Source organism: Vidua macroura, chromosome 2 (genome assembly GCF_024509145.1).
Source record: "Vidua macroura isolate BioBank_ID:100142 chromosome 2, ASM2450914v1, whole genome shotgun sequence".
NCBI lineage: Eukaryota > Metazoa > Chordata > Aves > Passeriformes > Viduidae > Vidua > Vidua macroura.
This window is the reverse complement of record NC_071572.1, coordinates 2,674,083-2,962,440: the sequence shown is the minus strand read 5'-3', so window position 1 is coordinate 2,962,440 and position 288,358 is coordinate 2,674,083. Positions and strand designations below refer to the sequence as shown.

General features: G+C 46.2%; 1 protein-coding gene across 3 annotated transcripts; it reads left to right on the top strand.

Moving 5' to 3' along the window:
• Positions 1 to 123,147: 123,147 nt before the first annotated feature.
• KCNJ6 (potassium inwardly rectifying channel subfamily J member 6) lies at positions 123,148 to 286,733 on the top strand. Of its 3 annotated transcripts, XM_053970597.1 has the most exons (4): positions 123,148 to 123,411; positions 174,738 to 174,786; positions 246,944 to 247,864; positions 283,621 to 286,733. In XM_053970597.1, the coding sequence occupies exons 2-4, from the start codon at positions 174,762 to 174,764 to the stop codon at positions 283,944 to 283,946; spliced, it is 1,272 nt and encodes a 423-aa protein (XP_053826572.1). In that variant the 5' UTR covers positions 123,148 to 123,411; positions 174,738 to 174,761; the 3' UTR covers positions 283,947 to 286,733. The 3 variants fall into 3 exon arrangements, 2 of the variants coding, with proteins under 2 accessions (XP_053826572.1, XP_053826573.1); XM_053970598.1 differs by lacking the exons at positions 123,148 to 123,411; positions 174,738 to 174,786 and adding an exon at positions 177,620 to 177,634; XR_008435751.1 differs by lacking the exons at positions 174,738 to 174,786; positions 246,944 to 247,864; positions 283,621 to 286,733 and adding an exon at positions 133,582 to 134,147.
• Positions 286,734 to 288,358: the final 1,625 nt, after the last annotated feature.

The following is a 288,358-nucleotide window of genomic DNA, read 5'->3' as shown; positions in this document are numbered from 1 at the left end:
AGCCATCCCCAGCGCCGGAGACTGATAGCTGGGCGACCACTCCCAGGAGAGACTTTCTGAATTTGTCATCTCTTCAGAACGGTGAAAGGGTTTTGGCATCTGGTGTTGGTTTTTTTTTTACTGGGGAGTGTTTTTGCTTGTTAAATAAACAGGATTTTTTCCATTTCTCTCTGAGGAAATCCTTCCCGAACCAGGTAGGGGAGGGGCCGTGGGGGGTTTGCTTTCTGGGGGCTCCTTCCAGAGGACTTCTCCCAAACTTTGCCCTAAACTAGGACAGGGGCCCCCACTATCAAAACCCAGGCCCTGCAAAACCAAAACAGTCTCCAAGGCCAGGCCTGCTCCGGCCTGTTCCCAGCTCCTCGTGCTGGTGTTGGGCTGCCAGGGTGGGCCTTGGTGACACGGGCACTCTGTGTCAGGGCCCTTCCTGACATGGTGGTGGCCAGAGACCCTTGTGACATCAGAGAGTTCCATCCAGGCCGACGGTTTGTAGGGGCAACGCAGGTTCCGGGGTGCTCAGATCCAGGAGAGCCACTCTGGAAAGATCCAGAAGCAACTCCCGGGATCCGTCTGCGCCACAGGCCCAGAGTGACAGAGGAGGACAAAGCCCCAAAGCCATCCCCGAGTCCCGGTGGCCCGGCCCCGTGCCCAGCTGCCTGCAGGCCCTCAGCGGGCAGTGGCGGGAGCAGGGTCAGGTCAGGCCTGCCGCTGTCACACACTGAGGAGGACAAAGGGATCCTTGGTGACATGGCCCACAAGCATTCCCAGTGGGAAGCTGTGATGGAGCAGGAGATGTCCCAGGAGGAAGAAGCTGTGGGAGGGCAGCAGGAGTGTGGATGGGATGAAGATGAGAGATCCCAGGAGCCGTCCATCGCGAGTGTTCCTGAAGATTCCCAGGGGGAAGATGTCCCAGAGCAGTCCCAGGGGGAAGCTGAGAGGCACCAGGAGCTCTCCCCACGGGAAGATGATTTGCACTCCTACATCTCCCCGTGGGAACACCAGAGACAGCTGGAATTGTCCCCAGCGAGGGACAGCAGCGACGAGGAGCTGTCCGGAGGGGCAGAAGCCGGGGCCCAAGAGCCGTCCCAGCGGGAGGAGGATGTCGCCTCCAGCACCTCCGGAGAGGCAGAAGCCGGGGCCCAAGAGCCGTCCCAGCGGGAGGAGGACGTCGCCTCCAGCACCGGGGACAAAGCCTTGAGGTCAGTGAGTGAGGAGGAGCCCCAGCCTGGTTCCCCGCAGGGACCCGGCTCCCCCAGCCCCGTGGGCACGGCGCTGGCAGCAGAGGCAGCTCCGGCCCTGCCCAGCGCCTCTCCTGCCCCTGGCAGTCCCCCGGGGGCCGAGCCGGCAGCTGCTGCCCCGGCCGGAGATGCTGGGCGGGAGGAGCTCCCCGAGCCCGTCGCTGCCGGGGAGGAGGAAAAGGCGGTGGAGGCTTCTGTGCCCAGCCAGGAGCTGCCATCAGCAGGGACACAGAGGCCGGTCCCCGCCCCACAGAGCCCCCAGGGCTGCAGCCCGGCTCTGCTGGACTTAGCCTGGCACATCAGCAGTGAGATCGTGTGCCGGGCCCTGCTGGAAATCCAGGGATCCGGGCAGCAGCCGCAGGGACCGCCGGTGGAAAAGGCAGCGGAGTCTCCTGTCCCCAGCGAGGAGCTGCCGTCCCTGGGGACACAAAGCCCACTCAGTGTCCCCTACAACATCCAGGACAGCAGCCCTGCCCTGCTCTGCAGGGAGCAGAGCAGCTCTGGGCAGCTTCTGAGCCAGGCCCAGCTGCAGCAGCTGCAGGAACAGGATGCTCAGGAGGAGGCTGCAGGAGCAGCTCCATCCCAAAGGCAGCATAGCCCCCTGCCCGGCAAATCCCACATGGAGGAAGAGCTTTCCCAGCAGGAAGGTGCGCAGGAGGCAGAGCAGTCCCTGGGAGAAAGGAGCAACTCCCAAGGAGGGTCCCAGGGGGAAGATCGTGCAGATCAGGAGTTGCCCCAGGAAGTGCCAGACTGGAAAAAGCCCACGGAGGAAGAGATGTCCCATGGAGAGCTCAACAACTCCCAGGAAGACTCAGACTAGGAGGAATACCTGGACAAAGAGCTGCTCCAGGAAATCTTGGACTGGGAGGAAAACATGGAGCAGGAGCTGTCCCAGAGAGACATCAACAGCCGGGAAGAAGTTTCCAACCGGGAAGAACACAATGGCCAAGGCTTTTCCCAAGAGGAATTGTCCCTTGGTCAAGATGTGTCCCGAGGGAACAACCATGGATACTCCGTATACTCCAGCTGGGAGGACGACAGCGACCCAGAGCTGGCGCAGGACCTCTGGCAAGTCGGGTCCAACTCCGGCATCTGGATGAAGCCCTTGGCCGTGGAGGATGACGAGTGGGACGAGGTGAGCATCCTGGAGCTGCCCCCAGAAGAAGACAAGGAGCAGAAACAGAGAGCTTTTGTGGCAGATGAGCTCCCGCTGCCTGTCCCTTGTGAGGCCTGGGTTGAGGAGCAGAAACCAGAGCTGCGCAGCCCAGGGCTGCTCTGTGCCTCGCTTGCCCCCCTGAAAGGCCAAGCCCCTGTGAGATACACAGCTTCTCCCTCCCAGGCCCTGCACGGGCAGCCGCGTGCCCCCAGGAAACTTCTCTCCCACTTCAGGTGGGCGCTGCGGAGGCTGTTCTGCTGTTCCTGCCTGGCGGCACCGCCCGAGGAGTAGCACGGACACAGCACCGACAGCAGCCACTGCTCCAGAGCCGCCCTCCCTGCGGGCTGTGGCACCCACGGGACTCTGAACCAGGGCATCGGGGAACCAACAGGAACGGGATCAGGAGCGTGGAGAGGACAGAGATGGCACAGAGATGATGAAGGCCACAATGATGACAAAGATGAACATGAAGATGCCAAAGCAATGACAAAGATGAAAACAACAAAGACAAAGCAGAAGACAGAGATGAAGAAGGTGAACACCATGGCAAAGACAACGAAGACAAGAGGAATAAGAATAATTTAAAGATAGACAGAATAAGATTAGTGATAGGAATAAGAATTTAGGAATACATAGGAGAAGAAGAGGAATAGGAATAAGAATTATAAAATCCATAGAAGAAGAGGAATAAGAATTTAAAAAGCTATAGAAGAAGAATAGTAATAAGAATAACAATAAGAATTTTAGAGTCCATAGAGGAAGAGGAATGAGAATAAGAATTTTAAAATGTATAGGAGAAGAGCAATAATATTGAGTAGGATGTAAAATATGTAGAAGAAAAGAAGCAGAATAGTGAGAATAAGAAGAATTATTTAGAAATCTATAAATGAAGAAAAAATTTAGTAAATAAGAAAAATTAGCAAATAATTTATATTTTCCAATGAAATTTGTTATGCACAAGAGCAGAGTCTCCAGATTTCCTTTCTTGTCCCTCTGAGCCATTGATGGGTTTTCCACTTCTGTCCCAGGGAGTGCCCTGGGAGCAGCAACTGCTCAGCCCCAGCGCCCATGGATCCCGATGGGTTGTGGGTGGATCTCTGCATCCCCCGTGGATCCCCAACGGCTGTGGTTGGATCTTTGCATCCCCTGTGGATCTCCACGGGCTATGGGTGGATCTCTGCATCCCCAGTTGATCCCCAAGGGTTGTGGGTGGATCTCTGCATCCCCCGTGGATCCCCAGGGGCTGTGGGGGCTAAGCTGTTTCACCGTGGTGATCACCCCAGCCTGTAGAGGAATCTCAGCTCCAGCACCTGGAGCACCTCCTGCCCCTCCTTCTCCACTGACCCTCATGTCTCCACGTTCTTTCCCTCACATGTTCTCACCTCCTCCTCTTCTCTGGCCAGGAAAAAACTGTGCATGCCCCACTTTGTTTTGATTTTCTTCTTCAATACCTTATAACAGAGGAGTTCCCCACCACTCCCAATGGCCCAGCCTTGGCCAGCACCTTGTCCATCTTCAGAGCCACCAGGGATTGGCTCTGCTGGCCGTGGTAGAAGCTTCCAGCAGCTTCTCACAGCAGCCTCCTCTGTGGGGCTGTCCTAGGGTGAGGGAATGGTGTTTGTATCCCAAATTGTGTGTTCTGTTTATGCCTGATATTATGTTCTGTGCCTTCAGCACTGACTCTGAAAGTGAAGGATTGTTTTGTCTTGTTATCAGCCGGCTCACCTCCCCCCATGCTCTGTGTCTAGGAGAGGCTTGGCTGGCCGCGCTTTGCTTGCTTGCTGGCTTGCTTGCTTTTGCTTTTGCTTTTGCTTATTAGTTAGTTTAGCTAGGCAGCCCAATTTTTATCCTGGACTGTTTCTTTTTCCCTTCCCTTTCCCTTTCCTGAATATCATCTGAACCTGCTCTGGACCTGGACCTGGGAAACATCAAGAAACACCGAGAGTCTGCATTTTGTGAAGTGCAGCAGCCATCCCCAGTGCCGGAGACTGATAGCTGGGCGACCACTCCCAGGAGAGACTTTCTGAATTTGTCATCTCTTCAGAACGGTGAAAGGGTTTTGGCATCTGGTGTTGGTTTTTTTTTACTGGGGAGTGTTTTTGCTTGTTAAATAAACAGGATTTTTTCCATTTCTCTCTGAGGAAATCCTTCCCGAACCAGGTAGGGGAGGGGCCGTGGGGGGTTTGCTTTCTGGGGGCTCCTTCCAGAGGACTTCTCCCAAACTTTGCCCTAAACTAGGACAGGGGCCCCCACTATCAAAACCCAGGCCCTGCAAAACCAAAACAGTCTCCAAGGCCAGGCCTGCTCCGGCCTGTTCCCAGCTCCTCGTGCTGGTGTTGGGCTGCCAGGGTGGGCCTTGGTGACACGGGCACTCTGTGTCAGGGCCCTTCCTGACATGGTGGTGGCCAGAGACCCTTGTGACATCAGAGAGTTCCATCCAGGCCGACGGTTTGTAGGGGCAACGCAGGTTCCGGGGTGCTCAGATCCAGGAGAGCCGCTCTGGAAGGATCCAGAAGCGACTCCCGGGATCCGTCTGTGCCACAGGCCCAGAGTGACAGAGGAGGACAAAGCCCCAAAGCCATCCCCGAGTCCTGGTGGCCCGGCCCCGTGCCCAGCTGGCTGCAGGCCCTCAGCGGGCAGTGGCGGGAGCAGGGTCAGGTCAGGCCTGCCGCTGTCACACACCGAGGAGGACAAAGGGATCCTTGGTGACATGGCCCACGAGCATTGCCAGTGGGAAGCTGTGATGGAGCAGGAGATGTCCCAGGAGGAAGAAGCTGTGGGAGGGCAGCAGGAGTGTGGATGGGATGAAGATCAGAGATCCCAGGAGCTGTCCATCGCGAGTGTTCCTGAAGATTCCCAGGGGGAAGATGTCCCAGAGCAGTCCCAGGGGGAAGCTGAGAGGCACCAGGAGCTCTCCCCACGGGAAGATGATTTGCACTCCTACATCTCCCCGTGGGAACACCAGAGAGAGCCGGAATTATCCCCAGCGAGGGACAGCAGCGACGAGGAGCTGTCCGGAGGGGCAGAAGCCGGGGCCCAAGAGCTGTCCCAGCGGGAGGAGGATGTCGCCTCCAGCACCTCCGGAGAGGCAGAAGCCGGGGCCCAAGAGCCGTCCCAGCGGGAGGAGGACGTCGCCTCCAGCACCGGGGACAAAGCCTTGAGGTCAGTGAGTGAGGAGGAGCCCCAGCCTGGTTCCCCGCAGGGACCCGGCTCCCCCAGCCCCGTGGGCACGGCGCTGGCAGCAGAGGCAGCTCCGGCCCTGCCCAGCGCCTCTCCTGCCCCTGGCAGTCCCCCGGGGGCCGAGCCGGCAGCTGCTGCCCCGGCCGGAGATGCTGGGCGGGAGGAGCTCCCCGAGCCCGTCGCTGCCGGGGAGGAGGAAAAGGCGGTGGAGGCTTCTGTGCCCAGCCAGGAGCTGCCATCAGCAGGGACACAGAGCCCGGACCCCGCCCCACAGAGCCCCCAGGGCTGCAGCCCGGCTCTGCTGGACTTAGCCTGGCACATCAGCAGTGAGATCGTGTGCCGGGCCCTGCTGGAAATCCAGGGATCCGGGCAGCAGCCGCAGGGACCGCCGGTGGAAAAGGCAGCGGAGTCTCCTGTCCCCAGCGAGGAGCTGCCGTCCCTGGGGACACAAAGCCCACTCAGTGTCCCCTACAACATCCAGGACAGCAGCTCTGCCCTGCTCTGCAGGGGGCAGAGCAGCTCTGGGCAGCTTCTGAGCCAGGCCCAGCTGCAGCAGCTGCAGGAACAGGATGCTCAGGAGGAGGCTGCAGGAGCAGCTCCATCCCAAAGGCAGCATAGCCCCCTGCCCGGCAAATCCCACATGGAGGAAGAGCTTTCCCAGCAGGAAGGTGCGCAGGAGGCAGAGCTGTCCCTGGGCAGCAGGAGCAACTCCCAAGGAGGGTCCCAGGGGGAAGATCGTGCAGATCAGGAGCTGCCCCAGCAAGTGTCAGACTGGAAAGAGCCCACGGAGGAAGAAATGTCCCAGGGAGAACTCAACAACTCCCAGGAAGACTCAGACTGGGAGGAATACCTGGACAAAGAGCTGCTCCAGGAAATCTTGGACTGGGAGGAAAACATGGAGCAGGAGCTGTCCCAGAGAGACATCAGCAGCCGGGAAGAAGTTTCCAACCGGGAAGAACACAATGGCCAAGGCTTTTCCCAAGAGGAATTGTCCCTTGGTCAAGATGTGTCCCGAGGGAGCAACCATGGACACTCCGTACACTCCAGCTGGGAGGACGACAGCGACCCAGAGCTGGCGCAGGACCTCTGGCAAGTCGGGTCCAACTCCGGCATCTGGATGAAGCCCTTGGCCCTGGAGGATGACGAGTGGGACGAGGTGAGCATCCTGGAGCTGCCCCCAGAAGAAGACAAGGAGCAGAAACGGAGAGCTTTTGTGGCAGATGAGCTCCCGCTGCCTGTCCCTTGTGAGGCCTGGGTTGAGGAGCAGAAACCAGAGCTGCGCAGCCCAGGGCTGCTCTGTGCCTCGCTTGCCCCCCTGGAAGGCCAAGCCCCTGGGAGATACACAGCTTCTCCCTCCCAGGCCCTCCACGGGCAGCCGCGTGCCCCCAGGAAACTTCTCTCCCACTTCAGGTGGGCGCTGCGGAGGCTGTTCTGCTGTTCCTGCCTGGCGGCACCGCCCGAGGAGTAGCACGGACACGGCACCGACAGCAGCCACTGCTCCAGAGCCGCCCTCCCTGCGGGCTGTGGCACCCACGGGACTCTGAACCAGGGCATCGGGGAACCAACAGGAACGGGATCAGGAGCGTGGAGAAGACAGAGATGGCTCAGAGATGATGAAGGCCACAATGATGACAAAGACGAACATGAAGAGGACAAAGCAATGACAAAGATGAAGACAACAAAGACAAAGCAGAAGACAGAGATGAAGAAGGTGAAGACGATGGCAAAGACAACGAAGACAAGAGGAATAAGAATAATTTAAAGATAGACAGAATAAGATTAGTGATAGGAATAAGAATTTAGGAATACATAGGAGAAGAAGAGGAATAGGAATAAGAATTATAAAATCCATATAAGAAGAGGAATAAGAATTTTAAAAGTTTTAGAAGAAGTATAGTAATAAGAATAAGAATAAGAATTTTAGAGTCCATAGAGGAAGAGGATTGAGAATAAGAATTTTAAAATGTAGAGGAGAAGAGCAATAATATTAAGTAGGATGTAAAATATGTAGAAGAAGAAAAGAAGCAGAATACTGAGAATAAGAAGAATTATTTAGAATTCTAGAAATGAAGATAAAATCTAGTAAATAAGAAAAATTAGCAAATAATTTATATTTTCCAATGAAATTTGTTCTGCACAAGAGCAGAGTCTCCAGATTTCCTTTCTTGTCCCTCTGAGCCATTGATGGGTTTTCCACTTCTGTCCCAGGGAGTGCCCTGGGAGCAGCAACTGCTCAGCCCCAGCGCCCGTGGATCCCCATGGGCTGTGGGTGGATCTCTGCATCCCCCGTGGATCCCCAGCGGCTGTGGGTGGATCTCTGCATCCCCTGTGGATCCCCATGGGTTGTGGGTGGATCTCTGCAACCCCAGTTGATCCCCATGGGTTGTGGGTGGATCTCTGCATCCCCATTGATCCCCATGGGCTGTTGGTGGATCTCTGCATCCCCCGTGGATCCCCATGGGCTATGGGTGGATCTCTGCATCCCCAGTTGATCTCCATGGGTTGTGGGTGGATCTCTGCATCCCCCGTAGGTCCCCAGGGGCTGTGGGGGCTCAGCTGCTTCACCGTGGTGATCACCCCAGCCTGTAGAGGAATCTCAGCTCCAGCACCTGGAGCACCTCCTGCCCCTCCTTCTCCACTGACCCTGGTGTCTCTATGTTGTTTCCCTCACATGTTCTCACCTCCTCCTCTTCTCTGGCCAGGAAAAAACTGTGCATGCCCCACTTTGTTTTGATTTTCTTCTTCAATACCTTATAACAGAGGAGTTCCCCACCACTCCCAATGGCCCAGCCTTGGCCAGCACCTTGTCCATCTTCAGAGCCACCAGGGATTGGCTCTGCTGGCCATGGTAGAAGCTTCCAGCAGCTTCTCACAGCAGCCTCCTCTGTGGGGCTGTCCTAGGGTGAGGGAATGGTGTTTGTATCCCAAATCGTGTGTTCTCTTTATGCCTGATATTATGTTCTGTGCCTTCAGCACTGACTCTGAAAGTGAAGGATTGTTTTGTCTTGTTATCAGCCGGCTCACCTCCCCCCATGCTCTGTGTCTAGGAGAGGCTTGGCTGGCCGCGCTTTGCTTGCTTGCTGGCTTGCTTGCTTTTGCTTTTGCTTTTGCTTATTAGTTAGTTTAGCTAGGCAGCCCAATTTTTATCCTGGACTGTTTCTTTTTCCCTTCCCTTTCCCTTTCCTGAATATCATCTGGACCTGGACCTGGGAAACATCAAGAAACACCGAGAGTCTGCATTCTGTGACCTGCAGCAGCCATCCCCAGCGCCGGAGACTGAGAGCTGGGCAACCACTCCCAGGAGAGACTTTCTGAATTTGTCATCTCTTCAGAACAGTGAAAGGGTTTTGTTATCTGGTGGGTTTTTTTGTATTGGGGAGTGTTTTTGCTTGTTAAATAAACAGTTTTTTTTCCATTTCTCTCTGAGGAAATCCTTCCTGAACCAGGTGGGGGAGGAGCCGTGGGGGGTTTGCTTTCTGGGAGCTCCTTCCAGAGGACTTCTCCCAAACTTTGCCCTAAACTAGGACAGGGGCCCCCACTATCAAAAACCAGGCCCTGCAAAACCAAAACAGTCTCCAAGGCCAGGCCTGCTCCGGCCTGTTCCCAGCTCCTCGTGCTGGTGTTGGGCTGCCAGGGTGGGTCTTGGTGACACGGGCACTCTGTGTCAGGGCCCTTCCTGACATGGTGGTGGCCAGAGACCCCTGTGACATCAGAGAGTTCCATCCAGGCCGACGGTTTGTAGGGGCAACGCAGGTTCCGGGGTGCTCAGATCCAGGAGAGCCACTCTGGAAGGATCCAGAAGCAACTCCCGGGATCCGTCTGCGCCACAGGCCCAGAGTGACAGAGGAGGACAAAGCCCCAAAGCCATCCCCGAGTCCCGGTGGCCCGGCCCCGTGCCCAGCTGCCTGCAGGCCCTCAGCGGGCAGTGGCGGGAGCAGGGTCAGGTCAGGCCTGCCGCTGTCACACACCGAGGAGGACAAAGGGATCCTTGGTGACATGGCCCACGAGCATTCCCAGTGGGAAGCTGTGATGGAGCAGGAGATGTCCCAGGAGGAAGAAGCTGTGGGAGGGCAGCAGGAGTGTGGATGGGATGAAGATCAGAGATCCCAGGAGCCGTCCATCACGAGCGCTCCTGAAGATTCCCAGGGGGAAGATGTCCCAGAGCAGTCCCAGGGGGAAGCTGAGAGGCACCAGGAGCTCTCACCACGGGAAGATGATTTGCACTCCTACATCTCCCCGTGGGAACACCAGAGAGAGCCGGAATTGTCCCCAGCGAGGGACAGCAGCGACGAGGAGCTGTCCGGAGGGGCAGAAGCCGGGGCCCAAGAGCTGTCCCAGCGGGAGGAGGATGTCGCCTCCAGCACCTCTGGAGAGGCAGAAGCCGGGGCCCAAGAGCTGTCCCAGCGGGAGGAGGACGTCGCCTCCAGCACCGGGGACAAAGCCTTGAGGTCAGTGAGTGAGGAGGAGCCCCAGCCTGGTTCCCCGCAGGGACCCGGCTCCCCCAGCCCCGTGGGCACGGCGCTGGCAGCAGAGGCAGCTCCGGCCCTGCCCAGCGCCTCTCCTGCCCCTGGCAGTCCCCCGGGGGCCGAGCCGGCAGCTGCTGCCCCGGCCGGAGATGCTGGGCGGGAGGAGCTCCCCGAGCCCGTCGCTGCCGGGGAGGAGGAAAAGGCGGTGGAGGCTTCTGTGCCCAGCCAGGAGCTGCCATCAGCAGGGACACAGAGCCCGGTCCCCGCCCCACAGAGCCCCCAGGGCTGCAGCCCGGCTCTGCTGGACTTAGCCTGGCACATCAGCAGTGAGATCGTGTGCCGGGCCCTGCTGGAAATCCAGGGATCAGGGCAGCAGCCGCAGGGACCGCCGGTGGAAAAGGCAGCGGAGTCTCCTGTCCCCAGCGAGGAGCTGCCGTCCCTGGGGACACAAAGCCCACTCAGTGTCCCCTACAACATCCAGGACAGCAGCCCTGCCCTGCTCTGCAGGGAGCAGAGCAGCTCTGGGCAGCTTCTGAGCCAGGCCCAGCTGCAGCAGCTGCAGGAACAGGATGCTCAGGAGGAGGCTGCAGGAGCAGCTCCATCCCAAAGGCAGCATAGCCCCCTGCCCGGCAAATCCCACATGGAGGAAGAGCTTTCCCAGCAGGAAGGTGCGCAGGAGGCAGAGCAGTCCCTGGGCAGCAGGAGCAACTCCCAAGGAGGGTCCCAGGGGGAAGATCGTGCAGATCAGGAGCTGCCCCAGCAAGTGTCAGACTGGAAAGAGCCCACGGAGGAAGAGATGTCCCAGGGAGAACTCAACAACTCCCAGGAAGACTCAGACTGGGAGGAATACCTGGACAAAGAGCTGCTCCAGGAAATCTTGGACTGGGAGGAAAACATGGAGCAGGAGCTGTCCCAGAGAGACATCAACAGCCGGGAAGAAGTTTCCAACTGTGAAGAACACAATGGCCAAGGCTTTTCCCGAGAGGAATTGTCCCTTGGTCAAGATGTGTCCCGAGGGAACAACCATGGACACTCCGTACACTCCAGCTGGGAGGACGACAGCGACCCAGAGCTGGCGCAGGACCTCTGGCAAGTCGGGTCCAACTCCGGCATCTGGATGAAGCCCTTGGCCCTGGAGGATGACGAGTGGGACGAGGTGAGCATCCTGGAGCTGCCCCCAGAAGAAGACAAGGAGCAGAAACAGAGAGCTTTTGTGGCAGATGAGCTCCCGCTGCCTGTCCCTTGTGAGGCCTGGGTTGAGGAGCAGAAACCAGAGCTGCGCAGCCCAGGGCTGCTCTGTGCCTCGCTTGCCCCCCTGGAAGGCCAAGCCCCTGGGAGATACACAGCTTCTCCCTCCCAGGCCCTCCACGGGCAGCCGCGTGCCCCCAGGAAACTTCTCTCCCACTTCAGGTGGGCGCTGCGGAGGCTGTTCTGCTGTTCCTGCCTGGCGGCACCGCCCGAGGAGTAGCACGGACACGGCACCGACAGCAGCCACTGCTCCAGAGCCGCCCTCCCTGCGGGCTGTGGCACCCACGGGACTCTGAACCAGGCATCGGGGAAACAACAGGAACGGGATCAGGAGCGTGGAGAAGACAGAGATGGCTCAGAGATGATGAAGGCCACAATGATGACAAAGACGAACATGAAGAGGACAAAGCAATGACAAAGATGAAGACAACAAAGACAAAGCAGAAGACAGAGATGAAGAAGGTGAAGACGATGGCAAAGACAACGAAGACAAGAGGAATAAGAATAATTTAAAGATAGACAGAATAAGATTAGTGATAGGAATAAGAATTTAGGAATACATAGGAGAAGAAGAGGAATAGGAATAAGAATTATAAAATCCATATAAGAAGAGGAATAAGAATTTTAAAAGTTTTAGAAGAAGTATAGTAATAAGAATAAGAATAAGAATTTTAGAGTCCATAGAGGAAGAGGATTGAGAATAAGAATTTTAAAATGTAGAGGAGAAGAGCAATAATATTAAGTAGGATGTAAAATATGTAGAAGAAGAAAAGAAGCAGAATACTGAGAATAAGAAGAATTATTTAGAATTCTAGAAATGAAGATAAAATCTAGTAAATAAGAAAAATTAGCAAATAATTTATATTTTCCAATGAAATTTGTTCTGCACAAGAGCAGAGTCTCCAGATTTCCTTTCTTGTCCCTCTGAGCCATTGATGGGTTTTCCACTTCTGTCCCAGGGAGTGCCCTGGGAGCAGCAACTGCTCAGCCCCAGCGCCCGTGGATCCCCATGGGCTGTGGGTGGATCTTTGCATCCCCCGTGGATCCCCAGCGGCTGTGGGTGGATCTCTGCATCCCCTGTGGATCCCCATGGGTTGTGGGTGGATCTCTGCAACCCCAGTTGATCCCCATGGGTTGTGGGTGGATCTCTGCATCCCCATTGATCCCCATGGGCTGTTGGTGGATCTCTGCATCCCCCGTGGATCCCCATGGGCTATGGGTGGATCTCTGCATCCCCAGTTGATCTCCATGGGTTGTGGGTGGATCTCTGCATCCCCCGTAGGTCCCCAGGGACTGTGGGGGCTCAGCTGCTTCACCGTGGTGATCACCCCAGCCTGTAGAGGAATCTCAGCTCCAGCACCTGGAGCACCTCCTGCCCCTCCTTCTCCACTGACCCTGGTGTCTCTATGTTGTTTCCCTCACATGTTCTCACCTCCTCCTCTTCTCTGGCCAGGAAAAAACTGTGCATGCCCCACTTTGTTTTGATTTTCTTCTTCAATACCTTATAACAGAGGAGTTCCCCACCACTCCCAATGGCCCAGCCTTGGCCAGCACCTTGTCCATCTTCAGAGCCACCAGGGATTGGCTCTGCTGGCCATGGTAGAAGCTTCCAGCAGCTTCTCACAGCAGCCTCCTCTGTGGGGCTGTCCTAGGGTGAGGGAATGGTGTTTGTATCCCAAATCGTGTGTTCTCTTTATGCCTGATATTATGTTCTGTGCCTTCAGCACTGACTCTGAAAGTGAAGGATTGTTTTGTCTTGTTATCAGCCGGCTCACCTCCCCCCATGCTCTGTGTCTAGGAGAGGCTTGGCTGGCCGCGCTTTGCTTGCTTGCTGGCTTGCTTGCTTTTGCTTTTGCTTTTGCTTATTAGTTAGTTTAGCTAGGCAGCCCAATTTTTATCCTGGACTGTTTCTTTTTCCCTTCCCTTTCCCTTTCCTGAATATCATCTGAACCTGCTCTGGACCTGGACCTGGGAAACATCAAGAAACACCGAGAGTCTGCATTTTGTGAAGTGCAGCAGCCATCCCCAGTGCCGGAGACTGATAGCTGGGCGACCACTCCCAGGAGAGACTTTCTGAATTTGTCATCTCTTCAGAACGGTGAAAGGGTTTTGGCATCTGGTGTTGGTTTTTTTTTACTGGGGAGTGTTTTTGCTTGTTAAATAAACAGGATTTTTTCCATTTCTCTCTGAGGAAATCCTTCCCGAACCAGGTAGGGGAGGGGCCGTGGGGGGTTTGCTTTCTGGGGGCTCCTTCCAGAGGACTTCTCCCAAACTTTGCCCTAAACTAGGACAGGGGCCCCCACTATCAAAACCCAGGCCCTGCAAAACCAAAACAGTCTCCAAGGCCAGGCCTGCTCCGGCCTGTTCCCAGCTCCTCGTGCTGGTGTTGGGCTGCCAGGGTGGGCCTTGGTGACACGGGCACTCTGTGTCAGGGCCCTTCCTGACATGGTGGTGGCCAGAGACCCTTGTGACATCAGAGAGTTCCATCCAGGCCGACGGTTTGTAGGGGCAACGCAGGTTCCGGGGTGCTCAGATCCAGGAGAGCCACTCTGGAAGGATCCAGAAGCGACTCCCGGGATCCGTCTGTGCCACAGGCCCAGAGTGACAGAGGAGGACAAAGCCCCAAAGCCATCCCCGAGTCCTGGTGGCCCGGCCCCGTGCCCAGCTGGCTGCAGGCCCTCAGCGGGCAGTGGCGGGAGCAGGGTCAGGTCAGGCCTGCCGCTGTCACACACCGAGGAGGACAAAGGGATCCTTGGTGACATGGCCCACGAGCATTGCCAGTGGGAAGCTGTGATGGAGCAGGAGATGTCCCAGGAGGAAGAAGCTGTGGGAGGGCAGCAGGAGTGTGGATGGGATGAAGATCAGAGATCCCAGGAGCTGTCCATCGCGAGTGTTCCTGAAGATTCCCAGGGGGAAGATGTCCCAGAGCAGTCCCAGGGGGAAGCTGAGAGGCACCAGGAGCTCTCCCCACGGGAAGATGATTTGCACTCCTACATCTCCCCGTGGGAACACCAGAGAGAGCCGGAATTATCCCCAGCGAGGGACAGCAGCGACGAGGAGCTGTCCGGAGGGGCAGAAGCCGGGGCCCAAGAGCTGTCCCAGCGGGAGGAGGATGTCGCCTCCAGCACCTCCGGAGAGGCAGAAGCCGGGGCCCAAGAGCCGTCCCAGCGGGAGGAGGACGTCGCCTCCAGCACCGGGGACAAAGCCTTGAGGTCAGTGAGTGAGGAGGAGCCCCAGCCTGGTTCCCCGCAGGGACCCGGCTCCCCCAGCCCCGTGGGCACGGCGCTGGCAGCAGAGGCAGCTCCGGCCCTGCCCAGCGCCTCTCCTGCCCCTGGCAGTCCCCCGGGGGCCGAGCCGGCAGCTGCTGCCCCGGCCGGAGATGCTGGGCGGGAGGAGCTCCCCGAGCCCGTCGCTGCCGGGGAGGAGGAAAAGGCGGTGGAGGCTTCTGTGCCCAGCCAGGAGCTGCCATCAGCAGGGACACAGAGCCCGGACCCCGCCCCACAGAGCCCCCAGGGCTGCAGCCCGGCTCTGCTGGACTTAGCCTGGCACATCAGCAGTGAGATCGTGTGCCGGGCCCTGCTGGAAATCCAGGGATCCGGGCAGCAGCCGCAGGGACCGCCGGTGGAAAAGGCAGCGGAGTCTCCTGTCCCCAGCGAGGAGCTGCCGTCCCTGGGGACACAAAGCCCACTCAGTGTCCCCTACAACATCCAGGACAGCAGCTCTGCCCTGCTCTGCAGGGGGCAGAGCAGCTCTGGGCAGCTTCTGAGCCAGGCCCAGCTGCAGCAGCTGCAGGAACAGGATGCTCAGGAGGAGGCTGCAGGAGCAGCTCCATCCCAAAGGCAGCATAGCCCCCTGCCCGGCAAATCCCACATGGAGGAAGAGCTTTCCCAGCAGGAAGGTGCGCAGGAGGCAGAGCTGTCCCTGGGCAGCAGGAGCAACTCCCAAGGAGGGTCCCAGGGGGAAGATCGTGCAGATCAGGAGCTGCCCCAGCAAGTGTCAGACTGGAAAGAGCCCACGGAGGAAGAAATGTCCCAGGGAGAACTCAACAACTCCCAGGAAGACTCAGACTGGGAGGAATACCTGGACAAAGAGCTGCTCCAGGAAATCTTGGACTGGGAGGAAAACATGGAGCAGGAGCTGTCCCAGAGAGACATCAGCAGCCGGGAAGAAGTTTCCAACCGGGAAGAACACAATGGCCAAGGCTTTTCCCAAGAGGAATTGTCCCTTGGTCAAGATGTGTCCCGAGGGAGCAACCATGGACACTCCGTACACTCCAGCTGGGAGGACGACAGCGACCCAGAGCTGGCGCAGGACCTCTGGCAAGTCGGGTCCAACTCCGGCATCTGGATGAAGCCCTTGGCCCTGGAGGATGACGAGTGGGACGAGGTGAGCATCCTGGAGCTGCCCCCAGAAGAAGACAAGGAGCAGAAACGGAGAGCTTTTGTGGCAGATGAGCTCCCGCTGTCTGTCCCTTGTGAGGCCTGGGTTGAGGAGCAGAAACCAGAGCTGCGCAGCCCAGGGCTGCTCTGTGCCTCGCTTGCCCCCCTGGAAGGCCAAGCCCCTGGGAGATACACAGCTTCTCCCTCCCAGGCCCTCCACGGGCAGCCGCGTGCCCCCAGGAAACTTCTCTCCCACTTCAGGTGGGCGCTGCGGAGGCTGTTCTGCTGTTCCTGCCTGGCGGCACCGCCCGAGGAGTAGCACGGACACGGCACCGACAGCAGCCACTGCTCCAGAGCCGCCCTCCCTGCGGGCTGTGGCACCCACGGGACTCTGAACCAGGGCATCGGGGAACCAACAGGAACGGGATCAGGAGCGTGGAGAAGACAGAGATGGCTCAGAGATGATGAAGGCCACAATGATGACAAAGACGAACATGAAGAGGACAAAGCAATGACAAAGATGAAGACAACAAAGACAAAGCAGAAGACAGAGATGAAGAAGGTGAAGACGATGGCAAAGACAACGAAGACAAGAGGAATAAGAATAATTTAAAGATAGACAGAATAAGATTAGTGATAGGAATAAGAATTTAGGAATACATAGGAGAAGAAGAGGAATAGGAATAAGAATTATAAAATCCATATAAGAAGAGGAATAAGAATTTTAAAAGTTTTAGAAGAAGTATAGTAATAAGAATAAGAATAAGAATTTTAGAGTCCATAGAGGAAGAGGATTGAGAATAAGAATTTTAAAATGTAGAGGAGAAGAGCAATAATATTAAGTAGGATGTAAAATATGTAGAAGAAGAAAAGAAGCAGAATACTGAGAATAAGAAGAATTATTTAGAATTCTAGAAATGAAGATAAAATCTAGTAAATAAGAAAAATTAGCAAATAATTTATATTTTCCAATGAAATTTGTTCTGCACAAGAGCAGAGTCTCCAGATTTCCTTTCTTGTCCCTCTGAGCCATTGATGGGTTTTCCACTTCTGTCCCAGGGAGTGCCCTGGGAGCAGCAACTGCTCAGCCCCAGCGCCCGTGGATCCCCATGGGCTGTGGGTGGATCTCTGCATCCCCCGTGGATCCCCAGCGGCTGTGGGTGGATCTCTGCATCCCCTGTGGATCCCCATGGGTTGTGGGTGGATCTCTGCAACCCCAGTTGATCCCCATGGGTTGTGGGTGGATCTCTGCATCCCCATTGATCCCCATGGGCTGTTGGTGGATCTCTGCATCCCCCGTGGATCCCCATGGGCTATGGGTGGATCTCTGCATCCCCAGTTGATCTCCATGGGTTGTGGGTGGATCTCTGCATCCCCCGTAGGTCCCCAGGGGCTGTGGGGGCTCAGCTGCTTCACCGTGGTGATCACCCCAGCCTGTAGAGGAATCTCAGCTCCAGCACCTGGAGCACCTCCTGCCCCTCCTTCTCCACTGACCCTGGTGTCTCTATGTTGTTTCCCTCACATGTTCTCACCTCCTCCTCTTCTCTGGCCAGGAAAAAACTGTGCATGCCCCACTTTGTTTTGATTTTCTTCTTCAATACCTTATAACAGAGGAGTTCCCCACCACTCCCAATGGCCCAGCCTTGGCCAGCACCTTGTCCATCTTCAGAGCCACCAGGGATTGGCTCTGCTGGCCATGGTAGAAGCTTCCAGCAGCTTCTCACAGCAGCCTCCTCTGTGGGGCTGTCCTAGGGTGAGGGAATGGTGTTTGTATCCCAAATCGTGTGTTCTCTTTATGCCTGATATTATGTTCTGTGCCTTCAGCACTGACTCTGAAAGTGAAGGATTGTTTTGTCTTGTTATCAGCCGGCTCACCTCCCCCCATGCTCTGTGTCTAGGAGAGGCTTGGCTGGCCGCGCTTTGCTTGCTTGCTGGCTTGCTTGCTTTCGCTTTTGCTTTTGCTTATTAGTTAGTTTAGCTAGGCAGCCCAATTTTTATCCTGGACTGTTTCTTTTTCCCTTCCCTTTCCCTTTCCTGAATATCATCTGGACCTGGACCTGGGAAACATCAAGAAACACCGAGAGTCTGCATTCTGTGACCTGCAGCAGCCATCCCCAGCGCCGGAGACTGATAGCTGGGCAACCACTCCCAGGAGAGACTTTCTGAATTTGTCATCTCTTCAGAACAGTGAAAGGGTTTTGTTATCTGGTGGGTTTTTTTGTATTGGGGAGTGTTTTTGCTTGTTAAATAAACAGTTTTTTTTCCATTTCTCTCTGAGGAAATCCTTCCTGAACCAGGTGGGGGAGGAGCCGTGGGGGGTTTGCTTTCTGGGAGCTCCTTCCAGAGGACTTCTCCCAAACTTTGCCCTAAACTAGGACAGGGGCCCCCACTATCAAAAACCAGGCCCCGCAAAACCAAAACAGTCTCCAAGGCCAGGCCTGCTCCGGCCTGTTCCCAGCTCCTCGTGCTGGTGTTGGGCTGCCAGGGTGGGTCTTGGTGACACGGGCACTCTGTGTCAGGGCCCTTCCTGACATGGTGGTGGCCAGAGACCCCTGTGACATCAGAGAGTTCCATCCAGGCCGACGGTTTGTAGGGGCAACGCAGGTTCCGGGGTGCTCAGATCCAGGAGAGCCACTCTGGAAGGATCCAGAAGCAACTCCCGGGATCCGTCTGCGCCACAGGCCCAGAGTGACAGAGGAGGACAAAGCCCCAAAGCCATCCCCGAGTCCCGGTGGCCCGGCCCCGTGCCCAGCTGCCTGCAGGCCCTCAGCGGGCAGTGGCGGGAGCAGGGTCAGGTCAGGCCTGCCGCTGTCACACACCGAGGAGGACAAAGGGATCCTTGGTGACATGGCCCACGAGCATTCCCAGTGGGAAGCTGTGATGGAGCAGGAGATGTCCCAGGAGGAAGAAGCTGTGGGAGGGCAGCAGGAGTGTGGATGGGATGAAGATCAGAGATCCCAGGAGCCGTCCATCACGAGCGCTCCTGAAGATTCCCAGGGGGAAGATGTCCCAGAGCAGTCCCAGGGGGAAGCTGAGAGGCACCAGGAGCTCTCACCACGGGAAGATGATTTGCACTCCTACATCTCCCCGTGGGAACACCAGAGAGAGCCGGAATTGTCCCCAGCGAGGGACAGCAGCGACGAGGAGCTGTCCGGAGGGGCAGAAGCCGGGGCCCAAGAGCTGTCCCAGCGGGAGGAGGATGTCGCCTCCAGCACCTCTGGAGAGGCAGAAGCCGGGGCCCAAGAGCTGTCCCAGCGGGAGGAGGACGTCGCCTCCAGCACCGGGGACAAAGCCTTGAGGTCAGTGAGTGAGGAGGAGCCCCAGCCTGGTTCCCCGCAGGGACCCGGCTCCCCCAGCCCCGTGGGCACGGCGCTGGCAGCAGAGGCAGCTCCGGCCCTGCCCAGCGCCTCTCCTGCCCCTGGCAGTCCCCCGGGGGCCGAGCCGGCAGCTGCTGCCCCGGCCGGAGATGCTGGGCGGGAGGAGCTCCCCGAGCCCGTCGCTGCCGGGGAGGAGGAAAAGGCGGTGGAGGCTTCTGTGCCCAGCCAGGAGCTGCCATCAGCAGGGACACAGAGCCCGGTCCCCGCCCCACAGAGCCCCCAGGGCTGCAGCCCGGCTCTGCTGGACTTAGCCTGGCACATCAGCAGTGAGATCGTGTGCCGGGCCCTGCTGGAAATCCAGGGATCAGGGCAGCAGCCGCAGGGACCGCCGGTGGAAAAGGCAGCGGAGTCTCCTGTCCCCAGCGAGGAGCTGCCGTCCCTGGGGACACAAAGCCCACTCAGTGTCCCCTACAACATCCAGGACAGCAGCCCTGCCCTGCTCTGCAGGGAGCAGAGCAGCTCTGGGCAGCTTCTGAGCCAGGCCCAGCTGCAGCAGCTGCAGGAACAGGATGCTCAGGAGGAGGCTGCAGGAGCAGCTCCATCCCAAAGGCAGCATAGCCCCCTGCCCGGCAAATCCCACATGGAGGAAGAGCTTTCCCAGCAGGAAGGTGCGCAGGAGGCAGAGCAGTCCCTGGGCAGCAGGAGCAACTCCCAAGGAGGGTCCCAGGGGGAAGATCGTGCAGATCAGGAGCTGCCCCAGCAAGTGTCAGACTGGAAAGAGCCCACGGAGGAAGAGATGTCCCAGGGAGAACTCAACAACTCCCAGGAAGACTCAGACTGGGAGGAATACCTGGACAAAGAGCTGCTCCAGGAAATCTTGGACTGGGAGGAAAACATGGAGCAGGAGCTGTCCCAGAGAGACATCAACAGCCGGGAAGAAGTTTCCAACTGTGAAGAACACAATGGCCAAGGCTTTTCCCGAGAGGAATTGTCCCTTGGTCAAGATGTGTCCCGAGGGAACAACCATGGACACTCCGTACACTCCAGCTGGGAGGACGACAGCGACCCAGAGCTGGCGCAGGACCTCTGGCAAGTCGGGTCCAACTCCGGCATCTGGATGAAGCCCTTGGCCCTGGAGGATGACGAGTGGGACGAGGTGAGCATCCTGGAGCTGCCCCCAGAAGAAGACAAGGAGCAGAAACAGAGAGCTTTTGTGGCAGATGAGCTCCCGCTGCCTGTCCCTTGTGAGGCCTGGGTTGAGGAGCAGAAACCAGAGCTGCGCAGCCCAGGGCTGCTCTGTGCCTCGCTTGCCCCCCTGGAAGGCCAAGCCCCTGGGAGATACACAGCTTCTCCCTCCCAGGCCCTCCACGGGCAGCCGCGTGCCCCCAGGAAACTTCTCTCCCACTTCAGGTGGGCGCTGCGGAGGCTGTTCTGCTGTTCCTGCCTGGCGGCACCGCCCGAGGAGTAGCACGGACACGGCACCGACAGCAGCCACTGCTCCAGAGCCGCCCTCCCTGCGGGCTGTGGCACCCACGGGACTCTGAACCAGGCATCGGGGAAACAACAGGAACGGGATCAGGAGCGTGGAGAAGACAGAGATGGCTCAGAGATGATGAAGGCCACAATGATGACAAAGACGAACATGAAGAGGACAAAGCAATGACAAAGATGAAGACAACAAAGACAAAGCAGAAGACAGAGATGAAGAAGGTGAAGACGATGGCAAAGACAACGAAGACAAGAGGAATAAGAATAATTTAAAGATAGACAGAATAAGATTAGTGATAGGAATAAGAATTTAGGAATACATAGGAGAAGAAGAGGAATAGGAATAAGAATTATAAAATCCATATAAGAAGAGGAATAAGAATTTTAAAAGTTTTAGAAGAAGTATAGTAATAAGAATAAGAATAAGAATTTTAGAGTCCATAGAGGAAGAGGATTGAGAATAAGAATTTTAAAATGTAGAGGAGAAGAGCAATAATATTAAGTAGGATGTAAAATATGTAGAAGAAGAAAAGAAGCAGAATACTGAGAATAAGAAGAATTATTTAGAATTCTAGAAATGAAGATAAAATCTAGTAAATAAGAAAAATTAGCAAATAATTTATATTTTCCAATGAAATTTGTTCTGCACAAGAGCAGAGTCTCCAGATTTCCTTTCTTGTCCCTCTGAGCCATTGATGGGTTTTCCACTTCTGTCCCAGGGAGTGCCCTGGGAGCAGCAACTGCTCAGCCCCAGCGCCCGTGGATCCCCATGGGCTGTGGGTGGATCTTTGCATCCCCCGTGGATCCCCAGCGGCTGTGGGTGGATCTCTGCATCCCCTGTGGATCCCCATGGGTTGTGGGTGGATCTCTGCAACCCCAGTTGATCCCCATGGGTTGTGGGTGGATCTCTGCATCCCCATTGATCCCCATGGGCTGTTGGTGGATCTCTGCATCCCCCGTGGATCCCCATGGGCTATGGGTGGATCTCTGCATCCCCAGTTGATCTCCATGGGTTGTGGGTGGATCTCTGCATCCCCCGTAGGTCCCCAGGGACTGTGGGGGCTCAGCTGCTTCACCGTGGTGATCACCCCAGCCTGTAGAGGAATCTCAGCTCCAGCACCTGGAGCACCTCCTGCCCCTCCTTCTCCACTGACCCTGGTGTCTCTATGTTGTTTCCCTCACATGTTCTCACCTCCTCCTCTTCTCTGGCCAGGAAAAAACTGTGCATGCCCCACTTTGTTTTGATTTTCTTCTTCAATACCTTATAACAGAGGAGTTCCCCACCACTCCCAATGGCCCAGCCTTGGCCAGCACCTTGTCCATCTTCAGAGCCACCAGGGATTGGCTCTGCTGGCCATGGTAGAAGCTTCCAGCAGCTTCTCACAGCAGCCTCCTCTGTGGGGCTGTCCTAGGGTGAGGGAATGGTGTTTGTATCCCAAATCGTGTGTTCTCTTTATGCCTGATATTATGTTCTGTGCCTTCAGCACTGACTCTGAAAGTGAAGGATTGTTTTGTCTTGTTATCAGCCGGCTCACCTCCCCCCATGCTCTGTGTCTAGGAGAGGCTTGGCTGGCCGCGCTTTGCTTGCTTGCTGGCTTGCTTGCTTTTGCTTTTGCTTTTGCTTATTAGTTAGTTTAGCTAGGCAGCCCAATTTTTATCCTGGACTGTTTCTTTTTCCCTTCCCTTTCCCTTTCCTGAATATCATCTGAACCTGCTCTGGACCTGGACCTGGGAAACATCAAGAAACACCGAGAGTCTGCATTCTGTGACCTGCAGCAGCCATCCCCAGCGCCGGAGACTGATAGCTGGGCAACCACTCCCAGGAGAGACTTTCTGAATTTGTCATCTCTTCAGAACAGTGAAAGGGTTTTGTTATCTGGTGGGTTTTTTTGTATTGGGGAGTGTTTTTGCTTGTTAAATAAACAGTTTTTTTTCCATTTCTCTCTGAGGAAATCCTTCCTGAACCAGGTGGGGGAGGAGCCGTGGGGGGTTTGCTTTCTGGGAGCTCCTTCCAGAGGACTTCTCCCAAACTTTGCCCTAAACTAGGACAGGGGCCCCCACTATCAAAAACCAGGCCCTGCAAAACCAAAACAGTCTCCAAGGCCAGGCCTGCTCCGGCCTGTTCCCAGCTCCTCGTGCTGGTGTTGGGCTGCCAGGGTGGGCCTTGGTGACACGGGCACTCTGTGTCAGGGCCCTTCCTGACATGGTGGTGGCCAGAGACCCTTGTGACATCAGAGAGTTCCATCCTGGCCGACGGTTTGTAGGGGCAACGCAGGTTCCGGGGTGCTCAGATCCAGGAGAGCCACTCTGGAAGGATCCAGAAGCAACTCCCGGGATCCGTCTGCGCCACAGGCCCAGAGTGACAGAGGAGGACAAAGCCCCAAAGCCATCCCCGAGTCCCGGTGGCCCGGCCCCGTGCCCAGCTGCCTGCAGGCCCTCAGCGGGCAGTGGCGGGAGCAGGGTCAGGTCAGGCCTGCCGCTGTCACACACCGAGGAGGACAAAGGGATCCTTGGTGACATGGCCCACGAGCATTGCCAGTGGGAAGCTGTGATGGAGCAGGAGATGTCCCAGGAGGAAGAAGCTGTGGGAGGGCAGCAGGAGTGTGGATGGGATGAAGATGAGAGATCCCAGGAGCCGTCCATCGTGAGCATTCCTGAAGATTCCCAGGGGGAAGATGTCCCAGAGCAGTCCCAGGGGGAAGCTGAGAGGCACCCGGAGCTCCTACCACGGGAAGGTGATTTGCACTCCTACATCTCCCCGTGGGAACACCAGAGAGAGCCGGAATTGTCCCCAGCGAGGGACAGCAGCGACGAGGAGCTGTCCGGAGGGGCAGAAGCCGGGGCCCAAGAGCTGTCCCAGCGGGAGGAGGATGTCGCCTCCAGCACCTCCGGAGAGGCAGAAGCCGGGGCCCAAGAGCCGTCCCAGCGGGAGGAGGACGTCGCCTCCAGCACCGGGGACAAAGCCTTGAGGTCAGTGAGTGAGGAGGAGCCCCAGCCTGGTTCCCCGCAGGGACCCGGCTCCCCCAGCCCCGTGGGCACGGCGCTGGCAGCAGAGGCAGCTCCGGCCCTGCCCAGCGCCTCTCCTGCCCCTGGCAGTCCCCCGGGGGCCGAGCCGGCAGCTGCTGCCCCGGCCGGAGATGCTGGGCGGGAGGAGCTTCCCGAGCCCGTCGCTGCCGGGGAGGAGGAAAAGGCGGTGGAGGCTTCTGTGCCCAGCCAGGAGCTGCCATCAGCGGGGACACAGAGCCCGGACCCCGCCCCACAGAGCCCCCAGGGCTGCAGCCCGGCTCTGCTGGACTTAGCCTGGCACATCAGCAGTGAGATCGTGTGCCGGGCCCTGCTGGAAATCCAGGGATCCGGGCAGCAGCCGCAGGGACCGCCGGTGGAAAAGGCAGCGGAGTCTCCTGTCCCCAGCGAGGCGCTGCCGTCCCTGGGGACACAAAGCCCACTCAGTGTCCCCTACAACATCCAGGACAGCAGCCCTGCCCTGCTCTGCAGGGAGCAGAGCAGCTCTGGGCAGCTTCTGAGCCAGGCCCAGCTGCAGCAGCTGCAGGAACAGGATGCTCAGGAGGAGGCTGCAGGAGCAGCTCCATCCCAAAGGCAGCATAGCCCCCTGCCCGGCAAATCCCACATGGAGGAAGAGCTTTCCCAGCAGGAAGGTGCGCAGGAGGCAGAGCAGACCCTGGGGAGCAGGAGCAACTCCCACGGAGGGTCCCAGGGGGAAGATCGTGCAGATCAGGAGCTGCCCCAGGAAGTGTCAGACTGGAAAGAGCCCACGGAGGAAGAGATGTCCCAGGGAGAACTCAACAACTCCCAGGAAGACTCAGACTGGGAGGAATACCTGGACAAAGAGTTGCTCCAGGAAATCTTGGACTGGGAGGAAAGCATGGAGCAGGAGCTGTCCCAGAGAGACATCAACAGCCAGGAAGAAGTTTCCAACCGGGAAGAAAACAATTGCCAAGGCTTTTCCCAAGAGGAATTGTCCCTTGGTCAAGATGTGTCCCGAGGGAACAACCATGGACACTCCGTACACTCCAGCTGGGAGGACGACAGTGACCCAGAGCTGGCGCAGGACCTCTGGCAAGTCGGGTCCAACTCCGGCATCTGGATGAAGCCCTTGGCCCTGGAGGATGACGAGTGGGACGAGGTGAGCATCCTGGAGCTGCCCCCAGAAGAAGACAAGGAGCAGAAACGGAGAGCTTTTGTGGCAGATGAGCTCCCGCTGCCTGTCCCTTGTGAGGCCTGGGTTGAGGAGCAGAAACCAGAGCTGCGCAGCCCAGGGCTGCTCTGTGCCTCGCTTGCCCCCCTGGAAGGCCAAGTCCCTGGGAGATACACAGCTTCTCCCTCCCAGGCCCTGCACGGGCAGCCGCGTGCCCCCAGGAAACTTCTCTCCCACTTCAGGTGGGCGCTGCGGAGGCTGTTCTGCTGTTCCTGCCTGGCGGCACCGCCCGAGGAGTAGCACGGACACGGCACCGACAGCAGCCACTGCTCCAGAGCCGCCCTCCCTGCGGGCTGTGGCACCCACGGGACTCTGAACCAGGCATCGGGGAACCAACAGGAACGGGATCAGGAGCGTGGAGGAGACAGAGATGGCACAGAGATGATGAAGGCCACAATGATGACAAAGATGAACATGAAGATGCCAAAGCAATGACAAAGATGAAGACAACAAAGACAAAGGAGAAGACAGAGATGAAGAAGGTGAAGACAATGGCAAAGACAACGAAGACAAGAGGAAGAAGAATAATTTAAAGATAGACAGAATAAGATTAGTGATAGGAATAAGAATTTAGGAATACATAGGAGAAAAAGAGGAATAGGAATAAGAATTATAAAATCCATAGAAGAAGAGGAATAAGAATTTTAAAAGTTTTAGAAGAAGAATAGTAATAAGAATAAGAATAAGAATTTTAGAGTCCATATAGGAAGAGGATTGAGAATAAGAATTTTAAAATGTATAGGAGAAGAGCAATAATATTAAGTAGGATGTAAAATATGTAGAAGAAGAAAAGAAGCAGAATAGTGAGAATAAGAAGAATTATTTAGAAATCTATAAATGAAGAAAAAATTTAGTAAATAAGAAAAATTAGCAAATAATTTATATTTTCCAATGAAATTCGTTATTCATAAGAGCAGAGTCTCCAGATTTCCTTTCTTGTCCCTCTGAGCCATTGATGGGTTTTCCACTTCTGTCCCAGGGAGTGCCCTGGGAGCAGCAACTGCTCAGCCCCAGCGCCCATGGATCCCGATGGGTTGTGGGTGGATCTTTGCATCCCCCGTGGATCCCCATGGGCTATGGGTGGATCTCTGCATCCCCAGTTGATCCCCAAGGGTTGTGGGTGGATCTCTGCATCCCCCGTAGGTCCCCAGGGGCTGTGGGGGCTCAGGTGCTTCACCATGGTGATCACCCCAGCCTGTAGAGGAATCTCAGCTCCAGCACCTGGAGCACCTCCTGCCCCTCCTTCTCCACTGACCCTGGTGTCTCTATGTTGTTTCCCTCACATGTTCTCACCTCCTCCTCTTCTCTGGCCAGGAAAAAACTGTGCATGCCCCACTTTGTTTTGATTTTCTTCTTCAATACCTTATAACAGAGGAGTTCCCCACCACTCCCAATGGCCCAGCCTTGGCCAGCACCTTGTCCATCTTCAGAGCCACCAGGGATTGGCTCTGCTGGCCATGGTAGAAGCTTCCAGCAGCTTCTCACAGCAGCCTCCTCTGTGGGGCTGTCCTAGGGTGAGGGAATGGTGTTTGTATCCCAAATCGTGTGTTCTCTTTATGCCTGATATTATGTTCTGTGCCTTCAGCACTGACTCTGAAAGTGAAGGATTGTTTTGTCTTGTTATCAGCCGGCTCACCTCCCCCCATGCTCTGTGTCTAGGAGAGGCTTGGCTGGCCGCGCTTTGCTTGCTTGCTGGCTTGCTTGCTTTTGCTTTTGCTTTTGCTTATTAGTTAGTTTAGCTAGGCAGCCCAATTTTTATCCTGGACTGTTTCTTTTTCCCTTCCCTTTCCCTTTCCTGAATATCATCTGAACCTGCTCTGGACCTGGACCTGGGAAACATCAAGAAACACCGAGAGTCTGCATTCTGTGACCTGCAGCAGCCATCCCCAGCGCCGGAGACTGATAGCTGGGCAACCACTCCCAGGAGAGACTTTCTGAATTTGTCATCTCTTCAGAACAGTGAAAGGGTTTTGTTATCTGGTGGGTTTTTTTGTATTGGGGAGTGTTTTTGCTTGTTAAATAAACAGTTTTTTTTCCATTTCTCTCTGAGGAAATCCTTCCTGAACCAGGTGGGGGAGGAGCCGTGGGGGGTTTGCTTTCTGGGAGCTCCTTCCAGAGGACTTCTCCCAAACTTTGCCCTAAACTAGGACAGGGGCCCCCACTATCAAAAACCAGGCCCTGCAAAACCAAAACAGTCTCCAAGGCCAGGCCTGCTCCGGCCTGTTCCCAGCTCCTCGTGCTGGTGTTGGGCTGCCAGGGTGGGCCTTGGTGACACGGGCACTCTGTGTCAGGGCCCTTCCTGACATGGTGGTGGCCAGAGACCCTTGTGACATCAGAGAGTTCCATCCTGGCCGACGGTTTGTAGGGGCAACGCAGGTTCCGGGGTGCTCAGATCCAGGAGAGCCACTCTGGAAGGATCCAGAAGCAACTCCCGGGATCCGTCTGCGCCACAGGCCCAGAGTGACAGAGGAGGACAAAGCCCCAAAGCCATCCCCGAGTCCCGGTGGCCCGGCCCCGTGCCCAGCTGCCTGCAGGCCCTCAGCGGGCAGTGGCGGGAGCAGAGTCAGGTCAGGCCTGCCGCTGTCACACACCGAGGAGGACAAAGGGATCCTTGGTGACATGGCCCACGAGCATTCCCAGTGGGAAGCTGTGATGGAGCAGGAGATGTCCCAGGAGGAAGAAGCTGTGGGAGGGCAGCAGGAGTGTGGATGGGATGAAGATGAGAGATCCCAGGAGCCGTCCATCGTGAGCATTCCTGAAGATTCCCAGGGGGAAGATGTCCCAGAGCAGTCCCAGGGGGAAGCTGAGAGGCACCCGGAGCTCCTACCACGGGAAGGTGATTTGCACTCCTACATCTCCCCGTGGGAACACCAGAGAGAGCCGGAATTATCCCCAGCGAGGGACAGCAGCGACGAGGAGCTGTCCGGAGGGGCAGAAGCCGGGGCCCAAGAGCTGTCCCAGCGGGAGGAGGATGTCGCCTCCAGCACCTCCGGAGAGGCAGAAGCCGGGGCCCAAGAGCCGTCCCAGCGGGAGGAGGACGTCGCCTCCAGCACCGGGGACAAAGCCTTGAGGTCAGTGAGTGAGGAGGAGCCCCAGCCTGGTTCCCCGCAGGGACCCGGCTCCCCCAGCCCCGTGGGCACGGCGCTGGCAGCAGAGGCAGCTCCGGCCCTGCCCAGCGCCTCTCCTGCCCCTGGCAGTCCCCCGGGGGCCGAGCCGGCAGCTGCTGCCCCGGCCGGAGATGCTGGGCGGGAGGAGCTCCCCGAGCCCGTCGCTGCCGGGGAGGAGGAAAAGGCGGTGGAGGCTTCTGTGCCCAGCCAGGAGCTGCCATCAGCAGGGACACAGAGCCCGGTCCCCGCCCCACAGAGCCCCCAGGGCTGCAGCCCGGCTCTGCTGGACTTAGCCTGGCACATCAGCAGTGAGATCGTGTGCCGGGCCCTGCTGGAAATCCAGGGATCCGGGCAGCAGCCGCAGGGACCGCCGGTGGAAAAGGCAGCGGAGTCTCCTGTCCCCAGCGAGGAGCTGCCGTCCCTGGGGACACAAAGCCCACTCAGTGTCCCCTACAACATCCAGGACAGCAGCCCTGCCCTGCTCTGCAGGGAGCAGAGCAGCTCTGGGCAGCTTCTGAGCCAGGCCCAGCTGCAGCAGCTGCAGGAACAGGATGCTCAGGAGGAGGCTGCAGGAGCAGCTCCATCCCAAAGGCAGCATAGCCCCCTGCCCGGCAAATCCCACATGGAGGAAGAGCTTTCCCAGCAGGAAGGTGCGCAGGAGGCAGAGCAGTCCCTGGGCAGCAGGAGCAACTCCCAAGGAGGGTCCCAGGGGGAAGATCGTGCAGATCAGGAGCTGCCCCAGCAAGTGTCAGACTGGAAAGAGCCCACGGAGGAAGAGATGTCCCAGGGAGAACTCAACAACTCCCAGGAAGACTCAGACTGGGAGGAATACCTGGACAAAGAGCTGCTCCAGGAAATCTTGGACTGGGAGGAAAGCATGGAGCAGGAGCTGTCCCAGAGAGAGATAAACAGCCGGGAAGAAGTTTCCAACTGGGAAGAACACAATGGCCAAGGCTTTTCCCGAGAGGAATTGTCCCTTGGTCAAGATGTGTCCCGAGGGAGCAACCATGGACACTCCGTACACTCCAGCTGGGAGGACGACAGCGACCCAGAGCTGGCGCAGGACCTCTGGCAAGTCGGGTCCAACTCCGGCATCTGCATGAAGCCCTTGGCCCTGGAGGATGACGAGTGGGACGAGGTGAGCATCCTGGAGCTGCCCCCAGAAGAAGACAAGGAGCAGAAACAGAGAGCTTTTGTGGCAGATGAGCTCCCGCTGCCTGTCCCTTGTGAGGCCTGGGTTGAGGAGCAGAAACCAGAGCTGCGCAGCCCAGGGCTGCTCTGTGCCTCACTTGCCCCCCTGGAAGGCCAAGCCCCTGTGAGATACACAGCTTCTCCCTCCCAGGCCCTGCACGGGCAGCCGCGTGCCCCCAGGAAACTTCTCTCCCACTTCAGGTGGGCGCTGCGGAGGCTGTTCTGCTGTTCCTGCCTGGCGGCACCGCCCGAGGAGTAGCACGGACACGGCACCGACAGCAGCCACTGCTCCAGAGCCGCCCTCCCTGCGGGCTGTGGCACCCACGGGACTCTGAACCAGGCATCGGGGAACCAACAGGAAAGGGATCAGGAGCGTGGAGAGGACAGAGATGGCACAGAGATGATGAAGGCCACAGTGATGACAAAGATGAACATGAAGAGGACAAAGGCAATGACAAAGATGAAGACAACAAAGACAAAGCAGAAGACAGAGATGAAGAAGGTGAAGACGATGGCAAAGACAACGAAGACAAGAGGAATAAGAATAATTTAAAGATAGACAGAATAAGATTAGTGATAGGAATAAGAATTTAGGAATACATAGGAGAAAAAGAGGAATAGGAATAAGAATTATAAAATCCATAGAAGAAGAGGAATAAGAATTTAAAAAGGTTTAGAAGAAGTATAGTAATAAGAATAAGAATTTTAGAGTCCATAGAGGAAGAGGATTGAGAATAAGAATTTTAAAATGTATAGGAGAAGAGCAATAATATTAAGTAGGATGTAAAATATGTAGAAGAAGAAAAGAAGCAGAATAGTGAGAATAAGAAGAATTATTTAGAAATCTATAAATGAAGAAAAAATTTAGTAAATAAGAAAAATTAGCAAATAATTTATATTTTCCAATGAAATTTGTTATGCACAAGAGCAGAGTCTCCAGATTTCCTTTCTTGTCCCTCTGAGCCATTGATGGGTTTTCCACTTCTGTCCCAGGGAGTGCCCTGGGAGCAGCAACTGCTCAGCCCCAGCGCCCGTGGATCCCGATGGGTTGTGGGTGGATCTCTGCATCCCCAGTTGATCCCCAAGGGTTGTGGGTGGATCTCTGCATCCCCCGTAGGTCCCCAGGGACTGTGGGGGCTCAGCTGCTTCACCGTGGTGATCACCCCAGCCTGTAGAGGAATCTCAGCTCCAGCACCTGGAGCACCTCCTGCCCCTCCTTCTCCACTGACCCTGGTGTCTCTATGTTGTTTCCCTCACATGTTCTCACCTCCTCCTCTTCTCTGGCCAGGAAAAAACTGTGCATGCCCCACTTTGTTTTGATTTTCTTCTTCAATACCTTATAACAGAGGAGTTCCCCACCACTCCCAATGGCCCAGCCTTGGCCAGCATCTTGTCCATCTTCAGAGCCACCAGGGATTGGCTCTGCTGGCCGTGGTAGAAGCTTCCAGCAGCTTCTCACAGCAGCCTCCTCTGTGGGGCTGTCCTAGGGTGAGGGAATGGTGTTTGTATCCCAAATTGTGTGTTCTGTTTATGCCTGATATTATGTTCTGTGCCTTCAGCACTGACTCTGAAAGTGAAGGATTGTTTTGTCTTGTTATCAGCCGGCTCACCTCCCCCCATGCTCTGTGTCTAGGAGAGGCTTGGCTGGCCGCGCTTTGCTTGCTTGCTGGCTTGCTTGCTTTTGCTTTTGCTTTTGCTTATTAGTTAGTTTAGCTAGGCAGCCCAATTTTTACCCTGGACTGTTTCTTTTTCCCTTCCCTTTCCCTTTCCTGAATATCATCTGAACCTGCTCTGGACCTGGACCTGGGAAACATCAAGAAACACCGAGAGTCTGCATTCTGTGACCTGCAGCAGCCATCCCCAGCGCCGGAGACTGATAGCTGGGCGACCACTCCCAGGAGAGACTTTCTGAATTTGTCATCTCTTCAGAACGGTGAAAGGGTTTTGGCATCTGGTGTTGGTTTTTTTTTACTGGGGAGTGTTTTTGCTTGTTAAATAAACAGGATTTTTCCATTTCTCTCTGAGGAAATCCTTCCCGAACCAGGTGGGGGAGGAGCCGTGGGGGGTTTGCTTTCTGGGGGCTCCTTCCAGAGGCCTTCTCCCAAACTTTGCCCTAAACTAGGACAGGGGCCCCCACTATCAAAAACCAGGCCCTGCAAAACCAAAACAGTCTCCAAGGCCAGGCCTGCTCCGGCCTGTTCCCAGCTCCTCGTGCTGGTGTTGGGCTGCCAGGGTGGGCCTTGGTGACACGGGCACTCTGTGTCAGTGCCCTTCCTGACATGGTGGTGGCCAGAGACCCTTGTGACATCAGAGAGTTCCATCCAGGCCGACGGTTTGTAGGGGCAACGCAGGTTCCGGGGTGCTCAGATCCAGGAGAGCCACTCTGGAAGGATCCAGAAGCAACTCCCGGGATCCGTCTGTGCCACAGGCCCAGAGTGACAGAGGAGGACAAAGCCCCAAAGCCATCCCCGAGTCCTGGTGGCCCGGCCCCGTGCCCAGCTGGCTGCAGGCCCTCAGCGGGCAGTGGCGGGAGCAGGGTCAGGTCAGGCCTGCCGCTGTCACACACCGAGGAGGACAAAGGGATCCCTGGTGTCATGGCCCACGAGCATTCCCAGTGGGAAGCTGTGATGGAGCAGGAGATGTCCCAGGAGGAAGAAGCTGTGGGAGGGCAGCAGGAGTGTGGATGGCATGAAGATCAGAGATCCCAGGAGCCGTCCATCGCGAGTGTTCCTGAAGATTCCCAGGGGGAAGATGTCCCAGAGCTGTCCCAGGGGGAAGCTGAGAGGCACCAGGAGCTCTCACCACGGGAAGATGATTTGCACTCCTACATCTCCCCGTGGGAACACCAGAGAGAGCCGGAATTGTCCCCAGCGAGGGACAGCAGCGACGAGGAGCTGTCCGGAGGGGCAGAAGCCGGGGCCCAAGAGCTGTCCCAGCGGGAGGAGGATGTCGCCTCCAGCACCTCCGGAGAGGCAGAAGCCGGGGCCCAAGAGCCGTCCCAGCGGGAGGAGGACGTCGCCTCCAGCACCGGGGACAAAGCCTTGAGGTCAGTGAGTGAGGAGGAGCCCCAGCCTGGTTCCCCGCAGGGACCCGGCTCCCCCAGCCCCGTGGGCACGGCGCTGGCAGCAGAGGCAGCTCCGGCCCTGCCCAGCGCCTCTCCTGCCCCTGGCAGTCCCCCGGGGGCCGAGCCGGCAGCTGCTGCCCCGGCCGGAGATGCTGGGCGGGAGGAGCTCCCCGAGCCCGTCGCTGCCGGGGAGGAGGAAAAGGCGGTGGAGGCTTCTGTGCCCAGCCAGGAGCTGCCATCAGCAGGGACACAGAGCCCGGTCCCCGCCCCACAGAGCCCCCAGGGCTGCAGCCCGGCTCTGCTGGACTTAGCCTGGCACATCAGCAGTGAGATCGTGTGCCGGGCCCTGCTGGAAATCCAGGGATCCGGGCAGCAGCCGCAGGGACCGCCGGTGGAAAAGGCAGCGGAGTCTCCTGTCCCCAGCGAGGAGCTGCCGTCCCTGGGGACACAAAGCCCACTCAGTGTCCCCTACAACATCCAGGACAGCAGCCCTGCCCTGCTCTGCAGGGAGCAGAGCAGCTCTGGGCAGCTTCTGAGCCAGGCCCAGCTGCAGCAGCTGCAGGAACAGGATGCTCAGGAGGAGGCTGCAGGAGCAGCTCCATCCCAAAGGCAGCATAGCCCCCTGCCCGGCAAATCCCACATGGAGGAAGAGCTTTCCCAGCAGGAAGGTGCGCAGGAGGCAGAGCAGTCCCTGGGCAGCAGGAGCAACTCCCAAGGAGGGTCCCAGGGGGAAGATCGTGCAGATCAGGAGCTGCCCCAGCAAGTGTCAGACTGGAAAGAGCCCACGGAGGAAGAGATGTCCCAGGGAGAACTCAACAACTCCCAGGAAGACTCAGACTGGGAGGAATACCTGGACAAAGAGCTGCTCCAGGAAATCTTGGACTGGGAGGAAAGCATGGAGCAGGAGCTGTCCCAGAGAGAGATAAACAGCCGGGAAGAAGTTTCCAACTGGGAAGAACACAATGGCCAAGGCTTTTCCCGAGAGGAATTGTCCCTTGGTCAAGATGTGTCCCGAGGGAGCAACCATGGACACTCCGTACACTCCAGCTGGGAGGACGACAGCGACCCAGAGCTGGCGCAGGACCTCTGGCAAGTCGGGTCCAACTCCGGCATCTGCATGAAGCCCTTGGCCCTGGAGGATGACGAGTGGGACGAGGTGAGCATCCTGGAGCTGCCCCCAGAAGAAGACAAGGAGCAGAAACAGAGAGCTTTTGTGGCAGATGAGCTCCCGCTGCCTGTCCCTTGTGAGGCCTGGGTTGAGGAGCAGAAACCAGAGCTGCGCAGCCCAGGGCTGCTCTGTGCCTCACTTGCCCCCCTGAAAGGCCAAGCCCCTGGGAGATACACAGCTTCTCCCTCCCAGGCCCTGCACGGGCAGCCGCGTGCCCCCAGGAAACTTCTCTCCCACTTCAGGTGGGCGCTGCGGAGGCTGTTCTGCTGTTCCTGCCTGGCGGCACCGCCCGAGGAGTAGCACGGACACGGCACCGACAGCAGCCACTGCTCCAGAGCCGCCCTCCCTGCGGGCTGTGGCACCCACGGGACTCTGAACCAGGCATCGGGGAACCAACAGGAAAGGGATCAGGAGCGTGGAGAGGACAGAGATGGCACAGAGATGATGAAGGCCACAGTGATGACAAAGATGAACATGAAGAGGACAAAGGCAATGACAAAGATGAAGACAACAAAGACAAAGCAGAAGACAGAGATGAAGAAGGTGAAGACGATGGCAAAGACAACGAAGACAAGAGGAATAAGAATAATTTAAAGATAGACAGAATAAGATTAGTGATAGGAATAAGAATTTAGGAATACATAGGAGAAAAAGAGGAATAGGAATAAGAATTATAAAATCCATAGAAGAAGAGGAATAAGAATTTAAAAAGGTTTAGAAGAAGTATAGTAATAAGAATAAGAATTTTAGAGTCCATAGAGGAAGAGGATTGAGAATAAGAATTTTAAAATGTATAGGAGAAGAGCAATAATATTAAGTAGGATGTAAAATATGTAGAAGAAGAAAAGAAGCAGAATAGTGAGAATAAGAAGAATTATTTAGAAATCTATAAATGAAGAAAAAATTTAGTAAATAAGAAAAATTAGCAAATAATTTATATTTTCCAATGAAATTTGTTATGCACAAGAGCAGAGTCTCCAGATTTCCTTTCTTGTCCCTCTGAGCCATTGATGGGTTTTCCACTTCTGTCCCAGGGAGTGCCCTGGGAGCAGCAACTGCTCAGCCCCAGCGCCCGTGGATCCCGATGGGTTGTGGGTGGATCTCTGCATCCCCAGTTGATCCCCAAGGGTTGTGGGTGGATCTCTGCATCCCCCGTAGGTCCCCAGGGACTGTGGGGGCTCAGCTGCTTCACCGTGGTGATCACCCCAGCCTGTAGAGGAATCTCAGCTCCAGCACCTGGAGCACCTCCTGCCCCTCCTTCTCCACTGACCCTGGTGTCTCTATGTTGTTTCCCTCACATGTTCTCACCTCCTCCTCTTCTCTGGCCAGGAAAAAACTGTGCATGCCCCACTTTGTTTTGATTTTCTTCTTCAATACCTTATAACAGAGGAGTTCCCCACCACTCCCAATGGCCCAGCCTTGGCCAGCACCTTGTCCATCTTCAGAGCCACCAGGGATTGGCTCTGCTGGCCGTGGTAGAAGCTTCCAGCAGCTTCTCACAGCAGCCTCCTCTGTGGGGCTGTCCTAGGGTGAGGGAATGGTGTTTGTATCCCAAATCGTGTGTTCTCTTTATGCCTGATATTATGTTCTGTGCCTTCAGCACTGACTCTGAAAGTGAAGGATTGTTTTGTCTTGTTATCAGCCGGCTCACCTCCCCCCATGCTCTGTGTCTAGGAGAGGCTTGGCTGGCCGCGCTTTGCTTGCTTGCTGGCTTGCTTGCTTTTGCTTTTGCTTTTGCTTATTAGTTAGTTTAGCTAGGCAGCCCAACTTTTACCCTGGACTGTTTCTTTTTCCCTTCCCTTTCCCTTTCCTGAATATCATCTGAACCTGCTCTGGACCTGGACCTGGGAAACATCAAGAAATACCGAGAGTCTGCATTCTGTGACCTGCAGCAGCCATCCCCAGCGCCGGAGACTGATAGCTGGGCGACCACTCCCAGGAGAGACTTTCTGAATTTGTCATCTCTTCAGAACGGTGAAAGGGTTTTGGCATCTGGTGTTGGTTTTTTTTTACTGGGGAGTGTTTTTGCTTGTTAAATAAACAGGATTTTTCCATTTCTCTCTGAGGAAATCCTTCCCGAACCAGGTGGGGGAGGAGCCGTGGGGGGTTTGCTTTCTGGGGGCTCCTTCCAGAGGACTTCTCCCAAACTTTGCCCTAAACTAGGACAGGGGCCCCCACTATCAAAAACCAGGCCCTGCAAAACCAAAACAGTCTCCAAGGCCAGGCCTGCTCCGGCCTGTTCCCAGCTCCTCGTGCTGGTGTTGGGCTGCCAGGGTGGGCCTTGGTGACACGGGCACTCTGTGTCAGGGCCCCTCCTGACATGGTGGTGGCCAGAGACCCTTGTGACATCAGAGAGTTCCATCCTGGCCGACGGTTTGTAGGGGCAACGCAGGTTCCGGGGTGCTCAGATCCAGGAGAGCCACTCTGGAAGGATCCAGAAGCAACTCCCGGGATCCGTCTGTGCCACAGGCCCAGAGTGACAGAGGAGGACAAAGCCCCAAAGCCATCCCCGAGTCCTGGTGGCCCGGCCCCGTGCCCAGCTGCCTGCAGGCCCTCAGCGGGCAGTGGCGGGAGCAGGGTCAGGTCAGGCCTGCCGCTGTCACACACCGAGGAGGACAAAGGGATCCTTGGTGACATGGCCCACGAGCATTCCCAGTGGGAAGCTGTGATGGAGCAGGAGATGTCCCAGGAGGAAGAAGCTGTGGGAGGGCAGCAGGAGTGTGGATGGCATGAAGATCAGAGATCCCAGGAGCCGTCCATCTGGAGCGTTCCTGAAGATTCCCAGGGGGAAGATGTCCCAGAGCTGTCCCAGGGGGAAGCTGAGAGGCACCAGGAGCTCTCACCACGGGAAGATGAATTGCACTCCTACATCTCCCCGTGGGAACACCAGAGAGAGCCGGAATTGTCCCCAGCGAGGGACAGCAGCGACGAGGAGCTGTCCGGAGGGGCAGAAGCCGGGGCCCAAGAGCTGTCCCAGCGGGAGGAGGATGTCGCCTCCAGCACCTCCGGAGAGGCAGAAGCCGGGGCCCAAGAGCCGTCCCAGCGGGAGGAGGACGTCGCCTCCAGCACCGGGGACAAAGCCTTGAGGTCAGTGAGTGAGGAGGAGCCCCAGCCTGGTTCCCCGCAGGGACCCGGCTCCCCCAGCCCCGTGGGCACGGCGCTGGCAGCAGAGGCAGCTCCGGCCCTGCCCAGCGCCTCTCCTGCCCCTGGCAGTCCCCCGGGGGCCGAGCCGGCAGCTGCTGCCCCGGCCGGAGATGCTGGGCGGGAGGAGCTCCCCGAGCCCGTCGCTGCCGGGGAGGAGGAAAAGGCGGTGGAGGCTTCTGTGCCCAGCCAGGAGCTGCCATCAGCAGGGACACAGAGCCCGGTCCCCGCCCCACAGAGCCCCCAGGGCTGCAGCCCGGCTCTGCTGGACTTAGCCTGGCACATCAGCAGTGAGAGCGTGTGCCGGGCCCTGCTGGAAATCCAGGGATCCGGGCAGCAGCCGCAGGGACCGCCGGTGGAAAAGGCAGCGGAGTCTCCTGTCCCCAGCGAGGAGCTGCCGTCCCTGGGGACACAAAGCCCACTCAGTGTCCCCTACAACATCCAGGACAGCAGCCCTGCCCTGCTCTGCAGGGAGCAGAGCAGCTCTGGGCAGCTTCTGAGCCAGGCCCAGCTGCAGCAGCTGCAGGAACAGGATGCTCAGGAGGAGGCTGCAGGAGCAGCTCCATCCCAAAGGCAGCATAGCCCCCTGCCCGGCAAATCCCACATGGAGGAAGAGCTTTCCCAGCAGGAAGGTGCGCAGGAGGCAGAGCAGTCCCTGGGCAGCAGGAGCAACTCCCAAGGAGGGTCCCAGGGGGAAGATCGTGCAGATCAGGAGCTGCCCCAGCAAGTGTCAGACTGGAAAGAGCCCACGGAGGAAGAGATGTCCCAGGGAGAACTCAACAACTCCCAGGAAGACTCAGACTGGGAGGAATACCTGGACAAAGAGCTGCTCCAGGAAATCTTGGACTGGGAGGAAAGCATGGAGCAGGAGCTGTCCCAGAGAGAGATAAACAGCCGGGAAGAAGTTTCCAACTGGGAAGAACACAATGGCCAAGGCTTTTCCCGAGAGGAATTGTCCCTTGGTCAAGATGTGTCCCGAGGGAGCAACCATGGACACTCCGTACACTCCAGCTGGGAGGACGACAGCGACCCAGAGCTGGCGCAGGACCTCTGGCAAGTCGGGTCCAACTCCGGCATCTGCATGAAGCCCTTGGCCCTGGAGGATGACGAGTGGGACGAGGTGAGCATCCTGGAGCTGCCCCCAGAAGAAGACAAGGAGCAGAAACAGAGAGCTTTTGTGGCAGATGAGCTCCCGCTGCCTGTCCCTTGTGAGGCCTGGGTTGAGGAGCAGAAACCAGAGCTGCGCAGCCCAGGGCTGCTCTGTGCCTCACTTGCCCCCCTGAAAGGCCAAGCCCCTGGGAGATACACAGCTTCTCCCTCCCAGGCCCTGCACGGGCAGCCGCGTGCCCCCAGGAAACTTCTCTCCCACTTCAGGTGGGCGCTGCGGAGGCTGTTCTGCTGTTCCTGCCTGGCGGCACCGCCCGAGGAGTAGCACGGACACGGCACCGACAGCAGCCACTGCTCCAGAGCCGCCCTCCCTGCGGGCTGTGGCACCCACGGGACTCTGAACCAGGCATCGGGGAACCAACAGGAAAGGGATCAGGAGCGTGGAGAGGACAGAGATGGCACAGAGATGATGAAGGCCACAGTGATGACAAAGATGAACATGAAGAGGACAAAGGCAATGACAAAGATGAAGACAACAAAGACAAAGCAGAAGACAGAGATGAAGAAGGTGAAGACGATGGCAAAGACAACGAAGACAAGAGGAATAAGAATAATTTAAAGATAGACAGAATAAGATTAGTGATAGGAATAAGAATTTAGGAATACATAGGAGAAAAAGAGGAATAGGAATAAGAATTATAAAATCCATAGAAGAAGAGGAATAAGAATTTAAAAAGTTTTAGAAGAAGTATAGTAATAAGAATAAGAATTTTAGAGTCCATAGAGGAAGAGGATTGAGAATAAGAATTTTAAAATGTATAGGAGAAGAGCAATAATATTAAGTAGGATGTAAAATATGTAGAAGAAGAAAAGAAGCAGAATAGTGAGAATAAGAAGAATTATTTAGAAATCTATAAATGAAGAAAAAATTTAGTAAATAAGAAAAATTAGCAAATAATTTATATTTTCCAATGAAATTTGTTATGCACAAGAGCAGAGTCTCCAGATTTCCTTTCTTGTCCCTCTGAGCCATTGATGGGTTTTCCACTTCTGTCCCAGGGAGTGCCCTGGGAGCAGCAACTGCTCAGCCCCAGCGCCCGTGGATCCCGATGGGTTGTGGGTGGATCTCTGCATCCCCAGTTGATCCCCAAGGGTTGTGGGTGGATCTCTGCATCCCCCGTAGGTCCCCAGGGACTGTGGGGGCTCAGCTGCTTCACCGTGGTGATCACCCCAGCCTGTAGAGGAATCTCAGCTCCAGCACCTGGAGCACCTCCTGCCCCTCCTTCTCCACTGACCCTGGTGTCTCTATGTTGTTTCCCTCACATGTTCTCACCTCCTCCTCTTCTCTGGCCAGGAAAAAACTGTGCATGCCCCACTTTGTTTTGATTTTCTTCTTCAATACCTTATAACAGAGGAGTTCCCCACCACTCCCAATGGCCCAGCCTTGGCCAGCACCTTGTCCATCTTCAGAGCCACCAGGGATTGGCTCTGCTGGCCGTGGTAGAAGCTTCCAGCAGCTTCTCACAGCAGCCTCCTCTGTGGGGCTGTCCTAGGGTGAGGGAATGGTGTTTGTATCCCAAATCGTGTGTTCTCTTTATGCCTGATATTATGTTCTGTGCCTTCAGCACTGACTCTGAAAGTGAAGGATTGTTTTGTCTTGTTATCAGCCGGCTCACCTCCCCCCATGCTCTGTGTCTAGGAGAGGCTTGGCTGGCCGCGCTTTGCTTGCTTGCTGGCTTGCTTGCTTTTGCTTTTGCTTTTGCTTATTAGTTAGTTTAGCTAGGCAGCCCAACTTTTACCCTGGACTGTTTCTTTTTCCCTTCCCTTTCCCTTTCCTGAATATCATCTGAACCTGCTCTGGACCTGGACCTGGGAAACATCAAGAAATACCGAGAGTCTGCATTCTGTGACCTGCAGCAGCCATCCCCAGCGCCGGAGACTGATAGCTGGGCGACCACTCCCAGGAGAGACTTTCTGAATTTGTCATCTCTTCAGAACGGTGAAAGGGTTTTGGCATCTGGTGTTGGTTTTTTTTTACTGGGGAGTGTTTTTGCTTGTTAAATAAACAGGATTTTTCCATTTCTCTCTGAGGAAATCCTTCCCGAACCAGGTGGGGGAGGAGCCGTGGGGGGTTTGCTTTCTGGGGGCTCCTTCCAGAGGACTTCTCCCAAACTTTGCCCTAAACTAGGACAGGGGCCCCCACTATCAAAAACCAGGCCCTGCAAAACCAAAACAGTCTCCAAGGCCAGGCCTGCTCCGGCCTGTTCCCAGCTCCTCGTGCTGGTGTTGGGCTGCCAGGGTGGGCCTTGGTGACACGGGCACTCTGTGTCAGGGCCCTTCCTGACATGGTGGTGGCCAGAGACCCTTGTGACATCAGAGAGTTCCATCCTGGCCGACGGTTTGTAGGGGCAATGCAGGTTCCGGGGTGCTCAGATCCAGGAGAGCCACTCTGGAAGGATCCAGAAGCAACTCCCGGGATCCGTCTGTGCCACAGGCCCAGAGTGACAGAGGAGGACAAAGCCCCAAAGCCATCCCCGAGTCCCGGTGGCCCAGCCCCGTGCCCAGCTGCCTGCAGGCCCTCAGCGGGCAGTGGCGGGAGCAGGGTCAGGTCAGGCCTGCCGCTGTCACACACCGAGGAGGACAAAGGGATCCTTGGTGACATGGCCCACGAGCATTCCCAGTGGGAAGCTGTGATGGAGCAGGAGATGTCCCAGGAGGAAGAAGCTGTGGGAGGGCAGCAGGAGTGTGGATGGGATGAAGATGAGAGATCCCAGGAGCCGTCCATCGTGAGCGTTCCTGAAGATTCCCAGGGGGAAGATGTCCCAGAGCTGTTCCAGGGGGAAGCTGAGAGGCACCCGGAGCTCTCACCACGGGAAGATGCTTTGCACTCCTACATCTCCCCGTGGGAACACCAGAGAGAGTCGGAATTGTCCTCAGCGAGGGACAGCAGCGACGAGGAGCTGTCCGGAGAGGCAGAAGCCGGGGCCCAAGAGCCGTCCCAGCGGGAGGAGGATGTCGCCTCCAGCACCGGGGACAAAGCCTTGAGGTCAGTGAGTGAGGAGGAGCCCCAGCCTGGTTCCCCGCAGGGACCCGGCTCCCGCAGCCCCGTGGGCACGGCGCTGGCAGCAGAGGCAGCTCCGGCCCTGCCCAGCGCCTCTCCTGCCCCTGGCAGTCCCCCGGGGGCCGAGCCGGCAGCTGCTGCCCCGGCCGGAGATGCTGGGCGGGAGGAGCTCCCCGAGCCCGTCGCTGCCGGGGAGGAGGAAAAGGCGGTGGAGGCTTCTGTGCCCAGCCAGGAGCTGCCATCAGCAGGGACACAGAGCCCGGTCCCCGCCCCACAGAGCCCCCAGGGCTGCAGCCCGGCTCTGCTGGACTTAGCCTGGCACATCAGCAGTGAGATCGTGTGCCGGGCCCTGCTGGAAATCCAGGGATCCGGGCAGCAGCCGCAGGGACCGCCGGTGGAAAAGGCAGCGGAGTCTCCTGTCCCCAGCGAGGAGCTGCCGTCCCTGGGGACACAAAGCCCACTCAGTGTCCCCTACAACATCCAGGACAGCAGCCCTGCCCTGCTCTGCAGGGAGCAGAGCAGCTCTGGGCAGCTTCTGAGCCAGGCCCAGCTGCAGCAGCTGCAGGAACAGGATGCTCAGGAGGAGGCTGCAGGAGCAGCTCCATCCCAAAGGCAGCATAGCCCCCTGCCCGGCAAATCCCACATGGAGGAAGAGCTTTCCCAGCAGGAAGGTGCGCAGGAGGCAGAGCAGTCCCTGGGCAGCAGGAGCAACTCCCAAGGAGGGTCCCAGGGGCAAGATCGTGCAGATCAGGAGCTGCCCCAGCAAGTGTCAGACTGGAAAGAGCCCACGGAGGAAGAGATGTCCCAGGGAGAACTCAACAACTCCCAGGAAGACTCAGACTGGGAGGAATACCTGGACAAAGAGCTGCTCCAGGAAATCTTGGACTGGGAGGAAAGCATGGAGCAGGAGCTGTCCCAGAGAGACATCAACAGCTGGGAAGAAGTTTCCAACCGGGAAGAACACAATTGCCAAGGCTTTTCCCGAGAGGAATTGTCCCTTGGTCAAGATGTGTCCCGAGGTAAAAACCATGGACACTCCGTACACTCCAGCTGGGAGGACGACAGCGACCCAGAGCTGGCGCAGGACCTCTGGCAAGTCGGGTCCAACTCCGGCATCTGCATGAAGCCCTTGGCCCTGGAGGATGACGAGTGGGACGAGGTGAGCATCCTGGAGCTGCCCCCAGAAGAAGACAAGGAGCAGAAACAGAGAGCTTTTGTGGCAGATGAGCTCCCGCTGCCTGTCCCTTGTGAGGCCTGGGTTGAGGAGCAGAAACCAGAGCTGCGCAGCCCAGGGCTGCTCTGTGCCTCGCTTGCCCCCCTGAAAGGCCAAGCCCCTGTGAGATACACAGCTTCTCCCTCCCAGGCCCTGCGCGGGCAGCCGCGTGCCCCCAGGAAACTTCTCTCCCACTTCAGGTGGGCGCTTCGGAGGCTGTTCTGCTGTTCCTGCCTGGCGGCACCGCCCGAGGAGTAGCACGGACACGGCACCGACAGCAGCCACTGCTCCAGAGCCGCCCTCCCTGCGGGCTGTGGCACCCACGGGACTCTGAACCAGGGCATCGGGGAACCAACAGGAACGGGATCAGGAGCGTGGAGAGGACAGAGATGGCTCAGAGATGATGAAGGCCACAATGATGACAAAGACGAACATGAAGATGACAAAGGCAATGACAAAGATGAAAACAACAAAGACAAAGCAGAAGACAGAGATGAAGAAGGTGAAGACGATGGCAAAGACAACGAAGAGAGGAGGAAGAAGAATAATTTAAAGATAGACAGAATAAGATTAGTGATAGGAATAAGAATTTAGGAATACATAGGAGAAGAATAGGAATAGGAATAAGAATTATAAAATCCATAGAAGAAGAGGAATAAGAATTTAAAAAGCTATAGAAGCATAGTAATAAGAATAAGAATAAGAATAAGAATAAGAATAAGAATTTTAGAGTCCATAGAGGAAGAGGAATGAGAATAAGAATTTTAAAATGTTTAGGAGAAGAGCAATAATATTAAGTAGGATGTAAAATATGTAGAAGAAAAGAAGCAGAATAGTGAGAATAAGAATTATTTAGAATTCTATAAATGAAGATAAAATCTAGTAAATAAGAAAAAATTAGCAAATAATTTATATTTTCCAATGAAATTTGTTATGCATAAGAGCAGAGTCTCCAGATTTCCTTTCTTGTCCCTCTGAGCCATTGATGGGTTTTCCACTTCTGTCCCAGGGAGTGCCCTGGAGCAGCAACTGCTCAGCCCCAGTGCCCGTGGATCCCCATGGGCTGTGGGTGGATCTTTGCATCCCCCGTGGATCCCCAGGGGTTGTGGGTGGATCTCTGCATTCCCCATGTATCCCCACAAGCTGTGCATGGATCTCTGCATCCCCCATGCATCCCCAGGGGCTGTGGGGGCTCAGCTGCTTCACCATGGTGGTCACCCCAGCCTGTAGAGGAATCTCAGCTCCAGCACCTGGAGCACCTCCTGCCCCTCCTTCTCCACTGACCCTGGTGTCTCTATGTTGTTTCCCTCACATGTTCTCACCTCCTCCTCTTCTCTGGCCAGGAAAAAACTGTGCGTGCCCCACTTTGTTTTGATTTTCTTCTTCAATACCTTATAACAGAGGAGTTCCCCACCACTCCCAATGGCCCAGCCTTGGCCAGCACCTTGTCCATCTTCAGAGCCACCAGGGATTGCCTTTGCTGGCCATGGTAGAAGCTTCCAGCAGCTTCTCACAGCAGCCTCCTCTGCGGGGCCCCCACTATCAAAAAACAGGCCCTGCAAAACCAAAACAGTTCTTTAGAAGCAGGAGTACTCATTTCCTTGTTTGCTATAAATGGATAAATTTAAATGTTTTGTGGAGGCCAGACACAAACCCTGGCCAAGAATAAAGTCAGGACAGACTCATTGACACTAAATAGATGATTTTGGAGGGTTTATGCCAACAATTTTGGAGCATTTGGTAAAACCAGGACACACATCAGTGATCAGTCTGATTGTCTGTGGCAGAAAGAGCCAGAAAATTCCTTGTTCTAGCAAACTCATTCCCTCTCCCTCCCTGAGCCTCTTCAAGCCCCTGCAGCCAGCGGTGAACAGCCAGGTGAGGAGGAGGATGGGCAGCACACGTGTGCTGGCATTATCCAGAGCGGGAATGCTCTCCCTGGGGAAGCAGAGCCAGCTGAGCTCAGGTTAAAGCAATCCCCAGGCTGCTGCAACCAGACAAAAATCCTTCCTAATTGGCTTCCTGGCAACCCCAGCCCCAGCAGACCTCGGCTGCAGCAGCAACCGTGACCCCAAATGCCCTGGAATTCCCAAAGTATTTCTGCATCTGTGAAGTTTCAGGTCTGGTTTCCCATCAATAACCCTTTCTTATGGAAGGAATTTTTGCACAGACTAGAGAAATGAATTTGCTACACAAAAGCTGTGGTTTCCTTCAAATAACACTGCAAACAAAAGCTCTGGTCTGTTGTCATCAATGAAATTGTAGTCACCTGTACTGTGACAGTGTCATAGAATCATGGAATGGTTTGGTTGGAAGGAACTTTGAAGATCATCTCATTCCTACCCTGCCATGGCAGGGACACCTTCCACTGTCCCAGGCTGCTCCAAGCCCCAGTGTCCAACCTGGCCTTGGGCACTGCCAGGGATCCAGGGGCAGCCACAGCTGCTCTGGGAATTCCATCCCAGCCCCCGCCCACCCTGCCAGGGAACAATTCCCAATTCCCAATCTCCCATCCAGCCCTGCCCTCTGGCAGTGGGAGCCATTCCCTGGCTCCTGTCCCTGCATCCCCTGGAAATTGTCTCTCTCCAGCTTTCCTGGGGCTCCTCCAGGCCCTGCAAGGCCACACTGAGCTCAGCCCAAAGCTTCTCCTGTGCAGGTGAACAATGCCAGCTGTGCCAGCCTTTCCTCCCAGCAGAGCTGCTCCAGCCCTCTGCTCATCCTGGAGCCTCCTCTGGGCTCTCTGCAGCAGCTCCAGCTCCTCCCTGGGCTGGGACAGGGCTGGGGCAGCTCTGCAGGTGGGCTCTCAACTGAGAAGGGCAGAATAACCCCCCAAAAAAACCCCCAAAAACCGCACAAAATCTGAACTTGATGAAACCTGTGAACGCAACTTTGCTTGCTCGGTGTTGCAACTCCTGAGGCCAGGGCAGAGAATTGCAAGAAAGAGAGTTAAAAGAGGAAAATTAACTGGTTCCAGCCTCCAAGACAAGCATGGCTGTGCTCAGTAAACATTTCAGACAAATGAGGGAATGGAAGCAAACCAAATAGTGCAGCAACATGAGCTTTTCTTCCCTCAGTAAGTGATTCTTAGAGCTTTTCTGACAAGCCTATGGGCTCCTCAGCAACATAGTGTGGTTCTCCTTGCTCATTCATGTGGACAAGCAATGATTACCGACAATTAACATCTCTCTTGATGAAGGCAATTAAATGCTGTGAAAAACCCAAATGCCTGCTAAAAAAAAAAAAGAGAGAAGAAAGGAAGAAAAGATCACGCTGGCTAAGCTGGGATGCACATCACTGAGGCATTTTGTAATTGGAAAGCTACCTGGGTTTTGCTTTCTGACTTATTCAACAAAACCCTATTAAATGAGGCTCCAGGTGAAGTACAGCAGTGATTAATGCCACGTCCCACTGTGACAAGGCACAGTGCTGCAGGGAGGTGGGGAATTAGTAGGAAGCAGCCACATTCACAGCTCTAATATCCAGGTTCAAAGTAGGATTTCTCTGATACACAGGCACAGTGCTCCAAAGGAAATCAGCCTGCAGCCTGTACCCGGTGCTGCTTTACAGTCCTCTGGCACTCAGGGAAAACAAATTCACAAAGCAGTGTGGACTTCTGTGCTGCTCTCATCGTTATGTCTTCTGAGCAGCTCTGTAATTTCAGGGCAAATGTTAGGATGCAATGTGCATGGAGGAAGGGAGAGCAAAGGGATCCAGCTGGGCTTGAAAGAGAGGAAAAAGCAGTGGCAGCAGCCCCAGCACTCAGCTCTCCGTGCTGTGCCATGGATTGGGCTGCACTTGCAAGGTCACAGAGGCCCAAGGGTGGAGGGGACCTCAGAAGGGACAGCAGAGGGGATGCATTCACACACAGAGGAGAACGTGGCCCACCCCTGAAGCCAGGCTTCTGGTGCTTCCAAGGAGTTTTTTTTAAATGCAGGTCCTGCACAGAGGTCATGGGTTCCCCTTCTGTTGGAGGTGGTTGGCCAAGCAGGGTCCCCTCCTCAACTGGGACCTGCAAGAAGCAGCAGCCCCTCCCCTAAGAACTGGCAGCTCCACAGGATCAGAGATGGAGACTATTCCTAAAAAATCACAAATCAGCACCTGGCACTACACCCCTGGCCAAAAAGCTGTCAGATGTTATCCCTGCCCTTGATTCTGGACTCCTTTTGCTGACCATCTCCAGACCTTTGCTATTTTGTCTTATTTGCTCAGAGCTGAACACCTCAGCAGGGGAATAAGATCACGTCATCATCTTTTGGGTGAACCTCTGTCCCTCTCAATGTGCATCCTGGGCACCAGACAGAGGGACAAAAGGACAGAATGACAAAAGACATTTGGGCACTAGGGACATGAAGATCAGCTGCAGCAACAGAGAAGTGGGAGGAACAGTTCCACTTATGCAAAGTCAAGTGCACCAGAAGCTGCGGAACTACCTCCAACAGTGGTTCTTACAACCCAGGAGTGGTCACACAGCAGCTGCACCCCAACAGAAGTAATACATTAACAGATGACAGTTTCAAGTGAAGCCTGAGCTTTGCCAATTGTCTTACAGCTGCAATTTCCAGAATTGCCAGCAGAAAAGAGGGTTTGGGACAAGATTACAAATCATATACAGGTTGGTGACTAAATCTGTGCTGGAATCTTCCTTCTCCTGCAGGGAACAGCTCAGCAGCTGCAGCTGGGCAAGGGTTGGTTTGGCTGGTCCTTGGACATGTATCTTCCCCCATGGTTTGGATGTAAGAGCAGGTTAGGAGGTTTGCTGGGCTAAGGTTTGCAAGGTAGATGAAATTTTGAATTGTCAATCAAATTCTCATCAGAAACTATGGGAAGGATGCTGTGGACACAGAGGAAGTAAAGGCATGATCTTACTGAAAAGAGAGCACCAGCACTGCCTCAAAGCTCCAGTGGACACATCTGGGATGGGTTCAATTCATAAGAACATTTAACAGAAAAAATAACCTCTGTGTTCTTCAAAACAGCACAAACACTCCTGCAGATGGAAATTTGGCTGACTCTGTGTGTGCCCAGCAGTGTGAGGACACTGGGATGATATTGCTGGCAGGGAAAAGCAGTGTCCTGTACCATAAACACTGCAGAGAGCACAGCCTTCCCAGTTCCACAGAGCCACTGCTCTCTCTGCAGGCTGAACCTGCCCAGAAAACAGCTGCACCCTCTGCATGTGGTGACACAAGTATGAAATGCTGCTCTAGGGGGGTATCTTCATAAAGCAGATTTAGATACACTCAGAAAAGCATGGCCAGTGCAAGAGGAAAAGGGACAGGCAGCACTGTCCCCATGTCAGGCTACTCAGGCACCATCTTCTCTGTCAGGAACTCAGGCTCTGGGGGCTCCTGAAACACATTCACATGGAAAACAAGCTGAGAAATGAACCAGAGACTGGGCAAATGTCAGTAAAGTATCAGCCGTGGAAACACACAATCATCAGGATTGGAAGAGCCCTCCAGGATCATCCAGTGCCACCCCAGCCCCACCAGCATCACCCCAAACCCTGTCCCCAAGGGCCACATCCAGAATCCTCTGGGACAATTCCAGTGACTCCAAACCTCCCTGGGCAGCTCATCCCAAGGCCTGACCACTCTGCCAGGGAAATTTTCTTTCCCAATCTCCAGCCTGAGTCTCCCCTGGTGCAATTTGAGGCCATTTCCTCTCCTCCTTTCCCTTGGGACACGGCAGCAGAACCCAACCCCCTCACTGCCCCTCCTGTCAGGAGTTGTGCAGAGCAATGAGGTCCCCCCTGAGCCTCCTTTTCTCCAGGCTCAGCCCCTTTCCCAGCCCCCTCAGCTGCTCCTGGGGACAGGTAGATGCACTTCTATATTCCCACTTCTCCAGATGTTTCTCCAGATGTTGATATAGATTTGCAAGAGCTGAGATCACCTCCAGCTACATGATCAAGGGCACACCCCAGTACTGCTTGATTATTTGGCATGCAGTCTTTAAATTCACATCCTGGTTTGGCTTAGCTTTTTATTCAAGACCAGAAATGCAGAAAAAGGCAAAATCAGCATGAAAAGACAAAGCTGAGTCAGAAAATGGATGCCCAATTCAGTCAGGAATATCAATTACATTGTAGTGTATCGCTATATTTACTGGCAGGGTGGGCAGGCCCTGGCACAGCTGGGGCTGCCCCTGGATCCCTGGCAGTGCCCAAGGCCAGGCTGGACACCGGGGCTTGGAGCAGCCTGGGACAGTGGAAGGTGTCCCTGCTCATTGCAGGGGAATTGAAGGGCTTTAAGGTCGCTTCCAACCCAAACCATCCTGGGATTCTGTGATTCATAATCATTTTCAATTCAATTTAATAAAAAACAAACAAACAAACAAACAACAAACCCAAACCAAACAGTCCTTGCCTAGGAGATGGGGATTGACATCCAAATTTAATTCACAGATTAACCATTCCCTCCTTACCTATTTGTAACAATTGAGGAGCTGCTGCTGCCAAATTCAGAAAAAAACTGCACCTCCAGGAGTTCAGATTGGTTTGCTTGGGGGGTTCTGAGCAAAGAGGATAACTGTTTCACTAAAAGAGGTGCTAAATTCCTGACAAATGGCAGTCCTCACTAACCTCAAGTCTCATAGTTTCTGAGAAAATTAGTGCCAGTTAGGTATCCAGGCAAATTCTTTCTGAACAAAGTGCTGTTCCTTAGTTAGACTGAGCCTGTGTGGTGTTCAGCAGCAGCAGAAGCTTATATAAGTTTATATAGCTTCGATCTGGCGTGCTGGGCCATATGGTCCTATCCTTTTAGAAAGAGAGGTCTTCACTACACGAAGTTCTGTCTCAAAACTGGTGGCACTTGTTTTGCAGATTTCTCTGCTGCAGCTGATGTTGCTGGGAAGCTGAAAATGCCCGCTTTTAGTGAGCTGGGAAATAACAACAGGTGTGGTGGGGAGCGTTCATTGTGCTAATTGCAGGCACCCAGCATTGCTGCTTGGACTTCTCAGACTAACCTGGAATTCCTGGAGAAAGACAAGATTCTCTCAAGTGATCCAGAGTGATTTAAGTCAGGGTTTGACTCAGAATTGTTCCCTAAAATGATCTCTCCCACTTTACAAAAGACAACCAACTTCCAAAACTAATCCCTCTTGCTAGTCTGATTTTGTTTTCATGCTCCAGGGAAAACTGAGAGTGTAGCAATATCCTGCTACCCATAGCTGGGCATGGAAATATTTGATTTTCCTTTGAGAAATGTGGTCGTGTTCAGGTCTTACTGTGCAGCAGAATAAACCCAGGTTTCTTCAAGTATTTTGGGGAAGAAAAGAGACAGTGACTTGTGGCATGCAGAATAGCCAGAGTTCACCTTCTCCACTGTATGTGCTCTGGGGTAGATGTGAGAATTCCCTTTTTCAGGGATATTTTGGAAGGAGGAGTGCATCTTGCTGGTGGTGTCCTCCCTTTTACCTCCTTTCTATCCCCAGCTCCCTTTCCGGACCGGAGATACGTAGGCTGACGAACACGTGTGATTGCTGAAAGCACTGCATGCCTGAAAATGTCTCAGTTTTTCACACATTTGACAAAAAAAAAAAAATTTCCAAAACCTGAAATACTCCAACCTGCTCAATTCTGACATCAATATTTAAATATTCAAGACAGAATGTCCCACTTTTCAGAGGTAGAGAACAACCCAAAATTCAGGCTAAGCAAAGTACCAAATATTCTTTATTTGGGCACATCTAGAAAACTGAAGCCTGGGAGTTCACTTAATTGTCTTGAAGGGGAAAAAAAAGAATATTTGAGTGTTGTTAAAGACAAGAAATCACCAAGTGTGGCAAACTACTGTAGGGCCTAATTGCTAAATAACAAGTCTCTTAGTTTATAAAAACAGCTTTAAAAGATAAAGATTGTTTCTATTCCATTCACATTAAGATATTTTATGGTTTTACATCTCAAGACATTTAAAACAGCTTTTATTATGCCACTATAGCGTTAATGCCATTAGTTTCATCTATTTCTACTTGTTATTCAGCCCTCCCCCAGCTTAAACCCCTGAGAGTGGGAAAATGTATGAGGCATTAATATGAAATGTCTAATAAGTGTGTCTACAGAGAGAGAGACAATAAATAGCATTTTGATGGAGAGTAAAAGAATATTTTGAAGAGACAGGCTTATGAAATGAGTGGGAGTGGAGACTCACGATCATATTTGATTCTTCTGAGGTTATGACTGCATTAATTTTTTACTTTTAAAGAGGCAGGAATGGCGCTGCAGGCTGTAAGTGAATTAACCTCTGTCACCACTTCCCTAATGGAAAATGCTGAGCAAGGCTGCTGCAGTTTTGATCACTAGAATGGAACCTGTAGAAGGTGTTAACAGGTCATCTGTCTGTCATTTAAAATGAGCAGAACAATCAAAATTGATAAGGCTAAAATGAGGCCACATCATTACATTATTTTCCCACAAGGAGTAGGCAGAAGCTGTTCTGATTCATGAGTAGGAAAAGTAAAAAACATCTCCCCACCTCATATCCAATTTGTAGATTTATTGAGAAGTCAAAACTGTTCCTGGTAGCGAACTGATAAACAATAATCTTCCATGAATCCTGATTAAAAGGTGAACCAATTAGTTTTCCTTAATGGGATTTTGCTTTACAACAAAACCACAGCTGGTTTGTTTCAAAAGAAGTGAGCATGGACTGCCACACGTATTTTTAATCCCAGGTCTTCTTCAAGGAACTAGAAAAGCAAAATGTACTGATAGAAGGAAATTTAAAGTTTCTCGAATGTGATTATTTGTATCCCCAGACCTGCTGCACTCTTACAAGACAGATAATCAAGCTTCTGGGGAGCAGTTGCCCATTAAAAATATCAGTATATCAAAATATAAGTTCCAAACCATGAGGAACTGGACCTATTTTCTCACAAAAACATTGAATTTTAAAACTTTTTGTGGCCTAGGATGTGAAATTTAAAATCACACCCTGATTTTAACTTCTATGTAGCAATATTTTTTCTTGTGCTTGAATAGAATTGTGGAATCACAGAATGATTTGGGTTGGAAGGGACTTCAAAGATCATTTATTTCCAATCCCCTGGCCATGGGCAGGGACAGCCAGGTCATTCCACTGGCATTATCTGTACTATCTGATGCCACTTGGTCCCTTATCTCTTATCTAACTTGTTCCAAGGCATGCACTGCTGCACAGAGCAAACACTGGGTAACTGTAAACCCAGGTGTCTATGTGTGCTGCTTTTGATGATGAACACAATTAAACCAGAAAGTAAAATGCAAAATTATTTGCTCCTAAAGACAGGGGCATCCACTGATGGAGCACTTCTTAAACAGAAAAAAAAAAACCCAAGTGGCATGGAAAATAACATATAATTGGGGTCAACACAAATTTAAATTGCCTGGGATAAATGTCATTGTGACTTGAGTAGTGGAGTTTTCCAGTTATTGATCAGGAATGACACTGGGAGTGGAGATTGTGGATGTGGCCATGTGTTCCCTCCAAAGAGTCATGGCACATTCCTGTTTTCAGTGTGCTTTTGTTAGGACGGAGATGTTCCATCTGCAGCAGGGCCAGGGACAGTCACACACTCCAGTGATGAAGATTAATAGCTTCAGCATTTTATTCATTGCTGCAGCATGAACATTTGTTATTCTGGCTTGGAAATACCTTCAGGTCCATTTCCTTGGTCTGTAAACTGATTTTTACATAGCTCCTGTTCAGCTGGAGCTGGCTTCAGGGCCTGGAAGCAACCAGCACAGTTGGCATTTCCTTTGCTTTACAATGTGTTCCCGCAGAAGAAACATTTCCTCTGTGCCTGGAATTTTACAGAACTGCCGTGGTGAGGGTTGTAACTACTGTTTTGCTTCATCTCTGGGAGAAATACAACCTTTCTGATACGTGCTTATTAGCTTCATTACACAAATAATATTTCTTGTGTGCACAGGAGATAAAACTTTGACAGCTGAGTCACGGAGACTGAGCACGGCGCCATATTCTGCTTTTTGTGACAGGCAGCCCTGGGAGAAAACAATGCCTTTGGTGACAGGTTCTTGCTAACGTTGGGACAGAGAATTCCTAACACATGTTTTATTCAGGCAAGCCATTAAGTTTGATAGTAAATAATTGGCCATTTCTTCTCTGGTGGAGCAGCCATCAGCACACACTCATCTCAGGAGGGAAAGTGATTTACATGCTGTGAATTAGAATTTGGTGCAACACAGAGCTGTGGCAGGACTATGCAAAACAGAACTTAATTCCCCTAAAATGGACCTTCTAACACCAATGGTCACCATGACCAGGATGTCTGTCCCTTGGAGCTGCTGAAGTCACACAAAGAAGCAGAGGATGGAGTCAAGCCAAGTGATTAATCTCAGCAAATTCTTTCAGACAAATAAATTTTGGAGAATAGTGCACTCATTCCCACCTCCCAGCAAGCACTCATGAGTCATGGGTAGAAATAGAAAAACTCAAATAATCAAAATAATCAAACCTAGATCGGGAGGTCACTGGAGTAATGTCCAGCATTTATAAACTATGTAGCCATGGATTTCTGATTTTGTTCTTACCAGGTGAGGACTCAGCAAAGCACAAGATAAGAATCCTTTCCATCATGTGCACTTAAATGTTCAAAAGCACAGCTGAAGAATCTGGCTATGAGGACATGAGAAAAGTAGCCAAATTGCAAGAAGTGTTGATGTTGCTTGGCGTGGAGTTGTCGGTGCAAAAATAATCTTTAAGTTATTGACAACCCTTCACACCTCCAGGTAAAACTACACTTAAGAGATGACAAGAATCACGGGATCATGGAATCAGGAGATCACAGAGTGGTTTGGGTTGGAAGGGACCTTGAAGATCATCCCATGTCACCTCCTGCCATGGCAGGGACACCTCCCACTGCCCCAGGCTGCTCCAGCCCCAGTGTCCAACCTGGCCTTGGGCACTGCCAGGGATCCAGGGGCAGCCCCAGCTGCTCTGGGAATTCCAGCCCAGCCCCTGCCCACCCTGCCAGGGAACAATTCCCAATTCCCAATCTCCCATCCAGCCCTGCCCTCTGGCAGTGGGAGCCATTCCCTGTGTCCTGTCCCTCCATCCTTTATAAATTGTCTCTCTCCATCCTTCCTGCCAGCTCCATTTCACCCAGCTCTCTAGACATGTCACAGAACAAATATTAGCACCAAAATCACAATGTGGCTACAATTTCTTTCGCCACGTCTATTAATACACCTCCTGGAAATTAGAGTCAGTGTTTACAGCTTGGTGTTCACTGGCACTACTTTGACTTCAGTGACTGATTAACCTTTCTGAAGAAAAACAGGCCTCTTTGAAGATGTAACACTCTCCCTCTAAAGTGAGATCAAATCCGTTCCACACTCCCACTCATGCTGCTCTCAAAGAGAACCAAGGAAGAGAGGACAAAATATAATTCAGAAACATTCCCAGACGTTTCTTAAACAAGGTGAGGTGACAGAAAAAGCCAAATCTTTCAAAAATACTTTGCATATCACTTTTAATAACAGCTTTCTCCTCTGTGTGTGTTCTCCCCTCAGATCTCTTCTTTCCTGAGCAGGAGAGGAAACACTGGTCTCCTGTCTTGCTGGATGCCCACTCAGAAGTGCTAAGGTGGGTATGAGGATCCCTGTGATTAATCCCCCTAGAACAGAGGTCAGAGTAAAACAGAGAAGGAGAACTGAGGTTGAAACAGAAATCAGGTGGAGAAGGGAACTGGAGGAGTCTCACCACAGGGGAATGTCCCATCCTCCAGGAGGAGGAACTGAGGAACACTGAATTCATAACACAGAAGTTCTGCCCTGGGAGCAGTCAGGCATCACCACCCCAGTTACAGGTGCCCTGGGGGTTAAAGCCCAGTATCTCCTGTATTTCTGATGGATAACTGGGAAGCTGACTGGTTGCTGTTTCTGGGAATCTTGTTGCCCCTCAGAAATCAAAGGAATGGATGCAGTGCAATATTAACCATGATTTCTTGCTTGTGTAGGCAAATCAAAATATAAAATATTGTAAATCTGGAAGTCACAGACTGCAGAAAGTGAGCAAATTAAGTCAACAGGTCAATAACACCTGGAGTGGAACATCAGCCTTTATACAATGCATGTCTGAGAGCACAGCATCCCCATTCCCATCCACATCACTGCACCAAGCCTCATGTTTCCATCCCCACCATAAATAGCATTTCTGTTGTAAACTTTCACTTGCAGAGTCATCAAGAATCCCAGAATCATCAGGGATGGAAGAGCCCTTCAGGATCATCCAGTCCCACTGTCACTCCAGCACCACCATCGTCATCCCAAACCATGTCCCCAAGGCCACATCCAGACACATCCTGGAGATCTTCCTCCTCCTCCTCCTCTTCATGTTCCTTCCCCTCTGTTCACAACAGGCAGGACCAAAAGCCCTGATTTCCCCTCTGGCTCCCAGCAGCAGCTTTGGGATGCTGTGGTGTCTGGCTCCAGGGATGACACTCACTTTGCCCAGCTTTAAGAGTGTTTGAAAGAAATGATCTCCAGAGGAAGCCTTGCAAAAGCCTCCTTGATGTTTAAAATGAGATAGAGAGTGAAAACAGTAAATAATTCAGTTTTATATTCATATTGCTCAGAGAAGCTGTGGATTCCAATCCCTGGAAGGGTCCAAGGCCAGGTGGGACACTGGGACTTGGAGCAGCCTGGCACAGTGGGAGGTGTCCCTGACCATGGCAGGGGTGGCACTGGATGATCTTTAAGATCCCTTCCAACCCAAACCATTCCCTGGTTCCATGATTCTCTGGTATTTATCCAGTGAAGGGGAGAGAAGTGCTACAAACCCAGTCATTTTAATGTCTATTTCCAGATTTTTAGACATTTAGATTGGTGAGATATTTTAAATAACCCCTGAAAATGAACTTGAGCATCCACTCCCCAACAAAAAGAAGCAAAGGGAGAGTCAGCAGAAGCCTTTCCTCGGGCATTGTTCTGGGTGCTCTGGGTGTTCTTGGTGTTGCCCTGACAACCAACCAGCTCCTGGCTCTTGGGCAACTGCTGCCGATGCAACAACTTTTAGATTTCTCATTAAAACATTATTATTGTTATAAGACTCACAAAAAAAAAAAAAAAAAGAAAAACCAAAAAACCCAACAAAACAAAAACCAAACACAAAAACCCAAACAAACAACAAAACAAAAACAAGCAAACAAAAAAAAAAAAAAAAAAAAAAAAAGAAACCAAAAACCCATAAGCCAAAAAAACCCAAAAACTAAACCAAACCAAACCAAACCAAAACAAAAAAAGCTGAAGGAACAGCCATGTCAAATTTAGCAGAGGGGCCCAGGTAAGGAACACCCAGCAAGTCTGACTTTTAAATAGCTCCTAATGACTGGGGCACAGCCTAATTTTAGAGCACTGTCAATCAGCCAAAAAGAGCTGTAGCTACTTTGATTCCTTGGTGGTATAACTGCTTAGAGAGATGCTGGGATGTGAACTCCCTGTCTGGACTTCTGAGCCTGGGACATCTCCTTCTCCTCTGAAGCTGATCCCCTTTATTTTCTGAGGATATAGGATAATATTTCTGCTACAGATCCCAGTGGCTATATTTACTTCTTTTAAAGAGCTTTAAAAATGCATTGGGATCTAAAGTCTTGAACAAAACAATCCCACCCCAAGAATCCAGAAGGGATTTTCTAAATGACCCAAAATGCAAGCTTAGATTGTTCCAAGGTACTGAAACACTGAAATTCAGTTTTCACCCTTTCCCCACCAAAAAGCTTTGTCATTAAATTAGATCTCTGGTCATTGTCTTCTGGCCATCTAGGAAAGCACAGTTACTTTGAGGGTTTATCCCAGGTGGAAATGGTTCCAGAAAAACACATTAAAATCTAGATCCAGCCTGCAAACAGGCCAAGCAATGCTGCTTGTGCTCCTTTTGACTGTCACCCAGACCTCCCTGCTGTGTCCCCTTCCCCACCCATAAAAAAATGTGAGCCAGTAATCCAAACACCTTTGGGACATGTTATGCCCCCAATTTCTCTGGTGTAAACCTGCAGCCATTCCATTTTCCCCTCCATTTTAGAGAATTGCACATTTATACCTCTGCACCAGAGCAGATTTTGGCTTTCTGTGTGCTTCTACCCAGCTCTGTCCAGTTTTTTGTGAAGGCACAGGTCCTCCATCAGTGTAAGCCATCCCCAGATGCTGATTTACAGTGTGCAGGATGGGCTCTGGGCCAGGAGGAGCAGACAGGAATCAGCTGTGACAGGATGGCTCCTGCTCGCACCAGATCCTCCTCAGACTTTTGGCACAGCCAGCCAGTGGCTGCCCTTACATCTCTGCAAGTTTTAAACTTTAGATAACGGCATGAAAAAGGTTTCCTTTCCCTCTCAGCCTCTCCCAAGTCCCCCCATTAGCTCAGCCTGTGCTCGTTAGCATGCAGGCAGATATTGGCCTGTCATTCTTCTTGCTCCTATTTGTATTCCTCACGTCATTAACAGCTTCACTGTTTATCAAATAGAAGCTTTCATGGATCATGCAACAGAAAAGACAGATAAAATGATAATTTAATTGTAACTTAGAAGCGCGATTGTTACACACTTGATTTAGAATCTAATGGGTTTATTAATACTGCAGATAAGCAAGGCTGAGGGGGCTGGGGCTGCTCAGCCTGGAGAGGAGCCCCAGCTGAGAGGGTCCTCAGCCCTGGCTGTCCCTGTGTGTCCCTGGCTGTCCCTGTGTGTCCCTGGTTGTCCCAGTCTGTCCCTGTCTGTCTGTCCCAGTCTGTCCCAGTGTGTCCCTGTGTGTCCCTGTGTGTCCCAGTCTGTCCCAGTCTGTCCCTGTGTGCAGGAGGGCAGAGCAGCCCCAGGCTCTGCTCCAGGCCCAGCAATGGCCCCAGAGCCATGGGCAGGGGCTGAGCCCAGCAATTCCCTGCACAGGAGGCACAACTTCTGCCCTGGGCAGTGCCCAGCCCTGAGCAGAGCCCAGAGAGGCTCTGGGCTCTCCTCCCTGGGATATTCCAGAGCCATCTGGACACAGCCCTGTGCCCTGGGCTCTGGGATGGCCCTGCTGGAGCAGAGAGGTGGCACCAGTGACCCTCTGTGATCCCTTCCAGCCTGACCATCCTGTGATTCTGTGAAGACGAAAATCTCTCTTTCTTTTCAGTTTGAAGCAAACCTTACAAAACCTGTCCTTTGTGACATGTTCATCCAAACATTATCCATCAAATCACCTGGTTATTGAAAGGCTTTTGGCCAAGAAGCACAGAAATAACCTTCTTTAATAATAATCTTCACATTGCAGTGAGAGCACACTTCAGAGTTCAGCCTGCAACCTGTCCATATGAGAAGTCAATTACTTTGTAGGATCCTAGGGAGAGTTACAGGGGGAAAAAATGTCCTCAGCAGCTGTTCAGGTTCTTTTACAGCCTCTCCAGTGTCAGCACTGCACTCTGTGGAGTGACAGACTGATTGCAGCCTCTTTTCACCTTCAGTGCAAACGAGTTTTGGGGCCACAGGATCCACACACTTGTGGGTCTTAGGGAAGGTCCCCTCACTCTCTAGGGGATGAAAGCCCACCATAAAGCCAAAACCAGGCCCAAAGCAATTATTGCAAGGATCATCAGGACAGTGATAGGCTGAAGAAGAAATAATCTCTGCTCACATCTTATTGAAGTAAATACTTGGTGCAGCAAATTCTCCTACCTCATGTATGAGAATTTACACTCATACCAGTGTAAACTGGACATGATCAAGAAGGAAGGATAGATCCAAATACCCAGACAGAATTATTTCCTCACTGGCTCCTAGGCAAGCAAATCCTGAGAATGAAATAGTCACAGCCATTAAGTTATAAATATATTTTAATTAAGTGCTGCAAAAATGCTGCCCTGATTGAAAAATGAAGTGATATAATTGGTTCTGTTGGCAGCCTAATTTTGAACCGTGTACAATTCACACATTAAACTTCCTTTAGAGCTGAAGTTCCCAGTGTTTTATAAACTGATAAAAGACAGTATTGCCTCATGCTTGCGAGTTCTGTGCTACTAATGAGAGAGACTTTTCTACTCAAAAATAAAGACACTCCATTGGCTCATAGAATCCCAGAATGGTTTGGTTTGGAGGGGACCTCAAAGATCAGCCAGTTCCAATCCCCTGCCATGGACGTCTTAAATTAGAGCAGGTTGCTCAAGTTCCATGAGGAACTATTCTGTGCATCCCCAGAAAATCTTGGTCCCCTCTTCACAGGTGATCAATCACCTGCATTCAGCACCTCAAAGTCACCTTGTAACTTCAGCTTTCTGTAACAATCCTGCTCTTCCAACTCGGTGGCATTTCCTCCAGAATGGTGAAGGCACATTTCTTCCACCTTTCATTCACAATCACATGCAGACAGCAACATACACCTTCAAAATGCATTTGTTTAACAATTTATTACCAAAGTACTGCAAAACACAGTCAGAAGAAACCAAGGAAAGCATCTGAACACTGTGGCAGTGGTGGTGTAGGGACTCCAGCAGACTAGGCTGATAAAAACAGAGAGATACACTGAGGAAAAAAGAAAGGATGAAACTTCAGCTTCAAAATAGTTCAAATAAAGTTGCTTGTGAAGTGCAAACGACCAAATCTGTTGAGCACATACTTCCTTTTCAGTTTAGAACTTTAAGCGTAACCTTAAAGTTAGACACAAATTTAATTACTTTGCTCAGACAGAACCCTTGAGAGCTGTTCACCCAAATGTGAAGTGTAAAACAGAGTTTAATAGACACATTTTCAGGCTCTCCTAATTGTCACTGCCATAATTTAGTTTTCTCTTTATAACATGCAATGACATTTTCACATCAACGCTGCATCCTACAGCTTTCAAGAAAAGCAGAGACTACCAACAAAATACCTTAAAAATCACTGTCCTGCTCAAAGCAAGGTGCAGTTTGGAGAGAGAGTTATTGTCATCACCACCATTATCCTTACTGCTATTTTTATTAACTAGAGAGCAGATATAATCAGGAAAAAAAAAAACCAAACAAACCAAACCAAAGCACTTTCAGGTATAAATTCTTCTTCCCTCAAATTATTATCTCCAGTGTAAGGATAGAGAAACTGTGATTCATTACAGAAGAAGCATTGGATGGTGACAGGACCAAGGCCACCTGCAAAGACAGCATGAAATAAAGTACCAGGAGAAAGGGATTCTTCCATTTTTTTTCAGTGCAGAACTCTGTCCCTGTGTCTGGCTGCTGAAGAAGCTGCATCTTGGAGGAAGAGGATGCAAAAGCAAATTTTGTGCTTTTGAATCTTAGCCTGTCATCTTCTTCACTTTAGTCTCCAGAAATAAGAATTTGAGGAGGAATGCTAAGAATCTCTAATAGAGACAAATAATTAATGTTCCTCACACAAACAGATTCCCCTCTATGCAGTCTCCCTTGCTTCTCCTTGTGCATTTCTGTGCTAGTAATGGTTAATCCCCAGCCCAGATTTCCCTTGTGTCCTAATTCTTTTCTGTTCTTTTTCAGTTAGAGATGCCAAGGTGCATAAAATCAGATTTGTCTGCAATTAACTCCTGTTTAAGTACAAATGTCTGTGCTGCTTTGCTCTCTGCCCAGTTCTCCCCATCAAAGCAATGATCACAAAAGTAAATCCAGAGGCTGGAAATTCTGACACACGTGTGTGTAAATCTGTGCACACAGGGTGATAGGAGCTCTGCTGAGCTTGTTCTGTGGAGGGAGATGAAGGGACAAATCCAGAACTGGACCTTGATAAAGCTGTGTTCAGTGTGGGTTCCTAAAAGAGCCCCAGCTGTGTTCCCTGCCTGAGGCATCTTCCAGCTCAGCTTTAACCACTTCTCTGCTGTCCCTGCATGCAGCAGCTCCTGAAGTGCTTGGCACAACTTCTTTGGGATGGTCTCAGCCAGCCCAGCTGAGAAACAGAACCCCAGAATCCCTGAGGCTGGAAAAGCCCTCCCAGCCCATGGAGTCCCAGCTGTGCCCCATGCCCACCTTGTCCCCAGCCCAGAGCTCTGAGTGCCACCTCCAGGGGACACCTGCAGGGATGGGCACTGCAAAGCTCCCTGGGCAGCCCCTGCCAAGGCCTGAGCAGCCTTTCCATGGGGAAATTCCTGCTGCTGGCCAAGCTGAGCTTGCCCTGGCCCAGCCTGAGGCTGTTCCCTCTCCTCCTGTCCCTGTTCCTTGGGAGCAGAGCCCGACCCCCCCGGCTGTCCCCTCCTGGCAGGAGCTGTGCAGAGCCACAAGGTCCCCCCTGAGCCTCCTTTTCTCCAGGCTCAGCCCCTTCCCAGCTCCCTCAGGAATTCTCCAGCCCCTTCCCAGCTCCATTCCCTGCCCTGGACACGCTCCAGCCCCTCCAGGTCTCTCCTGCAGGACCAGAACTGGGCACAGCCCTCGAGGGGCCTCTCAGAGCCAGCCCAGAGGGACAATCCCTGCCCTGCTCCTGCTGGACACACAATTCCTCACCCAGCCCTGCTGCCAGTGGCCTCTTGCCCCCCTGGGCACCCCTGGGCTCGTGTCCAGCCCCTGGCACCAGCACCCCCAGGGCCTTTCCCAGCTTTCCAGCCCCTCTGCCCAGCCTGGAGCTCCCCGGGCTTGTTGTGACCCAAGGGCAGGACTGGCCCATCCATCCAGCCTGCCCAGATCCCTCTGCAGTGCTTTCCTACACTCCAAGGATCCTTCTTGGTCTGTTTGTGCCTGAGGTTGTTAAATACACACATGATTTCTGAGGTTTGGACAAAATCTCTCAGGGACTTTCTGGTGCTGTGTCTCACTGACATTTTGAACATTTATGGGGCCCCTTCATTCATGTGAGAATCCAAAAAAAAAAAAAAAAAAGGGGAAAAAAAAACCTCTCACACACAAAAGAATTCTAATGTCCAAGTTTAGAGGCTGTTCCCTGCTTCTTTTGGGCATACCTATGCTTTTTGGGGATAGCACATTTGTCACAACCAGCTCTAGTGTTCCCTAGGCAAGGAGAAAATAACCCACTTCTATTTCAGACTTTGCAGCTCTGTAGCTGCTTGAAGGGATAAGGACATGCACTGGGGAACTACAGTCTTTAAATATATATATATTTACATATATATATATACACACATACATACATGTCTATATATATATTAAATATACAGGGGAGTACAGTTAAACTGAATGATTAAAATGTTCTGGCAACTTCATAAAAACCAAAATCTTTCTCCAGCTCCTCTGAAGTCAAGGGAGACACCAAGTCACCAAACCTCATGGGCTCCTAGGACATATCAATTATAAATTTACAACAATTTATACAATTTATAACTTTCCCCTACTGTGCAATGACACCAAACAGCAGTTGAGGATCTCTCCTCCCACAGAACAAGATGTAAATGATTGTCATTCAAATTAAGAAGTTAGAGAGGATGTTTGGACATCAGGAAGTTCAGGTTAAGAACCTGGTTCAGGTTCAAGTTCAGGTTAAGAGTTGCATTCCTCTCCTCATATATTTTATATCCTCTCCTCATATATTTGGGGTGGAAAGACTGGCACAGTCCCTTCAGCCAAGCCTTGTGTGATCCTTTGCAGAAAAGAGATTCAAGCAAACCCCAAAGTGGCTGATTTTGCACTGCTCTTCCCAGTTGACTAGGATGAAATTTAATGTGCACTAATTAGTCTGAAATGATGGGAGCCTGAAATTATCTTCACCCTGTAATTTAAAACCTGGTAGTGATTTGTACCTTACCCACACATTAGATACTGAGACTTATATTCAGATTTCTCCTTTTAGACACCTTAAGTGTAGCAGTGCAGCATCTAAAATTTAGGCTTCTTGCCCCATGTGTGATTCAGACTATCTAAATTAGAAACTTACATGATCCTGGAAACCCAGGGAGCCAGGTGCTTCCAAAATCCTTCAGAGGGCAGTTCAGGATTGATAGTGCAGAGTCTGCACTTTCTTGTGAAGTGATTTCGTGGCCTCACAGGGGAAATCCTGCACTTCAAAAAGCCAAGTTCTCCTCGGGCCCCTTGCATGGAGGCAGCAGATGCCTTTTCTGGTTTGGTTATTGGGCAGGGTCATTTCCAGGAGAACCTTGAGTCTGCCAGCTCCCCTCAGCCTGGCTCCAGGACTCCCAGTGGCAGGAGAGTGGTTTTCCTCCAAGCAGGACAATGTCTGCCTGTCCCTCTGTTCCTGGAGTCAGGCCATCCAGTGACCATGGATCTTGGCTATATGGGATATTTGGTGACCAGGATTTTACACCTGGGAGGGGCATTTCACCTGCTTTTTTTGCACTTGCTGTTGAAGGCCAAGTCCACACTCATGAGCTGCCCTGGATTCCCTCCCTCTGACGACTGAACCCTGGTAGATCACACCATTCCTTTCTCTCTTCCATCAGTGTTTCAGTGTTCCTGTTTTTCACACCAGTTTGAAGAAAACAAAATTATTTGGCTGTTAATCTCAAAGCTTTACATTCTGAGCCAGTTTTGCTCATCACCAGACCCTGTCTGCTGTACAGAACCTTAGCTCTGGAAATGCCAGAGCCTCAGGAAGGGTATCCAACTCTTTTTAGCAAGACTCTTGCTTAGATTTTAAAAAAACCCCATCAATTCTGTCAACTCCAGTGCTTCAAGTGCTTTACTCACAGGAGTGGAGATAAACATATGCTTAAATCTTTTGCTAAACTGGTGTCCCAGAGAGAAAGAGGATTAACACTCGTGTTCATTGATTGCATTTGATTTTAAACTCTTTGTAGGTTTTCCTGGACTTTCTTATTAGGAAGCATATCAGGCCATTCCCTTTGAAGAGCATTCTTTATTATTTTATTTTATTTTATTTTATTTTATTTTATTTTATTTTATTTTATTTTATTTTATTTTATTTTATCACAATGGAGATTTGTTTTTTCAGTCAGTCCATGAAATCGAGCCTGAACCTCTACACAGACTCCACTCATATTTCTCCATCTTTGAGATCACTGGTTTTCCATTTCCTTCAGGGGTAAATCTACCACTGAAGTCCAGCCTGGGGTGAAATTTTGGAAATTAGGAACTTTTGCAGGTCCCAGCTGAGGCAGTTTGTGTTCACACTGCTCCTTGGGTGGAAAGTGGCATCCTGAGCTGTCCAAGGTATTCCAGGGCTGCAGCACTGAGGTTAATTGAGTGTAATTGCAATGATTAAAATGCCTACTTAGCCATTCCTAATTGAATATGGAAATTACCAAACCTACATTACCATCTCAGCAATGTGTGATTCTGTACCCACTAGTGTTTATTTGCAGTTTGAACAGTTTGTTTCTGAGAGAAGAAGAAGAAAAAGAAATAATCTTTCAAGCTTGTCCATTAAATTATTCTACCAGCTGTCACCTTATTAAAAAGCCTGCAGTTATTAATAAAACTACTTTAAACCACTCACCAGCAACTGCAAATTTAAGGAGAAGCTCCCTTTCCCCAAGGCTTTCTTGGAAAGGTTCTGAAATTCACTGACAACCTCAAATCCATCTCTCTGCTCCTGCCAATATTCCTGCACGCAGCACAGCAGAACCTAACAGGGATAGAAATGCAGATTTTCAGACCTGAAGGTGAGGAGGAACAGGGTGGATTTATTCTGAGGTAAAAGCTGCCAAAACTCAGTAAAAAATTCTGACAAAAGCTGAAGTTCTAAATAAACATTTGTCTTCTTGTGCATTTTTAAACAAATGGTGTAAACTAAGAGATAAACCAGAAAGAAATAGAGAACATGATTTATAGGAGATGGAGGAAATGAAAGAGATTTGCAAAGCAGAAGATGGAGCCACCTTTTGTGCACCATAGTGCAAAATATCAAGATTTATCTGAAAATGTAATTTTAGGTCAAGTGGAGTCAAGAGAGTAAAAATTTATTACCAGCCTCCATCATCAAAGATCCTGAGCCAAAGAAAAAAACCCGAACAAATATTTACAAAACCAACAAAAATGACAACAGAAATCCCCTCTCACACACACAGGCAAACAAACCCAGAAATAAGTTATGATGTTAAACTCATCAGTTCTGCGTCAGAAATAGAGAGGAATTGTGACACCAGGTTGGGAAGTTGATACAATTTAAGGTGCTGGACGGTTGTCAAAGCCCTGCAGGTGTGGATTTTGCTAACTCTGCACATGGAAGTGATTGGGTTACTGTCCAGAGCTCATCCAACTGGAATTGGCTCCGTTTCTGTCCATTTGTTCAGAGCAGGAAACAGAAATGAAACCACTGCTGGATTTGAGCCATGACTGTCTCAAGTGTGGGGCAAATGAGGTAAAAATCAAAGCGAGACCCGGAACAGAAATGCTGTGGAAAGCCTGGAAATTGGGAAAGGAGACAAATTTTCACTTTGCACCACTGCTATCAGAAAGGAGGGGGAAAGCTGCTACACTTCTCCTATTTCTGAACTGGGAAAGCAGATCCTTGTGATCACAGTCACCGTGATTCTCTCCAGTTTAAAAAAAAAAAAAAACAACCCGACAGCATTTCCTTGAAGGGAGAAAGACAGAAAGAAAGGAGAGGAAGCAGAGAGCGTTAGCACAGAAAATGTTTTTTTTGAGATGCCTCCGTGATTTTTGCCAGTGAAGAGAAAAATGTCTTTCCTCATCCCAAATGAGCAGTTCATCATGTCCATGTGGGAATAAAGGCAGTCCATCCACCAGCAGGCAGAGTGTTCATCTGTGTTTTCCACTAGACAGTGACAAATTTTTATTTGGTTTTATTTCAGCTTCCTGGTCATCCTTCACTTCTTACTAAACTCATCATGAAGTTCAAATTGCATTCAGCTGCTGCTGAAGAGGGCAAACAGCACTTCCAATCCTGTAAAAGCTGACAGTATTCTTGTTCCACCACTGCTTCCATCACTTCCCATAAAGAAAAGTGGCACCACCAGGATGGCATCAAAAAAGGATGTTCCATGTGGAAACCCAAACAGGAACAAAGGCATTCCATCCCACAGGGCATGTCTCTGGGGTTTTTTTGGAACCACCAGCAGACTTCTCCTGCATCTATTTTGGATTCCTTCTTCCAGCTTTATGTCAGATCAACTTCTTTGCTCTCTTTCCAACCAATTCCCACCAAAACTCAGTGTGGTGCTCTGTTTTGGTTTGAAAAGACAGGTGTCTGCTAAGGAAGGCAGGAGCCTCCCTTGAAATGGAAAATGTAAATCCTATCCCTCCAAATTGTTATAATTATTAAATTTAGAGGCTCTCAGGCAAACATATAGGAGTAGGAATATCAGTTCTTTATTAGGGAAAAAATAAAAATAAAAATGCAGCAATACAAAACAGCGCTGCCAGGGTCAGAGCAGCCCTGGCATCCTGTGGGTCAGGGTGGTGGCAGCAGTGCCATTCCATGGGGGCTCAGCCCTCCTGCAGTGCCAGCTGTGCTTCTGCTGGAGCAGGATCCTGGAGAAGGCTGGAGTTTTCCTCTGGAGCTCCAGGGCTGCTGGAGATGGGCCTGGGCTTCCTCTGGGAATGCAGTGGGGCAGAAAGCTGCTCCTCTGGGAATGCAGTGGGGCAGAAAGCTGCTCCTCTGGGAATGCAGTGGGGCAGAAAGCTGCTCCTCTGGGAATGCAGTGGGCAAAGGCTGCTGTGGTGTTCCCCAGGTCAGATTGTATCCAGGTAGGAATGCTTGGCTCCTCCCCTGGGCAGAGCATCACCCCATGGGATGATGGAATTTTCTCAGCCATGCAGGGACACTCACTGGCCATGAACAGAAGATAATTAATAATTAATGGCCCATGGACAGAAGAGATCTCCTGGAGGGAGGATTGGCTGTGGGAGAGATAAAGAAAAAACTGCCCAGTGAGCAGCAAAGAACTGCCCCAGCTCTGACAGATGGGAACAGAACACACACCCCCATTTCCAACCTAAGAGATGCTCTCATGCTGCTGCCCATTTTATCACAGCAATTTAATTCAGTGCTTTTAGAAACCACAAGAGTTCTGTGCTATCCTGCCTGCAAAAGTCTGAGATTCCTACTGACTGTCCCTGGACCATGAATCCACAGGAGGAATAACACTCCTTTTCCTCACATTCAGTCCTGAGTCTAATGAAAACATCTTCAAGAAATATTTAAGAGTAACCACAAGGCTGGAAACAGAATGAAAATCAAAACAAATCTGTATTTTGAGAGTAAAATTGATATTAAAAATGTCTTATTTGCAGAGCCACTGGCACCTTTAGACTCAACCAAAAAAGCCTCATTCAATATTCAGTTCAGTCCTGGGAAAACTGAAGGAAAATCATTGTTTACATCTTTGTATTTTGTAAATCCTTACCTTGATACACTGCAAATATTTGAGCTCAATTAACTCTATTTTCTTTGCATGGTAATTCCGCTTGTTTGTCTCCAACCACTTCCTCCAATTTTAAATAGATTGATAAATGAAGAGAGTGGTGTCTGACAACCATTAAGCACTAATTGCTCATTTGCAGCACGGATCAACAACATTCAAATTCAGTCAGATCAGAGGGTGAAAGAGCTGCCAGGAAAAATGCGACAAGAAAACCAAAACCAACAAAAAAATACCCCACCAAACTCCCTGGGCAGCCCCTGCCAAGGCCTGAGCAGCCTTTCCATGGGGAAATTCCTGCTGCTGGCCAAGCTGAGCCTGCCCTGGCCCAGCCTGAGGCCGTTCCCTCTCCTCCTGTCCCTGTTCCCTGGCAGCAGAGCCCGACCCCCCCGGCTGTCCCCTCCTGGCAGGAGCTGTGCAGAGCCACAAGGTCCCCCCTGAGCCTCCTTTGCTCCAGGCTCAGCCCCTTCCCAGCTCCCTCAGGAATTCTCCAGCCCCTTCCCAGCTCCCTTCCCTGCCCTGGACACGCTCCAGCCCCTCCAGGTCTCTCCTGCAGGACCAGAACTGGACACAGCCCTCGAGGGGCCTCTCAGAGCCAGCCCAGAGGGACAATCCCTGCCCTGCTCCTGCTGGACACACAATTCCTCACCCAGCCCAGGTGCAAAGAGATGGGAGAATGAAGATGGAAGTTCTTTGCTGTGCTTTGGATTTGTGCTGGAATCAGTGTTGATAATTTGGGGATGTTTTCCTGGGCAGCACTTGCACAGAGCTGAGGCTGTTTCTGCCTCTCACTCCACTCCACCTGTGAGGAGATGAGGGGTGCACTCAGGCTTGGGAGGGGACACAGCCAGGACAGCTGACCCCAAATCATCCAAGGTATGTCCCACACTATATGGGATCAGAGCCTGAAGATAGGAGAAGAAGAAGGAAGGTGGGATGTTTGGGGTGATGGTATTTGTCTGCCCAAGTCACTGTTAAATGTGATGGATCCCGGCTTTTTTGGGGATGCTTGAACACCTGCCTGTCCTGGGGAATGGATTCTGGGATTTGCTTTGCTTGTGAGTGTAGCTTTTTCTTTACCTATTAATCTGTCTTCACCTCAGCCCACAAATTCTCTCCCTTTTCCTCTCCTATTCTCTCCCCAGTCCCACTGGTGGGGACTGAGCGAGGGCTGGGTGGGGTCAGTTCCTGGCTGGAGTTCACCCCACTCAAAACAAGACCTTGCAAGGCCATGTCACAGTAATTCTGCAGGAAAAAAAACCAAAATATTACAGTTAAGACTGTTGGCTCTGTGAGAGCCAACATAGAGCTTTGCTCATGTGCTACTTTAATAGACATTAAATTTATAAAGAAATATGTGAATCAAAGTATCTATTTTCCTACTAAACCCTTTTAATGGCAGAGAATCTGTCAGTCTGCAAAACTGAAAAGATTAGGCTTTCAATAGGCTAATAGAGAGTTTTTAATACACACAGACTATCTTTTTCAAAATGGCAAATCTAAAATTAGGCTTTTAAGCTAGCTTTCAAAAATAGTGGTGTGATTTATGATTCTCGTGAGGTTCAAAATACATTCCCTAATTAAGAAGCGTAATTTGCTTCACTCTCATGACTTGCTGAAGTTATTAGAAAAGTGTTACCAGACAGATATGACATGGGAAATGTTTATCAATCGCCTTTTTTTTAAAGATTTTTGATTCTTCACTGTCTTTTCCTGGCAAACATGAAACTGAGCAGTAAAGCAATTTATAGCAAAGCTGAAATTTTATTAATTAGTACAAATTTAACAGAATAGGTACAAGAAAATATTCCAAATATGTGGTTTTAAAGTATGATTAAAAACATAGTGCTATGTATGCATATTAAAACTGATTTTTAAAAATTATGTGTACAGGCGTGGAGGTTCTGCCAAAATTCGGATCTACCAAGTCACAGAATTACAGAATGAGTGGAAGAACATTTTGTTAAAATGTTTTCCTTTGTTCCAGGTGTATTTTCTCTGGACTGAGCCAAGATTAAGTCAACAACATCTAATATTTTAATTAATTAATTAAATTAAATAATTAGCTAAATTAATCAAATAAAAAACAAACACATAAATAAATAATACTAAAATAATAAATAACAATGAAATAAATTAACAAAATAATTTAATAAAATAATTAAATTAATTTATTTCCTTAATTTAAAGAAATGAAAATTTATTTAAATAAATAAAAATAGAATAGAATAGAATAGAATAGAATAGAATGCAAAATTCTACCCATTATCAAACCAAGCTTCAACATAACACAGTTTTTTTGCTTGCAGGTTATCATAAAATCTATTTTCATATATCTTCAGAGGGTGAAATAAGTTCAGTGCTGATCACATCTCTGTTGTAGAAGTGTTTTAGAGCAGGAGTGCACTCCCTGTGATCCAGGAAATCTGGTTCTCCAGAACAGGATGCTGACCTGGCAGGTATGGAGCCCGTGTGGATCCAAGTCTCACCTGCCTCCGAGGAGCTGCGTAAATGCTCCACGCTGGGACCACCCAGCTGGGACCCAGCTCCTTCATGACACATCCAATCTGTGCTGATAAAAGAATCAGGTCTAATTTAAGACACTTACACAACCAGGGAGAACAGAAAATAGGCTGGAGAGAAGATACAGAATGTCTTTGACGGCCTCTAAGTGGGTTTTTTGTGGGTAACCTTTCCCTTGGTGGAAAGAGGAAGAAGGTTTGTGGGCTTTGCGTTTACCAAGACCTCATCTGAAAAGAAATGTTTGCATTCTGGTAGAAAACACAAACAGTGAGTGATCTGTGGGACTGGTGGGCTCAGTTCTTCCCTGTTGTCACATTGAATTAGCCTCAAAGGATCTGCCTTTAGCTTCCACACCTCAAAGGTACCCACAGGCTTCTCAGTGTATTTGCACAGGGAAAAAGACCTTTTTCCCCCTCCATATATGTCATCCTTTTTCTTTATTCTACACATCTAACATTTCCCTGCTTCCCAGTGGAATGTACTGCAGAAACTTCCTTCTAATCCCACTTTAAAAGACTGACCAGCTGGGGAAGTCCTCAAGTTTGAAAATTGCATATTAAAAGCAAAGTGTTACTACAGAACAGCTTCTCAGTAATTTATCCTTGACAGGACTTTTTTTACAGGGGAAATTCCCAAATGTTTCCGTGACAGTCTCAGGCAAGAGCTTCCTGCCTTGGTCTGTGGCTTCTCTAAAAGGGTGTTGTGTAACTCAGCTTGTCCAAAGAAAATCCAGAATTTTCTCCAAAGTCCACGGAAAACCAGGCACTACCAGAAGTCAACTCATCCTCCATGTGGATACAAGAAATTTATGTCCACTCTGCATCATTTCTGTGGGCAGAACAACCAGGACACATTCTGGTTTAAATTTAAAATATTTAAATAAAATGTTGTAATGGAATTATAGAATGGTTTGGGTTGGAAGGAACTTTAAAAATCATCTTCTTTCAACCAAGGGACACTTTCCACCATCTCAGCTTGCTCCAAGCCCCATCCAAACTGACTTTGGACATTTCCAGGCATCCAGGGGCAGCCACAGCTTCTCTGGGCGCCCTGTGCCATTACCTCAGTTACTATGGTGATGAAATCACCACTTTTGTTGTCATTCTTTATTCCCAATAATGCTTAGAAACTTCATGTCCAAGAAGTAACCTTGTCCAAGGACTTGTCAAGAAATCCTGGAGCCCCCAAATCTAAACACTGACAAAGAGAAAACAAAAGAATTGGATGCAGCCACCCATCCTCATAAGCAATGTCTTCATCATGAGTTTCACTGAGGTCACTTGGGAAGTTAGAAGGGCAGAAAATGGCAGTGACTGTGCTAAGATTTGTCCCCCATTTCCCACATTCACCATCAGAGCCCCACCTGAGAGATCCAGCAGCAGAGGGGACTCTGTTTCTGGAGCTCCCAGCCACCTCTGGGGCCACCTCCCCCTTGTACAGCCCAGGTTGAGGTCAAACCATGACAGATTGTTTAAGAAATGACTGAACAAACAACACATATCCTGAGAAATTCTTTACCCATGGCAGGATTTAATAGAGTTGACAAGATAAAATAATTGATCCTCGTTAAGAGAGGGCAATAATGTAATACAGAGATAAGCATATCTTTGACACGAGCCTTTTTATTTAGTGGCTTAATTTAATATTTTAGGAAATTAATTTAATATTCTTTGCTTCTGTTTTGTGGATCCATCATCATCATGTTTTCATCATTCTGTTTGATTTTCCATTTTCCATTCATCTCTGTCAGAGTAGCACTGCTGTACAACTTGAGTAATCTAATCTGCTTGATTTTTTTCATTGTTGATTTATAATTTCAATTTAAAATTTGTTTTGTCCTTTAATAATTTAATCTGGTAAGTGATTTACAGTATTGCAGAACGATCTCGTTCTCGTCTCTCGTAACAGGAGACCACAACCTCCCTCGCTTCTCAGAAAGCACCTTCCAACCCTCTCAAAAACATTAGGAAAATTAATAAATTGAGGTTAATTTGTTTATTCTGAAATGAGCCCTCTGAATATCCACGAATTCCTAACACACTGATTATAAGGATTATGGAAGGATTATGAAAGTGCTTCATGTGGATCTCAGAGTCACAAGTCTTCAGCATCATCCTGTAAAACCATTCCCTTACTCTGGGCTTTTCCTAATGTGATTCACTCACAAAATCATCTCTTGCAAGCATAACAGAATCCCTGTGTCAGCTGATGTCAAATAAATACAATAAAAATTAATGCACTGGGCATCTAAAAATGGAGGTTCTTTGATAAAGATGCTGTTACAAAGCAAGGAGGAAATGGAGAACAGAAAAGTTTTGATTTGCCACTAATAAAATCATCTTGGCCATTGTAAGAAAACCTAATTAACTGAGTTTGTTCATATTTACCTCCATGGGGTTCTGCAACAAGCTTTAAATTGTTGTAATGACTGAATGCATCAGTCTTGCTGAGGCTCAGGATTCTGGGAATGCAACACTTGAAGAGAGCAGGAAAAGGAGCACTTTCCACAAGAGTTTGACATGGGCAGGGAGTTAAAGCTGCAGGTCTTTACTGCAATTTTCATTTCACCCACTTGCAGACAACAGAGTGGATTTTTACTTTCAAGTCAGGGCAAAATCATTGAATTAAAACCAGTTAATCTCTTGGGAAGGTTGTGCAGGACATCTTGAGAGGTGGTGCTACAATGTCAGAAGACTAAATGACAACACAGAGGTGTCTAAAGACCAAGAAACAACAATTTCAGTGAGGTGACCTAGTAGTAGCTAAGATAATTTAGCCTGCATGAAAACTTCAGATGTCACAAAGTTCTACATCACAACAGTAACATTTGAAGTGCTTTCACTTTTTTTATGTCAAAGGAAACTCCTTGGAAAATGTCAGTATTTTTACTCTACTGCCAGAGGTTTGCATTGCAATCCCATGAGTTTTTCCATCAGGGATCCTTTGGCATCTCCCCTCACTCCCTCCTCAGAGCTGCTTCCAGTCCAAGCACAGATGTTGAGTGCTGGTACCATCCACCAGGCTCTTCATCCACTTTCAGTTCTTCCCACAGGTTTTAAATTTGATTTCATCAGTGGGCAATAGGTTCTAGGTGCTGGATTCAACTGAGGGTGTGTTCCTCCTCTCTCCAAAGGAAGACAGACAGAGTAACCCCCAGGTGCCTGAAATTCCAGTTCCAGGAAAGATCCTGCTCAGCTGGAATGTGCTCATGGATATGCAATTGCAAAAGGATTCCTCTTGCTAAAATCTGTGTTTAAGTCCCAAGCACATGGGGTGAAGATTAACTTGAATAAAAGGTTATTGGAGGTTTCACTGGAGTGAAAACCCCAAGTTTTTTCCTTGAGTCTCTTACAGAATACAAATTATTTCAGTGAAGGTCTCCTCTCTCCATCAAAAATCTCCACCTAAAGAACATGGCTTTCATGAAAAGTTTCATCCAAGTGGAATTCAAGTTCAGTACAAAGATTGAAATTAAATACAAGTTCTTATGTGGGAAGTATTAAACAACCTGAATAACAGGGAATGGTTCCTCCTCTGCTAATAACACCAATTTACTTCCTTGCACTTGCAGAAGGAACTACACTATCCCCAGCAGCTTGTCAGGAAGATTAGGCTTTTATCAACACCAAATTCCTTTTTTTTTTTTTTTTTTTTTTTAATTGAGAAACAGCTGAGAAACAATTGGGAATGTTCTGTTTGCTCATGAAAAAGAAAGCTCCATAAATCTCCTGGCTGTATTTGTGAACCAATATTGTTCTAGGTAGTTGGATCTAAAAATTAACTTTAGTGTCACATTTCCTACTGCATCTGCATAGGACAATCAAGTGTTGATTTATAATGACCTAAAAGAAGAAGTTTGGGACTTATCACTCAATGTATGTTAAAATTAATATTTTTTATTTCCTATATTCAGGCACTTTCTGTTGAAGTGTAGAAAAATTCATTTGTAGCACAAATGTTCTCAGAAGTAACAGCACCTTTTACAAACTTTGTGTTTTGCAACACAAATTAGCTAATGAAGAACTTAATTAGTAATTCTTTAAATTCAAGCACTTAATAGGTGAAAAAAGGAATAAAAATGACTGCTAGCTACACCTTCTGTGAAAAAAAAGTCAACACTGTATAAATAAATGTAAAAGAACCAATCACTGTAGAAAAGCAAGAGTTTTTATTTCTTAAAATGCAAACTGCAAATCCCCAAGTATCTGCACAGTTTAATGAAAGGTAAAAGCACCAATGCTATAAAGTGCAAGTAAAACATAATTCTGCAGAAATATGATGTTTATTCACAGCCCAAGGGATGTATTTGTACAGTTTCTTAACACTTGGCAGCCAACATGACTTCAGCTGTGACCTGTTTTTCCAAGGCATCATTAGAGACATAAATACCTTTCAATAATCCCAGTCCCTCTCTTTGGGAATGCAATTCACTAAATGAAAACCAGTGCCCAACAAGTCCTTCAATTCAGAGTTTGGAAATACCTTTGTGGACTAAAGTAAATCACTCAGCACATAAAGAAATCTATTTACATTTCAGAGAAATGAAGGGAAGTGCAAAATAAGTGTTCTGACCCTGGTCTGCACCCATGCAAACAAATGTGGTGTTTAAACAGCCTTTTGAATCTAAGGAACTATAAATGAATGTTTTTATGGTGGTTTGGCTACCATCCTTAAAGGGGAGTTCTAAACAACTTCTTCCTTTACCTCTCCACCACAACAACTCCCATTCAGCCTCTCTTGGCACCCCAAGCAGAATATAAACGATTTTGGAGACCCCATTCCTGCTCTCCCAGCAGTGAAAATCAAGGACAGGGGATATTCCCAGCCATGAGCAGTGGCCTCAGCCCACCAGCAGCTCAGTTCCTATGCCAGTCTCCATTAATGCCACTCCTCTGTTTTTACAGAATCACAGAATTGTTAAGGTTGGAAAACACCTCCAAGATCATCGAGTCCATTCTTTGACCTCCCACCAGCCTGTCAATTGAGTGCCACATCCAGTCATTCCTTGGACACCTCCAGGGACAAGGACTGCAAACCTCCCTGGGCAGCCCCTGCCAAGGTCTGACCACCCCTTCCACGAAGAAAAAGCATTTAGATGCTACAGATTCCATACAATGTCACCATTCCCACAGGCACACTTGTTCCTTCTACAGGTCTGTGAAATCCCCAGATGTGAGGGTCACTCGTGGGGCAGCAGGCTGGAGATGTCCAGTCACATAACAGGAGAGCATATCTGCTCCAAGAGCACTCAGCTGCCAGGGGGGAAAACAGGGATGTCTGGAGCAGCTGCTCCTCCTGGGAGCACCAGGCACAGTTGGGAACTGGAGGCAGAGCTGTTGGACAGGAGGGTGTGCAGGGGACACCTCAGGGAATGTGTCAGACATGGCATGGCAGTTATCCAAGGAGGAGATGGGTGTTAAAGGATCTCACCCTCACCACAGCACACTCCACCAGCCTGCTTGACATCTGCAGATGCAGAGGAATAGCAGAAGGTGCTACAAATCCATCTGGGAGCCTGAGTGCAGCGGGGAGTTTTAGGTCAGACAAGGAGTGCCACAGGAAGGTCCAGTCTGGTGATCTACAACTTGAACCACATCGACAAGACAGGAGTGGGGTGAGAGCCCTGCCTAGCTGTCTCTCCATGCACCTCCCACCTCCAGACACCTCATGCACGCATTGGCAGGTACAGAAGGCTCCTGCTACAAGGACAGGCAGCCAGTGCCACTGATTTCCAGTGTCACTGATCCCCAGTGTCACTGATCCCCAGTGCCACTGACTTTCAGTGTCATGGATCCCCAGTGTCACTGATTTCCAGGGTCACTGATCTCCAGTGTCACTGATTTCCAGGGTCACTGATCTCCAGTGTCACTGACTTCCAGGGTTACTGATGTCCAGTGCCACTGATCCCCAGTGCCACTGACTTCCAAGGTCACCGATCCCCAGTGCCACTGATGTCCAGTGCCACTGATCCCTAGTGCCACCGATCCCCAGTGCCACTGATGTCCAGTGCCACTGACTTCCAGGGTCACCGATCCCCAGTGTCACTGATCCCCAGTGCCACTGACTTCCAGTGTTCTACAGCTTCTGCACAGCCTCCACTTGGGTGAGTTGAGTAGGTAAAGAAAAATTCTGCATTCTTCTGCCTTACAGGGACCTGAAAAGGTCCTAAACATCTTCCAAAACCAATTCCCAGCTGCAGGGTGCCAGCCCAGGGAGGAGCTGGAGCTGCTGCAGAGAGCCCAGAGGAGGCTCCAGGAGGAGCAGAGGGCTGGAGCAGCTCTGCTGGGAGGAAAGGCTGGCACAGCTGGCATTGTTCACCTGCACAGGAGAAGCTTTGGGCTGAGCTCAGGGTGGCCTTGCAGGGCCTGGAGGAGCCCCAGGAAAGCTGGAGAGAGACAATTTCCAGGGGATGCAGGGACAGGAGCCAGGGAATGGCTCCCAGTGCCAGAGGGCAGGGCTGGATGGGAGATTGGGAATTGGGAATTGTTCCCTGGCAGGGTGGGCAGGGGCTGGGATGGAATTCCCGGAGCAGCTGTGGCTGCCCCTGGATCCCTGGCAGTGCCCAAGGCCAGCTTGGACACTGGGGCTGGAGCAGCCTGGCACAGTGGGAGGTGTCCCTGCCATGGCAGGGGTGGAATGAGATGAGTTTTAAGATCCCATCCAATCCAAGTAATTCTATGATTCTGTGTCTCTCTTCATCCCATGTGTCCCTTCAGAGCTTCTCCCACATCTCTGCACTTCCTGGTGCCTTTTAAGCATTGCTAATTATCTCATAAATATTTAGTACCCTCCCCCAAACTATTAGCAAGAGGTTGTGACAGATCCATGGCCGTTTGTTTTATCTTCTCATTTGACACAATCTGAAAATTATTGGATTATGGAAATAACTTCTGCCCACTATCACATACCTGGGCATGACTCAGGCCAAAATAAAATTAAGCTCCAGAGGCTCAAGCCATCACTCCCTATTAAGGGACTGGGAAAGGAAAAATATTTTTAACATATTAAGAATTCCTGAAGCTTTAATATAATTTATAGCTGTCAGAAAAAGCTAAAGTTGTAGCAGAAGAAAACATATCTTCCTAAGTGAGCATTGGTGTTGCTGTAGAAGACTCTGTTCCTTTACACTTGAGATGTTCTTGATTACAAAACTATGGAGTAGTAAGGATCAGTAAAAATCGAAAATCATTTAAAGACTCATTTACTTTCAGCTGAACACAGGGAAGAAAAAACCATTTTGGCTTGGAGGGGAAAACAAAACTTGAGGAAGGAAACAAAACTAGAAAACAGAAAAACATCATGTCACTGGAGATAAAAGTTTAGTTCCTGGCATCTCATTTATCTTCATAACTCAATAAAGGAATATAATGTATATTCATTTCTAAAATTATTTTATACATATTTGTTGATAAGGATGTGATCTTTTGACTTTTTCATAACCTACTGGAGATAAACATCCTTAAAACAGGCCCTCCAGCACTTTCAGAAGCCAGCATCCATCTATAATTAACAGCGTTTTCTTCTTCTTCTCAGAGTTTTGACCTATCTTCTACGTGGATTTCAATAATACTTTTTATTAGGCTCTTTATTATGTCTAATATGTCAGACAGTCTGTCACAAACACAGCTTAAAATGCAATAATCAGGAAAGGAAAGTCACTGGTTTTATCAAGCAGTAACTCCCCAGTCACAGCCTGATCTGTGCATACATTATTTCCTCACACAATCCAAACCAAGGAGATTGGCAAGGAGAAACAAAAACTTGCCAAATATTGCCAGAAACAGTTGAACAGAAATGATAATACAGTACATTACTTAATGTTTAAAGCTTGCCAAAAGTTTAAATGAGTGAGAACTGGCAAGGTTTCCAATTAAAGTGAAGATGGATATGAGAATTACACACCTGAATGCTACATTTTTTCCTCTGATGGAGCAAATTTACAATATTTTTATTGTTTTACTGACTTGCAGGATGATTTCCCCGACAGATTTAAAATACATGAGAAGAGAGGGTTTGACTGTTAGATGGGTCACACCAGCCTCATTTATTTTGGAAGCCAGCCTGAGAAAAATAAATGCCACTTTCTTCTGATGGAATCCGTTGCTGGGACTCTGATATTTAATTTGAATATGGGACAGAAGTTCGAGGGAAAGCGGGGGGAAGAGGGAGGATTGGTACAAATGGTTGGTGATCTTTAACACCCTGGCCCAGCAGGTGCTTTCTGCAGCTGGAAATGCTCTAAGACAGAAATTTAGGCAGGATGAGTTCAGACTGGCTCCTGAAATTTGTCCACTCAGGATTTTGTTGCACACAGGGTGTCGGGACAGGTTTATATCCCAAAGCTTTAGCAGCTGAGCTGTGGCATTCACATTGCCTGGACAGAGAGACATAATTCTGTCTCTCAGGAGAAGCACAGAGGGAAGAAGAGAAAACAATCTTTATCTCTGCTCCTTTGTTTTCCCCATGTGGAATGTGGTGTGGAGATTGTTCACCTGCAGTGATTGCTGGGTTGGATTCTGGTGAAGGTTGTTTGGGGTCAGTGACCAATGGATCCAGCTGTGGCTCGGGCTCCCAGCAGAGTCACGAGTTTGAGTTAGTTAGAGAGGTAAGTAAGAAGTAAGTGTGTAGAATAGGATAGTCTCTCTTTAAATAGTATATTAATATAATATAGTATAGTTTTAATAAAGCTGTCCTTCAGCCTTCTGATCTGGAGCCAGACATCAGCATTTCTTCCCTGGATCTGGGGTTCGCCACATTTTCACTATACTGAGCCCACAGTTGCTGGCAGATACTGCTTCCCACAAAGGGCCACCAAAACAGGATCTGGGCTTGCAGGGTCCTCGAGGTCGCAGCACGGGGACAACAGCATCGGACCCACCAGGGGAAGATTTCTGCCACCAAATCTCTGGGGAAAACTGCCAGAGAAGAGCAGCTGAAAGGGTGCAGGGCTTCAAGCAGAGGGTGGGCTGCAGGTTCATAAGTGGAAAGTCTCCAGAGCTTAACTCACCCACGGAACTCTGCAGCACATGGAGCTGTTCACATCTCACTTGCCATTTGTGGAGGTTGCTCAGAGCATTTCAGGGCATGAAAGTCAGTAAACAAACCCAAAGTCTATTATTGTGTTCTGAGGCATTGTCTGCTCCCCCGCAGCATAAATCAGTGTCAGGAACAGCGAGTGCAGAGCAGCTGCAAGGGCTGAGCACTCTGAGCTTTCTCCTTCCCTGAGCATCGATTTTAAGGGCTAATGGTGTCCTGGGGATCATTGCCAGCAGGTCAGGGGTGGCCCTGCCCCTGTGCCCAGCCCTGGAGGCACCTCTGGGTGCTGTGTCCAGCTCTGGCTCCTCAGCACAGCAGGGACAGGAGCTCCTGGAGCTGAGCAAGGGCCTGGAGCATCTCCGTGCCCAGGAAAGGCTGAGGGAGCTGGGGCTGCTCAGCCTGGAGAGGAGCCCCAGTGAGAGGGGCCTCAGCCCTGGCTGTCCCTGGCTGTCCCTGTCTGTCTGTCCCAGTCTGTCCCTGTGTGCAGGAGGGCAGAGCAGCCCCAGGCTCTGCTCCAGGCCCAGCAATGGCCCCAGAGCCACGGGCAGGGGCTGAGCCCAGCAATTCCTGCACAGGAGGCACAACTTCTGCCCTGGGCAGTGCCCAGCCCTGAGCAGAGCCCAGAGAGGCTCTGGGCTCTCCTCCCTGGGATATTCCAGAGCCATCTGGACACAGCCCTGTGCCCTGGGCTCTGGGTGACCCTGCTGGAGCAGGGAGGTGGCACCAGTGACCCTCTGTGGTCCCTTCCAGCCTGACCATTCTGTAAAACCAACTCAAACACCTTGGAGAGCACGAGTGCCCTTCAGCACTTCAGCTTTGGTCAGCTCCACGTGAAGCCTGCCGGCTTCCACCCTCTGTCAGCCCCCTCCAGTTTTAGCTGAATTTTGTGATGTGGTCACAGATTTAGGTCAGCAATCAGTGTCTGTCAGGTGGCAACAAAGCCTTTTATACACCAGCCATGAAGAAATAAATAGTGTAACTCACTAGAATTGTCACAGAACTGAGGGAAAAATTGCTGCCTTTTCTCACAGAAGAAGCATCCCACCATTTCCCTGTCCATGAAGGTGAAGGTGAGGCTGCTGAAGGCTCTCCTTGACTGGAAATGAAAAGAAATGTGATACCAGCCATGTATAGGATGGGCAGGTGCCAAAAGAGCAAGTCTGGTGTCAAAGGCCTACATATCTCACTTTCTTTCTCAGAGGTCTAGAAAAACCAGATGAGCCAAGTAAAGGAGAAAACTACTGATGTGCCTCCCTCCTAAATCCACCTGCATTTATGTCCCAGTTAGACTCATCCTTTTCACAGCCAGGTCAACAGGACACCTGCAGCACTTCATTTCTGACAAGGAAAATATTTGAAAATGTTAACAGCCTTGGATGATCACTTTCTAATGAGAGAAGACCCTTAGAAATCATAAGGGGGGTAATTTTAAACTTACAGGAGGATGCAGGCTGGGAGGATTCTCCTCTCACCCCACACTGCAATTCATGAAACCTTTAAGGATTTTTTACCCAGTCACCTGCCAAGCACAGGGATGACCAGCACTTCATCCCTCACACAGTTACTACATCCATATCCCATAACCATTTCCCATTCTGCTGCTTTATTAATCCCTAGGAGCACATCAAGAACTTGCCTTGAATCCCTTCCTGAAGGAGGATTCTGGCTGCCAAGAGGATCCCCACACATATGGGGCTGCAGGCCCCTCACACTCGTGTTCCCACATGTCCCCTGAATCCAAAAACCCAGAAAAAAGTGGGCAGATTCTGCTGAGGCTCTTCTGCTCAGCTGCATTTGTTGGGGTCAGAATTACAGATTTATTTTAAAAGCACCTACACTGGGATTTAAATTCATTTTCTTCTGGCAGCAAAGTTAATGGGGGATTTTTTTTTTCCTCACAGAGCTGTAGGCTTCTCACCCTCAACAGTCAGCAAACATGAGACAGGTTGCCAGGTAAATTGTTTTCCCACACATTCAGCTCTCCCTCTGCCTCACATTCTCACAGACTTCAGGCTTCAGGAGAGAAAAGGGTAGAATTCTTTAGCAGATTCCATTTGGGGCACTTTGACCCTCTCAAAACATTAATCCCATGTTATTGTCACCAAATCTACTGCACAAATTATATAAAAACATGATATAGATGGATATTACATAACTCCAGCCATGGGCAGTGTATTTTTTCTTACTGTGAGAAGCAAAGTGGAGATTTTCGGATCATAATTTCACATTTTAATCCAGGACTAAGATTGAACTATTCTACACTCAAAGACACACACATACAAGGCTGATAATTAATTTCATTTGCTCCTCGTCATCAAAAATTCTGAAGGGAACAACACAAGACCTGAAGAGGTTTCAGTGATTTCTTAAGGACATTTTAGTACAAAAGGTTTTCTGATGAAACTTGTCAGTTTGGGACCAGCTGAAAGTGTTTTCCTTGCATGACTAGATCTTTTGAGATTTCAAATTCCAGTCTTTCCTCTGCCAGATAGAGTGCAGCAATTTAAAAAACAACTCCAAAAATGAAAAAAAAAATGTTGACTTGACTCCCATTGTCATAATTATAAGAATTACAATTTCTCCCATAATTTCTGAATTATAAGAATACATATTTTTCTTAATGTTATTGATTTTTTTTATTTTTAGTTAGTGCTTGAAACTTTTTTAAGGGGAAAAATACAAAGTAGTCACCAAAAATGAAGTTTTATAGATCAAAATAGTAAAATACTATTTTGTATTTGCCCAGAGGGGCTGTGGGAACACCTCCATTCCTGAAAATGTTCAAGAACAGGCTGGAAGGGATTCTGAGCAACCTGGTCTTGTGGAAGGTGTCCCTGCCCATGGCAGGAGGTTGGAACTGGATCTTTAAGGTCCCTCCCAACCCAAATAATCCTGTGATTCTGTGATAAAAATTGTACTGACAATTTTGAAAACTTTTTCCAAACCATCTACAGCCAGGCTACTCATTGTCATAATTTCTACTTTCTACTGAGTTTGGAATATTTGAGGAAAAAGCCCACCAGAATTCCAAAATAAACAAAAAAATATAAAAGGAAATATGAGCTTTTCAATTAATTGCTGACAACCTCTATTTGAAATAGCCAAACCCCAACATCTGAATGTTTTCTGCATCACATCCCCTGAATATCCTGCAGCCAAACCTGCCCATTTCTACAGTGCTACAAGGAGAATATTTCCATGAGAGCAATTTGAACTATGGGTCATAGAGAAACCAGACCAAAAATACAAAAAAAAAAAAAAAAAAAAAGGATACAAACAACCAAGCTAGTAGAAGATAACTCTGAGCTGAAACTTTTTCAAAAAGGTGTCAGTAAAGTATGTTTTCCTCAGGAGTCTTTATAAATACTGGGAATAATTTTCTAGTATATAAGAATTTAACTTCTTGTATAAAAAGTATTTATCTTCTACAACTATTGGGAATAATCTAATTCCAGGTGGAGTCCAACACAAATCCATGTCCAGCACTCACTCAAAATTGAGGAAATGCACTTTGCTGCTAGCTCAGCTGAAATTGAGACTGCCCAGTTGGTGCCTTGTCCAGTGTGAAGGAGGGAATGGTTATTCCAGGCTGAGAGAGTGAAAATGTGAGGGAATTTCTCACGTTCTGTGCCTCGTTGCAGAGCAGATGATTTTAATAAAATGCACCCGAGTGCTCCAGCGCGCTGCCAAATCCCAAGCTGAATATTTGGAAGTACCTGTCTAATGACTAAAGACAGAAATGAATTCACAAGTTCTGTGCCCAGCAGTGCAACAACAACAACAACAACAACAAAAAAAAACACTTAGTGTGGACGGCTGACAAAAATATTCCCTTTTCCCCTTTGCAAAAATCGGGGAGTGAAGAATCTTCCTTCCCCTGTTCGTTCCCTGAATGTGAAATGACAATGGAGGATTTTCGCTGCCATGCTCCAGGCAGATTTCAAAGAGAAATCTGCGTGTTCCCCTTGGGAAAAAATGCACAATTTCCAGGCCAGGAGAGTCTGGGAGCGGGGCACACACGCACAAGGTTGGAAAACAAGATCCGAGTGAAATGCAAAGTGTGGAGAAGATGGAGGGGACAGTTTAAAGGAAAACCTGTGAAAATAGGGGGAATATTTTCAAAAATAAGCCTTGTTTTTTTTTTTTTTTTTTTTTTTCTTTGTGGCTGTGTGACAGCTGCTTTCCTTCCCCTTGTGACTGCAGCAGGCTGGAAGTGGTGCAGGAGGAATTCTGGACCCCAGGATCTGGCAAGAGTCCCCAGGTCTTTGCCACACAAAGGGAAAGGAGCAGGGCATTAAACATCATTCCAAATTGCCAGGAATGCAAAAGAAATTATTTTTGGTTTGTGTTTGCTGTCCTGGCAGGGGTGCAGCTCCAGAACAGAGACAGGGTACAGGAGATGAACAAAATCCTGGGACACTGGTGCCTGGTGTGAGAAAATCCATGGCACCACAACACTGGGAACAGGGAATAGAGTCAGTTTTAAATATCTCCTGCGAAATCAGGGCCACCCAAGATGCATCTTTTGGTGTATTCCATGCCTGTGGCACAGCTAAATATCATCAATTTGCAGTGACTGGACACAGTTTTGATGGGATCCTATGGATATTTTGCATGGAAAGCCACTGGGGGGAGGGGAAGGGTTTTTTTAACAATTAATGGGTTTTCCCATAGTTTCGTTAAGAAAAATGAAATTATACAACCTGTCTTCTTGTCTCATCCTTCTGCCCAATTGTTTTTGAACCTTTCACATGAGATCAGCATATTTGGAAGCACTGGGCAGGTGAAGAGGGCATCTGTGCTGGTGGGATAACCCTGTGTCCCTGCAGCAGGAGCAGGGAATTCCAGGAGCCTGTAACACAGAGAGGTTGTTTTTGTCAGGTTAGACTCCACTACCATCAAAACTCTCCTGAACACCATCACACCAAGCATGCAGAGAGTTTCCTGTCAGCTCTCCACCCACCTGTACCTGCACAGAGCTCTGCCAATGTTTTGCCAGCATAAATCCAGCATAATTCTATCATAGCATCCTACAACCAGCAGCACAGGAAAAATCCCTGACATTACTTCGGGCACTCTGAGCTAAAAAATGACAAGAAATCTGACATTTGATTCTTTGTGCTCTGTCTTTCCCATACAAGAAGGAATGTGTCAATGAATAACCACAGAGCTGCAACAATCAAATGCTGCAAATCATAATGATGTCCATAAGAGACGAGAAGGGGATTGAGAGCATTTTGGGGGTGCTCTGAAGTGACTGAGTTGCTACTGCAGAATTCCTTGCAGGCATTTTGTGCTCAGGGTTTAGCCCTGAGCTTTGCCACCCTCATGCTCTTTACAGACCACATTCACCAGCAGGACAAACCACATCAGTCAGCTTTGGCAAGAAGAGATGATCTGTGCGACACCTAAATGACATAAAGTCCCAAAATACACTATTACCCAATTTATCAGCACATAATTACCTCAGTGGCTCCTCAAAGTAACTGGTGGCCTCTTGTCTCAGTGAAATCATTATTATTTCCTATTTGCATCTCCGTAATAATTTATTGAACAAGGTTTCCAGCAGAGATGTCCTGTTGAGCAGGTGTGAGCTGAAGCTTTTGCATCCCACAGCCTGTGCCAGAGGGGAGGGGTGATGGGGTTTGACTCATTTACCCAAGGCAGGGTACAAACTTGTAGCTCCCCAGGGAATTTTTTTCCTGCCAGCCCACAATCTGTGTTAATTTCTTTAAATGTGATATTAAAAACACAGCAAATATGTAATATCTGCTGGAGCAACGGTTGGAATAAACAGGGGACCTGCTGGAATTTACAAATTGTCTGTGACAAGTGAACACAGCACCATGTTTCATGGAAACAGTGAATTGGACACTTGCCTGATTCAGCAAAGAAGCTGTCTTTATAATTTGCATTTCACTTCAATTTTATCTGTCCCCCTAGTTTTATTTCCAAGAACTTGGCTTTCATTAGACTGGAGTTTTTTTCCACCCTCTCCAAACTTCATTTCCCTTGAAATAATCTTTTAAACTAGATTTTTTTATTTACTGGTTGTCAAGCACAGAAACTAACTTGATTCATCTTCAAACATAATCATGATCCAGAACAAAGCTGAAGGATTCAATCAGTAGTGAAAGCTGACCAGCCAGTCTTCAATTCACATTAAAAAAAAACGATGAAACTTTCCAGTCTACTGAAAGTAGAGCTGGCATTTGGGCATGAAAGGCACGCAAAGAAGGGCCTATTTTTAAAAGGAATTATCATGAGTCAAAACCTTCAAAAATAAGAAATTGCTTGTGAAAGTCAAATCCACAGGGAAAAAATCCAAGCCCTCAGTGTATTCCACCTGGGAATGCTGGAAAGGAAGAGGGGGTGGTGGCAGGGGGAAATGTTTTGAGCATGATTGCATCTATTGGCCAAACTCTCTTTATATGGGTGGCCTCTGTCTCCACATTTCTCCCTGATTAGGGTCAAATGACAGTTGTGTGCAGTCACTGGGCTGCTTATTCCAGGGGTATTCATCTGAAGTGAAAGCCTGGTAAAGTTTTGCAGCTGCTTTTCAGGGCTGGAATGTTGGCAGAGCCGGTCTGGAGGACAGGGAGATGTTCTGTTTGCTCCCACATTTATCTGGCTCGTTCACTGAGCAATGCAAAGATGCAGTTTTTGTAACGCATGCACACATCTGAAACCACACAGAGCCTGGTGGGCTCTGGTTAAATGGAACAGCTAAGAGGAAGAAATCATGGAATCATGGAATGGTTTGGGTTGGAAGGGGCCTTAAACATCATCTCATCCCACCCCTGCCATGGCAGGGACACCTCCCACTGTGCCAGGCTGCTCCAAGCCCCAGTGTCCAACCTGGCCTTGGGCACTGCCAGGGATCCAGGGGCAGCCACAGCTGCTCTGGGAATTCCATCCCAGCCCCTGCCCACCCTGCCAGGGAACAATTCCCAATTCCCAATCTCCCATCCAGCCCTGCCCTCTGGCACTGGGAGCCATTCCCTGTGTCCTGTCCCTGCATCCCCTGGAAATTGTCTCTCTCCAGCTTTCCTGGGGCTCCTCCAGGCCCTGCAAGGCCACCCTGAGCTCAGCCCAAAGCTTCTCCTGTGCAGGTGAACAATGCCAGCTGTGCCAGCCTTTCCTGCCAGCAGAGCTGCTCCAGCCCTCTGCTCATCCTGGAGCCTCCTCTGGGCTCTCTGCAGCAGCTCCAGCTCCTCCCTGGGCTGGGACAGGGCTGGGGCAGCTCTGCAGGTGGGCTCTCACCTGCGGGGGCTCAGGTGCACAATCCCCCCCTCACTGTGGGGTTCTGGTCCAGCTCTCACCCCCAAATCCTTCTCCCAGGGCTGCTCCTTCTGCTCATCCCAGCCTGGGTTGACCCCAGGGGTTGCCCCAAGCCAGGGGCAGCACCAGCCCTTGGGGCTGTTAAACCTCACGAGATTCCCATGGGACACCCCTGGAGCTTGCCCAGGTCCCTCTGGACGGCCCCATGGTTCAGTTCAGACATTTCTCCTTCACCTTCCACATCTCCTGTTGGGAATGGAGCAGCTTTAGCAGGAATTGTTTGGGAGAGAACAGAACCAGCTTTGATTCCACTCCATAGTGTTTAAAAAGTGGTTGTTATAAAAATTCCAGTGCCTGCTGCAGATTCCTGACAGTCCAGCAGGGAATACAGTCCTTGGCAACAAGGATGGGAGATACATTTGGGACTGATTAGAAGTGGTTGAAAGGTTTCTTATTTGTTCCTAGAAAATAACTGTGGATTAGAGCAGCAAATGAGAAAGAAAAATTAAAAAATAAAACAACCCCCCCCCCCCCCACAAAACCAAAACCAGGCTTCAGAAAAGTCCTAAAAATGGCTGTGTTTTACATGAAGAGGGATTTTATTTAATCAAAAATGAAAACTCTTGGTGGTTTAATATCCTAAAATTAAATATTAGGCTTCATGAAATTGCAACTAAAGAAAAATGACAGCAATATTTTTACTCTAGCAAGTGGAAAAAATAGAGAGAGCTGACACTCTCAAAAAGTATTTGCATAGTGCAATTTCTTCAATTCACTGAGTCTTAAGGAGAAAATAGGAAAAAATCTAATGAAAATTAAATAATAAATCTAGGCCTAGCTGGTGGACAAGGCTATTACACCATGTCTGGATGAATCCCTGCATGAAAAATGAATCTGTGACAGATGAAGTTAAAGCTACAGGAACACTTGGGACAAATTACAACACAGAAGAATTTGGAGTAATGTGGGCCAGAATTTTAATCAAACAAATAAAGTGTGCAAATACCTTAAAATCCATTCTGCTTGAGCCTGATTTCAAACCAGTTTTGATCACGAGGAAGGTAACAGTGGATTTTGTGGCAGGGAAGAGGATACCAGGATGGGGGTTTGAAACAGTATTAATCCTAAAATTTGGGTTACATTCCCTTTTCAGATCTTTTGCTCACACAGTAACTCAGATGTGCCCTCTTCAAAATACACATTGTCATTGCTGAAATCCATTTTTCTCTTTTAGGGGAGGACACTTGTGAGCTGTGCTGGGATGTCGGCACCACAGGACAGACTCAACAAAAGACAAAACACAAATCCCTCTTTTCCACAGGCCTTTCAGAGATGTGAGAAGGTGAATTTCCAGGTTCTGTCCAAATGTAAAGTGATTATTCCATGAACACCCTGGGGATCTGAAGGGCAGGGTTCATCCCAAAGCATATTTTACAGGCTCTCATTAGATCAGAGAGCTTTGCAAATTATCATTTCCCTTTCCTGCAGCTTGCAGAAACAGTTGGTGACAAGAATTGGTAATAAACTGGGCCAACATCCATTCATTTCCTTAAAATGATATAACAGCATTTTATGCCACTTTAATAGGAAAATATTAAAGCAACAGCAAGTTTTATAGAACATTAATTTTTCTGGACTAGGAAGCAACTCTGGCTTTGTTTCATAATGCTCAAATGGGTAATGTGAGAAAAACTTCATCAGTACCAGACTAAATGGGAGAGCTGATGCTTTCCTAGTGCCTCTCATGTTTCCTAAGTTTGCTGCTCATCAGCCTTTCAGGTTGCCATATTTACCAGTAATTTTACCTCATTGTGATAGAACAATTTACTTCAGGTACTCATATCTATCTCTCAGTCACTCTTCTTTTTTCCCTCTGTGTCTTCCTCCACACTCAAAATAAGACATCAGGTTCCAACTTTGACATGGTTAAATCAGCCACAAAATCAGTTGTCACAACTCACACACTGCTGCCTGTAACCCTCAATATTTAACTCTTCCTAGACACTCAATCAGTGAAAAAATAATATATTCATATTTTGAAAGGGGGTGAGGAAAATACTGAGGCTGCAAAATTAGTCCTTATGTACAAGGAAACAACAGAGCTGCTGTTTCCTGTGTAATTCCAATTAAGCCTTTGTGTGTGCATGGGTGATGATAATTACCTGAGAGGTATTCCTTTCTTCCCCAGGGGATCCCTATTTCATTCCACGAACAAAAAGAAGGACAATGACCCAAAAGTTTGCTCTGTGATTTTTAGCTGCTGTAATTTGGTCTTTGGCCCAGCCCACCCTGGAAAATCATGGCTGAGTTGTTGCCTTTCTGATTGGTTTATGTGTGGGGCTCATGGCAGTTGTGTGGAAGTCTCTCTCCAGCAAGAAAAAACAGCCTTTGGAACACTCTGAGCATTGTCCGTGCTTTACACATGAACATCTGGGACAAATAAATGCTTGGAGGGGTTTTCCTCTCTCCTCTGCCTAAACAGGCAGCAGATATGACAAGGATAATTTTTAGTAGCCTAACATTAGGCAAGATTTATTGATCTGACCACACCATGGTGCTAATTCTGTGATGTGCACAGGGAGAAGTAACAGCTCTCCTGTGCAACCCTTTACAAAAAGAGAAAAAACTTCTCTTCAGGCTCTCCCCATTCTCATTGAATGCTCAGCTCTCAATTTTGTCTGCCAGAAGTGTCCCCTTGCAAAGATGCCCTTTACAACCCGCCCCATGCATGGTCAGGATCTGTGGTGCATCAGGAGCTGATTCTCCCTCTGTGTCTGCTCACTCTCTGCTCATCACTGCCAACCCCTCAGAACTGCAAAATTAGCCAAACATGGATTAAGATGTGAAATTCCAGGTCCCAGCTGCAGCAGCAGTAATACCTGAGGATGTCAGTCACGGGGACAGCCCTGCAGATCTGCCAAGGCATTTCCTTTCATCATGGTGCCCACTAAAGCATTTAAGCCACCTGCTTTAAATCCACTTACTTAATGTTGTACTTTAGAGGACCGTGACACTTAGCTGCTGTCACAAATACATTTCAAACTCTTGCCCTGGAATTACTGGGTGGGAAGGATTTGGAACTGCCATCAGCAAGAGCTGAGGTGGTGCTTGTGCCCCACAAAGTCAAAATACAGGAGAAGGAGAAGAGACAGCAGTTAAATGTAGGATTCTGTCTCTAAGGATGACAGACTTCTACCCTTTTCACAGAATCATTTAGGTTGGAAAAGATCTCCAAGGTCATCAAGTCCAACCTCATATCTGTGTCTACATCAAATAATAAGATCATGCCTTTTTCTCAGCATTGCAAGAGGGCAGATTCCTCCAAAACCTGTGGCAGCATTTGCAATATTGTGCAGATCAACAAGTCTGGCGTTTGAGCAGGGGGGAAAAAAAAATGACATTGTCATGAATTACTCAGGTAGGGCTTTACAGATGCTGCTTCAGTTGCTATCATTTACTTTTTGGCTGAAATCCACTGTTGTGCAACTCACTGTGAAAATCCTGTGTACTCCTGGAGCATGTAAGCCTGGAGGGTAACTGGGGAGGAGACATTGTACTTGTACTTTACACAACAGCAAATGTCATCCCATGGGCATTGGCTGCTGTGCCTTGAATGTTCAAAACAGATGGTAACAGAACCCTTTTTCTAACAGTCTTCTCTGGATTTCAGTGAAAGGGCAAAAATATGATATCCCTTTGGCTCAGAACACTACCAAACAGCAGAAACATTTCTTATAATAATTCACCACTGTCCTTGTTATCATAATCCTGATTTGAAATGAGGACTGTAGTCAGGCGACACAGACCTTTGAAATTACTCTTTACAAGGAAAAATTCACCTTTTCTTTTTTTTTCCCTGTTGCTACTCTTAAAGCGTGCATTTTCTGCAGCAGACCCACTGCAAAAGACTGGAAAACATGTAAGAATAAACCTTCATATTTGAATGAAAGTGACAGATTAATAAGTGATGGATAGCTTCTGTCTGTTTTCTATTTTAGAATCAAGTTATCTATAAGATATATAAGATATATATCTATACTATCCATGATAATATAAAAAGATAATATCAAAAAATATATCCATGATAATATAAAAAGAAATCCATGATAATATTAAAAAATATTTTCTGCAGCAGACCCACTGCAAAAGATTGGAAAACACATGAGAAGTAAACCTTCATATTTGAAAGAAAATGATAGATTAATGAGTGGTGGATAACATCTATCTGGTTTCTATTTTAGAATCAAGCTATCTATAAGATCTATAAGATATTTATCTATATATCCATACTATCCATGATAATATAAATGTGCTTTCAGAGCAGGAAAGGCCTCAGCAACAAAGGAAGCAAAATAAAACAACTCAGGCTGTAGCCAAGGCCACATTTTACAACTCACTCAACATGAGGAAAACAAGGATTTGGTTGATTTGGGAAAAGGACAGGATAGAGCACACAAAGTCCAGCACACAGCAATGAACAAAGGGCCTACATTGAGTGAAAAATGTGACAAACCTGACAAATCTGAGGAGGTTTCTCCATTGTAATGAGATGCTTGCGTGCTGGAGAGCTGGTGGATCACTGGCACTTGTAGGAGGTGCGTGACTGCAAAACCCGTGTAGCTGATCACTTAAAATACATCACTTAACAAGTCCTTGGCATTTTTCTGTGCTTGGCAGAGATACACGGATAGATACAGCAAAGCCTGGCCCAGCATCTCTGCCTTGTGGCTTTGCTCGTTTTCAGCCTGTTAAACTCAGAGTGAGAAAACAAAAATTCACTTTTGTGAAACTCTGGTTTCCCTCTCTGACCTTCATGTGCTGCACTGAGAGCATCACAGCACACTTGTCTTTAAGAATATGAGGAATCAGTTGTGTCAATTCACCTGTTCCAGTGATCTTCCCATGTTTGTACTGCACGGAGTAGTGTGAGCAGCTTCCAGTTCCAGACAAAGGGCTTGAAATTTTCTCTGTAATTTTCTCTATCTCTACCCAGAATAAAAGGAACAGAAATGCCTCTCAAGGCCTAGGATGAAAATATAAAATCTCTCCTCCTATGTTGGACCAGGACTGTATTCAAAGTGCTCTTCATACCTGATACAGTTTCACTGACAAATTTGAGATTCTCTTTCAATTAATCATAGAGGTGTTTCAGCAGCCAAATGTGAATTTATTCACATTATTTCCTTTTGACATTTAGATCCATGAGTGTTTGCTTAACAGGGATTTCTTACAAAATGGTGCAAATCTCCATGTTAAAACCATTGAGCAGAAACATTTTGGCAGGAAGAAAGTTAAATACAGAGGTGTGGCAAGGGGCAGTGCAATGGTGAGTGCTCCTGGTCAGAAAGAATCTGTGCCAGAGTTGCTGCAGGGTTTCTGTGCAATCCTCTTCTTCCCTCAGTATCTTCCCTATAAAACAAGGACAAAACCAGGCTCAAGTGGACAGAAACAAAGAAAGCAATCCGTGTTCTATAGTCCAGGAAAGAAAGGAAACACTTCACACAAATCTGTGAGAGGAGGGAAATCTGCTCCTGCTCTTTGCAGGGAAAGAGAGGAGAGCTTTTCTTTCCCTCCCACTCTCTCCTCCCCGCCCCTCTGAGGACTACAACATATTTACTCACAGGAAATGTTCTGCAAGGCTTGGGTAGTGAATATTTGCACAAAATTTGGCTCCTGGAGAGCACCATGCAGCAATTAGCATTCTGTGGCAAAGCTGACTGTAAATGTTACCCACAGCAAGTGGCACAACCCAAAAACTTCAGGATGGGATGTGACTCACATGCCTCTAATGATAGCCCTGGAAATTCTGCTGCTTTCAAACACCAGCATCAGATTCCAGATCGAGATTAATAATTGCAGCCCAGTTTTAGTGAGCACAGAAACTCAGAGTGACTCGTGTGTGCCAGTAGAGGAATCAAGCACTGCCATAGATGTCCCCAAAATAATCCCAAATCATTAAGATTTTGTGATCACTTCCCACCAAGCATAAACAATTCACAGAGTTAAAACAAATGTTATACAAACAAACAAATGTTGAGGTTTTTGGGGTTTTTTTAAGATGTAATGATGGGTTGTTCACAAACACATTCAGGCTGTGCTAGAGGATACTGGCTGAGAATATAAAATATGTTGCTTATTTATATAAAGAGACATCTTTAGCTTGAATTTTAAATCCATTCAAGTCAGTGATAGCTGCCAATTTTAGAAGGAGTCCAGTCAGGCCTTGCCAGAGAAGCAAATATTGTCCTGCCTGGGATACCAAGAAACAATAAATTTGGTCTGCATCTGCTGGTCTCCTTTTCTCTTACATGTGCATTGCAGACAGGAAAGGAAAGGTAACTTGAGTTTACTCAACCAACTTTCATCGGAAAAAAAACCATTTGCATAAATCACATCCAGTTCTGCAGGGGAAATACAGGGCAACCACAAAGCACACACGAGTTGCCATCCTGTATCAGCTGTTGTGTGAAGGGCTCTTACCCTGTGATAACCTGGTTTTCTGTGCCCTCTGTGAATAAACCACACCTGAGCTTAATGTGGTGGAAGATCTCTCACCAGCTCCTCCACCTTTGCTCAAATGCAGTTATTTAATACAAACACAAAGGGTGTTCCTATATAAAATATAAAGGTGAGTGCAAGAGAGGGTATTTCTTGTTGGGACTCAGATGTTTGTCAGTTCTTATCTCTGTCACAGTCTCACAAACCCTGAGTTCTGCAGCACTTCACTCCAACAAACTAAAAATGGAGCCCATCTCTCTCTCTACAAGGCCTTTTAAGGATAAACTGTGCAATTAAGAAATGACACCTCAATTATTTTCACTTTTAACCCAATACCCAACCACCCGTGCCCGCCATGGGGACTTTTTGATCCAATTGCACAAAACCACCCAAAGCCATGGAGAAGGAGGTGAAGAAGAAGGAGCAGCCTCCACCCTAAAACCTCCACCTTGCTTTCTATCTATTCCTGCATTCCAAACCCTTCAACTCTGAGTTTCCCACCCTGTGCTATCACACACTTCTATTCTAACTCCACACCTATCATCTCAGTTTTATTATTGAATTTTGGAAGCTTCTCCAGGGCCTCAGGTCAATGCAGTGTTCTCCTGGGGGTCAGTGCCTGGCAGCACAGAAAGTCTGGAATTCTCAGCACCCAGGGCTCCAACAGGTGAGTTTGGAGGAGCTGGGGTTGGGTCTGTGAGCAGGAATCACAGCCCAGCAGCTGTACAGTGTGTTGCAGCAGACGATTTGTATTTCACAACAATGAAAGAAAAATGATCTTTGTGGCCCTTTATGGAAATATTTCAGTGACCTCACATCTCCACCAGGAACTGAACAGTGAAAATAAGAGAAATTTGTTTATTTTGCTCACTGTCATTGTCTGCTGCTGCTTCAGAATAAATGGGAATTCAATTCCAAGGAGCCAGCTTTTCCAGCATGGAGCCATTTGAGTGACTTCTTACACTTCTCTTTCACAACACTAATATTTAATTTTTTTTTTTAGTTTGTGAGTCTGTCTTACAGCACCTACCCACTGTCTTGAAAAAATATACTACAAGAAATCTTGTTGCTGCAGTTATTCAGCTTTGGAGTGATCTAATTGTGGTTTTCCAATACCTGAAGGAGCTGAGAAGAAACTATTGAAAGAAATTATTTTCAAGGGATGGAGTGGACAAGGGGGAATGGCTTCAAACTGCCAGAGGGCAGGGGCTGGGATGGAATTCCCAGAGCAGCTGGGGCTGCCCCTGGATCCCTGGCAGTGCCCAAGGCCAGGTTGGACACTGGGGCTGGAGCAGCCTGGGACAGTGGAAGGTGTCCCTGCCATGGCAGGAGTTGGAATTGGATGAGCTTTAAATTCCCTTGCAACACAAACCATTCTGTGATTTCATGCTTCAGAGAGAAGCTCAAGACTGGAGTCTCCAAAAAGTAAATTATCTCAGTGATAATAGATGGGGCTAAGAAACAAGCATGGACTGATCATGAACGTGAGCTGAGCAGGAACAGGTGAACCAGCTGACAATATTCTAATTAAAACTTTCTGGATACAAAATTATCTGAAGAATTATCTCTGCATAGAACTGCTGAATTGCTACATTTCCCCTAGGAAAGAATGCCCCAAAATGCAGTTCTGTAGATTTTTGGGGATTCATGTCGAGTGTGCAGTGGTGAGGGTAAAGGCCACTTTGTTTGCTACTGGGTAAAAAACATCATTTGATTGGACACCCCGGTGCTGAGATAAGGCCCAGATTTAGGATTTAGCGTTTCCAAACAAACATGCAAAATAGTCCTTTTATAGCTTCATTTTGATAAGGCTTCGCTCTCCTAATCAGTCGCATTGTTGGAGTGGCACTTAAAAGGAGCTGGAGCTGGCAATCTAACAATAGCAAGACCCAGATAGGTCATTGAATCACCAACTTTCTGTGAGTCACCCTCAGAACAGCATAAATTATCCAAGGTAGCGTTTGTTAAACGATTTGTTTTTGACAGGGAGACATATGCTGCACTGCTGGTTCATTAGGAGGTGTTTTAATTGTTAGACTTTAGTCTGGTGTCTGCTCATTGCCTTTTCCAGCTCATGCTCTGTTGAATCAGCTGAACAGAGTAGCAGGACTTCCAGTGATCAGCTCTCAGCCCAGGGGCTGGTTATTTTTGAAATAAATCCTGTCTCCAGTCTTCTAATCCTATGCACAGACATAGGTCTCTTTGTTTTCCTCTCTGCTAGGGAATAAAAAATGCTATATTTAGTTTGGAGGATGGTTTTGCATAGAACCCAGACAAAAGGTGTTACAGTTTTCAAACTAATTTTTCCCTAATGGGCTGGTGGAAAATCTACATAGATTTTGAGCTGGTTTAACTGTAGACTGGTTTTTAAAGTAAAATGTTAAGGGCTGGACTCTGGAGGCACAGATGGCAGCTAAGTCCCGTGGAAAATGAGCAGGATTTGGGTGTTTCATTCCCCTACATGACATTAAACATCTCCCACTACACACCTTCCTATTAAGCACCAAAAAATCCCTTTTGTTTTCTGAACTTTATTTTCCTACCTGAGTCTTCTCTCACAAAATGAGTTGAAAACCTTGCTCCAAGTGTTGCAGATTTTTCATGGAAACTGTAAAAGGGAAAAAAAAAATCAACAAAGGCTTGATACATAGCTGGTGGCCATCAGCTTGTGATAAAACTTTTGAGGGAGGTCTAGCACCTGGATAAGAGTCATCCCTGGATTTTTTTTTTTTTTTTTTTTTGTTATTTTCCTGGTTCCCAGCTGGATAAGGGTCATCCCTGGAATTTTTTGGTTTTTTTCCTGGTTCCCAGCTGGATAAGAGTCATTCCTGGAAATTTTTTTTTGTTATTTTCCTGATTCCCAGCTGGATAAGGGTCATCCCTGGAATTTTTTTTGTTATTTTTCTGGTTCCCAGCAGGATAAGAGTCATCCCTGGAATTTTTTGGTTATTTTCCTGGTTCCCAGCCTTTCTGATTTCTCCTGGGACCTCCCTGTGAGTGGGAATTGGCTCCCTCAGGAGATCCTGAGAGTCCAAGCTCCCCTCCAAGAGCAGAGACATTCCAAGCACCTCACACTTCCCAGACTGAGCTCAGCAAATGCCAGAAAACAAACTTGAGTCTGTGTCCATCCCTACATTCCCTGCCACACCTGTATGTATCCAATTGGATTCTCATCCCAGAGCAGGACTCTTCATCCTCCTCCACATGGGACATTTATGACACCTTTGGTAACATTGCAAAGAGATTTTCTACTCAACTGGAGCAGGAATGGGAATGGTCTTCTGCTCTGCTTTGCAGGGACATTGTGTTTTCGTTCCAAATGCACTTTTTTACCCCTTAGAAATCACTCTTTTCCTCAATAAATCAGTGCAGTTCTGGCCCACTTTTTCATGGGGAGAGACAGAGGAGAGGGAAGTTGGCCACCTTGATTTAATTTCCTCTCTGAAGTGGAGCATATTTTGATTAAGGGAGCCACGAGGAGACATTCTCTATAGGGACTCAATATTTGAAATTTAATTTCCTTCTCACTGAGCTGGATGTTGTTGTTGTTGGAATCAAGAGACAGAACAGCTGACCAAGTGATGAAAGGACCTACCAGAAGGTGCTGGGAATGCAGTTTTCATTTGAAAATTCCTGCTAACGTGTCATGGCCTTTGTGCCAAAGACTTGCAGAATTTATTATGCAGTAATTTTTAATTAAAACACATGAAGTCTATTTTTAAATACCTCAGACAAGCTACCTGTGCAGAGTAAATTGTGCAGCGCTGCAGGAATGTGAAAATTCCACATCTGGGGGTTTAAATTTCATTTACTGTTACAAAGCAGACTTTTGGAGCCACAGTTGCTCCTAATTGAAAATAGGGAAGTATTTTGACCATGAAATGGACGCACACTACCCTCTTTTATTTTCATTTAGCCCACAAAGCTACATTTTCCTCCTTTCCCTCCCTCTATGGCAGCTGTTAATTAATGAAGTTAATTAGTAATTAGTGCGTTATGCTTGACAATGACATATATTGGGAGCTTTCATGTCCAGATTCTGGAAGGAATTTGCACAGTTACTGGAATAGAAGTTTGCTCTTTTAAACTTTAATCAAATAAACAATGTAAGATGTGTAAAATTTTTAATTCAATGAAATCACTTTTACACTTCAGTGTCTGGCCAGGGTGTAGTTATGAGTCTTGTTAAATTCCATTTGTCTTAATGGGATTGAAGGAAAACAAAAATACCTTTCAAAAACTTAACAGGAAGTTTGACATCAGCATTTTAATAAAATGTCCTCAATTTTGCCAAAAAATTCAAGATTTGAAAAAGCAGAGGAAGAAAGCATTACAAATTGTAAAACATGCAAGTAGAAAATGAGGTATATTGAGTCAAGAATATAAACCTTGGTTATTTAAATAACTGAATGACAGGGATTTGTGTGGATACTCATCTTTTTAACACCTAAAAAAAATCAGTTAATTAATACAAAGGAAGGCTAACACTGAGCTTTACCACATTTCCCAACAATGATTCTGTGATTTTTATGACATCTTCCCTTTGGCTGCTTTGTACATGAAGGAATTAATTGTTTTTTTCCATTTCCCCTTTCTTCTAGCAGGGAAACTAAATGTAAAGGCAATCCTTGAACAGATTTTCCCTTAAGGATCATAAAATAAAAACAATACTCAGGACAGATCTTAAAGTACATCCACAACTTCCATGCTTATGTTTTTTTTTCTGGTTATGTGCATAGTAAAGGCACATATTGGACAATTGACTGTTCAATATTCTCTTTCATATTGCAAGGAAATGCAGCAAAGAGACAAAATCCTAGCAGTAATTCACATTAATGGTTGGCAGATGAATTGTGAATTACCACGGGCTGCAAATTGATGAATAATCAAAGACGAGCAATAAGCAAGCTTAAAGCTTCTCATAATATACTTTGTTCATTATCCTGAAGATCCCTCAGTTGTGTCAATAATTCGGGGGATTTTCCTAATAAATGAAACGTAGTAAATTTGGTAGCAAATCCCACAGTCCAAATAATAAGACTTCACCACAATGTCTCACTCAGTATATTTTTCAAAACTGCCAGATTCTTGCTGTTCAAGGCAGTTTCCTCCTTTTTTTCCCTAAAAAACCTCAAAATTGCTCCAGATCATCTCCAGAATAACATTGTCCTCTCAAACCTGAATAGGTGAGCCCAGAGGGCAAACCTGGTAATTGTAAAGAAGTTTTTACAATTTAAAAAAATAAAGCTCTGCCTAAGAAGGCCAGGTCAGTCTATCATGCTACTGGCTTTTGAAAGGGTAGAATTTGGTTTTTTTTTTAATCACACACTGGAAAATCCTTGGTTTCCCTCCAAGGTTTTCACATTTCCCCACTGCACAGACATTAAAGTTCTTTCTCTTACTTTCTTAAGCATTCATTTTTTTAATTTTTCCACCTTTCACCTCAGGAGCTTCATGCTCTGCCTCTTGCTACTCTGACCTGCCTTTATTAAAACCAGATTTAAAGATTTTAAAGATTTCAACTGGCTCTTTGGAAGACACTGGGTGTGAGTGCACATTCATAAAACAGGGCTTCCACCTCTGATCACAAAGATTAATTTTTTAAAAAAAAGGGTTGTTCCAGGTTTTGAAATCTCAGTCTTAAGGCAAAAAAACTCCAATTGCATCTCAGCATTTTTCCACAGTGACCAAATATTGAATGTGCCTATGTGCCAGCATTCATTTTAAAGATTATACAATAAAAATGGAAAACTCTCTGAAGGGTCCAAGTTTTTATCTTGTTAAGCAGATATTTTATTAAGAGAGCTAAGATATTTTATTAAGAGAACACAGTTCTACAGGACCACAAATTAACCCAGCTTGTTTAGGTTATTTAATTTCCATTATTTAATTATTGGCCTCAGTGACCTTGGAGCTCTTGTTCAAAGAGCTGAATCATTCTGTGATCCCATGAAGGTGGGATTAAATAATTAAAAATTATTTACTTTTCCAATATTCAATGATTGCTGTGTTATTCCTTGTCCTTAACATCTCAAAGAGGATCGATATAAGCATGTTTTAATCTTTGTAAGGCTTGAGGTTCTGGAAGGAGCTTTTGGGATTTTATTTTGCTTTTTAAGGACTTTTAGGAAACGCAAGTTGCCTTTCTTCATTCAGAAGAATTAGCAGTGGGTGTGATATGGAAGAGTGCAGAAGTTGTGTGGTTGTGGCACTGGGGGATGTGGTTTAGGGGGAACACAATGGCCCTGGCTTAACAGGACTTGATGTCCTTAGAGGCTTTTCCCAACCTTAATAAATCCACGAGAATATAGATCATTCAGACAGGGGAGATGAAAATGTGCGACATCTGTTATCTCTGTCCTTAAAAACGAACCAAAAACAAGCTGGGCAGTGCATCCCGGGCTTCCACTTCGGGAATATCGGATCGAGAGACCCAGCAAAGCACCTGAATGTCAGACAATACTCCTTTCTGACCCAGAGATGGGGCAACTGTGTTGAGGTGGTTTTTAGAACATGAGAGGTGTTTTTAGAACTTTTATTCAATTTTCAGTCTCATGTGAAGGGTGAGACAATACAGATGTTATAATTCACGCCATCACAATCAGAAGCCAACTATTTCTTAATTACAACACACAATATGGTGTTTTAATTACGCTCTAGGTGTTTCTTGGCCTATCAGCTTTAGCCACACCATGCTGTAAATGCCTCAATGCCAATTATCTAAAATTACCCCTCCTGGGTCCCACTGCAGGGCATCTTTCATAGTTCTGTTTCTCCAAAGGATCCAGTCTTGTTTGCAAGGCCATCCTCTGAAACTTGGATTTCTCTCTCAGCAAGGTCTGTCCTATTCCATGGCATTTCTAAGTCAGCATTTCTGATCTCAAGGTTTGCACACAGGTGCACACTGTGTGAGCCTTCTGCCAGGCCCTGAGAGCTCTCTACAAACCCATTTCCCACATTTCCCCCTCTCTCTTGGATAGAAAAAAACTTCTTTGGTGTTTTTGTTTATTATTTGTTGTGTACAGTGAAGTGTACAAGGTACTATTACTAACATTGTTATGATAATAATTAATGTATTTTTACATTACAAATACAAATTTCGACACATTTCCTCTACAAATCATTTTTCTCTCTGCAAATCCATTTCCCACACCTCAACCTGCTGCATAAACTCTGGGCCACCAGTTCTGATCACCAAGCCAAGGAAACTTTGCTTTGAGTGGAAGTTCTTTGCTGGAAGAGCTCAACTCCTGCCTGCACATCTTGACTTTGCCAGTCTCTCCATGTCAGCAAAGATCCCATATAATTACGAGCTCAAGCAATTTCTTCCCTGCCTAAAAATACTCTGATATTCCTACCTTCTGGGAAAAAAATAATTCTGCTGGAAGCTTGCACTGTAAAACTGTGATTTTAATTAGCTCTCCGAAGTTTTGTACTGAATAAATTATTGTTATCCACAGGAAACATTTAACATAAATTTCTGTTTACTAGATAATGAATTTAATCCCCTTCACTCACTCTCTCCCCCTCTTTACCTTCTCCAAACTTGAAGGCTGTACAAACTGCTGTGAGAATACTTCTGCCTGAGAGAATAGCCAAGAAATTCTCCAGAACAATCCCTGTGCCTGTGACAACTCATTGAAAGCTTTCTCTAAAGCAGGAGAAATGGCAAACAACAATTTTCAATATGCATGAGGCACTAAACAGCAGGCAGTGAACGGTGTAGGTGGGTTTAGACAGGAAAGGGCTTCAGCATCACTCATCTCCTCCTCAGGTAGACATTTAAAATAGATTTAAAACAGCAGAATCCCTCCCAGGAAAGCTGCAGCTGTCTGCACTGACTCCACAGAGTCCCGGGTGAATTGTACAGCTGCTGATGTCTGCTTGGGATCTGTCTGAAGTTAAGCGAGGGAAATCCCACCCTGAGGGCTTACACGACTGTTGGATAAAATAATTGCACCAACCTCCCCCAGAAGAATTTACAAAACCAAAGAGAGGATTGTCACTCTAAGGGATGCAAGTCCTTGGAAAAGCTTCAGGATTCATCCATTTAAATTATCAGGATCCAAAGTCTGCTGTGAAATCACAGCTCCTCTCGGACCTGGTGTTAGTGGCTGGAGGTTCCCTTTTCCTTCACTGTGCCCCTTCCAAGCCCTGCCCCCATCTCTCTGCAAAAGCCATTTGTTTTCCCAATAGTTTATTCTCCTCTTCCCTTCTGACAAGGGGCTCCCTTCCTCTCCAAATGATCCATTTTTCCACTCCCCAGCCTGATGCATTGAGCTGCTGCTTACCAAGTTTTTTGTCTCTGCTGACCCTCCAGGTTTTTCTCTCATATTTCTGTAATCATTTGGAGCTACACGTTGCAAGAAAGCCTCAGAGCGCTTTGGAGCTTTCTGGATTTCAAACTTCTCTGGCACCAGACCACACCTTGCAGCTTCTGAAACTCAAACAAACCTGGTGCTGGGTCAGCTGCTCTCTGTGAGGGTCCGTGCTGAGCAACTCCTGAAAACTTCTAAAATGCCAGACTGCAACCACAGAGCTGAGAAGTCTCCTTCACAAGATACCCAACACCTTCATGGGATCACAGAATTATTTAGGCTGGAAAAGAGCTCCAAGGTCACCGAGGCCAAGCTGTGCCCCATGCCCACCTTGTCCCCAGCCCAGAGCACTGAGTGCCACCTCCAGGGGACACCTGCAGGGATGGGCACTGCAAAGCTCCCTGGGCAGCCCCTGCCAAGGCCTGAGCAGCCTTTCCATGGGGAAATTCCTGCTGCTGGCCAAGCTGAGCCTGCCCTGGCCCAGCCTGAGGCCGTTCCCTCTCCTCCTGTCCCTGTTCCCTGGCAGCAGAGCCCGACCCCCCCGGCTGTCCCCTCCTGGCAGGAGCTGTGCAGAGCCACAAGGTCCCCCCTGAGCCTCCTTTTCTCCAGGCTCAGCCCCTTCCCAGCTCCCTCAGGAATTCTCCAGCCCCTTCCCAGCTCCATTCCCTGCCCTGGACACACTCCAGCCCCTCCAGGTCTCTCCTGCAGGACCAGAACTGGACACAGCCCTCGAGGGGCCTCTCAGAGCCAGCCCAGAGGGACAATCCCTGCCCTGCTCCTGCTGGACACACAATTCCTCACCCAGCCCTGCTGCCAGTGGCCTCCTTGGCTACCTGAGCACACATTGGCTCTCCTCTTGTCAGCCCCAGTTTGAACAGGCTACCTACCTTGAAGAAAATGGCCTTGTTTTTCTCCTTTCACATTCCCTTAATGCAGTTATTTTTAACAGCTTCCCCAAGCAAATCCCAAAATATATATTTTGAAATCTCTTGATTTTTCCATAAATGACAATGCACGCTGTGATTGAATATGAAATGGGCTCCGAAACGAATGCTGTGATGAATTCTTTTTCTTGCCTCAGGCTTTGGTACCTGCATGTAGCAAACATTTAAATACCAAGCTGCTGAAATCCCTGGTTAGAGCCTTTCCGTGTCAGCTCCACTGTAAATATTAGGCTTTTGCTGATGCTAAATAGTCTAAACCCTGAGTCAGCTATCAAAACTCTGCAGCTCATAAGGGATCAGGCTGTACTTAGGATCTCAAGATTTGTATCTGAGTTGACTTCCAGCTCACATTAAGTAAATATATTCTCAGCTCGCCCATCACACTCTGTTAAGAAGCACGGAAGCAGCAATGAACCTGTGCAGTAACTTTAGCTTTGTTCATCATCTGGCTTATTTACTGTTGCTAGGTAAAGCCATTTCCTGAAAGACTGAGTGAAAAATCACCCCTCCAATTCCTGAGGAACGAATCCTGCATGCAGGGAAATGCAGAGGGACGGGATGAGTCAGGGGAGCAGTGTGAAAATCTTCTGCAGCTGTGCCAGCAATGTATGATGTTGTTCCCAGGCCAGCAGAGAATTTTTATTATGCTGTTCTCTTAAAGATTGGCAAGTTTTGGTTCACTGATCTTTAAAAAAAAAGGTGGCTGAGGGCACCCTCTGTCACAGATTAACAGCCTTAGTTAAAACTCAGGTAGTGAACAATTTATCCCTGCAAACATAAATGGTGCCTCCAAGTAAAGCTGCCAGGGAAGCACAGAAAAGATGGATTTTTGCTTTTATTTGTCCAAAATGGGTAGGGTTTATAGGTCTGATCCTCATGCACCCAAACAGGCTGTGAATTACAACATCCCCAGCTGAAGCTGAAAAATAATTTCATACCAACAAGACAAGAATTTCCATGCCAACCTTTCAACTTCTACATTTGCAAGCTTGAGGAGAAAAAAAAAAAAAAAAAAACAACCCCAAACAAGAAGAAAACCAGTCCTGTTTGTAGCCAAGTTAACGAATTCTACCATGCATCTTTCATTTGCATTTGGTGATATGAAGTTTAAAAAATACATCAACTTCAATTATCCTGCAGGCAATATGGACACATAGGAATCCTACTCCCACACAACTCATTTGGAGGCCAGCAATATTTATGACTAAAAAAACCTTAGCAGAATTTAAACAAACACAGGCTTTTCTGGGTGAAACTTCACATCTATTTTTGTTTTCTGATAAATTAACCTCAGCAGCAACAAGAGATTCAGTGAGCTGAGGGCTCAGCTGTTGGAAATGAAGCCCACGGACTAAAGCAATTTCAGTGACCTAAACTTGTGGCTCTGAGAGGTAATTCCTTCAAATCAAGAACCACTTCATATTAGATAGATACTGCCAGGTAAAATCTACCAAAATGGGACATCTGTATTTTGAAAAATCAAATTTCTTCTTACTAAAGAGAGCACTGCTCTTTTCAGGTCAGGATTTTATAGTATTTACTCGAAGCATTGTTTCTTTTGCCACCTTAGGATCTTCTGTGAGTCCATTAAAGCAGAAAAATCACCACCACTGCAGTATGAAAAAATCCTGCTCAGGCTTTCACCCTTCCTAGAGAAGAAAGAAATTGGTCATGGATCCAACACTTCCTTTATTTAGTAGAAAAATTGTATTTTTATTTCCAAGAAAGCTTCCTGTATTGTGTGGATACTATGTCACATGAAGAAAAATCACCACTATTCTTGTTTTTCTCAACATATCCACCTCTCATAAAATAATATTAAAATCAGGGACCTCCAAGTGAACTTTAATTTGATTTAAAAGGATTCATTAGTTAACAAACCACCAAAAATCCCATCCCAATGTTCTTTCTCATTATTTATCCTTTCGTTCAAAGGTTTTGCTCTCAGTAGAAGTCAGGAGCAAGGAAAACATAACAGATTTTTTATCAGAACCTCAGTCATAACCTGATACATAAAAACTTAAAGGGATGTGCACAATCCCCAAATCTGTCCTCTCACAAATGAAAACTCCAGGATGGATATTGACCATGATGCTTCCCATTAAATACCTGGAGCTGTGTTATTTATCACTGCATAAAATGCATTTAAAATCTGATTCAGAGAACATAACTTATGAGTTCTTCACATAAGCCTAATAAAATATGTGCACTTATATATATATATGTAAATATTTTATGTATTTAAATATATATAGAGAAATTAGAGGTTTGAATAAATATGGGGAGTGAATGTAAGACTTCCTTATCAGGTTCAGGTAAATATCTACAAATATTTGTGCATGCATGAAAAAAAACAATTCTATAAATATGTTGGATGTTCAGCTTCTCTCTTAATCTCATATTTTTATCTTCTTTGTCTGTTTGCCCCTTAAAAAGCTGTGCTCAAGTTAAATAAATATATGGAAATACAACTATAGAATGGTCTGGATTGAAGGGATGTTAAAGCTCATCCAGTTCAAACCAAATATTTTCCACTAGCCCAGGTGTCTCCCAGCAAGTTACAGAAAATCCTCTGGAAATACAGATTCCAGTCTGATACAATGTGGGAAAAAATCTGTTTGGAATAACAACAGAAAACTCTCAGGGCTCATTTTAAAACATAAAGAGCAAGATGAAATTGTACCCAGCATAAACTGCAGGGATATCTGGGTTCAGTAATTGTTTGATTACTGAGGGACATGAGGCAGAACATGATGCTGCAAATTCCAGCACCCAGAAAAAATCCCCGTGAAGCCCAAAATGTTTTCATCAACACCAGCTTCCACCAGCTCCTTTTCATGATGAACTTCAAGCTTTGCCACTTCTGTAGAAAATAATTCCACCTCTATTTTGATGTAGTGTCACGTGTCAGGGATGATGCCCAGCAGACAGATAATTAAAATTAATGGATTAAAATTAAAACCCACAAAGAGAGTAGGAGGAAGGTCAAGAAGCTGCATTTCAGGAGTGATGCTGAAAAGTCCCTTTTGGTCCATCTTTTATGCCTTCAATGAACACTGCCTCACATTTTAAAGAGATGCACACACTGTGAAATCTGCAGAGATATTTTTTATGGGCCTAATGAAAAGTATTATTAGTTTACAGTCTAATCTTTACTAAGTATTTTAGGAACACAATCTAATGAATAGCAGAGACGGCTGTGTTTTCACACCATAATTGCATTATGTGTAATTCAACCCTGTTGTCTCCTCACCAGATGGTGCCCTGGTAGAATTTAGTGGGTATATAAATGATGGATTTGGACTGAAATAAAATCAACCTTCGCTTGTGGAGTGCAATTTACATTCCAGCACTGATTTCAGGACAAAACCCTGGAGTGTAAAAGCTGGAAAATCAGCAGAGGGAAATAATAAAGGTGTGTTACAAATGAATCATTGCAATTCAGGCTCTTCATACAAGACACTTTTCTGCCTGCTCAGCTCTCACTGATGTGGAGATGTAAAATTACTATTTATGAAATTTGTGGAGGGCACAATGAGTGGCAAATAACGTGGAGGACTGAGCAGTTAGACAAAGCCACCTGATTTGCCTGTTGAGCTGAACATATTGAGGAATTCTGCAGGTAAAGGTGGGAAAAGCAAAGTTGTAGGAGCAAAACTCATATTATTCTGCCAGGAAAACTTAGACCTCAGGAATAGACAGTGGCAGAGCTTGTGCAACAGTCTCAAAGTCACAGGAGTCACAGAGCTCAACAAAAAAAAATATGTTAAAATTGTAATATCTTTGTGTTTCCATGGAGAGAAGCAGCAAAAAAGGTGATTTCACAGTGGCAGTAGTGATATGGGTTTGTTATGATCAGCCCCATGGTCCACATTCGAAAAGGGGAAAATGAAAAGTGAGAGAGTGCTACAGGAAAAATAAATTTACCCAATGGCTGGAAAAACAACTGCACCGTGTAAGATGTGGGTACTTGGCAGGACCATCTGTGTTTGATAAATCAAGGGACCCAGCTAATGTTTCTGAATACCCTGGGGATGAGAAAATAATTGATAATAAAGGGAACTTCAGTCTGGTGCAAATGGGTCTTATGAACGGTGTATAAATAAATTGGCAGCAGATTTAAGAGGTTTTTTTTAACAGAAGTGTGATCAGTCCCGTGTGGAAAACAACGTGATGCCTTCCATTCACAAGAAGATGAGGGGAATTATTTGGAATAGATGCTTTAATCGAAGATTCTTTTCTGAAGGATGCAATATTCGATTTTTTGGGTGACCTTTTTAAACCTTAAAATCTCAACATGGACCAAAAGTAACAGACATAATTATCTTGTAGAGATAGAAATCGTGGCAAAGATGTTGCTTTTTTTTAAGCAAATGGACTGGGCCACATTTGGATCCCTTAGATTCCCCAGAGACAGGAAATGTATGAGTTTTCCCAATTTTATGACGTTCAAACCCCATTTTTTTTCCCATAAAGGTAAATATTAGGGAGGGTTTACAACTTTTTCTCCCTTAGTTATTATTCACACAGCCACCTCCAGGGAAATCTCTGTAATTTGAACCACAAAAGGTGTTCAGCACTGAAGCTGTTAAAGGGAATTAGGATTTTTAGTAGGGTGCAGCCCCGGATTCCCCTAAACACAAGAAAGGCTGGAGCATTGGGCTGTTAATCCTGGGGAGTGACAGCCACAAAAAAAAGGCTGACTCATCTCCCCAGTCCATCCATGAAAGCCCCATCAGGCTGTTGTCCCTGGGAACACAACTGTGGGGGCTGTGCATGTGCAAATGAGCACGAAAGCACAGCTGGCATTTCTAATTCCATCCAGCCCAAGAGATACATGATCTCAGAAGGATCTGAGTTAATTACACCGACTACACCAAACCCAAATACTGAATTCTCAAGTGAAAAATAAATAAATCAATAATTCTGTACTGTGTGTCATGTAGAAGTAGTGAAACATTTACTTTCCATCTGGGTACTCTCTAATTTTTCTCATCTTATTCTCATTATGAATAATGCTCAGAACCCAACACGTGTTTACACCTCTTCACTGTTCCAAACCCTGCTGAGAGAGTACAACTTGTTTGCTCTTAACTTGTGATTTCAGAAGAAATAAACCCAATAATGATTCTGTAGCACAAAGGACATGGCCAAAATACATCTTCTGTGAGCAGAAGGAATAAAATTGCTTTTTGAATAAGTGGTTTGCCACCCAGTTTGCCACCACTGAGGAAAAACATCACTTTTCTCCCATATTGCGTGTCAAGACAAACTCCATTCAGACGGCACGGAATTGTTCTAATTCCAGCTTTAAATCCTGGCTGGAGGTGCTTTTGTTCCAGTGAATGTTACTCACAATAATTTTGAAAACAGTGACAGTGAGGAAAGCTCTTTTCTAACAATCCAGCATTTAATTGTTCCACAGTGCAGAATGCAGAGGCTTGCCAGCAGAAGAGGGACTTGGAGAGCCTCGTGTGTGTGAGAAGAGGAATTCAAGGCTGTGGAGATGGAAGGAAAGGCTAAAAAGCTGTGGCACAGTGTTTACCAATTGCATCGCTGGGATTCTGTTTATATTGCATTAAACCCTGCGAGCAATTGACTCACGAGGAGCTCTCATGTTATATGCAATAAGTAATTAACAGGAAAGAAACAGGCTGAACATAAATTCCTCCAGAATTCAAGTTGTGGAAATATCAAGCCCAGTGCTGAGCAGAATTAGCACAGTTTATTTTTCCTACATTCATGCTTCAATTGATTTTAATTTTTTTTTCAATTTATAAACCATCGATTTTTAATTTTTTTGTTAATCCTATGCCAAGCAGGCTGTTCTCTGAAGATATATAGAATAGTATGGGACAAAAATTCTGCACATACCTGATTATCAGCTGTGGTAGCTGTGATACTGCAAAAGCACCAGTGGATAATATATTTATTTATTTATTTCTATTTATACACTTGTTTTTTTCCAAGTCATAGTCAGAAGTGAGCGACCAAAATGCTGACCTCCAAGTGACTCACTCCAGCTGCTGCTGGATCACTTTAACCCCCAGTCAGGGCTCATTTGACCCTGAGAAACCCACACAGGTCTCTTTGAAAGAGCAGGAGGAGTCCCTGAGCTCGAGTGTTTGGCTGTAGGACTTTATTTGTAACCAGCCCTGAGAAGTGAAATGATTCCACGGGTTACACTGCTCACATTTTTCTCTCCATGTGCATTCCACCAGGCAGGGAGAAGAACTCTCTTGTTTAGCACCTCTAAATAAAGATGCTGAATAAGTGACAGCTTATTTATGAAATATTGTATCGTTTGGTACAACTACAGCTGGCACCAAAATCCCCTAAACATATGTGATTGTTTGCAAACGTGTCCAGTGAAGGTGAAAACAATAATATGCTTTGCCTTTAACCTTTTGCACCAGAAAATGTTGGATAAGAAGCAGGAAGTTTTGCGAGTTATGGGATTTTTTTTTTTCAAATACTCTGCTTAAAATAGGCAGAGAAAAATTTATTATAAGCACACACGTAAGCGGTTTTCACTTCACTGCCTGTTTTGTAAGTGAGAGATGTTCATACAAGTGCTTGAGATCAGAGAATCATGGAATTATAGAGTGGTTTGGGGAAGGGGAAGGAAAAGGAGAAAGGTTTTTGGAAGGGGACCTTGAAGATCATCCTTTTCCAGGGTGGGACAGGGGCAGGGACACCTCCCACTGTCCCAGGCTGCTCCAGCCCCAGTGTCCAACCTGGCCTTGGGCACTGCCAGGGATCCAGGGGCAGCCACAGCTGCTCTGGGAATTCCATCCCAGCCCCTGCCCACCCTGCCAGGGAACAATTCCTAATTCCTAATATCCCATCTAACCCCACTTTCTGTCAGCCTGAGGCCATTCCCTTTGTCCTGTCACTGCATTTCCAGGGCTCTGCCTCTGTGGTCACTTCAAAGTGGCTTCAGGGCCAGAAAGAGCTGAAAGGCAAATTGCTAAACCATAAACAATCCATTTGCCCTTAGAAACACGTTCAGGGACAAATGAAGGACAGATTGGAAGGCTGAGGGACAAACTCCAGCCCAGAGCTGGGCAGGGCACCCAGAGGTGCTCCGTGAGCTTTTCCCGAGCCATCCATCTGCAGCACATCCCACCTGCTGTCCCAGAGTTGTCACACCAGAGCCTGACACCCAGAAAATGGGGGTTGTTGGCCCTCCCAGCTGGCTGCTGCTGGCAGAGCAGATGGGATTTGTCTCCAGCCCCAGCCTGTGTAGAACCACCTGCCTGACAAAGCCAGGCCTGGGGGGGTTCAGCACCATCTGAGGCTAAAGCTGAGCCTCAGCCTGCAGCACCAGCCAGACTCTCTTCTGGCTGAGCAATTCCTTTGCAAAAGGTGCAATTTTCCCATGGTCAGGCATCAAATGAGTGGCAGAGCTGGAAACAGAGCCCAGGAACCCCAGAAAATCCCAGAAGGGGCGAGACTGGGAGGGACCACAGTGCTCCAAACCCCAAGCTGGCCCATCCTAGAGCACATTGCTAGGACATCTCAGATCAAAGAATCCTGATTTATAACCAACAGGGTCAGAAAGCCACCACAGCAGGGTGAAGGTGCCTCTGCCAGCCTTCAGGGAAAGAGCCTTGCTGACAAAGAGCAGGATTTCACTGCTCAGTGTAAGAGCTTGACTTCTAAATGAACAGAGTCTCTGAGAAATGGTGACTTAAGACTTCCTCAACCTTTGCACATCTCCTGTCTCCACGTCCCCAGCAGTTCAGCACATCACCAGAGCTCTGCTGATCTTAGTGACTGGTTGCCAGAAAATGGTACAACCAGGAGAAAACCGGGAGCTGGCTGCGCTGAGTAAGCTGCCATCATTTACTCACAGAGTAGACACAGAGTCACAAGCACACAAGGTGCACAAGTTCAGGCTGTCTCCCTTCATCTTCCAAGCCAGTGCTTTGTTTTTAACATTATTTGGACACCTCAAGTCTCAGCAGTAAGTCTGAAGTGGCAAACAGTCAGCATTTTCAGGGTGCAAAAGCCCAAAGCCATGTAGGAAACAAAATGTCTAATACTGAAATAAAAGTGATGCTGCAAACTCCAGCAGCAGGAAATCAGAGTTGGAAGAACTGAGAGCTGGGCTTGAACCTACAAAGTTTCAAAGAGAATCAAAGATGTAACTGCTTATATAAACAGGAGGTGGGGATTTTATATATCTGTGTATCAGTATGCAAGTACATGCTGCAATTATAATTTTATGTATATTAACATTTAATAACTTGTGCTATTCAGTTTATGTACCTAAACCATATTTTAATACAGTACCATATTTTCATGACATCCCTATATTAAGCAGTTCCTCCTTTCTGTACCAGGAATAAAGGACAGATGAACTTCTGAACCCATTTTGCTGCTGTCAGCTTAGAGGGACAAAAAACACCTTATGGACAGTCAAGATCCAGTGGCCTGAGAAGTTTCCCCCATCAACAATCAAGAGCATTTCAGAGATGATAAAATACTTCATAAATCTTCCCAAGGAACTGATAAAAAAAAAAAAAGAGCAAGGTCATAAATCCTTAACATTTAACTCATCTCAACCCCACTGAAGAAACACTTTATCAAAGGGAGTTAAATATAGCCAACCAGTAAAAGGAATCGATATAAACCATAAAAGAGACGATCACACAGGGGTGAGGGGAAATTCTGACAGTTCACAAAAAGGAGACAGAGAAAAGGAGGAACTGCAAAGTTCTGCTGAACTCCCCAGGCCAGCAGGAAGGTCTCTGCTAACAGGTCTTTATCCCCAGCTAATTAGGAGAGTTAATATGTTCCCAGCAATGAATGTGAGTTGAAAAGCCCCATAAATTGACAATCAGCCTCTTTCTTTTTTTTTTTTTTTTTTTTTTTTTCTCTGCTGTGTGCAAACCAAGTGGTGTGGTGTGATACAGATGACAGCAGAGCAGGCCGTGCAGCTGTACCTGAACATTCCCTCGTTAGCAGCAGCCATTAACCCTCGGCCTGTGGGCTCTGGGGGCAGCCCTGGGGATTTCTGATCTCCCCAAATCCCACCCAGAGGGACCCCCAATCAAAGGTGTTTCCTGCTCAACCACAGAGCCTTGTACAAAGTTAAGGGCAATTAAAACTCAACTGGAACTGCACAGTTGGCCTGTCCACAGACCGAGCTGGGCTTTTGGGTCAGATGGAGATAAAATAAAACTGTCTCAACGTGTTCAGATCCTGGTTTTCTGCAGGAAATTTGGAGGTTGATTATTCCCTCTCCTCCTGTCCCTGTTCCCTGGCAGCAGAGCCCGACCCCCCCGGCTGTCCCCTCCTGGCAGGAGCTGTGCAGAGCCACAAGGTCCCCCCTGAGCCTCCTTTTCTCCAGGCTCAGCCCCTTCCCAGCTCCCTCAGGAATTCTCCAGCCCCTTCCCAGCTCCCTTCCCTGCCCTGGACACGCTCCAGCCCCTCCAGGTCTCTCCTGCCATGATGCCTCAGGTTTTATATTTTTTTATATTCTATATATATAAAATACTTATATTCTTTTATATGCTCCAGATTCTGTGCTGCTTTAGTCTGTGGGTCTGAGCTTCATATTATGGGATGGTGAGCCCTGTGCACAGAGCAGGGAGACAAAACAATTCCTTCTCCAGCTGGGCACCAAGGACAAATGATCCAAAGCTCAGGCCCAGGAGCACAAACAGCGTGGGCTGGAGAGAGAAAAACAAGCAGGATGGGAGTGCCTGGGCTAAAGCTGGAATGGGACAATGAACTGCAAGGTGCAAATGGAGCAGAGCTGATCCCAGTGAGAGCCCCCGGGAGCGCTCGTGCATTTTGGGACCATTTTGGTTCCTCTTGGCTGCAGCCCTGGCTGGGCTCTGGTGCTGCCCAAGGTGGATCCATGGAGGAGATCCTTTTCATAAATCCCTGCTTTGTTCTTTAGTTCTGTCCAGCTCTGCTCTAGCTCAGCCTGCACAAGGCATCAGCCAGAACTGGACGCAGCCCTCGAGGGGCCTCTCAGAGCCAGCCCAGAGGGACAATCCCTGCCCTGCTCCTGCTGGACACACAATTCCTCACCCAGCCCTGCTGCCAGTGGCCTCTTGCCCCCCTGGGCACCCCTGGGCTCGTGTCCAGCCCCTGGCACCAGCACCCCCAGGGCCTTTCCCAGCTTTCCAGCCCCTCTGCCCAGCCTGGAGCTCCCCGGGGTTTTTGTGACCCAAGGGCAGGACTCAACACTTGACCTCATTGACCCTCACACCGTTTTCCTCAGCCCATGGATCCAGCCTGTCCTGATCCCTCAGAAACTCAGGACATGCTGTTGAGACAGAAAGTGAAAAATTCCCTCTCAAAACCATCAGAAATCTCACAGGACCTGATTCAAACCTATTGAGGAAATGAGACTCTTTCTATTAACTTTCTATTTCTATTCAACTGGCTTTCCATTTAATCCCACACACCAAGAGGGAAATTGTCTTTCTTTAAAAAAAATAGTTTGAATTAAAAAGCATTTCCAGTGAAAGGGCCTTCATGCTCTCATATTTCAGAAGTTTTACTGCTGCAATTCAAGCAGAAATCCTGACAGTTTAGTTCAGTGTAGTGCATTTCCCCCCTTCCTAAATTCTTTAAACGTTTTGGGGGACAGAGGGGAGTGCAGAAGTGATAGTTTCTGCTTTGCTTGAAAACAAACTGTTGGTTTTTCAGCACTTGAGCTGCAGTAGCAGGGAAGTAATTTAGACCCTGGCAAATCAGGAAGAATCCAGCAAATTATTGTCAGCTTAAACTGCAAAGTGCTGGAGAAGCCCAGACTGCTTCAGGCCACTGGCCAGCATTTGGAAGGGTTACCAGAGGACTGTTAACTCAGAACTACCCTGGATTTTGGTGGGGTTTTTTGGTGTTTTGGTTTTTTGGTTTTTTTTTCAATAAGACTTTATAGGCTTCCCTCTGAAGGGTGAGGATGCTGGGAAAAACAAAGCCAGGGCTCAATACCAGAGGGAGAGAACATCCAGCAGAGGAGCAGCAGAGAAGGTAAGGAGAAAAAGCAGTAAGAAATGGATTTTTTAGGTTGGAAAAGAGCTCTAAGACCATCGAGTCCAAGCTGTGCCTGATGCCCACCGTGTCCCCAGCCCAGAGCACTGAGTGCCACCTCCAGGTGACACCTGCAGGGATGGGCACTGCAAAGCTCTTTCCAATGCCTGGCCACCAACATGGACTGGCTTTGACCCAGTGAATTAGCAGCAAAAATATTTCCAGCTTGTTTTCTAAATCTTCCAACCAGCTGCTTCTCCCATGGAAACATTATCTATTATGTATTACCTTACATTAAGTCCTGGAGAGGCACTTGATTAAAAAAAACAACAACACCAACCTTCTCATTCCTCTGCAATACAAAATAGAATTGGCAAACTTGGCTGCCTCCTGTTTTCATTTTACACTGAGAGGGCAATCTCACACTGATGCTGCAGGATTTCCACACCCACTTTTTCCTTGTTTACTTCTTTTAACTCAGCTTATGACAGATTTAACATGAGAGCACTCATTGAAAATGCCCTCTGCATGCATTTTTGTTTTGTGATGGCATCGATCTGCCCACAAAACCAGGTCAGCTCTGTGGCTGGCCCAGATGAGGCAGCAGGGATCCGTGCCTTGGCCTGTCCCTGCTGCTGGGCAGCCCAGCTGTGGCTGTGCCCCTGCCCAGGTGACCACTGGCTCCACGTGTGGCTGTAGTTCTGATCCTGCTGACCCTGGCAGGATGCTCTGACCTGGCTGCTCTGCTCTGGGAATGTGGTCAAGCAACTCAAAAATGTCCTGGTTTCAAATCCATCAGGGTGGGCTGAGAGGTGGCAGTGTGTTGTTTTGGTTTTGAATTATGATAAAATTCAATCTGGCAATTAACCCCAAATGAACATTCTGATAATCAGGCAAAGATTTGGTAAAGGTTTGGCAGATGAGCTGCTAAACTCACCTTGAGACCTTCCACTCAACCACTGTGGAAGCCCAGCCCACTTTCCTTCTGGAGGGTTCTTCTAACATATTCCTTCTTGGAATGTGGAGATGTCTCCCCTGGGACTCCAGGGATAGTCCTGGAGGTTAAGAAAAGAACTGCCATGATTCTTGTTATGGATGAGTTGCATCAATCTCGAATCAATAAAAGTTTCTACTTTCCTAGCTTTAATAGAACTGTTTTCATGTAGTTTTAGCTTTTATACTGTGTAGGAAATTATTCTGATGGAGTCTTTTTCATCTAATCATTTGTCAAAATAAAGAACTCATTTGTACAGGATATATCTGATTTGCCATCATTAAAACCTGCAGGACAAAGTTGCAAAACTTAAACTGGTGACAAACTCTGGGGCTGGGACTGGGTCCAGCCCCTCCAGGCTCCCCTCTGAGAAGTTTGGAAATCCAGTGGGGGCCTTTCAGCACTCGTGACTCAGTGGCTGGGATTCTTTAATAAACTTTTTCTGAAGCTCCCACTCCACCCACATCACTAAAGCAGCCACTTCCACCAGGAGACGTGCACAAATCTCTCAGGTTTGGAGAGCTTTTGGATCTGTGGTTATTCAGGTTTCTATTTAGGAGTCTGTGGTGCAATAAAAAAAGTGTGCTCAGGGAAAAAGAGTTGCTTTTCCCTGTTATTGCTGTGACAGAAATTAAATTATAAGCCCTCATCACCACTTAGGAGTGGGAAGTGAGGGAGGGTAGAAACCTCCTGGGTGAAGCCTTAACCCCCTGGAAACAAAGGCAAAATTACTACTGACATTTGTAAAACCAGGATCTCACTCTGTATATTATTGTGCATTTGAGTGGTTTGCATTTTCACAGAGAGTCAGGATTATTTATTAACTGACTGCCCCCAGCATGATCAAAACTCATGGAAATGTTCCTCCATCCTTCCTCCCTCTGAAAATGCCTGGGCAAGCCAAATAGGAATTTCCCAAACCCAGCAATGTGGTTTTGGGTAGACAGATTTTATTTGTGAAATGGAGAGTGATTACATGCTTTTTGTTGTTTTTTGAGGTTCATATTCATTTGTGAAAATGAAAGTAGGAGTGTGTTACACTGTGTTTGATTAAATCCCATTAGTTCCTGAATTTTAAGTGGCCTTCTCTGTTGGAAGTAAATCTCACAGCACTGGCTAGTGAGTTTTGGCTGTAGACATGTACAAAAGCAAACTGGCTGTGAATGGTTTATTTTTATGCAGCATTTATTATTTTGGATGTATAATTCCTGCCTTCCCCAGAAGCAGGATGTACACAGCTTTCTGTTGTTTCTCAAGCAAAAATAAAAATGTAAATTTTGTGCTGTGATCATTTTTAACTCATCCATTTGCTTGTTCTGACATCTCCATGGAACTGGATCTGTGAATTTGATGAAATTCAGCTGTCTGGCTTTTTTTTTTTTTTTTTTTTTTTTTTGCCTGAGCACTTTCTGGCAAAGGCAGATCTTCCAGTGATGCTAATGACTACAGATCCTTTGGCATACATGGAATAGAACAAGTAACTCCACTGGAAATCTCTTCCAGGTAACCAAAATTCTGGTTTTCTTCACATCTGTGAACTTTCCCATTAAGTTGTAGCTGGGTACAAAACAATAAAAATAATTGATTTTTTTTTTTTTTTAAGTACAAGCTCTGAATTTAGATCTTCCCATTTCTCTGTCATTTATATCTGAATAAATGAATATATCTTGTTCTCACCAGAATCCTCTTCCAGTTTGGTTTTAGCTTTCTCCTGAGTGCCACCCCTTCGCTGACTTTTATCATTTTTCTCACTGGTGAGGGTCAAGCACAGGGAACAGGGACAGGAGGAGAGGGAACAGCCTCAGGCTGGGCCAGGGCAGGCTCAGCTTGGCCAGCAGCAGGAATTTCCCCATGGAAAGGCTGCTCAGGCCTTGGCAGGGAGGTTGTGGAGTCACCACCATGTCCTACCTCCCTTGAACCTAGGGCAGGAGCCAAAAAAAATCAGGGCAGCTGTTTCTTACCTGCCCAAATTCAACAGAATGAAACTTCCTTTCATCTTTTTTTTTTTCTTTTTACCTCAGAGGACACCAATATATCCATTACAATCTACAAGACCTTTTCAGAAAATTGCCAGCAGCTTCTTGAGTTTATTTTCTGCACTCAGGTTTGCTGTTATTCATAGAGATCTTTAACTCCTTAAATACAACATCGGATTACCTGTGCTCCTTGGAGAGGTCACCTGCAGTGACCCAAATGGCAGCTGTCAGGCTAAGATTTAACACATTTATAAGTGTTAACACCTTGAACACCTCAAGAGGTACAGAACAGGCAGAGGCAACATCAGATCTCTCCATTCAGGGCAAGGGGCTCCTTCCTTGCTATGCTGAATCAGCCTGAAGTGCACCATGTCTCAAAATATTTTTATTTTGTAGGAGCATAAGGCTTTTAAACCAGTTATTATAACTCTTTGGAGCCTTACCAAAGACACCAACCCCCAGATAAAATTGTAATAAACAGTGGTAGGGAGAAAAGTAGCTACTGCAAAGCCTAATTAAGTATTTTGATTAGTTTGTACTTGCTGCATTTTGGCTGCTGTTTATAATTAATTTTATTATCTAATATCTGTCAGTGCTGGGGTTTTTATAACTACTTCTTTGTTTACTTAATTGAGCCATTTATAATCATCACTTTGGAGGAGCGAGTTCTCCTGTTTGCTTTTATAACTGATGGTGTTCACTAAGCCTTTCTGCCCTTTCAGCTCCCTTACCCTTCACAGCAGTAACTCCAAGCAAGAATCCAAATTTCCAGGCACAATAAAGGGTGCTGGGCATCATTTCTTACACACAGTCAAACACCAGCCTTCCTTTCAGTCAGCTTTTCCTGCAAGGTACAACCTATTCCTCTCTAACACCAGCTGGAGATGGGAATAGTGAATTATTGAAGATGTGCAGGATTCCATGGAACAGCCAGTCAGTCCTGCCATGGAACAACTGCAGAATTGGAGCCAGGAGCACAAAATCACACTGATTTTACAGCAGGAAGGAGCCACCATCTCCTGTGAGAAAAGGCTGAGAGAACTGGCATTGTTCACCTGCACAGGAGAAGCTTTGGGCTGAGCTCAGGGTGGCCTTGCAGCACCTGGAGGAGCCCCAGGAAAGCTGGAGAGAGACAATTTCCAGGGGATGCAGGGACAGGAGCCAGGGAATGGCTTCCACTGCCAGAGGGCAGGGCTGGATGGGAGATTGGGAATTGGGAATTGTTCCCTGGCAGGGTGGGCAGGGGCTGGGATGGAATTCCCAGAGAATCCCCTGGATCCCTGGCAGTGTCCAAGGCCAGGTTGGATTTTTTTCTTGGAGCAGCCTGGGACAGTGGAAGGTGTCCCTGTCCTATCCTGGAACTCGATGATCTTTAACCCAATCTGTGGGAAATGGATTTGTAGAGAGCTCTCAGGGCCTGGCAGAAGGCTCACACAGTGTGCACCTGTGTGCAAACCTTGAGACAAGAAATGCTGACTTAGAAATGCCATGGAGTAGGACAGACATTGCTGGGAGAGAAATCCAAGTTTCAGAGGATGGCCTTGCAAACAAGACTGGATCCTTTGGAGAAACAGAACTATGAAAGATGCCCTGCAGTGGGACCCAGGAGGGGTAATTTTTGATAATTGGCTTTGAGGCATTTACAGCATTGTGTGGCAAAAGCTGATAGGCCAAGAAACACAGTGTAATTAAAACACAATATTGTGTATTTTAATTAGGAAATAGTCAGCTTCTGATTGTGATGGCGTGAATCATAACATCTGTATTGTCTCACCCTTCACATGAGACTGGAATAAAATGAAAATGGAATAAAAGTTTTTAAAGCACCTCTCAGCTGCCCCATCTCTGGGTCAGGAAAAGGCTATTGTCCAACACCAATCTATGATTCTGTGATTTTCAATGCTTCGCTTTCAATTTTCAACACCTTGCTTTGGATTTGGAGCAAGGAGACTCCTCATGTTTTTTAGCTTCTGCCTCTGCAGTTTTCTCCATTGTCCAATTAAACAATAACTCAATTAAAAGGGAATGGGGCATGTGGCCAAAACCATTTTATATTTTCAGAGTGGCTCTGAAATGTGTCCATTACCCAAATGGAGGTAACAGGAAGACTGGGAATATCCCAGTCTTGAGCATGACCTTGAAAACTGGAGTCAAGCAATAGGTGTGGCATGGACCTTAATAGGACAAAGTGCAGAGTCAGGAATTAAAGAGAAATTCCTGCCCTCAGTTATGAACATGATTGGACTGACAAGGGAAGAGAAGGAATTGACTTTTTCTCCCTCAGTCAGAGGCGAGCAGAGCCATGAGTGCAATGCAACTGCAAAGGAGTAAATGTGATCCTACATCTCATCAGCTGGGAACGCTCCTGTAGGGAAAGGGGAATATTGTTCCTGCTGGACATGACACTGATGAGCCCTTTGCAGGGATACTGTCACAATCCTTGTCCCTTCTGCACCAGGAAGATGAATTTGAGCTGATGTTGAGCTGAGGAAGACCAGCAGGATAATATGGAGAGCTCGTGGCACAAGGGAAAAAGAGCAAGGATTGGTCCAGTTGAACTCTAGGAAAATAAAGGTGAAGAGGGGATGAAGTTGTTCACTGTAAATTTATCAGATCAGATAAAGGAGAGGGAGAAAATGAGGTAATCATGGTTTTAAACTAGTGGGAAAATCACCACAGGGAAAAAAAACCAAACAAACAAACAAATAAATAAGCAAAGTTCTGTGTCAAAGGGAATTTCGAAACATCAGAGAAATGAGTAATTATTCAGAAGCTGTAGCAGGAATTTAAAAACAAACAAACAAACAAACAAACAAATCCACAAGACCCAAACAACAAGAAAACAACAAGAAAAAAAAAAACACATAAATAACCAGATTAGGTCTATGGTAAACAGAAATCACAGATATTTCTGTAGAAAAGGAACTGTACAGCCCAGTGCAGACATGATCCCATCACCCTGCACGTTGTTTCTGGATCTGTGCTCCTAATTCAGGACAGCACAACAGAGCTGAGAGGTTTTATGAATGAATTTTCAGGAAATGGGAGGCTGGAATAGAAATAGGAGGAAGAGGAAACAGAGAGGAAAGAGCAGATGCAGTGACAGAGAAACAGTGACAGACTAGACTGGGCTCTTTGGGGGTTTGACTGGATTTCCAGAGGTCCCTTCCAACCCCAAGTATTCTGTGGTTCTGGGATTCTGTGACTGCTTTGTAATATATAAAATTAAGACCACAAATTCAATGTTTAACCTGGCCCACATTGCAAAAACTTACCTGTTAAAAATTAAATTTTACCATTGCTTAAGAAATGGCAGCCAAAGAAGAGAGCTGAAGGGAACCACTTGGGATTTAAAGAGTTGAAATGAATACTCACAAGAGGAGTGGAGGGGGATTAAAATAAACAGAAATTAATTGATTAAATTTAATGTGAGGAAACAGAAAAGCTTCATATGTTTGGTACCTGCCCTGCAGGTGGCAAAGGAAGAGGAATACTGAGAAAACACAAAGTTCCATTATCAGGGAAGTTTTTTTGCACAGCAAATGGGATACTGGGAGAAAGATGGGGAGATTTTGCTCCTGCGTGCAGCAAAATTCCAGGCTTGCCATTGAGTCTCTGCTTGCAAAACAGCTTTACATAAGCAGCTTTTATAATGCTCCATGAAGATCAATAGCTTTAGGTTGACTTATTTGTTTTGTTTTGTTCCCCTGTTACCAAAGTACTCGATTGCAGGCTGGAAAGTTGCTTTGTTGTGTCAGATTCTACCCAAAAATATCAGGAAAGATAGACCTAGACTTGCAAAATACAGGAGAGAGAGAGAAAGGGCAAAGGGGAGAAGGTTATTGCCAACCTCTCCATAACAAATTTTGGCAGCTGTGACACCTAACTCTGTATTTATAGCCATTCCCTAGCCTGGCATCCAGAAATGGGAAGGTTAGCAAGTGAAAGAGGAGCTTTTGCAGAGGAAAGCAACCTTAAACATCAGGCAGCTTTTCAGAACATCTGCACCAGGTTTGCCAGATTGCCCCACGGAAAGTTAGACACCAAAAAATCAGGCCTTGATGTGCAAATAAGGGGGGAAAAAAATGGGGGTGGTAGGCTGGGAAAGAGAATTCCCTCTGGTATTCTTCCTGCCAGAAAACAAAACCAGACAGCTTCCACCCACTGGTCTCTCCTTATCTTCCCTTCAGCTCCTAATGGCTTGCTCTGCAAAATTTCCCCAGCTCCAGCACACCAAAAACCCTCCCAGGGATTTAAAATTCCCCTCAGATTAGCAAATGTTGACCCTCTGACAACATTATCAGCTTGTGTGAACCAAAACTGTTTGAGCTGATCTTTAAGCAGACATTTCCAACCACATCTTCCCTTGCTGCTGTGCTGGGGAAAAAAAAAAAAAAAAAAAAAAAAAAGCTTTCAGTGTTGCCATATGGGCTGAGGCAATATCTAGACTTACACTTTTTAGGCCAGGCAGGGAAAGTGTAATAACAAGAGGAGGAGCAAAGGTGGCTCTAGGCAAGGCTCCTCCCAAGCTGCCAGATGATTTGTTCCCTTTGCAGATCAAAACACCCCCGGGCCTGATCACAAACTCACAGAATCCTTTAGGTTGGGAAAGACCGCCAAGGGCGGGTCCAGCTTTTCATTTTCAGGAGGTTTTGGTTTATGGTGGCACCTAAAGAGCCACAGGTCAGGATCAGGCAGCCCCAGGACTGTCAAAGTGCACATCTTAATCATAAAACCAGATGATTTTTGATGTGCTCATGAGTTATTTTGGTATCTCCAGGTAAATGCTGTGGTTTTGGAAAATTCTTGGCTTGCAGATAAACAGGGATCCTTTGAGACAGGATAAAAACTCAGACTCTTTAAAATAATTAAAACTTAGAGTTTATGTATCAAACACTATTCTGTGGCCAAAATTCTGCAGACACATTTTGGATTTCACTACTTTTCTACTACTATTTACTAGTTGTAGTAGTAACTCCAACTTTTTAACTACTTATCCCTTTCAGAGGTAAGGAGGAATGTACACCAATAAGAGTCAACATTTCAGAACTTGAAGTGAAGAACCAATGCCTCTGGCCCAATTTCATGAGTCCAAATGCTTTTTTTTTTTTTTTTTTTTCTGTGTTGGATTCATTTTCCCAGGGAGGTTTGGAGTCCCCATCCCTGGAGGGGTCCACGGAAGGCCTGGAGGTGGCACTCAGAGCTCTGGGCTGGGGACAAGGTGGGGATGGGGCACAGCTTGGATTTGATGACTTTGGAGCTCTTTTCCAACCTCAATGATCCTGAATTAAATCACACCAACATGAACCTGCACAAACTGCAGGATAAGGTCATGGGAATATTACCTGCATTCCCATTTTGCCCTGGGAGCTGTGGGTTCACTGAAATACCAGTGGCAAATATCCCCAAAAATCCCTCCTAGAGATGTGGTGGTGAGAGATTTCTCTGTGTATAAATGCTCTGTTGTTTTGGCAAAATGAAAACTGGAGGGGGATAAGGATATGCCAGAGCCTGGTTTAGGCAGTTTGTCTCCATAAAATCTCTCTGCACAACCCCCAGAGAATGAACAGGAGGTGAGGGAGAGCAAAACCCTCCAGAGGGCACATCAGAACTGAAGTTTCTTTTAGGTGCACTGACCTCGGTGGGATCCTCTCCTCAATGGCCTAAGTGGAGCAGACTCCTCATTTAAAACCCAAAGTCAGGCATTTAAAGTAGATGTGCCCATCCCCTTCCATCAAGCCATTCCTCAGCTTTTCCCATTGTTTAACCCTCAAAAACCAATTCCAAAATCATCAAGCTGATACTGATGCATTGTGAAGGCTGAGCTAGAGCAGAGGCTGGGCAGAGCTAAAGAATAAAGCAGGGATTTATGAAAAGGATCTCCTGCATGGATCCACCTTGGGCAGCAGCAGAGCCCAGCCAGGGCTGCAGCCAAGAGGAACCAAAATGGTCCCAAAATGCACGAGCGCTCCCGGGGGCTCTCACTGGGATCAGCTCTGCTCCATTTGCACCTTGCAGTTCATTGTCCCATTCCAGCTTTAGCCCAGGCACTCCCATCCTGCTTGTTTTTCTCTCTCCAGCCCACGCTGTTTGTGCTCCTGGGCCTGAGCTTTGGATCATTTGTCCTTGGTGCCCAGCTGGAGAAGGAATTGTTTTGTCTCCCTGCTCTGTGCACAGAGCTCACCATCCCATAATATGAATCCCAGACCCACACACTAAAGCAGCACAGAATCTGAAACATAGAAAAGCTCACACCTGAGGCATCAATACAAACTTTGCTTCCTGACATAAACTCTTCCCTCAGGCACGGCACAAGCCTGGGGAGCTCAAGCTGTTTCTGGGACTGTGTGCCCAAAGGGAGCTGGGAGGGAACGGAGTCAAAGCCCATTAACTGGAATCACCCTGAACCAGCAGATTTACAGTTCAGGTTCTGCCTTGACCTTTGACTGGAATGGAAAAGGAATGGAAATCTCAGCAGCTCACCAGTCAGGCACTTGCCTGGGACCTTCAGAAAGCAGCAGGGATCCTTTCAGTGTGTCTTAGCACGAGCATTAATTCACCCTGAGAGGCTCTGCAGGGAGATTCGTGGAGCTGACACTGAGTAAGCTGCAACTGAGACAAATAGATCGAAGGGGGACAGCAGGCTAAGTATAAAATAATTATTTGTGCACCTGTTCCAGAGCCATTTCAGGTTTTGTGCCCCAAGAGAAAAAGCTCCATTTGGAAAGCACGAGGGTTTGTGTAATTAAATGATGCTGTTATGGTTCCAAGCTCAACCTAACAACTCATTTGCTGCTTCTCCTGAAATATTTAACAATTAATAGAGTTAAAAGAGCCTATAACCCATCACATCGTGTCAGGATGGTGAAGGCAGAAAGGATAAGATCCTACATATCCTCATTTCACATAAACCTTTTCTCCATTTTGAATGTGCCCAATTTTCCTGCTCTGTTGGCAAATGAAAGCAGGAAAAATGAGTAACAAGTAGAGCAGACTCTAGAAAAGCAACTTTAGCTTGGAGAACAGCTCCTGTTCCAGGAGATTTGGTCCTAGCACAAGAGAAGAGATTTAAAGAGCAGTAGTTTGCAGGAAGAAATTAAGAGTTGTGCAAATCTTCCAGGAAAAAGAGGCCTTATGCTGCTCTTTTCAGCCAGGTTCCCTTTTATGGGAAAAGCTGAAGGAACAAGAATGCAGCCATTTTTTAACCTAACATGATATAATAATACATCCACCACACAATTGCATGGACTCAAATGAAATTTCAGAGAGAAAAAAAAAAAGAAATTATTCCCAGAAAGTACATTAGGAAATGTAGGAAGGTGTGAAGAAAGGGTGAGGTGAGAAAGGAAATGCAGATAAGGAGATTTTACAAGCTAAAGTGGTGCTGGTTTGAAGTATTACTTTTTTTCTCAGAAGGAAAAAAAAAAAAATTAGATCACTGATGATCCATGGTCAGAGAGCACAGATGGGGTGTGGAGCTGGGCTTGCTGCTAATCTAAGACAAAAAATGACAGAGAAACTGATAGGACTTTTGAAAATGCAAATTGTTATCATTTACTTTACCTGAAAATCCACAATCCCATTCTGCTTCCCTCTGACTAGGGGCAAAAGTTTGGAATATGGGTAATTTATCACAGTGCAGACAGAAAAGGTGAAGCATTTCACCTTTTCAGCAGGTGGAGTGGTCTGGAAAGGATGATGCTGATGATGTCAGGAAAGGACTTCTGGGCTCTACTTTCCAGCCGGATTTTCTCAGCAAAGAAGGTTGAAGTAAAGTATCTGTTGATGTCTGGAGCTGTGCACCTGCCCGTTTGCCTGGCAGCTGTTCCAACCAGGAATGTGGGATCTGTTGGCCAATTTCAGCTGAGCCTGAGAGTGGGAGAGCAATGCCAAAGGCTCCGTCAGTGAGGAGGGGGGTAAAGGTGCTGGGAAGTGCCCCAAAGGGGATGGGCATTTGTTCGTGCTGTGAGATCAGCCCTAGTTATGCACCAGAGAGCTGCGGGACACAAACCCTGCTGTTCCCTGGATGCACCTCTGGTTCTCTTTGCTGTGGGGGCAGTGAGGCCCTGGCACAGGGTGCCCAGAGCAGCCGTGGCTGCCGCTGGAAGTGCCCAAAGCCAGGCTGGATGGAGCTCTGAGCAAACGGGGCTAGCGCAATGTGTCCCTGCCCACGGCCGGGGGGATGGCACTAACTGATATTTAAGGTCCCTTCCAACCCAACCCATCCCACGATTCCGCGATTCCTGCGCGGGGAGGGCGCCGCCGGGGTAGGCGGGACGCTCCCGAGGCAGCCGCATCCCGGCGGGAGGGACAGCGCGGGGTCCCCGCGCTCCGCCGCGCTCCGCACCCCCATCCAAACCCGCGGAGCGCCGCGCTCCCTTCCAGCGGGGGCGGCGCAGGCGGAGCGGGGCCGCCCCCGCGGAAGGAGCGCGCCGCCCCCGCCGCGCCGCGCCGCCCGCAGAGGGCGCTGCCGCCGCCCGCGCTGCGCTCCGCGCTCCGCTCCGCGCCCGCCGGGCCAGCGCAGCCCCCGGCGCAGCCCCCGCGCGTCCGCCCGCGGCCGCTCCGCGGGGCCGCGCCTCCCCCGCCCGCCTCGCCCGGACCCGCGCAGCGGCCGCGCACAGCCGCGCACAGCGGCCGCCCGCTCGCCCCCCGCTCCGGCGGAGCCCCGCGGCCGGCGGGTGCCGCTGCCCCCCGGGGGTGCGCGGCTGGCGGGAGGTGGGCGAGCGGGCGTGGGGAATGGAGACGCCCGACAGCATCCTCGGGGCCGTGTGACAGCGAGCGGCGCTCAGACGCGCGCACGGAGCCGGAGCCGGAGCCCCGCAGCCGGCGCAGCGCCGGGCAGAGCCGCCCTGCCCCGTCCCGTCCCGCGGGGAGCCGGCATGGAGTGACAGCAGCCGCCAGGTAAGCGGGGCTGCCCTACCCGAGGGGACGCTGCGCAGGCGATGGATCGGGGCTCGCGGGTTTGCTGCCTGTGCCCTCACGGCTCGTTGCCGCCGCGTTTCTCCGTCTCCCCCCTCCCCTGCCCCCCAAAAACGCCCTTCCTCGAGCCCCCCGAGCAGCCGCGGCGGCCGCGCCGAGGGATGCGGGGCGCGTTACTTATGTAACCCGGGGGCGAGCAGCCGCGGCCGCTTCCCCTGGGCGAGGGGCGAAGCGGCAGCGGCGAAACCGCGGCCGCGGGGGGCACGGCGGGGCGGCCCCGAGGTCCCCGCTTCCAGCTGCCGTCGCGGGAGCCTCCCGCCTTCGATCCCCATCCCCACGCCCTCGGGCAAAAGCGCTGCCGCCGCCGCGACGGGGCCGGGGATGCGCCGGCCTCCCCCGGCTCCGGGGCTCGGCACCGGGCACCGCGGGCCGGGGCCACCGGGCACCGCGTCCCGCCCGGCCGCCCCCTCCCCAGCGGCGCTCCAGCGGCGGTGCCCGAGCCGGGAAGAACTTCAGAGCGGGGAGGAGGCGAGGAGCGGGGGGACCGTGCTGTTTTGGCTGCGCCCGTCTCACTTCTCCGCCGGGAGGGCAGCGCGGGGAGGATGCGCTGCGCGGAGCTGGGCTGGCTGCGGGCAGCCGGGGCGAGGCTGAGGGGAGCCGGGGTAGCCCTGGAGGCAGCCGGGGCCCGGCGGAGAGGAGCCCGAGCCGGGATGAGGGGGCTGGGCGGACAAGGAGGGGACAGCCTCCCCCGGGGGACACGGGTGGCGGAGGGGACGGGGGTGTTCACGGAGGGGTGCCCGTCTCCTCTTGTTCGGAGGGAGAGCGAGCTCGGTATCACCATGGCGACCTGAGGGAGGAAAGAGCTAAATAAATAAATAAGTAAGGGATAACTCCCCCCTTCTTCCACTCCCCCCGGCCCTCGCCGTCCCTTCCAGGCCAGGTCCGGTGCTAAAGGTGGGGAGAAAGATACCACGGACAAAACTTTCCTCTCGTGGTAAAAGCGGGCGGCGAAGGGCCGGGGCACCGCGGTGGGGAAGGGACCGCGGTTTCGGGGAGCCGGGGACTCCCGGATCGCCGTGACCGGAGAGCATCTTCTCCGGGAAGCTGCCTCGGGGCTTGCTCCTCACGGCTGCTTAGGATGCTTAGGATGCCTTCCTTCCCCCCGCTGCTCCTCGAGCCCTCCGACAGCCCCGGGGCTCTGCCTTTGGCTGCCGGACCGGTCCGGCCCCGCTCCAGCACCGCGGACAGCGGCGGCGGAGCGGCCCGGGGAGCGCGGGATGCGCGGGGACAGCGCGGCTCGGGGGTTTTGAAACGGGAATTCTGCGCTGGGAAATCGGGAGAAGCCCCCAGCCGTGTCCCTGCTGTTAGAATCTCCCCCCCCCCCCGCCCCGATCCACTCCCTGCTGGGCGCCAGGAGCCTGAGGAAGACTCACGCAGGGCCACTAAACTTTCCTGAGCCGAAGGAATGCAGGAGCTGGGAGCAAAGACATTAAAAAACGACGTCTTTTCCACCAGCTCCAGCTCGAGGTTGTTTTTTTAGGGCTGTTTTGCAGCGGTTCTCTGTAAGGTGTTACAGGTACCTGCATCCCCCAGCAGGACCGTTCACACACACAGCACCCGTGCAGAAATCGTGAGAAATGCCTGCCCGCGGCTGCTTTGCCTGCAGGAAACTCGTGGAGAAACAGCACTTGGAAGGAATTGCACTCCTAGCTCAGGGAGCCGTCCCACTGCTGAGGGGCACGACTGCACAGGTGGAGTTTGTGCTGGCCAGCCGTGGTCAGCTCATTGCAAAAACCCCTCCTGACAGAGCCCTCTGCTCCCCAGACAGCCGGTGATCATTTTAAATAAACAGAAAAAGCGAGGGGGAAAGAAGTGTTGGGTTAGTGATAATGCACCAACAGCCAGGATACATTTCTTGCTCGGATGGGTTGTAAATCATTGGCCCAGCTCACCTATACCTGTCTCATTCTAGCAGTTACATATGCAGTCATTACCTCAGACTAGGAAAAAATTAGTCTAGGAAAGCAAACAACATAATTAATACTATTCACTGGGGGAGATGGAGATGGATTAGTCACTTTTGGGCTGTTCACTGTGTCAGGATGTTCGTTTTTCATTAAGCAAACGAAATTTATTTGATCTTGCCTCGGTGCTGATAGGCAGTAAACTATAGGTACATGGAGAGTTATTGGTTTGGAATCCAGATCCCTGGCCTCTCTGGGCTGTGCTTTAACTATCAGCAATCTATCAAATCACACCAGGACTGGTTTCCTGCTCTGTCTGCCTTCCTTCTTGCTTATAAATTCTCTGTTTCAAAGAATTCTGGAAGAGACAAACACATATGTGAGTCCTAGTCAAGTGTGAGAGTTAATTGGGGTTTTTATTTATTCCTGAGATGCCCAGGGTGGGCATTCCTGGGTGGGGCTCTAGTGGAAGGTGTCCCTGATGATCCTAAAGGTCCCTTTTAACCCAAATCATCCTGTGATTCCCTGCAGAGACTCCTTGCTGAGAATAACAAATCCTCTTTCTTGTAAATCCACATTTTGCCCTAACTCCACTTCTGGAGTGAACTAATGAGTTAAGCCTTTATGGAAATGGAGACCTGGATATTTGAATGCTGTGCCTCCCATTTCCAAGCCTGTCTCCCAGGGAATATGGGAATAAAGGCCTGAGCTGTAACTACAAGCTGGGGAACTCATTACTTTCCTGTGGGAAAATGAGAAGTAACAGAAGCCAACTCTTCTTGAGGGCAGTTACCAAAGCATTTGCAATACTTGAAGTTATTGATTTCCTTACATAAGGCAGGGCTCCTGCAGCGTCACAACAATGCTGGCAGATCATTACCAAATGATTTTGCCTCATAAGCAAATAAGGAAAGAATTAATGATAGCAACACCAACCCAAAGCCCCACAACCACAGCCTCAATTAGTAAAAGGCTCAATTCTTTGAGGGATTTCTGCCAGTGCATTTGCACCACATTCCGTTTGAGCTTCCCAAGATTCTTAATTTCACTGCAGAAAAGACTTGTTTTTCACAAGCATGTGTTTGGAGCCTTGTTTTGTAGTCATTTTTGTTGAAACGTGGTACTTTGGAAGGAAAATAAGATCTCTCCTTCAAACTATGTAAGAGAAATAGAATTTCATTTACATTTTCATGAAATCCCCATCACAAGGCATATATTCAAATATTTCACAATAGGTTTAGGTATAAACTTTATGTTCTTTCTTTCACCTCTCAGGAACTCTGGACACTGTTGGTGTAGGATTACTGTGTTTGTCATGATCTTCTCATGGTATTTTTACATATAAAAACAGTTTTATTCAGGATTTGTCTATATCCTTCTATAAAAGCAAGTAGTAAAATAATTCATATTAATGCTCTCCCAAATAAATTAATTTATGTCTTAAGCAGCAGTGCTTGATGCACTGTAAAGATCCCATCTCTATCATATAATTTCTTTGATTTTCATTGCTGTTTAAAGCTTTGCACCTCTGTTCAGTGCTTCCATCACCTTCTTGCTCCAGGATGTTACTTTTTATATGGGACAATGAAGCCCTGGCAGTTTTTAAAAAGATATAAGGTTTAGGTTCATGTTTTATATTTATGTGAATGTACAATTTTTACTGGGGGAGGCAATTTGATATTAGAAAACAATATTCTCAATATATTAAGTATTAATATTTATATATTGATTGTGCAGAATGTGATGTTTCTGAACAAACCCCTGATTTACCAAACACCAAAACCAAGGGAAAAGTTTTAATCTCATTCCCTCTTGACTTTCTGGAAGATTTTTTTGGCTTTCAGTTGCTTGGCTTTTGGAGGTTTTCTCCAGATCCTTTTCTGGAATGCTGCTGATGTTGAAAATACAATTTTTATGCTTTATTAATAGCTGGAATAGAAGTATTGAACAATTGGAGGTTATTGAATCCAGTTTTTCCACACAGCACTGCAATTTTTAATGATGCCCAAGGACTCCTGACAGAGCCTCATGACTGTGTCGTGGAGTCTCTGCCAAAAGGGCATCCCAAACCAGCCCATCCCAACCCCACACTCTGCAGGACATCCATGGGATCAATCCTGTCCATGCAGGTTCTGGAGGAGAAAAACCTCTGTGATCAAAATTCTTGTGAAGAGACTGGAATTTTTCTGTCCTTAGCAAGGCAGGTATGGATCCTGTCCACCAGGAGGCTCAGAGCACCTTTAACTCCTCCTTGAACTCATCTCCTCCTCCTCATTTAACTCCTCACCCATGATCTGCCTCGCAGAATATCAGCCAGGGCCAGGGGAATTTGGCAGCTGAGGAAACACACCTTGCTTCCATTTGGAAAGCTCATTAAAGTGGATTTTTTGCAGTCTATTCACGAGCTCCTGCATATGGCCAGCAGAACATCCTGTCCTCAGCCACAGGACAAAAAAAAAAAAAAAAAAAACCAAAGCGGGGAGAGTTTCAAGTTCTTCAAAAACAGGCAATTTCTACCCTCAGAGTCTCACAATGCCCAGCAAAATTGAAGAATTATGGGGTCAAAGAATGATTTGGATTGGAAAGGACCTTAAAAATCATCTTGTTCCAGCCCCCCTGGACCTTCCCCTAGAGCCCCATCCAGCCTGACCCATCCATTGAAAATCTTCATGAGTGCAAGGGCTCTCCACAGCCCTGACTGCAGAAACCCAAATTTATGCCAGAGGTTGCACAAGAAGCTTTAACATAAGTGCCAAGGGCTGGTCAGAGTTTTTTTTTCTGGAGTATTACTCCAGAGAGCTTTGAATTAAAAAATAGCCAGAAGGCAAAAGCCCATTCTGCTGCTATTTTCCAGTTGCAACCTCAGGTTAGACATTAATGGTAGCTGGAAGTCTATATCCACAATATCCACCAATCTTCAGCTGGAAATTATTTACTTCCAAGAAGTATTTACTTTCTTGTCTCACTCTGGAGGGAAAATAACAGAGTCTATCCAAGGGCAGAGCCTGCCTTGCAGTCAGAAAACCCTTAACATTTGCACACACAGCTTGCAATCCACAGGAGTAAATTATGATTCCACAGAGATTTAAGGATTTTTTTTTTTTTTGAAGCATCTGCATTAATAACTCTGTGTGTCAGTGCAGACAGTGAAGGCTCAAATATTTAAACCAGGGAGCCTCTTATTAATCCTGACTGCCAGTGACCTCCCCACCCTTTCTGGCCATGTGCATAGTGAGGGAGCTCAGCTTCAGACTCTGACACCTCTGTGGACATCCACGCCCTCAGAAAAACCTTTCAGCCACAGGAAGCCTCTGAATCATCCAAAAACTGAGGAACAGGGTGTCCAGAGCAGCTGTGCCTGCCCCTGGAACTTGGAAGTGTCCAAGGCCAGGTTGGACACTGGGGCCTGGAGCAGCCTGGGACAGTGGGAGGTGTCCCTGCCATGGCACTGGATGATTTTAAGGTCCCATCCAACCCAAATCATTCTGGTGATGCCTTGTGCAGGCTGAGCTAGAGCAGAGGCTGGACAGAGCTAAAGAATAAAGCAGGGATTTATGAAAAGGATCTCCTGCATGGATCCACCTTGGGCAGCAGCAGAGCCCAGCCAGGGCTGCACCCAAGAGGAACCAAAATGGTCCCAAAATGCACGAGCGCTCCCGGGGGCTCTCACTGGGATCAGCTCTGCTCCATTTGTACCTTGCAGTTCATTGTCCCATTCCAGCTTTAGCCCAGGCACTCCCATCCTGCTTGTTTTTCTCTCTCCAGCCCACGCTGTTTGTGCTCCTGGGCCTGAGCTTTGGATCATTTGTCCTTGGTGCCCAGCTGGAGCAGGAATTGTTTTGTCTCTCTGCTCTGTGAACAGAGCTCACCATCCCCTAATGTGAAGCTCAGACCCTCACACTAAAGCAGCACAGAATCTGAAAAATAGAAAAGCTCAAACCTGAGGCATCACTGGGATTTTATGAGTTTGGGTAAAATGTAAATGTAAACTTTGCCATCTGGCTTTGAGGCCTGATCCTCATGTGCCCCATGGCTAAAGGAGGTTAGAGACAGTTTGGGTGAGCAGAGGTTCTCCCACACACCCTTGGATAGGGTTCCACAACCCATCACAGGCCTGCAGAAACTGCCTCAGTCTTGACTTCCTTTCATTTCCCTTTGACCTGTGCAGGGTCTTTAAATTCAGCTGTGCCTTCAGGAAGAGCAGTCCCAGGTCTGATTGCTGCTGCCACAGCAGTGATGGCATTTCAGAGACAAACACTGGGGATCAGAGGTTTGTACAGCTGGTCTGGATTATCCCACATTCCTCTCCTCTGTAGATACTGTTGGAGGCTGACCTGAGGAAGCCAGGATTTTTTTTTGGGACTCTCTGGAGCAGAACATTGGGGCTTGTTTCCTGATGACAGCAAAGTGCTGGCATTTGTGCTGATTTCTCCAAAAAAAAAAAACAAAAAACAAAAAACAAAAAAACACCCACAAAAAAAAACCTCCAAAACACTTCTGGACAAGAAAACAATGATGTGCAGATTGAAAGGGTGAAACAGGAGGCTGAGGGAACGAGTGGCATGATGAGAGCCTGCACGAGAGCATCGTTAATTCAGTGCTCTAATCAACTGTGTTCTGCAGTGCTTTATCACAACCATCCCTGCTCCAGCCTCTCCAGCTCAGAGCACTTTGCAGCATTGCAGGAAATCCTCTGCTTTTTGCTTCTCATTTTAAAAAATAATTTCATTGTGTCTTGTCAATACAGACAACTTTGTCAATGAAAGCAAAGGAGAAATTATCCTGTAATTTTGTATTTATCATAATCAAGAGCAGGGGTTCATTAGAACAATGAGCAATTGTCAAATTATTTCTCAGAGTAGTTATCTGAAGAATGAGAAAAGGGTATTTCCTGCCTTACTGCTTTTTCTCCCACCATCTCCTGCAGACACACAGAGTCTGCAGTTTCTATCAGCCTGCCAGATCAATTTCCCATCCCTGAAAAGAAGCATTTATGTTAAATGATTGTAATTAAGAAGCTCCTTACAGCTCAATAGCTGTCTGGACACGCAGAGGTAATTCCCCATCGATTCCCATGGGGCCAGGTTTCCACAGGAAGATCTTCAAAAGGCACTGCCTGCTTTGGGAATGCAGCTTCCCTGGGCTTCTTAGAGAATCTTAGAGTGGAATCATGGAATCATTAAGGCTGGAAAAGGCCTCAAAAATCATCATGTCCAAGCAGTGACTGGTCTGCACCTTGTCACCCAGCCCAGAGCTCTGAGTGTCACATCCAGGCCTTCCTTGGACACCTCCAGGGATGGGCACTCCAAACCCCCCTGGGCAGCCCCCTTTCCATGGGGAAATTCCTGCTGCTGTCCAAGCTGAGCCTGCCCTGGCACAGCTTGAAGCCATTTCCCCTTGTTCTGTCCCTGTTCCCTGGGAGAACTTCCCCCTCCTGTCAGGGAGCTGTGCAGAGCAATGAGGTTTGCCCTTACAGCATCAATGAAAAGAGCTGGGCAACTCCAAAGGGAAACTCCAAAAAAGTAATTTTATTCCATCAAAAGACCTCAGGAGGCTTCTAGAGATGCCACAGTTTGGTGCCTCAAGTTTCATGGGATGCCTCTCTAGTAATTAAATCAACGTGGCCATCTACAGGTGTGGGAGACAAATCCCTGTCTTCAGAGCTCCCTCACAGAACTGTGCCCACTAAACTTCCTTGTGCTGTCCTGCATCACTCTCCTCCTGTCTGGCTTATCAAAACATCAAGTTTATGTAGAAGTCAGGCTTATTTTTATCTCACATTGCTCCTGACACTCTCCAGCTGCAGCCTGAAGTGGCTCAGTGCCCCCTGGTCCCAGAGGTGGCCTTGGACTCTCAGAGCTGGAACCAAGAGCAGGGGCAGGGAGGACACAGGTGGGCAAGGAAATGGAAGGAGTAATTTTTAACTAATTAAAACCAGAGGATGTTTAATGATCTCAGGATTGCCATCAACTGCAGCTGGCTGTGGATCAGTGTCAGTGCAGAGAGGGGAAGGGGAAGGGGAAGGGGAAGGGGAAAGGGAAGGGGAAAGGGAAGGGAAGGGAAGGGAAGGGAAGGGAAGGGAAGGGAAGGGAAGGGAAGGGAAGGGAAGGGAAGGGAAGGGAAGGGAAGGGAAGGGAAGGGAAGGGAAGGGAAGGGAAGGGAAGGGAAGGGAAGGGAAGGGAAGGGAAGGGAAGGGAAGGGAAGGGAAGGGAAGGGAAGGGAAGGGAAGGGAAGGGAAGGGAAGGGAAGGGAAGGAAAGGAAAGGAAAGGAAAGGAAAGGAAAGGAAAGGAAAGGAAAGGAAAGGAAAGGAAAGGAAAGGAAAGGAAAGGAAAGGAAAGGAAAGGAAAGGAAAGGAAAGGAAAGGAAAGGAAAGGAAAGGAAAGGAAAGGAAAGGAAAGGAAAGGAAGCTATGCCAGTTTTGGTGTGTTCCTCAGTGTACTGCTGGCTTTGGTACAAGTGCAGGAGAGCAGAGCTGTTGGATGAGAAATAAATAAAATATCTCATTTAGTTTTTCATTGAATGGGAGCTGGGGATTGCCAAATCTTCAGCCAGCAGCACTTGTAGAGGGGAGCAGGGGGAAGGAGGCAGCTGGATCCCAGCCCATCAGTGCCACCAGTGTCCAGCAAACTGGGCATGTCCCACCAAACCCACTGTCTCTCCAGGCATCTCCAAATCCAGGGCTGGTGTGACTTACTGCACAGGAATTCCAACCCTTCAGGTAGTTAATCATGTTCAATAAACTAGATACATGTTTATCTTAGCCGAGTATCCCACAGGGATGTGAGCAATCCTTGGGAAGCTGCTGGATTCTATCTATGAGGCATAATTACATTAAATCATAAAGTGCATCCCAAGCCTTCCGTGATTACAAACAAAGCAGTGGTAATCCACTTCCCCCAAATACACCAAAGTTACCACTAAAAGCTGCAAGAGAAACAAGCAGAACATTGTAGTGACCAAAAAAATATTCCAACAATATCTGGAATATTCTAGTGATGGTGGCTGTAATTATGTGTTGGACATTTACCATGTAATTTTTTGTTTGTTTTTGTTGGTAAGGATTGACTTGCTCTAGATGTTCTCCACACATTCACCACCACTAAACTTTTCCCTAAAACAGGACTTAAAGATTTAAAGGTGACCCTAAACTCCTGCTGCAGTTCCAAATTCTGGGTCTGGCTGAGTTCTTCATTTCTAGCCAGAGGAAGGAAAGCTATATCAAAATATAAGGTGGTTAAAATTTGGAAGGGGTGGAAAGGAGAAGGGCTTGAGAGAGAAGGCAAAATGACATACACAAAAAAAAAAAAAAAAAAAAAAAAAAAGCCCTAGAATTGGATCATAAAGACTCCCATATTTGGAACAGTCCATTCCACAGCTCTGGGATGGCTCCCTGGAATTTAGGTGACCTGCAACGTCTGGATGTTGTGGATCACTATTTTCTACCCCTTGCAAGTGGCAAATTTGTGGTCTAAGCTACAGCAGTGAATTCACTGACCCAATACCACCAAAGCATTTGCCTTCTGGATATACAGAAAATGTTTTTCCTTGAGTAATTATTCTTAATAAACTCTCCAGAAAAGAAGGAGGACTCTCTGTGTATAAGCAGCAAATGCCTGATATTGACACACTGCATTCCAGCAGTGTTTGCTGCAGGAAAGAGCTTTGCTCTTCCAAGGAGTAAGACACAAGGACAGCAGATATGAAACCAATTTACCTCCAGAACTTCAACAGAAACACCATATAAAATCAAAGAAAATAATAATAATAATAATAATAATAATAATAATAATAATAATAATAATAATAATAATGTTTCTAAAGAGCAGAACTCATGGTTTGTTTGTTTTGTTTTTAATTCCAGCTGCTTTCAGAAGCCAGACTGGTGGGTTTGGGCACAACTGAAATATTAGAAGATAATTAAGCAGGAAAAACAGGTAGGGCCTTAGAATTACAGCAGAGGAAAGATTTATCATATTAACATGAGCAGAAATAATAATAACAAAAGAAAGTGGAGGAAGCCTTGCAGGAAATGCTCAGGAATAGTAAAACCCACCAAGCTGCTACAGAAATAGAATCACAGAAAATATGAGATCTGCTAAGTGCATTTTAGTCAAAGAGCATTAAAGTCTCTCCGTTCACTTCAAGGGGTTTCATATCAGACCTTAAATGTAAATTTATTTTAAACAGGCTGGTATGTAGGAGAGAGAGGTCTGACATGCAGCTTCCTTAGCACATCCCAGGATGACTTCATTCCTCCAGCCTGCCATCAGAAATATTTGTGCAATCCAGCCTCAACTTTGCTCCTGTTTGGGCTTGGTCGGTGTAAAAGCAGAGCCAGCAGAGCCAGGGAAGGTGATCCAAAAGCACATTCCAGAAACCTCTACAAACACTCCAAATCCTTTCCCACTGTGATGATTTTAGATGGAGTTTCTCACCTTTGGCCACAACACCAGCACATGGTGCTCCCATGGGAGTTCTGCAGCTCCCCAGGATTTCGGAGCCCATTTTCAACAGAGGTGGATGCACATCAACACAAACATTTACCAGGAGCTGCAGGCTGAGTGTTTCTGCAGGATCTTCAATTAAGATCAGCCTGCCTTAGGTCCAAAGCATGGATTTGGGAGTAAACACAAAAACAGATTTCAAAGCAGCTTATTTTAAAATTAATGGCTGTTGGCACCTGCGTGGAACGTCAGTCAAGAGCGGTCGAGGTGAGCACAGCTGAAATGGTGAAATAAAAATATTAAGCCATCTGTTATGTTTTACATATTATTTTTAGAAATGCAGAATAAAGACAGATTTATTCCTACTTCCCCTTAATGAAGTTTTACAGAAATAAGTAGTGCACTAACAGGCTCTTGACAATTTATGGCAATAACCAGTCCAGAAAAAGCCCATTAAAAGGCCAAGTGATGTTCAAACCATTAAATGTGTAGGCAGGGCCACCCCATAATTTTCAAGACAAAAACCAGCCCAGGAGCTGGGCTGTGCAGTTGGAAAAGGTGGGAGCAAACAGTGGCAACTGAAATGGCAAGAAAAATCTTCATTTTGTTCTTGAAAACAATGCCTCAGGCACTCTCCTTATGAGCAGAAGGGGGAGAAAAATCCAACTTCACTGTCTGCAAATTACACAGAGGAAGGACTTCACATTTCCACAACAATTTCTGGCTTCAGGTGAATTTCTCATTCCAGTGAAATCTGAAGCTGAGTGAGGCTGGACCCAAAGCACATACTCCACATTTCATCATACTCACAGTCAAAAAACTGCATTTTTGTGAGTTGACCTGAGATGAATTGACCATCATTAGTGAAGATGAATCATCAGGAAAAACCACAAGCATAAATCAAAACAAAACCCCCCACAAAAAAAACCCAAAAACCTAAATTTCAAACCTAACTCTCCAGTTCTAATTGTAATTATCAAAGCCATACTCAATAAAATAGAATTAGCACTTCTGCTCAATCTCACACACCAATGTGGGAGGCAAAAAGGAGGGGATCAGTGTAGTTTGATGCAGCTGGATAAACATGAATTAATGATTAGTGGAGAGGTCAAAATTAGAACTGTTAGAACTAAAGGTTAAAAAAAAAAGTTTTAGAAGTTTCTCTCCCCAGATAGAAATGTTCATAAAATTAATTGGAAAATCAAGTGCTTTACCTTTATACTGCCTGTGATTCCTTCCCCTAAGCCAATAATCAAGGATTTAATTATGTACAAGGACATAATCTCGTGTGCCTTCCCAATTTCCAGGATTTTGGTGCATGTGGAAAGATTCTTGTCCAGCGTATGTGCATTTATTACTCTAATTTAACACCTGTCATGGATCTTAAATGAACTCGGGGGAAAAAAAAACAACTAATAAAATACAAATACAAGAATTATTATATAATTTCACAGAATCATGGGAAAATAGATTAAGAGTTTTGGAGTCCTTCACACATGCCAAGAAGATGGAATAATCCCATTGCTCAGCCATTTGTTCCCAAACCATCCCAGTGCACGTCCAGCCTTCCCTGCTGGAGGTTGCACAGCTGATCCACGTGAAGCTGGATGTTGGTGCAGCTCCCAGATTTTATCCCAGGGCGGGTTGGTTCCCAGCCTGGACTGATGCATGGGCTGCTCTTTTCCAGGTGCAGAACTTGGTGTTTTTCCTGTTTCAACTTCATGAGGTTCTTGAGAGCCATTTTTTCTTTTTTTTGGCCGAGTGACATCCCTGGGCATCCTCTGCTCCTCCCAGTTTGGAGTCAGCTGGAGGCTGAGATTCCTTTGGTGCCCCAAAAGGAATCAAAAGGGGCACCAGGAGCTGTGAGATTTTAATCTGCAGACCCTTCAAAGGCCAAACCCACTTCCCACTCCTCCTTACAGTCCATCCATCCACTCCATTTGTCCTTTTCTTGGCCAGCAAAACTGTGGGATAATGCTGAAAGTCTTGCTAAAAACGGGCTGCTCTCCCCTCACCCACAGATCCAGACATTTTGTGGTAAAAATCTGTCAGGTTGGCCAGCCATGGGTAAATTTATTGCCTGCAGAGGTTGTGGAATCCCCATCCCTGGAAGTGTCCACGGCCAGGTTGGATTTTTTCTTGGAGCAACCTGTGAGAGTGGAAGGTGTCCCTGCTCGTGGCAGAGGTGGAACTGGATGAGCTGTAAGGTCCCTTCCATCCCAAAACATTCCATTATTCTACATTCTACACTTCTAAATCCAAGCTGGCTGTTCCTGACCATGTTCTTGTATTTCATCTTCCTGGAAATAGCTTTTTTTTGAGAACATATTCACTAGTTTTCCCAAGGAGTTCAGGAAAGTTAATCAGCCTGTTGTTCCCTAAATCCACCTTCTTATTTTCCTTAAAAGGACAATAAATCATTTCCCTGTTACAGCTGTAGGGGAATTTTTTAAATGTAGTTTGATTTTAAATGTTCGTTATTCTGATTTTTAGGTTTCATATCCCTTCCACTTAGGAAAGAATCCACTTAGATTTTCAATTCCTTCCACTTGGAACATCCTTTAGTCTCTTGGTGCTAACTTGGCTGATTCTCAGGGTATAACTTGATTTTCTGTGTGAACAGTCCATCACTGGATGATTTCTTGGCAATCTTTTTCAGATCTGTGTCACATTTCTGGAAGGTTTATATTTCATTTCTAAACCCCAGTCCAGGAATGGGTTTGGAATTTTCCTTTGTGAAGTGTTATATTTATGAAATTCCTGGCCTCACTAAATATTTTAATTCTGTCCTCTCCATGTGCACCTGCACTGGAATAGGAGTCATTTGAGAAACTTTCAAGACATTTGCAACAAAATAAAGGTCAATAAAAGATTTTAATCATTCAATTGGCAAATATTTGTTGTGTGAGCAGCTCTGCACTGCCAGAGCCCACAGAGAACACTGAGTTCTCCAAGAATTTTGCTTTAGTTACTTCTGAGCCCTCCTTGTTTGCTTCTGATATTTCCAAGTGGATATTTTTGATCTCAGCCAAACATAAAAGGTGGCGGCTGCTTTTGAAGTGCCTGAGAGTTTCCCAACTCATTTCAGTGGGAATAAATTGAAACCCTTAATTACATTTTGTCATCTCTATCAATCTTTGTGGAAGAACTTCAGCACAGTGGTATTTTCCTCATAGGCATATCCTTGTGGGATAATAATTGAAAATGTGAATTAACTGCATTAACTATCACATAATCAGGTTTTTTTTTTTTCTAACACAGTCAAATTTCTGATTGACTTACACTGCTACAGCAGTGACTTGAATTAAACAGCTGCCATTTTGCCATTAAAAGCAGAGCAAGAGGATTACAAGGAATTCTGAAACAAATAAATCCTTGCTCCACTCTGCTGTTGTGCAAACTGTTTTCTCCAGTTTCTCTCTCAGCTTCATGACTGCAGACATCTCTAGACTATACCCAAAGCCACCAGAGCTGTTTCAGGTGCTGAAATAAACTGAATATTCATTATTTATTCCCCCTCAAGTGGCTGATCTTTGCCTCACCTTCTTTTCCCTCTGCTTCTTCTCCTGCTTCTTATATCTGTAGCAAAATAAAAAGAAAAAAAAAAAACAAAAACAAAAAAAGGAAAGGAAAAAATCTTTTTTTTTTCATTCAGTTTTTCAAGGCTGCTGAACAAAGCCTTTTATCCCCACTGTACCTCTGAAAATGTGCCATAGTTACTCTCCACACTTGGATGGATTTCCCACATCCCTCCTGAAGGTGTTCTTCCCTTTTCCTCAAGAAATATTAATGACAAAGCTCAGGCTTATAAAAGTATGTTGACAAGTGGCTGAATTATCCTGTTGGAGGAGAATTTTAATTTGCTCAGATTAGAAGGGAGTAAATTCCATTCTTTAGCACAAACCCTCACCTGTTCTGGAATGGTTGTTGCTTCCCCATTGGATATATATTCTGTCTTCTACTGGAGTGATAAATTTTGTCCTCAAAATACGAGGACAGGCTAAGAAGTGCTGAAGGTGCTGAAGTGCTGAAAACCCTTCAGAACACAAAGCACAGGCAGGCAGAAAATGCCATTTTCTAAACAAAAAAAAAAAGCAATTAACCCTAATTAACCTGTGCCCCTTCTACAGGCAAGGGGCCAAGATGAAAGAACAGAGTCCTTACTAAGAAATAAAACCACAAAGAGAGTTTATTTTAGGGAAGAAACCTGTGGCATCAGGACAGGGACCTGGAGGGTGACACTGCAGGGCTCTGTTTACCCTCCCTCAGATCCATCAAAGTCTCGGAGCCCTCAGTGGACACACATTCAGTGCAAAATCAAATAATGGTTCTCTGCTAATTTCCAGCATTTTGAACTCTTAAGTAGCATCTGAAAGAGGAGCTTTTCTCCTGCCTCTAGCAACTCCCACAGAAAGAGGAACATTTGGAGCTTAGCAGGGCTCCAGTACATGCAGCACACAGCATCTCTCAGCTCCATAGCAGGGACAGGGCCAGAAAAAGAAGATCTGATGGAAAGAGATGCAAGAAGAATTCCACGGCCAGCTCGTGTAAATAGTCACCTATTTGCACCAAACAAGAATCCATGTTTTTATCAGGTCACTGGATGAAATCCTTGGGCTGCAGCAGCTCATTACACACACACAGAGATGGACACTGTGCCTGGCACAGCTATCCTCTCATCTGAATAATCCCCATTAAAGAACTTTGTCTTTTTAGCTGCCACAAGCTGAGGATGTTCACCTTCCTGGTGGAATTCAGTGCTCCACGCCACTGTCACTCTCCTCATCGAGCAGTTCCTGTCTCTCCACGCTGCTGCAGCATTACATAACCACCCCTGTGCAAAAGCTGGAGGAAAACCCAGCTCAGGAGCCCAGCAGAGCACAGCCACGTCCAGGTGTCTCCTTGGAGAAAGGCACAAACTCGGAGCTGACCAATTCCCACTGGAATTGCAGTGCTGGGATGGAGAGGGGGGAGAGTGATGTGCAAACAGCAGAGTCCAAGAGAATACAGCACCTTTCTAAACCTGCTCATATTCCGGGGAAGCATTTCTGTCTTTCCTTCAGTAAGGGTGTGGATTTCTCCCAAGGTGTCTGAACAGGGATTAATAGAAAACATTAATTGAGTAGCAATATTTATTATTTATTAAAATCCCACTATTCAACATGCACATAAGGCCTTGAGCTCCATTCTGGGCATACAGAGCATGGAATAAATGCAGTGCTAAAACTTAATTTATTCCCAAACTTCAATGTGGCGCTGTTTCCTGGGGAATTATTCCCACCAAGAGCCAGGATGGATTTCCCACATCCCTCCTGAAGGTGTTCTTCCCTTTTCCTCAAGAAATATTAATGACAAAGCTCAGGCTTATAAAAGTATGTTGACAAGTGGCTGAATTATCCTGTTTCAAGGACTAGGCAAATTTTTATTTGCTCAGATTAGAAGGGAGTAAATTCCATTCTTTAGCACAAACCCTCACCTGTTCTGGAATGGTTGTTGTTTTGCCACTGGATATATATTCTGTCTCTTACTGGAATGATAAATTTTGCCCTCAGAATATTCCAGACACAGGAAAACACTCACAGTAACACTGCTGTGCATCTTTCAGAGCCCAAGGTAGCAATTCTCTACAAGAAAATGTCCCACCTTTAATTCACCCCAGGATTCAGTGTCTGCCTTAGAACAAAGCAGCAGAATTCATTTGGGATAACTGTTCAGTAAGGCACTGCCTCAGCAGCTCCAAAAAGCTACAGAATACAAGTTACAGGATGGAGTTTTAAATACAACATAGAATCACAAAATCACAGAATCCCAGAATCACAAGGTTGGGAGACCTCCAAGAGCATCGAGTCCAACCCAGCCCCAACATCTCAACTCAGCCCTGGCACCCAGTGCCACATCCAGGCTTTGTCAAACACACCCAGGGATGGTGACTGCACCACCTCCCCGGGCAGCCACTCCAGTATAAACATGTTTTATTTAATTTAAGAGCATCACAATGTACATAACCAAGAGCATGAACATTTTAACACAGCACACCTCAAAGACCAAGCAGTACATCATGGAATGATAGAATCCCAGAATCCCAGAATGGTTTGGGTGGGAAGGAACCTTAAAGCTCATCCAGTGAGTAGGAACACCTGCCATGGCAAGGACACCTTCCACTGTCCCAGGCTGCTCCAAGCCCCAGTGTCCAACCTGGCCTTGGGCACTGCCAGGGATCCAGGGGCAGCCACAGCTGCTCTGGGCACCCTGTGCCAGGGCCTGCCCACCCTCCCAGAGAAAAATTCCTTCCCAATATCTGATCTGAACCGTTTTGAAGCCATTCCCTGTTGTCCTGTCACTCCAGGCCATCATAAAAAGTAACTCTCCAACTTTCTCTCAGGCTCCCTTTATCATCTTCAGATGATTGCAAAGCTTTTGCCACAGAACCAGTGTCAGCACAGAGAAAGAGGAGGGATGAAGATGGGCATCTTCATCTTTGAGACACTTTGATGTGGCACCTGGGGACGTGGGTTCGTGGTGGCCTTGGCACTGGTTGGTTGGGAATGGTTGGGCTGGGTGATCTTGAGCATCTTTCCTAAGGCAAATGAGTCTGAGTTTCCAGGTGTGTGCAAACACCAGGGACTTTGGAAAGGGCCTGGAATCAAAGCCATGCTTAGAATCATTCATGAAAAGGTTCTAAGTGGGATGAAAATCCATTGAACAAATCTGATTATTCCCAGAATTCCCAAAACTCACAGAATGACAAGGTTGGAAGAGGCCTTCAAGATCATCAAGTCCAACCCAGCCCCAACACCTCAACCTTATTCCCCTTTATTTCCTGTATTTTTGCATCAGCACAGACAACAGCTGAGGTCATCAGGATAACAAGCTCCTGGTGCAATTCCTGTGCACAGAAAGTTTGTCCAGTGCTTTTCCAGACATGTTTTGCACAGGGAAGGACTCGACACAAGTGCCAGGCAGTGACAGGAGAGGAGAGGAACAAAGTGCTAATACACCCTGGGGATTGAAAATAGATCACTCACCTAAAAGGATCAGAAAATCAAATTTCTTGTGAGCAATTGGAAGAATCCCACAGATTCCAGGAGCTGTCAGTTGTAGGGATTTGGGGGAATTTTGTAGAAAACTGCAGCAGTTTGGGAAAGCTGTCCTCCAGAGAAAGGGCACACCCAGAGAAATCCATATCAAGTATTAAAAGATAAGAGATTCACTGAGCGAAGTGGAGAATTTCACACTGACCTCACAGGAACAAAGCACACAGAGACTGTGCCATAACATCAGAGATAATTTCTGAAGGAAATAGGGGTTAACACTGGAAGCCAAGAAACAAAGAGAAGTTCAGCCTGGAAGAGGCAACAGTAATAGCAAGAAATTAATCTGTGAGGAGATCAGCAGCAAGAGGAAATGCTGGGAGAGTTTCATCCCATTTCTCAACAGAAAGGAAAGATACGGATGACATTTAGTAGGATAAAGAGTATTTTTTGTGGATTTTTGCACTGGAAAGGCCTGTGGTGAGAAAGGAGCTACTCAACCCAAGAGGGACGATCCTCCCCTATAACTGGATAGGACATAACATAAATCTTGATGTTCTCAAATCAATTAAACCTGAAGAATGCACTAAAAGCCAGCCTGAGACAACATCAAGTCTATCTCAGAATTCATGGAGAATGAGGGGAATTCCAGCAGGCTGGAGAGAACACATGTGGTGCCTGTCTTAAATGTGAAGGATGTTTGGCAGGAAAAGGAAAAGAAACTGGTGAATTATGGACCACTCACCTTAAATTAAGCTCTCTGAAAAATAAAACCTGCTTTGAGCACCAGGAAATATAAGCCAAAATGGCTTTATCAACAGCACATTGCATCAAAGCTGCCTCATTTCATTCCACAGTAGATCAACACAGTCTAAGAAAGAAGCTGAGGAGGGTCATATATTTTGATTTTATTAAGATGTTACACCATCTGCCACAGTGTTCTAATCAGGAAGCGGGCAAAGCTGTTCTAGGAGAAATTACCTTCTCATGGCTATAAAATTAATTGTGAAACATGCCAAGGAGGAGTTACCAGGGGTGCACTGTCAGCATGGAAGGATGTGGCCAGTTGGGTCTGCCCAATTCTGTCAGATAAAATAATGTTTTTTGTGTTTTAGAGGGTAAAGTTAGCATCCAAAATTATCTCGGCAAAATGAAGAAAAGGTGTGAAAAACCAGGTTCAACTCCAATAGCCACACAGACTATTGCCCTAAAACAGGACTAATTGCTACAAAAACAAAGAAAAAACAAACCCAGAAATAATTGGCTACAATTACAAAGGACTGGAAACAGCCAGAGAACAAAATTCCCAAACATGCTCTAGATCTCACATATTCCACCCTGGAATGTGTGAATCAGGCCCAGGAGAAGCAGAGCATCCCACTCCTGAGAACAAGGATCCAACCCCTGCCTTGCTTTGTGCCTGATGACTCCACCACCACAGAGCCTCCACTTTAAATTCTTCCAAAGTTGTTTGATGTTGCTCTGAGCCAAACGTTTCCTCAAGGTGTTCGGCATTTCAGGGACGCAGGGCAGATGTTTTACCAAGCTCCTTGTGGGTTCCAGCAGCCTGGTTGTGTCTGCCAGGAGCAGATCCTGAGCGAGAATAAAACTTTTGGCTGCCTCGCTGAGACATTTGGAGGAGGAGGAGGAGGAGGAGGAGGAGGAGGAGAAGGAGGAGGAGGAGGAGGAGGAGGAGGAGGTGAGAGGCCTTACCCAAGGAAGGCTCCAGAGCTCTGGCTGAGTCACCCTGGGCTCAGGACTGTTGCCCTGATTTTTAAAAGTGTTAAGTTTTCTTTTATAGTTCTTTTGAAAGTTTTCTCATAAAACTTCTTTAGCCTTCTGATAATGTTTACATATTTGAGAGTCAGAGTTCCCACACAATTTCATGTACAAATAGAATACTTCACATAGTTCTCTGTGGGTGGAGAGAAATGATTGACTGATCTTTGGACCAGTGCGGTTGGAGAGGTGGTAATTCCATCCTCCAATCCACGGTCACCTTTGGAATTCTATAAATACCAGATGTTTGAATAAAACTGGCTCTTTTTCTCTTTTGAACTTACCAAGCTTCTGTGTACTCATTTCGTGTCCAATAGTGACACAGGACCCCAGGAGCAGTTAGGACTGGGGAAGCGTTAGGAATAGATGTGGGGGTTTAGATAAGTCCCTGCCTTTTGCCCAAGCCCCTGGCAGCAGGCAGGAGTTTTATTGAGGTGGCCAGCACCCCCAAAACCCACTCTCATTCACAAGTTGTTCAATAATGGCTGATTTGGTTTATTGTAGAATGAATTATTTATATAATGGCTGATTTGGTCTATTGTAGAATGAATTATTTATTTAATAGACACAAAACTAACAGATGTAAGACTTAAACTAAATACTACACAGGAGTAAAGACAAAAAAAAAAAAAAAAAAACTACTAGTAGGTAAACACAGCACGAGGTTAAAGTTACCTATTAATGTTACAGCTAGCAAAGAAATACTATAACTCAGAGAAATCCATGAAATTCCTTCCCTCACTAAATATTTTAATTCTATCCTTTCCATGTGCACCTGCACTGGAATAGAAGTAATTTGAGAAAGTTTCGAGTCATTTGCAACAAAATAAAGGTCAATAAAAGAGTTTAATCATACAATTGGCAAATGTATTTTACTGTCCAGTTGTTGGTGGGGCACACATTGAGATCATTTCCCTCAATTCCTAAGACATTAACCAGGGAATCTGTGCCCAAACTCTGGGGAGAAGTCTTGAACCCTTCAGGGTGTGTGTAGAAGGCTTCTGCCTTTGTGATAATTTGTGTGCCTTTTATAGTTTGTAAAACAGTGTCTCTCAGTCAAGAATATTTCTTTTATCTCTTCCCACATCTGCTCTCCAGACTAAGATGTTGATCCTTAGCAGGGACCTGAGTCCTTTTGGCACCAGAGATGATCCCTTTGGGCCTTTCAGCCCCTGGGTTATCTCTTCATTTCTACACCCACCATCTGTGCTAGAGAGAGGGGGAGCACAGCCCTGCCACAGGAAGAGCCCAAATGACAGCCCTAAAATGCTCTTGTCTTGAGGTGCCTGGGGCTGGTGGGCTGGGGAAAGCAGCAGAGCACAAAGGCAAGCACAACACTCCAAAACCCTTCCAGGGCTTTCCAGCCGAGCGCATTGAAGCAGCAGAATGTTCCTCTCTCCTTTTTGGGCAGCAATCACAAAAAGCAGATGTTACACTCTGCTCATTTTTGTCACTGGCACCCGGCCCCCTGGCAGGATTTGAGCAACTGTTGGCATCCTTGAGCAGCTGGGCAGCAAAGCTGCTTCCTTCTCTCACACAATGCCAGGCTGAGCAACCTTTGAGCCTAAAACCTCCTTCCTTTGTGATCTGGATTTTGGCAGGCTTCTCCTCCACTCCCCCTGCTCAAGTGGGGTGTTCCCCAATCCTTACAGAGTCTGGGGTGTGTCTTTACTGCACCATAAATGCTGCTGAAAAATAGATGTAAAATCCATGACTCTCCTTCAGCTTTCACTGCAGAAACGCTTCCAGAGCTGTCTTTGCAGTTTAACTTCTCAGGATCTTTTTGAATTCAACCTTCATCCATAAAGCAGGAAAAAGACTTAAGTGTGATGCATTTTATCTGGATGTCTAACATAATACACAACTTTACATAAAATGCTGAATAATTTTGACATTAGACAAACAATTTAAAAGTGAAAATTGCAATCATTGGCAATAAATCATTTGGAGAATGGGTGCTGTTAAATCCAGCATTGATAGGTGGAAGGAGAAAAATGATACCTTATACATCACAGTTCTTTTGCTGGAAGCTAAATGTGATGTCTGCTGTGGAAAATAAATAAAATCCCCAAACAAACATAAAAATTATCTACCTATTGGTCAAGTGCACAATATTAGGAATGTCACTGATAGAACATTAAAAATATAAACAATATATACCTGGTTAGGTATCAGATGTCACTTTTTCTGTGTTTTAATTAATTACTATGAAGAAAGAAAAAAAAAAAGTCCAAAACCAAACAAAGTTTGGTTGTGAGATCACACAATAAAATACTAGAGAATATAGAATGTAAATCCTCTGGGTGGGTGTTCCAGCAGGAAAACTGGAGATGCACTCAGCAACTGGAGGAGAGAGTCATGATTGAAAGGATAAAGGGAAAAACTGCATGGAACAGTGTTTCAATACAGTGCAATGGTCCAAAATTGCCATAATTTCCAGATATCTTCATAAAAATCAGCCGTGTAAGTCCTGCCAGCAGTCAAAAACTCGGGCATGCAGGGGGAGTTGGGCTGGACTGCTCCCAGCCAGTGAGGAGGAAATAAATATTTCCTGCCTCAAATCCTGTTTGCAATGGGATAAAATGATCTCTGGAAGCAACAGGAATCATCTAAGAAAGAAAAAAGTAGGTGAAATTAATTCCATAATTGCCACCTAAGATTTCTTCAGCCTGGGTGAATGTATTATCCATGGGAAATGTGGTTGCATGGAAAATTCCACTGGAAGTTTAATTTGGTGCATCCTCTTGAAAAGAAAGGGATGTGTTACTAAAGGGACAGGGCAGGTTCCTGGGGGAATTCAATATTTTTATGGCTTTTAGCCTTTGTTCCATACTTTGGATCTTGCCAGCAGAGACAACCTTCTGTGTTTGGGAGGAGTAGGAATTTTAAAACTCCTTAAAAAGCAGTTTGGGGGAATACACTGGATGTAGCCTCATGAATCATGTGTGAAATATCTGTTTGTGTTACTCCAAAGGTTTCCAGGCAGAATTTATGGAATGAACTTGAAGCAAAATGGTCCTGATGTGAGGATATGCTCAAACTCCTTTTCATCTTTCACTGGACACGTGTAGGATAGAGAATAACTGCTCCAGACATAGATATCAAAACTGAATATTCTCTTCATAAATACAGAAAACCTACATTAAAAACTCCAGTAGAATTATCATATATCTGTTTATGCTGTTTATATCTCTTTGGGAATCATTTACAGGACTCTGCACAAGATATTTTTAGATTACTGCATGATTTCACGTGACTTGCATCTAAATTTAATCCAAAATTAAAATGAGTAACTACATTTATTTCAAAGCCCCAGAAGCTGGAGACTCTTCCAATAGATGATTCAATACCAAACCAAAGAATCAGAGAATTGTTTGGGTTGGAAGGGACCTTAAAGTTAATTTAGTTCCAACCCCATTTTGTGGGCAGGGAACCCTCCTCTAGACCAGGTTGCTCAGAGCTTGTTGGAGCCTGAAACTTGAATTTCAATGAGTTTAAATGCAAAAAAAACATATATTTACTTAATGAAATAGATGATTAATTAGTTGAAAAAACAAGAGTTTGTCACACAGGGATATAGAAGGAAGTGCTCTCTGATGAAGTGAGAGCTGGCATTGCATGAAGCATTCCACAGTCACACATTTTAGAACATTCATTAAAAGCAGGTGATTCAAAGGAAATTTCAACAATATTCAAACTCCTTCCCCCTTCTGTGTTGAGTGTGGCTCTATAGAAAGATTTTTGGCTGCTGGCAGGGAGGACACACAAATTCCATGTTTCCCGTGGACCTGTGCAGACAAACCCCCTGCATCAGTAGCAGCCACTGCTTTATTCTCAGGTCTGTTCAGCCTTTAGCTAAATTCCACTTTTGAGGGGCAGAACCTGAAAATCCAGGGAAGAACATGACTCACAGATAAATTTTTCTGTTGTTTCCCACAGCAGGGGTCTGGTGATGTCCTCTCACACCTGCAGACCTCACCACATAACCCCAGGTGAGGAGCTTGTCTTTGGAAAAAGTAGATTTTTCTGGGTGATATCCCAGTGTTGTCATGAGAACTCCAGAAATGGTGAATCCATGTCACACCTGCCTGCTGGAGCCACAGGTTATGGTGTAAACATCACTAAATATTTGTGCTGGTATTCATAGAATCAAAACTGAAAACTCTGATTAATTACAGAACTGAGATGAAATTTTCAAATTATTCCATCTAGACCAAGACTTTCAGGACACACTGGCTTAATCAGGGTTTAAAACAGAGGCTTAAAAGAAGATCATGCTGTCACTTGTCCCAAACTATTTGACATATTCATCCATATCCAGGTGCCCTTTGCACCAATCTCCCTTCCCCTCCTGTTGTGGTTTAACCCTGGCTGACAAATAATTGATTTTCTCACTCCCTCCCAGCCCACCAGTGAGCAGAAGGACAAGTAAACCTTGTGGGTTGAGATAAGGACAGTGTAATAACCATAATAATAATAATAATAATAATAATAATAATAATAATAATAATAATAATAATAATAATAATAATAAACAATAACAACAATAATAGTAATAATAATAATACATTGGTACTACTGATAATAATAATCATAGTAATGAAAAGGAGAGAGAGTGACAGAACCCAGGAGACACAAGTGATGCACGACACAATTTTCACCACCCACTGACAGTTCCCAGCCTGCTCCTGAGCAGCCACTCCCAGTCAGCTTTCCCAGTTTTATACTGGGATTGGTGTCCTCTGGTGGGGAATATCCCTTTGGCCAGTCCAGGTCAGTGTCCTGACTGTATTTCCTCCCCACTTTGTGTCCATCTCCTCACTTTCAGAGCATGAGACGCTGAAAAAAATCCAGGATTTAGGGAAAACTGCTCACACTAAACTTCAGTGTGGTTTTTCATACTAAACCCAAACCAGCTACTAGGAAAAAATTAAAATTAAATTAAAAAATAAAATTAACCCTCCCCCAGCCACAACCAGGACACCCTCCAGAGTTTCCTCTCCAGCTGGATCACCTCCAGGTTTTCTGCATCCCAATTTTTTTTCAAGCCATGGCATATTCAGTTATTAGTAAGTACAGAGAAATGCCAGCTCACAACAAGGCCAGATGAAATATTTAAATATCCACCATTTTTGTCTGTTCTGAAACTGATTACATCTTCCCAGTTCCATTATATTTGCAGTTCCATATCTCTGCTTCAGCACTGCAAATCTATAAGCAGCTGTTATTACCTGTTTTTCTCTATTAAAGGTTATAAGTCTGAAGTCTGTTGAGGACTTTGCCTGCAAATATCAAATTTTCCTCCCCAGTTTTCACTGTGAATTCTCTTATGTTCTGCACTGGTTCTGTCAGCACAACATCACTTGCAAGCACATTGGGGTCCCCCACTCGAGTAAAACACACAAAATGCATAAAAAAAGGTACTTTGCTGTCTGGAGAGAAGGGCTTTGTTCCAGTTCTCTCTCCATAATTCTCTTTTCTATTCTTTTGGCATGAAGGAGTCAATAAGGAGAGAAGAAAGGAGTTCGTTAAAGTCACTGCTGAGGAATAGCAAGGAAAATAAAAGTAGAAAAATTAAAATGCAAATTAGAGGGCATGCATTTGTGCTGTGAATGGATTTGCAGGAGTCACCTCACTGTGGCAGGGAGCTGATCAGGGGTGTGAATCGCCTGTGTGAAGAGGTGAAAGCACAGCACAGCACTGAGAAGTGCAAAGGTGTTCAAACAGGTGCTGGGGAGAGAATTTCAGCTGTTCCACAGGTCCTGGTCACTCCACTGTGACACAATTCCAACATTCCTGTTTCGTAACAGGAGTGAGTCCATCACAGGGTGCATGGAGGAGGCAGGGCACTCATGAGATGCAGTGAGAAAAAAACAGAGGAAAAATGACTTTAATGACTGCAAGTCTGCCAGGATTCCTCCAGCACAGCACAGCTCCACTGCCCTGACTGATTCCTCACCCCTGGAGCAATTCCTGTAAATCTGGGGGGAAGGGACTGCTGCCACCCTGTTCTCGTAAACAGATCATCCTCTTACCCCCTCAATTAAAAAAAAAAAATGCACTTCTGAGGGACAAATATTGCAAAATCTTTGAATTTTCCAAAATTTAACCGAGTTAAGGCAAATCTAATAAGTCCAGCTGATGACTAAGATTTTTTTTTTTCCTGCTTTTAAAACGAAGTGTTTTGCTGTTGTAGGATGTTGAGCCCTTATTGCGCACTGCTGCCATGGAAGGTGCATTATAATGGAAATGTAGATGATGCCAGGCCCCAGCATGTGTTTTCAATTAAAATTCTGCTAAGATGTTAGAGTATGACCTGATTAGCTCTGCCAGTTATCAGAGCTCAGCTTCTGTGACCCCTTATCTTATTCAACAACTGCTGTCTGACCCTGTACATTTGGACAGGAAAGCACCACATCCCTAAAAGACCAGGGAAGTTTTATGGAGTCTGTAAAACCTTCCACAAATCATTTACTGTGGGCCAGGGATGGCACTTCCAGCTGTTTTGTGTCCCTGAATCTCCCCTGCCTGCCCACACATCTTAATAAGAAATAATTAGCACAGCTCAAACTGCAATTCCACCCTAACAGTGCAGGTTGATGTCTGGGGTTTTTTTAGTTATAACAACTGTACATCGTGGAATTTACTGCAGTAGAATTACCTGCAGATTCTTGAGGCTTGAAACAATAGAAAAGTTGTCTCTTTTCATCCAGGATTCCTCAGTGGTGTTAGCAGAAAAGGAGCAGCATGAAAGCCCTTTCTAAGAAGCAGTGTCCTTAGTCAGCAGGAAAAGAGCAGTGTATTATTTATGGAAAGCAGGCAATATGCAATCACAGAGAAAGGGTGGTAGATGAACTGACGGATCAAGCCTGAGCTTTGAAAATGTATTTTATGTCCCACATATATAAATATGTCAGTTAGGTTGATGATGAACTATTATCAAAAGACAATTTTCATGTAAATTTTACTTTAGACTCTGATTTCAAGCAGTGGCCATTCATTTTGAGTTGTTCCCTGTGAAGTTGTGGCTGCCACATCCCTGGAAGTGTCCAAGGCCAGGCTGGAGCAGCCTAGGAGAATGGAACGTGCCCCTGCCCATGGCAGGGGTGGGAATGAGATGATCTTTAAGGTCCCTCCTTAAAGGGATTCTGTGATTCTACATTCAGACAGTGTCACAACAATTCCTTTTCAAGCACTTCAGCCTCAGCAGTCGCCTCTCCTCACCCTCCCCAAAGACACACAGACATTATGCAGACGTTTTCAGCCTCTTGTTCTGCACCAGCAACACGAGGGGATAGCTGGAGAGGTTGGGAAGACAGGAGCAGGTTCTCCAGCTGGGAAAGGGAATGTTTTTAGCACAGAGCTGCATAGGCAAGGACTTTGCCTGGAGGTGGGTGTTAATGTAACTTTTTTAAAAGTGACAGTAAAAATGCAGAGCCCATAAAAGCCGGGCCAGATGGATCCCTCCCTGCTTTCACGGGTTGTGCCTCAAATACCACAGTGCATATGGGCTTTGGGGGGTGAGGTGGTTTTCTGCTGGGTGAAACTCAGTATTGATAACGCCAGGGAGAGCCTGGGAGCTTTCCAAGGGTGGGGATGGCGAGTTTACATTTTACTGACAAAGGTGTCTCTTCTCTCCAGCTCTGTCCTCACGTTTCCCCCAGCAGCACCCGGCCTGCTCCGCTGCTGCCTCAGCCTGTGGCAAAGGCAGCTGAGAAGGGTCCAGGCTTTGAGCTCAGGGAATCCCAGAATCCCTGAGCTTGGATAAGACCTCCAAGGTCATCAAGTCCAACCTGGGACCCAACCCCACCTTGTCCCCAGCTCAGAGCTCTGAGTGCCACCTCCAGGGGACACCTGCAGGGATGGGCACTGCAAAGCTCCCTGGGCAGCCCCTGCCAAGGCCTGAGCAGCCTTTCCATGGGGAAATTCCTGCTGCTGGCCAAGCTGAGCCTGCCCTGGCCCAGCCTGAGGCCGTTCCCTCTCCTCCTGTCCCTGTTCCCTGGAGCAGAACCCGAACCCCCCGGCTGTCCCCTCCTGGCAGGAGCTGTGCAGAGCCAGAACTGTTGCCTTGTGAAGGCTGAGCTAGAGCAGAGGCTGGACAGAACTAAAGAATAAAGCAGGGATTTATGAAAAGGATCTCCTCCATGGATCCACCTTGGGCAGCACCAGAGCCCAGCCAGGGCTGCAGCCAAGAGGAACCAAAATGGTCCCAAAATGCACGAGCGCTCCCGGGGGCTCTCACTGGGATCAGCTCTGCTCCATTTGCACCTTGCAGTTCATTGTCCCATTCCAGCTTTAGCCCAGGCACTCCCATCCTGCTTGTTTTTCTCTCTCCAGCCCACGCTGTTTGTGCTCCTGGGCCTGAGCTTTGGATCATTTGTCCTTGGTGCCCAGCTGGAGAAGGAATTGTTTTGTCTCCCTGCTCTGTGAACAGAGCTCACCATCCCCTAACATGAATCCCAGCTCCCTTCCCTGCCCTGGACACGCTCCAGCCCCTCCAGGTCTCTCTGGAAGTGAGAAGGCCAGAACTGGACATATGGAAAACATTCACTCCCCCCAGTGAAAGAGAGGACAACTTATTTTAACCAAAAAGTTTAATTTCCAGGTTGGGCCCCTATCTGGGTACCTTTTCTAACCAATTAAAGGAGGCAGACACCTCCAGAGTTGCCATCTTTAGGAGGGAGCAAAAGAGGTACTTTTCATCCCAATTTCCTGTAGTGCTGGATAGGGTGAACCAGTAGAGGTTTAACCTTAGGGGTGGCTGAAATTCAACAGGTGAGAAGTAAAAAAATCCATCAGCCTGTATATTACAATGTTTATTTTGAGTTATATCTGAAATTATTTGTTTCAGTGCAGTTTAGGGTACACTCACCTCTGCTTTTCCAAACCTTTTTCTGCAATAATCCTCACTCCTGGAGCGACCTTTGCAGAGCTGTGTGGGATTGCAGGGCTGCAGATTGTGCTCTTCTAGCCTGAGTTGCACTCCCAACACCCACAGGCTTGCACTAGGAATTTGAGGCTCATAAGGCTCAATGTTACTTCTCAAAATGGGTTAACAGACCCGGCATCACCCTCATGATTTTATAAATTAAGCTGCTTTTAGCTTAAGTCTGGATCCAGGTTCTCTCTCCTCAGCAGCCCTTTTCAGTAAGGTTGTTGTAACTGGAAGCAAAAAGGCTGAAAAAGCAAGTAATTAATGTGCTAACTGTGGGAGGGAAAAAACCAAAAGGAAAACAAAAGGAGATGTGGATTTCTGTGAAATCATGAAAGGGGAAAAAAAAACCCACTTTTTTACTGTACCTTAGGCTGGTTTGTCACTCCATGTTTCAATAACAGGAAAGGAAAAAAGAGACAGGAATGTGCAAGGTTCTGCCTTCAGACTCCTGCTGAGCAATAATGGAAGTATAACTAATTAAGGGCCTGATCAAGGTCCTGAAAGCTTCCCACTGGTTTCAGATGGCTTTGGATCAGCTCTGAGAGCATGGAGTGTAAATATGACTGCATTACAAACACGGTCTGCTCTCAGTCAGGGCTGCCTGAAGGATGCTGCCATGCCAGAGCTGGCCCAGAGCTGCTCTGGAGCAAAGTCAGAGGTTCTTACTTCAAATTAAAGCGATAGATGAAAGCTGTTGTTGATCTGGGAAGGGTAAATGGATAAAATGGTAGAGAGAGGGCTTGGGGAAAGCTGGGCTGAGCCATTCGTGTGCTGCTCCTGACACTGGTGGGAGAAGGAGAAGAAATGAGAATTTCCCTCTTTTCAGCACACCTGGAGCACAGCATCCAGTTCTGGGCTCCTCACTCCTACAAATACAGAAATACACTGGAAAGAGTCCAGGGAAGGGCTGCAAAAGGAACTGGAACTTCTCTTCCTTGAGGAAAGGCTGGGTGTGCTCAGCCTGGAGAAGAGAAACTCAAGGAGGGTTTACCAATGTCCATAAACACCTGAATTGAACGTGTAAAGGTGCTTTTCACAACCTGAAACACAGGAGGCTTTGTCTGGATAGCAGGAAACACTTTTTTTACTCTAAGGGAGACTGGGGACTGCCACAGGTTGCCCGTGGAGGTTGGGGAAGTGCATGTGGCATTTATTTTATAACTTCTTTATCTCAGAATCCTGACTGGTTCAGTGATAAACTGTTTGCAGAGAACAGAAAATCCCTAACTGCATTAAATATTAGTCCTTATGTTCCACAAGTGCTTTCTTTTCGATTCTTTAGCCATTTATAGGACATTAGCTTGGTTCTGAGGGAATAAATATTCTCCTCAGCCTCTGAGTGTGGGCTGACCTCCACCACAGTCTGTGCCTGTTCCTGAGGTCGCCCCAAAGAGGCTGTGACAGAGCTGGCTGCAAAAGCTGAGACATTGATACCACAGGAAAAAAACAAGCCTAATTGGAAAGGTTATTCAAACAGGAGCATGAGGAATGAAACCTTTGATTTCCAGGGCTCTACTCCTGGTTTTTCACATCTTTTTTAAAGTGTGAATTCAAACCGTCCGGGGCCTTGCCTGCCTGTGCTGCTTTTGGAGCCACCACACCTTTTCCCTACCACAAAACAGAAATAAATCAAAGCCTACCCTCCAACATCTGTTTACTCCCTTCTATTCTGAGTCAGCAGATTAGAGGAGAAACGAGGTAATATGTTAACACACAGTTAAAAGGAAAAAAAAAAAAAAAAAAAAGACTCACTCATCCATAAGCAAAAATCACAGAACACGATTCATTCTGGCCTTAATTCTGCAAGCAGCAAGAAAACTGACACATGAGAAACCACCCAGGCTGAAAAATGTATCTTCTTCCCATTGCTGTAGCAATTCTAAGCTGCAAAATGCATGTTCTTTTCCCACAAAAAGGGGATTAGTAGGCAGGAGACAAGGATTTGTCAGATTTATCAAGTTATTGCACAAGTTAGTTTAAAGTCGTGGACTCTGCCAACTTTTAATACCTCTCCAGCCTGACTAGAAGGAGGGAGTTAAATTAGGAGAGAGTGGTGCAATGGCAAATTATTTAAACCCCTGGAATGCTGGAGCTCCACATGCCAGGCAAATCAGATGAAATCCTCCAGTTATAATCAAAATAAAACAATGCCCTCAGCTCCAGCCAGAAAACAACAACACAAGAAGACAAGCTGGGAAAAAATCAGTCCCAATGAGCAATAAAAAAATAACAGAACCAGGAGTCAATCTGAATAATAATAATAATAATAATAATAATAATAATAATAATAAATTTAAAACATTTTATTATTCTTATTTTATTCTTTACTCGACAAATTGGTCTATTAATGGTACATCTAAATCCCAAACCTGCCTTATAAACCAGCACTGTGTGCAGAAGACTGAGCTGACCATGACAGGAAAATAAATGCTACCAAAACTAGCTGATGTGTTCTAAGTAGAGGAAATCACTGATTTTAGATGATAATTGATTTTGTGGGTGTTTCCTCCTGCCTTAAATTCATTCAAATTCACTTCTTAGGTATTATTTTAATGTCTTTAGTTTTCAGTCAATGATTTCTCGATAGGAGATTCTGATAATTAATCCTTTTTTTCTTGAAAAAGAAATAAGGAAGCCAATAATGCAAAATCCAGAAAATTAGAGTAAAAATCTTAAAACAGAGAAAATCAGCAAAAGTCTCTAGAACAAAATACAAAGAGATTTTCCCCTTTGCAGACAAGAAGCAATTTGTATCATGAGGGGATGCATCATAATTTGACCAAATAAAACATCTATCTCACTTTGCAAAGCAATTTACCCTCCTAGGCTTAAAAAATCTGCACATTAAACACCTCTAAACATTATGTCACCATCCATGTCTAACTCCTTCCTTCAAAGACAAAATTTAAAAAAAAAAATTATAAAGCACCAAGAGTTCCTAAAAATGTTTTTAAATTATGGGTTAATATACAAAATTGATCTCCCCAAAGAAAAGATAGGAAAACTGCAAAAACTTTCTCTTCAGACACTTAACATTCTATTTTTTTGTAATAAAATTAACTAAACTTTCCAGATGGCTTCCAGCACTGTGGTCTCTCTGTATCCAAAAAGATAAAACAATCAGGATTTTTCATACCACTGTTTTCCCTTTTTTTGATTAGAAAATGGATAGAAGTTTTTTTTGGGATAGAAGACAGGACTCAGTGCAATTGTCTTTGGCCTAGAGGTTAAAAATACCCATCCCCTCAAAATCTGGAGATGTGTAGGTCCCTATTTTATCCAAATTGAATGATTTATCCATAACCCAAATCAGTTCATTTATTTTTAGACACAATTGGAAAAGCTCTGTGGATTGGTTTTAATTCCAGCCAGTTCAGATATTTGGCTGGGTGCCTAAAGAGATGACTTTGGGGCAAAAATCAAATGGATATTTCAAAGGCCCATTTTATATCTGAAATCTTTGCTTTGTAGGAAGCATTGCTGGCATTTGCTGCAATTAAATTTTAATTTATCCAGCTTGGAAAAAAAAAAAAAAAAAAACACAATGTTTTAACCTAATGATTTTTTTTCCCAACAAACAAGAAAAATGCAGGACACGGTGTTGGGTAATTGATAAGGAATGTTGAACACAGGGATTGAGGATGCAATTTCCCTAATCCACACCAAAGTGTGATAACAAAGAACATTTGTCAAGGCCATATCATCATTTTATTGGCTATTTTTGCACCTGTTAGAGATGTGACAATGTGCTGACAGATCTCTCCTAGCAGGACACCCTGGGACAGACACATCCACTCTAATAAATTCCATGATATGACGCCTCATTTCGCTTGGGACACATGAAGTTGCCACAGAGGTGATAGCTTTTACTACAACTCCAGAAGTAATTTCCACTCAAATGTGAAACATTATCAGCCAAGATCCTCAAGTAAATACAGCCCTTAGAATAAAGCATGTAACACAGAGAGTGCAACAAAAGCCTATAAACCTCCCAAAACATATTTCAAACTCATTTTTCAGCGCTGCAAGTGCACACTTGGTGTTGCTCACAACATAGATTAAACGCCTTGCTTAGAAAAATTAGTATTTTAGTACTAACAGGAGTAGCAATACAACCTTTTCATGGTTCTTATACATTATAATTTATGGAAATTTAATTTGATGTCTTTACTGTTTAAAATAAAAGAGTGACAGTTGTTTTTTGAGGCATTTAAGTGCCAAAATAAGTAGGTGTGTCCCACAAGGTGCTTTCAGAGCTGGCTGGACATCGACTCCCATTTTATTTCACAGTGCCAGCACCTGCCTGGGTGAATTTTCCACCAGCTTCCATCTGTGCTGCAAGCAGATCAATGATTTTTATAATTTGCACTGTGCTCACCAGGCTGGCAGGGTGTGAAAGAACAGCCAAAAGAAACCATGAATAGAAGGCAAAAGAAGGTGCCTTTTCCAATCAAAGTTAAACCAAAGTAACATTCTTCTGAGCAGCCCTGAAGGAGTTAAATAATTCACAAGGATTGGGATGGATGTATTCCCTGCTGGAAGCTCAGCAATTCTCCCAAAAAAGAGACTGGGGATCTTGGTGGGTTATTTAAAGAAAAAAAAAAAAGTGGTAAAAGGTAACAGAGGCCACAAAATCACCCTTGTCTCACCTCTCAATTTCCCCTCCTGATAGACTGTACACAAATTAACAGCTTTTTATGTCTTTCAAGGGTATTTATTTCTGGCAAGGACACAGACTTTTCTGTCAAGGTTTGCAGAACATTTTGTTCTGCACCATGTATGCACATGCTGCTGGATCCCATTCCTATTATATATTCAAACAGCACACAGAAGATTGTCATCACACAATCTGTCTGGAGCTGTCCTGATGAGCAGAAAAAGTCCAGATTGATGGGGGGAAAAAAATTCACCCTTTATAATTCTGATCCAGAATCAACTGGACTGGTCTTTGTGCACAACATGGGATAAAACACCAAGGTGTGTTCCCTGCCTCCCCTCATCCATTCCTTCCTCCATCTGTGATGCTTGGGAAGGCTGAGCTAGAGCAGAGGCTGGACAGAGCTAAAGAATAAAGCAGGGATTTATGGAAAGGATCTCCTCCATGGATCCACCTTGGGCAGCACCAGAGCCCAGCCAGGGCTGCACCCAAGATGAACCAAAATGGTCCCAAAATGCACGAGCGCTCCCGGGGGCTCTCACTGGGATCAGCTCTGCTCCATTTGCACCTTGCAGTTCATTGTCCCATTCCAGCTTTAGCCCATGCACTCCCATCCTGCTTGTTTTTCTCTCTCCAGCCCACGCTGTTTGTGCTCCTGGGCCTGAGCTTTGGATCATTTGTCCTTGGTGCCCAGCTGGAGAAGGAATTGTTTTGTCTCCCTGCTCTGTGAAGAGAGCTCACCATCCCCTAATATGAATCCCAGACCCACACACTAAAGCAGCACAGAATCTGAAACATAGAAAAGCCAAAACCTGAGGCATCACTCAGAGCACCTGCTTTTCATAATTTCATGGAGTTTTCTCATTTTAGGACCATCCATCCACGATGGAAGTATTCTATCAGTTCAAATCCTCATGAGGCCACCTCAAAACAATTCCAGTGGCGTTCGAGCAGCTGCTGAAACAGGTGTGCAATTCCTGTCCTGACTGCAGAGGTTTTGCACTATTACTGACGAAATCCATAAATTATTACTGCCCAAATCTATAATTAAGGCTGGCAAGCAGCTGAACAGGCTTTGTCAAGGATTTTAGACCACCAGTAATTTAGTTTAGCCAAAAAAGCTACAGTCATTGTAGAGTCAGCAGCAGATGATCCCAGGAAGTACCAAAGGAACTTAAAATGTGGAATTTACACTATTGCAGAAGAAGGGAGAAAATAACATTAAATTGAGTTCTGAAAGGGATTAATTAATGCCTTTTTTACATCAAACTGGTCCTCTTATTCTACTGCTGAACAACTTTACGTGGGGATGGATAAAAGGAAAAGTCGAACTCATTTTTCCATGGGTGAAGTAAATTCTGAGAGACATCTATTAAAAATTAAAAGAAAAAAAAATCCCAAACCATTCTGATCAGGAGAGTTACACAGGGAGCTATTCCTATCACATCTAGAGTAAGGAGGATATAACTTTGTAGTAGCAAAATGAGAAATACAAAAAGCTGCACAGCCACAGGAAGCTGTGCAAGCAAAGCTCCTTGCAAAACCTTTCCATAAAAAACTATTCCCTTAATTTAATTCCCTTAATTAAAAAATTCAGCCCAGACCTAAAAATTTACAACTTAACCCAATACACCAAAGACAAGTCTTACTCTAGAGCTGAAACTGGGCCGTGGGGTAAATTTATTGATTATCACAACTTACTGAGACCTTCAGGGAAATTACTGAAATTTAATGAATCACAGAATTTTCACCATTTGAGCCCCTGAAGCTGAATATTCTCCACCATTTGTGGACAATTTTTTTTGGAGCAGCAGAAGGTACAAATTCCTGTGGAACTGTTCCATGTAAATCCTCCACTGCTTAATAGCAATGGCTCCTTCTCAGCTGCCAATTTTCAATGAAATTCCAATAAATTAATGTGGTTGAAATCCTCAGCCACGCTGATAAATGGGGTTGAAACTGACCTCCAAACTATAGAAATGCTGCTACATTTCAAGGGGTAAAAAATTAGACCAGTCACAACAGACTTGTTGCAGCAGAAAAACAGAATAAAAATATATATTTAAAATATATAAATATAAATATATTTATAAATAAATAAAGTTATAAATCTATTTGATTTCAAAATGTTTAAATTTTAAAAAAGCCACAACAATGCAGAAGTTGCCAAACAAAATTATTACCTTCAATATGTCCAAACATGAGAGATTAGATCTTTTTTTTTTCAGTCACATCAAATACAAATCTTTGTTGTAAGGACACCATTAAACTACAAAGAAGAAGTCACCAGTTTAAATTTTCCTTCAGCACTGCCAGATAAGACCAATGATTCATCCATCTAAGTGCCAGTGTTTTGGCTGGGGGAAAAAAAAAACCTAAAAAAGAAAAAAAAGAAAGTGTTCCTTGGATGCACATGTCCATGTAATCTACTTGAAACTGCACATTACCTCATTCTGGAGTGATTTCATTCAGGTCTCCTCCCCATTAAGCTGTTTTCATACTCTTCCATCAAAGAAGTGGAAGCATTTGGGACTTTCAAGGTCTAAAGTGAAACACCAAAAGCTGATTTTTCCCCTTTCCCTCCCCCATCACACACTGACCCATGCACAGCATCCAGGCTGCTGGGAAGGGTCTGAGCAGGAGGGATCCCCTCACACCGAGCGTCTCCCACAAATTCCTGGCCAGTCCCAAACTCAGCACAGAGCTATGGCCGAGCTTCTCTGCAGGCTGGCTGGCTGCTGCAGGAGATCCCAAAATCATCAGGGTTGGGAGAGCCCTCCAGGATCACCCAGTGCCACCCCAGTGCCACCAGCATCACCCCAAACCCTGTCCCCAAGGGCCACATCCAGACTCCTGAACATCCCACAGACAGTGACTCCAAACCTCCCTGGGCAGCTCAGCCCAAGGCCTGACCACTCTGCCAGGGAAATTTTCTGTCCAGTCTCCAATCTGAGCCTCCCCTGGTGCAATTTAATTACGGAATTCCCAGAATCACTGGGTTTGAAGAGACCTTCAAGACCATCGAGTCCAACCCAGCCCCAACACCTCAACTCAACCCTGGCACCCAGTGCCACATCCAGGCTTTGTTAAACACACCCAGGGATGGTGACTGCACCACCTCCCTGGGCAGCCACTCCAGAACTTTATCACCTTTCTGTAAAAAACTTTTTCCTGATACCCAACCTGTATTTCCCTTGGTGCAGCTCGAGGCTGTGTGCTCTGGTTCTGTCAGTTCCTGGAGAAGGAGCCCAAGCCCAGCTGGCCACAGGCACCTCTCAGGAGCTGTGGAGAGTGCTGAGGTCAGCCCTGAGTCTCCTTTTCTCCAGGCTGAGCCCCCCAGCTCCCTCAGTGGTTCCTCACAGGGTTTGTGTTCCCAGCCCCTCTCCAGCTTTGCTGCCTCCTGTGGATGTGCTCAAGCATCCCAAGGTCCTTTCTAAATTTGAGGCCATTTCCTCTCCTCCTTTCCCTTGGGAAACGACAGCAGAGCCCGACCCCTCCCTCACTGCCCCTCCTGTCCGGGATTGTGCAGAGCAATGCACAGAGTTCACAGAATTCACAGAATCCCAGAATCACTGGGTTGGAAGAGACCTTCAAGACCATCGAGTCCAACCCAGCCCCAACACCTCAACTCAACCCTGGCACCCAGTGCCACATCCAGGCTTTGTTAAACACACCCAGGGATGGTGACTGCACCTCCTCCCCAGGCAGCCACTCCAGAACTTTATCACCATTTCTGTGAAAAACTTTTGCCTAATATCCAGCCTATAATGAGGTATCTCCTGAGCTTCCTCTTCTCCAGACTGAGCTGCTGATTACAGAGAGCCAAATGCTGATGCTTCTTCCCACAGGGAGCAGCCCTGCTCCTCTCCTGTGGCACAAAGTCCCGCTCCATGGGGCTCTGTCATGAGGAGTTCAGAATTTTGGCTCACTAAAATCAGCAGCAGCAGCAACAAGAGGGAGAAGTGAGGGGAAAGCTGCAAATTTCAAACCCAACACATCCTGTAGATCAGAGACCTTTGGATTCAGAGAACACCAAAGAAAGATTTAAATTGTGATGTGCTATCCAAATGCAGAGAAAGTTGTATTTGCCTGTGCATCTACCAAGGAAGGGGCCAGAGGGGACACAGGGTGACATAAACCCCCAGGTGATGGTTTGTGGCTCTTCTGAATTTCTCTGATCTAGCTCAGATGGCCACCAGGACTTGCAAAATTGGAGATTTTATACCTATAACATCCGTAATAAAGAACGTGCTGCATTGTGTCAGGCAGAATGAAAAAATTACTTAAAATCAGAATAATAAATGATGTGCTGAAGAATTCATTGGTGGATCTTAAAGCAAGACAGATTTTATTCACTAAAAATGTGCTGTGGGGTGTTTTCTCTTTTCCATCAAGGAAAAGTTAATTACAAAGTTCTGGGGTAAATACTCTCTGTACATTTCTGGAGTATGAAGTGATAAATCCAGTAGTTGTTGACTACTGTTAATGATGTATTTCAGCATGCCAAAATAATTTTCTGGGCCAGTTTAGTAATATGTCAATAATTTCTGTCTCCTTGAATTGAAAACTCCCCTAAAATCACAGAAGAGATTTTGGAAATGAGGTGACCTTGCTGAAAAGAAGAAATAGAGATAAAAAAAAAAAAGAAGAAGAAAAAAACCTAAAAAACAAAACAAACAAACGAAAAAACTCAAAAACCAACCAAAGGAACCATTCCTAAGTAGAAAATTTAAAGTTATCCAGAGGTGCTTGAGGTCTTATTCCTGTTTGATTATGAAAAATTTGTCTTTCAGAGACCTGAGCAGTGGGAAACAAAAGGAAATTACCCTCTGACAGCTTTCTTTGTAGACAAAGAATTGGTAGCTCCTAATGGGCAGGTGTCCCCATTAGAATAAAACATTAATTAATGCCCTGGCTGGCAGGCTCAGCTGGGGAAAACATGGCTAAATGAGCCTGGAAACTGGAGTGCCTTCTGGGCTGGTAATTGCATGTCCCCACATTTATTGTAATTTGGGATGTGATTTTCCAATTGGATCCAAATCACTGAAAGGCTCTGGTTGTGGGGACAACACACAGGGATAATGATTCTATTCAAACACTCAGGGGCTGATTTCTAAAAAAAATCAGCACTGCTGTTGGGATCAGGGAACTTTTGGTAGCTTGGAAAATTTGGACTCATCATAATTTTAGTGTAAAAACTGCCAAGAAGGAGTTGTGTGAAAGTGGTAGTGACTGTGGGCACAAGGAAGAGCAACACCAATTTTTAAATGAACAATTCTGAGAAAAACTAGAATACAGGGAAATGTGACAGGGGAAAAGTTTTGTTTCCTTTCATTTTACAAGAATTAAAAAAGAAAAAAAAAAGCAGCAATATTTTTTTTTTTTTTCTGGGAGTTATGTCAGCAAGTTTGTTCAGAAGTAGAAACAAAAATACAAATTAAAAAACTGAATTATAAGGTTTCTAGATAAGTTGAACATGAGTTGAATTTTTCACCAGGACAGATTGTCAGAAAGAATGGAAGGATATGGAAAGGGCAGGTGGGATTACACCAGATCCTCAGAAAGGTTGGATGAAGACTTTCAAGGCTGCAACTCTGAAATGCCACAGGCAGGGACACCTCCCACTGTCCCAGGCTGCTCCAGCCCCAGTGTCCAACCTGGCCTTGGGCACTGCCAGGGATCCAGGGGATTCTCTGGGAATTCTATTCCAGGGCCTGCCCACCCTCACAGGGAGGAAATTTTTCCTAATTATCTCTGATCTAAACCTGTAATTTTTCAGTTGGAAGCCATTCCCTGTGTCCTGTCCCTGCATCCCCTGGAAATTGTCTCTCTCCAGCTTTCCTGGGGCTCCTCCAGGCCCTGCAAGGCCACCCTGAGCTCAGCCCAAAGCTTCTCCTGTGCAGGTGAACAATGCCAGCTGTGCCAGCCTTTCCTGCCAGCAGAGCTGCTCCAGCCCTCTGCTCATCCTGGCATTGCTCATCTTATTCTTTCAGTGTTTTTCCTATGAAACCTTTTGCAGCCACATTTCCCACCAGCATCAAATTAATAATTAGATAGCAAATAATTTAGCAAAGTGAAAATCGTCCTTTATCTGAGGAATTGCATCATCAGCCTTGATTTCAGAGGGTGGACAGAAAAATAATGACATCTTATTGCTAATAAAGTCAGAAAAGGAGATTTCTCTTCAGTAGAGTGCAAACCAATGTAGTCGCTTTAATACTTTAATTTAGGGCTTTTCAAACCCTGCAGAAGAACCAGGGAGGAATTTGGAGCTGTAAGCCCTGGCCCTGCACTGAGACATCTCTGTCTAGACTGAGCTTTACCTTGCTGGAACACATCCAGCAGAGCTCCATGAAGATGGAGAACGGGTCTGCCTGCACATAATTTCACAGTCAGGGTGTACCTGCCTGTGTTGGATCGCATTCTCCAGGTTCTGCAGCTGAAATTGTGCTGGAAAGATACAGTAAAAAAAAGGGAAAGAGGTGAAGAATTGTCCATAAAGCTGCACATCCAGGCTCTGCAAAGAAAAATGAGCTGCTCCATGGAATGGTTAGGAAAGCCTGGGACTGATCTCTTCTAGTACAAATGCCTAGAAGCAGAGCTTTGAATTTTTCAAAACAAACAAGAAGGAATTTTAATTAAAAGGCATCGAGGAATGGCAAAATATCTTACCTAAATCTTGCTCCAGTTTTCAGTGAGTAAAGATTAATTTACCCTTAAATCACACAGTGTTTTCTGAAGTGTTAAGCATTTGAGAATTATGCAGCAGACATTAAAATCAAGTCAAGCTGCAAAACTCAGGAGATTTTTGTGCATCACATCCAGTCTGCAGAGTGGTAGAACACTTATGTTAATAGGACAGCAAGAGAACTGTCAGGTGCTTATCTTTTTATTAACCAGGTTTGCACACAACTGAACAAATTCTGGGCATAATCTAGAATTTGGGGAGGAGAAAAGACAGCATTACAATAGGAAATAAGAGGGATTTTTAAAAATGGAGAAACAAATTAAGTGTTCCTTCTGATTACATTTACTCTTGATTAAAATTTCACAAACCAGCTCTCAGAAAATATACTTGTAATTCTGACTAATATTGAGCTTCCTCATCATTTTAAAATGCAGGAGACAATGGAGCTTGTACTGGGTTTGGGTTTGCATGGCCAGGTTTTGGTGAACTGCAGGGGTGGCTTCTCTGAGGAGCTGCCAGAAGCCTCCCCCATCTCTGTTGTCTGCAATGGAATAAAATGCTTTATCTCCATTTGAGCACATCATTTCTCCCTTTATAAGTTTACAGCTATGAATATTTCATCATTATTAACACTTAATAAGATGAAAAGCAGCAGCAGTGGCCAGCTCCGTGAGCTGACCTTTAATCACTGGCATTATGCATTATTTTGGAGGTGTTTAAACTCCAGTTAGCACAGTTTGAAACATCTCCATTACGGAGCACTGTATCCAAAGCACACTCTGCACAGGGGAAGTGCCATCAGCTGCACTGCCTGAAGAACACACAGATTTGCTGTGCCCGACGTGTAAATCTTTAGTCTGACTCACCCAGAGCTTGTCTGGAAATTCCAGTTGAAATAGATCCTTAAAATATATCCTTAAAATATATCCCAATCCCCCAGACATGCACAGTAAAAAACCTGTTGAGGTGAAGAGCTGCAGCAGGAACAGCACCAGGACAAGGCTCCTGCAGAATAATTGACTTGTTGACAGGGATTGTGCTTCCTGAGGCTCCCTGGGGATCTCCAGGCAGCCCCTCACTGTGCTGAGCTGGCAATCCCTCGAAGGGAACAGCCCTTGGGGACAGGAAATGTGGATTCTGTCTCTATCCTCAGCTGATGGCAAGTAGGAGCCTCCTGAAGCTGTCACAGCTTGGTCTGAACACCAGGAGAGCCACAGGGCAATGAATTTCACCCTGTTCTGCTTTTTTATTTGTGGAGACCTCACATTTTTCTGTCATTTACAACACAATTCATCCATATCTATGATATAATATATTATATATGCTATATATGATATGTTATATATAATATATCAGCACTTGGATGAGAGCCCACCTGCAGAGCTGCCCCAGCCCTGTCCCAGCCCAGGGAGGAGCTGGAGCTGCTGCAGAGAGCCCAGAGGAGGCTCCAGGATGAGCAGAGGGCTGGAGCAGCTCTGCTGGGAGGAAAGGCTGGCACAGCTGGCATTGTTCACCTGCACAGGAGAAGCTTTGGGCTGAGCTCAGGGTGGCCTTGCAGGGCCTGGAGGAGCCCCAGGAAAGCTGGAGAGAGACAATTTCCAGGGGATGCAGGGACAGGACACAGGGAATGGCTCCCACTGCCAGAGGGCAGGGCTGGATGGGAGATTGGGAACTGGGAATTGTTCCCTGGCAGGGTGGGCAGGGGCTGGGATGGAATTCCCAGAGCAGCTGGGGCTGCCCCTGGATCCCTGGCAGTGCCCAGGGCCAGGTTGGACACTGGGGCTGGAGCAGCCTGGGGCAGTGGGAGGTGTCCCTGCCATGGCAGGGGTGGGATGGGATGTTCTTTAATATCCATTCCAACCCAACCCATTCTGTGATTCTGCGACAATTCTTTGCAGACATTAATTACTAAAATACCTCCTCAGTCTGAAGTGAGGAGGTGACAGAGCCATGGGGTTCAGGCAGAGCAGCCCCTGCCCCGAGGCTGCTCAGGCTGTTCAGGGAGGATAATCCCACGTGTGGGACTGGGGGCACAGAGGGAGGATGCTCCCTGTGACAGCTCCGAGCCGCGCACACCTGCTCCTTTGGGAGTGTGGGAGTGTGAAGAGAGGCAGGGGAGAGGTGAGGGATAAAGTTAGATGGAGAGAAAAGGAAAGGGAGACTGTTTTAGGAAAGGTGATGGGCTGGGTAAGACAAGAGAGAAGGAAATGAAGAGGCTGAAGGTGGGGGAGAGGAGAACAGGAGGGGAGGGGTGGGAGCAAACCCTTGGCACCGCACAGGGAGCACAGTAACTCCAGGATTTCGGAGAGGTGGCCTCACACCCCTGTCTTACCCATTTAACACATATTCAATCAGCTCAACTCCATCCTTAATGAGCTGAGCACTTCCCCCAGGGATTCCTTTGCTTATTCCTGGATAACTCCCCCGTGGAGGTGCTGGTTTCCCTCTGTTGGTGCTACAGGGAACCCCAAAAACCCTACTTAGACCCTGCATCCAAATTTTCAATGGGCTGAACTCAGGGGCACGAAGCCCAAGGCAGTGTCCAAATCTCCACACTTGCACCATTTCTGTTGCAGATCCTATTATTGCCTTCTTTAGCTCTGAAAAGTTAATGGTGAAGATAAACCAAAAGCTGCTTTAACTCAGCATTTCTCTTTTTTATTACTTTTTCAGTTTGGCCCAAAAAGATCTGCGCAAGCAACCAAAAATTAATTCCATTTTCTCTCAGGGAGTAGTAAATGGGAGGTATTTTCAGGTATTTTTCAGTAGGGCAGGGAGGTATTATCATTATTAGAATTTTTGCATTCATCTGACACGTTACTTGTTCTTTTCCAACATCTCATAGCTTTTGAAGATTTTTTTTTTTTTTCGAGATAGATTTAACAACAAAAGGCTGCTAAAATTGGAAACTGTGTGAGATACTTTGGTATTATTCAATCAGAGCCAAACCTGACACTGCAGACAGCTCTTGTTTAAGAATTTTTATTGAGGGAACATGATCACAGCACAAAACAAAGAAAAATGTCAGTTCCCCTTGTTCTGTGTTCATCATTTAAGTCTCACAAGGTACCCGAAGAAATAGGTTCAGGTTTGAGATGTTTGATCTGCTCTGTGCAGTTATGAGTTATTTTTATAATGCATCAAGGCAAGTAATAAGCAAAACATCTTTTATTAGATCATTATTCTCTTAAATAGTTTAAATAATGGTTTCTAGATTAGTTCGGGCAATGCTTCTACTTATATTTTTCATTGGAAATCCTTAGTCTGTAAATATTCTTAAAGTGATTCTTCTTGAAATCTGGAATATAATGCTACAAGAATACAAGCAACCAGTTGAGATTTTCCCTCTGGGGGGCACAGAAGCAATAAGCCCATAAAAAAACCCTACATATGCATTATTAACAGCTGAAAAGATTGGATCAGCATTTTTAAGTCTCTTTTCTATAGAGAATCTCCTCTTCTGGGTTTCTACCAACTCTTTTTTTTTTTTAAACAGGGTAGCTGCTGTTATCTCAAGGTAACTTACATTTCTCCTATTACAATTCAGAATATATTCATGATTTATGCCCTAAAAAGAAAAACAGCAGTTTCTTGAGAGTTTGATCCAAAGGTCTCTGCATTGGTAAGAACATTTCCACTGAAAATAGAGCTTTTCACCATGCATTAACTGCACACAGCCACCCCACCTGCAGCCTGCAGATTTCCATGGCAGAGCACACATAAGATTATCTACTCTGCCTTGAAGACCCTTTGCTGAGATGTAATTTATGCTGGTTTGTCCAAGCCTAAGTAAAAAGCTTTCAAACCTTCTCAGTGTTGCATCCCTGCCTCACTTTGTTGCCAGGATATTCTCCTCGATTTCCAGGGAGAACTTACACTTGCTTAATTTCACAGTGCAGGCAGGAAATGCTGGGTGTAAGACTGAAATCCTCCACTGCAATTACCTGCATCCATAATTTGTCAGAACATCCAAGCTGAGCTTCTCAAAAGCAGGCAGAACACGCAGCTTGTTGGCTGGAAAACGCCAGAGTGGAAGCTCTCATGGTGTTCAGTCAGCCCAACTCATTGTCTTGGAATAGATGTATTTTTACTGGAATCTGAGGGAATCAAATAAATCTTTTGACTCTCTGTGGGATCTTTGTAGTGGGAGAGGAAAATTCAGCTGTTAGAGTTCACCCTCTAGAGCAAAGGAACTAAGAAAATATAACTGCCTTTAATCATGTAATCAACCACAGCATTTTGCTCCTACATTGGTTCTTTAGATCCCCAAGTTTATTTATTTTATTAACCAAAGCCAGAATTGTTGCTAAAATACTCTGCATCTCCTGACACTGTCACCCCTGTAAGTTAAGGATACTCAAATTCCTGCAGCTCTGAGGTTTCACTGCCAAAAGCAAGATTTTGTAATAAGTTTTCAGTTTCATGTTCTCTGCAATAGAATTTTATAGTCTAAACTTGTGAAGTTCTTCAGGTTAAGTAAAACTGAAAACCTGAGACTTGCTACAGCTTAGATCTTACTTCAAATGTCAAAACCATAAAGTCTGTCTCTCTCTCGTTCTTTTTTTTTTTCATAGATATGAATATTCTCTCTCCTGCAAATGCTCTTTTTTTCCCCTCCTTATCTTGTTCAAATTTTATTTTATTTATTTATGGTCTGGTAGATACAAGAGCATTAATAACTATTCCTGTTTACTGCACAGCAGATAGTAACATTTATCTGCTGATTCTGCTCCTTAAAGGATTTCCTGCACTCAGAACCACCACACACCATCCCCACTGTTTAATATGTGAATATTTGTTCCTCCTACTTAGAGAATGACACTGCATTGGCAATGGGTTTAACCCACAATTCTGTGAGCTTTGTCCCTTGAGTCTGAGGGGACCTGACAAGCTCCTCTAGAACTGCTGCTTGATTTTCTGCTTGGAAAAAAACAGAGATTTTTCCATACATATCTCGCAGACCAAGTGTGAACGATGAGTAAGTTCACCAAAAAGTATGAGAAATGTAAAAAAAAAACCTCAATTCTAGAACCCAGGGAAATAAATTCAGTTCCTCCTGCTGCTAATGCAAATTTCCTCCATGTAAGACATCTGAGAGCTCCTGAGAGTGTTTTATGAGGTCTGAACACATTAATGAGCCCAACTCACCCCTGCTGCTCCATAACCCTGGTGAACCCAGCTCAGGCACTCCCTCCTTGAACTCTGCTCACTCCATCTATTCAAATATTGTATTTTAAGCTCATTCCAGCTGATGCAAATTGAAATCATCTCTTGTGCCAAGAGCAGGATATTCCTATAAAACACATTTTGAGCCATTCGAGTGCTGGGATCACTGCAAGGGAGTGCAGATTAGTGCTCAGCTTTGAGGCTGAGGATGAAGCCAATTTCCTGGAGATCACACAGTGCTGGGTCCTGCACAAAATTGTCTTTATAAGCCCTGCCCCGACACCTAATTCTGGAAAACCAGAAAAAAAGGCAGTTGGGACCAACCTCCTTTCTTGGGACAGGCAAGACAGAAAAGGAAAAATAAACAAGATATGCATTATTTCTTATTTTGGGATGGGGAAGCAGGAAAAGCAACTCCCACAGGCTTAGGCAGGCCTTGCATAAATCCTGAATTCTAGTAATAGTAAAATCATGCAATAACACAGAGTATCTCATTATTCAAGGCCCTAAAGATGGGCTATTAAGCTATTTTTTTTCCCTTTGTTGGATATGTTTGCAGATTGAAATGGAAGTTCCTACAGCGTTTTTCCAGAGGAAGAGCTCCAGCTCCTTCCAACAATCCCTCTCCACCTAAAATAAGCCCTGCTTTTGAGAACTGAGTGTAGGCTATTGCTGGAATGAATAGCACATAATGAGAGCTGCATTTGCCTACACACCATCGCCCCAGAACCTGTGTCTAATTCATTTCTGCAAAGCATTTGGAGATGTCACAAGGAGGAAAGACACTCCATAAAATTAAATTCTATTATTCTCACTTAATAATGTTTCAAACATGAAGCCATTTTCGTGTCGTTTGAAAAGTAATTGAAGATATCCCAAGATAGATTACTCCGAGCTAAAATTCCCAACAAGGTTCTTCTTTGCTTCTTGCTCATTGAATTTGTACTTAGTGATTGAGGAGCTATTGCCTTCAAGGATGTGTCAATTGAATTACCAGGGATTTGCTACTTCAAAAGTAAGAAAGCTTCATAAAATGATGTGTAATGGATATAATGGACGTGAGCTCTGATCCACAGCTGATGAAATACTGGCAGAAATTTGAGCCAAAGTTTTGGATTACCTCAGCAGATTCCTGGTGTGGTGGTGAACAGCACTTGTGAGCTGACAGAAGTACAAGAGACGCTTTAGCCATGCAGGAAACAAAAATAAAACCTTCCCTGAAGGTTGGGCAGGCTTTCAGAGGGACCGTGACAGGCTGGAGAGATGGGCAGAGAGGAACTGTCTGAAATTCAACCAGGGCAAATACAGGGTCCTGCACCTGGGAATAAATAACTCCAGGCACCAGCACAGGCTGGGGGTGACCTGCTGGAGAAGGATGTGGGAGTCCTGAGGGACACCGAGCTGTCCCTGAGCCAGCAGAGTGTCCTGGGGGCTGGAAGGCCAATGGGATCCTGGGGGGACATCGGGATGGGCACTGCCAGCAGGTCAGGGGTGACCCTGCCCCTGTGCCCAGCCCTGGAGGCACCTCTGGGTGCTGTGTCCAGCTCTGGCTCCTCAGCACAGCAGGGACAGGAGCTCCTGGAGCTGAGCAAGGGCCTGGAGCATCTCCGTGCCCAGGAAAGGCTGAGGGAGCTGGGGCTGCTCAGCCTGGAGAGGAGCCCCAGTGAGAGGGGCCTCAGCCCTGGCTGTCCCTGGCTGTCCCTGTCTGTCTGTCCCTGTCTGTCTGTCCCAGTCTGTCCCCGTGTGCAGGAGGGCAGAGCAGCCCCAGGCTCTGCTCCAGGCCCAGCAATGGCCCCAGAGCCACGGGCAGGGGCTGAGCCCAGCAATTCCTGCACAGGAGGCACAACTTCTGCCCTGGGCAGTGCCCAGCCCTGAGCAGAGCCCAGAGAGGCTCTGGGCTCTCCTCCCTGGGATATTCCAGAGCCATCTGGACACAGCCCTGTGCCCTGGGCTCTGGGATGGCCCTGCTGGAGCAGGGAGGTGACACCAGTGACCCTCTGTGGTCCCTTCCAGCCTGACCATCCTGTGACCCTGTGAAAATAAATATAATGATCTCATTAATCAGTGTCAGCTGAAGCCAACAGCCACTGGAGAGGGAGTTTCAGGATGTGCCCTTGTCCTTCCATTAGAAAAATCACAAGGAGTTCATCCACTGTCTTGTCCAAGAATATTCCATTACGAGACAAGTGACCTGGGAGCTCAATGTTTTGATTCCCATCTGGAATTTGATTCAGTCTTCTCCTGCTTGACTTTGAAAATGTTATTTTTGTGCTGCCTGGTTGTCACTCCTGACGTCTTCTCGTACCCCTCTGACAGAAGCATGGCAGACTCAGCAGCACAGGCTGTCAGACAAGGAGAGTTTTATCCAAAAATGCCTGATTTTCTTTGGCTGAGAAGGGAAAGACTAACATGAAAGCCACACTTTCCGTGTGCCCCTTTAAACCCATAAATGTTGCGACAGCATGACAATAATTTGAGATTAAATTCAGTGCAAGGCAGGACATCACAGCCTCAGATATTGTAGGATGGGACAACCACTCTTTTGTCTGAAGGAAGTTGATAGAAAGGAAATCACTTTTTTAAAAGAAAGGAAAACAACTCCATTAGAAAACGAGTTTTCATCTTCTTTCTTACACCCTCAGTTGAATGAAAGACCTCACAAACAATGCAAAAGGTACAAAGCAGCATTTTAAATGGCCCTTTTTGCTAGCTGAAGTTATCCTGCTTCACTTAATTTAAATTTCACGCATCCCTCCTTGCGCCACAACATCTCCTATTGCTGGCACTTAGGAAAGTTCACATCATTTCAAGTATGAAAAGCAGAATTTGCTGCTCTTTAGGCACCCAGAAGTCAGTAACCATGTGAGACATCCACACAAAACAAGAGCAGGGTCTGGCTCTGCTGCTCCTCTGAGTTTGTGGAAGATTTGGGTTCTTCACCTCAGAGCAGGCACTGGCAGTAAAGCCCATGGATTCAAAATTCCCTGCAGAAATCACTCTGTGCTGACTACAGAGCTATGAAAAACCTGAAATATGAGCATCACTGTGTTAGGAGAGATAAAAAATGAGTCCTGCTTTTCTTGATGTGTTTTCTGAGGTGGCAATTCTTGTTTACCCAGCAATCTCCAGAGGAAATACAACCACAGCCAGCCCTTAAAGGCAACTCCTGTCCTGAAATGAAACATGGTGTTGTTTGCTTTTTTTTATCTTGTTTCGTTTTGTTGTTTGCTTTTTTTTTGTTGTTGTTGTTGTTTTGTTTTGTGGTTTGGATTTTGGGGTTTTTTTGAAGGCAGCAAATCTCACTTTGCTGTCAGTCTGTGTTCAAACTCACATCTGCTAAAATCAGGAATAAAAGTATGTTTTAATGTTTGATTCTCCCCCAAGTTAATCTGCTAGAACTCATTCTGTCAGAGAGGGTGGAATTCCTTCTTTATCTGCCATCAAAAAACAAATTTCTTAGAGGTATTCTAGCTCCCTTAAAATGTTCCATTTTGAAGAAACAGAGGAGTGGAAAATTTTTCTTAATTTCCAGACCTTCATGGGTGCATGCATGCACATCCTCATGATCATTAGAGAAAGGGAAAAGGACAAAATTTTATATAATAATTTCATGGAGTCTGAAGATCAAAGGTTAATTTTTTTCAATAAAAGTATCTGGAAATGAGATGTAATTTAAAAACTGTTAGTATTCAGAAATGGGATGCATACAAACATACTTTTATCTGCTAAAGAAGGAGCACCAGAACTTCAGTAGTCCTGGGCATTTCTTTTAAGAAAAGTCAAATAAACTCAAAAACTTTTAAATTTGTCCTTTGATATTATATTTAATACTTTTACTTTAAAGTGAAATGCCATTCAAGTCTCCTTTGTCATGAGACTTGATCATTAGTAAAAGGTATTTAATAATAAGCAAGCAGAAAGTAATAATATTTAATATCAATTTGTTATTAGTCCAATAAATCCAGCCCTCCATCTCCAGGGCTCAAATTGATCTTTCCCAATGGTTCACTCCTGATAAAGTCTGAGTTCTGTAGCAAAAGGAGGTGTTTTAAGGTCACATTATAAATCACCACAGACACAAATTCCTGATGGTTTTCAGAGTGCTGTGCTTTCCTTCGATGATTAATGCCATGCAAAAAAAACTTCCACAGAAACCTTTTTTTTTGTAAAAAAATGACACTCTTGTGCTACTTCTTTCTTCCTTCCTTCCTTTTCTTTTGCTTTCATAGCAAAGCATGAATCTGAAGCTGGATTCTACATTATCAGCATGGCTTAGGGCATTGTCCTCACTCACTTAGATCCAGGACATAACCTTAAACCTTTCTTTTCATATAAAATGCTCTCAGGGGTGTATGAATGCAGTTCTGAAGCATTATCTGCTTGTTTCATGAATACCATTAGTTCCTATTACTGTGACATTTGAACCTTTTTCTTTTTTTCAGCAGAAGTCCAACTTTGTGAAGTGCAAGTAGTGGCTTGTTTGGTATAGAAAATACTTTTTTAGGTTTTTTGTGCCAGATAAAAGCCAGGACTGGGATAAGGTATTTAGGAGAGAGGAGAGGCTGTGAGGGGAAGCTGAGGGAGCTGGGAAGGGGCTGAGCCTGGAGAAAAGGAGGCTCAGGGGGGACCTTGTGGCTCTGCACAGCTCCTGCCAGGAGGGGACAGCCAGGGGGTCGGGATCTGCTGCCAGGGAACAGGGACAGGAGGAGAGGGAACGGCCTCAGGCTGGGCCAGGGCAGGCTCAGCTTGGCCAGCAGCAGGAATTTCCCCATGGAAAGGCTGCTCAGGCCTTGGCAGGGGCTGCCCAGGGAGCTTTGCAGTGCCCATCCCTGCAGGTGTCACCTGGAGGTGGCACTCAGAGCTCTGGGCTGGGGACAAGGTGGGCATGGGGCACAGCTAAGACTTGATGACTTTGGAGTGCTTTTCCAAACTCAGGGATTCTGGGATTCTAAAGTAGAAGTGGACAGACCTCAGTTCCTCTGGAGTTACGAAATGATCCTGCCCTTGAGCAGCCTGGCACCTCTGCAGCAGGGTCTGCTCAGTCACGTCCAAAGGGCCTTGGAAAACCACATTGTCCTGCCAAGTAACACCTGGCAGGGACAGTTCGTGGCAAATGAAACACAAACCCTGTGAGGAACCACTGAGGGAGCTCTGGAAGCTCAGCCTGGAGAAAAGGAGACTCAGGGCTGACCTCAGCACTCTCCACAGCTCCTGAGAGGTGGCTGTGGCCAGCTGGGCTTGGGCTCCTTCTCCAGGAACTGACAGAACCAGAGCACACAGCCTCGAGCTGCACCAAGGGAAACACAGGCTGGGTATCAGGAAAAAGTTTTTTACAGAAAGGTGATAAAGTTGTGGAGTGGCTGCCCGGGGAGGTGGTGCAGTCACCATCCCTGGGTGTGTTTAACAAAGCCTGGATGTGGCACTGGGTGCCAGGGTTGAGTTGAGGTTTTGGGGCTGGGTTGGACTCGATGGTCTTGAAGGTCTCTTCCAACCCAGTGATTCTGGGAATTCTGTGATTCTGTGAATTCTCAGCTGGTGGAGTTTTTAGCACAGACGCAGTCAAAGAGAGATGTCACCACGCTGACTCTTGTCCCCAGTCACTCCAGCAGCTACTGAAGGTCCCCCTGCCCAAAACACTGCACCTTGTCCCAAAGCTGAGATAAGGAGCTTCTGTTTGGGGAAACACCCAATAAAGTGATATTTTTGTGGAAATTCTCTCCCTTACTGAGGTTTTTTGAGGACAAAAGAGCTGAGATCTCCTCACCCATGGCCCAGGAGAGCCACTCTCACAGCCTTGGAACACGTGGAGAGGTGGGGAGGTGGGACTCAGCCACCAGAGTGATCAGAGGAGTCACAACAGCCCCACCACATCCTCTCAAAAACACTTAATTGGAGTTTCAAGAGCTTTGCAGTTTTCATTTAGCCCAAACTTTGGCTCTGAAAGCAGGAGATTGGGCCCAGCCTCGATTGCTCTGGTTGAGCCGTGCTTTGGGTATTTTGATTTTCACCAGATTCAAGGGCTCTTGATTGAGCAAGCCTCTGTCTTGGCTACAGCAGCTACAATTGTCTGAAAAGGGAAAAAAAATCAAATTAAAAACAAGAAATAAGGCAAGGAACAAGAGACAAAGACCAGTGTGTTTGCTTGGGAGTCCCTCAAGTATCTCAGTTCATCTTGGTATCAGCCCAGTGCCACACCACACACTCCAGCTCCCATAGAAAATCTATTTATTTCTAAATAAGTGCTTTTTTCCTGCAGTGTAAAAGTGGTTTGTGGGTTGTTCTTTTGTCAGGAAGGCCTAACACGCTGGAGTATTTTAGCAGAGAGTGAAAAACAGGGGAGGGCTTCCTCCTCCGTTATCACTTTGAATAATTTCAATTTCTCCATCTAGATACACACAGATAAATAAATACAAGCTTCACACTTCATAGTAGGAAAAATTGAGAAATTACAAGAAAAAAAAAAAGACAAAAAGCCCACAGAGGTTCAGGTTATTTAGGAGTGAAGTTATATCCCTAAATAAAATAGAAATATATAATGGATGAATGTCCTCCCCTCACATTGCCACTTGCACTCAGGTGTATTTTTATTTCTATATTACATATATATATATATATTTGTTTTTCATTTTGTCTGTTCCCCCAGGAGAAGCCCCAAAGAGAAACAGAGATGGCCAAATTGACAGAGTCGATGAGTGAGTACAAATAGGAAGTTCAACCACTTTCTTTTTCCATCTGTCCCCCTCCCTCTCATAAAGCCACAAACCCGGAACGCAGTGCTTGCACCCAGGGATCTCATTCAGCCCTGTCTTCACTCCCAAATTCACCATAAATCATTCCACTCCTAAAAAAAATAAAAGAAAATAGGAATCCCCAGAACAAGGGCTGCTATTTCCTTCATGCACTGCTTAAATCACGTCTATTTGGGCTTAAATCCAGCAAAGAACCTGCTCCATGTTTGATTTTGTAAGCCTGAGGGTTTTTTTTTTAAATAGAATGTAACTAATTGTGGATTTAATAAGTGCCTAATTTACTTGATTCATGTGTTCCTTTACAAGCTTACAGAAGGTCACTCTAAATCCAGTGCAATTATTCAGGATTGTTGCCTGTGCCACATTCATCCAATGGGAATTATGGAAAGTGTTGTATCTGGAAAACTTTCAGTTGGTTTCTCTGGTTTGTGAGAGGTTTGTGTTGTCTTAAATGTGTGCCCAGCAAGAAATAGTTTGTATTTTTGCCATATTTTGGGATCTAGGTAATGGAGTAGTGGCTGTAAGCTTTTGTAGCTGACAGAATCAGGCTGGATAATTTATTTGTGGACAAAATCTGGAGACCATTTAGGGTGAAATCCTGGTAGATCACTGCCTCTTACCCAAATTTATCAGCTCCGAAGCCTATGGAAGCTTAAATGAATTGACTCAAAAGGGAGAAATATTTCACTCTGCTTAACCAGAGACCACAGAAAGACAGAAACACAGATATGCACAACTTGTTTATATCAGAAATTTCTTCCCAGTTACTTTTTTCTGCTTCTGTACAGAAGGCCTGTTCCTAGGGCAGCATTTCCCTGACTTTTTACTCTTCCCAAATTCTTCGTTACCTTTTGAAATCATTCCCTGTATGTCCTTACCCATGTCATTGCAGGGCAGAACCAGCACTACAAGCTATAGAAAAATGATTTCAGTATCAGAAACAGCCAATCCCACAAAAAGGTGCAGCAGGCCTGGGAGATCTCAAAGATCTTCTTGTTCCAAACCTCCTGCCAAGGGTGGTGGGCAGGCCCTGGCACAGGTGCCCAGAGCAGCTGGGGCTGCCCCTGGATCCCTGGCAGTGCCCAAGGCCAGGTTGGACACTGGGGCAGCCTGGGACAGTGGGAGGTGTCCCTTGGTGGCACTGGATGAGTTTTAAGATCACTTCCAACCCAAACCATTCTGGGATTCTGTGATTTTAAATTGCTGCAGTATAGATATAAAAGTATAAATATATACATGTGGCAAGCACATTTCTCTCTCTCTCAGGATTTTTCATAGAGGTGCACAGAGAGAAAGAAAGAGAAAACAATTCCTATTCCTGCTCCTTGTTTTTCCCATGTGGAATGTGTTTGGAGAATTGTTTACCTGGGGTGATTGCTTGGTTGGATTCTGGTGAGGATTGTTTGAGCCTGGTGGCCAATCCAACCCACCTGTGGCTGGGCTCTCAGAGAGGGGCACGAGTTGTGAGTTAGATTTGGTAGTTAGAAAAAGTAGGTTTGTAGTTTTAGTATCTCCTTTAAATAGTATATTAATGTATTATAATATAGTTATAATAAAAAATAATTCAGCCTTCTGAACTGGAGTCAGATATCATCATTCCTTCCCACTGGGTTCGCCTGCATTTTACAATATATATATATAAAAATAAATATTTGTCCATGGTGCAGCCAAGCCGGGGTGGTAACAGAAGAAATCACAAAACTACAGCTTAGCAAGGCCCAAAAGGACAATGCCACCTGGCCTCAGAGGAACCCTCTGCTGTAAAAATGATATTTCTGCTCTTTTAGTCTCTGTGGATGTCCAGCATCACCCCTAGAAGCATCCCAGGACCCCATCAGGTGCTGCTGGATGTTGGATGGATGTGTAATTATGTCCTGATGGATGGAACAAAGGAGGAACTTCTTATCAAAGGTGGGAGAAGATAAATGATAGCTCCCAGTTCATTAGGGACTTGCTGGACTTTGCACAACCCTTCTTAAACAAGGTGAAGGAATATTGCCAAAAAGTGCTCAGGGAAAGCAATCAGACCCTCTGAGTGCTCTGAGGAGCCAGGGGAGAGGCCTGCAGAACACTTTGTAACTGATTGGGAACACAAGGCCAAAAATGCCCTGTGCAGTTCAGGATGTCTGTTAGTCCTGCCAATTATTTCATCTGACTTCTTTGAGACAGATTGATGCTTAAGGGGTTTATTGCTGCTTTGTGTGAGGATCTTTTCATACTTCATGCAAGGCTTTTATGAATTTTTCAGATGATTTCATGGCATTTTAAAATATTTTTTAATAAATCCTAGACAGCATTGCAAGGTGTAAATAAAATACTTAGTGAATGTACAGCAGTACTTATTTTAAAGCTGGTGCAGAGTAAAATGAGATAAATGGAGTAGATAAATGGACCTCTGGCTTGGACTGCAGGTGCTTTTTTCTTGGAACTGAGAAAATAAAGAAGGGCATTCAAAGCCTGAGACGGTTTCAGAGACCTGGAGAAATGGCTTGACCACGGTGCCAATATAACAGAATTATTACTTTCCTTCCTGTTTCACCCAAGAGCTGCTCTCCTCTCTTCCTTCTGTTCACATCTTTGCAGAGCCCCAGGAAAAATCAATCCCCTTCCCTGCTCTGCTCTGTATTTTCTCCCTCTCAGAACACCCTGCTGAAGTTGCCAAGCACTGCTCTCTGCCCCTTCTCCTCCATGAAGATTTTCTGGATCTTTCTGCACTAATCAAAGCCCCTGGACCTGAGATTCACATCACACCACACACCAAGAGGGAGACTGAGAGAACACTGATGCAGAGGTTGTTCCAAGGCTGTTATATTTTTCCTTTTTGCCACCAGGAATAAGTCTGTATTTTTGTCACATTTTGCATTGCCATTCTCAGAGGCTCTGTCACATTGTAGGGAACATTGGTAAGGAAAAAAATTGCATTATTGTTTTATTTCTCTCCTCTTTCCATGGAACTTTTATGATGATGGAAAGAGATTAGGTATCATGACAGAGCCTTGTACTTGAGATCTGTTTTCCTTGAAAGTTTTAAAAAAAAAAAAAAGAGGGGGAAAATAATTTTAATACAACAGTTAAAGTACAAACTAGCAAGAAATGTTCTGCTAAATTTTTCAGGATAGTCCCTAAGAGCTGATACAGAAGCAGAAATGAATACCAAATAACACCACTCCTTGCCTCAAGTTATTATTTTACAACTTTTGCACAGAATTAATAGAAAGCCACCACAATTACACTGAGCCCCAGGGAACTGTCCAAGAATTCCTTTATAATGCCTTAAAATCCATATGCATTTTAAAATTTCTTTATAGCCTGAATTAGTCAATTTTCCTCATATAACCTCAGCATACTTAAAAGCTGAGCATATCCAGGAAGCCAAGAATGAAATTATTTTCCTTGCAACTTTTGTTTTCTTCTTTCCCTGCTGTTCTCGAGCTCCCCATGCCCCAGTGGTCATTTTTAACCAAATTTTTAATCCATCCCCAGGCCTGCAAACGGCTAAAGCCCAGCAGGGAAGGTAGGAGAGCAAATATTTAACAGCAGAGGAAGGAATCAAATGTTCATCCTGACCTATTTGTCCAATATGAAAATTTTATTTAGAGAAACATCCTCCACAGAACTCTCCAGTCCTCAGGAATGCTCTGTGGAATGAGCACTACAAGATGTTTAGTGAGTAGCCAAATATGTTGGTGTATTTAAGGAAAGTCATTTTGAGGCTGTCAAAGCTCTCAGCTTTGCAGAAACGTGGATCTGGTGTGCCATGGGATGTGTGCCATGAGCAGGGGGCAGCTGCTCCAGGCTGGGAATGGATGGGAAATGGGCAGGGCTGGGTGTCTGACACTGACATCCAGTTCAGATCTGCTCCCCCAGCAGTGACCAGCTCTGTTTGCTCTGCTGCCAGGTCACTCCACACACACACACACACCTGCCTCAGGACAGCCAGAGGCAGCTGAGCTGCTTTAAAATAAGGTTGCTCCTTCATTTGTTACAAAAATGTGAGCTCCAAATGTCCGTGGATGTATTTCCACAGACAGTGAAATGATGAATACCGAGACCTCAGATGACTCCAGATAAAACCTTCTGATTTATGGATGCCACCAATTTTACTCAGGAGGGGGTAGAAAGAACATAAGCCAACTGAAGGAATTTCAGGGACAGACAAACCCCAGGAGAGAGTTGGATTATCATGAAGTGCTTTTCCATAATGTTTCTTTTCCTTGTCTGCAGTGTCTGAGCCTGAAGTGTCCCTGTTGCTCTCTCAGATTTGTAGGGAGAGATTATAAAGAGAAAAAATATTTCTGCTTTGAGTTACTTGAAAGTCACAGCATTTCCAGATTTATGTGTGCCAGGGTAGTCTGGAATTTTTTTTGAGCAGTTCTGATGATTTAACATAAAACACTCATTCATGTGTTTTATAACATACAAGAAAAACGTGTGGTAAATACATACCCTGGCTGTAGGACATTGTAAAATGCCTACTTCCTTTTTTCCCTCCAGTACTACACCTTTTGTCTTTGCCTTTTGTTGTTTCCTGGGCTGCATCTACAGAGTTGTTGACAGGAATTTAGAGGGAGACACTGAACCTGTGCTCAGGTGAGAGCCCACCTGCAGAGCTGCCCCAGCCCTGTCCCAGCCCAGGGAGGAGCTGGAGCTGCTGCAGAGAGCCCAGAGGAGGCTCCAGGATGAGCAGAGGGCTGGAGCAGCTCTGCTGGGAGGAAAGGCTGGCACAGCTGGCATTGTTCACCTGCACAGGAGAAGCTTTGGGCTGAGCTCAGGGTGGCCTTGCAGGGCCTGGAGGAGCCCCAGGAAAGCTGGAGAGAGACAGTTTCCAGGGGATGCAGGGACAGGACACAGGGAATGGCTCCCACTGCCAGAGGGCAGGGCTGCATGGGAGATTGGGAATTGGGAATTGTTCCCTGGCAGGGTGGGCAGGGGCTGGGATGGAATTGCCAGAGCAGCTGGGGCTGCCCCTGGATCCCTGGCAGTGCCCAAGGCCAGGTTGGACACTGGGGCTGGAGCAGCCTGGGACAGTGGGAGGTGTCCCTGCTATGGCAGGGGTGGGATGAGATGAACTTTAAGGCCATTCTGTGAGTCTGTGATTTTAACTTTTCCTGCTCACAGCAGTCAGTGGTGCAGCAATGCTGCCCGGTGTGAACACCACACCCTGTGCAGGTGCAGACCAGGCCTTTAAGAGCAGATCCTAAAGCCTGACTTTCATCTCCTCAGTCCAGAGCACTGATTATTCACTCTCAGTAAGCATTTCTAAGGACAAACTTCCAGCTGAACATTTTACACTGGTATCAAGTGCCACCCATTTGCTACAAAGTGCAGATTCTTAAAATGCAAAATTCAAAAGCAAAAACTCCAAAACACTTGGAAAACTCATTCAAGAAAGACATTTGCCTGTGCTTGAGGGAGTAATTTATTTTGAAAATATCCAGATGTCCTCTGGTTATCCTTTTTTTTTTTGAGGTGTGCCAAGAGCAGAATAGGAAGGCTGGTTTTCCCACAAGATGCATTTTCCTTATCTCATGTTCTGTTGTTGCAGTTATTACTTGAGAAGAAGTTTTCTATCAAATATTAAGCTACAGATGGAAGTGATACATCTAATTCTTGTTGATTCAGTACTGCTTATGTAGGTTGCTAACATTTATTTCCAACTTAACTCCCTAAATCTTTGGTCAAATTTGAATTACAAGTAACCAGGATATGTATGATTTTATTATTGTTGTTATTTTGGTTGTTTCAGCAGAAATTAGCTGATGCTAATACAATCAAAAGAACAGAAAGAACACTGCTATTATTAAATGAAAAAAACAGTTTATTCTTTGAGGCAAAGGTCAGGTTTTGAGGGGAGAATGAAATTCTAAAGCAGGAATTCATTATGCAGGAAAGCAAGAATTTTATTGTCACAGTGATGCACTGACAGGGGCCTAGAAGAGCTGTGAACTTATTTATGCAATAATTAACAAAGGAAACTTCTCTTAGGCAGGAAGATGATTGACATCTTTTCCAGTTTATCTTTACCTTTTCCAGATTATCTTTACCTTTTCTCTGCAAGTGTGAAGGACAAAAATTGTTGGTTTTTTTTTTTTTTCCCCAAATGAAAATCAAGACTCTCACAAAGTCATTTGATTCTAGAAGCTTGGATTTTTCAAAAACATATTAAATTTTGATAGCACTGCTAATATTCCTTGGCTAAGCTAAAAATCTTTGTGAAAATTAAATTCCAAATCTCATGGATGAGATAACCAAGAGCTGAATTATGAATTAAGTAAAAATTTCTGGTTTTCTAGTTAGGAACAGTGATTACATGCAGGCTACACTGGACTTCTTCTCCCTGAAACAGAGTATTTCCTGTTCCTTCCACCTTTATGTATATTTTTTCCTTTCTTTTTATTAGCTCCAGGTCACCCATTGCTAAATCACTCACTTCTAAAATAGAGGCTGCAGTCAGGCTGCCACTATTTCAAAATTCTCAGTGTTCCTTTGCATTCCTGTGGCCCACAGCAGAGTCAAGCTGAGTTTTCCAGTGCCATCCTTCCCAGGACATTTGGGATTTGATTCTGTGCTGCATCAAAGTTGTTTAGGTAAAAAGGTTTTAGATAAAACACTTTCCCAGCTTCCCAGGACACTGCTCCCTACAGATCCCAGTCCCTTGTCCTATTGCACCAACATCTTCTGAAGGGAAAATTTGTGACTCTGGATGAGTTTTGGTATGAGATACACTTAGGAATGAGATGGTCTTCAGAGGGAAAATATATGCCCAGGGGGGTTGGAAATTATAATTAATTTAAGCATGTGCAGAAATTTAATCTTGAAAGCTGAAGTAATTTCAGATTTTAAGAACCAGATTGTGAGGACCTTGGTCAAAAATGTCAATTAAGTGATTTAAGCCTCTACTGAGACATCATTTTCTCATAATACCCAAATAATGTGTGTGTTCAGTTGTGGGCTGGGGAGAATTGCCCCCTTAAGTATCCCTGGAAGTGTTCAAATCCAGCTTGGAGCAGCCTGGGACAGTGGGAGGTGTCCCTGCCCATGGCAGGGGTGGCACTGGATGGGCTTTAAGGTCTCTCCCAGCCCAAACTATTTCATGATTCTATCTGGGGTTTGGTTTCATAATCTTAATGCTCTTCTAATGCAGAGTTTAAATCTTCCAGAGGTGCCAGCCAACTTGTTCAGCTGGAGAAGTGAACATTGTGCAGTGCTGGAAGAGCAGCTTCCACCTGTAAAGAGCAGGAAGTTCATACTCATTCAGGATAAAAAAAAAATCATTAAAAATGTCTAATCAATTGTCTCCACAGAGAGCAGATGAGTCAAATTCGAGGGTGAAAAAAAGGATCAATGTTTCTGAAAGCTGTAGAAACCTTTCTGTACTGGATCAAGTACTGGATCTGTACTGGATCTGCCTTAACAAGCAGAGAAAAGACCAGAATGGATTTTAGTTCTAGGAAATAGAATGTGAGGGAAAGCAAAGAAAGCTGGTCAACAGCTAAGGGAAAAACAAACCAGAAAGAAAGAAAAACCAAAAAGCATTTGAGATGTACAAGTACAGCTGCTAAACAAGTAGTGTCATAAAGTATTGGATTTTTAAAACCTTGGACTTTGAAAATTGTTTGCGAAGGCGTCCAGAATCAGTGACTGGAAAATAACTGTAGAGCATGGCAAGATAAACTATTTGATGTGAAAGAGAAATGTCCAACTTCATTGGAAAAAGGGCCCAGTTGCACTTTCCAATATAAACAATGAGATAAAGGTTTTTTCAGTGTGTTTTGGACAGATGTCTTTTAATTGCCTTTTAATTGGCTATTAAATTAATCCCTAAAGCTGGACTATGTTCTCCCTGTATTTTTTACCTGCCTTCATTGCTCTCCAAACATTTGACAGGGGAAAACAGGGACAATATTACCCATATTAAAGGCAAATAATGCCTGGAAGTGTGTGCACAGAACACATTAATTCAAAGTGTTATTGCTGAGTGACTGCCCATACTCACAGCTCAGCCTCTTCTAACTTTATTTACCACTATTCCTTTCACCATAAAATATCTTGAACCACATGGAGGAGAAAACCAGAAAGACTCCAGTGGGAGTCATTCCCCACAGTGAGAGAGCTGTTAAAATATAAACCAACAAGAAGGCAGAGACCTGCAAGGTCTGTCCCCTTCTGAGGGAGCCCAGCACAGCTTTCAGAGCCAGGGTTGGGCAGTGGGGCTGTTCTGCTCCTCAAAAATCAGTCAATCCCTGATTTCAGCATTGCTCCCTTTGCTGTTCCTGCCCAGGAATGTCTCACAGACTTTTCTCTCTGCAGGAAAAGGAGGACACAGCTGTGTTCACCTGCTGATCCTCACTGTTAGCACTGCACTGAAATTCTGCCACGTAATGAGAGATTGCTCTTTCTTCCTAAATAATTCCCCTATCTCCCTTCTTCAAACATTTGCCAGCTTGCAGAACCTCTCTCTAATCACCCTGTTAGATTTCATAATCCACATCAGCATCCAGAGCCTGCAGTCCTGGTGTTCTTTGCTGAACTCCCCCCACTTTGTCATCCTCACACTCCATAAGTACATTTATTAATGCACATACCTGTCAGAAACATAGCGCAAAACAGAAAAGTTCATCAAAAATCAAACCCTGTGTTCCTTCAGGGCAGACACAGGTAATTCCAGCACAGCTGGTGGTAATGTACCTCACACAGGTGCACTTCTTGGCCCCCCTGGCACCACTGAGGTGCTGAGGCACCTCAAATGCTCAGTGCAGGAGACTGAGCTGGAGGGGCTGGAGCGTGTCCAGGGCAGGGAAGGGAGCTGGGAAGGGGCTGGAGAATTCCTGAGGGAGCTGGGAAGGGGCTGGAGAATTCCTGAGGGAGCTGGGAAGGGGCTGAGCCTGGAGAAAAGGAGGCTCAGGGGGGACCTTGTGGCTCTGCACAGCTCCTGCCAGGAGGGGACAGCCGGGGGGGTCGGGCTCTGCTGCCAGGGAACAGGGACAGGAGGAGAGGGAACGGCCTCAGGCTGGGCCAGGGCAGGCTCAGCTTGGCCAGCAGCAGGAATTTCCCCATGGAAAGGCTGCTCAGGCCTTGGCAGGGGCTGCCCAGGGAGCTTTGCAGTGCCCATCCCTGCAGGTGTCCCCTGGAGGTGGCACTCAGAGCTCTGGGCTGGGGACAAGGTGGGGATGTTCTGTGAATTCCATCCCAGCCCCTGCCCACCCTGCCAGGGAACAATTCCCAATTCCCAATCTCCCATCCAGCCCTGCCCTCTGGCACTGGGAGCCATTCCCTGGCTCCTGTCCCTGCATCCCCTGGAAATTGTCTCTCTCCAGCTTTCCTGGGGCTCCTCCAGGCCCTGCAAGGCCACCCTGAGCTCAGCCCAAAGCTTCTCCTGTGCAGGTGAACAATCCCAGCTGGGACTCTGTGACATTGGAAGACTTTTCCAGCCTTAAGGACTCTGAGATTCCATGATCTGGGAGGTCAGATCTGACCCTGCTGCCTGACTCCAAGTGTCCCTCCATGTCTTCAGGCAGCTCACACTTCACCCATGGAACAAAGGGAAGCTGCGTCTCCTCCCACTGCCTGAGGATGAGTGATGGGGAGATGATTATGCTTCCAAATCATGACACTTTCAATTACCATTTTCCTTCATTCACAAGAGCTAAATCACACAATGATTGTCACTGTGTGACATATTTATCATTGTCAGGCTGAGCCTGCTCTCTCTACATCACAGGATTCCTCTGTTTCTCCCGGGATCCTACACAATGAAGTCATGTCATGTGTCATGAAACATTTGCTCACCTACCTGCAAACCAAAGGACAACAAACAACATCACTCCCTGTCCTTAGAAATGGCACATTTTTCTTGAGGTTTAAAACCTATACTTTCACTTGACAGTTTGGGTGGCAGTTTACATTTCTTCTTCTGCTCTGTGTTTTAGTATTGTTTGAGTAGTTCTCTTAATGACAGGTAAAGAATAATTTCCTCTGAGATCTCCTGGATGGTGTACTGGCAAATTTTCTTTTTTTTTTTTTTTTTTAATAAAGCAGAACAGAACTATCTCCAGACCTCCTACTAAGTTAGCTTTCTATGGCATATTGCTCTTGCATGCAGTTGAGTGTCTTTTGGTGATAACATTATTATTTAGGGGAGTATTACTATTTAAGGAACAAGTAACTCATGCTGGTGCACTAATTTGTGGGTGAAGGCTGTGTATTTTTGGAATCCATTCAATCATGTGTGCTGGGCTGTAATGTTTCAAAGTGAAATCTTGAAAAGCACCATACAAACCCCCTGAAAGTGAACAGAAAAACTCCTGCTGCTTCTCTGCCTCCTAATTTGATCAGGTGCCCGTGATCATAACATGAAAAGGAAAGGGAGAGGTTCATGAACACTGCTAAATTATTTCTTTATCCCAATAAATTTGAGTGGGTAGATCCCAGTGAGGTGTGACCTCACTGATTGCTAGTTAGGTATATCAGGGAACAAGAGTTTATCCAGAAAAGTTGTGGATTTCCTGGAAAACTTTAGGGCCAGGTTGGCTCTCCATGAAATATTTCACTCCTGCAAGTTCCTATTTTGGACACCCCAAATCCAATCAAATCCTTCTCTTTTCCTTCCCTCCCAATTCCACTTCCAAAGCCTTGACAAAAGATTTTATGGTTCTACATCTTCCCACTCAGCAGCAGAAGGCCTGGAAATGCTTCTTAAATGTTATTGAAACTGGTCAGGGATTAATTTCTTTTAAAATGTTTAAATTGAATGAGTGATAAACAGACCCCATAACACAATTTGTCTAAAAAAAAAAAAACACAAGGCCTATCACTGAACTTGATAAAGGCTTTTCTAACACTCCTTGCAATGCACTTCTTTTTTTCCCATGGGATAAAACAGTCATAGCAAACAAATTTAATAACTGAAGAATAAGATGAGGTGAAAAAGTTACCAAATGATATAAAATTTATAATGTACAAATGAAAATGAGGTGTGGGAATGTGTAATTTTAAGTTCAGCGATGCTTTATAATTTTAAGGAACTCTTTTCAAACTTCCTTAGGAAGAGAGAAGAGGTAGACCAGAGTGGCAAAACCAAATTTTTAAGAAAAAGAAAATATATAGAGAAGGGGGCTGGGGGAAACTCATTTTTATCAAAAGATTATAATTTCAAATTGAGCCTGCATTGTGTGTTACTATAGAAACTCCCATTTTGTGGCATGTTTGTGGGGAAAAAGTCAAAAGTTGCATTTTAATGAAGGCAGATCACACATTGGCTTTCCTCGGGAAAGCCAAATAACAGAGAAGTTTCTCTCCAAAATTGGATAATTACCCCAAATAAGGTGAGCTAATTAAGGTCACAGGGAAGGGATATTAAATCCTGAAGTGCCAATATGTTATGTTCATTTTTCCATGCCAGTCCCTGCCTTCCAGATTATGTATTAGATACTGCAGGAGCCTGATGGATTGAGAGGCTCGTTGCCATGGCAATATTTGCTGCTTTGCTGGTATTCCCTACAGAAAGTAAAGGATTTTTTTTTTCCCCTACTCAGTTAGACAAATTGGCTAAATATAGCCAGGGATGTTGGGGAACTGAAACAGCAGAATCTGCTGGGGGGAGGATCTGGGGAAGGACTGGGATTTGTGAGTGTTGAGGAATCACAGTGGGATGTGGATCAGTGAGGAATGAGGGGAATGGGGAAAGTGGGAAAGGGAGAGGGAAGAGGAGAGAGAGGGGAGGAAGGGAAAAAGAAGAGAGGGAGGAAAGGAAAGGAAAGGAAAGGAAAGGAAAGGAAAGGAAAGGAAAGGAAAGGAAAGGAAAGGAAAGGAAAGGAAAGGAAAGGAAAGGAAAGGAAAGGAAAGGAAAGGAAAGGAAAGGAAAGGAAAGGAAAGGAAAGGAAAGGAAAGGAAAGGAAAGGAAAGGAAAGGAAAGGAAAGGAAAGGAAAGGAAAGGAAAGGAAAGGAAAGGAAAGGAAAGGAAAGGAAAGGAAAGGAAAGGAAAGGAAAGGAAAGGAAGGAGGGAGGAAGGGAGGAAGGAAGGAAAGGAAGGAAAGGAAGGAAAGGAAGGAAGGAAAAGTTTAAAAGTTTTTATCTCATACTTTCAGAGCATATCTTGCTTTTAGAGACAGGGAAAGGAGAATGGGCAGTGCTGCCCAGGAAGAAGCCAGAGCTGCTGGTGGTTTGCTGTGCTCCAGGTAATTTATAACCTCAGGGACAGCCAAGAGGTAAAAACCTCTAAAATGAATTAAAAAAAAAAGAAGAAAGTCAAGCAATGAAATTGCTTACCACTGAAATTGTCAGTGTAAATCACAATTTGAGCTCCAAATATAACACGCCTTCTTCTGTTCTGTTTTTTTGGGGAGTTATTTTTTTTCTGTTGTTAATCTTTGCTCACAGCATTTTTAAAGCAAGGTGTTGATACCATTTCCATCCTCCTCTTGGCACAGGGAAAGCCAATGTGCTTCAGTCAGATGTTAGGGAGTGCTGTGTCTTCTGTAGGGTTCAGTCTGTAGCTCGGAGGTGTGGGAAGAGTGCGACAATGTGCTTTCTTTTTAATATTAGCCCATCTCAGCCAAGCATCTACAGATTGCTGCAGAGTTAAAAAAAAAAAAAGGCTGCTTTGTTTCTTCCTCTTCTGCACTCCTCTTATGCACTGATAAATCCATAGTGTTTGCCTTGAGGCTTAGAAAGAGCCTGTTCAATAAGACTGACCAGGCAGCTGTGACTGTCCTTGGGGATACTTCACTTCCCAGCCACTCTTTCCTCCTCCTTTCCATGGCAGACATCCATTAGAGTTTTATATTTTTTAGGATATCAGAAAATCCCACCATTCTGTGGCAAGCCATGAATGCAGCTGTTGCAGCAGAGAGTTCACACTCACAAGGAGGAGCACAAGGAATATGTAATTCAGGGACCTGGAGATTCCCTGGGGATGGGACTTTTCCTGAGGGAAGACACTCGTAAAAGGTGCAGGGTAAAGAGGCAGAGGAGAGAAGAGCAGGTCTAAAACCAGGATCTGATTCCTCGTGCTTTCTGAAAGGCAGAAGAAACTTCAGAGAGAAAAAAAAAAATACAGGCAGAGGGCAGAAAAAAAGTGGGAACACCATTGGAGCAGGGAAGAGTGGAGGGGGGTGAGAGAGGCAGGAAAGGGATATCTTGGCAGCAGCTTTGCAGACTGTGCTTCACTCTCTGTGTGCCACACAGAGTTTGTATTACAGCAGTTCTAGGGATGTGATCAGATAGAAAAAAAATACAAGAACACCCAACCAGGCAGTGAAGGAGTGAGGGAAAGCAGAGGAATTAAAGATGATGCCGAAATGGTGAAGTGCTGTTGAGACAGAAATAACAGAGCCCTCTGTTCATACCAACAGCCAGAGCTGGGAATGAAGACAAGAGAGAGGTTTGGAAGAGAGGAGGAGAGTAAAAAATCCTTTATCGGGCATATTAATATTCAGCTGTCAGATAGACCTGAAAAAAATTAAACTAAAGATCAGAGAATTAATTACAGTCCAACAGAAATAGAGAAAAGTTGCAAAGAGGGAAGACAAAGGGGAGAATCTTAATATCCTATTTCCACATGGATAACCTCCTCAAATCCGCATTTCTTTGAAAGTAGAGGTACTAGAAGTATGCCCTTGAATCACTCACTGTTCAAAACCATCAGGCTTTGGGGTGAGAGATAATGAACAGGGGCCAAAAGCAGAGGGAAGTTGTGGATTCCACATGCCTGGAAGTGTCCAAGGCCAGGCTGGACACTGGGGCTGGGAGCAGCCTGGGACAGTGGAAGGTGTCCCTGCCTATTGGGGGTGGAACTGGATGATCTCTAAGGTCCCTTCCAACCCAAACCATTCTGGGATTCCATGATTATTGGAACAGAGGGATCTGGGTGATTGGATTGGAGCTATTGGGATTTTTGGTTGGTTTTGTGGTATTTTGGTTTGGGTTGGGGATTTTTTGAGAGGAAAGCTGTTTTTTTAATAATAACTCACACGAAATGAATGACAAAAAAATTCATCCTATCATAGAAGAAGGATGTAGGGTCATTGGGAATGAACACAAGTTTGTAAAACAAAGAAAAAGAAGAAAATAAAAGGTGCTTATAAATGAGATCCAAGGAGAAAGAGCACAAGAGCTGAGGATCAGCAAGAGAAGAGCGCAGAAAACTCATTACAGATCTACAAAAGCATAGGAGGATTTCATGGACTCCTTGATGAGAACAAACAAATTAAAGATACCATTAGCAAACTGAGCAGGAGCACTTTCAGAGGAGCAGCTCCAGTGAATGCTTTGTAGGTGGGACAGAGGAAAACAGAATTGGTGTCCCTTTGGAAATCCTCATCTGCCGTGTGTCTCTCCATAATCATCACTGATCATGGCTGTGAGGCCACTGTGCTCAAATAAATGCCAGCTGCACACCTGTATATAAAAAAAATTATTTTCTTAGGCATAGACTGGGAGGAGCTGAATTTTCCACATGAGGACATAGGTTTCTGTGCCAGGATTTTCAACAAAAAACGTCAAAGAATTGACGAGAACAAAGAAATGGGCGGGGTGTGTCGTATCAGACATTCCCAAGGTGGCAACAGCACGACAGATGTGGTGTTTGAGCTTTTGTGAGCCCCCAGCAGAGGGGAAGCTGTTAGAGAACTGTCTGTTATTGATTCACACTGCTCAGAATCCATTTGTACTGGCTGGTTTGGGAGCCATTCTAATTTACAGTCTGTCATGCAAATTGCTCTTGGCCTGTGAAATATTAATCTATTAGATAGACACCCCATGCCTGCACGCCGAACGCATGGACTCCAGATCCTTGGGGATTTTGCTTTTTAAACAACAGATTATTGCCCACGTTCACTAACTACTTCTACAAACAGCTTTAATATCCTCCTCAATTCTCTTCCTGCATAACTAGAGGTAATATTTGATGTACTAGGAATTAAAGACCTGGTTCTATGGGTTTGTTTTATTTCAAATGAAGCAAATTCCGTGGCCACAAAGTTTTTCTTCAGTGCCTGAAATGGATCTATACAAACACACATATATAGGCATGTATTTGGGGGTGTATAAATATTTGTGTATCTTGCACAACCTTTGATTAGATTGGAGGAGGTGGTGATGGGGGTGAAGATTTGTTAGGGTATATGCCAGTGACATAGAAATCCTTCCCTGGGAGGGTGGGCAGGCCCTGGCACAGGGTGCCCAGAGCAGCTGTGGCTGCCCCTGGATCCCTGGCAGTGCCCAAGGCCAGGTTGGACATCGGGAGCAGCCTGGGACAGTGGGAGGTGTCCCTGCCATGGCAGGGGTGGCACTGGGTGGGCTTTGAGGTCCCTTCCAACACAAACCATTCTGAGATGCTGAACCCTGATCTGATTCTGCTGCCAGCATGAAAGGCAAGGCCTGGGTTCCATTAATGAAGAGCCTCTCCTGAGGAACATCTTCTAATTCCACGGCCCTGAGGAATTCACTTCCTTCTAGCCTTGGTTTCTGGCAGAAGAAAGCACATGGTACTCGTGGCCAGACATCCCCACCTTATCTATTCCTTATCAGACTCCTCATCCTCCCTAGTGAGGGGCTGGAACAAGGCACCCAGTGCTGATGGATTTGGGAGAATGCTGCCTCTTCGGGGGTGCTATAAAACATGGGCAGAAAGTGACAGCCAGGGAGGAAGGAAGCAGCAGAGATCATTAATCTCCCTCAGGCAGACACCTGCACCTGCTGGAGGGATGGAGAGGAGCCCTCAGCACCTTCTGTGTTCCCCACACAGAGAAAATCAGCTTCCCCTCTTTCATTCTGGGCAGAATTTCTGGGCTGCTTCTGCCCACTAATCCTGCAGGAATAAAGAAAACAGTCTTCATAAACTCAAATAAATCCACGTGGCAAGAGGCTGTTGTTAAAAGTCCTGTTGGAGATGGAAGATCAAAGGCAGGCGAGTTGGAGACGTGTTTGCCTTTGAAAAGCCATCCAGGAGAATCCCCGGGAATGTGTTCTCACAGGTAGAGCAGGGAAACACTTGAATTTTTCACATCTTTCATCTCTCCCTGCCTCCAAGGCAGGAAATGCATCACCCCCTCCTCACAGTGAGGCCACAGCCATGGGTGACAGCAGGCACAGCACTGGAGATGGGGTGGGATTTATCCCCCATTCCAGAGCCGCTTCCAAAAAAAAACCCAACAGCAGCAGGCCAGCTGGTTATTTTACAGAGAGAAACAGCCACAAATGTGCTCAAATCCAAGCTAAACCAGCTGCCAGAGGCTCTGCCCTCTCCATGGGTTCTCCCGAGGGTGGTGCACCAGAACCTTTAGAGCCACGAGGTCTGAGTGCTGCTCGTTAGCGCGGCGCTCATGGTAAAATCCAGCAATTATTCAAGTATTACAACCTATGCTGCATTTTCACCGAAAAATCCAGGCTATTCGTGTGTTTTTAGCTCGTGTTTGAATTGGTGGCGCAGAATTTTTTATATATTAAAGAGTTTCATCTTAAATTGATCGCGAAATTTGGTCGCCTGATGGGCTCAGCTGTATTTGAGTGTGAGGAAAGTCTGTTTAACAAAGCCAATTGGTGTCACTCCAAGCACACACGCAGGTTTTAAAACAAAAATTAATCAATTTTTTTTCTATTACATCGACTCATACAAAGCAAAATATGTGATTTTTTGGCAGTTTAGCCCCCAAATTTAAATGGATCACAGTCCTTTAGCACCATCTTGAGAAAAAAAGTGACAAAGTTGTCACGGTGTTATTTTACTGCAGCAGTCATTTCATCTTTAGTGGTGTAGAAGACTGATGGGTAACTCCTTGTTTTTCTATCCTGTAATCATTACTTCACATTATTTTATATTCACCTCAATAAATCCATCCCAAGAGCGGAGTGTGACATGAAGATTATTATTTGCTGGTAGCTTTATTATATAAGCAATAACAGTTCAGAAAATGATAGAAAGCTTTGCAGCTACATTGGCAACACCCTAATGAACTGTCATTTTAATATATGTTCTAACTAGTCTTGATGGAAGGCACCACAGGAAAGTTATCACTCCAATCTTTTAAAGATATTACGAAGACTGTAAAAGCATGACAGAAGACTGTAAAAGCATGAGAGAAAGGAATTGTTGCTCTGTACAGCATGCAATTATTTATTCCAATTTTATAACATAAATAAAATCTTCCATGAAAAAATCCCCCTTAAGTATTATTTTAAAGGTTTTTTTCCCATAAATAGCTCATGAAATCATTCGTTTCATGAAACCATTCTGTAAATGCATTAGGAACAGAGAGCCACTAAACAGGAACTCAAGGGATAAAAGGAAAAATCGATACAAATATTTTCATCATCAATGGGCATCAAGACAGAATCCTCTGTGATTACAAAACCAGACTCTGGAGTGATTACAAAAAAATAGAATTTCATTCTTGTGACACATAGGTGTGGCACAGGCAGGTTCAGGCAGACACACACAACAGATTTTCACAGAACTCCAGATTCCCTGAGGCTGGAAAAGCCCTCCCAGCCCGAGGAGTCCCAGCTGTGCCCCATGCCCACCTTGTCCCCAGCCCAGAGCTCTGAGTGCCACCTCCAGGGGACACCTGCAGGGATGGGCACTGCAAAGCTCCCTGGGCAGCCCCTGCCAAGGCCTGAGCAGCCTTTCCATGGGGAAATTCCTGCTGCTGGCCAAGCTGAGCCTGCCCTGGCCCAGACTGAGGCTGTTCCCTCTCCTCCTGTCCCTGTTCCCTGGGAGCAGAGCCCGAGCCCTCACTATGTGAATATTTTCTAAATATTCATGTTCATGATCTGTATCTGAGGTTGCCAGAGACGTGGCATTACCAAAATTCATAATGTATTAGCTGAAATTCCTTCCATGCATATTTCAGCAAAGTTGTACAGGCAGCACTTCAAATCACTGCTGTCTGAGAGATCTTCAGCTTCTGTTCTGACTTGGTGCTTATGCAAATGCAAAGGCAGGGGATAAAGCCAGGAGCAGCAGAGAACAGGAGAGCGATGCCTTGCAAGCTTCCCCTGGTGAGTTTGCCAGCACATCCCATCCTAACCTGCCCATATGGAGAAGGAGAAGGACTTGGAGGTGCTGAGGGGTGAGAGCTGGACCTGCCCCACAACCCCCCTGCCCTGGGCTGAGCTCCAGTGTGGGCAGCAGGAAAGGGATTGGGATTGTGCCCCCAGAGGTGAGAGCCCACCTGCAAAGCTGCCCCAGCCCTGGCCCAGCCCAGGGAGGAGCTGGAGCTGCTGCAGAGAGCCCAGAGGAGGCTCCAGGATGAGCAGAGGGCTGGAGAAGCTCTGCTGGGAGGAAAGGCTGGCACAGCTGGCATTGTTCACCTGCACAGGAGAAGCTTTGGGCTGAGCTCAGGGTGGCCTTGCAGGGCCTGGAGGAGCCCCAGGAAAGCTGGAGAGAGACAATTTCCAGGGGATGCAGGGACAGGACCCAGGGAATGGCTCCCAGTGCCAGAGGGCAGGGCTGGATGGGAGATTGGGAATTGGGAATTGCTCCCTGGCAGGGTGGGCAGGGGCTGGGATGGAATTGCCAGAGCAGCTGGGGCTGCCCTGGATCCCTGGCAGTGCCCAAGGCCAGGTTGGACACTGGGGCTGGAGCAGCCTGGGACAGTGGAAGGTGTCCTTGCCCATGGGATGATCTTTAAGGTCCCTTCCAACCCAAACCATGCTGATTCCATGATATCCCTCCTGGTCCTGCAGGTCCTGCTTCTCTCAAACATGTTTAGGAACAGTTGATTCTTCCAGCTCCAAGTCTCTGCAGCCTCACTCCCAAACTTCCCTGGAAGGTCCATGTCAGCACTTAGGGCTGTCAGTGCTCCTCAGCAGTGCAAACAAGCCCCACACAAGCAGTGTGCAGAAGTCTGTGATTCTGAGAGCTGATGGCTGGCAATGTGGGATCTCCCAAGGAGCTCCATCTCTTCCTGGAGAATTCCTAAGAATTTCAGTGCACACACACTCTTTGTTCAGCCTGAACCCACCCCCGCCATGCTCCTTCAGAGAGCCAAACAAGGTGCACAAGTGCCTTCCTTTCCTTCCTTCCTTCCTTCCTTCCTTCCTTCCTTCCTTCCTTCCTTCCTTCCTTCCTTCCTTCCTTCCTTCCTTCCTTCCTTCCTTCCTTCCTTCCTTCCTTCCTTCCTTCCTTCCTTCCTTCCTTCCTTCCTTCCTTCCTTCCTTCCTTCCTTCCTTCCTTCCTTCCTTCCTTCCTTCCTTCCTTCCTTCCTTCCTTCCTTCCTTCCTTCCTTCCTTCCTTCCTTCCTTCCTTCCTTCCTTCCTTCCTTCCTTCCTTCCTTCCTTCCTTCCTTCCTTCCTTCCTTCCTTCCTTCCTTCCTTCCTTCCTTCCTTCCTTCCTTCCTTCCTTCCTTCCTTCCTTCCTTCCTTCCTCCCTCCCTCCCTTCCTCCCTCCCTTCCTCCCTCCCTTCCTTCCCTTCCTTCCCTTCCTTCCCTTCCCCCCTCCCTCCCTTCCCACCACTCCTCCTTGTGCTCCCGGGGTGGCATTACTCATTTCCCAGGGTGGCTGGGCAGGATGGCCCCAGAGCTCCACCAGCTGAGCTTCCTGAGGGAAAAGAACCCTCTCCCATGGTTTTCCATCTGTGTGTTCCCTCCTGCACCAAGGGAGCCCACCATGTGCCCACACTCTTTCCTAAGGACAAGTGCAGAAATTCCAGTTGGTTCAGGATGGATTTTGCCCTCAGCTGGAGCACACGAACTGAATCATCACCTCTTTCCTCTTCCAGTGTTTTTTGCCCAGGAGGGAAGCACATCTCCCACCACCACTCAGAATTTAATGTCTCAAACTTCTCAATTAATGTCCCAAACCTCTGCTCTCTGTGTCTTCTCCTTGGTTCTCTCGCTGAGAGCTCCTTGTCACACATTACAGGCAAGACTGGAGGTGAAAAGGCCAAGAGAATCCTCTATTCTCCCATCACAAGAATTCCAAGTTTTCCAAAGAAAACAGAATATCTTGTTGATGTCAGTAGCAAGCAAAAACCTAAAGTCCTTTCAAAAAAAAAAACAAAAAAACTGCCTGAAAATAAACCCCAGAAAAAAACCTGAAAAATAAACATTCTCTTCAGCAGAAGTAGCACAGCAGATAAAAGGTGCTGCTTAAATCAAAGGTTCTTCAGGAGCTGTTGCAAGGCCTATAAAAAAAGAACTACAGGTCTACCAAAAGCCCCTCTTCCCACAGGGAATTTGGGTTTGGAGCTCAGGAGCAGATTTCTGGTCACTGATGCTGAAGCCAGTGCAACAATAACTCAAAATCCAAGGTCAGAGCTATAATCTGGGAACAAATTAACAGAGAGAAAATAAAATTATGCACAAATAAATTTATAAAAAATCAGAGCACATTCTCATTCGAATGGTTACCTTGGATCAGATATTCCTCAGCAGGGCTACAGCTCATTTACCTCTGGATGGCCAAAATTTCCCCTGCAAGACAAAAAAATCTGTGTCTCCAACCCTGTGCTATCTGCAATAATGGCTATAGCTTGGGCCAGGGATGTTTCCTGATGCACACGGACACCTTTGCCCATAGATCCTGTTCAGGGACCATTTCAATCCTGCCTATAAACCAGGCAAGTTCAAAAAAACCCTTCAGCAATATTGCACAAAGTGCACACGGGGAGTAGAAACCACCAAGAAAAAAAAAAAATAAAAGGGAATGTTGTTAATAATCCATTACACTAAAAAAAATAAAATAAAGCAAATTGAAGTACATCAAACAACAGCATTCATGAACTGAAACCCACAACATTTCACATGACAACTGGAATGGCTCTGGGCACCTGGTGTTTCCCTTTGAAAATGCATTTGTGTTTTTCTCTAGGCTAAAATAGCCAAGTGCAGGCTGGAATTTGGTATTCCAGCTTTCATGTGAAACCTTAACAATCCCTCAGGAGGAGATCATAGCATAAATCCACCTGCTTGTGAATTGCCTAATGATACTTCCACCACCACAATTTTGTTGTGTTACCTGACTTAATGCCTACATTCCTAATAAAATTGCCTAAAACAGAGGTTTAGAACTAATAATCTTTCCAGCCAACAAACAAATATCCATGTTCCTGCTGCAATAGATCTTGAGCACTTCTTGCATTGGTTGTTGAAAACAGGAGAAGAATTGAAAAATCTCAATGTCATTTTGGCCTAAAAAGAAATTTTTTACAGTAAGAATAACCAGTTGCTGGAAAAACATCCCCAGGGACATCCCTGTCCCCATCACTGGAGATTTTCCAGAGGTGATTGTTAAATAATCTCAGTGGGTTCCCTTTCCCACAAAATGGGGAGCACCAGATGGTCTTTTAAGGTCCATTCAAACCAGGGCTATTTTGCAATTCTCTGAATTATATTTGAAAATTGACTCTGCCCTCAGGGAGAAAAAAAAAAAAAAAAGGAAGAAATAATAATAATTGTCAGTTGTAGAAGTGGATGGAAGGATGTGAGACAGAAGAGGCCAGGTTGGATGGGCGTGGAGCAACCTGGTCCAATGGAAGATGCCCCCAGGGTGGGACTGGGTGAACTTTAGGGTCCTTTCCAACCCAAACCACTCCATGATTCCATTATTTATGTGTAGGAACACATCAACTTATTAAGGCTATTTATTTACCCTTATTTACCATTTTTCTATTTATAATTGTTCATTTAATTCCATCTGAAATCAATCCTCCTTGGCAGAACTTCCTTTCTGGAGAAATGAAGGTCATGGAAGATCACAGCTCTGGTTATCAGGAATTAGCCAGGAAAACATCAATATATTTTTTATTTAATTAGCCATTGTAGGCTTTTTTTTTTTTTTTTTTTTTTTTTTTTTTTGCCTCCAGTATTCCAGGACAAACTTTAAAGTCCTCATCATGCAACAGGATCTGCTGCTGTGGGTAGATCATTGCACTGGGGCCTCAGGTTGTGGCCATGACTCCTGCCAACATTCCCTGCTGGTTTTAAACCAGCTGGGTTAGACCTGGCTCACAGTAAAAAAATAGACCAGGCTCAAAACCTGCCTGGTCAGGTGATGGGTCTGGCACAGAGTGGGAAAGGCTTGTCCTGGGCAAACAGGATTCTCCAAGATGCTCTGATCATCCTCAGGGGCTCTCCAAGTGCTGCAGGTGTTTTAAGGGAATAATCAGCAGTCTCCAGGACATTCAGGCTCAGCCTACCCCAGCATCAATTAAGAAGCTGATAATTACTCAAGCACTTAGTCTGGACTGAGCAGAGCCAGCCTTTCCCTTTCAGGGGCAGCAAAGGCAGCTCAGCCTGCAGGGTTTTGTGGATCCTCCTGGGAAGGTTCATCCCTCCCTTCACCCATCCACTTCCAGGTCCTTCAGGTCCCTCCTGGGATCATCTGCCCGACTTAACTCTGTACCAAACCAAGATTAGCAGCTCCCTCACAGCTGGACCACGTCTTTCCTCAGGGAAAGACATCCCTGAGGAACACACACCTATTTTTAAGTGCAGTGTCTGAAGTGAACTCCCCATCCTGTGAGAGCCGTTCATGCTCTCACAGTTTTGACAGACTGCCAAGCATCGACATCACTTGTTTGTAAAGCTGTCTGATAAGAACAGGGCACAGGATCAGAGAAACTAAAACCACCTATGCAACTCAGAGCAGGAGATAATGTAGCAGAAAAATATTGGAATTTTATTTCTTATGCTCTTTATTGATTATTAACTCACTTCAGTACCTGAAGGGAACCAACAAGAAAGATGGAGAGAGATTATTTCCAAGGGATGGAGTGACAGAACAAGGGGGAATGGCTCCACACTGAAAGGCACTAGAGTTAGATGGGATATTAGGAAGAAATCCTTCACTGTGAGGGTAGAGAGGCACTGGGACAGTTTGCCCAGAGAACTTGTGGACTCCTCATCCCTGGAAGTGTCCAAGGCCAGGCTGGGCAGAGCTTGGAGCACCCTGGGGTAGTGGAAGGTGTCCCTGTCCATGGCACTGCGTGGCACTGAATCATCTTTAAGGTCCCTTCCAACCCAACCCATTCTGTGATTCCTGCAGACATTCCAGACTTTCTGCCTGTTTTGCACTGCAGTTACAGACCCAGAGAAATTATTTCTTCCTGTCAGCTGCCAACCATAAGCAGGAGCGCAGGGAGCAGCCAGAAAACCTGGGAGAAATTCCTCCCTGCTTCAAGAACTAATCAAAGGTATCTGACCCACTTCTTCCATTGTCTGATTCTGCAGCTGGTCCCAAGCCAGTTTCACCAATTAGCACAAAAAGAAAGCCTGGGCAGGGTGACCAGGGACAGCAGGGACTGTCTAAAGCCCTCCCAGCTATTGACAAGCAAGAGCAACATTTGCTGGAGCAGCTGCCACCCAGCTCTGGAGAGGTCAATCAATGAATCACTGCAGCAGTCCCAGGCTATACCTTTTATTTTCGGCTGGTTGAAAAAAAAAAAAAAAAAAAAACAGTAAATCTCACAGGGAATCTGAACTTGGTATCAGTAATTTAATTGCCAGCGCCTCCCAACCTCTCCCAGTTAATCCATTTCCATACCTGTAGGTATAAGAAGGGGTAAACCCACTAATTTGTCTTTAAAGAACATTGCTACAGAGATGATATGTTATATACACATTTCCAAGGTTGTTTAAAAATATTTCAAGAGGATTTCAGTACCCAAATGCCTTCCACACATCTCTATATCAATATATTGCGTGCACAGTTTGAAGGTGTTGCTATGTGTGAAATTTTCCAAGCCAAGAAATTCACTGATTAAAGCCAAAAGAAAGAGACATGAATAGAAACAAAAGCCTAAAGAGCCTGCAGTTTGAAGTTTTTGATAACACCATAAGCATTACTTAAATGTGCAAGAGCAAAATAATTTTTTTAAAAAGTCAATAAAAAATTATGTATTCCATAAGTAACCCGAACTTCCATTTCCATTTAGCATTTATACAGAGAGAAAACTTCTTTTCAGGTGATAATGATAGGAACATTTGAAATGCTCCTCTAAAAGCCAACTAGGAGTGCAATGAGAAGCCCAAATGCAGTGAAAATGTGCCCTGGCCAATTTGTCCTGCTATCCAAGGAGGATGAAAGCAGACTATTAGATTTTGGCATGACAACCAATCTTACCACAGGGCACCACAGAGAGGATTAGGGACAGAATTATTTCCAGCTTTAACTCTGGGTCTGATTCAAGCTCTTCATATTACTTAGCATTTATGTTCCTTAGATTTAATAATCCTTTCTAGCTGTTAGCAGGCAAAAGAAAATAGCCAATTTACCAAGAATGTTTGGCAATAAGAATTCAATTTATTTAATTTTGTTGCTGTTTAAATTTATTTAGTTTTGTTGCCACGTTATTTCAGCTCCTCAGAAACATTCATTTTACCTTTCCAAAGGACTTCAGGGTGAGACTGAGGTGCAAACATGGGTTTATATTTCCAAAAGAGCTGTGGGGCACTGCAGCAACCTGTGTTTTTGAGGGGTAGCAAGGCCCCTGGTTTCCATGGTCGTGTGCCAGAGTCAAATAAATCTGCTAATGAGACCGGCTGGAGAACCCAAAAGATATTTAGGGAAAAGCTGGGAACAGATTTCTGTGCCTGGGGCAGACGTAGAGTTGTCTTCTGAGACACATCACGGTGAAAATGTAACTGAGGCTGTTAACAGAAACACCTCAGGCCACCTTGAGTGCTCATTGCCAGCTCCCCAAAAAGTGTAAATATCCCTGTTATCCTGAGAGGAACCCCTGCCTGCACACCCAGGACAGGAAGGCAAGGCAGTGTTGATCACTTGAGCCTAATCCCTTTATTCCTTTCACACATGAGGAATGCACTGCCCTGCTTTACCCTCAGCAGCAGCTACCCATCATCTCACTTGGAAACACAGGGAACTGGTAGAATTGAATTATTCCTGTGAAAATGGTACCTTCTCCATATGTATTTCCCACTAGAAAGTGGTTTTTTTAAGGCTGACAAGAAAAACTGCTGTTCTCATACAAAATCTGGTTCTACAGTTGGCGTGCTGTTTGGATTTTGGGGCTCTTCACCCTTCCACTGGATTGAAAGCAGCCTGGTGTCCATTTGACCTCTGAGTTAGGACTGAAAAACACCAATAAACACTCAATTCAGAAGACTAATTTTACTTTTCATGATTAGGGCATGAACAGCAATTCTTCTCTTGGTTGTGTGCATGGCTCAGTTCAAACAAACACCCAGAGAAGCTGTGGCTGCTCCACCCCTGGAAGTGTCCAAGGCCAGCTTGGACAGGGCTTGGAGCATCCTGATTTAGTGCAAGGCATCCCTTCCAACCCAAACCAGTCTGTGATTTATTGTAAATGCAGGTGAACCCAGTGGGAAGAAATGCTGATGTCTGACTCCAGCTCAGAAGGCTGAATGATTTATTTGTTATAACTCTGTTATAATACATTAATATACAATTTAAAGGAGATACTAAAACTACAAACCTGCTTTTCTCACTACCAAATCTAACTAACCCACAACTTGTGACCCTCTCTGAGAGCCCAGCCACAGGTGGGTTGGATTGGCCACCAGGCTCAAACAATCCTCACCAGAATCCAACCAAGCACTCACCCCAGGGAAACAATTCTCCAAACACATTCCACATGGGGAAAACAAGGAGCAGAAATAGGAATTGTTTTCTCTTTCTTTGCTCTGTGCTCCTCTATGAAAAATCCTGAGAGAGAGAGAAGAATGTGCCTGCCACAGTGGTTCTATGAAATTTTCCAGTCAGGAAGGTTTCTCTGCATATTTGCAGTGGAGGCAGCTCTGAGCAGAAGGGTAAAGGGAAGAAGAATCACAGCTCCCCAGCAGAAACACAGGAAGCATCTCCTGGCAGATCCCCTGGGGCCAGAGGTGCAGAGCTTTGTATTTGTGCCAGAAAAGGCCCTCAGGGATGTGCCAAACTGCCATTAACCACTCAGTGAGCAGCACATCCACAGGAGCTGCTCTCACTGCCTTCAGTCAGAAATGCCCTGGGGTGATCCTTTCATTGAATTCCCCAAGACTGCTGAGGCACAGGGAGAGGTTTTGAGTGCTCCTTTGCAGGGAGTGAGGGTTTTGAAGGCAACTCAGAAATAGCACTGAGTCTCAGGGTGCAGAGGCAGCAGACAACACAGCCCCATGGCAGCTGGCAGTCGCTGCCAAGTGGATGTTACGGCAGGAAAATCCAGAATTTCTCCTTCCCTCTCAAGCATGAGCATTCAAACAGCCTGACCCCCACCTTCCTTCACGGTGCTGCAACAACTCGGTGCTTGAAGAGCCCAGGGTTCTCTTAGTGCCAGCTCATAGCAAGAAGTATTTCTGAAGGAAAGCAGAGGTTTTATCTCTCCTAGCTGGGGCTGAGTGAAATCTGTCGCTCACACAGAGCAGAGCTTTTGAAGCAGCACACCAGCACTAAGGAGAGACAAGCAGAGATCCAAACCTTGCCCCCAAGCACCTCATGATGCCTGGCAGAGCAGCTCCTGCAATTGAATTGGTGCCCACGAAATGCAAATATAATGGATCTCTTAAGTTGCAGCTCCAAATGTATCAAGGAACCTGCTGATCCTAAGAAAATGGGCATAAAATTCAGCATTTGCTCTTGCTTCCAATGAGCAGCAATACAAATACATCAATTTTATTTGTTTTCAGTGTTCCAAATTATTGACTTAACAGCATCTTGTACCTGTTTTTTATTAGGGAAAGAGTAACACATAGGGGCATGAACAAGTGGGTACAAGGATAGATTTACATGGACAGAGGGACACGGAGTTTTCCCAGAGCTAGAAACAAAAGGCCAAATAAATGCTTGACACTCCCTCCCTCTAAAGGAATAGACAGAGCCTGGCAAATTTCCCCAAATTTCCCTGACAAGAGATATCAAGAGGACCTCAGATCCCTGGGAGTCTTTATCTGATGGTTATTACTGAAACACTGATTCAGCCACTGAGGAAAAAAGTCCTTAGAAACAAAATGCAACCACCCATTTTGTGAGGGGGTTTTGGGTGTGTCATTTTTGTGAGACTTTCCTGCTGGTTAAAAAAGAAAAAAGAGAGAGAAACAAGAAGACCCTCAATCTGTGTCATAAAACATTAGTTATTTCTTCCTTTGTTCACCTTCCAAAATATAATTAGTCCTTTATTCCTATTACCCTCATCTGTTTTAGTGATGTGTGATCCTCATATGCAGGGCATTTTGGTGTCTTGTTTTCATTGCTATCACTGAGATATTTTCCAATCCTTCCACTTCAAAATATCCCATTTTTCATTAAATGTCACTTGAATTGTGTCATCAAGAAGGCACTCTTAATAATCTGCATTTTAGAGCTAAATCAAGCTCGTGCATATATTCCATTTTGCTTCTATTCAGAGCCCTTCTGGCTTTCCAGGCTGTAGTTTGGTCTCAAATATTCTCATGATTTTTGCAATGGGAACACAGGAACTCAGGCTGGAGATCAATCCTTGGCAATTGCTCCATGAAAGGAGCAAACTCTTTCCCAGCTTCATACAAGAGCCAGCAAATGAGAATTGAATCTATAGTCCCCTAAATTCCTTTACAAGAATCAATTCTCCCCATTTTCCTGCCTCCACGAAATATGGGCAAATAGAAAAACTTTCCTGTAGCACCATCAAACACTGCCTGCTTGGAAAATCCACCCATGTTCCTCACTGAGGAATTTTAATTTTAGCCTTTCCTTGACGCTTGCCAGCTGTTTCCCTTTGCCCAGCGTTGTCCAGGGGGCATTTAATGAAACATCAAAGCAAGCACTGACACCACCTAACTCCCAGTGCTGTGTCAGAAAGCTCTTCCAAGGCTTCTGCATAGGTTAAAATGTCCATTTTGAGAATCTGGATTAGGGAGCTCTGGAGAAAACCTTTCCCCTCCATTTCTGTTTCCACAACAGAAAGAATCTGGAGAGACTGGCATCCAAGCTGGTGAAGCCAAGGTTTGCTTTTATCTCTGTCACCCTTAGAGGTAAAAATTTTTTTAAAAATTATCTTATCCTTCCTAATAAAATTCAGAAAATTTGGAAAACGATGGTCAAACACACAAAAAGCCCTATAGTTTACAGATTTCTAGGCAGGATAGTCAGAGTTGTCCAGCCGTTCATTTATTGTGACAGAAAAAGAAGCTCCATGTGGGAAGATAATAAAAGAAAGAAATTGAGTAGTTACATCTAATATATTGCCGAGTGAAAATAATTTCCTTCACTAAATTAACTCCAAAACCTTTAAATATGAAGTTTGTTCCTAAGGGCCTTGGTAAGAACAAAATACAGAGCTCGATGCAGTGCAAGCACTGGTCAGGAACAGCTGAAATACCCCTGGGTTATTAATCACAACTCCCAAACACAGCTTGCTGAGAAGAAAATTAACTCTATCCCAGTCAAAACCAGGCCACAGAGCCACCAAGGCAGTTTGCTGTGCAGCAGTCAGAGGAGGGGAAGGGAAGGCTGTGAGGGAAATCCCAATCCTTGCAGGAAACAGGAATGTGGTGTGGAACAAAGAGAGCCTGGCGAGTGTAGTGCACTCAACCCACGGGATCCTCACGATGTGTCATCTTCTAGCGGTGCTGAAAGTGGAATGTAACACAAGAACAGCTTTTAAAAACTGAAAAATACTTCTGCTGAAAGCCTTTTGGTACTTAGCATGTTTTGCAAATGCAGTGCAGCACACTCTGTGTGCTGGGATTTGTATTGCAGCGAATTAAGGTTTCTGTTCCAATTAACATCCAACTTCCCCCTCCACGGAGAGGAAGGATTTGTGCTGAGAGCTCACCTAAAAATACAGAAGGAAACACAGCAGCTGCTGTGACTCCACACCACGAGCCAAGGAAGAGTCATGTGTGTCATTTTCCCAGTAGTCTTTTCCTGAAGAGCCCTTAAAAAAAAAAAAAAAAAATTAAGAGTTTTGCAGCCTGCTGGCTGAATCCTTCAGCAGTCATTAGGGCTGGCTTATTTCATGTGAAAACACATCAGGACTTCTTTGTAAGTCTAAGTGTTTCAGGGAGGAGGATGCAAAGTGACATCCTCTGGGTGACACACATTGGGTCAGGACTGGCTGTCTCACACAGCCAGGAATTCCATTTTAGTAACACAGGTTGCATCACAGCCTGATGCAGAGTTCTCAGGGTGAAAGGAGAAGGCACAGGATTGAGGGGCAACATCAATTCCCTAAATTATCCTCCGCTTCTGACACAGAGCAAAAGTGTGTTTTGCAGTTTTCACCCCACTTCTTGTTACACTGATTTCAGAGCTGAGTCCCCTCCTTCCAGGTTGTCACCCAGCCACTTTCTGCTTTCTGCCAAAGCCACACTTACAGTCTGAGAGGTGAAATGTCTGATTTCTGTGCACAGGAGCTGAGATCCTGTGAGAGCTGGGAAGTGGGCACAGCCTCAGTTGCAGCAAAATATTTCCTTCAGTGTCCAAGATTTGTTCAACCAGGTAAAACCAAGGGCTGGGCAGAAGGAAAAGGTGCTGATTTCAGAGCTTGTCTACTCTTTGAGAACAGATATTCCTGCTCATGGATAGCTCAGGCTCTCCACAAGGAATGCTGTGCCCTGCCCTCAGGCTGAAACAATCTGGAGTCTAAAAGGTCTCCTCTCCATTTATTGATCACCAATAAAAGATGGAAAACCAGCCTCCAAGTCCTCACAATAGAAGGGATGATGCCTCAGGTTTAGCTTTTCTATGTTTCAGATTCTGTGCTGCTTTTTTGGCAGTTCCAAGCTTCATATTATGGGATGGTGAGCTCTCTGCACAGAGCAGGGAGACAAAACAATTCCTTCTCCAGCTGGGCACCAAGGACAAATGATCCAAAGCTCAGGCCCAGGAGCACAAACAGCGTGGGCTGGAGAGAGAAAAACAAGCAGGATGGGAGTGCATGGGCTAAAGCTGGAATGGGACAATGAACTGCAAGGTGCAAATGGAGCAGAGCTGATCCCAGTGAGAGCCCCCGGGAGCGCTCGTGCATTTTGGGACCATTTTGGTTCCTCTTGGGTGCAGCCCTGGCTGGGCTCTGCTGCTGCCCAAGGTGGATCCATGCAGGAGATCCTTTTCATAAATCCCTGCTTTGTTCTTTAGCTCTGCCCAGCCTCTGCTCTAGCTCAGCCTTCCCAAGACATCAGGGAAGCACCATTTTCTGGATTTTCCAAGTTTAGGAGGATCAAGAAGATGATTCTTAAATTTGGAAAGGATGGCTGGCTCCATCCCTTCATTAGTCAGGTCAGTGCCAGACCATGCAGCTCCCTCAGAGCCTCACAAGACTTTCAGGGAGAAGGAAAAATCCCAAGAGCTAAAACCAGGAGAATGGAATCAATTTTTCAAGCTGACTGACAAGGCCAACAGGATTGTTCACTGAGTGACACCAGACAAATCTGTTTGGCTTTCCAGCACAGGGAAATAATCTCCTGGCCGTGTAATCATTGCTCTGCTGTTCAAGGGGATACTGCTGGAACAGGGATGTTTGCAGAACCAACAAGCATTGGATGACCTCAAAGCTGTGCTTTGGTACAGATCCTTCCTCATTTAAATGGCAGCTTACAGCCTGGGAGAGGTGCAGAGGGAAGAATCCCAGGATGGTTTGGGTTGGAAGGGACTTTGAAAATCATCCAGTGCCACCCCTGCCATGGCAGGGACACCTCCCACTGTGCCAGGCTGCTCCAGCCCCAGTGTCCAACCTGGCCTTGGGCACTGCCAGAGATCCAGGGGCAGCCCCAGCTGCTCTGGGAATTCCATCCCAGCCCCTGCCCACCCTGCCAGGGAACAATTCCCAATTCCCAATCTCCCATCCAGCCCTGCCCTCTGGCACTGGGAGCCATTCCCTGGCTCCTGTCCCTGCATCCCCTGGAAATTGTCTCTCTCCAGCTTTCCTGGGGCTCCTCCAGGCCCTGCAAGGCCACCCTGAGCTCAGCCCAAAGCTTCTCCTGTGCAGGTGAACAATGCCAGCTGTGCCAGCCTTTCCTGCCAGCAGAGCTGCTCCAGCCCTCTGCTCATCCTGGAGCCTCCTCTGGGCTCTCTCCCTGTGCTGAAGAAGACTGACATCTTCTCCCAGGGATTCTTTTCCTTTACCTTCACTCAGCTGTGTCCATTCACATCCTTCATGTAATTTCTACTTTCCAAGTCACCAAGAGCAGAAAGGAGTAGGACAGACCAGGAGTTAAACCCCAGGGTCTGAACTCCAGCTCAGAAATAGATCTCTTGAGAATCATTCCCTCCTTTGCCATCCCTTGTCCCATTCCTGGAGAGGAAGCAAATCCTGACCAAAGACTGGGCGTGTAGCTGCAAAATGAGTCTAAATATGCTCTGTCCCAGCAAGGCACAGCTCTCTTGTGGAAATTTTGGCTTCCTGCAGAAAGAAACCCTTCCTTTCCCCCCGAGGGTCCTAAGTCTAAAATGTTCCGTGCAAAGAAAGGGCTTCCACTGCTTCTCTTTCAGGATTAGCAGTGAACTCGGGCTCTAAATGATTTATAAGCATAATCTCCAGCAAATGTTTAACTCTGAGAGTGCTAAGTGCTGACCTGGGAGAAAATCACTCATTTTGCTCTCGCCTGCTGTTGTCTTGTTGGTTCCAAGTTCTGCTCTACAAGCAGAGGAAACTTAATTCAGTTGCCTTTGAAATTAAACAGCTATATCAGACTTAGCACTTTGAAACTACAGGAAGGCATTAGTCAATGGGTTTAATTATTCACATTCTCTCCTTGCTCCCTCCTCGTTTTCCTGCAAGTGATCAAAAGCCAAGTTGTTCTCTGTGTCATGGAATATCAAGCGGATTTTCTCATTTTCTGCAGGTATCACTCACGATCTCACCCCTCTGAGCAGCTGAAAACTGCTGCTGCAGTGAGATCTGAGGTGCCCCAGACACCTGGCCGAGGGAGAAATAACCCACATGGGTATTTCTGGGCCAGCAGTGCACATTTCTACATCTCTGACTGTGCTCTGCAGCATTTTGCAAAGTCTTTGCAAGGGCAAGATGAGTTTTCATCCCAATGTGGACCTAGAGTTGCCTAAACCTCACAGATAAATGCAATAAATCCATCTAGAGCAGGCCAAGATACCTGCACATCACATCTCCAGCTCTTTTCACTTGACAGTCAAAAGAAGGATTTAAAATATTCAAATTTCATAGCACATGTAAAGGTTTGACTCGATAATACTGGAGATCTTCTCCAACCTTAATGATTCTATGTGAAAATTAACCAACTTCCCAGCAAACCACGGTAAAACAAACCTTAATTCTGCCATTAGCAGAGGTTTTCATTGCATGTCAAAGCTTTGTTCTCATTATTCTTAACAAAAATGCTTTTTTTGGCTAACTAAGAATACATTTCAACAGTTGTCACTGCAGGGAAAGCACTGGTAAGTCACACTGACAGAAAAACTCCTCAAGACAACCTGAGAACAAAACTCCTGCAATTAAATTTCTGCCCTCAGAAACAAGCAGAGCATATCCAAATTCCCATATAATTCATGAAGAGGATGATGAACTGTCAAAATAACACTAAACCTAATTAAAGACATAGTAACTTAGTGTTGATGTGATGGGAACACAGAGGGAAGTTAGAACCTTGCCTTTGTGTTAAGGATTTTTTTCCCTTTTCACTTGATCTTTGGAAGCCTCAGCACAAAATACAGATTTTTCTGGGTTGCTGTCTCTTGGCTGTGACTCTCCTCTCTGCAGCAGAAAGGCAGAGCAGGGTGACAGGGAGAAATAAAGGGAATTTTGAGAACTTAGAACCCCTTTGAGTACCTAAAGGAGCTCCAAGAGAGCTGGAGAGGGACTTTTCACAAGGGCATGGAGTGCCAGGACACAGGGAATGGTTTTAAGATGAAGGAGAGCAGGGCTGGATGGGAGATTGGGCAGGAATTGTTCTCTGGCAGGGTGGGCAGGCCCTGGCACAGGGTGCCCAGAGCAGCTGGGGCTGCCCCTGGATCCCTGGCAGTGCCCAAGGAAAGGACCTCTGATGATGAAAAGACACCAGTCAAGTGATGTCTGCAAAGTGACCAGAATCAAATGCACAGAAACCTTTAAATCATCAGAGCAATTTCTGTCCAGCACCTTCCCCCCGAGGGCCTCACCACAGCCAGGGCACAAGGAGTTGGTGCTGTTGAGTCCCCACTCTTCAGCCAGCTCTGATTTCCAGCTTCATCCACTGGGACATGGAAACAGCACCAGGGGAGCACAAAATGAGCCTGTTCATCCTTTAGGGGCTGAAACAAATCCCCAGGGATGCAACAGCAGCAGCCAAGACAGAGGTGAAAATTCTTGGCTGATTTGCACTGAGAGTAAAGGGGAGCTGCGAGACTGAGGAAAAAAGGAAAGAATTAAAAAAAAAAAAAAAAAAAAAAAAAAAAAAAAAAAAAAAAAAAAAAAAAAAAGAGGAGGAGAGTAGGGCTGGATGGGAGACTGGGAATTGGGAATTGCTCCCTGGCAGGGTGGGCAGGGCTGGGATGGAATTCCCAGAGCAGCTGGGGCTGCCCCTGGATCCCTGGCAGTGCCCAAGGCCAGGTTGGACACTGGGGCTTGGAGCAGCCTGGCACAGTGGGAGCTGTCCCTGCCATGGCAGGGGTGGCACTGGATGATCCTTGGTCCAAACCATTCCATGATTCTGTGAAACAGGAGCCATTGATGACAGCTGCTCACTGGTGGTAGGTCATCAAGGAAGCAGAGCAATTTTTCCTGAATAGGCACATTCACACATCTCTAAAACTTCCAAATATCATTTTATCAGAAAAAGAGTGCATCAAAATACTGCTTCAACAGCAGGGAATTTTTCAGTCTGAACCTGCCCACCACCTTCTTCCCGAGGCTTCTTCATTTCTCTTCCTTCATCCTTCCCAATTGCTTGGACAGGTACCAGAAAGATCTTCAGGCAAGGAGCCTGATGTCTAACTCTGCTTCATTTCCTTCTGCACTGCACAGATCTCCTTGATTTGCACCTCCTGAACAGAGGGGAAAGGTCTCACTTTGCCCCTTCTCTTACTTTCCTGCTGGGCAGCTTGAGGAGGAACGGGTACCTGAAGGATCCTGTGGCACTGCTGCCTGATATTTGTGCTCCATTCCACTGGAGCAGGGTGACTTTAAAGCAGGGAGCAAGAGCTGCCCACTCCCCAAATTCAGGAATAACCCACCTAAGCCAACCTGTTGGCAAAAAGCCACATCATGCTCTGAGCTGCAGCTCCCTTGAAGAGGTTGCATCCTCTTTCCTCCCCTTTTTCTTCATTAAATAGGGAACACTCCCTTTTTCTCTCTCTCTGCCTCTTCCCAGTTTAGATCAGCACACTTCCATTTTCATTTTCTGCCACCTGTGAGTCGTGTGGCCTGTGGGTAACCCCAAAAGTAAAGAAGGGACAGTGCAAATACCTCAGCAGCCTCAATCCCAGTCACCCTTTGGAAAGGTGAGATAATTGGAGCTGCTTCATTAGGAAGGGCCACCACTGGGAGAGCCAAGGAACGCTAATGAAACCTTGGGCTATCCTGGATTGATTAAACACTGCTTAAAATCTCCAAATTATGGAGAAAGAAGGAGCTCAGGGAAGCCCAAAGGAGCAAAGGAAGTTAGCAAGGCAAATAAATTTGCAGGGGTTTTATCACACTAAGCAGAGCTGTTTTGATAGAGAAGCTGCAAGGAGAAACATGGAGCAACATTAGGAATTTCCCAGCATCTGACAATTCACCCTAATTAGAAAAATTCAATTAATTCAGCACATGCAACAATACCTTTATTATCTTCATCTCCCATTCCTGCAGGAGAAAAGAAAGCTCACATCTCATGATTGTTTTCTAATTCAATCTCCCATCACCCAAAGTTCTTCACTTCATCCTTCTTCCTGCATTTCCTGAATTTCGGCTGTATTTACATATCAATCACACCTTGCACATCAAAAAATCATTTTCTTACTTGAAAATAATTCATATCAGACAAAAGCTATTAATATACAGTTAAATAGAAGGACAATGCAAAGATAATGGCAAATTTACCTGTTAATCTGCTGGCTGTGTTTTCAGAAGGCACTGTGAGAATAAATGAGGTGGCTCCTCATTCAAGTACCTTTGTGGGTTATCTTTGAAGATTTGATTTCTGCCTTTTGCACGTTGTCGAGGTTGAGCTCATTATTTACAACAACAGTTTTTAGGATGTTTATCATGCTCTGAATAAACTGAATAATAAAGCACTCCCACAAGTGTTGTTAAGGGAGTCAGCTGCACCGCCAGTGTCACGTTTCCAGAAGGCCTGGTTATAACAATCCATACTCAGCTCCTCCCTGTCAAAGGCAGCTCCAGGGATCATGAGGGAAAATTTTGCATCAGCTCACCTCAGAGCACAGTATAAACCTGGCACTTGGATTTTCCAATCTATCACAGCATCCCAGAATGGTTTGGGTTGGAAGGGACCATAGAGATCATCCAGTGCCACCCCTGCCATGGCAGGGACACCTCCACTGTCCCAGGCTGCTCCAGCCCCAGTGTCCAACCTGGCCTTGGGCACTGCCAGGGATCCAGGGGCAGCCACAGCTGCTCTGGCAATTCCATCCCAGCCCCTGCCCACCCTGCCAGGGAACAATTCCCAATTCCCAATCTCCCATCCAGCCCTGCCCTCTGGCACTGGAAGCCATTCCCTGGCTCCTGTCCCTGCATCCCCTGGAAATTGTCTCTCTCCAGCTTTCCTGGGGCTCCTCCAGGCCCTGCAAGGCCACCCTGAGCTCAGCCCAAAGCTTCTCCTGTGCAGGTGAACAATGCCAGCTGTGCCAGCCTTTCCTCCCAGCAGAGCTGCTCCAGCCCTCTGCTCATCCTGGAGCCTCCTCTGGGCTCTCTGCAGCAGCTCCAGCTCCTCCCTGGGCTGGGCTGGAGGCAGCACTAACCTGTTGATGTGTTCAAACTTTAGAATTATTGAGTTTTAAGGTCTATGGAGACACCAGAAGGGATGCAAGTCACTGGCATTTGGGCTTTATTAATGCTGGAGTGACAGCCAGGTGACATCCCTGTGGGGCAGGAGGGCTGAGCCCAAAGTGCATCACCCCCTGAGCAATCCTCCAGGAGTGGCCCCTGTCACTCTCCAGGAGCTCTGCTCACCTGCAGCAGCCTCTCATTTGGAGGCTTCTCTCAGCTCAGAGGCTGCTCCAGGCCAGCAGGCTGACAGGCAGCTGTGACAGCTAAAATCTTCATTTGCCATCTCCTCACTTGTGGCTCCCAGGCCAGAACATTCTGCAGTTCTGGTTGCAGCCTGATATTTTACCCTCTGCTAATACAAATTCCTTCAGGCTAAAAGAGGGACTAAGTGTGCCATTGTTGCTTGTCTGGGGGCAAGCAATTATTTGGGCTTCCTGCCCTAATCCCTAATCTAGCTTTGGGCAAACACAAGGAGTTAGAGACACCTCCTCTTCCTCACAGTGGATTTAAACGTGGCCAAGTTAACCTAATTGGAGTTCCCAGCTGTATCACCTTTTGTTAAAGCTGCCTTGTAATTTTCATTACAGCAACGTTTTCAGCTTGTTCTAACTCCCATCAGAGTCACTGCTTGGGCTGAAATCTTCCATGCTGAGGGTCAGCTTCAGGCAAAATATTTTACTGGATGTGGCAGGGAGAAAAGAAGAGAAATCAGGAAATGTGCTTATTCAGAAAGTACAGGAAAACTTTGCCTTCCCACCTGCTTGAGCACATTAATTATGGAGGATCATTTAATTAAACACTGACACCATCTCTTGTTTCCATGGGCCCTGTCTCGCTCACTGTACAAATATGAGCAGTGCTCAGCTGACCAGAAGATGGGTAGCATTTTGTTTTATTCTCATTATTCGGTGTGGCTTTTCACTCTTTTTCTTGAGGACCATTTACCCACAGCTCAGCAGGCAGAATTACTGACTCCCTCGTGGGCTCTGCCACACAGCCACAGCCAGACAAAGGCAAACTGACAGAAATTTGCTCTGTGTTGCAGAGCCTGACCTTAGTAATAAACTCAGTGGAACAATAGATAATTGAGCCAGGCTTGAATGCATGACAGCCAAAAGAGAAACGGCAGTAGATAATTATATTACCAAAGAATATCCCTCTCTCAATTAACACCCAGGTCCACTTAATGGTTCAATTATACTCTAAATAGTTGGTTACATTAACTAAAATCATGTGGGTTTTGCATCCTCTGGCCTCCTCCTTCTTCATATCTTTTTCCTCCCTATAATAAGAGTAATTTGGGTGGTGACTCTGCAGCTTGTTCTGTTCATGGTGGCCCCTGCAGCAGCCTCTGCTGAATTCACCAAGGCAAGATAGAGCTGAAGGAGGGGAAATCACTCTACCTATGCAGTATAGATTTAAAACCAGATCTGTTTGCAGCTCCTGGGGCTCCAGCCCCTTCCCAGCTCCCTTCCCTGCCCTGGACACGCTCCAGCCCCTCCAGGTCTCTCCTGCAGGACCAGAACTGGGCACAGCCCTCGAGGGGCCTCTCAGAGCCAGCCCAGAGGGACAATCCCTGCCCTGCTCCTGCTGGACACACAATTCCTCACCCAGCCCTGCTGCCAGTGGCCTCTTGCCCCCCTGGGCACCCCTGGGCTCGTGTCCAGCCCCTGGCACCAGCACCCCCAGGGCCTTTCCCAGCTTTCCAGCCCCTCTGCCTAGCCTGGAGTTCCACGGGGTTGTTGTAATTCAAGTGCAGAAGTTTTCTTTGTTATGCTTTGCATATCCTGATCTTTCATTCTCTTCCTATCAAAGATGTCCCAGTAGAATTCTGTGTGCCATCAGGTGTGATAATTCACTTGTGGGGAATTTTTGAACAAATTCAAGACAGGACCTCTGAGTTGTTTTTGATGATGCAGTTTATTTTTCTTGCCTTCTGCACAGGCAGGGAGGGTGGGTTCAACTCACATCTTCACTGCATGGTTCAGGTCACAAGACCCTCATTTGCAAGACCTTTAAAGGAGTTATTGACCAGTAAAACACTGCCAACAAGGATATTTATGTTTTTGACCCAATCCTTAAGTATTTCATCTTATGGACCCATGTCACAGTGTGAGCTCTCTTGGCCAATCATGTTCTGACACACAAACCCACAGTGCTGCATTCTGAACTTGTTTACCTCTGGAACTACTTTTATTTTTTCTATATCTTAAACTCTAAAACTCTCAACTTTCCTGTACTTAGCTTAACTTGTCTCTGCTTTAAAATACAAATCTACATTCTCCCTTCCAGCACCTCAGTTTGGGAGCCTTTTCCAAGGTCTTAGATCAAATCCTGGGTTTAATTTTAAGCTTTGGCTTCCAGGCCCAAAGTTCTGAGAGTTCCTTGCATTTCGAATTCCAATAATCAGACATCTAGCAATTTATCCAAGAAAAATCACAAAGCCTAAGCCCCATCCCTCTCCTTTTCTTCCATAAAACCATTTTCACAGCCTGTGTTTCTGTATTTTACAGGCCCATGCAGGGCCTTCCTTGTACTATTGTATTTCAAGGAGACAACTGAGGCCTGGTAAAAAGGACAACAAAAAGAACAAAGTTAGAAGGTTTTTGCAGAGACACCGACCTGCTTTCATTAAAGAAAGCTCCCCAACAATCCTGCAAAAAAAGGCAAAACAAACCAAAACTGGCTGTGGAAAAGGGAATTGTGTCATTTGCAAAGATCTGCATCATTCAGGCACTGGTAGGGGGTGAGGCAACCCCAGTGAGGTCAAGGGGAAAGAAAAAGGGATTTTCTTCTGCAGTTGAAACTCAAGTGCTGTGCAGGTCACCCTCCTCAATAAACCCACAGCTTCACATCAGGAAGAAATACAGATTATTCTGTGCTGGTTTTTTTCCTATTTTCTCTCCTGCTTTCAAGGCCAGAAGAGACCAAAGGTTCTGTGTAACATTTGCAAGAATATTTCATCCAGTTACCCCTGTAGGGAGGTTATTACTTTGCTAATATATTCCTCCTACACTCCATTTCCAAACTAAAGGAGAGTGTTTCTGCCTATAAGCATGTTTGTTTGGTTGGGTTTGACCCCAATTATGTGAGCTGATCTATTAGAAGATATAATTACCTTCCACAGGCAGTGTGGGGTCACCTTACCTCCCATGTGAGTGTAACTCCAGGAGCAGTTTCCTCCCCTGTTAAAAATAAGCCACTCCTTTCTTGTTTAGGTTTCTTTCAGGGCTCCAGTCATTGGCAGCCCCATAATTTCTTCCTGTTTCTCATTCTGATTCCCATGCAAGTCCAAAAGAAAGTTGCCAGTATTATGAGCAAAGGAGAAATACATCTGAGCACTATCTCAGAGTGAAGGAGACACAAAAAAGCAACAAACCCCCAGAATAGCAATCCAGCTTTTTTTTGCTGAAGTGTTCCTTCCGTGCCCACATGTACCCACAGCTCCTCATTTTCCCGTGCATCTCATCCTTCCTTGCACCTGTCTCAGCTTTCAAGCCCAGCACTTCACGAGGGAGATGTGCCTGACAGCACATTTGTACTTTTGTAAGGGCTGGGGGATGAAGGGGAAGCTTCCTCAGGGTGTCTGCAGGCAGTTTTTCCCTCCAGGAAAAAAACCATTCCCTGCTTGGCATCAGCACTGGCTTTGTCATCCCGCCACACCTTCCTCCTTCTGGCTGAGGGCACTGAGCCATTTCCAGAGGGCAGGGAGGGGGCTCATGCACAGTCTCTGTCTCAGGAAACAAATGGGCAGGATGTGGAATAGATCCCAGGAGAACCCTAATCAAACAAACCCTCCATATGCTGGAGGAACATAACACTAAACTCATTTTGAAGGAGCAGCTCAGCCCTTCCCTATTAATGCACAATAATAAGGCTCCATCCCAGTGTGGGTTCTGCAGGGTTTTGTTTTCTCCCCCCCACCACCACCGCAATGTTTGAAGCACTTTTTAAAAATAACAAAAGTGGGGAAATTACATTCATGGGTTTCTGCTTCAAATATTTATATGTTTTTACAAAAGTGAGAGGGGGGAGAAGTCCTGGGGTGTAGATATATATATGCAAATAAACATCTGGGAACTGATGGAGCCACTGAATGCGGGAAAGTTTGGGCAATCAAAGAGGATGCACAAAGATGTGGACACAAAAGGAGAGAATATCTCTTTCCCAGGAAAGATGGGAGAAAGGAGAGCAGGCAGGCAGCAGGCAAAGGAGGGAGTTGTGTTATTCAGCAAGCAAAGGGAAGCCTTGTCAGGTCAGACAGTTGGCACAAGGAGAAAAGCAAAATAAAACAGGAAAGTATTGAGGCACTGTGTTCTGGAGGGGGATTTCACTCCCTCCCAGGACACCGGCAGAGAAACCTTCCCTCCCTCATTCCTTCCTTATCTTCCTTCTCTCTTCCCTCCTTCCTCTCTCATCCACCAAGTGCTGCCCTGGCCCTGCAGGCCACAGAAACCAAGAGCTCACAGCTCTCGCTCCGCTTGCATAAAGCAGCCAAAGAGCAGCAGCTTTTTAGTGAAAGTGATGCCTCGGGTTTTGGCTTTTGTGGTTTTGGCTTTTGTGCTGCTTTGGTGTGTGGTTCTGAGCCTCATGTTGGGGGATGGTGAGCTCTCTTCACAGAGTGGGTGGACAGGGCAGTTCCTTCTCTAGCTGGGGACCAAGGACAAATGATCCAAATCTCGGGCCCAGGAGTGTGGATGGCAACAGAGTGAGGAGAGAGGGACAAGAAGGATGGGACTTCATGGCCTGGAGCTGTGGTTGGGCAATTGACTCCAATGTGCTGGTGGACCAGAACTTATGTGGGTGGAGGATCTTGTGACCATTCATCCATTTTGGGACCATTTTGGTTCCTCTTGGGTGCAGCCCTGGCTGGGCTCTGCTGCTGCCCAAGGTAGATCCATGGAGGAGATCCTTTTCATAAATTCCTGCTTTGTTCTTTAGCTCTGTCCAGCTCTGCTCTAGCTCAGCCTTCTCAAGGCATCCAAAGAAAATCACTTTTTAACAAAATTCAAAACTCCCCTGATAGCATAGAGTGACCCTAAAAGACACTGAGCATTGGCTGACCTTTACCTCTGGACACAGACAGGAAAGTTTGAGTCTGGCTATTAGGAAATGTTTCTTCATGAAATAGGTGGTCAAGCACTGGCACTGGTGGCCCAGGGCAGTGGCTGAGTCACCCCAGAACCACAGAATGGTTTGGTGTTGCCCATGGGTAAGGCTTTATAAAGGGAAGGCCTTGTAACGTGGCTCCAGCCTGTTCCTTTGGCTTTCCCTTCATAAATCCTCACCTACTGGCAACAGTTTGGGTTGGAAGGCACCTTATGGATCATCTAAACGGAATTGTTTTGGTCAGCCTAGAGAAGGCTTCAGGGTGACCTCATTGTGGCCTTGCAGGACCTGAAGAGACTTCACAAGAAAGATAGAGAGGGACTATTTGCAAGGAATGGAGGGACAGGATGAGAGGGAATGGCTTTAAACTGACAGAGAGTGGAATTAGATGGGATATTGGGAATTAGGAATTGTTCCCTGGCAGGGTGGGCAGGGGCTGGGATGGAATTGCCAGAGCAGCTGGGGCTGCCCCTGGATCCCTGGCAGTGCCCAAGGCCAGGTTGGACACTGGGGCTGGAGCAGCCTGGGGCAGTGGGAGGTGTCCCTGCCGTGGCAGGGGTGGCACTGGATGGGCTTTGAGGTCCCTTCCAAACCAATCCAAACCATTCCATGATTCTGTGATTTCTCTCCCAGCAGTTCTCCTCACTCCCAGCTGTCTCTCCAGGGCTCCCTGTCCCCTGGCAGTTTGCAGATCCCGCTGCAGGAGGAGACTGGGCAGAGCTGCTTTGTGCCAGTGCTTGCAGAGCTGTGGGAAAGGCACAGAGGAGTCATTGCAACCCTTTCCTTTGCCCCAGGCTCCCAGGCTGTGCTGGAACACTGCTGTGCACACCAGAGATTTCCCCTAAAAAAGTCCTCACTGGCTGGGAGACCTAAAACTTTAACATTTGCCTTGCACTGTAAAGTGACTGAAGTTCATTTGTGTTTTTGAAAGCTGAGGAGTCTGTTGGAAAGCATAGTGAGATTAGGACAGGCTGGCTTTGCTACAAAGGAAGGAAGTGCTTCCTTTAGTGTTTCCTTCAGGAAGCCTTAAGATTGGAGTTTCAGGAAGAAAGAAAGCATCTAATTAATTGCTTTACTCTCCAACTCTCAGAATAGTTTTCTTTTACTGTCCTACTTTCTCTGGTTTTGTTTTTTCCTCTTGTGTGTTTCTGTGAGCCTTTAGTAAGAACCTGAATGACTTTTAGATATGATTAGAAGGACTGTAGGGATTTGATTCCACCAGAAATTGGAGATCCTACATCAATAACGTTAAACACAGGAAGTTTCTGAGGCTTGGGTGAATGTACCTAGAATTCACTGGGAGTTTATCCAGATGTCAGGAAACACAAGTGCTCAAAATGTACCTGCTTCTCACTGGAGAGCCAAAAGTTGAAAATCACTCACTGGGTGAATCGTTGCTATGATCCGAAGAGGAATCTCATTTAAGAATCTTTTTCAGGAGTTTTATTTGCCACCAAGAGGGTTCTGGACAAGCTCAGGCGTGGGGCCATGCAAACCTCATGAGGTTTGAGCTCAACAAAGCCAAGTGCTGTTGCAGTAGGACAAGGAATAATGGGTTTAAAATAAAAGAGACTCAATTTAGATTAGATATAAGGCAGATTTTTTTTTTTTTTTACAATGAGGCTGGTGGAGCCCTGGGACAGTTTTCCCAGAGAAGCTGTGGCTGCCCCTTTTCCTGGAAGTGTTCAAGTCCAGGCTGGATGTGGTTCTGAGCAACCTGGTCTAGTGGGAGTTGATCTTTAAGGTCTCTTCCAACCCAGTCTATTCTGATTTTATGATTTATACCTGGAGTATGAAACTGGAAGTCAAAAGTCAAGGCTGGTTCTATGGTTGCTGCTCTCCTGGTTAACATTATATCTTTTTAATTCCTTCCATGAATTGCAGAGTTCAGTCTTGTCTGCCTTGGATCTTTGCAGCACTGTAATTCTATGTACAAATGGGGCAGAGAACTGAAATTTAATCTTGCATGTGGACCTGTGGGGGATTTTTATTTTGCTTTGCAAAAACAGCGTGGTAACTATGGCTGATGAGGTTTATTTGAATAATATGTTGTCAAGAAAGGAAAATAAATCAGAACAGTTTGGGTTGGAAGGGACCTTCAAAGGCCACATGGTCCAACCCCACTGCCATGGACAGGGACATCTCTCTCTAGACCAGGTGGCTCAGAGCCACCCTGACCTTGAACACCTGCAATGATGGAAGTGTTCTCCCCTAGGCCACCTCTTCCTTGGAGTCTAAATGGGAAAGATGGATCCAGTTTTGGCCTTGGGCAACTGGAGGCAGAGTCCAAACTGGTGTCCAGCACAGAAGTTTGAAACAGGAGCTCCGGCCTCTTTTCATTGCTCTTCTCCAAGTGGGAAATGTCTGGATAAGCAGCTGGGGGTGGGGAGAGCTTCTCACGTTCTCCATGAGCCTGTGGAGTGCAAACAGAGCCACAGCCACATCACCATATGTTAATGCATTTACTGAGGGCTCCTTCTTAATAATTTTCCATTGCAGCAAGTGAAGATCTCGTTTGGCTGTGATCTGCATTGTGCCAGCACGGGCTATTAGTCTGTGTTAGATCAAAATCAATGCTGTCACTGAAGTATCCATTCCTTCCACTGCTCTAAATAGCATTTTGTCCTAATACATTGACTCACTGCAGCACCAGCAATAAAAATCAGTAAATACTTCTGGCTTATCTCAGGGTGTAAACAACCTGTAATCCATCCCCCCTCCACAGAAGGGTAGGACCAAACAGAACAAATTTGGATAGGCTTTATTTAGCACAAATTCTATCTAAAGCAAACAAAAGGGGCTATTTTGGGGAGGGAAAACAGAGTAGGACTAGGAGAGATGGAGGAGGGAGCTCAGCACAGTGGGATGGTGCCAAGAGAGAACAGGCCAGCCTGCCTGAATATTGTCACCAAGGAGGTGACAGGTTCCTGCAGTGAATGGATTGAAAGAGTGGATGTGACAGAGGGGGAGCAGCAGTGGCCCAGCTGGAGCAGAGAAGAGACTAATTTGTACTTCTGGTGTCACCCAACAGCATAAATTTTCTGCTTTAGATCATGTCTAATGTGCTGCACACGCCGCAGTTGTCTGAGTAGCCTCCGACGGCAAATTGAATTGACAAGAGCATCTGTTGCCAAAAAAACTTCTGGGATTCTGTGAATCTCCCAGTCCTTGCCAAGGCAACTTCCCCGTGTCCACTTAACAGATTGCAGCCAGCCCCAGAGCCCTGGGGACAGCAGCTCATGAGAGCAGAGGGTGCCCGTGGATCAAAGAGAGCAGATGCTCCCTGCTTGGGCCCAGAACGGAATGACTCACAGATCAAAGGCTGCTCAGTGCTTCACAGTCACATTAGTGCCTTCTTAAATCAGAGGTAACCCAGAAAAACCTCAGCTCCCTCTCTGATTACTCTGCTCGTCCCAGAAAATCTCTTCCTCCAGTCCTTTGTCCCAAGTTGTCGATCTTTTTGAGTTTTTTTGGGTTTTTCATGCGCCTTGGATCTTCAAAGAGGCAGGAGCAGTTGTTGGTTGCTGCAAAGTTGTTTATTGCATGAATATATCAGTCTCAAAGGCGAAGAGTTCAGAGTATTAAAGCCCATGCTAAAAGCTTTCCAGCATAAAGTCCCAATGTTCCCAGCAGAAACAGCAGCAGCAGCAGCTCCCACACCTTTTTTCTTCTTCCTTTTTTTTTTTTTTTTTTTTTTTTTTTTTTTTTTTTTTTTTTTACCTCAATACAGGGGGATTTTTATTCATAAATCATCCAATCAGCTAAAAAAACTATTCTAAAACACTCTTCCTGAACCTATCCTGGCTTGATTTTAATGTGTGGAAGTAGTGTCAGCTCTTACCCAAAATCTACCACACAAATGGTTCTATCTGCTCTACCTAGAAATGTAAGCATTGTCCTGCTATGTTTTCGTTATGTCTGGAACTAAGTTAATTTTGTGAAAGGTAACACTACTGACCTTTAAACTAGGCTTTAGTGCCTTTTACTAGCTAACACAGTCTCTTAAGGCACTTAAAATATATTTCTACTTACTTAAAACTAAAACTTACGCCCCTACTTCATGCTTGTATGGCCTAATAGATTTTAGCTTCTCCAAAGGTTCTAATTCAATCCCTGCATTCCTTTCTCTGTCTGAGGGACTCAGAGAAACTTCTGTTTCATGCATTGCAACACCCAGTGGTTCGTTTATACTGTAGGACACAAGAGCTGGCAGTTCCTGGGTGGGAGACAATGTTCCAAGCACGTGCAGACCTTGGCTGTTTCTCAGAATTCTGGCACAAAGTGGTGCCTCTCACGTGAGAAGCCCAAACAGCTCAGTGTGAGTAAGAGCTTGAGTCAATAGGAGAGGGAAAAGGCACAGCAAACGTTTTGCACTTCTCTCAATCTTGCTCCTCCTCACTTCCCGGATTTCTCCTCATGCTCCCAGAGTCCAGAGATGTGCAAGACTTCAGGGCTTTCTGCAGAGTTTGCACAAGACCTTTATCCCACCCTGGATTTCCTGTGGTAGCTTCATGCTCCAAAGAAATTAACATGAGGACAGTCAGGGGAAGGTCCCACATCCCATTAAGTTCCTGTATTTCAACTGGGAAGATCCCATTAAGTCCTTGTGTTTTACACTGTTTTCACACATAGGGAAGCAGGGGACAGGCACCCTGGGAAGTCAAACCTGCTGGAATGGTTCTGACCAAAAAAATCTTGAAAAGTGTTTTTCTTTGCAAGCCAAAATGTTTAGCAAGGTGAGTTCCAGTTGCAGGAAGAACAGCACTGGAAAGGGGTTTCTATATCATGCCAGAGGGACTGCAGAAAGGGAGGCAGCTTGACAAGTCTGATCCTGCCAAGAAAAAAAAGGCACGTTTTCCACAGGGGATGTTTTGCAAAAAGCATTTCTAAGGATTTGGTTTTCCTGCAACACAGAATTAAAACTTTACAACCTCACAAAAAAACACAGAAGCTGCCATAAAACACAAATTATTCCTTGGCCAGCTTTGCCCACAAGTTTTCAAACAGGCACAGGATCAAAGTTTAGGTTGGGAAGCAGGCAGAAAAGTCAGGAAGTGTCCTGCAGCTTGGGATTTCATAGGATGGGTGTGGGCAGGTCATGGGTGAGCAGCTACAAACCCCAGCTAACACCACAGTTGGGACCAAGAAATCGTTTCCACGTTGGGAAGATCGAGCTGAAACAAGAGCTTCAAACCTTTTCAGTGTTGATTTACTACTTAATTTATTTCTTTTTAACTCTCAGTTTCTTGGAGTGTTTTGGGGGCATGTTTTGCTTTGTTTCTTAAACCTTGCCAGTTGTACCTGATTTCCAGGCCCCACAAAGACAGCAGGTAAAATTACTCTGCAAATTACTTGCTGGGCAAAATTACATCAAAGAAATATGTATTCAGGAGGAATTTCTTCCTGGAAAGGCTGCTCAGGCCTTGGCAGGGGCTGCCCAGGGAGCTTTGCAGTGCCCATCCCTGCAGGTGTCCCCTGGAGGTGGCACTCAGAGCTCTGGGCTGGGGACAAGGTGGGCATGGGGCACAGCTGGGACTCCATGGGCTGGGAGGGCTTTTCCAGCCCTGGGGATTCTGGGATTTGATTTTTAGAGCTGTATTGATTAAGGTACGTCTGGTTTCCATGGAATCTGTGGTTCCCAGCTTTTGTTAATTCATGGCTTTAAACCAATCAGCTTAATTTAAAAGTGTATCTTGATCTCAGCACTGAGTTGCACCTGACTGCCTAGCTCCAGTGCAGGATAAAACACACCATAAAGAACTTTTCTTGTTTTTTTAGGCAACTGGGGGGGGAAACAAAAAAAAAAAGTGTAATTCAAAGCACTTTAGAGATGAGCAATTTCCAAGTGCTGTGTTTTTATAATGAGCCCACACTGAAATTTCAGGATCCATTTTGGTGGTGCTGGATGCCCATGAAACACCTCCTGTTTCAGCTGCAATCCAACCATGCTTAGAGACAAAATCTTACAAAGCTTTTTTTTTTTTTACTCATTTCTGTAATCACCCACCTAAGGCAGGTTACAGAATAAATGAAAATTAAGGTCTAGATGGGGACAGCAGGCAGGAATATATTCTGATTTCTATGACTCGGCTCAGACTGGGAGCCTGAGCAGGAAGGGAAGGAAAGGAAAAGATTCCTGAAAAGGAATTTTCACTGTCCTGCCCACAGGTCTTTGAACACTGTTAGGGTTTTTCACTTTCTAGAATCACCCATTATGTGAAAATCTCAAAACAAAAGGGGCATTTCTTCTCTGTCATAAATGTAGAGTCAACAATACAAAAACCTAAATGGAATGGTGCTTTTTCTTTTAAACTTTACCAAAATGAAAAATTACATGGGTGTTTGTCCAGTATTTAGAACAGACTTAACTAAACCATAACAGAAAGAAAATATTTTTAGAAATCAGTATTAACAGAGAAAATCAACTTCATCTCCTTGATCTTTCTAATTTCTGTCCCTGTAAGTTTTCAAATTTTCATGTGCTAGGAAAACAAAAGTTAAGATGCTTTGATAAAGTTCTGCAGCCTAAAGGTAATGTTTGAATTAAGCTTAAATCTTTTATATCCCAAGATTAGGAAGCACAAAGGATGACTGGGCACTGAATAATCCACCCAACACTGAGTTGTGCAGGATTTTCTTAATCACTGGTTACCACCAGTTCATGGTTGGTTTGTTGTGCCTTTTCAGAGCCTGGGAGCAGCAGCTTCTGGTAGCATTTTAGTAGGATTGGGGTTTTTCCTAAACACCATCCTGAGGCTGAAGATTGTTAAAAGCAAATGAAGTAATTCTTTAAATAAAAAGGCTCAGCAGATATTTGTCAGGACAGGCTTCACTAACAGGTAAATAATTGGAACACCCCTGTCAGGAAAGCTGGGCTGGGTGAGCTGGACTGGATGTGGGAGAGTATTTCCAAAATATTCTCAAAACATTCCCATTATTTTGAGTTTTACAACCTTGTCCCACAGGTTTTAATGATGGCACATCAGGTGTATTTATATAAAAATTAATTGTTTATTGTGACAAATGATTATAAATAGAACTCAATTAGAATCATTTACTACACAGCATAAAAGCTAAATTTACTCTTATAAGACAGGACAGTGCAATCAAAGCAATATTTTAAAAATAGATTTAAGGTAGAAAAAAAGAAACAATTTTTAAGTAGATGGTTTTGGAAGAACTGTAACTCCTTGCTGAATAAAAATCACCCCACATGACAGAGCATCTCCTGCTCAGCTGCACCTTCATTTTCCACTCAGAGCCACAAAGGGGGAAAGAGCCCAAGAGATCTGACACAAAAGAGAGCTCTTGGAAGGGCAGAGTGGAAACACAGAGATGGGATAAGAATGGTTTTCCTGAAAAGTTCCTGCACAAAACCTTCAGATTGCCCTGGTTGGTGCTGAAGTTTTAACTATTGAATGGGAAGAGAGGGAGAGGAATGAAGGGAAAGGGGAAAGGAAAGGGAATGAAGAGAAAAGAAAAGGAATTAAAGGAAAATTAAGAAAATAAAAAGGAAAAAAAAGGAAGGAAAAGGGAAGGAAAAAGGAAGGAGGAGGAAAGGAAAAGGAAAAGGAAAAGGAAAAGGGAAAGGGAAAGGAAAAGGAAAAGGAAAAGGAAAAGGAAAAGGAAAAGGAAAAGGAAAAGGAAAAGGAAAAGGAAAAGGAAAAGGAAAAAGAAAAGGAAAAGGAAAAGGCAGTAATTTGAAGTTCAAAAAGTCACAGCTAGAAAAAAAAAATGTAGCATTCTCATTAATTTCACAATAGAAAAGCCTTAATTTCTATGAGGTCATCTAAGAAAAAGTTCAAAAATATGAAATGCTATTTGAAGAGGAAACAGCAGACATGGAATGGAAAAATCTTCTTCCCTTGTCCCCTCTGCAGTTTGAAATGAACAATTATGCATCCACTTGAGTAAAATGTTGTGTTTAACCCCAATCCAAGGGGCATCCTTATTCTTGGATCTTTTAGGGGGAGAGATTGGAATAAAAACATATTATTTAGGATAAAAAAAATCTTGTATGAGTGAAAGGATGTTTTTTCTTCCTGAAAAAGGATGAGAGAATAGTAGGACTGGTATAAGGATTTATTGCTTTCTGGACATTAGGCCAGTGCTCAACATAAAGCTGCCAACTGCCTCATCTGAAATGCTGACGAATTCCATAACTGGAATGAATAACTTCATTAATGTGAGGTACTGAATGCTGGAAGATGCTTTTTACACAGGGTTTGGTCAGTAAGCTCTGTTTCAAAAGGCAGAGCAACGTCTCTGCTGTGGCTTCCCTGATTTCTCCTTGGCTGTTACTCATTTTCCCTCCATAATTAACACTGTTAAGACTTTTTCAAAATTCTGCTTTTCTAACCCATAACTGTGAAGCTCAAGAGTTGCTGGATTATTATTTTGGTGAGGAGAGTTTGACACCTGATAACTTGAAGTGTTCAGGTTCTTGGGCTGATTAATGAAATCAGCCAGTCTTGGACCTGATAACTCATGGCACCATGGAATCACTGAGAGGTTTGGTTTGGAAGGACCCTAAATCCCACCCAGTGCCACCCCTGCCATGGCAGGGACACCTCCCACTGTGCCAGGCTGCTCCAGCCCCAGTGTCCAACCTGGCCTTGGGCACTGCCAGGGATCCAGGGGCAGCCACAGCTGCTCTGGCAATTCCATCCCAGCCCCTGCCCACCCTGCCAGGGAACAATTCCCAATTCCCAATCTCCCATCCAGCCCTGCCCTCTGGCACTGGGAGCCATTCCCTGTGTCCTGTCCCTGCATCCCCTGGAAATTGTCTCTCTCCAGCTTTCCTGGGGCTCCTTCAGGCCCTGCAAGGCCACCCTGAGCTCAGCCCAAAGCTTCTCCTGTGCAGGTGAACAATGCCAGCTGTGCCAGCCTTTCCTGCCAGCAGAGCTGCTCCAGCCCTCTGCTCATCCTGGTGGCCTTTTCAGCTCCTTTGAAACCAATGGAAGAATAGTGCTCAATCCCAAAAAGGACCTGAGAAAACAAGGTATTGCAATGGTATTGATTTCCACCACTTTTGTAAAAAACCCTGTGCTAGAAAGCCCTAAAATTTAGAAGGAGCTTTAAAAAAATGCAAAGAAAAATGATAGAACATCAAAATTGGATTTTAGATTCAGAGACATCCCAGAGCAACTGGGAAATCAACTATATTCCTGTTTCATTTTAGACAGAAAAGTTATTGAGGATGAAAAGCCTAGAGAAAAAAAAAATTAAAACCAAATCCTGACACACAACTGCACTTGTTATTATTTCCCACATCTATTACATTCTACTTATGGTTTTGCCCTCTTTAAATTCCCTCATTTATAACAACAGATTCTCTCCTTTTCCAAAGCCTCTCTTTTCCATTCCAAAGAATTATCATCCATCCTCCACTTCACCCAGAGCAGGAACTATGAAGTGTAAGCAAATGCTAATTATACCCCTTGTCAACAGTGTGATCATCACCCTCCTTTCATACTGATGTTTGCAAGGGTCAGGAGAAAAATTAAATGCTTGCAATCCTCCTAATGTCCTTTTCCATAAGAGAATTTCTTTGGAATTTGCAGCTAGCAGGAAGTGGATTTACTAAAGCTAAATATCAGCACATTAAAAAAAAAAAAAAAAAAAAAAAAAAGAGTGAATAGATTACATTTATGCAATTTTTAAAAATTGGTCTGGATGTTACAGATCCCAGGCTGGAAGATGCACCCCAAGAGTTCCATTCTGAAACTTTTAAACTGGGGCAAAGGTAACTGAAATAGTTCCTGAGGAACACAACTGCAATAGTAAAAACCTTGGGGATTCAGGGCACGGTGATAGACTCAGAAGAGCCAGAAATGGGATCTTTTTACCTGTCTCCATAGTAGGAATAGGATTTTTAATTTCTAAACGTTGTAAATGCATAATTTCTTTGGAATTTCAGAATATTCACACCAAAAGAAGACTGTCCTTCCTCAGTTGTATTTCCCTTTGGTTTTCCATCATGGAACTAATTGGATGTTTGTTCTCAGTCTTTGAAGAGAGACAAAATCATCAAAAACTAATCCTACTCTCACCCCAGCAGCACCAGCATCACCCCAAACCCTGTCCCCAAGGGCCATATCCCAACTCCTCCTGAGCACTCCCACAGACAGTGACTCCAAACCTCCATGGGCAGCTCAGCCCAAGGCCTGACCACTCTGCCAGGGAAATTTTCTTTCCCAATCTCCACCCTGAGCCTCCCCTGGTGCAATTTGAGGCCATTTCCTCTCCTCCTTTCCCTTGGGACACGGCAGCAAAGCCCGACCCCCCCCCCCCCCACTGCTGTCCCCTCCTGGCAGGAGCTGTGCAGAGCAATGAGGTCCCTCCTGAGCCTCCTTTTCTCCAGACTGAGCCCCTTCCCAGCTCCCTCAGTGGAAAATTGTCTCCCCCTGAGTCCCTCCACCATGGGACCCCCCCTGTTGAAGCACCTGGTGGAGCAACTTCCCACTCCTCCTCCCTGGCAACCCTCTCTGCCCTGCACAGCCACTGCTTGGCAGGAGCAGGAGCAGAGCCCAGGAGCTCCCACCAGCACCCCGACACCTCCCGAGCAGAGCCTGAGCTGTAGGAAATTGGAAAGAGCTGCCCAGGGAGCTTTGCAGTGCCCATCCCTGCAGGTGTCCCCTGGAGGTGGCACTCAGAGCTCTGGGCTGGGGACAAGGTGGGCATGGGGCACAGCTGGCACTCCATGGGCTGGGAGAGCTTTTCCAATCTTAACGATTCTAAGATTCGATTAAATAGAATCTAATATCTGTTGCTAGATACGTATCTGTTATTAAATATCTATTATTAGTAAGTATTTAGAATAGAGACTTGACAAGGTAAAGGCTTTATCAAGCCTCTAAAGGGGGAAAATGATGCCTCAGGTTTTGGCTTTTCTATGTTTCAGATTCTGAGCTGCTTTACTGTGTGGGTCTGAGCTTCATATCAGGGGATGGTGAGCTCTCTGCACAGAGCAGGGAGACAAAACAATTCCTGCTCCAGCTGGGCACCAAGGACAAATGATCCAAAGCTCAGGCCCAGGAGCACAAACAGCGTGGGCTGGAGAGAGAAAAACAAGCAGGATGGGAGTGCATGGGCTAAAGCTGGAATGGGACAATGAACTGCAAGGTGCAAATGGAGCAGAGCTGATCCCAGTGAGAGCCCCCGGGAGCGCTCGTGCATTTTGGGACCATTTTGGTTCCTCTTGGGTGCAGCCCTGGCTGGGCTCTGGTGCTGCCCAAGGTGGATCCATGGAGGAGATCCTTTTCATAAATCCCTGCTTTATTCTTTAGCTCTGTCCAGCCTCTGCTCTAGCTCAGCCTTCACAAGGCATCAATCTGGCCTGGAGTTTACTGAATTACAAAGACAGCTTTTACTTTTCTTTTTCTCTGATCCTCTCTGAGCCCTCTGTGAAAGCACCAGGCCACTTCAGCTGTGGCCACTTGGACAAAGGCCTCACCTCCAGTGACCAGGGGCAGGACTCAGGGAGCAACTGGGGCTGGGCCAGGGGGGATTTAGGCTGGGTTTTAGGAAAAGGTTCTTCCCCAGAGGGTGCTGGCACTGCCCAGGCTCCCCAGGGAATGGGCACGGCCCCGAGGCTGCCAGAGCTCCAGGAGCCTTTGGACACTGCCAGGGATGCCCAGGGTGGGGTTGTTGGGGGTCTGGGCAGGGCCAGGAGCTGAACTCGATGATCCTGTGGGTCTCCCACAGTTCAGGACATTCAATGATTCTACAGAGGTTGCCAAGAACCCAAAGTGTCCCTGGCCAGCTCATCCTGTGCTTTTGGATCTGACAAGTTGAGCACTTGACCGAGTAAAACCGGAGATGAAGGCAATGCTGGGCCCAGCATTAGGTGCCTTGCTAGGCCAGAGATGCCCTGGACAGAATTCCAGTCCCCTGTTTGTCCACTGGTTCTGCTTTCCTTAGGAGAACAGTGTGGGTGTGCACTCCTGTGGATACAGGCTGGCTCTCCAGCTCCAAATCACTTGACCAGAGGGCAACAGTTTCATTTTATTTTAAGCAGGAAGAGAATGCAACAGAAGGTCTGAAAACAGTGACAGCTTTATGAGGAGGTGGAGAAGAACAAATGCTGGGAGTCTTTTTAATCAAAAGGTCAAAAAGGTCATTTTAAATTGCTGTATCTGATGCACAGCATAGTATGGCCCTGAAATGTCACTCTGCCACTCCTGACTAAGCCATTACTTCCCTTAGACTAAATTTCAGGCCAGCTTTATTTGCATTAATGTTCCTGGGATAACACCACAGAAGATTAAATGTGTTCAGCCTGCCAAAGGAGAGAGAATTTTGTGAACAACACTAAGCATTATTTTTCCCCTACCAATGTGGAGATAATATAATATATTTCTGCCTCCTACAAACACACCAGTGCACCCAGCTGCTGTTTTTGTCTCCTAAATTTTGTCTGGGCCAAATAACATCAGCAGACTCAAACTGGACTGAGAGGATGAGCAGGGTGAGTGAGAAATAGATTGATTCATTCATTGATTCCACAGGGAAGCTTTATGAGACACAAGTCGTACAAATACTAAATGCAAAAGCAAATAATCAAGGTAATTGCAGGAGAAAGAAGGTGACAGCCATTGAGTCAGGCAATTTGTTAAAAGTGATCACAGAAGGAAAGCAAGTTGTTTCCCATTTACCACAGCATCCCTGCAATAGGAGCTTGAATTTCATTTCCATGTGAGTGGCACTGAGGTCAGATTGCCTGCTCGGGTCAGCCTGAAATCAGCTGTAACTGATGGGCATTTATCACATCAGCTTCATTCGTGGCTTGCAGATGTTGCTCTGTGTAAGAAGACAGAGATAATAAACACCTTACCAGGGGGAAGCTGTGGTGCCCTGGGGGCAGATGTGTGGCAGGCCAGGCCATCAGCTCCTTGTGTGGATCAACCCCAGATTTGAGATTAACTTGGAAACGGGGTTGCAGCTTCTTTGGTACCCACACAAATAACACCCAGTGTGGGTGGTTACACGTTTCCTTTCCCTTTCACTCTCTCTGGTGTCTTGGGGATCATCGGGATGGGCACTGCCAGCAGGTCAGGGGTGACCCTGCCCCTGTGCCCAGCCCTGGAGGCACCTCTGGGTGCTGTGTCCAGCTCTGGCTCCTCAGCACAGCAGGGACAGGAGCTCCTGGAGCTGAGCAAGGGCCTGGAGCATCTCCGTGCCCAGGAAAGGCTGAGGGAGCTGGGGCTGCTCAGCCTGGAGAGGAGCCCCAGTGAGAGGGGCCTCAGCCCTGGCTGTCCCTGGCTGTCCATGTGTGTCCATGGCTGTCTGTCTGTCCCAGTCTGTCCCAGTCTGTCCCTGTCTGTCTGTCCCAGTCTGTCCCAGTCTGTCCCTGTCTGTCTGTCCCAGTCTGTCCCTGTGTGCAGGAGGGCAGAGCAGCCCCAGGCTCTGCTCCAGGCCCAGCAATGGCCCCAGAGCCACGGGCAGGGGCTGAGCCCAGCAATTCCCTGCACAGGAGGCACAACTTCTGCCCTGGGCAGTGCCCAGCCCTGAGCAGAGCCCAGAGAGGCTCTGGGCTCTCCTCCCTGGGATATTCCAGAGCCATCTGGACACAGCCCTGTGCCCTGGGCTCTGGGTGACCCTGCTGGAGCAGGGAGGTGGCACCAGTGACCCTCTGTGGTCCCTTCCAGCCTGACCATCCTGTGACTCTGGTGGTCCATAAGTGATTCTCTCTTTTAGAGGTGATCTCTGAGACCCTGGAAAGCCTGGGTGCCCATGCAGCAGGAATTCTCTTTGCTCCCAATCCCAAATTTATCAAACTTTAAGGAATATTGTTGGGGACTTTCTGCTGTAGCTCTCTTTAGAGGCCCTGTACATGAACAAGAATGAGAAATGTGAGGAGCCCATTTATATCTCATAATAATATCTCATTACATAACAATCCACAGAAAGTTCTTGGGCCATTATCTTTTTTATTCCAACATTTGCAGAGGTGCAAAGAGGGTGAAGAAACCTCTCAATCCAAGCCACCTTCCCGGTGCTGTGAATGTGAGCAGGTAAATCCTCCAACCCCCTCCACTGCCAGAGGCTGGGATTAAATAAAACAGAGCTTTCTCCACTTCACTCTGCTGCTGATCATTTCAGCTTCCAACACAAATCCTGAGTTACAAACTCACTGCCCTCTTGGGCTCCGGGGCTGTGTCCAGCAGCCAGAGGGAAACGTTTGTTCTGCTGCTGCTCCCTGTTGCCAGCTGGAGGAAGCATCAGATAAAAATGTCTGTGATGCAGCTTCATGTACAGTACAAAATACCAGTCTCACAAGCTGGAGGAGGAGTAACAGGTCCAAAATAAAGGGTTTAGTCACCACTTCAGAGCTCAGTATCCACTGGAAAAAAAATTGTGTTTATATACAGAAAAAAAAAGAAAAAAAGAGAGGTTTCTGTGCATCTCCCCCACTCCTCTTGAATGCACATTCCTTGTTTTGTGTTCCACATACCTCAGGTCCTCACTATTCATTTCACACATGATTCCCACACATTCTGTGTAGATGGAAATAAATATCCATTTGTTAACACAAAGAAGATCCATCTTGGGATACATGGAAGTGTGAAAATCAGAAACAAGGGCAAAAACTTCATCCAGGCCTTTTGAAAATTGTAATAATCATCACAGAATCATCAAGAGACCTTCAGGACCATCCAGTGCCACCCCAGCCCCACCAGCATCACCCCAAACCCTGTCCCCAAGGCCACATCCAGACTCCTCTGGGACAATTCCAGTGACTCCAAACCTCCCTGGGCAGCTCATCCCAAGGCCTGACCACTCTGCCAGGGAAATTTTCTTTCCCAATCTCCACCCTGAGCCTCCCCTGGTGCCATTTGAGGCCATTTCCTCTCATTCTGTCCCTTGGGACACGGCAGAAAAGACCAATCCCCACCTCACTCCAACTTGTCAAAGTGACAATCCAGATATGAACTGGAGGATTTCCCCCTTTTTTCCACACAGGCTGTGTGCAGGAAACTCAGAAATTAATTCTCAGCCACAATGACCCTTCCACTATTGATATTTCAAAGGACTTCTCTTCTAAGGCTTCTCCTTTAGTGTGATTCCAGATGTGCCTGAAAGTTACACCATGAGAGAGACTATGAGGAAATTTAACAGGAAAAAACCTTTTTACTGAACATAATATTCTACCTTAAAATCTATATATTTTCATCAAACTAGGAAATACTTTTCAACTAAACAGCAGCTTTTTTAAGGAGGAAAATACAGATATTGTTTACTGAAATAATGTTATATTGGTGGGTTAGATTAATAAAGAAATTCAGGTGATATTCCCAAGAGTCAGTGAGAGTAAAGACTCTCCTTCACCCTTCCTCACTCCCATCAACTATAAAGGACAGCCCAATTTCAAAACCTGTCTTTGCTTTACTCCAAAGGCAAATCCAAGATTTCTCACTCCAAGTCTGTTGCATAAAAAGAGAAACATGTTTTATATCCAGTCTTTGCTCCTCTCTTTGTCGTTTATTCTGAACACTCGGTTATAAACCCAAACTGTTACTTATAGTCAGTACAATTTGTTGGATCTTATTTTTAATTGCTAGATATTCTGAGAAAAAAAAATCCCGTCTGCATCAATCTGAGGACATTTTCCATTTTTCTGCTCAAGCAGTGATCTGAAAGCCAGTTGTTTACAAAACCATGGTGTGAGGCAAATTAGGATGTCTGAAAAGAAATGCACTGACAGAACTGCTTGGAAATTTTGATTTTTGCCAATGAGTTCTTTGTGTCCATCTTGTTCATTGCTGGCTAATTACCACCTTTGCAGACAATCTACATGGTTAGATCTCCTTGGAAACTAGCAGGGGTAGGAAAAAAAATAAATGTAAGACTCTATATTTGAACCCAGAAATTGTTTTTTTAGCACTGAATTAGGGCCAAATAATTTCTGATGTCAACTGATCACAGTATTTACATGAACATTCTCTCAGAGGAGAGGCAAAATATCTTTCTTAGAATCTGTCCACTTCTAATGGATCCCCTGTGAGCATTGGAGAGCATGCCCATGGCTGCAGAAAGAGAAATATGTGTATTGGACAGCTGGGAAAATATTAAAAAAAAAATATTAAAAGTGCTCTCCTATGCCATGATAGAGGGAGCACAGGAACCTGGGGATCCATTTCTCACTTATTCCTGTGCAAGCTGGCATTAGAGCCCTTGGAGGGTCTAACCCTGTCTATTCAAAGACCTTTCCTAAGCTTTAAGCTGAATGAGGGAAGGGTTAAATGGGATATTGGGAAGGAATTGTTCCCTGTGAGGGAGGGCAGCAGGCCCTGGCACAGTATTGTAAATGCAGGTGAACCAGTGGGAAGAAATGCTGATGTCTGACTCCAGCTCAGAAGGCTGAATGATTTATTTGTTATAACTCTGCTATAATACATTAATATACTATTTAAAGGAGATACTAAAACTACAAACCTACTTTTCTAACTACCAAATCTAACTAACCCACAACTCATGACCCTCTCTGAGAGTCCAGCCACAGGTGGGTTGGATTGGCCACCAGGCTCAAACAATCCTCACCAGAATCCAACCAAGCAATTACCCCAGGTAAACAATTCTCCAAAGACATTCCACATGGGAAAAACAAGAAGCAGAAATAGAAATTGTTTTCTCTTTCTTTCTTCTGTGTTCTTCTGTGAAAAATTTTGAAAGAGAGAAGAATGTGCCCGCGACATCAAAGGGTGCCCAGAGCAGCTGTGGCTGCCCCTGGATCCCTGGCAGTGCCCAAAGCCAGGTTGGACACTGGGGCTTGGAGCAGCCTGGGACAGTGGGAGGTGTCCCTGCCATGGCAGGGGTGGCACTGGATGATCCCTTTCAACCCAGGCCATTCTAGGTTTCAGTGGGTTTTCCAAACTTCCAGATTTCCTGATATTATCCAAACCCACAGCCTCCCAAAGGGAGCAAGCTACAGAAGCCACTACCTGTTGTTAAAGAAAAACTTACTTGTTTTAAAACAAAAAAACTTCAGCTGTTTTGAAACCAAACTCATTGTGTGAGATCCATGGGATTTTCCATTTTCCATCTCCATGTCAACCCTTTCAGCCTTCACCCTCTTTAGGCTAAATATTCCAGGGTTTCCTTAGCATTTGTTTGATGTCCTGTTCCACTATCCCAGGTTGCTTCAAGCTCCATCATTTCCAAATGACGGAAAACTTCATCCTGGACAAAGAGAAGGAAGTTACAGCTCAAAAATGAGGCTGTTCTGCTACCAGATTTAAAAGGAATGAAACAGAAATATTCTCCATAACACACAAACAACTATCTCACCCTATGAACAAACTCAGACAAGTCTGGATCCTGCAAATTCTTTCCTGTCACCCCTCAAATACAAACACAGTCCCTTTTATCTGTTGCTGTAGTGCCTCCTTCCTCCTCCCTTCCTTCTTCCTTCCCCCTTCCTTGCCAGCTGCTTCTCTTTCTCTTTCTCTCTGTTAAAACACACACATTACAGTCCCAAATATTTCAGTCTGCCCACCATTCCCCCAGATCTTGGGCATTCCAGCATCGTTATTTCTTCCCTGCACATCCACATCCTCTGATGCTTCATTGCAAACCAGAGCACAACCAGAGCTCCAGGGAAGGCCTTTGAAGCTTTTGCCACGTCATTAAAATGAATCCAGGTGCATTTCTGCCATGGCCTTGAGAGGCTACCTGGAACAGAGGCCAGACAGTGTTAAAGAAATAAAGTAGGTTGTCTTGGTTTGAAAAGACAGATGGCTGCTAAGAAAGGCAGGAGCCTCCCTTGAAATGGAAAATGCAAACCCCCTCCCTCCAAATTATTATAAATTTGAAATTAAGGGGCTCTCAGGCAAAGATATGGGAATAGGAATAACAGTTCTTTACTAGGAAAATTAAAAATACAAATGAAATAGTGAAAAAAAAAAAACAAACCTGCCAGAGTCAGAGCAGACCCTGGCAGCCTGTGGGTCAGGGTGGTGGCAGCAGTGCCATTCCATGGGGGCTCAGCCCTCCTGCAGTGCCAGCTGTGCTTCTGCTGGAGCAGGATCCTGGACAAGGCTGGAGTTTTCCTCAGAAGCTCCAGGGTTGCTGGAGATGGGCCTGGGCTTCCTCTGGGAATGCAGTGGGGCAGAAAGCTGCTCCTCTGGGAATGCAGTGGGCAAAGGCTGCTGTGGTGTTCCCCAGGTCAGATTGTATCCAGGTAGGAATGCTTGGCTCCTCCCCTGGGCAGAGCATCTCCCCATTGGATGATGGAATTTTCTCAGCCATGCAGGGACACTCAGTGGCCATGAACAGAAGATAATTAATAATTAATGGGCCATGAACAGAAGATAATTAATAATTAATAGGCCATGAACAGAAGAGATCACCTGGAGGGAGGATTGGCTGTGGGAGAGATAAAGAAAAAACTGCCCAGGGAACAGCAGAGAACTGCCCCAGCTCTGACAGATGGCAATAGAATACACATTTATTTTACAATCCAGGCCACAGGTATTAATTAAAAAGGCCTTTAAACTATACACCTTGGGCAGTACAAGATCCCGGCTGTGGCTCTACCCAAGATGGACCCAAGATGGACCCCGTGTCGCGAGTTTTCACACTTTTATAGGTTTTGGTCCATTTCCATATTGGGGTTAATTGTCCAATTCCAGCTCCAGGCTATGAAGTCCCATCCTCCCAGTTTGCTCTCCTTAATTTGCTGTTGTTTGCACTTTTTGGGCCCAAAGCTGCTATGGTGTCTTTGATTCTGGGCCTGGAAAAGATTGTTTTGTCTAATTAAACTGTGAGGAGAACTTGCTAACACTTCATATGAAGTTCAGAGTTATACACTAATGCAGTACAGAATCTGGAAAATATGAAAGCTAAAACTTAAGGCATCAAAACGTGCTCTGATCTGGAAGACCTCACTTGCAACTTGTCCATATTGCGAAAGTCTGGGCATTTACAAAGCTACAAGTCTCACTTTTAGACCATCCAGGGTGGCTTTCATGATGCTTGAGCAGCAGGGAAGGCAGAAAAAGCCCCATCAGTCCCTTCAGGTTGGACATCAGAAGGAATTTCTGCATGGAAAGGCTGGTCAGGCCTTGGCAGGGGCTGCCCAGGGAGGTTTGCAGTGCCCATCCCTGGAAGTGTCCAAAGAAGGCCTGTATGTGGCACTCAGTGCTCTGGGCTGTGGGTAAGGTGGAGATTGGTCACAGGCTGGACTCTATGATCTTGGAGGTCTTTTCCAACCCAAATGAGTCTGAGATTCCATCATCATTCCTAGAAAAGCATTTCCATTCTGCTGCTGGCCTCCACCTCACAGATGGGTGTTTGAGTTATCTTAAATGTTCTAATGAGTTATCTTTACACAGAAGAAAACCTGAAACCTTCCCAACACACAGCCTAATTTGTTTGCAAATGTTCAAGCCTTATTTCATGCACTGAAAGCTGCTCTGAAGCAGCCAATGTCTATTTTTACCACCTCAGTTCTCCATTTAATTTTGGGTTTGGATGTGCAAGAAGCGCGTTCTCGTTACCAGTCCATTCATTTATCAAAAGCTCCCCTCCGTGGGCTCAATATTTTTGTTTACTGTTTTCTCTTTAAAAGGTCAGCTCCTTTATCAACTATTTCTTTAAGTGAGTCTGTACCTGTCTAAAAAAGACATGAAATTCACATTTTAGTGCAGCACATTCCTTGTCTCACGTAGCAGCTCTAACAAGAGCAATCTGTATTTCTGCTGTCCATGGCCACATCCCTGACAGGCAGCTGGCTCATTTCACTTTCCCTACACAACTCAGGAGAGATGGAAAAAAACAGAAACTCACCTTTTTCTCTCAATACATCTGAAGGCTACGAAAGCTTTGAATTATTTGTGCTTCTGCTGAGCTTTGCCTGCTCCAGAAAGGATAGATGGGCTTTGCAAGCTGAGTGTACCATCTAAAATCTCAATTATTTAAAAATCGTAACACCAGTGCGGCCTGTTCTGCTGAGATCCATCCACACCATAGAACTAAAACATAATTTCCACAATAACATTTAATTTTTATGTTAAACTCTCCATTCAGCCACCCAGGATCAAAGGCCATCAAGACTCCCTTAGATATTTGCAAGAAATTGGATGTTGCAATCCGGGATAACGGGAAAATCCAGCACAGCCAAATCTTTCTACTTTTTTTTCCAAAAGGTTCCAGTTAGCCCTCAAAGGAACTTATTTTTGGAGAGGAAACTGGTGACTCGTGCATGGAAAAATCCTGGGGAATGATGGATTATTTTTAGCCAGATTAGAAAAACCTACAGGAAAAATCAAGGGCAATCAAAAAGTCTTTTATATTTTTTAGCAAAGTAAGAAAAACAAGCAGAAAACCCCTTCTTCACTCAAAATAGAGATTACAGAGTTTTTCATATAATCCCTCCATTTTGAGTTTATTTAATTCTTCTGAACAACTTTGCTTCCTAAAGTTGGGTAAAATATTACTGTGAAAAAGAAGTGCAAATCTGAATTATGAAACTTATTGTTAAAAGTCCCAAAATGTCAGCATTTCACAGCCAAAATAAAACCTTTTTGAAAGTTTGAAATTAAATTTATTTTCCCTTATAAGGTATTTTGGAAAATGCTGTTGGTCAAATCAAACCAAATTTACGAAAAAATATTTCTGTGCTTCTAAATCTTTCTTTTTTCCACTACTTATATCCCTATAGAAAAGGATAATGGCAATTAGAACAATCACAGCAATTTCACAGCAACTCCTTTGAGATTTTTTCAGACAAATTTATAGATCTATTTACTTTATTATGTATCTTAAGTGAAATAGCACAGTAAATGGTAATTTAGACACCACTGAATTGCTTATTTCAAGACAAAATGTTGTTATTTGTTAACACAGAAAGATTTTTTTTTTGGTGGTTTTAACTTTTATTTCTACTCTTGTTGGGTCTGATATTATCCTTGTGTGAATACATCTTTGAACATCTTCTTAGATGGGTATAAAATGAGTATAAAATCCTGTGGAGCTGATGCTCATTGCAGAAAAAAATATGAGGTTTTTCATTCAGATTAAACAAAAGTAAGAAAAAAAATGGATTGAAAGCAAACATATGTTTACTCAAACTTTTACTTAAAAATAAAAAGCACGAGTTAAGTCAGTTTTATTTCCTTGCACTCCAATTGTTTTGTGGACAAACCCACAAAGTCTGACCTAAACTAAGCTGAGGTTGAAGGTGGAGGTCCCTGCATGGAAAATGAGAATCAGGCAGATGCAGCCTGGAAAATCCAAGCATTCAAAACAGGAGCAGGGCTTTTTTCCTTTTGAAGATACTTCACAGGGACATGGAGGGGAATAGTGATTTGAAAAAATATTTGACTGGAGCTCTGGGAGCAGCAGCACTCATGAAAAAAAAAAAGAAATATTTCTTGTAGCTCCCTCTTATAGAGATGAATTTCTTGGTATCCAATGGTGTGGTTAACTCAGCCTGTTTTCATGACATTGGTAGGAATTTCGTATTTCTGAGGGTTCCAAAATCTCCCTGAAGTTCTGAAAGAGATCCAAAAGCCTAAATAGCAACCACAGTTTCAGAAGGGATTCAGAGGAGGCCAGACAGGGTGATGGATAAGGCTCATTTCCTTAGGAAACATTGCTGAAGTGCCATTCTGAACTTAGCATTTCCAGGTTATCAAAACACCACAGCCTGAAACCAGACACTGGCCCAGCTGAAATTATGCAGGGTTTTTAAAAATTTCTTTTTTCTGAATGTCACTTCTAGCCTGATTTCTGAGTTATTTTCTCCCCTGCAGTCTATAAACTGCACGAAAGGGGAAATCATCAGCAAGAAACCAGGTCTTTGTATTTCACTGTGACTTCTCGTGGCATGGAAAGGGGATGAAGGCAGTGATGGCCTCATTATTTAGCTTAAAGAAAGCAGCCAAAATCCCATTATCACCTGAAAAAAAATGGTGAAGGAACAGCAAGGAAAGAACACAAGAGCTGTTGGGATAAACTAATTGCAAGAGGGGTAATTGCCTGGCCCCTGAGATATTATTTGAGGCAACATTTGGATGCCAGAATTTGGGTTTGCATCTTAGGCCACCTCAACCAACAGAAAACTGTGATCATCCAGCAAGTCACCACCACGAGGGACAGCAGAAGCCACAGAAATGTTGTTTCCCCAGCATCCATGTGAAACATTTCAGTATTTTTTTCTTCTCAAGTGTGTAAAAATTAAAGTCTTGCCTGAGTTTTGTAAAGGAGGAGCATCCTTCTCTCCTGAAATAGAAGCAAAAGCCATCAAAATCCTCCTTTGACTGCAGGGAAGTTGTCAAGAAAGAAATCTCCATTACCAGATTTAAAAAGTAATTATTATCCTTCTCTGTTTCAATTTCTCCAGTCTTTTCAACCCCTTATTTACCTTTGTGCAACAGTAACAGCAGCAAGCAAACCAATATACTTGGGCAATGTCTATGAAGCCAGATTGGCTGGAAACTGAGTGAGGAAAAGAATATCATTTCAGGAGGGAAGTTTCTGACATTTTTTCATTCTTCTTTCAAGAACTGGAGGCCAGGAGGAATCACATATCTCTACTCCAAAGTCATTTTGTTCCCTGCAGTCTGTATTTTTGGGGGGGGGGGGAAATAGGAATTGACAATTCTTCTTAGCTCGAACACCTTGTCTTTACCAGTGGGGTTTGAGCTGTTCTCCCAAAATTTTGCTGCCCAAGGAAGCTGCAGAATTGGTATCAAAGGGCAGTCAGGAGTGGGTGAATATTGGCTTTGCATTGTAGCAAACCCACACCTGTCCCAGGGCTTTCCCCAGCCAGTGACCATCCTGACCCAGGGAAAGGTTATTCAGTGCAAACAATGTTTTGCAGAGCAAAAGTGAGCCCTCTCAAAGTCATCTGATGTCCTCTAACCTGAAACTGATCAGATCCAAGGTCTTTATCAACATCTAAACTCTTCTGCCCCTTTTGATAGGAAAGTGCTACAAGCTCTTGGCTTTGGTCCTCAGCCTCAGACCATTGCATAAGTTATTGGTTTCACTCGACTGCTTCAGCATCTTGATTGAATCAAGCCCTTCCTTTCTGACCAAAAATATTCCTCTCCATCATTTCTCTGCCTTTTATTTATGAGAGTTCATTGATCAAAGCAAAGGAGCTGTCAGAGCGTGTTGTTGGCGTAGTCAAGGTGGTTCCAGCACCTGCCCAAGGAGCTCTGTGAATATTCAGGCACAAGGCTGCCTCAAGGTTGTTCAGCAATGCAGGGAAATATTGAATTTGGCTATGCCAAGGACAAAGATTCAAGTGAAAACACCCTGACTTCAGGGGGGAAAGGGGAGAAAGGACAGGAACAGCATAGGGATAGAAAACAGCAAGGAAAGAGGGGCATGAAAATTGGTGACAACAACTCCTTCTGAGAGGGTGCATTTCTCTCCTCTCTGGCGACCTAACTGGACACACAGACTTTGACAAGCTGCCTGCCTTGATTTCCAAACTTTTCCCATGCTGGAACGTGCCTCACCACCAAGCTAACTCCATCTACAATGTTAAATAAAACCAGGAATGGTTCTGCAGCCTCGAGACCAAGCAGTACAAGATGTCCAAGTCATACTGCAGAGCACCTGGTCCTGAGTCTTGTGGGGACTTTCTCTTGGTTTTAAGAGAAAATTAGTTTATTAACAGTGATTTTTTTTTTTTTTTTTTTTTTTTTTTTTGCTATTTCCAATTATCTGGAACAAGGTGAGGTCTGAGTTGTAGGCCAGGGGTTTATGTTGCTTTAAGCAGGGGTGAGGTGAAAGTCTGTGGAGGTGTCTGAGAGAGCAACAGTGAAGTTGTATTGGCAGATAAGAGTGAAAAAAGCCAAATTTGATCCAATCTCATCCATGCTGCTGAATGGGAGCACATCCTGTCTCCCTAGCCATTCCCAGGTATTTTCTTGGAGCACTAATTGGGTCAAAGCCAAAACAATCAGTTTGCTAAATCAGCAGTGCAGTTACCACTGGACAGGGCAGCCAAATTCCTATTTATACTTCCAGAAACAACCAGGAAAACTCCCCAGATATCAGAGATCTTACACAGTGAAGAATTAAGTGAGTCAGAATTATCTGTGTGAAATGTTTGGGCCAGAATTTTCTACACAAAATAGCTCTGCTGATCAGCTCATTTTTGTTCCCAGAGTTTTCAGTCGGGAACATTGTGATGGGAAAAAAAAATCTCAAGAATCTCTTCCCACAAAAGTTGGGAATACTCTTTTCCCATGAAAAGAGTAAAGAGAATACATGGAGAAATCAGGATTTAACCTGATTAATAATCGTGTAATTTCTCTGGAAGGCTGAGCTCAGGTGCAAAAAAGAAGCTGCAGAGAAGATGAAGCCCTACTCTTCTCAGAGGTGCACTCTGTAGAAGTTGGTTCTGTGTTGAGCAGCACATTGAAACCTTTAGAGGTTCCTTACAACCCAGAATATTCACTGATTTAAGCAGATTTTGAATGAATTTATTTATTATTTCTAGCAGTTAAAGCATATAAACACAGTTTAAAATTGATAATGATAAGGTCAATACAGGTCTTTCATGCTTTCTCCTTTTCCTGGTACACCCCATGGAGAAGAAAAGCTGAGTTCTCAGGAGATTTCTGAAGAAATGTTGTTAACTGACAAAAATTCTGGCATTCAGACACCTGATAGCAACTGGCAGAAATAATTGGGGTAGAGTAACCTGAAAAAGAAGCCTCAGGGATCATGTTAGACAAGGACACCTTGCAGCAAGTCAGGGGACACGTCTGACCCAGAGGCAGCAGAAGGCAAAGGTGTGGCCAGGATTTGCAGCTGCTGGCAGCACCATGATCCATCAGCAATCCCTGTTATCCCTCTGGCACTGGTTTGGCACATGGAAATACCAGAGAAGAGCCCAGCTCTGGTGTTGGCAGGTGGCACAACTCAGGCTGGCACACCTGGGCTGTCTCTGCTGTCACTGGCAGCAGCACTGACAACAGTAAGCATTTTCCAAGTGCAAAAAATGCTTTACCTCAGTTTTGTCACCTTGTCAGAGGAAACAGGGCTTGAGGAGGCTGATCTCTGCAGTGGTTGTGGGCAGGACATGATGGAATCATGGAATCACAGAATGGTTTGGGTTGGAGGGGCCTCAAAGATCATCCAGTTCCACGGGCAGGGAACCTTCCACTAGACAAGGTTGCCCCAAACCCTGTCCAACCTGGCCCTGGACACAGAAATAACCTGCTCTGGAGTTTGAGCTCAAGCTTTTCTGGGAGCTAAAAACCTGGTAAAAGACTAATCTGACAGGAAACCTTTCCTTACTCCAGAAATCCGTGTTCAGTGCCAGGCATTTGCTCTAGAGATGGCTCTGAATAAACGCTGACTCCAAGAGCTCAGACTTCAGGTAGCAAAAAAGTTTCATAATCCAGTTTGGGACCCACAGCCTTGTGAAAGGCTGAAGATGTTGATAATCAAGCGTCTCTGCACATCTTTGCAGGTTCACAACCTTCTTAAAACCAGGTGCAGACTTCTTAGATTGCCCCACAAACGTTACCCAGCCAAGGCTGTTTGGCTTCCCCGTGATTCAAATGAAGATAAATTTAGCAAAGCAGATGTAAAAACAGCATTCTGGAGCCTTCAGTGGTAAATTCTGCAATGAAGTTGGTTAGAATCCAAGACAAAAACTACAAGGGCAAATGACTACCAAAACTGGAGTCATGTGTTTTTAAATTTGAGTTATCAGATTCATTTTTTCACCCTCCATAATAAAAGGGCCAAGAATCAGGAATGAATGGAAATGTTTGTACTGCAGAGACATAAAGTGTTACTCAGACTGATTTCTTGCAGCTGTACAGGCTTAAAAGAAATGAAAATGGTAGAACATTATTTTTATCAAGTTGGATTAGAAGGCAGTGATAAAGCAGGTAATGTTAAAAAAAACAAAGTATCGTCCTTACAGTCTCTTTTCTAATCACAAATATATCTCATTTCATGTCTTTTTTAGTGAAAGCTGCTGCTAAAATAAATCTCCATCACATGCATGCTCCCTCTGAAATTAGGTTTATGATTCCATGGGTGCAAAGAAGCAATTTGGGTTCTTGAAGAGATTTGCCAAGTCAGTGTTTATTGAGCACTCCAACGTTCCAAAGTGAGGCCTAGCAATGCTTCCAGCTGAGTGAACAGACAATCTTGCATTGATTTCAACAGCACAGGACCAGATCCTAATTCCTCTCTTTTCCAGGGAAAAGGATCTGTGCTCTGTGATAATGACTGCTTACAGTTGTTAGCTGATCATAAAAGACTCCAATTTTTTTTTCTCTGAACAAGACTCTTTCTCCTCATATCTTGTGGTGCTTTGCAGTGTGGATTATCTGGCTGGGCTCATCCCACAGACAAATCCCCCTCTATCCCCAGAATTTCTGTGTTCCTGAGCCCTCTGTGCTCATCACAAACGAGATTTTGCAGAGCTCTGAAACAAAAGCCATCCAGAGATGAGGCAAAGCATTCAGAAATCTCTCCTTCCCTTCTCTGACTTCTCCCATTGCAATCAAGAGGAGAAACAGAACAATGCAGGTTTAGGGTGTTGAAGGCTACAAGAAATTCCTTGTGCTGTGAAAAGCCCAACAACCCCACAGGGGAGCCCAAACAGCCACCAGGTCCTGCCAAACATTCCACAGATGGATGCAGTGCCAGGGAGGTTGGGGACCACAGCAAACGAGAGGTAAAACACTTGAGACTTCCCAAAAGCCAAATTTGGACCTTAGAGATGCAAACACCTGCTGAAACACCTGCTTCACTTAAAAGTGACCCTTATCCCACCAGGAAAGGGGAATGCTGACAGGAATCACAGTGTCTGCTCAGCACATTTCTCTACATGCAGTGAAGCCCATGAGAGCAATTTTTAGATTGTAAATGATTGTGGAAATTAGGACATTTTCAATGAATTTGCCCACAGAATGTTTGCAACTGTGTTCCAAGAGTTAAAATCACTAAATTGCAGTGAAATGTCCACAGAACTTTCTAGGTCAGCTTCTGTTACAGAAAGGTCAGTTATGATTTGCAATATTCTCCCTTGAAACTCCTCATTATTTTGCAAATCATACACAACCAAAATAGCCTTACAGTACTTAATTTGGACAAGCAGGCCCTTCATATTCTTCCTTTTGCTTTGTGTTTGCACAGCACCACAACAAGGTCTCTGCAGCACTACCAAAATGCACCCAAAATCACATTGTTGATGATAGAATGGTTGCTTAAGGGTTATATTGATGTGTTACATTTCCAGCCTCAAAGGGAGAGTGTCCTGTCCTGTTTTGTTGTTGACTCTGGCTCCACGTTGTTCTACAGGCTCTAAATAAAAGGTTGTGCTTGGAAAATCAGGACTGTGCCTTTCCAGTGCTGCTTTGGAGTAGACAAGAACATGGCAACAACATTTGCTGCAATTTTACTAGAAAATAAAATGTTCTGAGCACTAGCACGCAACCCCCTGCAAGGTGAAATTTCTGGAAAGGCCCCTGGCATGGTTTGGACCAGTGCAGAACTGAGCACACACAATTCCTGGCTCCGTTTCAGGACACAGATTGTTCCTGTTTGGCAGATTGCATGACACTAACCTGCCTGCAAAACAACTGGAGTTCAATAATCCAAGTGTGGCTGCACCACTCTTTACCCTCCATGCTAAATAATAAGTCTGGGCACACTTAATTAGCCAATTTGGCCACAGCCAGGACACAAGTGAACTATTCAGGGACTTGTTTAGTAGAACTCCTTGTCATTTGCTGGGAAATTAAACAAATCACTGAAATCTCATATGTCTTGTAGGTTTTGCCTCAGACAGTAACCAAAGCAGATCATTTGAACAGAATCCTCTAAATTGGCCTGAATTGGCTCGTTTCCCCTGGCTGTTGTGTTCAAACAAACATAATGTTTACTGGGCGAGGAGGAAGAGTTCAGAAATACCTTTTTTTTTTCTTTTTTTTGCAGTGCAGATTAATAATATGTATATATTTTTTTTGTCAGAAAGAAAAGCAGAGAGAGCAAAAATAGCTCTCAAGTGAGGCTGCTGCTCCTCACTCCCCTGTTCCTGGATCCATGACAGCCATTATGTAACCAAAAGGAAAATTAGATGAAATAAACAGCAGACGTTAATTGGGTTGATATCAAGTAAAAATATAATTAGTCAAAGTATTTTGTGGCAAAGGCACTGACAGTATGTGGCTGTTCCTCGGCCTCAGTGGTGAACAGGGATCCTGCCATGTGTTTAAAACTTATTCATCAAGCATTTCCATGGAAACACACAGATGCATAACCTTTGGATCACTTATTTCGGGAATTGCTGCTCCCAACGTTCTCTCTGGAGTGAAAACTCAGTCCAGGAGAGGGTAACAAACTGTGCTTCTGATCCAGAAACCTCTCCACAAAGGAATTCATTCATAGCAGGATTGGGTGAGGGAAAGAAGGAAAGGGCATCTTGCAAAAAAGAAAAAAAGACAAAAAGCTTGACCTTAATTTTTTCCTCTAAGAGACTGAGAATTGAGAAACAACAGCACTGGGAAGAGCCTAGAGAGTTTAGAAATGGCCAGATGCCCTCAGGAAAATTGAAATGTCTGCAAGAGGGTCAAATAAACGCTGTAATGAGAGAGACCTTGGTTCAACACTGGGTTTGTTGTCCAAAGCTGCCCCCTTACAAAACCAGATGAGCTCCACTACAACTTTTCCAGGTGAAGAAAAACCCTCCCATGCTGGAACTGTCACAAGCTGATCCCACTTACTGTGACAGCAGCTCCCTGCTCCTACAAAACCCATGGACCCTTGCAAAATGTAGCCCTTCCCTTGTGCTGTGAAAGCCAGGTCGGGCTGGTTGTGATGCACAAAATTCACAGAGAGCGTTTGGAAAGCATCAGTAAAAATTTTCTGTCTGAATAAAAGGTGCTTCACTGTTCAAAGTAGTTCCATAGGAAATAAATAGTGGATGGAAAGCAGGAGTGGTGTGGTGGGAGAGCAGCCCTGGATGTCCCTTCACATTCCTCCTGCTGCCAGGAATAAAATCAGCACCTGGGTCCCCTCCCAGGATAATTTCTGGTAAGGGATGCTCACACAGGGAGGTTTGGGACATGATTCCCTTTAGCAGCAGGGCCAGGAGTAAGGAACATTCTCTAAACCAACAGGATTCTCCCACTCCTGGTCTCTGTGTCCATGCCAGGCTCTGATGGGGAGGGGAAAGCAAATTATTCATAAAGCCTGAAAGATAATGAACCCCATTATATCAGCATTAGTAGTTTAACATAAAGCCTCAAAAGCCAGAGCCTTCAGAGGTTGTTCATAATTATTTGAGGATTCTGTCGCTGCAGTGATGTGATAACTCCTGTGGACTGGAATTTCCTTAGGCACAACGGAGAGCTGAGCATAAAATGTGAAGATTTTCTGGCTTTGGCTTAAGTCTGCCTCACAAAGACCCTGCAATGCCTTTTGATTGTGTTTTGTCATGCATGCCCCAGCATCAGGGATAATGCAAGCAGGCACACTGTCACTGACTGGGGCAGTTCATTCAGAACTGGGGGCCCTGTGACACAGCTCCCCGTGCTGCCACTGCCATCAGCCCTGACAAGGCTCTCCTGAGACACACAGCAAACTGAGAAGGTGGCAGGATGGGGTGCATGGCCTTAAAACATGGAATTGCTCTCAGATTCTGTGCTACTGTAAGGCTTTGAGACTTTCTGTGAAAGAGGAGCAGGTCAGGAGGAGAGACAACCAGGCTACAGCCCTTTTTTCCCCCTGGATATTTCAATAAAACTGTACAAGGGGCTGAGATCTTTCTCTACAGGGACGAACCTGCACATCTTAAAAAGCTGCAGGTGCTGTGAGACTCCACACAGGATCTGCTGCACAGCACATGTTTCTAGGAGTGAAAAAGACTTTTACAGCCACACTAACCCTCTGAGAGCAGCCCCTTGTGCAACACTCCATAAAGACTGGTACAAAATCACAGCAGTGCTGCTTTTTAGATAGGATATTGGGAAGAAATCCTTCCCTGGGAGAGCAATGAGGCCCTGGCACAGGGTGCCCAGAGAAGCTGTGGCTCCCTCATCCCTGGAAGTGTTCAAGTCCAGGCTGGACAGGTTTTGGAGCAACCTGGAGTAGTGGAAGGTGTCCCTGACCATAGCATGAGGTGAAGACTGGGTGATTTTAAGGTCCCTTCCCACCCAAACCATTCTGAAATTCTGTATTCAGAGTCAAGCACCTGGGCAGACCCACCAGAAGACTTTTCCCTTTACAGTCTGGCAGGAGAAGGACAGCAGCTAGCCAGAAGGGAAAGAATTAGGAATTCAAGAGCTGAAATTCCTGCAGGAAAAAGCCGCAGAAAACAGAAGGATTTCAGTTGAAAACAACAATTACCCCAGACCTCACCATGTGCTCCATGCAAAACACATTCGATTAAACCACTCTCCTCCTCAGTACACTCTTTTTTTCCCTGGCACACAACCATAATAAAACTATTTATCTCTAAAGGCTGGGAAACTAAAAAAAGGGCCCAGATCATTAGAGGACAAGGTACACTTGAAATAAAGGCCACAGGCACAGTGAATTCAAATGAAATCTGAAGTACCATAGTTTTTATGTTGCTGGGAGAAGGACACACAATTCCTTGTCTCATTATCAGCAAGACATTGATTTTCTGTGGAAGTGTGCTTGAATTGCTCTTGATAGATATTACAACTTTCCTTTAACAAGAGGGGGATTGGTTCTTTCTAAACACTGTTTTTTTGGGTTTTTTTTTAATTTTTAAATCTTCCTTGTACTTAATACTTTCCCCACAGCAATGCAATTGATGGAAAAAAAATAGCTCAGCAATAGCTCATTTTCTCTGCTCAGCCCCAAGTGAATCCATTCCCTCATTTATATCTTTTATCTCCATAAGATCTTTCTCGGTGCATAAACAATTTCATTCATTAAACTGCAAAGGGGCGAGGGGGGAAGGAATATCTGCTTAAATATCCCATCTTGTGGAATTTAAATATGGGTGTGGATAGGATGACCTGATAAGAAACGAGAGTTTGCTTTCATTTTATTTCTGCGTAGCAATAAAATGAGGGTGCTTGGCATCTGATTTTTGTGTTAGCAAAGAAGCAGGATGATCATTTTATTGATTAACGCAGGAAAAGGCTGTGTATTGACTTAGAGCAATAAAAAGAGGAATAATGACTCTTCCATGTTTTTTATGTTTTCCATGGCAGCCAACGTCCTGGAAGAAGACTCAATGGAGCAGGACATCGAGAGCCCTGTCACAATCCATCAACCAAAGTTGCCCAAACAAGCGAGAGAGGATCTGCCAAAAAACATCAGCAAAGAATGTGCCAAGAGAAAAATCCAGAGGTACGTTCGGAAAGATGGGAAATGCAACGTCCACCACGGGAATGTCAGAGAGACTTACCGGTACTTGACTGACATCTTCACCACCCTGGTGGATCTCAAGTGGAGGTTCAACCTGCTGATCTTTGTCATGGTTTACACGGTGACCTGGCTCTTCTTCGGCATGATCTGGTGGCTCATTGCCTACATGCGAGGGGACATGGATCACATAGGGGACAGCACGTGGACCCCCTGCGTCAGCAACCTCAATGGGTTTGTCTCAGCCTTTTTATTCTCAATCGAGACCGAAACCACCATTGGGTACGGTTACCGGGTCATCACGGACAAGTGTCCCGAGGGAATTATCCTGCTTTTAGTGCAGTCTGTCCTAGGTTCTATCGTCAACGCCTTCATGGTTGGCTGCATGTTTGTGAAAATATCCCAACCCAAGAAGAGGGCAGAAACCTTGGTTTTTTCTACAAACGCAGTCATTTCCATGCGGGATGGAAAGCTGTGTCTGATGTTCCGAGTAGGAGACCTTAGGAATTCACACATTGTAGAGGCATCAATACGAGCCAAGTTGATCAAATCCAAACAGACAAAGGAGGGGGAATTTATACCACTCAACCAGACAGATATCAACGTAGGTTATTACACAGGGGATGATCGTCTCTTTTTGGTTTCACCACTGATCATCAGCCATGAGATTAACCAGCAGAGTCCTTTCTGGGAGATTTCCAAAGCCCAGTTGCCCAAAGAGGAGCTAGAAATTGTTGTAATCCTAGAAGGAATGGTGGAGGCAACAGGTAACATTTCTTATACTTTGTATGAGGTAAATGCTTTAATTTTAGCAAGGAAAATCAGTGGTTTTGCTTCGTTTTAAAGGAATCACTTCCACAGTCGTTACATTTGAAAAAGGAGTCCGTTCTCTGGTGAGCTCCAAAATTAAAAGCATGCCCAGTTTAATTGTTTGTTCCATCTTGCCTAACGGAATTAGTGTTCTTTCTGCTCTGTTTGGAAAATGGGATAGCATCTCTCATTTTCTAAATTTTTCACAGCATGTCACCCAGTTATTTGTCATTCTATTGCAGGAGCAGCTCAACCACAGGGACCTTGTGGGATAAAATTGCTTAGGGAAAAACAAAAAAAAAAAAAAAGAAAATCAATGCAAAACTGAGTTTGTGATTAACGTGGAAGCACCATGGTCCTGCTGCTTCCAATCACCCCTGGGTGATCTGCAGAACAACTGCCAGCCCTGTGGCATTCCAAGGCTGCATCCAGTAGGAAGTGATGATGTGTTCAGTTCTCTCTTTTATTTATTTTTCTTTTTTTTTTGTCTGCTCGTTTTCCTTTTTTTTTTTTTTTTTTTTTTTGTTTTAACTTGTAACATGGGGCTTGTTCCACTCTAGCTCACAAAAGGTCTCGTCTGATTTGGTGTTTCACTGGGGCCCCCACAGATGTGCTCAGAACAGTGGAAGCTGGGATGTACAAACAAGGAATGTTGTGTCACCGGAGTCTTGTGGAGATGCTGGGTGGTTGTTACCTGCAATTATGCAGCAGAACAGCAGAAATCACTTGGTGCAGAGGAAAAAAAGGGCTTGAAATCCACAGCAAATGCACCACTAAAATAATGTTTCTTTTTTGTATTAAAGCCAGAATTATAGGAGGGTACTTTTATCTGTGTTTTGGAAGCTGGAGGTGCTTTTTTCCTGTTAATAACAGCATCAATGCCTGAAATGAGTGAATATAATCAACACATGGGAATGGCTATTATAAAATGAAGATTTGATGTGCTTGGGGGAGGGGAAAACACTGATTATAGAAATATAAAAATGAGATCTGCCATTTTTCCCCACGACTGCGGGAAAGTTTGAGCACGTGGATTCCACAGCTCTGACAGAGGCACAACCTTTCCAGCCCTGACTCATGTTTTGCAACTGGAGCCAGGAAATAAAGAGCAGTCTCTTACAAGAACATGTGTGTGTGTTTCACACATCTATTATGTGGTGTCAGAAGAAAACTGCATTTGTCACCATATAATAAACGTGTGAGACAAAAATGGAGCAGGGAAAAAAAAAAAAAAAAAACCTAAAAAAAAAAAAAAAAAAAAAAAAAAAAAAAAAAAAACAAAAACTGAAAGGAACTTGGCAGGGAATTTGAAGTGGTAAATGCAAGGCTTCCAAATTTTCCAGGAAGTAGGTGGTACTGAAGAGAAATCAAGATGAAATGTTTAGTGCTCCTGATCTGTGCAGTAGGCACAGAGATTTCAAACATCAGCATCACCTTCAGGTGAGACAATGAGGAAATTGCTGTTTGTTCCCCAAAACCATCCTGAGATCTCGGAACTGCAGCTGAAGGAACTTGACATCCCAAGGGGGCGGGGGATATTTTCAGGTTTGCTGAACACCGTGTTTTCCAGCAAAGTGATTGGCAAGTAGTGGAAGAATAAAAAAAAAAAAAGTCTCACCAAAAACCACCTACAAGATCAAAAGACAGAATATTTCTGCAGTGCAGCAAATGTGGATTTGTCGGTTTAGAGTCTCATCTCTCTCAGTTTGTGACCCCTCCCTTCTCTCAGCTCATTTTCACCCCTGCACACCCCAGGGCTCTCTGGGGTGTCCTTTGCTGCTCTGGCCTGGCCACCTCTCCCACTCAGCCATCGCCAGCCTTCACTGCAGCACAAAACCCTCTGACTGCTTGGGCTGGCAAAGTTTGAGATAAAATCAAATTTGTCGTTATCTCAAACCTTTCCAGTCGATATCAAGAGAGAAACTGAATGCTGTGATTTGGAAATCCATGGAAGATATCCAGCATTAAAGAGATTCCCCAGCCCTGGATGGGTCCATTTCCCATTTTAGACTGTTCTGTTTGGGTAGAGTCTCCTGCTGGGTGAGATATGAGCAGAGGGCATCAAATAATGTCAGAATTACCAGCACAATTTCTAAAATACATTTGTGCAGAAGAAGCTTCTTGTGCTGTGCTTTGATCTCATGCATTGAGTTGTTTTTGTTGAAGGTACAATCCGGCCAACCTTCTACCCAACACTAGGAATTTTCACTCTTTTAATTTACAAATATTTACGCATTGCATCCTGGCAAACGCTGAAAGCCAGTTTAGGCAGTCAAATATTCACCTTTCCCTCTTCCACCTGATGCAGAGTGAGAGCAGGGAAAGAAGCTGCTCACAGCAGCAAAACCCAACGCTGCCTTCCTGCCGGCAGAGTTATGGAATCCAAAATTACAAAAGCTGAAGCCAGGAAAAATGTGATGTCACCTAGAGCAGTGTCCTCATTTAGTGTCATTGCTGAGGGATCCAAAGCAGACCGAGGTCACCAGATTGTGTCATCCATCAGAAAAGCCACTCCCAAATTTGACCAGGGAAAACGACCCCTTAATTTTTTTCAGAGCTTCCCCACTCAGCTTCAAGGAGAAATAAAATGGGAAATGATAAAGGTAAACCTTTGCTAATATTGTTATTAATTATTGATTCTGCTTAAATTTGGCTCAACAGGTAAATACATTTATAATACTTTCCACCCTAAGTGCTCCAAAATCACATTTATCTGTTGTATGAAACACAATTTTTATGGATTGTGACGGGAATTCTGCATTGTGTGTTAGGACAGGAAATTAAGAATAATGTGTTTTATTAAATGACATTAAAATAATTAACCAAATTAAAATTCAGCAGAAAGTTCAACTCAAGGATCCCTTCATTCCCCATAGAAGCATTGCCATAACTTCCTGAGATGCAAAAAGAAGTGGATGTGTCTTTTCTAAATGAGATAACAAAATATTATCCCAGAGACAATCCCTACACCTTGGTTATTCCCGTTTTTCTACCATGAAAATCACTTTGAGGGCAGAATCCTCAGCAAGGCATTTTCCAAAAACATGAAGTCAATCTGACTCCTTCATCCAGCATCATCAAACACACAAAATAAGGCTGGTTTTTAAAAATATTTGTTACAGATCCTTTCAATATGCATTTTTCTCGGTTTATTTATTTACAACAACATTCAAAAATATCTCTTTGGACTCGAAGGATAAAACTTTTGCAAAGATTTATCTCTGTGCTTTCCCTGATGGTGGTGCACATCTCTCCAGTGGCCAAAAACATCGATTTTGGGACAACAAAAGCACATTAGGCTGCCGTGGAACCACTGAGGAGCCTTGAGGAATGGGGGAAAAAAAATCCAACCAAACTTCACTGCAGCTGGAGGACACATCTGGTACTTCCACATCTTGCAGCCCCCATTTCCCAGAGTTTTAAATGTAAAATAAGCTACAGTTAGGAATATTTTATGATAATTAAATCCTAGCCACAGGCTTAAACTTTTTAAGCCTTTTTCACCTGCTGAAATCTATTTCTAAGGGAAGTCTTATCATCGTAAGCAAAGTAGGTGTTTAAAAAAGTTAAGCAAGACTTGCAAATGTATAATTCTGATATGGAAATAGACCCATAAGAAGAATAGGAAAGCCTTTTAAATTTGGAAGGTGTAGTGGGAAGGTCAGGTAGCAAGAGAAACTGAGAGAAATAAACTCAAAGAGAGAGAGAGATTAAAAAAAAAAACAGGGGGAAATGGTGAGAAGGAGGAAAATTCTGAACAAGACTTGTGAAGTTGCATCTGGCCAGTGGGATGCACTTGGTGACACTCTGGCAATTCCTTCTGACTAAAAATAAACATTTGAGCATTGAACAGTTCCAAGGAAAGAAAGTGATCTGCACATTTGTAGCTGTCAAAAAAAAAAAAAAAAAACAAACCCAAAAAAACACACCAAACAAGCAACAAAGCCAGACAGGGGACTTCAGGTTCAGAGGGATAATTTTACAAATAAACTCAGAATAGGGTGCATTTATATTTCTGACAAAGGGCAGCCTTGAGAGCAGCATCTGCAGGAGGTTTTACAGCTACAGAAACAGCCAGACTTGCCAGCTGTGGAAAACATGTGTGCAAAGCAATAAAAGGTTGACTCGGATGTTTATTTATACAGTAAACAGTGTTATCAACCAGACAAATATTGTATAAAGCTAGTCCCCTCTTCACTACAGCCCCTTTGACTGACTGGTTTATTGTGGGTTTGATTTCTCATCTCTGTGGGATGAATTGCCATGTTTCCCCCTTAGCCTTGCCCAGTCCTAGCAAATATCTCTGATTTAAGCAGTTCCATCCCTTCAAAACCTCTCAGCAGAATTTGTTCTCTCTCCAAATAAACATTGCTGAGGTTAGAGTTTCTCACTTGAATTTTCTACTGCTCTTCAAGGAAGAAATATTTATCCTCTCCAACTGCTTCTTAAGGGGATGCAGGTGACAGGAAGAAAAACACCAGGATTTCTCCCACCTGAGTGCTTCTGCAAGCCAAAGAACAAAAGTGGGTTCCGTTGTGTTCCAGGATGTGACTGAAATGCAGTTTAAGCAGGGTCAGGAACAAGTGGCTTCTGCTCCAAACTGGATCATCTTCATTCCAGAAATGATCAGAGCACAGGGGCTCTCCAGTCTGCAGCTTTCCTTTCTATTTTAAGAGTTTTAGCATCTCCTGCTGCTGGGTGCTAGACTTGGACAAGGTTTAACTTCTCACACATCCCCACTTCCCTGGAGCTGCCAGCAATTCCTTTCACTTCCATCCCATTTTGATTTTACTGATTCTAACAAAACATTTCATTGTTATTTATTCTAACACAGAAAATGATAGGCATTAGCAGGAGGGGAGCTCTAAATGCCAGCAGGGAAAGGGATTCCCATCTCATTGGGATGTTTCCTTCAGGAAGATTTCTCTGCAGGTGGAAAAGATGAGTTTCATTGCTGAAGAGGACTGTAAGACTTAAAGGAGGCAATTACAATTTCACAATAGTCAAAACTACGAGGAATAGCAAGAAATCAGGGAGCAGCATTTGTGGGAAATAAAAAGGAGATGCTGATTAGGTGCATTTCAACTGAAATTTTGCTGTATCTCACTTTCAGGGAAAAGAGATTACACATTTGTTTAACAGCTTTATTCTCTGGGTAGTGCTGTACTTTGCAAACCTGTTATGAATGTTTGATAATGGTTTTTTGTCCATCTCTCACACCTTTCTCACCAATTAATTCCTCAGCTCTTCATAACTCCAGCTGCTCCCTCATCCCTAAGTGTTCAAATATAACATTCAGATTTAAACAGTGACTCATATTAAAAGGTAAGATCTCTAAAAGACAAGTATCTAGGGATTACCTAACAGATCAGATATTATTAAATAATTCTGTGCTGACCACATATCAGATTTGCACAAGAAGAGCTTCATTTTGCACCTCCTGTCTCTGCAATCCCTCCAAAGTCTCTCTGGGCATGGAGAAAGGGCAGGTCCCAGTTCTTTCCACACTCCCACCAACCTCCCCTGTCAAATTGTTCCTTCCTAAACCAGGGACAAGCACAGAGAGGTGTCCTAAAATCCTGCCTTTGCTCATCACTGCTGAGCCCACACAGGTTATTCCCTGCAGGGCTCATGATCTCCATGGAGAGAGCAATGACAGGATCCCAAAATTTGCTTTAACTCTGGCCCTGCTGCTGTTTTCCAAGCAGAAAGGCACAGTGGGAAGCTGGGCTGGCACCCTCTTCACCAACCAGCAGAGTCTTCCTAAAATCCTGATTCCAGACACATAAACTCTTCCTAAAATCCTCTGATTCCAGACAACAAATTCTTCTTAAAACCCCGTGATTTCAGACACCTAAACTCTTCTTAAAATCCCATGATTCCAGGCACAAACTCTTCCTAGAATCCTGTGATCCCAGACACTTCAACTCTTCTCCCTAAAATCCTGTGATCCCAAACACTTAAACTCTTCCTAGAATAGTGTGATTCCAGACACCTAAATTCTTCCTAAAATCCCATCATTCCAGACACTTCAACTCTTTAAAATCTGTGATTGTAGACATATACATTCTTCCCAAAACCCTGTGATTGCAGACACTTCAACTCTTCCTAAAACCCTCTGATTCCAGACACCTAAATTCTTCCTAATATCCCTAAATTCCAGACACTTAAACTCTCTTTAAAATCTGTTATTCTAGACATATACATTCTTCCTAAAACCCTGTGATTGCAGACAATTAAACTCTTCCTAAAATCCTCTGATTCCAGACACCTAAACTCTTCTTAAAATCCCAAGATTCCAGACACAAACTCTTCCTAGAATCCTGTCATCCCAGACACTTAAACTCTTCCTAAAATCCTCTGATTCCAGACACCTAAACTCTTCTTAAAATCCCTAAATTCCAGACACTTAAACTCTTTTTAAAATCTGTGATTCTAGACATATAAAACCCTGTGATTGCAAACAATTAAACTCTTCCTAAAATCCTCTGATTCCAGACACCTAAACTCTTCTTAAAATCCCAAGATTCCAGACACAAACTCTTCCTAGAATCCTGTCATCCCAGACACTTAAACTCTTCCTAAAATCCTCTGATTCCAGACACCTAAACTCTTCTTAAAATCCCTAAATTCCAGACACTTAAACTCTTTTTAAAATCTGTGATTCTAGACATATAAAACCCTGTGATTGCAAACAATTAAACTCTTCCTAAAATCCTCTGATTCCAGACACCCAAACTCCCTTAAAACCCCACGATTCCAGACACATAAACTCTTCCTAAAATCCCATTATTCCAGATACTTAAACTCTTCCTAGAATCCTGTGGTTCCAGACACTTCAATTCCACTCTTTCCAGCCTAATTTCAAGCAAGTTTCCCAGCAGTTTCAGCCCAGGGCACTGCAGAGGTGTTCCTGCTCAGTCCTTGGAGCTCCAGCCCCAGCACAGACCCCAAGGAATGACAGGAGGGACCGTGTCCCACACAGTCCCCACCTGGCAAATCAAAGGGATTTGATTCTCTGCAGAAAGCACCCCAGCCTTATCCAGGTCAGAGGATTCCCCAGGCAGGATCAGCTCACTGAACATGTTCCACTTGCTCTCCGAGTGCAGATGTGATTCCTCAGAGATGTGCTGGGGGCCCCTGGAGTGCCTTTTCCATCCCAGAGCACTTCCCAAGATGACACCAGGAACCTGAGCGTGCTCAGCTTCTCCCCTTGCTCCAGGAAGAGTCTAAGAAAAGGGTCAGCACTGAAATATTTTCCTGGAAAAGGAAATATTTTGTTGGTATTCCTAATTTTAGCCTTTCAGTTTTGGTCATCCGGGGTTGTTACCTGCCTGGAGACAGCAGTGGTGAAAATCCAGCACGGATTTGAGTCAGGGCAGGGTCTCACCCCTGGGATTTTGCTGGAATGAACTGATTCTTTCATGCTGATCACCTTGTTTGCTCAGCTTGATTTCCAGATATGAAGTCTGTCTGGGTAGCCTGCAGTTCAAAACCCTGGGAAGTATTTTTGCTGAACTCTGCTCCCTCCCATATTTCTAAAAGATCTTTTCACTTCTCCCCTTGGTTCTTATCTACTCCCAGCTGTATAAAAGTCTTTCTGAATTGTAATGGAAGATAAAATGAAGGATTTTAAGAAGAGTTTAAGTGTCTGGAATCACAGGATTTTAAGAAGGGTTAAAGTGTCTGGAATCACTTTGCATTACACTCCCTGATAACCAGAAGGCTCCCCTAAAATCACAAATATTTACATCTGTTTCTAAAGAATGTGAGCAGAAAGATTATTCACCTTCAGCAGAAAGTTTTCACAAAATTGAACAGAGCAGCAGCTGTAAAGCCAAAAGTGACCTAAAAGTTTAAAGGATGAGCAAAGTTGTGAATTAAACCAGAAATTCAAACTCAGCAGTTGATAGATTAAAAAGAATAAGGCCGTGGACTGCAGAAACACCACTGGCTACATAAAGGACATGAAAAAAATACAGAAAATGTATGAGTTTAATTTTTTTATCCTAGAAAGCAGCTGCCAGCACTAAAAACTCCCATCGTGGCACAGTTCTTGGGACTCCCAAGGCCTCTGAAAAAAGTCCTCAAGGGACTGAAGGGAAAACAAATCACAAAGAATTGCAGTGATCTCAGTGGTCTCCATCAGAGCATTCCAAGGAAAATCAGACAAAGTTTGGAGTCACTGCCGTGCCCGTGCTCGCTCACTCCCTCTCTTTCACTCCCAATATTCCCAGGAATGATTTAAAGAAAGTCACAATGCTCTCCAAGATTTCTTTTCTTCCCGATTTTGGCAATTTTCCTTAGTTGGGATTTCTGTAGAATGACATAAACTTTTAGCTTTTAAAAAAGGGGATTTTAATAAATACAGGACTGTTGAATATGAGATATCCCATTCTTACAACTTAGACCAGAAAGAAACATTTGAAACAAAGCAAAGAGGAAGGAGATCTCCAAAACCAAATTTCCAGTGGTTATGAGGAACATGTTTGAGATACCTGAGGAATGCTAAAATTTGATTTAGAAAAATGAATTCAGAGGGAATATTTGGCTGAATTCCATTAACTTCCCAGAAATGAGTGGTGGGGAGGGTAACTCACACTCTGAGGTATTTTGTAGGCTCCTCCCAGGCTTCTCCCAGCAGTCTGAATTTACAAAGTGATGAACTGGACAAATGATTTCCACTGGCAGGTCTGATCAGGATTTTTCTCCCACCAGGAGCAAAGTGAGGTCAGAGCAGCCCAAATCTCTTCTGGAGAACATGGCAGGGGCTAAAAGGGGAGCCAGGGCCCCAGGGATTTGTCAGGGACAGAGCTGGGACAGGGTGAGGATATCCAAGAGGATATCAGGATGTGTCTGATATCCCAAAAGTGGATAGAAATCCCCTCCAGCTTAAATTTGCCTGTGATTATAAAACTCCAAGCTGGCTCCTCCTTGTTTTTTTTTACAGCTGTGAAGAATTGAATGGCTTTGAAAAATTCATAGGCCAGCTCAGAGCTTTCATTGTTCTCCTCTGCCACCATTGAATAAATTGTAAATTGTGCATCTCTGGCATCTTTTTGCCCCTCTGGAGGTAGAGATGAGTGTCCAGCATGGATTTGCCATGGATTGCCTTCTCCTCTCTCCCTGGGACAGGCTCCCTGTGGTTCCAGCTGCCAGCAAAAACCCAGCTACAAACAATGGCTGCATTGTCATTATTATCCCTATTATCATTATTGTCATTATCATCATTACAACTTGTGTCTAGCAAGACATTTCAGACTTTTTGAGGGGAGTCTTAAGCAACAACTTTGATTCCACATTTCTGACTGGTGCAGACCACTGTGAACTGGAGAGAGAGAGAGAGAGAGAGAGAGAGAGAGGGGCTTCCCCTAAAAAAAAATAAAACCCATCTGACTGTGGCAGAGCTGTCAGGCACCACCAGAACAAAAGAGATTAAGAGATTTATGAGTCAGCCACTCCAATTAGATTGTGCTGGCACTTTTTTTAACCAGCCATTAGCTTCTTTTTTTTTTTTTTTTTTTTTTTTTTTGCAACCTTGCATAAGAAGTATTAATTTATTACACGTAGATCTCCAGAGTGGGAAACCCCCCCATCCATTTTCATAGTTTTCCAATTCTGTTTCCATTAACCTATTTTTTCCAGTGGGAAGACAACAAATTAGCCACTTTTTCAGATATTAAGTGCAGCAATGAGTCTCTAGCTGCCAATAGGGCTGTGACAGATGCCGTGAAAAAGTGCAGAAGAGTCCAAAGCCAAAGGTTTTGAGGCAGTCAAAGGTTCTTGTCTGGCCAAAAATGTGCTTCAGAGGCAGCAGGCACAACTCCACAGCTGTGAGGGGGAGGAGGCTTTGCTTTGCATTTTAAGGAAAATGAAAATGCTCTTCTCCCTCCATGAGTCAAGGGCTATATCTCCTCCTTAAGACACTCCCATCAGGGCTGATCACAACTAAGCCAGGATTTTAAACCCCTCATCATTAGTCAAGATCCAAGGTTTAAGACATAAAACACGAATTTTAACCTTGCTACATCTTCTTTTACCCTCCAAAGGGATATAAAATACCCATCACAAGTATTCAAAAGACACCAGTGGTAGAAATTCAGTCCAAAACCATCCCCTCCCAGTGTGGATCCAAGGTTTAATGTAGAGTTGTGAGCCTGATCCAAAGCCCTCCCAAACCTGTGGAGCAGGACTCAGTCTCTGGTGGCCTCTGAATTAGGACCCTAAAGGATTGAATTGAGCTGTGCAGTGCCTGTCAGCTCCTTAATGGTCTCAGAGAAGAAGCAATTAAGGCTCTAATTAAGAGCCAAATGGAAGATTAGAAGCAGATGAATGTTTATAATCGAGATAAAGTACCCACACTGGAAGTTTTGGCCTTACAATGTGGCTTCACAGCCATGGGAGGAAGGGTGGATCCACACAGGGTGTCCTTCCCTCAGGAAATCTGTCCTGCAGCCCTGAGCTTTCTCTTCTGTGCAGCACTGTCCCGTCTGCAGATGGATGGAAAGAGCCATTCCACAAGGACAGACCCAATAAAAGTGGAATATTTCACTGTACAAGCTGTCCATGGCAGATAGAGACACTGGAATGGACAAAATTTCTCAGTCCGTGGAAATTCTCCTTCCTCTTTTGCCCTTCCTTGGGTTCTGAGTCCATCCCTCCCACCACACTTTCCACCTATCATCTGTGGTCTGATGCTTAATCTGTTATAAAGAAAGGAACCAAAAGCCAAAATTCCAGCAGGTGTAGCAGGTCCATTAAAATATGGGCCAAGAATTCCATTGGAACTGGAGCAGAAATTCCTCAAAACACAGATCTCAGGGCTGATTCTCTCTATGGCAGCCAAGACAGAGATCACATCTCTCCTAAAACTCTTTTCATTATATTCTGTAAATATCACACCCAGGAGAACAGAGTAACATGGTAAGAAAAAAAAATAATAAAACATTTCCAGGAGTACGCCTGGAATTTTTTGTGCAGATTAAACTCTCACTTCTTGCTAGCAGGACCCAGCAGACAGAGAATCCTAATATTTCAAAGTCATCTTCTGAAGAGCCTCTGATGCTGGAAAGGACCTCTGATGGTGGTCAAGCTTTACTGATGTCTACAAAGTGACCAGAATCAAACGCACAGGAAGTTTTAAATCATCAGAGCAATTTCTGTCCAGCACCTTCCCCCCGAGGGCCTCACCACAGCCAGGGCACAAGGAGTTGGTGCTGTTGACTCCTCACCCTGTTGATTTGTTGATGTGCACTTCAGTGATGGGAACACAGAGGGAAGTTAGAGCCTTGCCTTTAAGTGTTAAGGATTTTTTTTCCCTTTTCACTTGATCTTTGGAAGCCTCAGCACAAAATACAGATTTTTCTGGGTTGCTCTCTCTTGGCTGTGACTCTCCTCTCTGCAGCAGAAAGGCAGAGCAGGGTGACAGGGAGAAATAAAGGGAATTTTGAGAACTTAGAACCCCTTTGAGTACCTAAAGGAGCTCCAAGAGAGCTGGAGAGGGACTTTTCACAAGGGCATGGAGTGCCAGGACACAGGGAATGGTTTTAAGATGAAGGAGGGCAGGGCTGGATGGGATTTTGGGCAGGAATTGTTCCCTGGAAGGGTGGGCAGGCCCTGGCACAGGGTGCCCAGAGCAGCTGTGGCTGCCCCTGGATCCCTGGCAGTGCCCAAGGCCAGGTTGGACACTGGGGTTGGAGCAGCCTGGGACAGTGGGAGGTGTCCCTGCCATGGCAGGGGTGGCACTGGGTGGGCTTTAATATCCCTTCCAACCCAAACCATTCCATGATTGTACAATATTTTGTCTCTGTCATCCATGTCAGATAACCAGGCCCCTCTCTTCTCCCTCATGGGCACCTGGGAGACGTGAGGACACCAAAATCTGTGCACTGTCCTTCAGGGATGCAGGAGGGATCACGCCCAGGGGACTCCATGGAATCCCCAGGCAGTGCTGAGGCAGCTGGAGTAGCATCCTGCAGCCTCATTCCCCCCAAAAAAAACAGCACAGGGATGTCACAGGGAGAGCAGTTCCCTTCAGCCAGACACCTTCCAGGTGAGCACAGCACCACGAAACCTTATCTGCACTATTCTACTTAACTGCAGGACTGGAGAAGATAAGGAAAAATCCATTTGAAAGCAATTTCATGGAGGATGGCCATAACTTACTTAAATGGACAAAATACACAACATACCTGTAGATTGTTTGGACAACAGGAGAAGAAAATAGCAGGAGGAGCAGGTGTAGTGGCACAAAAATGACACTTAGTGTGCAACTGGGCCCGTGAAAGCCCCAGAAAATGCAGGTTGTGCCATTAATCCATGCTGGTGTTTATAATATGTGTTATAAAGTGTCTATCATGAGACCCTGTGGCATCACACTACAAGGAAATGATGAAACCATGCTGATATAAAGAGGATATTCCAAGCAGGTGGTGGCATTAGGCAGCAACTGTGTTTTCCATAGATGTCGTGTAATTACAGGCAGCTCAGGCTGGGAAATCTTGTAAAAATGTATTATTTGTGCTGGGGTAGTTCCCTTCTGTTCTCCAGGCTGTAAAATCTGGCTTTTTCCATTATTGTGAGCCCAAAAGCCTGGTGTTAAAGAGAGCCTGGGAACAGCTGGAATCTGTCAAGGAAGAAACGTGATTTTCTCCGTGAGTTTTGAACCACGGACTGCTGGAAAACCTCTGAGTTCATAAGGTTGCAATAAGCACCAGGAAAGGGCTTGGGCTGAGGCCACTCAAATGCACATGGTCACTCAAATCCCAGGGTCCTCTAACTCTTTTTGTGGATGTGTGGGAAGAAAGGCTGGAGGAAAGCAGAGGGATTGATATAAATCAAAACTCACTTGCCAACACAGAGCACCTCGTGGTGGTCATTTGGGTTATGGTTTAAGGTCAACCAGTTCCTCCACTGTAGACTCAGAGACCAATAACTGTGCTGAGAAAGGAAGTATCTGCTCAATATAAAGCATTTTCAGCACAGATTATGGTTTGTTTTCTTTTCCTACCAGGTTAAAACTTGCACAAGTCGGTCAAGGAGGAGAAAAGGAAATTTGCTGGCGCAGAAGGGCTTTGTTTATGGCACAAAAGCATTTTGATGGTAAAACACAGCCTTTTGGAAGGCCATGCTGCTGCCCAGAGGACACTTTTTTTTTGTCTCAAAATGCCAAGATCCTGAGCTGGAGCAGTTTTCAGGGCATGTGAGAGCACTTGAGTTCACTAAGTCAGCAGAAAGATTTGTTGCTTTGAGGCAGGTCTAACCACGTCATCACCAGGGATTTTGCATAATCACTGCACTGAGATTTCACATCCAGACCAAAAGATATCCCACTAAATCTGTCTCAGATATTCTATTTATTAGGGGTTGGTGCAGGTTTTTTACTTCCTCCCCTCTGTCTCATGTCAGAACAATGGAATGAAAGACTATTTGAATATGAAAAAAATAGGAGCAGTACTTCAAGTTCTGAATTTGAACGGCCAAATTTTGCACGATGCACTTTTCTTCCACATTGGAATGAGATTTTGAGGAGGGAAAATGCTCAGATCCCAGTCTTTTGGCCTCGTTTGGCTTTGGGATGATCCCACAGAGAGAAAGCAGTGACAAGCCCAGCACAGGTGCCATGGTCCAAAAAGCAGGATGGGAAGGAAAGAGAGGAGATGCTGCAAAATGCAGGGTGGGCAGCAAAGAGAGGAGCAGAGGGGCTGCAGATTCAGAGGTGGAACCTGCTTCAAACAAGAACAGAACCTTTCAGCATCAACCCAACACTGCTGCCTCTGCCCTCCAGCTGCTCCTGCTCAGCACGAGCCTGCTGTGGGCACGTGCTGAGCTATCCTTTGTCTTGGTTTGAAAAGCCAGGTGTCTGCTAAGGAAGGCAGGAGCCTCCCTTGAAATGGAAAGTGTAAATCCCTTCCCTCCAAATTATTATAAATTTGAAATTAAGGGGCTCTCAGGCAAAGATATGGCAAGAGGAATAACAGCTCTTTATTAGGGAAGAAAATAAAAATAAAATTTAAAATGCAGTAATACAAAACACCACTGCCAGAGTCAGAGCAGGCCCTGGCAGCCTGTGGGTCAGGGTGGTGGCAGCAGTGCCATTCCATGGGGGCTCAGCCCTCCTGCAGTGCCAGCTGTGCTTCTGCTGGAGCAGGATCCTGGACAAGGCTGGAGTTTTCCTCTGGAGCTCCAGGGCTGCTGGAGATGGGCCTGGGCTCCCTCTGGGAATGCAGTGGGGCAGAAAACTGCTCCTCTGGGAATGCAGTGGGGCAGAAAGCTGCTCCTCTGGGAATGCAGTGGGCAAAGGCTGCTGTGGTGTTCCCCAGGTCAGATTGTATCCAGGTAGGAATGCTTGGCTCCTCCCCTGGGCAGAGCCTCTCCCCATGGGATGATGGAATTTTCTCAGCCATGCAGGGACACTCACTGGCCATGAACAGGAGATAATTAATAATTAATGGCCCATGAACAGGAGATAATTAATAATTAATGACCCATGAACAGAAGAGATCTCCTGGAGGGAGGATTGGCTGTGGGAGAGATAAAGAAAAAACTGCCCAGTGAACAGCAGAGAACTGCCCCACCTCTGACAGATGGAGACAGAACACACACCCCACCCACATCTTGTAACCTGAGACATCCTTGCTGGAGCAGCAATTTCTTCCCAAAAAATAAGGGAACAACAGCACACAGCCTTGAGATAAAACTCAGATTGGGCCACAGGAGTGAAACACTTTCTGACAGGATCAGAAATGGATCCCTGGTGTGACACAGACACTGGCGTGGCCCAGGTGGACACAGCAGATCCCTCCCTCCCATCTCACCCTCTGCCTCGTTGTTTCCACACCTGAAAAAGTGAGCACACAGCTCCCCCAGACTTCAGCTGCACAGCTCAGTGATAACTGAGACTCATTTTTAGGCAATTTGCATGGATGGGAGCAATTACAGCCAAGGCACATCAACAGAGAATCAAGCCCTGCATCTAATGTTGGTAATGCTCTTAATAATAACAACCCCCTTTTCCTGGAAGAGAACATTAAACCTGTTCAAAATACAGTATTTTTTTCCAAATGATAGTATTTCTCCCCTCCTACACTACATCTACCTTAATCATCTGACTCCCACATAGCTGGCTCGACTTCAATGACAGTCTCCTCTACTTGTTTAAAAGTCATGTTATTTCCACTGCCATCAAAAAGGCAGGATTTTCAAGTGAAGTTATTAAAGTTTCCAACACAAGGAACAGTGCGTGGGCACTGCTGAAGTCAACTCTCAGGAATGCAAAAGAGCTTCCTTCACTTCTGCCAGAGGATTGAGCCTCCCTTCTCTCTGGGGCCAGGAGACACCTGTATTTATCACGATGTTTTGTCTGTCTGCAAAGCATCTCAAAAGTTATGTAGGTTCCATAGTGAGCGCAGTGATCCAAACCTGAATTTCCATCAGGAAAATAAATAAATAAACAAACCAGCTAGGGACCAGTCCTTCCTGGTGCTGGATGAATGGAAAAATACTTGGGTATTCATGTGTTCAAAGTCTTCTAGCCAAAATACTGAAGGCATGGATGAACCAAACTTCCCCCTGGAGGCTCCACAAGGCCATCCCATCTCCTTATCTGCCACCCAGAGCCCTGATTTGTTACAGCCAAGAGTAATTAGGTCTAATCCACTGTCTGATTCCCACCCAGCTGCTAAGCCCCTCATATTGGACACAGAAGAAGGAAATTTTAATACTTTAATTGGAAGAAATCCCTTCAATGCTGACCTACAGCTGTTCACCTCGAGCTCTGTGTCTGTGCTGACACGTTGTGGGCTTTAATCAACTTTACTGACTTTCAACAAGTTTTTGCAGCAGCCCCCTGTGCCAGCACAGGCTTTGTCAAGGGACAGTGGTTTATTCATTTTGTGCCATTGATCTGAGCTGAGAGATGAGGAATTAATCTCAAAGCAATTCAGTGTTTTGGGAGAGTTTCAGCTCCTTTTCCACACAGCTTTCTCAGCAGCTGTCAGATCCCTGCAGGGCTTCATTTGCTGAATCCACCTCCCTGAATTTTCACCTCATTAGCTGCCCTTTCACAAGTCCTGTTCAGTCCCTCTGAATTCAGTAGCATTGGGAGGTGGAGGGATGTTCCAGCTGCTAGAGCAGGAAAGGTTTATGAAAGCTGCATTATGCAGCACCTACACTTGTAATGAATGAAATCCTCCAGGTTCGTTCATTCATTGTTTCAAAACCTGTCAAACCCCTTAATCAAATTACAGCCTTCACTCAGCTCAGGATTACACCTGATGGTGTGTCAGTCTGACATTCTGTCATCCTTTGATGAGGAAAGAGAAAAGAACAGACAAAAAGGAAAAGGAAATAAAGTATTTTAATATCAGAAGTGGTCCATCCCTTCCCTTCATCAGCAGAACTGTATGCTAGCTGTGATGGCTATTGTTTCTTTTAACTTTGATCCATTCTATTTTGTGTTTGTATTAAAAAGAGAAGGTTGAAAATATCTGGCACTTCTGATGGCAGCTGTTGAGTTTCAGTTGTCATAGGTGTTTATTCCTCAGTCTCGCCTCTGTACAAACAGAAAAGTTCTGTTTTGACCAACTTTCCCCAGGATGGAAACAATCCACAGTTATTTGGGTCCCACAGAATGATCACCCTGAAAACAAGCACAGGTTTAAATCCTCTCTAGAGATGGAATGGCAGGTGAGGTGTTTGGCATTCAGCATGGATTGGACCCGTGGATTTATGGCCTGTGTTGTTTTGAGTAGGAGATGAAGAAGGGCCCAAAATCAGTTGATTCACCTGAAATGCAGGGGAACCACCAGCTGCTCTTGAGACCTGCCCAAAATCTTTAATTCTGGACTAATTCCCATGAAATTCTTCCTTCAGCAGAAAAACAGCAACAACAAGCCTTAGCTCTTGTGTGGAAAACATCCAGTGTGACTCTGGAGAGCAGATTGCCTGTCTGGAATCTGAGGGGTGGCAGAATTCAGCTGCAGGAGGTTTGACCCATTGCTGTGTGTGCCAGTGCCCAGCCTGATTGTCCATTCACTGCTGCTCCTGATTTAGCTGCTGTGGTCAGCTTGGTTTGTATCCTCGTGGCAAGGGGTGAGCCAAAGGGAGAGCAGCATTTGGGCTCTCACAGTCCCTCTTCCAGTGGAGTCTGACTTAGAGCAGCAGATTTTAAAATTAAAATTAAAATTAAAATTAAAATCGTCCAGTTGAAGTTGATGTGGCAGTGCCCTGCTGGGTCACCCTCCTCCCCCTCACACCCCAGAGCAGCTGGTGCCCTGCTCAGCACTGACCACAGCCACGTGCTGACACCAAAGAAAAAAAAAGAAGAAAAAAAAGAGGGAATTGTCTGTTTAGTCAGCACAGCTGAGGGAATCAGCAGCAGGGAATTTATCCCTCTCTGTTTTTCACGCCTCCTTCTGAGCGTGCAGTCCAAAGCACAGGGACCTGCTTTGGGTGGAGGAGTGGTGGTGATGCCAAACTTGGACTCTTTCAATGCTCTTCCAGTCCCGGGAATATTTGTTCCATCAGTAGCTTATAAAATCATTTTTGCCCTCAGAATCAGAGGGGGTGGTGGCACCTCTCACCCCACTCCTTCCCCAGAAGGATTTGCTCAGACTCTGAACTTTTGGATGATCCCTTCTGGCTGATCCCCATTTCCTGGGACAGGGGGAGAGCTCCAGGAGCAGGAGCAGATTGCTTTAGTGCTGTTTTACCCCTCTGAAGCAGCACAATGCAGCATTAGCACAGGGAAGGATCTGGTCCATTAACTTTTGAAATGAGCTTATCAAGGGAGATGGCAGCGCTGGTGGGAAAACAAGACATTCAAAGCTCCTTGCAAATCCAAACTCTCCTCCTCTAAAGCATCACACCTCATCAGCTGTGCTTGTAGCTCTCTCTCCTACAGATGACAGGGTAAAAAAAGGCTGCAAAGTGGATTTTCTCCTGCGGTTGTCGTCTTAATCTCCATCTTCCTCCTGTTAGCAACAAGCTCCAGCATTATCCCGGAGTTTTGCAGTGTCAGGGCTCTGACTGTGCTCCCTCTTTGGAAAGAATTGTTCACAGCAATTTAGTTCAAGGTACCACACAACAGCAGCAGGCCAGGCTGGTTTGGCTTGAACATGGCACAGTATGTAGTGGAAACTTGTGGGATTGTTGCCACATTATTCATGAGGTGAATTAAACCTTCTGGAGGTGAATAACACCAGGCATGGCATGCCCATCTTGGGGTTGTTTCCTTTGAAGTGTTCTTTCTGTTGTCGCTCTGACACGTTTGCATTCAGAAATATCCATGTGATTAAACAGCCACATGAAAAACTGGAGAAATTCCCCAAAGATCCCAAATGGGATCCTGGAGAGAGATTCCATTCCCTCAGAGAGCTTTGCTACCTGCCCTCATCCAGAATTAATCCATTCCCTTCTGAAAGCCAAGTAATGCAGCAAGAAGATAATTTGGGCTTTTGTGAAGCTTGGTTTGGGTCTTTGCCTTGTTGGTAACATTGGTCCCTTTGGCTGGCTGGAAGCCTGGACAGTGGAATCACTGGTGGGCCCAAAAAGCACCGACCACAAGGAGCCTGTTCATAAGGGAATCCCAATCCCAATCCCAATCCCAATCCCAATCCCAGTCCAGAGTGTGGGGGAACACAGCTCACAGAGCCACAGGATGGTTTGGGTTGGAAGGGACCTCAAAGCCCACCCAGTGCCACCTCTGCCATGGCAGGGACACCTCCCACTGTCCCAGGCTGCTCCAGCCCCAGTGTCCAACCTGGCCTTGGGCACTGCCAGGGATCCAGGGGCAGCCCCAGCTGCTCTGGGAATTCCATCCCAGCCCCTGCCCACCCTGCCAGGGAACAATTCCTAATCTCCCATCCAGCCCTGCCCTCTGGCACTGGGAGCCATTCCCTGTGTCCTGTCCCTCCATCCCCTGGAAATTGTCTCTCTCCAGCTTTCCTGGGGCTCCTCCAGGCCCTGCAAGGCCACCCTGAGCTCAGCCCAAAGCTTCTCCTGTGCAGGTGAACAATGCCAGCTGTGCCAGCCTTTCCTCCCAGCAGAGCTGCTCCAGCCCTCTGCTCATCCTGGAGCCTCCTCTGGGCTGGCTCAGTTTCTCATTCTCAGTCAGGACAGTGAACGATGTCACCTCCTCTTTCAGTGACAGACACAAACACCCCCATGGACACACAGACAACCTGCCCACCTTCCCAAGGGGATTTATGAAGTGAAAGCCTTCATACCTGGCTGAATTTTGAGGAATGCTCTCTGAAATGCTGGCCTTGAATTCTGTGTCCAGTCATGAGGGCAGCCCCGGACTAGCTGGGCTTTTATCCCTGTGCTGCCATCTGAGAGAATCACAGGATGTTACATTAAATATTCCTGGTGAGACCAGAGCAAACCCTTTGCTCTGTGATTAATAATGTGTTAAGCCACAGTTCCAAATTATTTCAACTTTTCAATGGTTATGGGAACATTTACAAGACTGATGGCTGGGCCTTACACTGCCAAGAGGCTGAAAGAGCTGTCATTTATTACAGGGGCTTCTTGTGGCCAAATTATGTAACACTACCCTGCTAAACTGCAGAAAAAGAATGATGAGCTTTGCCACAGCATCTTCCCAAATTAAAAATCGAGTGAAGCTTTCAGCACTACAAATGTTTTTGTGAGTGGGGAGAGGGAGGGAGTGAGGAAATGCCATTAGACTTCACCAAAAATACAAAACCCCAAACACTTCTGGACTGTGGTGGTGCAACAGAGATTTGCTCCTTGGGTTGGCTGATTTAATCCTGTCACACCACAATATTTGGTGGTGATTTTTTGCTCAGTTTCATCATGTGCTTATAATGGAATCCCAGAATGGTTTGGCTTGGAAGGGGACTTAAAAATCATTTTGTTCCAGCCTCTTCCATGGGCAGGGACACCTTCCACTTCCAGGCTGTTCAGAGCTCCATCCAACCTGGCCTTGGACACTTCCAGGGATGGGGCATCCACATAACCCAACCTATTCATGATTTCCCAAATATTTTTTTGTAACAACTTCTTAACCCTCCCAGTGCTGCTCTGAATTCTATTAATTGTCCTCTCCCTGCTGCCAGTTAAATTCTCTTCTCCTCCCTTCTTGTGACACAAGGAATTTTCCTTTGATGATAATCAACAGATCTCATTAAGCATTTGAAGGGACTGAGGATTTCCAAGGCTCCCACATCAAGGATTTGCTAATTTTGGGCCCAGGGGAAGCTGCCCTCAGTGTCCCCATGTGTGTGCACATGCCACAGCCCCGTGTCACCCCAGCTCCCCCAGGCAAAGGCTCCATTACTCTGCGAGCAGGGAATTTTCAATCGTGATTAAAAGAAGGAGAGAGCTCCACTGCACAGAGAACAGGAAAAGGCTGAGGAAGCTCCAGGAAAACACTTTGGCATTCTGTGACTGTTTCATCTGATCCTCCTTCTGTTCCCAAAACAACCCATCCACTTTTGCCACCCATACCCTGCCCTGCCTAAAGCAGGGGAGAGAAAAGGTCTTGGGAAAGATGCTGAGATCTGCTGAGACCCCAGAACTGAGCCAAAACTTGTGTTGAAATAGCAGGACCTGAAAAAAAAAATGTTGTTCCAAACCTGTAGTTCTCCATGAAATCCAAATCAGTGCTCCAGGCCAAAAAATCCTCCTGGTTCCATCAAAGGCCAATAAAAATCCAGCTGGCCAAAATTCCACATGACCATCAGGATGTTCAAATCCTCACCACAGCTTTTCTTTGCTGCACACCTTCCATGAGGCCTCGGGGCAACTAAAACCAACAATTTTTTCCTCAAATTTTTCATCTGAGATAATTTTTGTCAAACTAAGAAAAATTAAAAAGTCCTAATGACTCTTTGTTGCTTCCACAAGTGAGGTGCAGGTGTCAAAGAAACTTAGAATTCCTCTGCTCCATCATCAATTTGGACTCTTTGAGGAAAATCTGACACATTTTGCAATAGATTGATTTTTCTGCACTCCTCCAGAAACAATTAGTTTAAATAGTATCAGTTTAAATATGAAGAAATAGGGAACAAAATAGCTTTTTGCTGTTCCCTTCCTCAACTTCCCCATGGGAAAAGAAAAAAAAAAAATAACAAATCCCTACCTCGGACACCTCCAGATAAAAGGCCATGGGAAATAAGAGCCAAATATTGCTGGTCCTGTTCTTTCTGAGCTTCAATAATTCATTCCCTGCTGGGCTGCTGGAACTCAAACTTACAGGCAAAGTAGTTTCTTTACAAAGAAGTACTTTCACTTGACAAAGTGCTTGCATTGTTGTGTTTCCACTGACCTGCACTTCCAGCAGAACTGGAATAAAATGTAATTGGAAAATTGATAGGAAACACAAGAAACAAATGATCTGGGTTGTACTGAGTGAGTTGCAGTTCATGCTCTGTGGAAGCCGGGCCCAGCATGTGCCATGTGGAATGTCAGGATTTAGGTTGGGATGGGGTTGTTATATTTCTAATTAATTTCCAGTAGTCACATTCCTACTGGGAATAAGCAATTGCTGGTCTGTCTCCCTTTTCCCTTTAGAAATGTGTGATTAAGGTGAAAAAAGAATCTTCATTCTTTGAGACAGCTCTGGGAAGCTGAGCTCAGCTTAGCCAGGCAGGAGTTCAGCCTTGGTGGGTGATTGAGCACGTCCTCACCTCAGGGCCCAGATGTCCAGGTGTGCCTTGAGGAGAAGCCAAGGTGGCCCTATTGATCTGTCACCTGTCCCAGAGCACCTCGAGTTTCAGATAAAGGGCCTTGTGCACAATATTTGCTCCTTTTGTCTCTCTGGTTAAAATAAACCCCTCTTCTTGGAGTACAAAGTAAAGGCAGTGGCTGGGTGTCTAATTTGGCAGCCAGGGAAAAATTTATCGTGGTGGGAGAAGGGCTCAGAGCTGGTTGGATTCAGCATTACCCCAGTGTCTTCTTGAACATCTCACATCCCTTTTATCACCTGCCTTGTGTCCATCCCGTCCCATAGCTCCTCCCAGACGTTGTGACTGACACTGTAGGAAGTACCAGAGGGAATAAACCCATCCCTGAGCTCCCCCAGCACCCAAACCTGATCCACTGCAAGCATGAAGGAGAGAATCGTGGAATCCCAAATTGGTTTGCGTTGGAGGAACCTTAAAACTCATCCAGTCCCCCCCCTGCCATGGCAGGGACACCTCCCACTGTGCCAGGCTGCTCCAAACCCCAGTGTCCAACCTGGCCTTGGGCACTGCCAGGGATCCAGGGGCAGCCACAGCTGCTGAAATTCCATCCCAGCTCCTCCTCTCCCTCCCAGGGAAGGATTTCTCCCTGATATCCCATCTAACCCTACGTTCTGTCAGTTTGAAGCCATTCCCCTTGTCCTGTCTAAGGACTTGGGAAGTTTTCAAAGAGAACACACCAAATTTTATTTCTGTTTCCCACCCTGGAGGTTAAACAGACCTCAGGAACCCAGCAGGAGCCAGGGGGTGCTGCCCCATGAGCAGACATCTGTTAGGTTGCTTGGGATTTAGCAAGGATCCCATGGAGATGTAAAGCTATGGAGATCTCAGTCAGTTCTGCAGTGTGGAACAGCAAAATCCCCATTCACAGAATCACAGAATTCACAGAATTCACAGAGTGACCAGGTTGGAAGAGACCTTCAAGAGCATCGAGTCCAGCCCAGCCCCAACACCTCAGCTCAGCCCTGGCACCCAGTGCCACATCCAGGCTTTGTTAAACACACCCAGGGATGGTGACTGCACCACCTCCCCGGGCAGCCACTCCACAACTTTATCACCCTTTCTGTAAAAAACTTTTTCCTGATACCCAGCCTGTGTTTCCCTTGGTGCAGCTCGAGGCTGTGTGCTCTGGTTCTGTCAGTTCCTGGAGAAGGAGCCCAAGCCCAGCTGGCCACAGCCACCTCTCAGGAGCTGTGAGAGTGCTGAGGTCACCCCTGAGTCTCCTTTTCTCCAGGCTGAGCACCCCCAGCTCCCTCAGTGGTTCCTCACAGGGTTTGTGTTCCCAGCCCCTCTCCAGCCTCGTTGCCTCCTCTGGATGTGCTCCAGCATCCCAAGGTCCTTCCTTGGAAGATGCTGCTTATTGGAGCTGCTGCTGACTGGGGCTCGAATCAGGAAATTTAAAAATTTCTCATTAAACACTCATATGAAATGTTAGAGACAGATGGTTTTAGGCAGAAATGCCTGGGTTTCGTTTTTTCCCTGTTTACCTCTGAGCCTGGGAGCCTTGATTTTGGTGAGGCAGGACACCTGGGAGTGAGGCAGGTCCAGTTTTAGCTAAATGCTCCTCGTGCAATGTCTGGATCAAGGAAGGTTCCAAAGCAGCAGTGCTCTGGCAGCAGCAGTAGGAGAGAGGCTGTGGCACTGTGCTTGCACGCAGGAGAGTATGGGCTGCAGCTGTGTCACGACTGCCTAAAGCCATGTGGGAATCAGGAGGAAATCAGGGAAAGCACCATCCTGCAGCTCAGAGAGAGTTCAGCAAGGTGCATCCTTCAAATAATCCATCCCTGCCACAACCACAGGACGTCCCCCCTGCCCAGATATTCCCAAAGCAACTTCTGTAATAATCTAATAATCCCTCGACAATATTTTCCGGGCATTGCTGCTTTTTTTTTTTTTTCCCTTAGACACACTCTCCCTCCCAAGGCGTCTCTGCTGGGAGAAGAGTGCCACCTCATGACTGATGCTGAGGATGGAACGAGCCCAGCAGGGAAGCTGGGATTGTGCAGGACAGGGACAGCCCTGGGCTCCCAGCAGCTTTTCATCCAGCACCACGACACCCTGAGACCATCACCCCCCCTCCAAAACTCGAGTTTGTGTGCTCTGCTGAACACAAAACCCAGGGCTGAACACGAATTCATTCATTGCTCGGGAGAGCTGTCATTATGGAAGCTTCTATACAAAGTTTTTCCTGCTTTGAAAGCCCCCTCATTTAATTCCAGACTCTTTTCCATCATGTTAAGCACCTCTCCTCTGGGAATTCTGCAATTTGGATGTGAGCACCCTCACCTTGCTTCCCTTTCCACACACACTCTTCTCAAGTTCTTTATTTTTTCCTTACTAAAACCAACAATTTTTTCCTCAAATTTTTCATCTGAGATAATTTTTGTCAAACTAAGAAAAATTAAAAAGTCCTAATGACTCTTTGTTGCTTCCACAAGTGAGGTGCAGGTGTCAAAGAAACTTAGAATTCCTCTGCTCCATCATCAATTTGGACTCTTTGAGGAAAATCTGACACATTTTGCAATAGATTGATTTTTCTGCACTCCTCCAGAAACAATTAGTTTAAATATTATCAGTTTAAATATGAAGAAATAGGGAACAAAATAGCTTTTTGCTGGCTTTTTGCTGTTTTTTTGGTCCCTTCTGCCCCTACTTTCGATGAATTCAGGCATTGAGGAAAGTGCCAGACTGAAAAGCCCGGAGCTTGAAGTGTGCTGTTCATATTTTTTTCCACAATAGAAACATCAGGAGAGTAGAACTGAAGATTTACTAAAATCCCAACCCTATTGCTGCTCTTCTCCTTTATTGGACCCATTGCTAAATGAGGGCAGTAATTAAAGATCCCAATCAGCTTCTTCCCCACCACCTCCAGTTCAAGCACAGTCAATGAAAACCAAGTGAATATTAATTTTTCCAAAATGGTCATTGATCTACCAGCAGCTGTATTAATAGCCTCTACTATTGGACAGGATGCCAAGCAGATAAATATGGATACAAAATCTGACATAACTCGAATATTAAATAGCATTTCAGAAGTGAAAGATTTTGCATCTCATTCCCCCAGGCAGCCACTTTCTGCTCCCTCCTGCATCTCAAAAATATGCTGCTCATGTTGTCAGATAGCCAAATATTATTAACCTGAAAGCATCAACTTAATAAGTCTTATCCCATGAAGAGAGGAAAAAAAAAAAAACAACTCAGAATAAAAATCAAAACCCACTTGCCACTCAGTGGGAGGATTTTACAGCGCAGATGATTTTCTGTGCAGAACTGCAAGAAGGCCTGCAAAAGTTCATCAGAAATCAGAGCTGCAGGGAGCCTGGCATTGGCTGAGTCTTTTATGGTGATCAAGATATCAATAAACACTCATTTATATTTTAATTAAAGACCGCTGTTGGGTCAGATGAACTCAGAGCTTAACGTGTTTAATGGTTTCCCTTAAAGAGATTTTTATAAAGGGCTTGATCAATCACATTAAACAATGACATGAACAAATGTTATGTTGCTTAAACTCCCTCCCACTAAGAAAATTAAAGGGGATAAGATCTACTACCCAAGCCCAGCACTTAGAATATAACAACCCCAGCCCAGATATTCCTCCTCCTCCCAGAGCTTGGGATTTACAGCTTTCTTCTGCAAACCATGGAGCTCCTCTCCCCCAGTCCTCTTGCTACTCTTTCAGGTGAAGCAGAAGACAAAAATATCATCTCTGAACACGGGATATCTTTAGAAAAGCTGATTTCTTGAAGTTTTCTCTTCTAAAATCAAGTTCCACCCACCCACGTGTGGCTTGTCCCAGCCCACCTAAAAGGATGCAGCGTTACGAAACCACCCGGGCGACCCCACTGAACTGGGCTGTTGCTTCCCAAAAATTCCAGTGATTTTGGGACCTTTGCTTGTGCTGCATTTCCAAGCATCACTTCTCACCAGCATCTGCCTGGCAGGAACAAGTGCTTTACCCTGAGCTCTCTTTCATCTCCCCCTCTGCTCTCACAGCAGCCAGGCTTCAGCCACAAACCTCAAAACAACCCCCAGAATGTTTGGTGGGTGATTCACAGATTTTGCTGTCAAAAAGCTCCCGATCTTGCCTTATTTCCTGGATTTTACAGCATGCCAAGCTGCGTGTTCACACTGTTTTGTCTTTAATTTCAAACGTTTCCACAGGAAAATGTGACATTTTTATAAAAAGCTCCAAGTCGGGAAAGTTCAGCACGGAGCAAACCTTGGATGTTCAGCATTTTAAGGAGAGGAACAAAAGTCATCCAAACATGCAGACTGCAATTAGGTGTGGAAGAAGTGGTGGAATAGATCACACTTCGATTTTAATGAAATGTTTATCCCCCAGACGTGACAGCACAAGTGTGCAGCAGGCACAAAGGGTCACAAAAAATGCTTCTTTTGCAGAGAACACCAGTCCAAGGAAAGGGGGTTTTTCTCCCAGCTATCCCTTGGCATTAATTCCCATGAGTAGGAATGGAGCAGTGCCTTGCTTTGGTGTCAGTCCCATTGCACTGGGGGCTGAGTTCCTGTGCCCCAGCAGAGGTGCAGATGTTGAGGGTTGTGTTTATTTTTCCACTAAAGATTGACTCTCCATGCATGTTCCTTGAAGGATGCCATCTTGGAAGAGCTCCTGCACAAAAAAAATGATCAATCCTTTTTTAAGTCCAAATGTATTTCACAGAATCTCAGAATCCCAGAATGGTTTGGGTTGGAAGGGATCTCAAATCCCATCCAGTGCCACCCCTGCCATAGAAGGGACACCTCCCACTGTGCCAGGCTGCTCCAGCCCCAGTGTCCAACCTGGCCTTGGGCACTGCCAGGGATCCAGGGGCAGCCCCAGCTGCTCTGGCAATTCTATTCCAGGGCCTGCCCACCCTCACAGGGAGGAAATTTTTCCTAATTATCTGATCTAAACCTGTAATTTTTCATTTTGAAGCCATTCCCTGGCTCCTGTCCCTGCATCCCCTGGAAATTGTCTCTCTCCAGCTTTCCTGGGGCTCCTCCAGGCCCTGCAAGGCCACCCTGAGCTCAGCCCAAAGCTTCTCCTGTGCAGGTGAACAATGCCAGCTGTGCCAGCCTTTCCTCCCAGCAGAGCTGCTCCAGCCCTCTGCTCATCCTGGAGCCTCCTCTGGGCTCTCTGCAGCAGCTCCAGCTCCTCCCTGGGCTGGGACAGGGCTGGGGCAGCTCTGCAGGTGGGCTCTCACCTGTGGGGGCACAATCCCAATCCTTTCCTGCTGTCCACACTGGAGCTCAGCCCAGGTCATATTTGCCTTTCTGGGATGCAAATGCACATTTCTGGGTCGGGCATTTTCTATTCTTCACTTCCTACTTGTATTTTATATGTGCCCAGTTCCCATCTTCTGCCTCCCCAGCAAGGAGTGGAGAGAGAGGAACCTGCTTCTGATCCATCCAGGATCCTCTCGGCTCCATCCAGATCCACTCAAGATCTTTTCAGCTCCATCCACATCCACCCAGAGTCCTCTCAGTTCCATCCAGATCCATCCAGGATCCTCTTAGCTCCATGCAGATCCACATAGGATCTTCTCAGCTCCACCCAAATCCACCCAAGATCTTTTCAGCTCCCTCCACATCCATCCAGGGTCCTCTCAGCTCCCTCCATATCCACCCAGGATTCTCTCGGCTCCCTCCAGATCCATCCAGGATTCTCTCGGCTCCATCCAGATCCACCCAAGATCTTTTCAGCTCCCTCCACATCTACACAGGATCCTCTCAGCTCCATCCAGATCCATCCAGGGTCCTCTCAGCTCCATGCAGATCCACCCAGCATCCTCTCAGCCCCTCACTCTGGTGGCTCAGCTCCTACTGCTCAGTGAAAACCCCGCAGGACCCTTCTCCAGGCAGGCAGCAGCTGGAATCAGAGCCTTGCTGCCTCTTCCTGGGCATTTTCATGGAATTGTGGATCAGGATGCCTGTGAAGCATGGCAGGGGAGAACATCCCACCTGCAGGATTGGGGAGAAAGCCCTTGGATGAGTAGCAGTGTGTTTTTAGAAGGTCAGGATAGCTCTTCTCCTCACTCAGCGCTTTGGAAAACGGAGCTGCAGCTTCTTTTAACCAAAATTCCCATCAATCCCCCTGTGGCAGGCGCCCTATAGGAAAAATAAAGCTCTTGTGTGGTGCTGATCCAAAATCTGGGGAAGCTCTGGATCCATAAATGTATCCCAAGAGGCAAACACAGAGCAGGGCACAAAATCCTGGCATTTCATGTCCCAGCTCCTCGGAACCGAGTTCCCGGTTTGCAAGGGCTCCAAGTGCCAGCTCTGGAACCAGCTTCTCTCCCTCTGGTCAGACATTATTGGATTTAATAACTTTCCCAGATTTAGATGACAGAAAAATGTAATCATCACCCACTGGGAAAAGATCATCTGAAAAACAACATCAAAATTCAGACACATCAGGATTTGCTGGGCACAGCCTCAGTATGAGGCTAAAATGAGGTGAAATATTGGCTGAATTGTAAATTTATGGTAAAATTACAATTCTTTTGGTAAAATTACCATCTCTTTACAAGCAGTTTATTGGGAATTTGTTGGTAGTTTGCTAAAAGTGGCAGCACATTTGAGGCTGGATCAGACAAACTCTCCTGCCCCAGCAGGTACCACTTGTCAGAAAGCAAGAAATTAGGCACAAATTACCCAGCATTTAATTCCTGATAGGAGAAACAGTAACCAAGTAAATCAAGCATTTCTAATTCAGCATTTTTCCACTGGAAAATATCATTTGACTAGCATTGAAATCTCCTGCTGGGGGAAAAAAAAAGCATTTTTAACGGTTTGTAAAAGACTAAAGCATGCCCATTTTTTTCTTATTTAGTTGTTGCATTACGCAATATGAAGAAGACAGAATGAAACCAGAATGCTTTGACCCATTCAAGTTACATTTTGTTTAGAATTTAACTTAATATAAACTTCATTTTTTTTTTAATGCCTGTTATTTGTTTTAGCAAGAAATAGAATTCAGAGCGTCAGAAAGTTCAACTGACTTGAAATTATGGCTTCAATTTCCTTTGCATATTCATCTCTGTGCAAATGGGAGCTGATAATCTGCGTGTTCTCCTGCAGAGCTGTGATTTTCTTACGGGGTGGGGTGGCCAGAGCAGCTGCTCCAGCCCACTCTCTCCATGGCAATTTGGATTTTCTGGATCGAGCTGCTCCCTGCTCCCTCCTCAGCTACCACAGAGACCCCCGAGCAGCATTCACAGATGGTGTCAGCAAATAAAATCTCAAATACAGTGATCTTCTCCTGAGTAAGAGAGGTGAAAATAGAAATATCAAATTACACGTATCGTTTGCAGGGAAAAACCCACACCAGTTTTAACATTATAAAAGGAAAAAGAAAACAAACAAAACCCAGCAAAAGTTAACTCCTTATATTCTAACAAGAATGAAAAACAGCTGTCCTCCCTCCCTTCCTCTCCCATTCAGCTCACAGCCCCACAACACAAGGGTTTCACACCAGACATGCTGAAGCAAAGGTATTTTAAATATTTTAAAGGCTCCCAGGCACCTGTGCAGTTTTGACTTCTTTCAGGACGTTTTGACATTTCTCAGGGTGAGATAAACAACCAATTTCCAGGTGTGCTCTGAACCTCTGAACCAAATTATCAGAACCCCTGGGATTTGCCCTTTGCTATCTCTGAAAGAGACATTATATATATATATATATAAAATAGATATTTGTGGGGTGTTTACTCAAATAAACTGAAACTATCATAGCTTTATTGTCAGCTGTACCTAAATTCTATTATTTGATGCTTCCAGCTTTAAAATACTGCAGAGAATTCAGGGTCCAACACGACGTTTTGCTTCCTTCTTTTTAGCTTGATTAAAGAGGGACCAATTAACTCCCATGGAATGTTTCTGACACCAACTTGGTGGCACTCTGGAAATTTTATTCCAAATTTCTCTCTTCTTTTTTTTTTTTTTTTTTTTTTTTTTTCCTTGAGGCAATCATTTTCACACCGGGGAGAGCTGTTTAGTACAAATTTGACAGCAAAAAAAAATTCTCGAGGAGGAAGAAGGAAGAGAATCTACTGCCAGCACATCTCCTGCTTTTCCATCTCAGCGTGTTCCTGGTGGCACAGCAGTGAAACACAGCCAGCAAAGCTGGGGAATTTGCCAAAGCCCACACAGGGTCTGCAGGAGAAGAGAGGGATCAAGCAGGGGGTCTTGACTCCGAGCCTTTGGCTTGTTTTTAATAGCCCACGCTGCTTTCTTCTTCTCCTGAGCACCCAAAAATAGCCAAGTGACAAATCCTTCACCAAATATATTGGAGTGCAAAGGGTCAGCGGGGCAGAGAGCACGGCCCTGCCTCGCTGCTGGGTCCTGGGTACAATCCTGGAAATCCACCTGGGATTCCTGGAGCTACAGAAAAGGTGCAGGTCCATCCAATTCCCTCAATATTGGTGTCATTGGAGAGGGATTTCTCTGCAGAGGGACTTTGGACACCAGCCTGGAGGGACAGGACACAGGGAATGGCTCCCACTGCCGCAGGGCAGGGATGGATGGGATACTGGGAATGAGGAATTGTTCCCAGGCAGGGTGGGGAGGTCCTAGAATAGAATTCCCAGAGAAGCTGTGGCTGTCCCAGGATCCAGGAGTGTCCAAGGCCAAGCTGAACGGGGTTTGGAGCACCCTGATCTAAGAGAAGACCCCCACCCATGGCAGGGTTGGAACTGGAAGATCTTTGATGTCCCTTCCAACCCAAACCAGTCTGGGATTCTTTGCTCACAGTGGTGAAGCAGAATTATCCCATCTTCCCCCCCCCCCCGCCCCAGACAAGGTGCAAAACTCAGCTCTAAGGCCACAGGTCAGGGCTTCTGGTGCTTCCTGAGTGCCACAGCTCCATCAGGAGCACATGGAGGCTGCAGAAATTTATCTCAAGGGGTCCCTTCACATTTAGTTTTGGTTTTAAAAGGTTCCGTCTTGGTTTGAAAAGCCAGGTGTCTGCTAAGGAAGGCAGGAGCCTCCCTTGAAATGGAAAATGCAAACCCCCTCCCTCCAAATTATTATAAATTTGACATTAAGGGGCTCTCAGGCAAAAAGATATGGGAATAGGAATAACAGTTCTTTATTAGGAAAATTAAAAATACAAATGCAATATTACAAAAAAAAAACCCAGAAAACAAACCATTGACAGGGTCAGAGCAGGCCCTGGCAGCCTGTGGGTCAGGGTGGTGGCAGCAGTCCCATTCCATGGGGGCTCAGCCCTCCTGCAGTGCCAGCTGTGCTTCTGCTGGAGCAGGATCCTGGACAAGGCTGGAGTTTTCCTCTGGAGCTCCAGGGCTGCTGGAGATGGGCCTGGGCTCCCTCTGGGAATGCAGTGAAGAAAGCTGCTCCCCTGGGAATGCAGTGGGGCAGAAAGCTGCTCCTCTGGGAATGCAGTGGGGCAGAAAGCTGCTCCTCTGGGAATGCAGTGGGCAAAGGCTGCTGTGGTGTTCCCCAGGTCAGATTGTATCCAGGTAGGAATGCTTGGCTCCTCCCCTGGGCACAGCATCTCCCCATGGGATGATGGAATTTTCTCAGCCAGGCAGGGACACTCACTGGCCATGAACAGAAGATAATTAATAATTAATGGCCCATGGACAGAAGAGATCTCCTGGAGGGAGGATTGGCTGTGGGAGAGATAAAGAAAAAACTGCCCAGTGAACAGCAGAGAACTGCCCCAGCTCTGACAGACGGGAATAAAACACAACCCCAGCCACACCTTTCAGCCTGAGACAGGTTCTCATTATCCAAATGAACCTCGTGACAAAGTAGATCAAAACCTCTGCAGGGATACCTCAGCAAAGGCTGCTGTGGATTCAGAGAGCGTGAAAGGAATTCAACAGGAGCATCACAGGCACGTGGAAGCCTCGGCTCCCAAATGGAAACCCCAGACCAAATTTTGTTCTCCTGCACACAAGTGAAACCCCACTCAGCCCAAAATCAAGAAGATTAATTGAAGAAGAAGATTAACCCCTGTGCTCCATGCACAATTTGCCGCTGAGTCTTACTCCAGGCTGAACTGTGAAGCAGAGTTCCCACAAAATGATTGAAAACAGCCACTCTTGTGGGATATCCCAGATAATTTAGTGCAGCAGGAATTCTGCCTGGTCCTGCCAAGTGCCAGCAGCAAATTGCTGAACCTCGAAATTGCTGTGACTGTCAGAGAGGTGCAGCCAGTCGTGGGCCATAATTCTTGGCTCCTCATTTCACTGAGAACCCGTTTTTTTATCCCAGAAATGGAATTTGAAAATAAAAAAAAAAAAAAAAATAGTGCTGTAATGAAAAAGGCCTGTCTTGAGTAAAGCAAAAGCTGAATGAGGCTGTCACTGTGTGGAAATGGCAGGGCTGGAAAATCACTGTATTTCAGCCCAAACATGGGTTTGATACCTTGGTTCTGAAGCAACCTTTTCCTCCTGATTGTTTTAGAGCATTTTATTTTTGATGGCTCTCATCCCAAAGGGAAACACTGCATGGCACCAGTGACTGACACTACATTTTATTGTCTAAACTACCATGAAATCTTCAATTTCTTGTAGAAGCAAAGACCTTTTTTTGGTGCCATTTAAAAGCAAACCAATTTAAAAAATTAATAATAATAAAAAATAATAAAACAACAAAAAGCCAAGATAGCTTGGCTGCCTAAAATTAAAAGTCTCCTTCACCCAATCCTCATAATTTAGTTTCACTGACTTGAAAAATCTAAATTTCCATTCTAGCACTGAAAGTGTTTCATCCAGCTGTGGAAAAGGAACGGGAATTAAATCATTGCTGAATGGGAGCCTAAATTAAAAATGGAGATCAACATTTCGGTTTGTTTTTAATGAGCTATAACTTTCATATAGTCCAATTAATTTTCTTGATTTCTGCAGAAAATTGTCCCTCCTCTTTCCCACCAGGCAGAACAATTTTTCCTAACCAAAGCAGCAGGATCTCTGAGTACTTGCTTTCCTTGTAATGAAAATTCCAAATTTCCAACTCACTCCCAAGTTGAATTTCAGCAGTACAGGGATTAGGAACAGATGACTCTCGGGAATGGCACCTTCCTTTGGGGAAACCCATCCAGGGCTCTCTGGTCAGATCGGGGAATGAGAGAAATATGAAATCATTTAGGTTGGAAAAGAACTTTCAGATCGTCGAGCCCAACCATCAACCAGCACCACCCCCATGTTCAGCACTGAACTCTGTCCTCAGGTGCCACATCCACACAGTTTTGGGTATTTCCAGGTGTGGTGATTCCAGCACCTCCCTGGGCAGCCCCTGCCAAGGCCTGAGCAGCCTTTCCATGGGGAAATTCCTGCTGCTGGCCAAGCTGAGCCTGCCCTGGCCCAGCCTGAGGCTGTTCCCTCTCCTCCTGTCCCTGTTCCCTGGCAGCAGAGCCCGACCCCCCCGGCTGTCCCCTCCTGGCAGGAGCTGTGCAGAGCCACAAGGTCCCCCTGAGCCTCCTTTGCTCCAGGCTCAGCCCCTTCCCAGCTCCCTCAGGAATTCTCCAGCCCCTTCCCAGCTCCCTTCCCTGCCCTGGACACGCTCCAGCCCCTCCAGGTCTCTCCTGCAGGACCAGAACTGGACACAGCCCTCGAGGGGCCTCTCAGAGCCAGCCCAGAGGGACAATCCCTGCCCTGCTCCTGCTGGACACACAATTCCTCACCCAGCCCTGCTGCCAGTGGCCTCTTGCCCCCCTGGGCACCCCTGGGCTCATGTCCAGCCCCTGGCACCAGCACCCCCAGGGCCTTTCCCAGCTTTCCAGCCCCTCTGCCCAGCCTGGAGCTCCATGGAATTGTTATTTACAGTGCCCTGTGAGCCGCCACACCCCTCTCCCTCTGTTATTTTGAGGGGAAACAAAACGTCCTTTAGAACTCAAAATCACATGGAAAATGTCACAAGAGGTGGTTTTGTCATAGGGCTTGGTTCTTCCCACCCTTCCCACCTGTGAAAGAGCAGGAAAATGGGAAGATCTTTGTATTTCCACATGTGCATTTGCTTGAGAATTAAAATGCAAACTTGTCCTGGAAGAACGAAGAGACAAATGAAGGCTTCAATATTTGTGTCAGGCCTAAAGAAAGAGAGCTGAGGTGGTGTTCCTGCCTGGCTGCAGCAGGGAGGTCCAGAGCAGCAGCTTTCCCACTTTTTTCTCTGGAAATCTTCACTCCACGGGGTCCAAGGTGCTGCAGGAAGGGCAAGGAAACACTGGAGCAATGTCACAGTGTGGTGACAGCTGGTAAATATCTTCCTAAAGGTGATGTTACAAGTGAGAAGTGCAGAGAAACAGCAGTTTTCAGCCATCAGAAGGAAGAAATGAGACCTTGGGAGAGAAGGCTTTAAAGAATGAGAATTACCTGGAACAGTAATCACAGCCCTGAAAAATATCTGGGACATTAAACTCCCAATGCTGGTTCTTCACAGGACCCTCCATGTGACTTTCCCTGATGCCACCAGTGCAGAGAGACAAAGGGCATTTCTAAAGTCTGCCATTTGTGCTCTCCAGATTTATTATTTTTAACTGTTTGTTATTGCCTTCTAAATAACTGATGTGTGGCAGGCTTGTCCAGGGCTTAAACAATTTTATTTACTAAATATTCCATATATACTGTTCAGCCCGGTAATACAATGCTAATAATGTGCAGTAATCAAAGCTGGCATCATTTTTGGCCTCTTAAATTCACTTCTCCTGATATTTTTGCCTGGGCAGTTGGGTTTGCCATATTTCCTGGGCAGCTGGGTTTTTCCCTTCCACTCCTGAGCATCCAAATTTTATCGCAGTGTTTGCCTGAGCTGTGGGTCTGGGATGGAGCAGGTTCCAAGTCACAGGTCCCTGTCATCCCCAGGGATTTCTTCACCCAGAGGACACTCTGGGATGTGACCTGAGCTTGCATCAGCACCTCTCTTTGTGCCTCTGGACAAAGCACAGTCTTTTCTTGCCCTGTAGGGTGAGGTTCAGCAGATCTGTGAAGAGAAGGTAACGAATAAATTAACCCCAGTTATCCCAATTCCACACCAGACACTATCCTAACATCCTTCAGGAGTTTTAATGGTATTTATGCCTTGCTCACCAGCCCAGCTCTCAGAATCAGGGTAACTAAAAGGTGACTCCAACCTTTAGGGGAGCCAAGGGTGATGCCTTGTGAAGGCTGCCCTAGAGCAGAGGCTGGGCAGAGCTAAAGAACAAGGCAGGGATTTATGAAAAGGATCTCCTCCATGGATCCACCTTGGGCAGCAGCAGAGCCCAGCCAGGGCTGCACCCAAGAGGAACCAAAATGGTCCCAAAATGCACGAGCGCTCCCGGGGGCTCTCACTGGGATCAGCTCTGCTCCATTTGCACCTTGCAGTTCATTGTCCCATTCCAGCTTTAGCCCAGGCACTCCCATCCTGCTTGTTTTTCTCTCTCCAGCCCACGCTGTTTGTGCTCCTGGGCCTGAGCTTTGGATCATTTGTCCTTGGTGCCCAGCTGGAGCAGGAATTGTTTTGTCTCCCTGCTCTGTGAACAGAGCTCACCATCCCATAATATGAAGCCCAAACTCACACACTAAAGCAGCACAGAATCTGAAACATAGAAAAGCCAAAACCTGAGGCATCAAGGGAACCCTTGGAGCATGGGATCAGGTGGGCTCCAGCAGAGGGAAGGTTTGGTGGCAATTCCTGTTACCCTGGGACCGTGCCGAGCGTGGCAGTGGGTTTGTGACAGCCAGGGGACAGAGGGTGGCACAGTGCCCCACACCACCTGAGACCCACAGCAGGTGAGTTGGTGAAACACAGGCAGAAGAGCAGTGTTTAATAAAGAAATTATTTTTAAAACCTTCTCTGGCAGACTGAGCCCTTCTTATTCAGCACATGCACAGGAGGAAAGGGCGTCAGTTTATGCTCCCTAAAACTGCTTTGTGAGCTCCACCTCGTGTGATGTCCAACCTCATTCTGTCCTTCTTACAGACAGAAAAAAAAAATAAATTAAAGACTTGGGGGAGCCGTGGGTCCTGATTACAGCACTCATTCCTTCTCTGTTGTTGCAGGGATGACCTGCCAGGCTCGCAGCTCCTACGTCACCAGTGAGATCCTCTGGGGCTATCGCTTCACGCCCGTCCTCACGCTGGAGGACGGCTTTTATGAGGTTGACTACAACAGTTTTCACGAAACCTACGAGACCAACACCCCCGTTTACAGTGCCAAAGAGCTGGCAGAGATGGCCAGCCGAGCAGAACTGCCCCTGACCTGGTCTGTTTCCAGCAAGCTGGACCAACACGCCGAGCTGGAAACGGAGGAGGAGGAAAAGAACCAAGAAGACCAAAACGAAAGAAACGGAGACGTGGCCAACTTGGAGAATGAGTCCAAAGTGTAGAAGCAGAGGAGAAATAAAGGCCACGCCACCTCCTTTATCTCCTCCCTCTCTGCTCCCTGTTTCTTTCTGCGACACGCCTTTAATTTTTTTCTCTTCCTGCTATTGGTAACTCACAGGAAATAAACACTTTAGATGAGGATTCCCAACTTCAACCCAAGAGATTCCCAGACTAAGCCAAGGCGTGGGTTAAAGCTGCAACACCCATCAGGGATGGTGGAATCTCCCCCTGGCAGTGACTGATGGCCCCTCTCCAGTGCAGACCTCCAGGTTTTTCCACATCAACAACACAAAAACCAATCCCTGACCGCAAAGGAAATGTATGCAAGGGATTTTAAAGGAAAGACTAATTAATGCCCATCAAAGCAATGGGCCTTGACTGAGTGTTTATGTATTTCAGGACAGTTTCACAGACTGGGTGACAGTGGATTGGGCCTTGCAGCTTTAAGAGGAAGGTGAGCAGAGGGACCTGCAATCCCACACGACCCTGTACATATGCCTTATGTAACTATTTCTCTCTACATTTAGTAATAAACGCCGCATGTACAAAAGTACTGTAGTAAAGAACTTCTAAATAATGTACACAGCTGTGTAATTAATGTAGGTTTAGAAACAGAGCTCTAGAAATATTGGGATGCAAAAACTAACTACCCGTCGAGTAGGCATTTCTCTTCAAATATTTGCAGTGTAAAATTGATTTTAATTTTATTTCTTTTTCCCCTCCCCTCTATGACTCTTCTAGTGCATAACATTTTCTTCAGTGTACCAGACTGGCAGCTATTTAGAGTACCTCACTGTTGGCCAAACAGATCGTTTCACTCACTCTAAAAAGCCATAAGTCTGGGAGAGGGCAGGGTAGAAAATTGTACACCTGACATACTGTGAAAATGTTTACAAATAAGGCAAAACCCTTCCTGGTTACTCTTTTTTGGGGGCAGTTCGACCAAAAAATTGAGGCTGTGGCAAACTCATGGCTAACCAGAATTCCCTGTATACTCTTCATATAACGAACATGTGTCATGTGGAGGGGTTATCCTTGACGTGCAATATCCAGGGAATCTGCGCCCACGGGATTTCGGTGGAGTAGTTTGCTACACACAAAAGAAACCCCACACACAAGCCATTGAAAAATGAATGTTGCACCTCAGCCAGTAGATTTTAGCTACTTCAGCTAGGAAAGAAACAGCTGGATTCCGTGTGGGGACAGGATCCATGGAATTTGCAATTTGCTGGTGCTGAGGCGCAGGGGGCACAACATCCCTGGGGGTGTCCTTCCACCTGGATTCCCAGGAGAACGCAGGGATCCTGCCACCCACGCTCAGGAGAGCCATTCCTCAGTGAGTTTCTCCACCTTAGGTAGCTCCCTGGTTGTTGCAAATCCCTGGAAAACCCTGGACATTGCATCCACAGGGCAGAGAGAACTCGCATCACTTCCACGGCAGTGGGGGAGCTCAGCCCCACAGAACAGCATTTCTGCCAGCAAAGGAGGAGAAGCTGCAGCCTTAATTTTGGGTGGTTTTTTTTTTCATGCCTGCCTAGTCCAGGAAGAAAGAAAACACTGAAGAGAATCCGAAGCTTTTTTCTTTTTTCTTTTTTTTTTTTTTTGTACAGAAAAAATTACGTTTAAATAAAAGAGAAAAAAAAAATAAAAATAAACCTCAGGAGAAACTTGGTGGGCAAGTGGAAAATTTGCACTGTGATATAGCTTTGGCATTGAATTCACACCTCTTTTCCTTTTTTTTTTTTTTTTAATTTTCTTTTTTGCTGGTACAACTGCCCCTTGCTAATTTTCAGAGAGGGTGGCTGATCTGGGGGGGGGCCTCCAGGTGAGGAGGGCACAGCAGGGCCTGGGGAAGGGAAGGGAAGGGAAAGGTCACACACCAGGGCAGATCAGGCTGGATGGGAAGAGGTTTTTTTTTTTTTTGGTTTCAGCACTGACCATTTTCCCCTAAAAGGCTTTCCCAGGATGCAGGGAATGGTGCAGGATGAGGATTTTGGGTGGATGATTCTGGCCGCTCAGTGAAGGTTGGGACACTTCTGGGAGACAGCACTTGGCCACGAGCTCGTCCTCCTGCCCCAGCACCAGCCCCGTGCTCCAGCCCATCCATCACCACCCCCGTGGCTCCCCACCAGGGCTGCTGAGGGTTTTTAGGGAAAAGTGGCTCCACAGCCCCCCTGGAAGCGTTGGGGCCGCGGAGCCGCATCCATCCCGCCAAAGGCGCACGAGCTGAAAGCAAAGCTTTCCCTCCGAGGACAAACCTGCTTTTGGCTCTCAGAATTCACTGGGCCACTCTAGAAGTCGTTGCTGCAGGTTGAGAAAATTTGTGTTGCGGCTCAGGGCCCTGATGAAATCTTTTTTTTTTTTGTGTCCTTCAGCACGGAAAAAGAGACTTTCCGCCACTGGGGCATGCGCATGTGTAAGCTTTATTTTTGTGAATAGGGCACTTACAGCTTAAGGTGTGTGTGTTTTGTCTCTTTCTCTCTCTCCGCCCCCCACCCCTGTATTTTCTTGTCTTTGGTATCCATGTAGTACGGACTGTAAAGTTTATGAAATCTCATTTTTGTAACATAAGCTTTAAAAAAAAAAAAATATAGAAGCCTCCAAAGCTTTCAACGGGGAAGCTTCACGTAAACTTTGTACTAGAATGTCCCTATCAAACACCTCTATTTTTCTACAATGATTGATTAAGCAGTTTAACAATGTATTTTGTGTCAATGATTTCAATTGAATTGGTACGAAGACAATTAAGAATTGAATGCTGTTAATTAACAATGGATTTTCAAGCCGTATATCCTGAGTGGTGTTTTCATTGACAGTAAATCATTTAACCCAGGAATTTCAGCTCTTAATCCTGAACAACATTCGAGGAAAGCTCAGTTCCCTATGGGAATATTTGTGGCAAATGACATCTAAGGGATGTGAATAACCTAACGTCTTAATGTAATTGGCTACAGAATTAATCCAGACCCATTGCACCTCTATTTCATTCACTAATATATTTTGATGGCTTTTTCTTGGAATATCCTGTGATTTCTGGGAGGAAAAGGATTTCCAGAGGTAAATGTGAGCTCTCAGTAATCTCCTGGAGCTCTCAATTCCTCCTTCACTGACCAGAAACATTGCTGAGTGAGAATGTGACCTTCAGCAGATTCTCCAAGCTCAGCTTGATCATTTCCCAACAAATACCACCTTATCAGAATTAAAATAAATCACCAAAATGATTTTGAAGTATCACCCAAGAATGCAGATGTCCTGGTAGGAGTCTATAGCTGTTCTGATCTGCATCTTTGCCCTACAACACCAAAGCCACGGGAGCCATCCCAACAAACTCAGCAGCTGCCAAACCCAGGAGGGACAAAAAAAGTGCTGGAAAATCCAAGAGCATCAACAGATGGTTTGAAGTTCACTTCAAGTTTTTGGTTTCAAGTCTGGGTTGCTCGTGTTCCCCTGTTGGAGTTACAGAGGTCTCTCAGGCCTTCCAAAACCAGGGAAGGATGAAATTCGTGAAATCCCTGTTCTGTTTCCAGCCACAGGGCACCACTCTGGGCTATGCTGGAAGGGGAAGGCCTGGAATCAGAGCTCTCTTCAGCTCAAGGATGTCCAAAGCCACATCCCACTCCTCCCAAAAAACAAACCCTTCCACGAGAGCACCGACAGCTCCAGCCCCTCTGCCAAGGACTGATTTGCTCTGGAATTCTCCCAAGAGCCCAACTTTTCACCTTTGAGTGTGGAAGGATTCCTGCCCCTGGCAGAGGGGATGGAATTGAGTGATCTTTAAGGAGCCTTCAAACCCAAACCATTCTAGGATGCTATGATTCTATAATTCCAGGATTCTGTGAGATCTCTGGGGTTTTTAATGGAAGAATGGAAAATCCCTCATTCCCTGGGCCCAGCCTACCCATCAAGGTGTTTCCTAGCTAAATGGCAGCCCTCAGGCTGAGGCAGGAATAGTGCCCAGGTTTTCCACCTCCTCAGCTGGAGTTGTTTGATCTTCGCTGTCCAGCAGAGCACAGCCCTGGGAGGATGCCCTGTGTCATTCCCAAAAACCTGGGCTATCCATCCCTCCTGCTTTTTGGAGATTTGAACACGAAGTGGTGAATTTATACCATTTCCTCCATTTCTTTGATGTGGCTGTGAATGAGAGGCTCAACATAATTCATCTCCTGTGCTCTGGGCACCTCGGACGCTCCTTAGCAGCCACCACCAGAGCTTCCGGCTGTCAAACATTAAATTTTTACTGCTGTGGTACTCTCTGCCCATCAAAATACCTTTCTTTTCAGAATATCAACCTCCTTAAAAACAGGTTACCTCACTCAGGCACTTTTTAGGCCATAAATCAAACCTAAAACACGAGGAGTTGGCTTCTCTTCCACTCTTGCTCCCTCAGCTCCCAAACGCCTCTTTGGAAAGAAGC

What these genes read in the sequence shown, in the direction of transcription:
- KCNJ6 (XM_053970597.1), top strand. Translation starts at nt 174,762, where the DNA reads ATGGCCAAATTGACAGAGTCGATGA. An exon ending in CAAATTGACAGAGTCGATGA is followed by an intron (nt 174,787 to 246,943) that starts GTGAGTACAAAT and finishes TTTCCATGGCAG; the next exon opens with CCAACGTCCTGGAAGAAGAC. An exon ending in AGGAATGGTGGAGGCAACAG is followed by an intron (nt 247,865 to 283,620) that starts GTAACATTTCTT and finishes CTGTTGTTGCAG; the next exon opens with GGATGACCTGCCAGGCTCGC.